Here is a 220,677-nt window from a genome sequence, read left to right as displayed (position 1 = left end):
TGAGTCAGCCAATTTGGGGAAAACTAGGCACTGTCCCAGGACAGGGTTTCTCAGCCTGGGGGTCACACATAACAACTGGGTAAAGAAGGGTCCCTCATGTGTTCCCAAGGGGCCTGGAGAGAAGCACAAACTTCACGGACTCCATGCCTCCTCCCTCAGCGGATGAAACTTCACGACGGCCCCTACAAGTCATTATACAACACCAGTGAGGACACACACGTTTTTAATAATCTAACGGTCCAGGTCACCAATATATCATGATGACAGGGCAATGGACTGTGTAATGCTGCCAAGTGAGATGTGAACTCATCTCATTCCAGGGGGAAAATTCAATGTTGCAAAACCCAAACACCTTTCCAAAAGGTGTGGACTTTAAACGTCTTAATGAAGTAACAAGGTTTAATGATGAAAAGGGAGCTCCCCTTATTTGAATCGTCTTGGACTTTGCAACCCAGCCTCATATCCTCACCCAGAATCAACTGTTCAACCACCCAGACTCTGCAATCCCAGCAGTTTGAAGTGGTTCTTTTTCTTCTTCTTGTGGTCTGGTAAGATTGTTAAAAACCCTAGGAAGGTAAAAATAGTACTTGGTAAAAATCACTGAAATCCTAGGAAGGTGTCAAAATTGGCACCCCAGGAAGGTGTGGAACTTAGGATAAAAAAGCGAAATCCACTGTATTAGCACTTTTATAACAGGCTTTGCTGTAAGGGTATTAAACAGTTCAGAATCATGACTTTTTCTGAGTTTTATATATTTAATACCTTTAGAGTATATAACTTCTTAAGAGGAGCTGCTCTTTATGAATTTAATTAAATGTTTGGTTGGAGGTGTTTGCTTAACTTTGCAATCAAGCTAAATATTTGTGAAAATCCAATTTGCTAAATGCATGATTTTTTTTAATGGGACAGGGTCTCACTCTGTCACCCTGGCTGGAGTGCTATCATGTGACCATGGGTCACTGCAGACTCAGCCTTCCGGGCTCAAGTGATCCTGCCACCTCAATCTCCTGAGTAGCTGGGACCACAGCCTTGTGCCACCACATCTGGCTAACTGTTTTTTGGTTTTTAAAGAGATGATGTCTTGGCTGGGCATGGTGCCTCATGCCTGTAATCCCAGCACTTTGGGAGGCCGAGGCGGGTGGATCACTTGAGGCCAGGAGTTTGAGACCGGCTTGGCCAATGTGATGAAACCCTGTCTCTATTAAAAACACAAAAATTAGCTGGGCATGGTGGTGCATGCTTGTAGTCCCAGCTACTCAGGAGGCTGAAGCACGAGAATTGCTTAAACCTGGAAGGTGGAGGTTGCAGCGAGCTGAGATTGTGCCAATAAACTCCAGCCTGGGCAACAGAGCGAGACTCTGTCTCGAAAAAATAAATAAATAAAATAAAAAATAAAAAAGAGATGAGGTCTTTTTATATTGCCCAGGCTGGTCTCAAACTCCTGGGCTCAAGGGATCCTTCTGCCTTAGCCTCCCAAGTACTATACTGGGATTGCAAATGTGAACCACCACACCTGGTCATGATTGTTTTTCTTCCCCCTGAGATGGAGTCTCGCTCTGTCGCCCAGGCTGGAGCACGATCTCGGCTCACTGCAACCTCCGCCTCTCAGGTTCAAATGATTCTTCTGCCTCAGCCTTCCAAGTAGCTGGGACTACAGGCATGCACCACCACACCTGGCTAATTTTTGTATTTTTAGTAGAGACAGGGTTCCACTATATTGGCCAGGCTGGTCTCAATCTCCTGACCTCGTGATCCACCCGCCTCAGCCTCCCAAAGTGCTGGGATTACAGGTGTGAGCCACCACACCTGGCCAATTTTGTTTTTTAATATACTTTATTTTGTAGTATATTACATATACATATAGTATATAATATACGTAGTATATTACAGTATATGTTAGGTTCACAGCAAAATTGAGCAGAAAGTACAGAGAATTCCCATGTATGCCCTGCCCTCACACACGACCTTCTCCACTGTCAACTTCCCAAATCACAGTGGTACTTATACTGACACAGGATCATCACCCAGAGTCCACAGTTTACATTACCATTCACTCTTGGTGCTGTACATTCGATGGGTTTGGGAAAATGTATAATCACATGTATCCACTATTATAGTATCATACAGAATATTTTCACTGCCCTAAAAATCCTCTGTGCTCCGTCTATTCATCCTCCCCTCGCCCCTAGTCCCTGGCAACCACTGTTCTTTTCTTTTTTTTTTTTTTTTGAGACAGAGTCTTGCTCTGTTGTCTAGACTGGAGTGCAGTGGTGCGATCTTGGCTCACTGCAAGCTCCACCTCCTGGGTCCACACCATTCTCCTGCCTCAGCCTCCCAAGTAGCTGGGACTACAGGTGCCCACCACCACGCCAGGCTATTTTTTTTGTATTTTTAGTAGAGACGGGGTCTCACCGTGTCAGCCAGGATGGTCTCGAACTCCTGACCTCGTGATCCGCCCGCCTCGGCCTCCCAAAGTGCTGGGATTACAGGCGTAAGCCACCGTGCCCGGTCACCACTGTTCTTTTTACTCTCTCCATAATTTTGCCTTTTCCAGAATGTCCTATCATTGGAACGATTCAGTATATGGGCTTTGCAGATTGGCTTCTTTTACTTAGCGATACGCATTTCAGTCTTCTCCATGCCTTTTCATGGCTTGACAGCTCATTTGTTTTTATTATTATTATTATTATTTTTTTTTTTTGAGACAGAGTCTCGGTCTGTCGCCCAGGCTGGAGCGCAGTGGTGCAATCTCGGCTCACTGCAAGCTCCGCCTCCCGGGTTCACGCCATTCTCCTGCCTCAGCCTCCCGAGTAGCTGGGACTACAGGCGCCCGCCACCGTGCCCGGCTAATTTTTTCTATTTTTAGTAGAGACGGGGTTTCACCATGGTCTCGATCTACTGACCTTGTGATCCACCCGCCTCGGCCTCCCAAAGTGCTGGGATTACAGGCGTGAGCCACCGCGCCCGGCCAGCTCATTTGTTTTTATCACTAAATAATATTTCATTGTCTGCGTATACCACAGTTTAGCCATTCATTTACTGAAGGACATCTTGACTGATTCCAAGTTTTGGCAATTATGAATAAAGCTGCTGTAAACATCTGTGTGCAGTTTTTTTTTTTTTAAATGGACATTAATTTGCAATTCATTTGGGTACATACCAAGAGGCACGATTGCTGGGTCATACGGAAAGAGGATGTTTAGTTTTATAGGAACTGCCAAAGTGTCTCCCAATGTGGCCGTACCATTCTGCATTCCCACCAGCAATGAATGAGAGTTCCTGTTGCTCCTCATCCTTGCCAGCATTTGGCGTTTTGGATTTTGGCCATTCTAATAGGTGTGAAGTGGGACCTTGTTTGAAATACATGTACTAGCTATGTAGTGTGTGACTATTTAGAGCAATGTTCATAGTTTAAGGAGTGATGATTGTTAAAAATGCTTAAGATTAATAATGGGCATTAAGCCAGGTATAAACAGTAGTTGGTTTTCCTCTCCATGCCCAGGAATTCTACAGATTTGCAGCGCCTTGAATATGACAGGAACAGTGCAGGACTGTGTGCGGGTGGAGGTGGCTAGGGACCACATTCTCTCCATGGTAGACTAGCAGTATTTTGAGGGGAGGGTCAAGGGAAGATGGGTCAATCAAGATTGGAGAGGGTGGACACAGGACTCGGGGCGGGGGTGGCTAGGGAGGGCCGCATTGCTCTCCATGATGGTCTAGAAGTATTTTGAGGGGAGTGTCAAGGAGAAAAGGGTCAATCAAGGTTGGAGAGCATGGGGGAAAGAGCAATATGGCAGAAGATCAAAGCCCAGGATTGTGTCAATGGCCAAGGAAAAATTTAATAGGGTGGTTTAGTATTTTGTTTGATGTGATTAGCATTGCTGTGATGTGAACCTTCTTTTGTTTTAATAAGTTGGCTACACTATAAACGCCTTACGTGAGTGGTTTTATGAAACTCCAGGAAAAATGTCCATGCCTGCATCCATGAGGGACAGAAAGAAGGAACAGCCATGGGCAGGGGGAGGTGAGTGAGACTGAGACACTTGGGGCAACAGCCTGAAGTGACTTCATTAATGTGGTTCCCCTCCCTCCAAGGACTGCTTAGGGATGGTGTGCCAAGGAAGTGGGTGAAAAGGTAACAGGTGACATATGATGCAGGCGTGTTCGAGCCAGCCCTTATCAGCTTGCAAGTTGATTGTTAAATTTGCAGGAATTTTTGTGAGCTGGACATCAAACCATTGGTAGAGTGAAGCCAACCACGATGGGAGGTATTCTAATATTTACACCAGAGACACTGGTACAAACATTACAAATCACCACTCACTGCCCCCACCCCTGCCCACAGCTTGTTAAACATTGACCAGCGCACCACCACGTATGAGGCCATTTTTTTTCTTTTTTGTCCTCCCTTTTTAGAGACAGGGTCTTGCTCTGTCACCCAGGCTGGAGTACAGTGGCTCAATCATAGCTCACTGTAGCCTCAAACTCCTTGTCTCAAGCATTCCTCCCACCTCAGCCTCCTGAGTAGCTAGGACTACAGGTGTGTGCCACCACACCTCACTAATTTAAAACATTTTTTTTTGTAGAGATGGGGTCTTGCTATGCTGCCCAGGCTGGTCTTGAACTCCTGGCCTCAAGCAATCCTCCAACCTCGGCCTCCCAAAGTGCTGGGACTACAGGCATGAGCCACTGCGCCCAACCATGAGTCCATTTCTGATCTTGCTGCCGTCCTCTTTCCAGGCTCATTTTGTGTTACTTCCTGTTTTCACTCTGATGCCAAAGCAGTCACAGTTTCTACCTCCTGGTCTTCTGCAAATGCACTGCACTTACCCTGGCTCCTTTCCAGTTTTCAACTCAAATATCACCTCCTGGGGCTGCTGCCAGCACAGACAGTGCTTGAACACCTTAGGAAAAGGTGTCTGACCCCATGGGGCCCCTCCTTGCGCTCCCCTCCCATCCTCTCCCCTACAGTTTGAGGCCCTTGAGTTGGGCCTGCACATTCACTCACTTCTGAATGAGGAGAGCCTGGTGTGGGCCGCACCCTCTCAGCTTCTGCAGAACTAACCTCTCCTGGTGGTGTCGTGCCTCAGGGACAGCCATGGTGGGACCAAGTGGCGGCTGATGCCATCTTTGAAGTTAGAGGGAACAGTCTGCAGAGCTTCCCTGGATGAGGCGAGGTGAGGGGCAGCAGGGGGTGCATGCGGATGACAGGGAATGAAAGAGAAGACCCCTCGTGCTGAGGCCTGAAGCCCCGCTCTGGTGTGGCAGGATTCCTGGCCTGAGCCTGCCTCTGCTAGGGAGGGAGGAACAAATATCCCAGCGTGAACTGGTCCCCAGGGCTCTGGGATGGCTCCAAGGTGTCCCTGCATCAGGTCACGCTGTCTCTGGACCACCCTCTGTCTGCTGTTGCTCCCGGTCAGAGCCATTTTCTGACTTGTCAGCAGGACTGGAAATGGCGACTTGAATGAAAAATGCAAGCTGCAGGGAGAATTTTTAGGGCTGCAGAGAGAACTGCTCTCGCGGCTTTTACAAGGCTCTCTTTTCCCAAAGACGGCGCCATTCCAGAGCATTTAAAACTTGTCCCTGCCCTCAGCTCCGCCAATTCCTGTTAGAAGGGAGGGGAGGGAAGATGAAGAGAAAAACAGGGGAAGACGCCTGCTGAGTCAGCCCTGGGAACCGAAAGACGAGCCGGCCCCTGCACGCCCTGCCTCCCCTCGGTTCACCAAGGACAGGCAGCAGTCAGGAGGGGCTGCCAGAGACTGTGCCCTCTCACCCGCTGCCTTACTCGGAGCAGCGCCCGTCACAAACCCTATTGACTTTAGAATGCTGTGTGTTGTTTAAAAATTCGTTTGACACAAGCCAGTCTTCCTCAGGGTGGTCGTTGTCGCCACCCCCAGCAGGAGAGTGCTTTGGGAACCAAGAGAGTAAGCGCCCACGCCAGCCTGGTGCAGCAGAGAGGAGTAAGCAGCAGAGAGGAGTCCTGCCCAGGCGCCTGGCCTGCCCTGGGCCTGGTTGGGATGCGTGCTTCAGTTACCTTACCTCTCTGGTTTCAGATTCCCCTCTGAGTGGCCAAGATTTCTTTTCCTGGAAAGCCGAGCACCTGTTTTTCCCGAGCCTCTGGTGCCCGAGCCATCACCACTGCTTTCCTGGGAACCACTCCAGGGTGGTTGACTTGGTACCTTGCAGAAACCCTTTTGCTCAAAAAACATCTACCTCTGAGCCAGGCGTGCCTGCCAGGAGAGACCTGGGAATATGAAATTCCTTAGCAGGTTTGCTCTGAGGCTGAAAGCAACTAAATGGCTGACTGCGATCATGTGGAGCTTCTTGTCCTTCTGACCTGAGAAACTCAAGCATCACGTATTTTCTTGTGTTTTCTTTCTCCCTTTTCTGCTTATGACTAAAATAGGTGCTAAAATAGGCCACCGTCCTGCTGCCTCCATCGAAACACACTATGGCTCTAAGACGAAAAGATGCAACTCTTTTTATGACTCGTGGACCTGGGGTCATCCCTCAGTGCTTATTGTGCTCTTGACATAAATGATGACCCTGCAAACAGCTACTGGTGCTTCCTGTAGGCCAGCATTGTGTTAAGCAATGTACAGGCACCATCTTATTTAATCGTTTCAACTACCTGGTGAGGAAGGGAAGTATTATTTTTACCATCATTTTCTAGGTGAGAAAAGCAAGCCTCAGAAAGTTACGAAGTTGATCACACAGCTCATATGCAGTGGTGTTGGAATGTAGACTCAAATATTTCTACAATACTGCCTTCCTGTGACTTGTAAATTCAGTCCAGTTGTGAAGTGCAAAGTCTTGCTTGGACTGGTGATATGGTTTGGCTCTCTGTCCTTACCCAAATCTCACCTTGAACTGTAGTAATCCCCACGTGTCATGGGGGGACCCGGTGGGAGGTGACTGAATCATGGAAGCGGGTTTTTCCTGTGCTGTTCTCATCATAGTGAATAAGTCTCACGAGATATGATGGTTTTACAAAGGGGAGTTCCCTACACATGCGCTCTTGCCTGCTGCCATATGAGACTATAAGACCTGTCTTGCCCCTTTGGCTTCCACCGTGATTGTGAGGCCTCCCGAGCCATGTAAAACTGAGTTGATTAAACCCCTTTCCTTTATAAATTACCCAGTTTTGGGTATGTCTTTGTTAGCAGCATGAGAACAGATTAATATAACTGGTCTTTGGACAACAGACAAACTATAACACCAGCCCTCTTTTTTCTTTTTTTTTTTTTTTTTTGAGATGGAGTCTTATTTGTTGCTCAGGCTGGAGTACAGTGGCGCAATCTCGGCTCACTGCAACCTGCACCTCCCAGGTTCAAGCAATTCTCCTGCCTCGGCTTCCCGAGTAGCTGGGATTACAGGCGCCCACCACCACGCCCAGTTAATTTTTGTATTTTTAGTAGAGACGGGGTTTCACCCTGTTGACCAGGCTAGTCTCAAACTCCTGGCCTCAAGTGATCCACTTGCCTCGGCCTCCCAAAGTGCTGGGATTACAGGTGTGAGCTACCACGCTTGGCCTAATCCTCTTTTAAGAAAGTAGAAAATCTCATCCCTAGACAATCTCTGTCAATACATTATTAAAAGGTAAAATCAGTGTAAGTTTACAGTTGCTGACAGACATTGAACTTCTTTGGCCTGGGTTTTTCTTTCCAAGCTGTGTTTTCCCCCTTCCATGTTGTACCCAGGCAGTATGATGATGCACCATCTGAAGTCGATGTTATCGTAGTCAACACAGATAGACTCTTAGCAATTTCATGTGATTCAACTTAATCACAGATATTGCAACTTGAGAAGGAAGCCTTTACTATCTTTACCACTCCATCTCCCCAATCCCTCAAGCAGTAACTCTTCCTGCCCCAATTTTACCCTCACTTCAAGTTCTAGCTAAAATAATGCCACCTCCTCCGAGAAGCCGTTCCTGAATTCTCAACTGGAAACAGTCTTTCCTGAACTTCCATAGCTCCTGATTTGTACCTCTCCTCACTATCTTCTGGACATCTTGGTTGGTTGTGTATATGTGTGCATGCTTTTGCCTGGTCAAGGAGCCATGTCTAATTTTTGTTTTTTCTTTTTTGAGATGGAATTTCACTCTTGTTGCCCAGGTTGGAGTGCAAAGGTGCAATCTCAGCTCAAAGCAACCTCCATCTCCTGGGCTCAAGCTATTCTCCTGCCTCAGCCTCTGGAGTAGCTGGGATTACAGGCGCCCACCACCACACCTGGCTAATTTTTTGTACTTTAAGTAGAGATGGGGTTTCACCATGTTGGCCAGGCCAGTCTCAAACTCCTGACCTCAGGTGATCTGCCTGCCTTGGCCTCCCAAAGTGCTGGGATTATAGGTGTGTGCCACCATGCCTGGCCAGCCATGTCTAATTTGTCCCTATCCGATCAGCTTTTAGCATAATATCTGGCACATGGTAGCTGCTGGTTAAGAGTTTACTGAGCTCAGCTGTGTGACTTTCTGCTCTTGTGGTGGCAGTGTCTATCCCGGGGCTTCACACTGTAGCTGTAGGATAATCTGAACAGAAAATGGGGAATGGGGGGTAGTCCTCCCAATCTCTCCCACCCCCACCCCCGTACCCTCCTGGGAAATGGGTGGCAAAGGTGCACCTCTGGCCCTGCTTGGGTGGAGAGTAGCCAGGGAGCCCTCTCTGAGTGAGATTGAATGAAAGACTCAGGTGAGGATGACTTTAAATGTGCCAGGGACAGGGCGCTTTTAATGTCATTCTACCCCAGAGAAACATCTCCCGAATCTGGCTGATTGACAGAGCCACAGCCACAATTTCAGTCCCTGCCTCATGTACCGTCTCAGGAAGTGGTCTGCTGGCAGGTGAGTTGGAAGGTGGGGGCTCTGCATTTTCCCCACTGACTACATTCTGGAAAGGATCCCCTGGCAGCCCTTCCCTCCCAGGCTTGATTAAAATGGAAGGGATTAGTGAATTTGTGTTTCCTCCAGAGAGGCGAAATCCACACAAACTGAGTCGGCTTCGTCTCTAGAAAATGTTCATGGTAGAAGACTGCATGCTCTTGAGTAGCTCATCTCAAGAGCTGTGGTTTCCTCTTTGTATCTCCTGGCTTAAAAGCATGACAGGAAAAGGGGGAAGCCAGGATTTGAAGTAGCTGACAATATCCATCTCTTTGTGGGCAACTCCCCAGTACAGACTCCAGATCCAGTGCAGTGGAGCCATCACATGGGACACATGGGGCATGGGGGAGAACACAGGCAGAGATGGAGGGTTGCCGGGTCTTCCAGGCACCAGCTGTGTGACCTGGGCAGCAGGACCCCTCCAGGTCACGCTGCACCTCACTTTCACCACCTCTCTTGTCTGCCAGCCTCAAGTGAGAATGCAGATGGTGCAGGCAATACTGCTGAAAACAATTTCAGGGGCACAAAACCCAACCGCAAACACACATAAGAAAGTACTTAGAAAAATCATAACGAGCTGCACGAATGTAAAGAATCAATATTGTCGACTCAGTCTTTAACTCGCTTACTGAATGGTTAGGAGATGCTAGGCAGTATGGGCAGTGCCTGGACACAGATGGAAGCTCCTGGCCCTCGAGGAAGTCAGACGGCAGTGGGGAGACAGACAAAGACAAGAGGAATCACCAAGGCTAAGCAAAGACCCAGGCGTGAAAGCATGCGGGAGCACGCAAGAGACTGTGTGTTGAGGAGCAGGTAAAGCGGCAGGGGTGACCCAGGGGTGACCCGGGGGTGACCCGGGGGAAACAGCATGGGGAAGGCAAGGGCTTCCAAGCACGGGAGCAGCACAGGCAAAGGCCCTGGGTCAGGGAGACAATGATGCCTGCGGGGGCCTCCAGCTGTCACTCATGGTGGGTGGGAGGGCGCAGGGCAAGGGCTGCAAGGCCAGAGCCTGTGAAGGTGGGCAGGGTCAGATCATGGAGGGCCTTGGAAGCCATGCAAGTTGCTCCAGTGTGCTCTGGAAACGAGGAGGCCGCTGCAGGTTTTTATTTGTATTTATGTATTTTGGAGGCAGTCTTTCTGTGCTGCCCAGGCTGGAGTGAAGTGGCGCGATCTCACTGCAACCTCTGCCTCCTGGGTTCAAGCAATTCTCATGCCTCAGCCTCCTGAATAGCTGGGATTAGGCGTGCACCACCATGCCCGGCTAATTTATTTTCGTATTTTTAGTAGAAACGGGGTTTCACCATGTTGCCGTGGCTGGTCTCAAACTCCTGATCTCAGGCAATTGGCCCACCTTAGCCTCCTAACGTGCGGGGTTAGAGGCATGAGCCACTGCGCCCAGACCCCTGCAGGTTTTTAACAGGCACGTGGCAGGAGCGCACGTGGGGTTCACGGAAGATCCCTGTGACTGCAGTGTGCCCACATGGAGGCGGAGAGCCTGCTGAGGAGCCAGCCTAGCCCCATCGGTAGGAATCAAGGTAGTGGAAAGCCAAACTGAGATGCAGTGGGCGTGGCACCTGTGTGAACAGCAGTCAGGAAATTTAAGTGTGAAGGAAGCTGCATGTGGAGACTTGGTAAGTAATTGGATGAATGGGTTTAGGGAAGGTAGGAGGCTGGGATGCCTGTGGGACATGGGCTGGTGAGAACCTGGTGCTATTTTCAGAACTGGGAATGCAGGGGGAGAGTCAGGTTAGGGAGGGAGATGAAGAGTTCTGTTTTGAGTATCCTGAACTAACTTCCTTTTAAGTGGAAAATAGCATTTCCCCTGCTTTATACTATTAATTTGTTTCATTGCAATGTCCTTTGCTGCAAAAAAGGACATTGCAATGAAACAAATTAATAGTATAAATTCAGGACATCCAGAAAAATGTATCAGTGAATAAAACTTTTTCAGAACACCCAGAAAAATACATAAGTGAATAAAAATTCTTAATTCTGTTACTTGGAGATAGTCAATTAACATATTGGTGACTGTTCTTCCAAATCTTTTTTCTCTGCACATGTAATTTTAAAAAACATAATTAGGGGCCGGGTGTGGTGGCTCACACCTGTAATCCCAGCACTTTGGGAGGCTGAGGCAGGTGGATCACCTGAGGTCAGGAGTTCAACACCAGCCTGGGCAAAATGGTGAAATGCTGTCTCTACTAAAAATACAACAATTAGCTGGGCGTGGTGGTGTGCGCCTGTAATCTCAGCTACTAGGGAGGCTGAGGCAGGAGAATTGCTGGAACCCGGGAGGTAGAGGTTTCAGTGAGCTGAGATTGTGCCATTTCACTCCAGCCTGGGTGACAAGAGTGAAACTGCATCTCAAAAAACAAACAAAAAACAAAACACATAATTAGGATAGAGTATAATATCTTAAAAAACTTTTGGTGCTCAGGTGTACCCTAGATTAATACAATCAGAGTCGCTGGGGGTTGGGGACCAGGCCTCAGTGTTTTTAAAGCTGTCCAGATGATTGTCTGTGCAGTCAGGGTCGAGCACCAGCCCCTTAGAGATGAGGCAGTACAAGGAAGGAGAGCACAGACAGCCTGTGTCGATTCCATGCTGCTTCTGCCTTCCTCCATGCTTTCCTTCAGAAAGGAACCAAAATCTATGCAGTAACAAGAGTCATTGACCCTAGGCATTGTAGACTTCTATGCAATAGAATCAGACCCAGTCATGATTCAAAGACTTGAGGAAAAGGCAGGACTTTTGGATAATCTTCTCAAGCCCAATGGAGGCTTTGCCTTGGGTGATGGATGGTGAGGAGCCACGTCAGTGGTTGAGTCATTGCATTAACACGTCCAGGCTCAGGCTTTCTAGCTGGCCATTGGAACTGAGGATGTCATTAGTCTCTTAGCAAGGTTAACTTTGGGTAATATGAAGAAAAGGGATTATAAACTCTTGGAATCAGCATTCAGCTTCTTAGAGAAAGAAAAAGAAGGCGAAGAGGAAAAAGAGTGCCTCTGATTCGCATTAGAGCTTCGAGTCCAAGAATTGTAAACATGTGTAGGCTGCCAAATCTCACTCTAAATATATTCCAATGATCTCATGTTTTCATATGCAGTGGAATAAAAAGAGGCATTTTTATTCATCTCGGATGACAGCATCTTGAGCTTTTATGGGAGTGTTGTAGGAGTATTAATTTAACCAAGAGCTGCAATCAATATTTCAACCATTCAGAGTCCCCGCAACAGGCACATTAGACACTGAATGACAATCATCTTGTCATTGCAAGTTGGACCCTCAAAAGTGTTCCCAAATATCAACGGCAAATCCCCCACCCCAGGGGGAGAATCCCCCCTCAAAGATCCTCCGAGGAGAGCCAAGACAGGCACTGGAGAGAGCAGCGCACATATTTCGAGGTGATTAACATTTCGGTTTTGGCCTCCTCATCTGCAAGGGCTTCGTCTGTTACTCGTTTTCTCTTTGGCCAAAGAGACCACATCCAGTGTCCCGAAGGAGAAGTCTGGAAATTTTTCGGAAAGCCCTTTTAGGAGAAGCCCAGTGAGAGGACAAGTAAAGCTCCATTCCTTTTATGGCCAAGATCTCACAGTGTGAGACACAAAAAAGAGCAAGAGCAAGAGAGTGGAGAGCACGTTCTCTCTGATCCTCTGCTCCTGGGACTGTGGAGCTCACACAGTCTCCCACCTTGAGCTGAACAGAGTTGACACAAACACCAGGGACCCTTTCAGTGGCCCCTGGGGTGACGGGAGGGTCCAGCACCCCACTTTCCCTCACCCCCGGGGTTAGCCTTCACTCCGCTCTGGCATCTTCGTCCCAGCCCTGCGAGCACATAAATCAAGCAGCAGGGTAGCTCGGAAACATGACGAATACCTTGGCTGGCTCCTGCTTGAAAAGACAAGGGGGAGAGAAGAGGGATTCTAAAGTAACCCAGCCTTGGCTGGAAACGCGGCCAGAATTTAGTGTTCCTGGAGCTGGCCCCAGCTGCTCAGACAGGAGCTGCCAGGGGAGCCTTCCCTGGGGGCAGCCCCAGCCCTCCACGCTCTGGAGGAGGAAAAAGCTTTGGTGTCTGTCAAGAACATTATTCAAAAATTCTTGGACACTTCTAAGCCCTTGCTGTGAGCATGGAGACGGGGGGCTGAGGGAAGCTTTGCCTAGGCTGGGATGGCCCTTGGGTTTAGCCCCAGGTTTGCGTGCTGCTGTATTCATGGATACTGCCCCAGAGGTGGGTGTGATGCCTGTGTGTGCATGTGCATGTATGTAGGGGACCGGTGAGGTCAGAGAGCCCACTTAAGGACATGGCTTTAAGTACACTGCCAGCTTTCAGTCTGGGGGCCTGCGAGTGTTGCGGCTGTTGGCGTCTCCCTTTCTCTATTTCCTAGTTCCATAGCTCCCAGTGGCTCTGGTCTCTCCATTCATTCTTTTCAGTGGGGCAGGGCCCTGTTGGAATGACTCTTGAAGAGTCTGCTCTGCCCACCCTGCCCAGGGCCTCCCAGCAGCAAAAGCCAAGGGTTCTAGGAATTGCCCTCCTGCCTCCTCTGTCTGCCGGGCCCACTGCAGGGGCTCCTGAGTGTCCTGGCTCTCCCGTGAGGTGCCACAGGGGCAGGACCGCACAAGGGACTAGTTCAGCCTTCAAGGAGCTTCAGTGTAGAGATTCTCTTTGTTTTGTTCTTGAGGGTCATGAAGAGATCATTCCAACTGCCACCGACAAGAGATTCTGGGAGGCACCTGAACAGCGGAGGCCACGGAGAGGCTGCTTCCGCACAGAACTTTGTAGGGATGAGGCCTCAGGTGCGACAGGCTCTGAGCACAGGAGCACTACAGGCTCAGAAGGGCTGCCTCCCTAAAAAACATTAATCGCATTAAAATATTCACTGCCCTCTCCAAAATCTCAACTCTTAAAAGCATTTTTTATGTTTCTTTTCTTTTTTTCATTTATTTATTTATTATTATTATTATTTTATTTTATTTTTTATTTTTTTTTTTGAGATGGAGTCTCGCTCTGTAGCCCAGGCTGGAGTGCAGTGGCCGGATCTCAGCTCACTGCAAGCTCTGCCTCCCGGGTTCACGCCATTCTCTGGCCTCAGCCTCCCGAGTAGCTGGGACTACAGGCGCCCGCCACCGCGCCCGGCTAGTTTTTTGTATTTCTTAGTAGAGACGGGGTTTCACCGTGTTAGCCAGGATGGTCTCGATCTCCTGACCTCGTGATCCGCCCGTCTCGGCCTCCCAAAGTGCTGGGATTACAGGCTTGAGCCACCACGCCCGGCCATTATTATTTTTTTTTTTTAAGGGAAGAAGCACCATGGGGACTCTCACTGCGAAGAAGACAGAACATTATCACCACTCCTCCCCTCTGTTTCCCCAAAGCCCCCTCCTGACCCCAGCGTCAATCTTCCACGCTGGCTGGTAATTAGCTTTCCTCAGGGCAGGGGCGGATCACCAACTCAGGCCTCCATCCAGGGGTTTCCTGTCACCAAAGTTGCACTAATGCAAATCCATTTTTCATTAGGAGAAAATAAAACTCACAAGTGACATCAACTGAAAAATGTTCTTTGAGAGCAAGTTATTTCCATTTAAAGCTAAGCACATGACAGCTGGTGACTTTTAATGGAAAGTAAAATTTGCTGGGCTGAATTACTATCAAACCACTTGAGAATTTGTTTTTAATTTTCCTTTTTGGAGAAAGGCAGTGTTCTGGAGTCCAGCAGAGCAGATGAGGAATGGAAAGGTCTGGTCTCGTCTCTAATTGCGGCCTCAAAAGACCCCGGACAATCCTCAGTAAAGTCATGTCCCAAGATTTAGTTACATTAATTTTCTTTACTCTGTACTTGAAACTCATTTAATAAGCTGGTTAGAAAACAAACTTTCTGTACCACCTTTCATTTGGGCCCCCAAAACCAAAAGTTGTATGTATACCGAAAACTATCCACATTTTCCCCACTTAATTGAAAATATCTGGTACAGCAGAACCTGGTGGGCATTTGCTATGGATTGAATGTGCCCCTGCCATTCACATACTGAAGCCCTCACTCGCAGTGTGATGATATTTATTAGGCGGCGGGGCCTCTGGTAGATTTAAATGAGAGCATGAACGTGGGGTCTCCATTTCTGGATTAGTATCCTTATAAGAAGAGGACGAGACCAGAGCTCACTCTCCCCACCACGTGAGGACACAGTGAGAAGGTGGCTGTCTGCAAGCCAAGAAAAGAGCCCTCACCCAAACAGAATCTGCTGGTATCTTGATGTTGGATTTTCCAGCCTCCAGGACTGTGAGAAATAAATGTGTGTTGTTTAAACCACCCAGTCTATGGTATTTTGTTATAGTAGCTGGGGCTGACTACAACAGAAGTGGGCTAGAAGGAACTCTGTTATCATGAGCTCCAGGGATGAGCTGTCTATACACTTGTGCTGCACCAGACATGAAAGAGGAATGGTGTGAGACTTGCTGTTCTGTGCAACCTGTTTCAGAGCAATATAAATTCAGTTCTCCTGTCTTCCAGAATCTTCTAGCACTTCTGGAATCTATAACATATGTCCGTATGGATAATAGCACCTCTGGAATTTGGGGACAAGGTCAAAGGGTGTCAGGATTTGAAGGGGAAGCCATAAGAATCTTCACAATATAAATTGAGATTAAACACGTGCAGATGCAACCCATCCTTGGGGTGGTTTTGCAAACGCATTGCTGAGGATTTCATGGTTTGCTACATCAAGATTAGATACCCAAAGTTTGTTGGAAGATTAAATTACAAAAAGTAATGACAAGGTAAGATGTAATAAGTCATGCGATTTGATGAGAATTAAAGGCATGAAAGAGTCTGTAAAGAGCCTAGAAGAAGAGAGGTGAAGAGTAAGAGTCCAGCTGGTGTTTCCCCAGGGGGGTCAGGAAAAGGTAAAAACATTCCAGACTCTGCCACAATCTGAGCCACATACCCTTGAAGACTTCTTTTACCCTGATTCCCGTTTAACAAGCAATTTTCTAAATGCAAGTTCAGTTTTCCTGGTACACAGCAGAAAGGGGTCCCCTGCATAGTAATTAGAAAGGAGTGTCTCTGGTTGTACATTACTTCAACTGGCATGCCAGTTTTCCCATCAGTCTACTATGGGAGTTTGGTTGGCAAGAGTCCATTCCTTGAGGCCTGGTCAACATTGTGTGGGCTGATTACAACATGGGGTTTCTGAAACTTCAAAGTTAAGGGCTAGATCTGGACCCAGGCCTCTACCAAGCCACAGATGCCCTTTGAGGCTCCGCCTGATCAGGTAGCCAGTCATGGAACATCATCATGTGGCAACTCCACACCCATAGCTATCACGGCTGCCACTTGCAAACACGTTACTTTGTATGTATTTTGTTTTTCTTAAACAACTCCTTCCTCCCATTTCTCCTCCCTCAAATTGTGGGATTTTCTGCTGCAGGGCCTTGTCTCTCCTCTTTCATACATTAATGTGTAAGAACTTGACCACAGGGCCACTCAATATATTGAATGACTTTGTTGGCAAAGATACTTGAAAAGATGATAGGTGCAAATATAATTTATTTATTTTCTTTGGAATCCAGCTGTAAAATACATAGTTAAAATAGAAGCTAAAATGTTGTTGTTTGATCTCAGTTTCTATCTAAATTGAATTGACTCTCCATTCCATCGTACTTGCTTAGAGACAGACGAGAAACTCCTGTCACCATGCCTTTCCGTACTCTGTCCTATGGCTTTGCTTCCATTTAATCTGTCCTCTACTTGCCATTAAGATGTTATTTGGGACTGATCAGAGCTTGCACCTGTTTTAGTTTATTCCCAATTATATAGTTATAGGTAATCACTATAGCCAGTTCTCCATTATGGAACTACAAACCTCTCAATCATCCTATAACAAAAATTTGCTGGACTGGAAAGTCATGGTAACAGGCCAGGCACGATGGCACACACCTGTAGTCCCTGCACTCGAGTGGCTGAGGTGAGAGGATTACTTGAGCCTCGGAGTTCATGTCTGCAGTAAGCTACAATCGTGCCTGTGAATAGCCATGGCACTCCAGCCGGTGCAACAGAGCAAGGCTTCGTCTCATAAAAAACACATTGAAAAAGGAAACTCACAGTAACAGAGCAGCAGGCTTACCATGTGGTCTCAGCAGCCCTGGGAGAAGGAGTGTATGCAGGAAATAAGGAGCTTCAGCCAGGGGCACGAGAGGCAGAATGTTGGCTGCAGTGATGGCTAGATGTGTGAGTGTGGGTAAGGCCCTTCAACCGAGACTGTTTCCTTATTTACAACAATGCAGGTATCCATCCCTATCTCATGGGACTGGTGAGGGTGACGTAACACTACATGTGTCAAATCCACAGCACGCTGTCTGGCATGGATAGAGCTAGTTAAATGTTAGTTCCTCCTCTCTTTCGATGTTCAGGACATACAGGGATGGGATGAGGGAGCTCTTGTGTGAAGGCCCTTCCAGTATTCCCAGGACTTGACCTCTATGGAAGGGATCCAAAAGCATCCTAAATTCCTATCCAGGGGCTCTGCTATAGCTTGGCTCCAAGATATCATAGTATAAACACAAAGGGGAAGAAAAGTCTGTCTGTACCATTTATAGAATAAGAAACTATGAAGTCATGCTTCACCGTCAGATGGAAACAACTTCTGGCTCTTTTTTAAGGAAGTTGCGTATGTCCAACTTACCTGGCAAGGATCCCCAGAGAGACAGCACACTTCAAACTTGCTTGATTTCACCTTCAGCTATCTGCTGGCGTCTAATGTTTCACAGAGAAAGAGGAGAATAGCCACTCTCAATAGCGGGTCCCAGCTGACCAAGGGTGCAGAATATTCATACTGGCGGTTCCCATCTGCTGAGCGGTTACAAGCGCCAGGCCCTGTGCTTTGCATCTTCCATGCATGATCTTATTCAACCTCACAATAAACTTAGGAAGGAGGAGCTTTCTCATGCTGTTTTTGCAGACAAGGAAATACACTTGGGAGGGTAAGTGTGGTGGACAGGAAGAGTCGAGTGATGTGGGCAGCTGAACATGGAGGGAGAGGGGGCCAGAGTCCCACTCTTCTCCAAGAAGGGTGCTGTGTCATCAGTGAGGGCCAACGCATCCACTGGCAGACCAGTTAATCAGCATTACTAGTCCTACTGCCTAGCAGAGGGCAGGGCTCCTGGGCAAGGAGACAGAGGAGCCTTCATCCTTCAAAATGCCTCTCACTCGTTTCCTACCTGTGATCCCACTTTGGGAGAGACGCTTGCTCTCTCTCTCCTGAAACATAGCTGCTTCCTGCCTGGTCTCCCAGCTTCCATTCTCTAACTCCTCCTTCTGGCACTTAAAGTCCTGAGCAATTTGGCTCCAACCTACTTTTCCAACTTTATGTGTTCCCCCACTTCTCAATGTGAGCTCTTCCCAGCCTCAACTGTATACTTCCAGTTCTTGCTTGCAATTCTTCTCCTCTGGTCCTAAATCCTACCCACCCACGAACTCTCCTCTTCCACTTGGCCTTCCCCGGCCTCTCAGGGCCACAGTGTTGCTCCTGAATATGAAGAACTTTCCTAGTGTAGCATGTGCGTCCAGCACATTTACGCAATTCAGGATTGCTCGTGTTAACCACTCTGTTTTGTGTTTGTAGTGAAGCTGTAAAACTCCAGGGACCAGATGCAGCACAATGGAAGGCCTACTGGGAGGCTCTGTCCCGGGAACAGACGTTGGAAAAGAAAAAAAAAAAAAAGGTTATATTTACATGTTGACAGCACACGGATTTCTTCAGCTGAAAACTGTCATTAGCAAGGAAAATTAAAGTAGGAAGCTGCTGGGTTGTTCTTTCTTTGAGTTTCATAATAAATCACAAAGTCATTTGTGGAGCTTTTGTGCGGCTGGTTCTGGGCACCAAAATTGCAAGTTACAGCTCTGAAAGCCAGTGTCCACCAGGGCGGGGAATCAGACCAGAGTTTGAATCCTGGCTCCACCTCCTTACTGGATGACTGCAGGCAAATTCTTCAGCCTCTCCAAGTTCTCTGGTTGTAATTCATGAAGAAGTATCTCTACTGTATAGCGTTGTTATAAAGAATAAATTAGACACAATGTATAAAATAAGCTTAGAATCAAGACATTAGAACCAATGACTATATGATGAATTGAACTGACTGACTTTCACAAAATGTGTTGGGAGCTTAGAATGGTATTGGTAGGAATGTAGTGAGGACCTGAGGTGGGGTGAACAGGAGAACAGCTGCCTGGTTGCCTTTGCTTAGGATGAGTTTGGGCTCTGGGTGCAGGGATTAGGTGATGGGGAGGTAGTTGCCACTGGACAGGGAAATGTGTTACTTCTTCCCAGCAGCCTCAGGGGACACTCTCCTCACTGACTGTGAGATCCCCTTGGTCAGGGACTGCCTCCCCTTCCCCCGAACCTAGCACAGACCAGAAGTTCAGCACATACTGGTTTTCACTGAACATTCCCAATTACTTACTTTCCAAGAATAAAAGAAGCAGCTCTTTCAAGACTGACTTGCTAAGCAAAAAATGGATAATTAAGATGTTGCAAGGAAGTCGCTGGCAAAAGTCCAAGGAGCTGCTTTTCTTAAACCCTGCACGGAGGTGCAGGGGGTGACATATTTTGACAGCTATTACATAGCTCAGGGCAGATGGAAGAACAACAAGTACAAAAGAGAACTTGACTTTGGCTTTGGCCAAAGAGAACTTTTGGCTTTGTTTGGCAACTGTTTACTGGATACCATAGTAGCATGCCTTGCCCTAGTGTGGTGTGAAAGCTGCCCCTCAGCCAGTGGAGAACGAAAATACTTGAGTAAAAGCCTAATTATTTAAAAATACATCAAAACAAAAGCAAAGAGGGAAACAATCTGGCTTCAATGTTTATGAGATTCCAGAGTCTCTGAAGAAGCTGGTACTGCTAAGGAAGGGAAGACAGGGCCCCAAGGGGGCTGAGGGCGTGGCTGCGTCCCCAGGGCCGGCTGAGGGGGCCAAACTGACCCCAAGAGGCAGTGTGTCAGCCTCACAGCTGACTTGAGCACCAGCAGGGCCCTGGATCTGGTTTACCAAAGTAAAGGAAGGAAACGTTCCCTTTCCAGCAGAGCTGTGGGGTTCGGGACAGAGGCGGGTCAGGACCCTCCGAGATGGAAGGATACTGCGTTGCTTTGCCAGTGAACTCTGGTTTGGTTTGGGGGTATTTCATCTTTAAGGACTGTGAAGGTCCCATTTGTTCCCTGCTTTAATAAAAAATAACACAAGAAACAGGTGTTTCTCTCCCTTATTTTGAGACCACTAATCAATACCATCTGATCATAGTTTTAAAAATTAATAAATTGGGCTACACAAGCAGAAATGTATTTTTTAAGCTATATTATTACTTACCAGCACATGTAAAAGTCTTAAAGGTGGCTGATTTTTCCCCCTTTCTTCTTCTTCTTTTTCCCTCCTTCTCTCCTCCCTCCCTCTCCTCTCTCCCTTCTTTTTCTCCTTTCTCTCCTTTTTTCTTCTTCCCCATCTTTCTCCCATTTTTCTTTTTCCTCTTTCTTGAAAGCCCAGAAGTAAAGCTCTTCTAGGGTTAGTTCAGCAGCACAAGAAAATAATTATGGGCCTAGGTTCTTTCCATCTCTCCCTTCTGTTCTCTGAGGACCAGCTTTGCTCAAGGGCCAGCCTTATCTTGGTCATAAGATGGGATGCCCAGTTCTAGGCATCACATGACAACACCTGGGTTGGTAAAGAAACATCAGTCAGAAGACTATAGGGGCCGGGTGGGGTGCCTCATGCCTGTGATTCAGCACTTTGGGAGGCTGAGGCGGGTGGATCATCTGAGGTCAGGAGTTTGAGACCAGCCTGATCAACATGGTGAAACCTCGTCTCTACTAAAAATACAAAAATTAGCCAGGCATGGTGGTGCATGCCTGTAATCTCAGCTACCCAGGAGGCTGAGGCACAAGAATCACTTGAACCTGGGAGGTGGAGGATGCAGTGAGCAGAGATTCTGCCATTGCACTCCAGCCGGGGCAACAAGAGTGAAACACGGTCTCAAAAAAAAAAAAAAAAAAAAAAGGCTATAGTGAGTGGTGGGGACTATAGTGAACTGGAGGAAATGGCCCTATTTAATGCATTCAAATACAAAACAATTTTTTCTTTCTGTAGTTTCAAAATATTTTGTTATTGTTAGGGAGGGGGAAAGAGAATTATGGATGTTTTCAAATAATCCTTTTGCGAGTAACTACAAAAGGTTTTGCGAGTAACTACTGCTGCAAGCAGTCAAAACATTGTTAATGTTCCAATTTTGCAGAAGTCAGCATGGAAATTCAGGGGAGGTTAGGTGATCCGCCCCAGATGGAACTGTTAGAAGAAAGGGGTCCTGATCCAGACCCCAAGAGAGGGCTCTTGGATCTTGGGCAAGGAAGAATTCAGGGCCAGTCCATAGAGTAAAGTGAAAAGAAGTTTACTAAGAAAGTAGAGGAATAAAAGAATGGTTACACCACAGACAGAGCAGCCTCAACGGTTGCTGGTTGCCCAGTTTTATGGTTATTTCTTGGTGATATGCTAAACAAGGGGTGGATTATTCATTATTCATGCATCCCCTCTTTAGACCATGTACAGTAACTCCCTAACGCTGCCATGGTATTTGTAAACTGTCATGGCGCTGGTGAGACTGTAGCAGTGAGGATGACCAGAGGTCACTGTCATTGCCATCTTGCTTTTGGTGGGTTTTGGCCAGCTTTTTTACTACAACCTGTTTTATAAGCCAGGTCTTTACGGCCTACTATATCTTGTGCCAACCCCCTATCTCATCCTGCGACTTAGAATGCCTTAACCGTCTGGGAATGCAGCTGCCCAGTAGGTCTGTCTCATTTTACCCAGCCCCTGTTCAAGATGGAGTTGCTCCGGTTCAAACACCTCTGACGGAATGGGAGGAAAGGCATTGTCAGCCCCAGGCTCTCTCTGCTGCTTCATGGCTGCTCAGGAAACTCGTTGCTGCCCAGGTGTGAGCTCTACCTCCTTTGCAAGATCCTGAGCTTCCTAAGGGTTGGGTGGTGTCTTCTTTTTTGCCCTCTAATCCTCCAACTCATATAATCATGATATTGAAGGGGCCCCATTCACATTCACGCATAGCTCAGGATGGACCCTCTGATGCTTCCCTTTCTAATCCCATTTTTAATTTCTGCATTTTAATAAGGCCTCCAGGGATTCTGTTGCCCCCTAAAGTTTGAGAACCACTGTCCTAAAGGCTCTGTAATGCTTATAGACCAACAATCTAAATATTGGTTCTCAACCTGAGCTAGATACTCAAGTCACCTGGGGGAGCTTTCAAAAATTACGAATGCCTGGATCCTGGCCTGGCCTCCCACCCACAGATTCTGATAGAACTGGTCTGGTGTGCGGCCTGAGAACTGGGACTTTTAAAAACTCCCTAGGTGATTCTAAATTGCAGCCAAACTTAAGAACCACTGATCTAAATAAAATATGAAGGGAGACAATGCACTGTAAATGAAAGATTAAGTAGAAATCCAAAAGTGAGACACACACTGACAAAAAAAGAAAAAAAAAAAAGGCTAACATGAAAGATTAAACTCTAACAATAGAAGTATAAGGGAAGAGAGAGTATCTGGTTTAGGCACTACTGGAGGTATCTCCCTTCCATATTTAAAGGAGCCTGGAAAGCTCGTGACCTCCTTCAGGAACAGGTGTATGTACTGATGGTTTCTAAATTCTTGTCGGTTAGTGTTACTGGAAAAATCCTCTTCACTGCTTCAAAATGCACAGCTCAGTATGTTATGAAACACTCTCATCATTTGATATGTTCTCTTAACTGTCCTTTTCCCTTTCCTGTGAGTTGAGAGAGAGGGAGTGGGTAAAATAAGCTTGTGCTGTAACAGGGAACCGCTTGTCACTTTCAAACAATAGTAAGATGTGGCCCTGGGAGTCCCATGACTGCAGAAGCCCTCCTGCTACCAGTCAGCTCAAAGAACAAAGAGCACTTGGAGACTACTTTAACCAACATGAACACAGAATAAAAGGCTCTTTTTAGAGAACAAAAAACAGAGAGACAGAAATGAGTTCTCCTTTAAGAGGGGAATCAGTTTTAAGTAAAAGCAAGGAAGCATATAGAATCTGTTACTCAAGTGCAGTATTTTGATTTGGAATGAGACAGAATTTCATTAACTGTACCCCAGCAAGTTAGTCCAGAATCAGAGGTCTCAATTCAAATTGCACCAGGCCCTATCTGGATATTTTCTTAGGCTGTCTAACTCAAAGATCCAGGGAGATACAATCACCCTCAAAAGTGTAGTCATTTCTCTTTTAAAACGGAAATTCTAACCCTATGTTTTCGCGGTTAAAATTTGTTAAAACATGATTTAGGTTACGTAAAGTCATAAAACATGGCTACTAGAGGACTTACAGCTGGCAGGGGGTTCACTGATTGTACCTATTGTTAATTGCTTACAAATCTCCAGGTTTTTCTTCTAACTCAATTAAAAAATGTCCACTTTTCACATTAAAATCTCAGAGTAGTCTCTGGCAGTAAAAATGACGGCCTGCTTGTTGGTCTTTCTCCCACAACAGCTTAACACAGATGCCAATGGTTTCTGAAAAGCTTGGGTCTGACCATCAGGCAATAATAAAGCAAATTCAGCAGCTGTTACTTCCGGTTTAACTTGGGCTGTGGGCAAGTCAGGTGCAAATTTTAGTGTGTAGCAGGCCCTGGCCTCAGATTCTGATTTGGCTGGTGGGGTGGCATTCAGAAGTCTGCATTTTATACAAGGCCCTCCAGCGATCTAACCCATGTGGCTAAAATACTCCTCTTAATAATCAACAATAGGCTGGGCGCAGTGGCTCATGCGTGTAATCCTGGCACTTTGGAAAGCCAAGGCGGGAGGATCACTTGAGGCCAAGATCAGTCTGGGCAACATGGCAACTCCCTGTCTCTATAAAAACAAAACAAAACAAAATAAGGCCGGTGCAGTGACTCACGCCTGTACTTCAACACTTTGGGAGGTCGAGGCGGGTGGATCACTTGAGGCCAGGAGTTTGAGACCAGTTTGGCCAACATGGTGAAACCCTGTCTCTACTAAAAATCCCAGCTACTCAGGAGGCCGAGGCACGAGAATCGCTTGAACCCAGGAGATGAAGGTTTCACTGAGCCAAGATAGCGCCACTGCAGTGCAGCCTGGGCGACAGAACGAGACTCTGTCTCAAAACAAAAACCCAAACAACTGCACCCCCTCCCCGTCACCCCCCAAAAAACCCCAAACAATAAATGGGAATTTTTATTTATTTATTTTTTATTTTTTAGACTCACTCTGTCACCCAGGCTGGAGTGCAGTGGTGCCATCTTGACTCACTGCAACCTCTGCCTCCCGGGTTCAAGCGATTCTCCTGCTTCAGCCTCCCGAGTAGCTGGGATTACAGGTGCCTGCCACTACACTTGGTTAATTTTTGTATTTTTAGTAGAGATGGGGTTTCACCATGTTGGAAAGGCTGGTATCGAACTCCTGACCTCAGGTGATCTGCCCACAGCCTCCCAAAGTGCTGGGATTACAGGTGTGAGACACCGCACCCGACCACGGGAATTGTTCTATAGGTAGCTTTTCTTTATGTTTTTCTCTCCTTGCTAGTTTGTTCATAAGGAATATGCCTCATTTATTTCTATATTCGATATACAGGTGAAGATACTCCTTAGTTCACTGTGACTTAATTCATAGGTAACTGCAAAGACCTGACTCTTGTGACTAGTTTTATAACTGTTTTGTAACTGTTCCATGTAGAATTTCCCCCCATTCCTAATCTCACTCCCAGTGCCTGATTCCAAGAGCAGCTAGCACGTTACAGCGTAACAATGACACTAACTCTCCCCCCAGTGACCAAGTGTTTCCTATGCACTAGCCCTGCTCTAGCGCTTGAGATTTATCAGCTAACTTTAGCCTTACAACTCCATGACATGGGTTCTGACACTGCGCACATTTTACTGATGAGGAAATTGAGAGATGAAGTCACCTGCTCCAGGTCCTGCCACTAGTTAAGTGACAGAACCAGGCAGTTGAATTCTGGCATCAGAATCCTTATTCCTGTGCTCTATACACATACACGATTTCCCTAATACTGCCCAGATGTTCTTTGGCATGGCCTCACCAGTTTATACCCTCACCTGAGTGCATTGAGGATTCCAGTTTTCCCCAAACCATAACCGGTATTATCTGGCTATTTTTCACCAATTTGATAGAACATATATAACATGACAGCTCTCACCTTGCACTTCTCTACTAGTGAGGTTGAGTATTTTTTTCATGATTTAGACTTCCCTTTATAGTCTGTTCATATCCGTTTGCCCATTTTTCCTCATTTTATTTTGCAAAAATGTCCTGTATCTTCTTGACATTAATATTTTGCTCTTATAAACTCCAAAAGTTTTCTTCCAAATTTTCACCAGTCTGTTAACTTTGTGTTGTCAATTGAACAGAAACCCTGTTTTTGTATTTACGGAAGGGCTTTGAGGGATTTAAGTTCTTTCCCACCCAGGTTCACAGAGATTTCCTTTCACTGTCTTTGTAGCTCTACCTTTAACAATCCAATCAGGTCTTTAAATTTCTCCACATCCTCACCAAATACTAGTTTACTTATTTTTTGATAGTAGCCATCCCAATGGGTGGGATGTGGTATCTCACTGTACCCTTGATTTGCATTTCCCTAATTATTACTGATACTTAAGCATTTTTAAAAATGTATTTATTGGCAGTCTTCTTCAGAGAAATGTGTACTCAAGTTCTCTGCCCATTTCTGAATTATTTCTGTTGCTGAGTTTCAGTTCTCTATACATTCTGGGTATTAATCCCTTATCAGCTAGATGATTTGCATATGCCTTCTCCCGTTCTGTGGGTGGCTTTCTTACTGTTTATATTGTCCATGACACACATCTTAAATTTTCATTAAGTCCAATTTGTTGCCTGTGCCTTTAGTGTCATATCTATAAAGTCACTGCCAATTTCAATGATGTGAAGCTTTTGCCCTATGTCATCTTCAGTAAGACTTATAGACTCAGGTCTTACATTAAGGTCTTTGATTCATTTTGAGTTAATTTTTGTATACAGTGTTAGGTAAGCATCCAACTTCATTATTTTGCATGTGGATATACAGTTCCCCAGCGCCATTTGAAAAGACTCCTTTCCTTATGGGTGTCTTGGCACCCTGTCAAAAATCATTTGACCATATATGCGAGGGTTTATTTCTAGGCTCTCTACTCTATCCTGTAGGTTTATGTTTTTACGCTAGTACCACAGTACTTTGATTACTGTAGCTTTGTAGTAAGTTTTGAAATCAGAAAATAAGTCTTCCAGCTTTGTTCTTTTTAAAGATGTTTTGGTTATTAGGGGTTCCTTGAGATTCCATATGAATTTTAGAATGGGGTTTTCTATTTTTCTATTTCTGTAGAAAACACTATAATAGGGATTGCATTGAATCTATACATCGATTTGGGTAGTACTGACATCTTAACAATATTGTCTTTCAATCCAGGAGCAGGCGATATGTTTCCATTTATTTGCCTTTAATTTTTTTTGGCAATGTTTTACAGTTTTCATTGCACAAATATTTTACCTCTTTGGTTAAGTTAGTTCCTATTTTATTCTTTTTGATGCTTTTTAGTAAACGGAATTTTGTAATTTTCAGATAGCTCATTGTTAGCATATAGAAATGTGACTGACTTCTGTGTTGACTTTGTATCCTGCTACTTTGCTGGGTTCATTTATTTGTTCTAATAGTGTGTATGTGTAATCTTTAGGGTTTTCTACATATACAATCATATCATCTGTGAACAGAGATAATTTTATCTTTCCCTTTCCAATTACGGCTAGAACTTCCAGTACCATGTTCAATAGAAGTGGTGAAAGTGTACATTCTTGCTTTGTTCCTGATCTCAGAGGAAAAGCTTTCAGTCTTTCACCATTCAGTGTATTTGCTGTGGGTTTTCCATATATGGCTTTTATTATGTTGAGGTAGAATCTATTAGTTTGTTGTTATTATTTTTTTAATCATGAAAGGGTGTTAAATTTTGTCAAACACTTTTTCTGCATCCCCTGAGATTTTTTTCCTTCATTCTGTTAATATGGTGTATTACATTGATTTTCATGTTGAACCATCCTTGCATTTCAGGAATAAATCCCACTCAGTCATGTTACATAATCCTTGTAATATGTTGCTGAAAGTAAAACTATAGTGTTTTGTTAAGTATTTCTGCATAAATTGCTCATAATAGATATTGGTCTGTGGTTTTCTTGCAGTGTCTGTGTCTGACTTTGGTATCAGGATAATGCTAGCCTCATAGAATAAATTAGGAAGTGTTCCCTCAGCTTTAATTTTTTGCAAAAATTTTAGAAGGACTGGTACTAATTTGTCTTTAAATGTTTTATCATTCACCATGAAGCCATCAGGTTCATGGTCTTTCTTTTTTGGGAGGTTTCTGATTACTGATCTATAAGCTCCTTACTAGTTATAGGTCTCTTCAGATGTTCTTTGTGATTTTATCTTGGTACATTTTGAGTTTCTGGAAATTTGTCCATTTTCTAGGTTATTCAATTTGTTGGCATATATTTGTTCTAAGTACTCTCTTATAATCATTTTTACAGCTAATTCGACCAAATAAAAAATAATGTAACCACTGCATCACAAGTCTATGTGGAGTAAGGACTATTATTTTTATGCTTTTAGCTCTGACAGCACTAGAGTATATGTTAAGGGTCTTAGATTGGGCAAAGGTTTGAGGAAAGTGAAAAATCAACCTTCAGAGCCTGAGACTGAAAGAAACTAGGCTAGGATTACAGGAATTGAGTCAAAGACAGATGTTTTTATTAAATTTGGAAATGGGAATTTGATAGGTGAGACATGCATTTTTTACTCTATAGTTATTCTGTAATTGAACTTTTTATAATGTGGATATAACACTATTCTAAGAACAAAAAGTAAATAGCTTCTGGTTTAATTAAAGCTCAGATTAGTCAAATAAACAATGCAGCCTGACATATTGATAACCTATTTTGTCCTACTGCTATTGGGGTTATCTTTTCAGACTTGGAATAATCACACAGAGGTAGACAAACGTATCTGCAGGTCTGCACTATTTAGAATGTCCCCTAAAATCTATTTTAGGTTGAAACATGTAGCTTTTAACTCAACAAATACTTGAAGAATAACACATTATGGTCCAGGCCATGAATATATTCCCATTCTATTAATTTATCCCCTCTGGCCAGTAGGTTAAACTTCTGTAAGAAAGGTTAACTTCCAGGGAAAAGTTAACTGAACTCTTTCCTACAACCAAGCTCAATATATTCAACTTATGAGATACAATAAGTCACTCACATAGAGCAGGATTTCACAACCTTGGCATTATTGACATTTTGGAACAGATAATTCTTTGTTGGGGGGTAGCCTGTACACCGTAGGATGTTTAGCAGCATCCCTTACCTCTCTACCTACTAGATGCCAGAAGAACCCTCTCCCAGTTGTGACAACCAAAAATGTCTGTCGACACTGACAAGTATCTCCTAGGGGACAAAATCACTTCCAGTTGAGAATCAGTTACATAGAGTAAGAAAATTAATTACACGCAGATACTCTAAATTTTGCAATATCCCTGTGACCCACTATTTTATTTAGTTTTGACTGATAAGTGGTGGCTGAGAGCAAATGCCACTTATTTTCTGCCTAAGACTATAAACATACTTTACAAGAAAAAGGAGAAATTTAAGTGGATGGTTGGCCTAAAAATACAATAAAGATTATACTTGGGCTACACTAGAACATACTTGGGGTTCATTCTAGGGCTGTGTTATATTCTGAGGTTTTCTGAGGAGACTGGGTAATTAAGTTCTTTGGCATTCTACCACTGTTTCTAATCCAATATTGTACTGGAGTCCTAGCCAAAGAAGGGTAAAACAAGAAAAAAAGGTACAAAGATTGGAAAGGAAGACACAACTATTCTTATTTGCCGCTAATATAATTCCAACAGATCTCTGGACAAACCATTATAACTAGGTAAGGGAGTTCAACAAAGTTGCTAGATGTAAGGATCAACATAAAGACCAATGACATTCCTATACACAATAGTCAATGAGGAAATGTAACAAAAACGTCGTATTCACAATAGAAAGAAAAACTAACTTACTTAGACATGAACTAATAAAAAATGTTAAGAGACTACTCGGGAGAAAACTGTAAAGCACTACTGAAGGACATTAAAAACCCTAAATAAATGGAGAGACATGTTTACAGATGAAAGGAGTAAATTTTTCAAAACTGTTAATTCTCAAATTAACCTATAAATCCAAAGTAATTTCAATAAAAATAACAACAGTGTTTTCATGGAGCATAACAAACTGATCCCAGAATTTACAGCAAAGACAAAATCAAGAAGAGCTAAGGTAATTTTGAAGAACATACAATTAGCTCACCAGATACCAACTTATACAGCTACATAGTAATGAAGAAAATATGGTATTGGTTGGGACAAACAACTATTGAAATAGGAAAGGGGACCTAGGAAATTCTGCATACATGGGAAACTGATGTATGACAAAGGTGGTACTAGATGAGGTAACGACAGGTTGGCCCCATCAACGAAGTGTCATTCTCCTCTTTTGGTGCAAGCAAACGGACAGTGAGAATTTTCAAAGGGCACTATGGAAGTGAGAAAACTGCTGAAAACTGAATTACGGTTTGCCAAAATATTGGGCTTGTCTTGGATGGGGGTTCCTAAACCATGCAGTGGCTAAGCTAAAGTGGAATCCTCAAGCATAACTAATACCCAGCCAAAAGCCTACAGCAGACTCCACACAGGTGTTTCTGTACCTCTTCCAATTTAAAGCTCCATGGGTTGGAAGATGGATTGTTTTCAGAAATGGTAAAAAGAAAAAAAATGTTATGTATTAGCAAAGAGAGCCTCTTTGGGGACTACTGCTATCGTATCACATACTCAGAGTGGGAGATGTAGTTGGAAATGTTCTGCCCTTACTCTCTATTCCCCACAACCCCATTTGTCCACATGCGAGGTGGCACATTCTTGTCTTGGGCTAGAGAAGAGTAACTAAAGTTTTTTCAGAACTTTCCCTGTACCAACAATAGCCTTGCTGACTACCTTAGAAAGGGGAAAAAATCAACTTAAAGTTTATTTGCACCTTAAAAGTTAATGATAAAAATGCAAATACAGTAACAGAAACATCCTCACACAATCTATGATTTTAAGTAATTTATTTCAATAGAAATATTTCAGAAAACTGTACTTAAATTCATTTTAAGTTAGCTTATGCAGACACACTGAAGATCGCACACTCACATTTGCACATTAAAAAGAAACAAAAAGTGAGAGAGGAACCAAGCTGCACATCACTCAAGGAGGTCATAGTGCAATCCAGTGCTTCATCATTAGAGTACCTCAAGTTAATTGGGATAAAGAATAAAAATGGCTTGTGTTTTCAGATATATTATTATCACTGGGTACCTGTCCCTACAGATGTTTGATCTCCTTTAGATTATATTGTGAACCAGTTCCCCACCCCTTCCCCACACACATGTACTTCGGTAGGATGTAAAACAATGAATTTGTCAATAATCAAGGTACAGAAACTCTTGAGAGTCTGCTGACTTATTATCAGCTGTTTCACCATAACTATTAAGTTAGTAATGACTGGACTATATATATGTGAGTAGTTCTAGTAGGTCATATCTTCAGGGGAAACAATATTTGTTATCTGGTATCTAAAGCACGGCTAATATTTATGAAGTTTCTGCTTTTCTATTAAGACAAAAAAGAGCCCAATCCCGAAACACTGTAATTATGTATTCTTTTAATCCCACCATCACTTCTGTAGTACAAATGGCCAGGATCAAAATTCAAATTCTGCTAACAATCCTCAAGGACCAGTTAACTCTTTCACTTGGCTTGAATGACTACTTGCCTACTGTAGAACATACTAGCCCTTTAAAAAAATGTGAAAAGAACATCTTGACTCAGGTTAACATCCGGTAGCTCCAGGTCTCCCAATAATCTGAGAGAAGAAAAATATTTCCAAGCTTTGCTTTCACTGAGAAAACTAGCTTAATCTCTTAACTTTCTTTTAATTTATATAAGATATTTTTACTTTCTTGCATATTTTCAAGAAAATAATAACTGGCAGGTTAAGTGACTACTTGTTTGTTTTGAGTGTTACTTAAATGCAAAAATAAATGGAAATAAATCTCATTTCTGGCCAAAGGGATTTTTATTACAAGATTTCAGTACATTTAACAAAACTCAAGTATTTCTGGTTGTATCTTATTCTTTTAGGGCTTTTCCAAAAGGCCTTACAATTAAATGTATGCTCAAAACATCAACAACAAAATAAAACCGAACTTGGCTGAAGAGTGCTCTTCAAATTCGTTTTTAAGAGTGCTTATCTACAGGTTGACTGGGGTGGGTTTATTTTTAATCTTCTACTCTAAAAGGACAGAAGCAGGGTGGGAGCTTGTTTAAAAAGACTCAAAAACCAAGGAGGACTGAAACAATTACCTACAGAGGTTTCTGTAAAGACTTTGTTAGACTTGGGGTGAGAAAGATTAAGCTGGTGGAGAGAGGGATAGCACACACTCCTGAAATAAGAGGAGCAAGAGGGCACGTGATTATTGTCATACTTGATGCCCTAAAATTGCTCTTCAAATAATAAGGCACTGACCAAATTTTCTCCCCACTAAAACTTGAGACAAAGGTGTAATCAAATTGCTTTCAATAAGCAAAAGAGTTTTTATGCCTGGAACTCTTTCATTAGAACCCTCCAAATTGGGGGAAAAAAATGTCATTTTAGACACAAGCCATTTTTAGGGGAGCAAAATCAAAGGTACTTAAATCATTTTGAAAAGGTTCACATGGAAAGTAATTCATCATCAATGCAATAAAATAGCAATATTTGTATCTCAAAGCTTAGAAAAAACAGAATACTACTCTGGCTGCAAAATCATATACTTACTATGTTTGAAAGAAATAATACAAAAGAGAGAAAATAAAAGCAAACCCTAAAAGGTCACTAAAGAAGTCAGACCAACCTCATCACTTGCTTTGTATCATCTCATGCAACAGCAGTATTATTATTCCACCTGGACACAGTTAAACTCATCTTCATTTTCAAAAAGGGATCCAATTATTTCAAAAGCCTTTGAAGTAGAGGATTTACTTTATTAAAGATTATCTTCTGTTAGGCAACACTGGTACCCCTTGTTTGCAGAAGATGATTACGTGGTGGTTTAAAAACTGGTTGTAAAGGAATGTGCCTCAAAAAAACAGGAAGGAAATCAATACTAGATCTATTCATTTAAAAAGCCAATGGATTAAACCTGTTACTATTGATTTTCGATTAGTATGATGCCCTATAGTTTTGTTTTCAGTAGTAAAGGTATACAGCTTACAATTTAACTTCAAAAAGAAATAAAAGACTTATGCTCAAGTCATTTGGCCAAAATATCAACAGGTTGCTCTTTGAGGGCCCCAGTTTAAGCTCATAAGGAGTCTGTAAACATGTTTTCCATTCTTTTTTCCTCCTGTACCAATAGTGCTTCCTAGGCTCCTCATAAATCTTCTAGAAGAGGAATAAAGCCACTTACACAAACTTTGCAGTTATAAACACCCTGACTTTTGATATACATTAAGAACCAATACCAACACAGTCCACATAGAAGGTAGTGCAATAGTTACCTGGCATTTTCCACACAGAAAAAATATTTGAAATTGAAGCACATGCCCAGGGAGAAAAAAATACTGAAATTCAAATTGTTTGGATCCCTTTTTGTAATATTTACCCAAATAATATTTACATAGTGAAGAAAACAAAATAGGAAGATGTGTTTGATCAGTTTTTGTTCAATTCTTACTGTCTGGAGGTAAAAATCATATTCTGAAAAACAGCAGAGCCTGAACAGAGCGGGCATGAGGCCAAAAACAGTGCTCTGGAAGGTCATTCTGTAGTTATTTTCACAGGCTGTATAACATGCAAATCATTATGCTTATCATAAACAGGCTTAAATTTAAATTACAACTGAATTTCTAATGAGTTCTTCTTGGCTAACGGCGAAACAAATGACCTTAATGCTGATGAACATTTTGAGCTTTTGAGTCACTTATTTACAATTGAGGGTAGGCTTAATAAGAAGATTCATCTTCCCACGAATGAACTATCTAAATATTTAATATATTTTGGTAACATATTTTCTTTGAATTATTATCAGTTATTATTTGGTGAATTATAGATAAAAAATTCACCTACACTATTTTAACTCACTTTTCTGTTCTCAATTTACTTCAAATGCTAAAATAATCTTAAAAAGCAATGCCTAATTTTTTGAATGAATAAATTTTAAAGACAGAAAAACAACAATGACTTCTTCACTGTTAAGAAATTTAGTCAGTCCGAGGCCACAAGTCTATCTACAAACTATTAACCAAATTTGAACACTATATTATTCAAAGCAAGCATCCATTAATTATTAGAGCTGAAAATATCAAACACATCTTCCAGCTTAGCTCTCTCCCTTTGGCAAAACTATGTGATGTCAGGCTCTGACTTCCAACTGCATATTTCCCCGGATATGGTTAACCTACAATATGTCTACGTTAGCTTATTTATGACAAACAAATGAAATAAAAAAAAATCCACAGGGTTCTCATTCACAATACTTTTTAAAAAAGCACATACACTGTTAAAAACACTATTTCTGAAGAGAAATAAACAAATTAAGAAATTTTAAAAAAATGCAAAACAAAAGTAAGATGTGCAAGGTCTACGTAGTAATACTGCTGGCTAAGCAGGTGGTGCCTTTCTATTACCCAACATGGGTTAAGCTTAGAGCATTAATTGAAAAATCATTCAGCACAGGAAACTTTTGCCCTCTCCAGCCTACGTCACTAACCCCCAGAAATAATGGTATTTCTGCTATACAAGAAGCATATTTGAACTCTTAACATCTTTTCCAAACGTAAAACTAAATTAAAAAACTTAACACTCAAAAAAAGCTCTTCTCTTTTCCTTTGGATGGATTTTAAGCTAATTATTGTATAAGCAATATTTTCGATTGAAGTTTCATGGACTCAAGGGCAAAATACTTATAATAAAAAAGTATAAAATTCTCTAAGAATATGAATGTGAGAAATTTTATGTGAAGCCCAAAGTAACAGATGTCTATTAGTAGATACCGGTCACAAAGCATTACCTTACTCTGGGCCACTGCTAAAATTTATTATGTCTCAAGAGTTTATAACATTCAACACATAGCCTTTGTTTGAGTGTCATTGTTCGTTAAAATTCTAAGGCATCTCACCTTCAAACTTTTTTTAAAAATAATTTGACATTTACTTTAGAAATTAAATGCATTATTGCATAGAAGAGTTCTCATAAAACTGCTTGGTCAACTACTGACAAAATGTGGCTTCAAGTCAGAGACCTACTACAGTAAATTTTCAGAAAAATGTTTTGGTATGTTTATGGTAAATCACACAAGAAGTATAAAGTTTAGATACTCAAAATTTCCAGAATCTGACATTTTCACCTTTATCCCTCTTAAAATTATTCTGTATGTCTTATGACAAAATACATACGTACATCTATATGTGTTACCTTTTAAACAAATATGATCCTGTATCTCATATTGAACAAGAGAAAATGAATAATAAAAAAATAACTGGCATTATGCACATTAAACACTGTAAAGAAAATATCCTGACAAAATATCAGTGTGTCTTGATGATAAAAACCACCTGTGACTGGGAGAAGGGAAAATCCAATTAACTTGGGGAAAGATCTAATTATTGTAAAATCTCAGAAAATTTAGGTTGGGATTATAGTTCTTTACTTAAGCAGATCCGTGGTCCAACAATGAATTCATATAGAAAGCTAAACTTTAACCCTAGTTAGAAAAAACCATGTTTTCTGGAACCTACTTAAAAAAAAGTGTCTGGCAAATGAACACTCAGCCTTTGTACCTCCTGCAGGAAATAATGTTCCCCTTACAGTACTACATTTCAGAAGTTTAGTGTTTAAAAAATTCTCCCCTCATCCAAAACAAAACAAACACCCCCACCCAATCCCAAACAAACCCAACAACTCACATGACTAACACTTCTCATTCCTACACTCTCGCTGTGAGAAAGCCAGTGAGGCTGCAGACTACTAGAGGGAGAACAAACCTTGCAGGTGGGCTGCTGGTACAATCCCTGCTAAGTCTCTTCACCTCGGTTCAAAACCAGCTCCTGATGGAATCCGCAAGAATACGTTTTTCCTTTTTAAAGTATATCTAAAAAAGGCAATTCCCCCCTCTAAAATTATTACAAAGTTAAAAGAAATGCAAATTAGCTACGATCTATTCCAAGCACAGCACCGCCAGAAGATTCACACACACTATTTGGTGTTTCATGTTGGTTTTCCTTTCATTCTTTTAAGGCAGTGGTTTCCACAGGTCAGTTCTGAGATAAGAAGCATGGTTCATGGCAGTTTGTTCTGCAACTCCAATTTGTTCTCTGGGAATATCTCAATTCATTCCCTGAAATTAGTGCTTTTTTGGTTCAGAATTCCAAAGACTGAGACAGAGCCGCTGGGCTCTTCCTGGCACAGGATGGTTTATAGCTGGCGCTCTTTTATCAGGTCCCCATGCTCACATAGAAGCAATAGTTCACCTCTCTTTTTTTTTCTCAGGCTTCTACTCAAAAGTCATCAAGTTTGTAGGAACCTAAAAAATATAAGCATTAAAAACTGAGTTTAAAAGTTGTTTTTCAAAGGAGTATTTCTTATCTTTCCTTGTTATTTAGGCAAGCCTAAATCTTTCCACTTAAGTTTCTTTTAAAAGGAACTTGATATAAGGAGCTTCAATAGTTTATGAATAATTAACATGCTAGAACATTTTCAAGAGAAAATCACTGAAATGAGTTAATAGTCTTTCTAGTAAAACGACATCTATACAGGAGAAGGGGCAGAGACAGTATCTTTCTTGTCTAACACAGGGGGCTCAGTATACGTTTACTGAATGAATAAATGAATAGAGCAAGACTATGACTCTGGTAGGGTGAGATTCCAGATACACTTGTCATTATTTATTTTCTCATTACATATTACAAAAATTCCTAGGTGCACATTTTTAAAATCAGCAAAAACAATTTTATAACAAACATTACTAAGAATTTATTTGTAAAATCATGATGAAAGTAAGTACAGAAGAACAAAATTCCTTATTAGAGTTTCACTAGTTAAAACAAATCCTCAAAACCAGTTTTCCAAAGTTGTACTGGTAGAGGTATTCATATGTCAGTGGTCTTTTCTGTCCTTAAGACAGTTGAACAGCTCTCACACTTTAGCAACCTCTCTCTGAAACCTATTATACGCAAAAACATGAATATCTTACAAGTGGCAGCTTCTGAATAAAAAATTATGTTGGACAATATAATCATAACTGAATTATAAATCAAATACAACACAAATGCTCAAGTGCTTAAAGTACACATTTTCAGGCCTGATTATAAAAAACTCAAATTTGGCCGGGCATGGTGGCTCACGCCTGTAATCCCAGCACTTTGGGAGGCTGAGGCAGACGGATCACTTGAGGTCAGGAGTTCAAGACCAGCCTGGCCAACATGGTGAAACCCCATCTCTATTGAAAATACAAAAATTAGCTGGGCGTGTGGCGAGTGCCTGTAATCCCACCTACTCAGGAGGCTGAGGCAGGAGAACGGCTTGAACCTGGGAGGCAGACGTTGCAGTGAACCAAGATCACATCATTGTACTCTAGGCTGTGCAACAAGAGTGAAACTCTGTCTCAAAAAAAAACAGAAAACAAAAAACAAAAAACTCATATTTAAGTAAAGTAAAAGTTTCATTTCTTTTTAAGTTGCCTGAATGTGGTTTAAGGTATTTTGCATTTGAGTCAGAGTTTTCTACTAAAACTTTCACAGGTTCTACTTATAAATTTGCCACTGTTCTAATTCTTTTAAGTATAGAAACAAACATTTATACACATCTGGTTGACTTGTTCCACAGAAATACTCACTAATACAGTAAAAGAAATTGAACCTTTAAGCTGGTATATGTATATATTATCTATATTCATCTTGGAATCTGAGATTTAAAAAAAGAGAGAGTCTTAATACCCTAAATTACATTTAAAGAAAATGTATAGAAATGAAGTGAATTCTGAAAGGCTTAGTCTAGACAAAGCCAGATCTGTTTCTTTCAATCTGCCCCAGACACTAACTTGACAAGGCAAAAAAATAATTTTTGCTCTATGGCATTTCATATTCTTTATGGAGGGTGCTAAAAATGGTACCAAATACTGCTATTAGTGTTTCATATATATTTGAAACAATAAAAATTATGAGAGAACAAAGCCCATTCCAACAATATTTAAAAAAAACGGCCTTGGGATCGGGACAAGATGGCCAACTAGACATAGCCGGGAAGAGTTTCTCCCACCAAGAGAGATCTGAGTATCTAGTAGACCAGCATCCTCCAAGCCTATCTTCTGAGAGGATGCACTGAGAGTGGGTGGAGAGATGATGCAGAACCAGGGTTGAAAAGCAAAGAAGCTAGGAACCCTGCACAGGGTTATGGAGTGCTGGGACTCATTCCTGAATAGCTCCTAAGGAAGGGGTGAGTAAAGTAACTGTGGAATGGCCCACTCTCACCACAAACCGCTGGGATCCTAGTGGCAGGAGATCCCATGATCCTCCTGGATATTTGAGTTGCCAGAGAGAACTGCCTGGAGAGCTGGCAGAGACAGAGCTTAGGTCTACATGGAGCACAGGGGGTATGGTGTGGGGAAAGCTGCAAAGGAACATGGCCATAGGTGCCCACCCACCAAGGCCCTTCATACTCCTCCAGGTAGCTCTGACCTTTGTTAACTATCATATTTGGAGACAGCAGAGCTGTCTTTCCCATGAGACTAGGGTGAGTCTGAGCTGCATGTCCCGTTGTCTGCTGGCCCCTTCCAAGGTCCCTGTTCGGCCACTCCCATGAGAGCAGGCACACAGTGTAGCTTCCACTATTCTGTTGGAATGCTTTTGCAGGTGACTGTCACCACAGTGCTTTTACCAGTGGCCCCCACTAACCTACCAGAACACTTTCACTAGTGACCCCTGAGGAAGTGCTTTTGCCAGTAACCCCTGATGGAGAGGTTTTGCCAGTAGCCTGGGAGCACCTTGGTCCACCCAGTGCACCTGGTGGTTGACCTCAAGAGGCCAGAGGAAAAAGCCAGCGGCCTGGTCCCAGCCCCTTGGGAGTTACAGCACACAGCCCAGGAGTGCCAAGCTGAACCTTGGCTCTCTGAAGGCATCCAGAAAAGAAGTCAGTTGACTATACCCAACTTAGACCACAGTCGAACCCTGAAGGGAAATAAAGAACATAAGAACAAATACCACCACCCAAAAGTCAGCAACTTCAAAGGATAAAGGAACATCAGCCCTCACAGATGAGGAAGAACCAATGCAAGAACTCTAGCAACTCTAAAAACCACAGTGTCTTCTTACCTTCAGACAACTACAATAGCTTCCCAGCAATGGTTCTTAACCAGACTGAAATGACTGAAATGACAGACATAGGATTTAGAATCTGAATAGCAAGGAAACTCAGTGAGATACAGGAGCAAGTGAAACCCAATTTAAGGAAAACAGTAAAACAATCCAAGAGTTGAAAGACAACACAGCCATTTTAAGAAAGAACCAAACTGAACTGCTGGAATTAAAAAATTCACTCTAGGAATTTCTTTTTCTTTTCTTTCCTTCTTTTTTTTTTTTTGAGATGAAGTCTTGCTCTGTTGCCCAGGTTGGAGTGCACTGGCATGATATCGGCTCATTGCAACCTCTGCCTCCCAGGTTCAAGTGATTCTCCTGTCTCAGCCTCCCTGGTGGCTGGGACTACAGTAGTGGCTGGGACTACAGGTGTGCACCAACGTGCCCGGTTAATTTTTTTATTTTTAGTAGAGACGGGGTTTCACCATATTGGCCAGGCTGGTCCCGAACTCCTGACCTCAAGTGATCTGCCTGCCTCAGCCTCCCAAAGTGCTAGGATTACAGGCGAGAGCCACAGCGCCCAGCCTAGGAATTTCATAATACAATTGGAAGCATTAACAACAGAATAGACCAAACCAAGGAAAGAATCTCAGAACTCGAAGAGTACTCCTTCAAATTAACAGAGACCACAATAAAGAAAAAAAATTTTAAAAATAAGCAAAATCTTTGATAAATAGGGGATTATGTAAAGAGACTAAACCTATGACTCACTGGTGTTACTGCAAGAAAAGGAGAGAGAGTAAGCAACCTGGAAAACGTATTTGAGGAAACAGTCCACAAAAATTATCCCAATCTTGCTACAGAAGTTGATGTGCAAACTCAAGAAATTCATAGACTCCCCACAAGATACTATACAAGATGACCATCCCTAAAACACTTAATCATCAGATTCTCCAAGGTCAATGCAAAAGAAAAAAATCTTAAATGGAGCTTGAGAAAAGGGGCAGTAAAGGGAACCGCATCAGGTTAACAGTGGACCTTTCAGTAGAAACCTTACAAGCCAGAAGAGGCTGGGGACCTATTTTTAAGCATCCTTAAAGAAAAGAAATTCCAACCAAAAATTTCATATCCCACCAAACTAAGCTTCATATGTGAAGGAGATAGAAAATCCTTTTCAGACAAGCAAAGACTAAGGAATTCACTATCATCAGACTTGCCTTACAAGAGGTCCTTTAAGGAGTGCTACTTGTGGAAATGAAAGAAAAATAACTGCCACCACAAAAACACACTTAAGCATATAGTCCACTGACACTATAAAGCAACTATACAATGAAGTCTACATAACAAGCAGCTAACAACATGATGACAGGATTAAATCCTCACACATCAATAGTAACCTTGAATGTAAATGGGCTAAAAAGGCAAAGTGGCAAGCTGGACAAAGAAGCAAGACCCAACTGTCTGTTTTCTTCAAGAGAACCATCTCACATGTAACAACATACAGAGGCTCAAAGTAAAGGTATGGAGAAAGACTTATCAAGCAATGGAAAACAAAAAAGAACAAGGGTTGCTAGTCCTATATTAGATAAAACAGATTATAAACTAACAATGGTCAAAAAGGACAAAGAAGGGCATTACATAATGACGAAGGGTTCAATTCATCTAGAAGACTAAACTATGCTAAAGATATATGTACCCAACATTGGAGCATCTAGAGTTAGAAAACAAGTTCTTAGAGACCTACTTAGATAACTACACAATGGAAGACTTCAACACCCCACTGAGAGTGTCAGGCAGATCACCGAGGCAGAAAACTAACAAAAATGTTCTGGACTTAAGCTCAATATTTAACAAACTAGATCCAATAGACATTTACAGAATACTTCATTCAACAACACAAGAATATACATTCTTCTCATTGGCACAAGACACATTCTCTAAGATTAACCACATGCTTAGCCATAAAACAAGTGCCAACATAGTCAAAAAAATCGAAATCATACCAACCATACCCTCACACTACAGTACAATAAAACTACAAATCAATACCAAGAAGGTTTCTTAAAACCATAGAATTATATGGTACTTAACTTTCTTCCAAATGACTTTTGGGTAAAGAATGAAATTATGAGAGAAATCAAAAAACGATTTAAAACTAAGGAAAACAGAGACACAACATACCAGACTTAATACCTATGTCAAGAAGTTAGAAAGAGCTCAAATTAACAACCTAACATCACACCTGGAGGAACCAGAAAAACAAAAGGAAACCAACCCCACAGCTAGCAGAAAAAAAGAACCAAAATCAGAGCAGAAGTGAATGAAATTGAGATGCAAAAATGCATACGAAAGAGCAATGAAACCAAAAGTTGGTTCTTTAAAAGAAAAAACAAGATCGATAGACTGGTAGCAAGATTAACAAAGAAAGTAAGAGAAAAGATCCAAATAATCACAATCAGAAATTACAAAGGCGACATACAATTGACTCCACAGAAATACAAAAAATCCTCAGACTAACACTTATATGCACACAAACTAGAAAACCTAAAAGAAATGGATAAATTCCTGGAAACACACAACCTCCGAAGATTGAATGAGGAAGAAACTGAATCCCTAAAAAGACCAATAATGAGTTCCAAAACTGAATCAGTAATAAACAACCTACCAACCCAAAAAAGCCTTGGACTAGACGGATTTCACAGTTGAATTCTACTAGATGTACAAAAAAGAGGTAGTACCAATCCTACTGAAAACATTCTGAAAAATCGAGAAAGAAAAGACTCCTCCCTAACTCATTCCATGAAGCCAACATCATTCTGATACCAAAAACTAGCAGAGACACAATGAAAAAAATAGAACTGCAGGTCAATATACTTGAAGAACACAGACACAAAAATCCTCAACAAAATATTAGCAAGCTGAATCCAGCAGCATATCAGAAAGTTAATTCACCACAATCAAGTAGACTTTACTCCTGAGATGCAAGGTTGGTTCCCAGATGCAAATCAATAAATGTGATTCACCACATAAACAGAATTAAAAATAGAAAACCATATGATCATCTCAAAAGATGCAAAAAAGGCTTCTGATAAAATTCAACACCCTTTCATGTTAAAAGCCCTCAACAAATTAGGCACTGAAAGAACTTATCTCAAAATAGTAAAAGTCATCTATGGCAAACCCACAGCAACATCATTCTGAACGGGCAAAAGCTGGAAGAATTCCCTTATAGAACTGGAACAAGGATGCCCACTTTCACCACTCCTATTCAACATAGTACTTACTGGAGGTCCCAGCCAGAGCAATCAGACAAGAGAAATAAAAGGCGTTCAAATAGAAAGACGAAGTCAAACCATCTCTCTTCAGACTATATGATGTTATATCTAGAAAACCCCAGTCTCTGCCCCCAAAGCTCCTAGATCTGATAAACAACTTCAGCAAACTCTCAGTATACAAAATCAATGTACAAAAATCAAGAGCATTTCTATACACCAGTAACATTCAAACTGAGAGCCAAATCAAGAACACAATTCCATTTACAATAGCCACAAAAAGAAAAAAGTACCTAGGGATACAGCTAATCAAGGAGGTGAAAGATCTCTACTATGAGAATTACAAAACATTGCTCAAAGTAATCAGAGATGACACAAACAAAGGGAAAAGTATTCCATGCTCATGGATTGGAAGAATCAATACTGTTAAATGTCCATATTGTCCAAAGCAATCTACAGATTCAATGCTATTCCTATCAAACTACCAACGACATTCTTCAAAGAATTAGAAAAAAACATTCTAAAATTCATATGGAACAACGACAACAACAAAAACAAACAAACAAAACAAAACAAAACAAAAAAAGGCCCAAATAGCCAAAGCAATTCTAAGTAAAAAGAACAAAGCTGGAGGCATTATACTACCTGATTTCAAACTATACTACAAGGCTACAGTAACCAAAAAATAGCATGGTACTGGTACAAAAACAGATACCAATGGAACAGGATAGAACCAATGGAACAGGATAGAGAGACCAGAAATAATGCCTCACACCTACTACCATCTGATCTTTGACAAAGCTGACAAAAACAAGCAATGGTGAAAAGACTCCCTATTCAACATACTGCTGGGATAACTGGATAGCCATATACAGAAGATTAAAACTGGATCCCTTCTTTATACTGTACATAAAAATCAACTCAAAATGGATTAAAGACTTAAATGCAAAACCTAAAACTATAAAAACCCTGAAAGATAACCTAGGACACACCATTCTGGACACAGGCCCTGGCAAAGATTTCATGATGAAGACTCCAAAAGCAGTTGCAACAAAAACAAACCCTGACAAACAGGACCTAATTAGCGAGCTTCTGCACAGCAAAAGAAACTATCAGCAGAATAAACCAACATTCCTAGAGAAGGGGAGAAAATATTTTCAAACTATGTATCTGAAAAAGGTCTAATATCTAGAATCTATAAGGAACTTAAACAAATTTACAGGCAAAAGACAACTCCATTAAAAAGTGGGCAAAGGACATGAACAGACACTTCTCAAGAGAAGAAATACACATGGCCAACAAGCATTTGAAAAATGCCCAATATCACTAATTGCCAGAGAAATGCAAATTAAAACTGCAATGAGATACCATCTCACACCACTCAGAATAGCTAAGTCAAAAAATAACAGATGTTGGCAAGGTTGCAGAGAAAAGGGAATGCTTATACACTTGGTAGGAATGTAAGTTCAGCCACCGTGGAAAGCAGTTTGGACATTTCTCAAAGATCTTAAAACAACTACCATTCAACCCAGCAATTCCATTACTGAGCATATACTCAAAGGAAAATAAATTGTTCTACCAAAAAGACACATGTATGTTCATCCCAGCAGTATACACTATATAGTAAAGACATGGAATCAACTTAGGTGCCCATCAACAGTGGATTGGATAAAGAAAATGTGGTACATATATGCTATGGAGTACTACACAGTGATTTTTAAAAAACAGTGAAATCATGTCCTTGGCAGCAACATGAATGCAGTTGGAGGCCACTAAGTGAAATAATGCAGGAACAGAAAACCAAATACTGCATGTTCTCACTTATAAGTGGGAGCTAAACACCGAATACACCTAGACACAAAGATGGGAACAATCGACGCTGAGCATTACCAGAGCGGGGAGGGTGGGAGAGGGGTGACGGTTGAAAAACCAGTGGGTACCCTGCTCGCTACCTGGGTGATGGGATCATTTATACACCAAACCTCAGTGACACGCAGTATACCTATGTAACAAACTTGCACAAGTACCCTCTGAACCCAAAAGTCAAAAAACAAACAAAAAGAATGGATTTAAAGGATGAAGAAAGTTTGAATCCACCATTTTTTATTTGTGTGACCCATGTAGGTCATTTTGTATGGCGGAGCCTTAGTTTAAATGATCAAGAAAGGGTAATAACTTACATCTTGATATGACACGGTGAAAAATACTTCTGTAAGCTTTCTAAGCTGATATAGTGCATCATATTCAATATTACTTACTGATAAAGCTAACTATGTACTTCTGTATTACCAATATGCTAAGTCAATGATTTTCAAATATATTTAACAAACAACCGGTTCCACAAGTCTACATAAATTTCCGTAAATGCGGCTATGTTTTTTATGTCTGCTCTACCAATCTGTGGTTCAACTTTAACTGTGCAACAAGGTTTGGGGAAAACAACACAATGGATTCCTGCTCTTCTGCAGCTGAAAACCTTTCAATTAGACCATTTTTGTTTCAGTAAAATAAAAGCAAATAAAATCCAAATAGTTTTTGGTTTCACTACCACCACAGAAACCCACATCAATTTGTCAACAGATCAAATAAAGATGAATTTGAATAATTTTTATTAATTTAATATGCCATCTAATTTTTATCCTTTAGAGAACTATACTCTTGACCACTATACTGCCTACCTTTCTCTGCTCTGAACACACCTTAAGCTTGTTCCAGTTTTAGGCTCCCTGTACTTGCTCTTCCCTTAAACAGTACTCTGCTCTCCTCTTCTTATAGCTCATTCCTTCTTGTGGTTCATGTCAGTACCATCTCCTCAGGGAGATTTTTATGTTATCAAAAGTTGTCTGTACTCCCATTGCTCTGCATCACATACTTCTATTTTGTTTTCTTTATATAGTTCTGACTGTTTGATATTTTGTTACTTGTTTGATGATTATTATCTAGCTCCTCACTAAAATGTAGACCTTCATGTCTTATTAACTGTAGTCAACAAGAATAAAATCACCACCATTCTCCTAGTTAACTCAGAACTAGTTTGTTTATTTCTCTTGGAACTCTTTTACATATATTCCCAAATTATGGACTATTCTGAGAATTAAGGAGAAATGCTTACCTGTTGTTTGTTACTTTGGCAGGCTGCACTCAAATGCTTAAACCATAGCATTGCATTCATTCTATTGCCAGCTTGAAACTTGTATGAATTTCCTAAAATTATCCAAAACAAGGGGGAAATAATAAAAATGTAAGGACAATGACACATAATACTTATGCCAGATATTAATGAACAAATTAAACATGACTAGAGTTTTCAGTTTTAGAATTCTATTCACTTAACACCTCCATTTTATTCTATTTCCTATTTTTATTGTATTTCCAATACAATAAAGAATTCTTGATGCAACACATTTACATGCTATCATATATTCAGAAAGTCACTTTTGCTGCTTATGAATTAGAAGAAATAATTTTGTCTCCTTAAATGTTCTTAAGAATAAAATACACCTAAATAAAATAACTGTGTGGCATCTCAAATCTGTGTGGATAAGACTGCAGAATATTGGTTCTGAATACTTACTACTTAGATTTATCTAAATAATAGATTTTTTTTTTTTTTTTTTTTTTTTTTTTTGTGATGGAGTCTCGCTCTGTCACCCAGGCTGAGTACAGTGGCGTGATCTCAGCTCACTGCAACCTCTGCCTCCCAGTTTTAAGAGATTCTTGTGCCTCAGCCTCCCAAGAAGCTGGGATTACAGGTGTGCACCACAATGCCTAGCGAAGTTTTCTGTATTTTTAGTAGAGACGGAGTTTCACCATGTTGGCCAGGCTGGTCTTGAATTCTTGACTTCAAGTGATCTGCCTGCCTTGGCCTCCCAAAGTGCTGGGATTTACAGGCATGAGTCCCCACACCCACATCCGGCCTAAATATTAGTAGATGTTAAGTTTTAACATGCCAAAATGCTTCAACATGTTTAACACTTAAACACTCGCTATTTAGTATAATTAAGGATTAGTCATATAACATTGATAGACTATGCTTTTAGTCTTTAGTTACAAGACATTTGTCAAGGTTATTACAGATTTCCAGTTCTGCTGAGGGCCCTTGGGGAAAGTCTACGAGGCAACTTTTTCTCTTTTAAGAAATTAGAAATTCATTTGAGCTGTCCGTATTTAGTAGTTCCTATATTGACTTTAATTCAAGACTGACATATAATGAGGATATTTTAAATGGTTACATGTATTAAGGTGAGGAAGCAATAAGTTGAGAAAAGAAAGGATCCATGTACTACAGGCTGCTTTAAATTAAGCTTTATTTCCTTTTTTCACTGACCTAAGTTCTTTTTATTTCACAATTTTTGCTGAATTCTATTCTTTCCTTAATAACTGTATTCAATGGCTCAAGAACCTAACTATATTTAAGCATTATTCAGCTTTTCCTTGAGACTCTAACACTCAAATAACTTTTTCACTTTCCGAAGTAATTGTTTCTTCACCAAATGTTTAATTAGTCAAGTAACATTGTTACACTTGCTGAACTCAGACACAGACATTAGGTCAATGTGAAAAGAAGGCATATCTACAATTAATCTGGTCACAGCTACAATTTACATACTCACTCCTCCCCTGCAAAAAACCATTAGTACAGATAGACCTCATAAAATTTTGGCTACCTGAAGTAGTTCTATTAGGCAAGCTAAGAAAAACGGAAGAAAACAAAGAATCTGTTAACTAAATCCAATGAAAATGCTCTCATCTTAAAATTTAATTTCATTAATTATGCCTTTGACATGGGAAGAAGGCTGGGGTTTTGAATTCAAAATTTTGAGTAGGCTTTTATACACCAACAGCAACCAAACAGAGAATCAAATCAAGAACTCAAAGCTTTTTATAATAGCTACAAAATAAAACAAAAAAACCACTTAGGAATATACCTAACAAAGGAGTCGAAAGATCTCTACAAGGAAACTACAAAACACTGCTGAGAAAAATCACTGATGACACAAACAAATGGAAACACATCCCATGCTCATGGATGGATAGAATCAATATTGTGAAAATGACCATACTGCCAAAAGCAATCTACAAATTCAATGCAATAGCCATCAAAATACCCCTATCATTCTTCACAGAATTAGAAAAAACAATTCTAAAATTCATATACAACCAAAAAAGAGCCCACCACAGTTGAAGCAAGACGAAGCAAAAAGAACAAATCTGGAGGCATCACATTACCTGATTTCAAACTATACTATAAGTCCATAGTCACCAAAACAGCATGGTACTGGTATGAAACTAGGCACATAGACCAATGGAATAACATAGAGAACTCAGAAGTAAACCCAAATACTTACAGCCAACTAATCTTCAACAAAGCAAACAAAAACATAAAGTGGGGAAAGGACACCCTTTTTAACTAATGGTGCTGGGATAACTGGCTAGCCGCATGTAGGAGAATGAAACTGGATCCTTATCTCTCACCTTATACAAAAATCAACTCAAGATGAATTAAGGACTTAAATCTAAGACCTGAAACTATAAAAATTCTAGACAACAACATTGGAGAAACCCTTCTAGACACTGGCTTAGGCAAGGATTTCATGACCAAGAACCTAAAAACAAATGCAATAGAAACAAAGATAAATAGTTGGGACCTACTTAAACTAAAGAGCTTTTGCATAGAAAAAGGAACAGTCAGCAGAGTAAACAGACAACCCACAGAGTGGGAGAAAATCTTCACAATCTATACATCTGACAAAGGACTAATATCCAGAATCTACAATGAACTCAAACAAATCAGTAAGAAAAAAACCAGTCCCACCGAGAAGTGGACTAAGGACATGAATAGACAATTCTCAAAAGAAGATATACAAATGGCCAACAAACAAATGAAAAAATGCTCAACATCACTAATGATCAGGGAAATGCAAATCAAAACTACAATGCAATACTACTTTACTCCTGCAAGAATGGCCATAATCAAAAAAATCAAAAAACAGTAGATGTTGGCACGGATGCGGTAAACATGCAACACTTCTACACTGCTGGTGGGAATGTAAACTAGTACAGCCACTATGGAATACAGTGTGGAGATTCCTCAAGGAACTAAAAGGAGAACTACCATTTGATCTAGCAATCTCACTACTGAGTATCCACTCAGAGGAAAAGAAGTCATTATATGAAAAAGATACGTGCATGCGCATGTTTATAGCAGCACAATTCACAATTGAAAAATCGTGGAACCAACCCAAATGTCCATCAATTGACGAGTGGATAAAGAAACTGTGGTATATGTATGTCACAGAATACTACGCAGCCATAAGCAGGAATGAATTAATAGCATTTCCAGTGACCTGGATGAGATTGAAGACTATTATTCTAAGTGAAGTAATTGAGGAATGGAAAACCAAACATCATATGTTCTCACTGATATGTGGGAGCTAAGTTATGATGATGCAAAAGCATAAGAATGATACAATGGACTTTTGGGACTTGGGGGGGAAAGTGGGAAGGGGGACAAATGATAAAAGACTACAAACAGAGTGCAGTGTATGCTGCTCGGGTGATGGGTGCACCAAAATCTCACAAATCACCACTAAAAAACTTATTCATGTAACCAAATACCACCTGTACCCCAACAACTTATGGGAAAAAAATGTTGAGTAGGGTGTATTTATTCTGTAAATCAATCTACTTAATCTAAAAACAAGACATTTTGGTATTATTATTTTTTCCTGCCTCCAATATATTTGCTTACTTGTTTACTTAAAACACTGAAACATCACAAAAGTGGGATATCTGTTGATACAAAATAGCATCTGAACAGAGGTCAAAATACAGTTGTGAAGTCAATAAAAGGTAACATAATATAGTATTCCAGTTGTGAGCTACTGAAAGTATCTTCTTTCTGGTACTGGTCAACTGCTAGCAGTTATGATGTAAGAAAAGCAACCACTTGAGGATATTTTCTGATGAGCTTTGTGGTATCCACTACAGTCACAGGTAGAGTAAGGATGTGCGATGTGATTCTACATGGCCCATCCTCCAATTTCTCATATCTACTTTATAAACTCCAATGGTCAATAGCCAGTTATTTTATTCATAAGTGTCTCTCTACATACTGTATGTAAAATATTATAATTAACTTGGAAAGTAATCTGAGCCAAATATATTCAGAAAGTCACTGTTTTGTTGCTTATGGATTAAAATAAGTAATTTTGTTTTTAAATATTCTTTAGAATAAAATACATCTAAATAAATACAGTAATTGTGTGGCATCTCTAGATCTGTGTGGATAAGACTGCACAATATTGGTTCTGAATAATTAAAAGTGATAGAATAAATATTTAAAGGAAAACTGCCACTTTCAGAACTTAAGAATAATAATCCATTTCAAGGTATTGATGAAGGAAGGAGTATGGACTATATGGCAAGTCTCTAAAAATTTGAAGTAACAGTGGGGTTATATATTCTCAAATTCCCTCCCTCCTTTCCTAGTTAGGTCTCTAGGGATTAGCTGGGCTTTCTAATTTTCAAGCATATGCCCATGTAGCAAAGAAAATAAGCTCCAAAAATACTATTAAAATACATAATGGGACAAAAGTATTTCCCAATAGATAAAACTACACAAACACTTTCCCTCTTGAGTATTCCAGTGAAACTAGGTTTTGGCTCATCAAGTTCTTCATGTATGCATAAAACATTCTATATAGACATATATACATACACACATACATACATACATATACACACACACATATATACATGCAGTATCATAAGCCCCAGTTATTCTAACAATTCACCTTTCTCAGAGTCAGTCAGCAGGAAGAGATCAGGATGTTCAGGGTCATCAGCCATCATCACCATCCATCCTACCACAGATACGTTCTTATTGGATGTTGATTTGAACTGAGAGAAAAAAAGATAATTAGTGGAAACAGAAAATTTATGGCTTATTCTAAGCAAAACTTCGGTGTTAGGGAGTGTATTTTCAGTTTCTCCTAATGAAAGATGAGATTTGTGACTTCATGCTGGGTCTTGGTCAGCCTGGGTCCTTTCACTGCTAAATTTCATCCTAGGCATGCCTTCTTCAGATAGTCTCCTACTTTCCAGACCTTCCCAGCTTCAACTCTTCATCAAAACCTAACTGCTCTATTCTCCATTCCCAGAGAGCATAATATGTTTGTGAATATGATATATTAATCTGTTGTTTTTTTCTGAATTACTGTACTACTCCTTATAGGAAGGACATTTGCATTTTAGTAGCTATGTTATCTTAAATCTGATGATGTAACAAATCAGAGAGTTCTTTTTTTTTTGAGACAGTTTCACTCGTTGCCCAGGCTGTGGTGCAGTGGTGTGATCTCAGCTCACTGCAACCAGGTAATTCTTAATGACAATACTCTTACTTGCATTTTTCAAAAAAGAGGGGTATTCTTAGCATGTCTATTACTTTTGTAGTTAACTATTCTTTTGTTATTATTATTTTAGCTACAACTTCCTTTTTTTTTAAATCCTGAGAAAGGGCAGTTATAAAAGAAGAACAGGTTGGCTTAAGCTAGTGCTTAAGAACATGTATGTGAAGCCATTCAGGTACTGTTTAAAAATGAAGCAGTGCATTGTATAAGGAAGTGTACATGGTAAAACACTAAAAAATAAGGTGACAATTAACAAGAAATTCAGGACAGTGATAGGCTGTCGATATGGTTGACAGGAAAGAAGTGGATGCCTCTGGGAAGGCTGTGATAGTTCTACTAACGTTCTGTTTCTCACACCGGGTGGAGAGTATACAAGTGTTCATTTTATTATGCTTTAAAATGTACATGTACACTACCTATCTTTTGTATGTATGATATGCTTCATGATTAAAGGAAATGGGAAAAAGAATGAACATGGCACATTTATAACAACATGAAATTGAAATATGAAAGCTAAAGAAATCAGTAAGTTTTAGTACTGGGAAGAATGAAATTGGCCCTACCACAGGACTGTTGATTTGACAGCTCATAATGTACTTCAACATGAATAGTATGGTCTTCTAATATTCTTTTCCTAAGCCTAAAAACCTCTACCTCAATTCCTTTTTTCAAAAAATAAAAAGTAACTCAAGCAACATAAACTGCTTCAGAAACAGGGATGAAACTAGAGTGCAAATGCCCCTTGACCACCCGCTGAATCCCATCACATTCCCCAGACATAATCATCACTTGAGGTGACAACCTCCAGACCTTATTCTATGCATTTATTTTATCAGAGGCTTGTGTCATTGTTGCTGCTGGTTTTTACCTATTAATGGGGGATATATTTACTCTCTGACTTGTGTTTTTCACCTATCAGTAACCATTTCCTTATTGATGAGTATTTTGGATATTTCCAGATTTCTGTTGTCATAAATATTATAGAAATGTTCTTCTACAGATAATCTTTGTGCACTTGTTCAAACATTTCTGTAGGACAGATTCTCAGATGAGGAATTTCTGGTTATTATCAAGCTAAATACTGACTAGGACTGGCCACCATAAAAACAATACCAATTCAGATTTCTACCAGCCATGGATGACAGTCTGTTTCCCCATATCATGACCAATGCTATATCATCAATCCTTTAAATTTTTGTCTAATGGCAAGAAAGTGTCTCCCTTAATTTGCATTTTTAAATAGTTAGTGAGGTTGATCACCCTACCCACACAAACTCCGTTCTTCATAGGCAAAAAAAATATATACTTTATAGAATACTAAAATAGGGCATACGGACTTCCATATGTCCCACTTCTGGGTTTATATACATACATGAACAGGTATATTTTAATCTATGATTTTTTTTCTCCTCCAGCTTTTTATTTTGAAAAAATTCAAACTGTATAGAAGTTGAGAATGCCACGATTAGCCATATATCCTTAATCTACATTTTTGTATTTGTTTGATCTCTCTGAACATTCAAATGCAAATTGCAGCTATCATAACATTGAACCCTAAATATTTCAATGCGTCTTTTAATAACAAGAATATATTCCTATACAATCACAACATAATTATCATTTCTAAGAAACTGGACAACCATATAAAGTCCATATTACATTTTCTTACATTGTTCCAATAATAACCTGTATAGCTTTTCAAATTTTTTCCCCAATATAACTCCAGGATTCAACTAAAACATACACTGCATTTAGTTGTCAAGTCTCCTTTAATCTAGAACAGTCCTCCTGTCCCCCTGCCCTTACTCCACCTGCCAAGTTTTGGTCTTTTTAAGAATCTAGGCCAGCTGTCTCTTAGAATGTCCCACAATTTGGATTTGATTATTTCCTCATAAGATTCAGGTTAAATTATTTTGGCAAAAATACAATATAGGTGGTGCTATGTTTAAATAGTGATTTTAATCCTTTGTCTGTTGCTTACATATAGCAGATATTTTCCTCCAATCTATTTGTATTTTAACTTTATTTGAAAATAATTAAAATTTTTTTCTTCCATTTAGTTCTGTGCCATATCTTTTCTATCTCAAAATTAATACTATAGATCTAGACCTGTCTCTATACACTCTATCCTGTTCTTCAAATTTATTCTTTAATTATATTTTAATTTAATTAGAAAAGATGAGAAATGTAGTCAATTTCCTTGGTACTCAATAAGATTTTCTCCCAACACACTATGCTTTAATTTCCAAACATTTTGCATACATTACCGATCAGAAACCTCATATAATTAAAAACCCAAACTATAACATAATAGTAACTTTTTATGCATAAGCAACAATGCAAAGCATAAAACAATATTTAACATATCCATTAGATGACAAATTCAGTTATAACTTCTTTAATTTGGACTTTTTCTAATTGAAACTAAGAAAAAACAAAAACCCAAAAAACCACTTTATTTTGAATAATGACTTTTCTATAATAGTCAGCTAAGTGAAATCTAGCCAGCAAGACCTCAGTGTGGCTATGTGAAAAGTTACTTTCTACATCTGAAGATAAAGGATTTAACTGAACTGAATGAATCCAACTTTTTTCTCCCTTTGAGAACCGCAGTACTAACTCTACAAATTGTTTCAGCAAAACTAATCTGTGTAAATGTTGTAGGGTATATAGGCATTATTGTCAATTTGACCAGAATACAAAAAATATTCACAGTAGAAATCTCCATGATCATTCACTCAAGTCCTTTATCTCAATGCAAGAGCTATCTAAACAATTATATAATAATAGTGAGCAAAAAACTAGTACTTAAGAATACATATGATCCCACTGAGGTACAGTTAAAAAATGAAACCATGAATTAATTAGGGAAACATATATGCTAACACTCTGAAGAAAAGCAAGACAATGAGTCATGATGGTCAGGAGAGTGGCAGGTGGTGGGTATGGGTGATAAAGAAAGGCAATGCTATCTTATGGTACTTCCCACATTCATTTAAACCAAAAATGTTCTTTTCTATACCTCCGGTTTGATTAAAGGGCTAAAACTGTGAGAATAAAGAAGAGTTTCTCTGAATTACTCTGAATTACTCTTAACCAAATTACAGTATCATTTGGTTAAGTTTTAAGTAGAAAAAGGACATAAATTTTTCTTCACTGGCTTACCTTTCCTCAGTAGGATAAACCACTTAATTTTTCTCCCCAAAAATATGTGACTTAGAAGTAAAATTCCTCTCAAATTTTATTAATGCAACATAGAAAATCATTCTTCCTTTCAAAGATTCTATGTAAAAACAAACAGCATGCAAAAGAGATTTATAGGAAAATTCTACAGGGTGAAAAAAAGGCTTCTTTTAAGTAATCTGAAGCACAAGAAAGTGACTGAAGTAACTGTTGTAACTGATCATTCCTCTTCATTGTTGGGAAGAATCACTAAACCAGAGACTGAGGTGGAAAGAACTTTAGATGTTGGCCCCACATTTCCACATTTTGCTGGTTAGGAAAGGAAATTCCAAGGCAATAGTTTTGAACAATATTGAACAGGAAACCCAGATCTGAGAAAGCTTTGGTGACAAGATAGATAAGCTTAATGTGCAGTTTTGACATCTGCAATGGAAAAATGGTATTCAAAAAAGAAATAAATGTGAAAACTTTTGGACGAGAAGATAGGAAAAAACAAGAGCAAACCCCAAAAACCTTTGTATCCCATTAGGACTGCTTTCTTTAGAACCATGAACAGTCTGTGAAACCATGCTAAAAATGTAGAGAACAAATACTTACATGTTTTCGTTCTGTAGCCTTTAGAGATTTGGCAGCGTAGTAAAAAAGCTGTGTCCCACACAAAGCTGCCCAATATTTTGTCCAAGATGCTACCTGGATAGGACAAACACATGAATATACCATTAAAATGCTCCTGGTTTCTTAGATTCTTTACATTCTAAGTGCCAATGATCAAGTCCACTTCACTTCAACCAAAGGACTAACCTCAGAGTTGAGCTGTATCACTTCTGAAATCTTAATATCAAATACTCCTGTCACTTCCATCTAACTACCTACCTGTTTGCAGATCCACATACTCAGTCTTTCTTCCAGCTACAATAAAATAGTTAACCCCGATTCTATCTAAAGACAAACTCAACTCTCTTTTTATGCCCTAGATTCCAACTATCTCCAAGAAGTTTGCTTTTGCAATTAACTCCACTGCTTCTCAATCTCTCTCCCTCTACCATCCTTATACAAATGAACCTTAAAATCCCTTTAAAATCCCTCCTTTGACCTATCTCCTTACACCCCAGACACCAACCAATTTCTCTGCTCCTTTTCACAGTGTAACTTCTTGCAAGGGAGTCTCTAAATCTTGCCTCTACTTCTGTTTTGCCCATTTTCTACTCAACTCACTTCATTTGGCTTTTGGGTCATCAAGGTCACTGATGATTGTTAATTTTAGCAAAGCCTCCGTCCTCATCATAGCCAGCCTCTTAGCAGCATCTGACCCAGCTGGCCACTCTTTCGTTTCTGAAGTATTGTAACTGCTAGGCTTCTGGGATAACAGTTCCTTAATTTTCCTTTATACTCTTCTTTGTGGGAGACCTTCAACGCTACAGAGCCCCATCTCCAACCCTGTTTTCTTCTCTAGCTATACTTTCTTCTTAATCTATCATCCAGATCCATATTTCAAATACTATCTATCTGTATGCTAATGACTCCCAAATCTCTCTCCCTGTCACCTCTCTGCTAACCTCATGATCCACACTGTTTCAAGAGCCACAATGACATCTCCACTTGAATGTTTAATAAGCATATCAAACTGAACTTGGCCAAGACCGACCTGCCCCCTATTTCAATAAATGTCCCCAACATCCACCCACCTCAGTCCCCAAACCTAGAAGTTATCTTTGTTTTCATGCTTTCTCTTATACATCACATTTAATTTATCATCAAACAACTCCAGCTTTTGCCTCCTACCTGATCTCCTCCACCTTCCCCAATTTCAATGGGGAAACTGAAATGCGTAAACTATACAAGCCTTCTTGTCTCCTGAACTCTAGATAGTCACACAGCTAACTTACCTACCTCATTCAGATCTCAGCTCAAATGTTTTGCCACGGTGGCATCCCTCCTTGTTCCATCATTCTGTATCCTATGACCTTATTTTAAAGCCTTATTCTCTATTTCTCCTCACTGGAATGTAATCCAGGAGGAAGACACTTTGCCTCACCTTGTTCACTGCTCTATTTCTAGCATTCAGCACACAAAAGGTATGGTAATGCTTCAACTGACATGCAATTCTGTGTTCATTAGCCTGTCTAAGAGATTCCTGATTTGTATGTGCCTTTGGCTTACTGTGATATAAGCAGCAAAGTAAGATTACTTATATGAAGCCCCCATTTCTTCAAAAGCTTTAAGTGTGAATATATATCAAAGGTTTTATATTTCAAATTTGAGAAAGGGAAAAAAATTGTTCCTTAGTAGTCAAACTACTATGCTGGTGTTCAGGAAGAATAAACTTCTTTGGTACATATTAAGAGCTCAGTTCCACCAGTCTTCCTTTTTTTCCCCCCAATATACTTATGGTTTGGAAAGCATTTTATATTTGTGTTCTATTTTACGTAGAAAACAAAACTGTATTACAGGCATTTAAATAAAATGATAAAGCATAATCAAATTCCAGTTTTTAGGGTTGTTACTTTTTATTTTCTACTTTACCTAAACTTAATACTAAAATACTTCTTCATGATATACTTTCAGGGTTTTCTAAGAAATAATTTTGTATAAGAACTATAACGGGGGTAAAAAAAAGTACAGGATTTAAGCACCCTTAACACATGATTTAACAGAAATCTATATGGCACATATAATAACACTTTATGTTAAGAAAACATGGTAAAGCAAATGTGTACAATAGTTTCCCTCTTATCTGTGGTTTCAGTTACCCACAGGCAACGATAGTGTAAAAAAATTTTTGGAAAATATGAGAAGTAAACAACTCACAGATTTTAAAATCATGTGTTGTTCTGAGTAATACAGTTCTAATCTGTCCTTCTGTGGACACAATCATCCCTTTCTTTGTCCAGCATCTCCACACTATATGTGTTACCCTTGTGGCCCACTCCCTACTGCTTCCTTAAGTGAAAAGAAAAGTTCTTGGCTTAAGGAAAGAAAAATTAGACGCTAAGGTTGCTGAGATCCATGGTAAGAACAAATTTTCTATGTGTGAAATTACGTAAAGAAGGAAAAAGAAATTCATGCTAGTTTTGCTATTGCATCTCAAACTGCAAAAGTTATGGCTACTGTGTGGGGTTAAGTGCTTAGTTAAGACAGAAAAGGTATTATATTTGCAGATGGAAGATATGAACAGAAACATGTTCCAAATGATGGTAATGTGGTTTGGTACTATCTGAGGTTTCAGTAATCCCCTGAGGGTCTTGAAATGGATGACCCAAGGATAAGCGGGGAGGACCTTATTTAATATTATTTCAAGTCTACTATAATCAGGCTTTATTTTAATTGTTCTAGCACTTTACAGAGTCTTATATACATTTGTATATTTTTAGAGGTGTATTAAAATATCATATGATGAAATCTTACTGTAGGCTTTTTGCCTTCTTTTAACAAAGTTTTTCTCCTGAGAACACCTTGAATAGTAACAGCTCCTGGATATAAATGTACTGCCAAATCTTCTGATTCTGCAGAACTATAATGATGAAGAAAAGAACACATAAGAGCTTTTGTCTATAATAGTCATTAATTAGGTACTTAAAAAAATGTAATTATTCTTAATTTTAATTTTAAAACTTTGTTACTTTATTCAGAGCTGAGGCGACACTGACAATTTTAAAGGTTTATTAATCTTGAAATTTATAAGCTGTCACAAAAAGTTGATTAGAAAGTTATTAAAGTCAGCAGATGGTTAAAAAACACACTTTATTACATATTTGAACAAGTATAATTTAGAAAGAATGCAGTAATTCACTTAGTAAATATTAAATTAAAAATTTAAGATTTATTTTCTTCTTAACATGCCACACTGCAACACTCTTGTAACCTTATTTTCCCCATAGAAACTTTAAGTCCTGGTAGGAAAAATGAGGATTCTATTTGTTAAAAGCATTTAAGTATAATAAAACTGAAAATAAAAAGAGAAGCTCAAAAAGAAAAAAAGAAAACTCATGCTTAATTTAATTCTAAAATAGCAGAAAGTAATAAAGTCAATAATAATATATTTTAAAAACTAGCTTTCTGCAATACATTTTAATAACATTTAAATGGTGTCAATGGTAATTTGCTCTCCACGAAAGGAAAAAACTCAAACCCCAAGATTTCCTTTTCATGTATCTTTAAAAAAAAAAATCACAAAATAACCAACACTTTAATATCTTTCCCTAATTGATTTAAGGTCCAATGTTTAATACAATAATTAATGATTTCTACATGAGCCAATTAAACATACATGCTGATAAAAATGTCACTGGTGACTTGACATAAGCTGCAGAATTCCTATAAGAGCAATGAAAACTAAAGTTTGCCAGTTTATTCCTTTGGGATTATTTAGGTGTCTTCAAAGTGACTTAAGAACCTATAAACCAGTAGAAATTTCATGCTAGAGCTATTTATATTCAGGGAGGTATATGCAGGGAGATTAGACACCATCAAACTGACGTAAAGTTTGCTTCTGAAGTTTAGTATTTTGTTGTATTATGAATTGATTACCCATCACCACTAAACCCCACGTTCCCAATCAATACACCACCCTTATCTGCCTCCACAGCTAATAACAGTCCAAAAGAGACCTGGTTTAACTAGATGAACAACTGAACAAATATGAATTTAAATATACAAATGATTATTTTATGAAACAGACTTGTCTACATTCAGGACCTGTAGTTTATCTGAAAAACTTTTTAAAAAGACAAATCAAATGTAAATTTATTAGCAAAGTAAATGCTTTGATTACAACTTATGAACAAATAAGCAGATTTTTATATTGTTCATTCAAAAACTATCAGCATTAGAAAGACCTGTGCAGTTTAAAGGCTACCAACTTGGAAGCATTTTAAAATATGTAACATTAAGATGCAAGTTTTGGCAATTAGCTCTGTGGATCAGAAAGAATAGTTGAAATTTATCTTCACATTAGATCTCGGAAAGAAAGTTTTTCTGGGTAATTTGTTTAGTTTTTAAATCAATTAGTTGAGAAAGAAGAGAAATAATGTCAGACCACACCCATGTAAGCCAATCACCAACACCATAAGGGAGTTCTGTGACCCCTGAATGCAGGGGAATTGTACCTGCTGGCCTTCATGTGACTTCGATAGCCATTTCGTGCCACTCTTGTCACCGGGCCGAGAGAATGGTATAATCTGTTCCTGTTGGATTCCATTATAAATTGTATGTATTACATATACTTTTATTCACACAGCCATTATCAATACCTAGAACAGTATAATAGTTTCTTCTTGTAATATAGCTTTCTAAATCTTACAAAAGGATAGTATGTGTGATTGTTCCTCTTTCTTTTTTAAAGCATGTAGCATAGATTTAAAAATTTTTTTTCTTCTGCTGTTGACTCTAGAAATACTTAGAGGTATTTAGTACACATCATATATTTATATATATATTCACTTTCACAAATCTGCTAAAAGAATTAAAGAGCTATTTATAGCCAAATAATAAAAAAAAACCTGAAAAATACTTCAAATTTGCTTACATTTCTATACCACTTCTTGGATTCCAGTTTAAATATGATGCCCGGATTTATATAAGTAATTCATTTTTATTATATGTCCCTATGAAGACACCTAAAAACAATGTGGCTTGTAAACTTAAAACTCATGAGGAAAACTTTATTTTCCTCTTTATCCTTTATAGTAAATAAAACTAATAAAAGAAATGAACTGAGTAATATAGGCATTATTTCTACATTAACTGACAAAGCCAATAAATGATAAAAATGATGAGTTAATAATTATCCAAAATGGTACATAATAGTTAAAAACAAAAAAAATAAAAACAGACACATAAAAATACTGATACTTCTTTGCCTAGGAAAACCTGAAAGTAGCACTGTTGATAAATGATATTTTGAAGAAAAAGCATTATTTTAGCAACTTGTATTTGATGTCTATCTAGAAAATAAGAACAGAAAATGGTATGTTAACATTCAGAGTACATTTTTCAACTTCACTATCCATGAGTAGTACTTTAAATCTTAGTTCTTTATTCACTTTCTATTATTTCATGTCTGAATCTTGCTGGGCAGCATTCATTTCACTGTTCTCAAAACGTTCCAAGAGCCCACTAATTTAAACTTGGAATAAGAAAAGTAGATTTTTTAGCCACAAATGTCTGCAAAGCAAAACATCTGTTATAAAGGAAAAAAATTGTTTTGAGATGTGAAGGTAACATCATTAAATACTGTCTTCATAAGTAACCTGTTGGGATGAGAACAGATTATTTAACACACCACCATTCTGGTTACTCATAAGTCAAGCAATCTAAAAAACAATTTGGTTAATCAATATTTTTTAAATATAAAGATTACAATATACTCTATAATCAACTTCTGATGGTATTACATTCTTTCTAGAGGGAAAGACAATTTGAACAAATTCAGACAACATATCAAAGGCAATTCTTGTGTTTTTCACATTTCAGGCAAACCCAAATGAATAGATCAAAAGTAAAGGTTGGAAGGAAAATAATACAAAAATAAATAAAAATAATTTGTTTTTACTTATTATTATCTCACAAAACAAAGAGAACAAAAGTTGGGAACGCTGATAATTAAAGTAGAAAGGATTCAAAGTACTTTGCAATGTAGAACTTATAAACAAAATCTTAACCACATAATAGTGAGAAATCTTTATGAAGTCACATAAAAAGGAAGGATTTATTTTTCCAATTAAACAGCATGAAATTTATGATTTCAAATAAAATTTGATTTAAACTTGTTTTCTAAAATTGTGACTGATAAGGAGTTAGGCAAATAAACATTTTCAACTTCAGTATTAATATGACATTTAACATTCAATCTAAATGACCCTCTTTTTGAGTAATGAATACAGGTATTTTTAGAAACTTACTTAGTTCATATACAAAAGGGGAGCAATTATTTTGGTCAAGAGCCAAATATCTTATGAGTCTGAAATGGCAGAACTGAAATGGTCAGTGAAAACATAAGAATCCTAATGGACATTTAATAAATAATTATTTGCCTTGTTCAGTCACATTCTTCAGATCTTATATGTACTTAGACCTCAATATAGCATGATATAGCAGACGATAGCTTTAACAGCTTAAAGCAACAAAGGAAGGAGAAGGGAGCACAACTTACAGTATTTCAGTATGAAAGTGTACTCTGAAAATTTTGAGTTTATGACAGTTTAAATTCAAACCTCAACTTGCTTTACTTGTATAATTTAAAATTTATTAAATCATTTTGTCTTTGACAAAGTAGCAGAGAATAAAGTTGACTCTTCCACTAAATGCCTTAAAATTACTTAAATGAACCAGAACTTAAGGAAATAATCTTTTGAATACCTAAGCAGGTTACTTGTCGATGACTGGTTATTATTTTTAAGCTATAATTTTAAATGTATTAAAATTCAAATACATGTGTCATCCCACCAAATAAACATTTAGAGATAAGACTATCATTCATTCTCATTACTTACATATCGAAACTTAAATATCAATTTCTAATTTCTTTTACCAGTAGAAAACTTAATCGCTTACAGATATGTAGTAAATATTATCTCTTAATTTTGTATTATCACATTATTTAACCCAGACAAAATAAACTCAAAGTAGTTCAAATGGACAATTTATCTTACCTTTCAAAAGCAGGCCATGAGGTCTCTTCACTTAGTTCAGAACCATCACTGCTACCTAAAATGAAAAGTTATTCTATTTTTTAAACATCAGAATTATCTCTCTTAGTTTGCATTTCACAATTTAAAAATAAATTAACGAACCTATGCTCATAAAATGACAATCACATTGTGGGTGAACATATCCACATATTAATTCTTTATTCTAATATTACTGCTGTATTTTGCAATATATTGGAATACAGTTGACACGACAACCTAAAATAACAAAATAGCATAAAACATTTTTGCTTGCCTACTTGTAGCTGAAATTCATTATGTCAATAAACAATTTTTCCTACCATTAGTGAAAAAAAAATAACACAAAGTTTCTTATTAGATTTGTCATAATTTAGGACCAATATAATTACAAAATCCTTGGAGATTCATGGCACACTTCTTTCTCTTGTATCAAAGTCCATTACTACCCTAAGTATAAAAAGCCTAATGAAATCCAATTCTTTGTCTCTAGAGACAAAGTTAAAGAGGATGGAATCTCTAAATTTAAAAAACCAAAAACTGGCGCTATAAAAATGTAACAATTTTCTCTTTGGCCAAAAGATCAGTTAAAATAAAATGGTCTTCAAACAGAATGTTTAAAATTAGCTAGAGGGGAAAAAAAAAAACAACAAAAAAACTATGGGGAATGAATTCAGAGTCCAAAACAGCTTAGTTGACTTAAATGTTACTTTAAAGATAATTCTGGCTCTCAATAAAATTAGGATGACTAATAGGTCAAGTTAAATTGTCTATCAGACAGGGTTCTAAGAAGAGAGACTATTTTACAAGCAGGATTCTGAAAGACTCAAATTCTAATGCTGTAAGGTAAGCATCAGATACCTGTAATGGATGCTGTAAGGTATCCATTAGACTCATCTCTCTTAGAGACGATGGATTAATACCCTTCTACGGGTTTGCAATGGCACTAGTTATGTACCATCCTTGGATAAACTGAGATAACAATCACTGAAATAATCTTCTGTATTGTATGGTTCAGAAGAAGAACCAGAGGTAACCTGTGCTGGTGGTGGGGTTTTGTACATTATCTACAATATCTTTTGATTTGTGGCACTATGTGGTAAAGACTGAAAATTTAAGCATAATTAGTATAACTTATTTGTAGAAAATGTAAGCATGAAGCTCAGAGTTAATCTGCTTCCCTTAGTTAGCTACGTGAGACTACTCAAGATTATCTAGGATAGATATCACATTAGAAAATGTTTGAAGCCATTGTTCTAAGCACTGGTTAATTTTCCCACAGTATTTTCAAAGCCTTCACTGAAGATTAATATTGCATGTAAAAGTTAAAGCTAAGAAAAAAAAAAACTATTGTGTGTGTATGTTAATACCTATCATCTTATGGTAATAGACTTACTCTTTTTATCATATTGTTAAAGCTTTAAAACAAAAATCCTCGAAAGTAAATGCCTATGTGTAATGTTCTTAATTTACAAACTAGGATGCAACGATCTTTTACCGTTTACCTACTTAGCCTTAGAATAATTAAAAAATAAACACAAATGCAAAAATCTGCTCTAAAAGAGAAAAGTCTCCACACTGAAATGCTAACTGTAACTCAATAAAATAACTAAACAACAATCTTGTGGTAACCAAAAGGACATCTATGAAAAGTAAAAGCTATAAACTATAGAATAATTCTCACTATAACACTTATGATGAGCAAGAATAAAATATTACATACTTGAGAGTTGTAATTTTAAAAATTACTTTGTGCTTTAAGTGGCATGCCAAATTCTTATGTGTAGAAAATTTTTGACTGAAAAAAAGTTCTTTCCTTTGCAAAATTATTCTTCAGACTGAAATTAATATTTGCATATAGGCACTCAGAACATTAATAAGAGGTATTTCAGGTGACAAACTTGTCTTTTAAAAAAATTTTATCATTTATTCACTTGCATTTTTATATAAAAAGGGGACTATCAGAATAAACAACTGCTGAATGGTAATGGAGAGCTCTGAAATAATGATTCCTGTGCCTCAGGATCCTAAGTAGCTGGGATTACAGGCATGCACTATTACATCCCAATGATTTTTGTATTTTTAGTAGAGATGGGGTTTTGCCATATTGGCCAGGCTCATTTTAAACTCCTGACCTCAAGAGATCTGCCCATCTGGGACTCCCAAAGTGCTGGGATTACAGGCGTGAGCCACCCTGCCCCGGCCTGTATGAATAATTTCTAATTGTAAAGAGAAATAATGTTCATCTAGAAGACTCAAAAATTAAAAGTTTAGGAAGTAAAAACAAATCCCTCTCTTAATCTCACATCCCTTTCTAATATGGTCCCAATTTTCTGCTCTTCTTCACATTAGCTATTTCTGTTTCCTCACCTCTCATTTTCAAATCTACTCCAATCCAGGCCTTGCCCTGACACTTCCATGAAGCAACTCTTACCAAGGTCACCAATGACTTTTATTTTGCCAAATCACCTCCGTCAATTCCCTGTTCTCATCTTAGCTCTCTTTTTTTGCATTTGATATTCACACATTCAGTACTTTCCTCCTCCTTGAGATACTTCATCTACTGGGCTTTTGTTTTTTTCCCCCTACTTCATTGATCTCTCTTTTTTAGTTTCCTTTGATGACCCATCCTTCATTTAAAAAATAATCAGACTTCTAAATGTGAGAATGTTTTCTTATTTATGTACACTCTCTCTTTAGGTACCCTCAACCAATCATGGCTTATAAATATGCTACCTCACATATATCTTCAGACCTGACCTTAATCCTCTGAGCTCCAGATTCATATATTCAGCAACCTACCTGACATCTCCATAGGGACTAAACATGTCCAAAACAGAACTGATTCCCCAAATTCAGTCCCCCTTCACAAACACTTCACTGCCCACAGATTACTCTGTCTTCTCTACCTTGGTAATAGCATCATCATCTAACTATTATGCTTGTTTAACCCAAATAGCCTGAAGTCATCCTTAACTCCACACTCTTCCTCCTCCCCATATTCAAATCACATGCAGTTAACTAATTCAACCAGTCCATATGTTCTTTTTCCACCTTCTTCAAATGCTTCCCCTTTTGGAGTTAAAAACAGCAAGCACTTTTAAAACCATTACAAATTATTAACTTCATCCTGTATTTAACTGCTACTTTGTTTTCTAACCAAATTTTCTCTATGTGTGGTGGGGTTTTTTTCCAGTCAAGTTTTGTTAACATTTTTATTTAATGTTAAATTACAACCCTGTCAGAGAAGTATTTCTCACCTATTGATATTCCACTAGAAAGAGTAGAACTTTCAGCTTGGCCTCGAGATGGTGCATGGGGCTCCATGACGCTATCATCTAACAGATGTCTTGGCCCTGCATTTGGAAATGTTGCACTCTTAAATTCTGCGGTGTTCATTTTATGAATGAAACTGGAAACAAAGAGAAAAAAAAGTCGTATCTTTTATTATTGTTACTAATTTAAAAACTGCTCTTTATATAAAGATTTAGGACATAAAATATTTACCTGCTAACTGTCATACTCAGATCTTACCATAAAAGCCTCAAATGAACAGTTCAGGGAAAATGTTTTAGGAAACCTGGCCATATCTATCTATATAATTAGAGCATATTTTAAAATAATTTCATTTTGAGCCTCATGTCTATTAAAAAAATTGTTTCCACATTCACTTTTGGAGAACGGTTATTAAATTTCCACAGAAATCATGGCAAAAGTGAACATGTGTCCCCATTTTGAAAAAACAATATACTGCAAAACTAATGAAGCTAAACAAAAGGTCAGTTTTCTTTATATTTAGGAATAAAGAAAATAATTTTTACAGCTGTCACTTTTGACATTTTGGTTAAGACAGTGACTGTCTTGATATAAAGGTTATAATTTTTTTAAAAAGATATATTGCTATCCTGATTTTATTTATGATGGCCCTCTGTAATGTTCATGTATAGTCCCCAAATATAAATGCATTGTTGACAAAATCCCATTTCCAAATTCAGGTAAAGTAAGAAATAAACGCTTTAAGGCAAATAAGACATTTTACTGAATCAGAAAACGGCTATTAAGAAAAAAGAAAACTATTCAAGGGTACCATTTTCTACTGAACTAATAAATAGACAATAAATTCAATTATAAACAATTTAAAAATTTGAAAGATAAAATTAAAAATGCTGACTTATAACCCAAGCTATGGCACTTCCTATGTCCATGTGGAATCAGATTCCGAGGGGATGGTGGTGTCTGTGGGAGCAAGGCTCCTTCAGCTGCCACACTTTTTCGTCCACTCTGTGGAGATGCTCCTACTTCAGGACCTAAGGGTTAAATTTAAACAGATTTTCAAATGATTACTTTATTTTTCAATCCCCGATATAAAATACTAAATGTGGTTCAAATTTTGAGATAGTATTGATGTTAGTTCTATTTCATTGACTTGAAGATGAGAAATATATTCTAAGTCCTAAAACACAAAATCCCAAACCATACAAAATCCATTAACTTTTATCTTAGTTATACTAAGTAGAGGTAGTGTAAATATTTTCTCCATTTACATAGGAAGAAGCAGAATTAGAATAGACTAGCTTTCACATCACAGACAAAATCTGGACTAAACACCCAGGTCTTCTGAGTCCTAGGTTCACTGCTCTTTTAATTTTATACATTACTTCTTTACTCCTAGTTTCAACTTCCTCTTAGATAAAGAATGTGTCGGGTAGGTCAAACACTCAAATTAGAAATTAAATCTATACCGACACTGTTCAGGCTTATGGGAATAAATAATAGAATATTATGAAAGAACAAAACAGCACTTTAAGAATAAAAAGAAAAGCAAATTTAAGAAATTTAAACTGCAGTGTTTTTTCTGCTTGGAATATTCTTCCCCATAGATATTGTCATGGTTTGTTTCTTCACTTCTTCACATCTTATTAATTAGCTGTCAAATATTTTTAGAATATACATGAAACTTAGCGCGAAGGCCTATATTGGGAATTTAAAAAAGGTACCTATCAGGGATTTCTTAAATAATGACAATTTTATGTTTTTTAAAAAATTACTTGTGGTATATGCATAATATCCCCGTTATAATGTAACAGGTAAAGTAAGGAACTATGATTTTTATATTAAAGTGAACATTTGAAAAAATTATGTCACTAAAATTGACTTCTATAATTATTCAAATTAGCAGACTTTCCCATTAGACCACAGAAATTTCTAGTGTAATCAACCTTCATTGCCCAGGACAGTGCATTCTTAATTAAAAATGAATATTCATAACTACTTATCTATTATTTTCCATCTCTTGTATCTATCTATTTTCCTTGATTAGGTAGCATATTTGTTTGTACGCTACTGACAAACTATAGCAACCTTTTTCTTTTTTTTTGAGATGGAGTCTCGCTCTGTCGCCCAGGCTGGAGAGCAGTGGCATGATCTCGGCTCATTGCAAGCTCTGCCTCCTGGGTTCACACCATTCTCCTGCCTCAGTCTCCTAAGCAGCTGCTACTACAGGCGTCTGCCACCACGCCCGGCTAATTTTTTTTGTATTTTTTTGTGTGTGTTTTTTTAGTAGAGGCAGGGTTTCACCGTGTTAGCCAGGATGGTCTCGATCTCCTGACCTCATGATCCGCCTGCCTTGGCCTCCCAAAGAGCTGGGATTATTACAGGTGTGAGCCATGGAGCCCGGCCAGCAACTTTTAAATTTAAAAAGAAAAAAAAAAAAAAACCCAGAAAGGACTTTAATATCAAAATAAATTTTACATGCAGTATAAGAAGTACGAAATTTTTATTTACTTTGGAGTATATTCTTCCTTATTAGGTTATCTGATTTAGATTTGGTAACAAGAGAAAACTATGTACTGACCTACTAAATCTTCTCTGGAAGCAGCAGAACGTGGGGTGCTCGTCCCTGGTTCTATCTTTAATGAAAGCCTGAATTTTAAAAAGACAAAATACATACAATGATTAACATTTGACAAAATAAGATTAAAGTTGTGTATTTTCTCACAAAAAAACTAAAAACATTTTTATGAAATAATCTGACCTATATATTTTTCTTCAAGAGCAATCTTCTTCTTTTTAAGAGACAGGGAATCTCACTTAAGCCTCAAACTCGTGGGCTCAAGTGATCCTTCCACCTTGGCCTCCCCAAGTGCTGGGATTACAGGCATGAGCCACCAAGCCTGGCCAAGGGCAATTTTTAATTAAGATGTTAAGTCTCTTATCTCTTTCATACAAAGCTGATCTTATGGTTATTCTAGGAAATATCAGGAAGGGAAAATATATTAAAAAGTTGTATTTAAAAACACAAAAATCTCCCCCAATTACCCCAAAGTTGCCAAACCATGGAACACATTTAAAGATACTTGATGAATGACTAAATGATGATTCAACTTAGAGCTTACACTGATACCTGACACTTGATTCAGAAACTTTCATATGTATTATTAAATATATTATGCAAATTATTTCTAAAAACACCTTATTTAAAACTAACCATCTAACAAACCAGCTGACAAAACTCTTCAAAAGAAAGATCTACACAAATAAAAAGGTTGTTTGCAAAATTTCTAATAAGTCCCTGTCCTAAGTCAGAGTTTATTATTTGGTACTTAAGTTCCATTTAGGATAATATGTCCAGTTCTGAGTTTCACAGTGAAAGAGATCATGATTTCTATCAGTGGAAGCTATTTCAGAAAATAGGACACTAAAGTAGTTGTAGAAAATGCTTTGATATGATACATGAAGCCTAATATTGCTGAGTCTGTCTGAAATTTAATAAAAACTGTTTAGTATTCTACTAAAATTTTAAAATTGCACAATACAAATGGCATTTATAATGATAAACAAATCTACTGTAAGTTCTTATTAATTATATTCCAGTTATTTGATAATATAAAATGCATATGTTGAATAGATAAATGATTAACCAGACTCTTTTCTCTTTTTATGAAAATGTTTAATTATTTAGGCTACAAACTATACTGCATTCATTCACTGGACAAGTATTTACTGAACACCTGTATTGGGCACTGTGCTCAGAACTGGAATATAACAGAGATTACGGCAGACGCGGTATGCCCATCCTTCTGAAGCTTACAGTCTAGTGGATGAAAGAAAAGTAGTAAATGAAATAACTACCATTTCCCAACAACACCAACATAGAAAGGGAAAGAAAGGGAGCTTATTGGGCGAATCACACTGCTATTGGTAGCAGCTAGAAACTGACAGCAATATAAAAAGTAGAAGCATCTTTAAAAAGCACTGAAGGCTAGTCTGAGTGCCAGCTGCTTACAACATCGTCAAAGCACCACATAATAAGAGAGATGCTGATTCATTAAGGAAAGATATGTTCAGTATTAAAATAAAAACCAGAAAAATTTTCATCCTGATCAAAAGACATGTAATTTGTAATATCTATACTGGCTGCCTACGTAGATCAAGTTGCCCAAAATAGACCTTTTGTAAGTGACATGCCATTTCTATTTACAAATTTTTCATCATAAAAGGCATTTTTTTCTAACAAAATGTTTTCTTTTAATTTTTTCTAATAATTTTAATGACATCTTAAAATGCTCTATTCTTCATACACACTAAATTATTAGGCTTATGCAACAAACACACTGCATTTTTAGAAAAATCATCTGTCAGCCGGATGTGGTGGCTCACGCCTATAATCCTAGCACTTTGGGAGGCTGAAGCGGGTAGATCATCTGAGGTCAGGAGTTCAAGATCAGCCTGGCCAACATAGTGAAACCCCATCTCTACTAAAAATACACAAATTAGCCAGGCATGATGGTGGGCACCTGTAATCCCAGCTACTCGGGAGGCTGAGGCAGAAGAATCACTTGAACCCGGTGGGGTGGAGGTTGCAGTGAGCTGAGATTGCACCACTGCCCTGCCCTCCAAACTGGGAAACAGAGTGAAATTCCGTCTCCAAAAAAAAAAAAAAAAGGAAAAGGAAAAGAAAAACAATGTCTTCTCTAAGTCCCGTATGATGTTCCAATAACATCAAATGACTCATCGTTCCTCATGCAAAGACACTGTTTCTCATCCCATTCCTTTGATCATTCCATTCCCCAGCATGCTTTTCCTCACCCTTCACGTGGGACTAACTCCTACTCACCTGTTAAGATTCAGCCTCAGATGACGCTGTCTCCTGAAGCTGTTTGTATTTCCCTTCTTTTTAGTTTTCCTATGAAAATCTGGGTTAGGTCCCCCACTTACCTATGTTTCCACAGCATCCTTGGCATATTTTTATTATAGTACTGTTTGAAATGTCTTATAATCATCTGTTTTGCGGATGTATCTTACATGAGACTGAGCTTCTTGAGGGCAAGAACAGTATCTTATTTTTATAATCCCAGCAACTAGCACAGTAACTGGCCTATAACAAAACCTTAGTAAATATCTGTCAATGTAATGGAAGGGCTGCTCTGGTTCTAGCTCCTCATGAAAACAAAAATCAGTATAATAGTATCAGTTTTCCTACAAAAATGAAGGCACTATATGATATGTCAGTTTATAGAATGTCAGAACTACTTCGTGGCTTCACTGGCTAAGTCTACCCTTTTAGCAAAGTAAAAACTAGCCTTAATACTGTATTATAATTTTACAGTAGTCACAAAAAATTTGCCATCCTCTATAAAAATTGCGCAAAATTTTCTTAGATTTTACTTCAATTTAATAAACTTTAAATTCTTTTAAATTCAGTAAGTTTCTTGAGCCAGATAAATATCTAATAGCTACTTACTCACATTTTGAATTTTAAGATATCTGTTCTACACCTCACTGGACAAAACTTAAGTATTTACTAGGCATGAGTTCTATGTCAGTAATTAGAGAGAAGGGAAAAATAGTGGTAAGTATAAGACACAGACCATCGAACTTGAAAAACTTACAACCCAGGGCAACAGATTTGTGAACAACTCCAGCCTTAAAAAGCTTTTTCATTGGCCGGGCGCGGTGGCTCAAGCCTGTAATCCCAGCACTTTGGGAGGCCGAGACGGGCGGATCACGAGGTCAGGAGATCGAGACCATCCTGGCTAACACGGTGAAACCCCATCTCTATTAAGAAATACAAAAAACTAGCTGGGCGAGGTGGCGGGCGCCTGTAGTCCCAGCTACTCGGGAGGCTGAGGCAGGAGAATGGCGTAAACCCGGGAGGCGGAGCTTGCAGTGAGCTGAGATCCGGCCACTGCACTCCAGCCTGGGTGAGGCGGAGCTTGCAGTGAGCTGAGATCCGGCCACTGCACTCCAGCCTGGGTGAGGCGGAGCTTGCAGTGAGCTGAGATCCGGCCACTGCACTCCAGCCTGGGTGACAGAGCGAGACTCCGTCTCAAAAAAAAAAAAAAAAAAAGCTTTTTCATTGACTTTACACATTTTCAAGTAAGTAACCACGTAGAAACTTTTTGTAGAATAAAAATTGGTACAGAAATATAAAGTGTTGACATTATGGTGTGAGAGAAAAGATGGTAATAAATGCATTTTCAAACATTAGTAAAATTTTAGATGCATTTAGAAAAATTATTCCTAGATGTTTTCCAGAATTTCTACAGCCATTTACTGGGACTAATTCTGTTCTACAAAAATTTTTTAAAATTGTCAAAATCTGGAACAAGGAAGTTAATAATCATTACCAAAGGAAGACAAAAAAAATTTCTATGTAATGCATTAACATTGAAAAATAATCTAGTCTTTTACTTTGATAAATTTTTGAAACATGACCTTTTATTGGAAAAAATATTTGTGAAAGTGCAAAATTCAATTTGAAAGCTTGGAAACAACTGGGATAATAAAGCTAAGTAAACTTTTTAAACAAAGTAACAAATGAAGCTAAAAGAAAAGTGACAAACTTCAAGAGAAATAAGCTCTTTATCCTCCCACCTTAAAAAAAAAAAAAATCCCAGCAGTTATGATGTAAAGTATATCAATAAAAGACGAAAAGGTTAATAATTTAAAAATTTCCTCTCCCATCTTTGGGAAGTACTGTGGATATAAGGAGATAAAAATGAGATAAAAATGGATATCAGCTATTTTAAAAGTGATTTCAAACAATCTTTTTTTTTTTTTTGAGTTGGAGTTTTGCTCTTTTTGCCCAGGCTGGAGTGCAATGGTGCACTCTCGGCTCACTGCAACCTCTGCCTCCTGGGTTCTAGTGATTCTCCTGCCTCAGCCTCCCAAGTAGCTGGGATTACAGGCATGCACCACCATGCCTGGCTAATTTTGTATTTTTAGTACAGACAGTGTTTCACTATATTGGCCAGGCTGGTCTCGAACTCCCGACCTCAAGTGATCCACCTGCCTCAGCCTCCCAAAGTGCTGGGATTACAGGTGTGAGTCATTGTGCCCCACTGTGCCCGGCCTCAAAAATCTTTAACAAAGAACTTGCTATAATATAGAAAAAAGGATAAGTGTGGTGCTACATTGGAGAAATGTCTCTTCTCCAGAGAGAAGATGGACCAATAGTCTCCCAATCCGCAAAAACAATTAAAAACAAACAATGATGTGTCAATAATTAGCAATAATTTCTATTTTAAAAAGTTTCACTAATTTTTCTGTCTATTAAAAGATAAATTCTGTAAGGATTCAATGATTGAATATGGGGGAAAAGAAGAAATTTAAATTAGAACTATCAAACGTTAGCTCTCTACAAACAGAGATAAAAATATTAAAAAGAACAGATGAGGTATCTGTATATTGGCTCAATCATAACAAGTGACTAAAAAGTAATACATGTTAGTATCTTTACTGCTATAAACCTACCACTGGATTAGGCCTTTGTATGGTACCATGTAGGATTTAGATGTTTAAATACATAGGGATAGAAAGGTGGAGGACAGGACAAAGTTATACAAACCACTTTTGAAGATCCAACCTACTTGTAATTATCGTCTTCCACAAATTTTTGTAGTTCTTCTATATATTGAACGGAGTTCAGATATTTTTGGACATGAGGCAACATGGGAATATCTAGGCAAAAGGTGATAAATAATTATCTGATAAAGCAAATCTTAACCAGAACTTTAAAAATTAAGCTGAAAATAACTTAAAGGTAAATTAAGGCCGCATGGCAGCAAAATTTAAATTAACTCTAGAAGGACATTACTGAGATAAACTTTAATTGAAACTGAAGGTAATTTAGAAAATTACAGTTGCATACTGTTTGTCTAGATTTTTTTTTAGTAGTTCCAATTATAAAGTCCCATATATTTGAGAAATTTCATAGAAAAAGATCAGGAACTATTCTAAACTAAACAGAAGAGGTGAAGGCAGTTATTTTTCTTTTAAAGAAACCTGGTTCCCATTTATAAATATGGTTTATCTCCTCCCCTTATAAGTCTCAAGCAAGATTAATTTAACAACGCAACTTGATGCTATGTTTAAAATATTGAGAAAAGGACAAAATAAGGAATTATTTGATTTAACTTTCAGTAAGATTCTATCTCCACACAGATAGTTTTAGGAAGTTTTTGAGGTTTTCTAAAAAGTACAGATGCATGAAGTAAAAGTTAGCTTTAAGATAAATTCACTTGAAGTAATCATATAATGTAAAACTCAGTTTTTTAACCCATAAAAATTACGTATTAACAGCCTAACTTTATTCCCTATCAAACTGGAAGTATCTAAACATAAAAAAAAAAAAAAAAGTCCTTTCTCATCATTTGGGCTTATGTGGCTGTTTCTATATTTGTCATTCCATAAAATACACATTGGGCGAAAATTGGTTATTTACTCGATAATCTGACTCAAGAAAGTTGGTCAACTGTCACGAAGATCAAGGGTCTCAGCTAAACTTCCCTAATTGAAAGCTGTAAGAACGATTTACATAACAGATCAGGGAGATCAAATGAGATAATAGAAAATGACTTTGTCAACTATAAAGGGCCAAATAGCTGTGAGGTAGTAATATTAAATAGTGTCCTTGTGCTGTGAGAAAGTTGCTGTAAAATAGCAGAAAAGCAAAACATAAAAATAAAAATTTTAAATATTAAATACTTAAATTCTTAAAAGCAAGATCTTAAACAGGATGCTACGTACTAAATGGCAAAATAAAACAAGCATTATTTTCCTTTATGTTAGAATGGAAATAAGAAATTGATGTCCCCTGCTGTGTGAAAAGTATCATCAATGTGTGTAAATAAATCACTGGAATTACAGCAATGTTAATGGCTAGGCATTATCCCCCAGAAACTTACCATATTCACAAGACTGTTGTAAATCAGAAATTATTCGAAGGATATTATTCATTAAATTTGATCTCTGCTCATTTTCTAGAATGCTGCCAGTTGATGGGTATGCTGAATCAATGTATGTTAAATCTGACAAATAGATACCTGAAACAAAATGAGATAAATGTTTTCTTAGTTGTAGCTTGGGAGACTATGACAAAGAAAAGAGGAGAAAAGGTTGTTTATAGATATATTCCACGTATGCCACATTTAAAATATATTGCTATTAATACACTGAAGCCTCGGTAACATATGGTTACTGGGGTCTAGCTTTCCATACAGTTGGGGTCAGACATACACCAATTTTTTGTAATAATATGCTATTTTGTAAATGTCTTCTTGTGATTTCATTTTCTTTTCTTTTTTTTTTTTTTTTTGAGATGGAGTCTCGCTCTGTAGGCCAGGCTGGAGTGCAGTGGCCGGATCTCAGCTCACTGCAAGCTCCGCCTCCCGGGTTTACGCCATTCTCCTGCCTCAGCCTCCCGAGTAGCTGGAACTACAGGCGCCCGCCACCTCACCAGGCTAGTTTTCTGTATTTTTTTTTAGTAGAGATGGGGTTTCACCGTGTTAGCCAGGATGGTCTCGATCTGCTGACCTCGTGATCCGCCCGTCTCGGCCTCCCAAAGTGCTGGGATTACAGGCTTGAGCCACCGCGCCTGGCCTGATTTCATTTTCAAGTATAGTTTGAGGCTAGAGTTAGAAACCCCAGCACATATGGGAATTAATGGAAAGGAGCTGAGTTCTTCAATTGGCTCTGCCTCTGACTAGTTTCATAATGGAGAGTTATTTTAAACTCAGAACCTCAGATTTAAAACCTATACAAGCATCCATTTTCCAAGGTGTGTTACAACTTGAAGATATTAATTTAGCCAGCAGCCCAGCCACTGCCTGACATAGGGAAATTATTTAATATTTGTTTTATACTCTCTTGCCTTGGGTTGATAACTATCATTTGAGTCTTAACTACTTTGAAAATTATCTCAATATGGTAGAAATGTTTTACATTTTAAAGATCAACAAATGAATTTCTGAAAGGGTTCATGTGACTACAAATTGAAGTTAACTATTTCTTACCCTCCATGCTCTTTGCACCAACAAAAATAACACATCCTCTAAAATTTGGTTGTACTAGTCCTTAACATGAAAGGTCACTTATTTAGGATTATTTCTGGAGAGTTCACAATGCACATGTGAAATGTATTAGACAACTATAGCTGGAGATTAAAGAAAAACATACTTTCCTACTTTTACCCTATTACTTCATGTTCACGAACTCTCAGGGTAAATGCAACCAAAATGACATACCCACTGCCTTCTAAATAAACCCTGTTTTTACTCAGCTTTTTCTTATACCTTAAATGTTTTCTAGACTTATCTCTGCCTATCCAAATCTTATATTTTGCTTATCTAATTCGGTGTCAAGATTCTCTAGTTTTCTCACAGATTCCAAGAAAGGAATTCAGACACTGTCTAGTCTAATCCTCTCCTTTTAGAGATGAAGAACCTGAAATATATAGATGGTAAAGGGACGTGTCTAATGCCATACAACCTGTTAGTGACAGAGCTGGATCTCAGATGTTTCACTTATAGCCCAATTAAAAAAAAATTACTTATATTCTGTTTAAAAATCATACATTATCTGTGCATACTATTCACGTAATGACCTTTGTGACTTCAAAATCTCATTATTTAAGTTTTTTTTTTTTAACATTTATATCTTATCTATTCAAGACTGCAAACTCATTTAAGGCAGTTGCTCTATCTTGCACTCCAAGAGAAAGAAAATCTTGTGCAATGTTTTGACGATAGGTGTTTAACATAAAAGGTTGGCATGGCAATCTTTTTACTCATCCTAGTATCATTCATTTTCCACTCAGTAAATATTTACAGTATTCTTTAAGTCACCTATCGTTCTTTATTTCTTTAGATAACCTTAACTTTATTTCCCTATGACTCCAAATGAATCTGAGGTTCCAAATGAAGCTGAGGTTCTTCCCACTTTGTCCAATCTCAGAGGAAGAAGAATCCCTGTCTTCTTCCCAAATCTCAATTATAATTTTGAATGCAATCATTGCTGCCTCCTTCCAGACAACCACTGTTGCCTCTACTATCATTCACCCCTACTGGCTCCTTTCCCAGAGTCAATATACACATTTTTTTAAATCATTTTTTTTTTAAATCATTTTTTCCCCCACAAGACAGAGTCTTGCTCTGTCAAAGGCTGGAATGCAGTGGCGCGATCTTGGCTCACTGCAACCTCTGCCTTCTGGGTTCAAGTGATTCTCGTGCCTCAGCTACCCGAGTAGCTGGGATTACAGGCATGCACAACCATGCCTGGTTAGTGTTTGCATTTTTAGTAGAGACGGGTTTCACCATGTTGGCCAGGCTGGTCTCGAACTCCTGGTCTCAAGTGATCCACACGCCTCAGCCTCCCAAAGTGCTAGGATTACAGGCACGAGTCACTGCACCTGGCCCAATATACATGTTTAAATCTCCCCTACTTATAAAACAAAATCTAAGCAACTCTTCCTTCAAATCTGATCCCACTCCTCAAGATAACATCCTTGTTCTCCCTTCAACACACACCTTAGAAGAGAAACATAGAATAGTACACTTATTTTATTCTTTACTTTATTTTTAATGTAATATTTGATACACATAAAAGTTTTTATGTGTCAGGAAAATTGTGAAAAACTTTGAGATTGGGGGAAAAAAAAAAAGATTCCTGGGTATCTTGTCTCCAGTACATCCGTTTGGTTCTTCTGAGTTATTTCACAACTCTGCACAGCTGTTGAAAACTGGTAATAAAAATTATTGTTCATAAACATGCCAAAGAAATATGTCCAGTGGGATCTAATGAATGTTGACTTATGTTGACCAATTTTGCAACTATTTGTAAATTTACTTCAGCATTCCTGATTGCATATGAGTGTTACTTTGAATTCACCCTTGACATATTTTTGATTCCCTTATAAATTTAATAATTTAAATGAAAATTCTGACACATATTCATTTCATATTTGTGTGAGAATCGTGATTTCACAAAAATTATTGCTGGGAACGGTGGCTCACGCCTGTAATCTCAGCACTTCAGGAGGCTAGGTGGGCGGACTGCTTGAGCCCAAGAATTTAAGACCAGTCTGGGCAACACGGTGAGATCCCGCTCCTAAGAAAAAATTATCAACATATGTGACACCTGTTGTTATCAAACAATATAATAAACACTTGTGAAAGACCAGTCAACTTATGACTACAACATCCCTAAGGAGAACTAAAAGATTCCTCGAAGAAATGGCATGGAGATGTTGGCATAGGTACATCAATAACAGCAATAAAAGATATATAAAAGTAGCACAGAAAAGCTTAAAGAGGAGTTTCATAAAAATTCTGTGCAAAAAAAAGTCATTCCTTGCTGATGGGATCAGAGAAAGCTTCAAGGAAGAAGTGGGATTTGAGCGGGGTACTAATGTGCCAGTTCTTGCCATTCTTCCATCCTATCATTAAACTCAGATGACAACTCACCTGTACTAGACTGTGCTGTCCAATATAACCACTTGCCACATGTAATTACTGTTTCGTGTGTGTATTCTGAATTGAGATGTATTTGAATATAAAACAGACAAGATTTTGAAGAGTTAATATGAAAAATTAATGTAAAATATCTATTAACTTTATTGGTTACATGTTAATATTTTCATATGTTGGGGTAAATACTACTTTAAAAAAGAACTACGACTTCATCAATACTGTTGTATCTATCTGTATGTTCCTTCTCTACTGCATCTCCTTGCTTCCTGTCCAGAAGTAATCACTACCCTGAACCTCATTTTTTCCCCAGACATCTGTCTGTATTCCTTCTTTTGCCTATTTTTGAGCTTTAAAAATCATATTTTAATGTATATGTGGATTAAATAATAGTATTTGTAATGTCAGAAAAGTGCCTAGTACGGGAGCCTAAGGCAGAAGAATGGTGTGAACCTGGGAGGCGGAGCTTATAGTGAGCCGAGATCGTGCCACTGCACTCCAGCCTGGGTGACAGGGCGAGATTCCGTCTCAAAAAAAAAAAGAAAAGTGTCTAGTACATACTAAGTCACTTATAAGCATTTATTAAATAAAATTTAAAAATATGCATTTATTTATACTTATAAGCATTTATTAAATAAAATTTAAAAATATGGTCTTCTGTGGTTGCTTTGTCTATTTTGTTTCTAAGACTTATCCAAGCTGTTAAATGCCGCTGTAATTCCTTATAATGAGAACAAGCTAATGTGTGACTATTTTACAATTAACTCATTCATTTTATTTGATAGACTTTTGAATTACTCCCATCCCACCTCCAACCATGTTACTACAGACATTCTTATACACATTTCCCAGCACACATGTACAAAATTTCTTCAGGATATATAGATACGCCTAGGAGCAAAACTGCCAAATGCTAAAGTATATTAATATTCAACTTTACAAGATGGTGTCACATTATTTTTCAAACCTATATCAATTCACACTCCCACTGATGGTATATAAGATTCTGCTGATCCACATTTGTGCTAACAATTGGTATTATCAATCTCAATTTTGTCAATCTTCTGTATAAAATGGTATCTCTCTGTGTCTTAATTTTTATTTCCTTGATTAGTAATCCGTTTAAACATTTATATTTCTATGTAATAAATGTTTCTGTCCATTTTTTCTTTTGGGTTGTCTTTTTCTTATGGATTTCTAATTTCTTGATGTTTTGTGGACACTAATTTGTCAGTTAAATTTTATCCAGTCACCCTTCAACACACTAAATAATCTGAAATCTGTATCTATCACCTATTTTGGCAATGGCATTAACAACTTTCTCATTCTAAGTCTTAAAACAGCTCTCTTGGTCTCCCCTCCTTATGTAATCTCTCTGCAGTATTGTAACCATTCTCTTCTAGTTCCCAGGTTTTCCCCACCTTGAACTTTCCTATCTTTCCTCTAAGCCCTCACCATTCTTCTTTTTCCTCATGTTTCTTGAAAGCTGGTTTCCTGGAAATTGGTATCATGGTCTGTCATTAATCTTCCTTTACATTCTACATGTACTTTCTCTAGTATCTTAGTTCCATAGCTTTAGCTACTACCTAATTGCTGATGACTTTTGAATCTCTCTATATAACTGAGATCCTGACTTTCATTTCCAATTTAACATATCTAGCTATAATTTGTCCCTAAATACCTGTCATTCCAATTTCCTACCCTGGTTAGTGATATTACTAAGTGCTGAAGTTAGAAAGCTCCAAACTGCTGAAATTTAAAAGCTCAGGAAGAATTTACTATCTCTTATTTTTCCCAGATTTAAACCATTAGTGACTACAACATAATTACCGAATGCTCAAGAAATGATACATAATATAAATCAGAGGCCAGAAGCTGGCAGCACATCTGTCCCAATGTTTTTTAAAATCAGGAAGTATTACAGGAAAAATCTAAATGGCTCTTTTTTCCTGAATAATGGGAAGATCTGGCAACACTGTCTCATAATCCTTCATGGCCACAGGTACAGCTGAGAAGGTGCAGGCAGATCCCTTTAAATTAACCAAAAGGATGCCAACTTGCCATAAACTTCATTTCCCTCCAGTATCTTATTACTGATTTACTTCACTGATTTCTATTACCTGCTCCATTCTTCTTGTGAGCATTTGCCTTTCTAGGCCCTTGTGTTTGCAACCTCTGGTATACCTATTCATAGCACAGGAATTCAAAGAAATGACTCTGTGAAAGAGGTAGAAAATAAGCTCAGACTTTAAATAAACGATGTGGATCAACAGTGTGGCCTAACAGAAAGAGAAAAACAGCACAAGCTATAGCAATAAGGAAGGGACGTACAGAAAGCCCAAAAGTTTTATCTAAAAGCAGCTTACAGCAACTAGGTAATCAATGACAGACAGTGTGGCATAATGCTTTGGCATTAGATTCAAATTCCAGTTCCACTACTTAGTACTTAAGTGCTAAGTTAAGTTACTTAAGCCTAAATTTGTGTTTCTTCAGCTACTGAGTTACTTAACATTTCTTCAATTAATGAAATACAATAGTATAGTTGTACTCAACACTTACTAATTTCTTCCAACACCCTATTTTCATAGCAGAAGAACCTTGCCAGAGGCAGGTAAAGTGATTTGTCTAAGTTCACATAGCTAGTGGAGAGTCAGAGCTTCCTTGTTTTTTACTTAGTTCAGGGTTATGTTTGTTTTTAAACCACACCACATCAATTAATAAGAATGACCTTATACAGAGAAGAGAGGTCATTTTGTAGAATAGGAGGATATGACATTATGTAACATCAGAATTTTAATATTTGAAAGTATTAAGTATCTGAAAGAATTTCACTCACGTTTGGTAATTATATATAAAAGCTATTTCATCTTAAGATACATTACACAGTAAGACATAACATACTATAACAACATCAAGTTTCTTGTAAGTTTAAAACCTTCATTAGCAACTTAATAAGTAAAATGTTTACAAATTCTTCTAGGCTATAAAGAGTATTACATTACTTAGGTGGCTGCCTCCTGACAAAGTCTAGCTTTTGTTCTTTGTTAACAAAAACCAAACTCATCAGCCTGCAACTATTTCTAAGTGAAGTTGAGCACTATTTTTTTTCGGTATTCAACTTAAAAGATCTCTGGCCAGCAGACTAAAATGTTTGTTTTATAATTGCCCGCTGAACTATGATAGTTTGTTTCCAGATGGTGCCCTTCCTTCAACCTGCACACAATCTCTCCTTGTTTGAAACTATTCAACCTCCTGCTGATCCCACCCCCCTATTTAAGGCTACAAAGAGGAAATCCTAAGGAGGAGATTCCCGCCCCCAGTCTCCAGCAATTTTTGGTGATGTAATATGTGGGCTGAACTTGAGTCTACTGAGAAAGAGGGAATCACTATTCAGGGGTACTGTATATACAATCTGGGTCAGCTGCAGCTGGTTACTGCATTTCTCCATGTGGCAGACAGAGCAAAGCCACAACGCTTTCTCTGCTGGATTAAAGACGGCCCACAGACCCGAACTTCTACTATACTACTTAAAATTACACAGGTGGCTCGTCAAATTCAATTGATTAGTATTGTAAAAGGAAAAAGAAGTTCCTTCTTACAGCTTGGATTCAACGGTTCAAAACAAAAATGCAGCTGCCATTAAAGTCACAGATGAACAAACTTCTACACTGATTTTTAAAATCAAGAATAAGGGCAGCAAGTTTCTGGATTCACTGTATCAACAGATACAAAAAGGTATTTAATATTTCTTTCATTTATAAATATTATGTATAGTAAATGCATAACTATTTTATATTTGTAGTAGAAATTTCAGAATCTTTTACTAAACAAAGACCTTTAGAATATACTAGTTTATCTTATCTGAAAAAGGTTTTATCTTGCAACTTGACATAAAAACATTAAGTACTGTGCGATGGTTAATGCATTATTTGAGGTTCAATTTAATGATATTTAGTGTATATGATTACAGACTGATACATGCATCCCATGCTGGGTTTCTGAAAACAAGTGCTTTAGTGACAGTAGAAAGACATTTTAACAAGTAACAGATTAAATGTATAAGGTTTATAGCACAATGATTAAAAACAAAGGAATACAAACTAAATAGTCATGAACGCAATTAGTTTCTCTTCTTGCAGCTACAGTGTGTGTGCTGAAGACATACATGAACTGTTGGATTTCTCAGAGTGTAGTCATAAAACAAAGCTAAGATATAAAAATAGTTGAAAGTCTTTGCAACAAAATCTCAATTACAGTATAACCAAATATTAAGCAGAAATTCTTGTACAGATTTAAGAGTAATCTATGGCATTTCTTGTTCCAACTCAAAATTTTAAATAGCTTTCCAGGCTTACATGTAACAGTAATTTAATTTGGATGACAGAAATTAACTTGCTACAAATGGAATTACGTGGAAAAGCGAAGTTATTGATATACACATAAAAGCATTATGTAAGTAGTCAGTATTAACAATAGAAAATAAGAACCCAGAAGATGTAATTAATTAAATACATGACTAAAAGGCTAGAAATATGTAATATTTTGAGATAGAAATAATTTTGTTAAGCACACATAAGAGGTTTCCTTCAATATTCTATCTGGGAGCTTTTTTTACATGCATTATAAAAACTATTAAAGATAAAATTACTCGTTACCAATAGTATGCCTTAAACCAAAGACACTTACGTTTGTTAGATTTGGGGCTCCTTTGGCCTTGTAAAAATTAAAGATATTAATGGTTAAGAATCTTGAACAAGCAAATAATGGTAAAGCTAAAATTTTTTCCAACTTTGCTTTCGTGTCCTTTCCTTAAAGATTTAAAACTGTAAATACTGGCAGGATTTCTGTTAAACACACATTTTACAAGAAATTCTAACAAAATTCCCAAGCAATAGTGGATCTGAAATACTGTCATCTCTCTTTTTTATTGTTACATGCTATGGAAAGTGCAGGACTTTATTAAGCCTCAGTTCTTACTGACACTGTCTTAAGGCAAGCATTTAATCTGAACCCCAAATCACACAGATAACTATTTATCCTTTTCTTAAATATATCCAGGCGATTAGATTGTTTTCAAGTCTCTTCCCAGAACATATTTCACAATCTAGAAATTCTTTATCTAACATATCCTGAATGCTTCATAAATTTAACTTCGTTGCCTCATGTTGTTTTCAGTGCATGACACAGCCAGTTAAATGCCTCTATGAGTTTACCATCTGAAAGGAGGCAAATCTTGACTTTCGTTTCTTCTCTCTACTAGCTGGCAATATAGCAACTATGAAGAGAAATGCTACTAATAAAATTAACCCAATGCATAGAAGATCTTTTTTTCTCTTTTAAAAATAACTAAGTAAAGACTTAGATTTAAACATAAGTATTCTATAACTAATTTATAACATTCTCTTGGGGCCTAGGAAAATTTTAACATATACAGCAAGTTTTATGAGGTAACACAGATTTATGGATCTTTCGCTTCAAAACAGAATATATGTGAGAAAATATTAAATAAGAGAATGTTTTTAGAAAACATAACAGTAAATGTATTTTTAAAACCAGTTCTTTACTCCTGACGTAGCTAGTCTACTACTTAAGAAATGTGGCTCCTTGCCCTGCTTTAAGTGACAGTGAAGCCAATATTTTTGTATTATTAAAAAAATTGTATTTATTTAAAAAATAAACTTTTAGTTGCCTCCTTTAAATGCTAATTTAGATCACTTTTTCTTGTGGTAAACAGTGATTTATCTTATGATTTAATCTTATAGGAACCACAATGAGCCAAGGCAGAATACACACAAGGAAGCTGCTTTTATTTTAATTTAGATTAGCATTTTGGTGTTTTTTGTTCTTCAATGACAATACTGATGCTAAGTCCTAACAGCAGTCTTGGATGATGCACTTTTAGCTGTTCTATAAAAATCTGTGTCTGGTATTAATACGAGCTGTTCAATCAGAATATTACTAATAAAATTCTATTTGTTTTAGAGTTTTATATTACTTCCTGCATTCTCCCTGCTTTGGTAGTTTATTTCATAGCAAATATTATTTAAGTAAAATAATTTTCTGATCTAAGAGTTTCCATTCTAGTATTAAAACGAACGGACTTTAGCAGTAGGTAAGTTAAATTAAATATATAGGAAAAATGATATACATGTGCCCAGGAGTATGATGGCTTTTGTTTTCTTGTCCCTAGTTTTTAAAATAACCCATATCTAAATTCCACGAATCTGGAGATATAATAAATATTTTATCGGTTTTTGGTATAGGTAACATATATAGTAAAAGTCTATTTTTAAAAATAAAATAGATGACTGTTTCTGTCTAAATTTTCTATATACGTCAGAAAGCAAGTTATGAAAACATAAAAAGCTAAAAAAAACCCCACGTGTGCTTTGGCTATCAGTCAGCAAAAGAAGGCCTCGATAGAAATACAGATTGTTACAGCCTCCCTATCTTTTGTTTTCATTCCCTCTCTTGTTGGTAAAATAATAATAATTCTCCATACTCCATCCATATTTGCCTTATTTTCATTATCTACCCGTTTTGAAGACACTATTCAACTGAAAAATACCAAAAACAAAAGAACATGGTTTTAGAAAGTGAAAGTAGCAGTAGTCTTCATGACGATAGCAGAAGAGTCTATATTTCATTGACATGACCTTTGTTTTCGGGAGGGGTCCATAATCATAGGTTAGATATATAACTACCAGCTGACAAAGTACATATGGAGGGAAAGACACTGCAGCAGAAAAGTCTGAGATGTAAAAAATGATTTGGCAGAACTTGGACACAAATTCTACCAAAAATTATCCATAAACACTTTTGTATAATTAAGTAACCAGTCAATGAAAATGGATATAAACCAGGAAAAGGCTGTGAAAAACAAGAAACATAAACTTAAGACTCCTCTGTGGTTATGATATGACTAGGGTAAAAATCACAGGTTTAGAAAAGTTAGGAGTAGAAAGTTTGAATCCAATTTGAGTGATTTAGCTTCTCAAGGATTTTACTCCTTTATAAAATGATACAGCATTACTTCAGTGTTGTAAATGCAAATAGTTAACATGTGTTAAGCTACATAAATATAAGGGTTTGAAAACATGAACTCTGAAGTCCTCAGCCGGGATTCAAATTCTCGCTCCATCACTACGAACCTGTGTGACTCTTGATAATAAGGTGCTTAACTTTTGGATGCCAAGTTTTCCATCTGAAAGTGGGGATCATAATAATCTACTTCATAGGGTTGTGGCGATAAGTAAAACATGAAAATGGCTTAAAACAGTGCCTAACACTGAACAAGCACTCAATAAACATTAATTACTGTTATTGTTGTGTTGTTATTAATAACAGGCATAAACGACTTAGGAGTTGGTTTCTTAAATCAAGAAACAGGTACTTATGTGGAAATTTGGACAGAAAAGCTCTGTCTTAGGGTATCCACTGCCATCCTTCAAAAATGGCAGATAGGTATCAAATTCGCAAGAGTGAAAAGGTGGCCTGTAATAGACCAGCTCGTTAGTAGATCTGATGGAGTGAACATACCTTACCCATTCTACTGCTGCTACTTTTGTGGGAGGTAACTAAATAGAAAGGAAAAAGTATTGGCTCTTGAAACTGTTACCTCAGAAGAATTTGTACTATAAAGAAGTATTTCTCATCTGCTACAGCAAAAACGAAACATTCCAAGCACATATTTTAGTATATGTGCTGCTGCTATAAATACTGACTATGGGCCAGAGAACCCGATCTAGACCTAGTTCTAATCCTTGTGTGGCCTTAGCCTTCAACATGCAGAGTACAAAGAGGTTCTTGAATGACAGGGTCTCTAAGGCGTTTCCAACTCTGACATTTATATTCAATTACAGATATGTTTCTTTCCTTGGTAATGCATGTAGAAAATTACTAACATTGTACTAAAATACAGTTCAGTAGAACTTCTGTTAGAAGAACAAATCTGCTGAATCATCTATAAGCTTAGAGTACATATAATTATGGTTCAGGAAATATAATTACCCACAATGACTGTGAGCATTCTATCATTCTAAAACCTGTCACTAATCCCAAAAGGAGATGCTATAAAAATAAAAAGCATATGATGCTAAAACTATCTGGGTTTAGATTTGTCTAAAATCTTTAACTTTATTGAACATTTTAATGAAGAAGACATAATTTATTACAGAGGACCAATTTAATTGGAATTGCATGGTATGAATCTAAAACATTGGCTAGTAAAGTCACCTGGTAATTGTAATACTGGTTAGACAAGAATGTTTTAATTAATGCCTTACAAACACTGTGTACCATTTTCATAGTCTTAAGGTAGTGAGCTTTTTAAAGGTAAGAAAGCTATCTTATCAGGGTCTCAAAAGCCTCAACAGCACTAGCAATGTACCTTTGCACAGAGTGGACACTGACCAAAATCTGCTCAATAAACTGGGGAACAAAAAGCATTACAATAAGGTGATAACTGAAAGAGCTATTCTCTGAAACCTAATTTTTAAACAAATGCCAAAGTACTACAACTTAAAATTAAGAAATTAATAAAGTTAATTCTAGCCTAATTTATTAACACCAATATTCAGTTTTCCCTCAGATAGTTTTTAATATTACTGACTTTAATGTAGATTAACATGAATTCTTTTTGCTTTTTCCCCTTCACTGATTTGTTTTTCAAAAGACATCATTTTACAACCTCATTTCAAAATGAAGGCTTTTACCTGGACCCTAGGTGTGCTATTCTTCCTACTAGTGGACGTTGGACATTGCAGAGGTGGACAATTCAAAATTAAAAAAATAAACCAGAGAAGATACCCTCGCGCCACAGATGGTAAAGAGGAAGCAAAGAAATGTGCATACACATTCCTGGTACCTGAACAAAGAATAACAGGGCCAATCTGTGTCAACACCAAAGGGCAAGATGCAAGTACCATTAAAGACATGATCACCAGGATGGACCTTGAAAACCTGAAGGATGTGCTCTCCAGGCAGAAGCGGGAGATAGATGTTCTGCAACTGGTGGTGGATGTAGATGGAAACATTGTGAATGAGGTAAAGCTGCTGAGAAAGGAAAGCCGTAACATGAACTCTCGTGTTACTCAACTCTACATGCAACTATTACATGAGATTATCCGTAAGAGGGATAATTCACTTGAACTTTCCCAATTGGAAAACAAAATCCTCAATGTCACCACAGAAATGTTGAAGATGGCAACAAGGTACAGGGAACTAGAGGTGAAATATGCTTCCTTGACAGATCTTGTCAATAACCAATCTGTGATGATCACTTTGTTGGAAGAACAGTGCTTGAGGATATTTTCCCGACAAGACACCCATGTGTCTCCCCCACTTGTCCAGGTGGTGCCACAACATATTCCTAACAGCCATCAGTATACTCCTGGTCTGCTGGGAGGTAACGAGATTCAGAGGGATCCAGGTTATCCCAGAGATTTAATGCCACCACCTGATCTGGCAACTTCTCCCACCAAAAGCCCTTTCAAGATACCACCGGTAACTTTCATCAATGAAGGTGAGTAACCTCTTACTGTAAAACGTGGGAGTATGAGGTTAATATTTTTATGCTTTATCAAACAATGCTCATAATAAATGCTTATTCTTCATTTTGTGATGTTATTATACATGTACATTAACATTTCTATTTTTTTTATTAATATAATCAAGAATTGAACTTAAATACATCTCCTCTTCCAGCTCTGAATTTCTAGAAGGTTATAAAAACTTAGTGTACTCTGTGAAAAAAAACAGTCTTCCATCCAAATTCTTATAATTGAGGGGCTACTATTCTTGAATAAATCCATGTTCCCCTCCGAACCACTCCTGTGCGCCATAACCATCCTATCAGCTTCTAGCTGGGTCGTCGCTGCTACCCAACAATTCTTTTATTTACCTCCTGCTGCTTGTACCATCATCTTCTTCAAAAGAAATACGTAAAATTTTGCTTTCACTCTCTTCAAGCTGTAATCACACCTCATTATCTTCACTCTCAGCAGATGACTCATCTACTACCATACTGAGTAAGTCTAATCAGGTCCTGAGTTTTGTTCTTTCTTATCTTGAAAGCATCTGTACAAAAGCCATACCTCTTGCCCTCAGCCTCAAGAAGAAAAGGTATCGCTCCTATTTCCAAGGCTAAACAATTAGTACTGCGTATACTAAGAAACATAAATGTTCATTACTATAAAAAAAACTATTGCATTGATCATGCATGATTCCAAACTCCACTTTTAAATTTCATTTCTTTCTCTCTTCATGCATTCAACATCAGTCACTGATCTAGCTGTCCAGAAAGCAAAGATGAATAATTCATCTTTGTTTCAGTTTACTAAACCCACTGCTAACTTTCTGATATTTATTTTACACTTGTATCCATTTTCTTATAACTCATTCCCCAGAATCCTTTACAAGCTGATTTGCTTCCTAAGAGTGGAAGGGAAAACCCAAATGCCCCAAAGCAATGAGTAAATAAATTGCAGCTCATTCACTCATTGAAAAGGCAGGTCATAAAACACATACTATGAAATAATTTTAAACAGTAACAATAAAAAACAAAGAATAAAACTAGAAAGAAATATATCACGAAGTGGTTTCATCTCTGTCAGTGAATACCACTTGGCTGTTCACAGCCCTGCTTTCCTGGCCTTCTCCATTTTAATATTCTTCCTTCCTTCCTATTTCTTTAGGTCCTTCACTGGCATCTTCTTCCTTCTATGCCTTAAAGTCTTTCTTCAAGATACTCTACTTTAGAATATTTGGCTTCAAGTATCACCACTGCTCAGATGATTCCTGAATGGAGCTCTCCCTCCTGATTTAACCAAAGCTAGATGTTAGCATTTGGATATTTCACCATTACCTCAAATGCTACTCTTTATTGAAACACCTTCTTTCAGCTTATCTGTCAATTTAGCAGATCTCAAGGCTTAACTCAAATAATACCTTTGATGTTATGACTTCCCAGATTCAAACAAACATACCTAGGTGGCTCTTTCCCCAAATCACTGACTATTTCTTAAACATGTTTTCTATATGATATTACATTGAAGTTAGTTATTGATACATCTGTCTACTTGTTGGTCTGAATGCTTCTGGAAGATAGTTAACTGTCTTTTCACCACTTGATCTCAACATCTCTGTTTTGGTTAATGTTGTCACCCCTTTCCAAATGAGGTTGGCTCATCTTTGACACTTCCCCAGCTGCCCCATACATAGGCCACTGAATTCTACCCAGGTCTCCTTTTTGGTCTCCTGTGTGCATGTCCCTCATTTCTATTCAGAGCCGGAACTCTCGTTTACATTCAAATGATCCACAGCAGCAGCCAGAAGGCAGAGACTCCATAGGCTACCAGCTGTGTGATCTTCAGGGAAAGAAAATTATCTGTGCCTCAATTTCCTTACCTGTGAAATGGGAATAACAGTATTTACCTCGTAAGATTTAACAATTGAAGAGTGCTTAGAACAGTGCCTGGCACTCAAATGTTAGTTCTTACTATGAACTGTATAATAGCTTGCCAACTGGTGTAACTCTGTTTTCTCTCTCCATCAAAATGTATTTACATTGCCAGCAGATCCATCTTCTTAAACTACTTACATATCTGCTTTCTGCAAACAGAAAAAGTCCAATTTGCTTAGTCTGGCTAAGTATAATGTCCTCCTAAAGACTCAAGCCTACTTTCCTAGTGGACCTTCCACTAGTTTCCTTCACAAAAACCATCTGTTCCAATAAAATAAATCCACTCATTTTCCCCTAAATATTTTCCAAGCTTTCTGCCTACTCAAAGAATAAGGCTCAAGCCAAACCAACCATCCATCCATCCAACCAACCAAATAAATAAAATGCAACTCCTCCTTGAGGCCCTTGTTGACTCCCACAGGTTTGAAGTGATTGTTCCTCTCCATGAATACCTCTACTCTCTGTAACACATGTAAGACATTATGTATAGTCCCTCTTGAATTATCAGTTATCTTTACATACACTCAGCATACATCTAACTAAGATGCTTTTCAACTATATTATAAGCTCCTTCCTGGTAGATGGTTACTGTGTCTTATCTCATACTTATCTGCAGTTGCTAAATATGTGTTAGCTGATTTGGTAACATTTTTATAGAGCTTCTTAAAATTGTCATTCCAAAGACCCTCATGAAAGTAATATGTTATATCATACTGGATTTGTTCATTTTATACTGTTCTAAGTTACAGTAGCAATAGGCCAGAGTATCATTAAATTAGGTAAATAATGATCATTATTAATATCCTCGCTGGGCATGGTGGCTCATACCTGTAATCTCAATACTTTGGGAGGCTGAAGCAGATGGGATCACTTGAGGTCAGGAGTTTGAGACCATCCTGGCCAACATGGTGAAACCCTGTCTCTACTAAAAATACAAAAATTAGTTTGGCGTGGTGGCGTGTGCCTGTAATCTCAGCTACTCAGGAGGCTGAGGCAGGAGAATCACTTGAACCTGGGGGGCGGAGGTTGTAGTGAGCTGAGATCGTACCACTGCACTCCAGCCTGGGTGACAGAGTGAGACTCAAACAACAACAACAACAACAACAAACAAACAAACCTCAACCCTTTTGATTTCCAAAGGAAAATGCGGTGTATTAAGTGATCCACTGGGTACAGAAATGAAAAACAGAAAATTGCTTTTGATATCCTTTAAAAAATTTTGTTTTATGTAAGCTTTTATATAATTTATCAGTAGTTTGTATACGTAAGTTATAAACAAACATAATTGAGCTGTGTGAATTTTTTTTAACTGATGAGGTATACGATTACGTAAGTATGAAGACAACTGCCAAGGAGTATTCTACGTGATCCCTGAAGCCTAAGTGGATGGCATAACCAATTCTAGCAGAAATCATTATTCACATTTTTAAACACTGACAAACTTTTCTAAGAAAATGTTTATACAAAATGAAACATACCAATTCTATGTTTTATTATACACTGAGCATTAGTACAAAAAAAACCCACTAATGCTACAGAATTAAACCTCATGTTACGGATTTAGTATGTCAAAAGTCCTCTTAAACACATTTTGTTTTAATGAAAAAATGGTGAACTTATTCCCAATAAACCTTTCTTTAATGCAAAAATTAAGGGCATGTAACTTTTTTCTGTTATTCATTATTTGTTTTATGTAAACATTAACTTTTTACTTATTTTACTCTATAAATGTTGATCTCTTAAATTCAAAGGCATAATTTGCTACACCATAAGAATTACTACACAAATTAGTACATTAATGAACATATAAGGGAAAGAGCATGGAATTAAGAACCACTGGTTCCACCATTACCTTTGTTATGTAACCTTGGGTAAGTCACTGCCAGTTTGTGTTTTCTCATGTGTCCAATGAGAGTGCTGGACTGGATTATTCTAATATCCTTTTCAAATTCTAATATTGTGTGATTCTTACTAAATTAAATTACTACAAGCAACAACAAATAGGCTAGCTATTTTCTTTACATAATGTGCTCAATTATTCACTTATGTTATTTTTACGTCTCTCTGGAAAAAGATGTCTCAGGCTGTTAAGGTGCTTGCACAAAAAGGGTAAAGATGGATGGCTACTGGTGTACTTATGTATGCTCTGGCACCAAGAAATTCCTATTACTGTACTTTACATGTAGGTACGTGGTCATTCTAAAGTCTCTACGTGCATAAGGTGAAAATAAACAACAATGTATATTTTAAGAGGTGTTTAGCCAGTTACAAAAGATAAACACTGTATGATTCTACTTATATGAAGTACTTAGAGTGGTCAAATTCATAGACAGAAAGTAGAATTGTGGTTGCCAGAGGTTATGGGGAGGGTGAATGGGGAGTTGTTTAATGGTTAATAGTTACAGTTTTGCAAGATGAAGAGTTCTGGAGAAGGATGGTGGTGATGGCTGTACAATATAAATGTTCTTAATGCCAATAAACTGTACATTTAAAAATGGTGAAGATGGTAAATTATTATGCATATCACATTTTATAAAAGGTGTTATGACCATCTTTTATTTTCTTTAAAAATGGTTATAAGAAAAATTTACCTCAAAAAAACCCATGAATTTATAAAACATAGTATTTAGATAAAAAAACATTTTTCAAACACATTACCTTCTTCTCTACCTTAAAAACAAAATGTTTGAGCATGTAATAATCAGCCTGACAAGCTGCAATCAATGAAATTCTTGACTGTTAATGTTATTTGGTGCCTGCATTTTGGGTTAGTCTTTTATAAAATAAAACATTACTCTTTTACAAATAGCATATTTATAAAAATAAGTTTATTCTTTGTAGGAGAGCTGAGTGGAGAAAGTTCCTTCACCATGCGTAAAAGCATAGATCTGAATATCAGTAAACTTGGATTCTGGCAAAGCTTTCTGGGGTTCAGTAGCCTCTTTTGTAAATAAATTGTTGTGATGATTAAACGAGGGGGTGCAGGTAGAAGTGTTTTGTGTATGATCTGGCATGGTTTGACCACCGTTAATTATTACATATGTTATACACTTCCCTTTATGTGTCTTTCCTTGTCATATTAGGTTTATGAGGACATAAATGGTAAGCTTAAAAAATTAAAACTTTGTAGTGGCGGGCGCCTGTAATCCCGGCTACTTGGGAGGCTGAGGCAGGAGAATCGCTTGAACTTGGGAGGCGGAGGTTGCAGTGAGCCGAGATCACGACACTGCACTCCAACCTGGCGACAGAGTGAGACTCCGTCTCAAAAACAAACAAACAAACAAACAAAAAAAGTTAAACTTGGAAAGTAGTCATTAGAAACTAAAAATATGCTTTTTAGTGGTAGGGTTATTTTAAATCACCAAATATTTACATTTTTCAAATTATTTATAATGCTTCTTAACATACCTTTTAGGTATAATTGGTTTCAGTGGAATACTTATACTAACATTTAATACAAAACAAACAAAACAAAAAAACTAGTTAAGCCAAGGTGCTGTTGGAAAATGACTGTATTAGCCAGTTATGAGAAAATAATTGATAAATTCTTTAATAATTAAAAAAATAAAAGTTTGGTTTGCTAAATACAGTTTAAACATACAGATTAATAAATTAGGTAATTCATATTATTACAGAAAGACCCTACTGTCACTTTAGAAAGTATTTGTCTCAAACGTCCCACTCCAGAAATGTTGAATATATTTATCTGAAAGTTAATGCACAACCCAACTGAAAAGTTTACCTCTCAAAAGATCCTACTTGGTAACCAATAATTTGAAAGCTCTGAATTGGTTTACTGTTTCTCTTGTCACAAAAAGGATTCTCTTTGTAATTTTATAATTAAAAAGTTCTTTTTACAGAAAAAGAACACATATGTTACAGATGGCTCCCAGTAAAGCTGCTATTCAAAGTATGAAATCCTTTTTTCTTTTTTAACTCGCTGTTCTATTCAAGATATGGGTTCTTAATAAATACGTCTTGGGAAATAATGTGGCATGACTGGTCAACATTTTTCTTTCTATAAATCAGAGGTATTAATATGGTTTCATTAGCCCTATGTAAACTTTAATCCTCACATACACTGAGGAACAGAGAGACTGGTTCTTCAAATTCAATGTACAGAATTCCAGTTGCCTGCTTTGAGAAGACTCTTGCAAAAAAAAGTTAATACTATGCTTAGTTTAAAAGAAAGGTAATTCCACTTTATACCTTTTGAATCACCATGAACAAATTCCTGATTCACATATCGATCAATTTATTTCTGAAAATATGCAAACCTTTAAACTAAATCTGGCTTCTCAAGAATAAAGGTTAAAATTTTCTATTTGTCATTTAACAATTTCTATCAAGCAATGTTTTTTATGGTACAGAAAAAGCAGTGAAAACATTTAAGATAGGGACAATAGATAAGTCTAATTTTAGGGCAGAAAGTAAATAGGATTTGTAAGTAATAATGAGAAAATATTTCTGCTAGGATCAACAACATACACTGGACTAGGACAGGTTAATGGTATGTTTATAAATACAAATAAATATTGAATTCTGATATTTAATATCTTTACTGAGGAGAAAAAAGTAGCTTTATGCACTGCTAAATTTTATTCATATGTTCTGGAAAAGAACTTCAACTACATTTTCCTAAGTCTAGCAGATATCCAACTGTAAACACAAAGCCCACTGCAAAAAATGGGTTGAAAATTAAAGCTGAAGGTGATCTTAAATTTGCATAATTGAAGTCTTATCAAATCAAAGCTGGATTCAGAAAACTCAGAACTCTCCATTTGGCTTTAAACAGCTGAATGTCTATTAAATAGCAGAAAATGAGTATAGCTCTATGGAACAAATGATACTTGACAAATATTCTGTCAACATTCAGAACACTGATGTTTCTAAATATTCTGCAGCAAAGCAAATAATCTAATAAAAGTCCAACCTTTGAATATATACTTAAATGTAAACTGTCAAAACTATACTCAAATGAATGCATAGTAAACATTTATGAAAATGATATTCATAGAATAAGCAATACAAAGATAACATTTACAGAATATGCAAATTTATAAAATGAGATAAATATTTATATGTTGTAACAAAACTACTTTCATGTGTGCATTAACTATAATACTAACAGGTTTTAAAGAGCGATGCTCCTTAGAGATCTCAGCTAGTTCTTAGACTTTGCTACCACATGCCCTACATAACTCCATCAAAGTACTTGTCATATTATAGTGGAATTCTCTCTTTCTTGCGACTTCTCCCACCCTGCACTTGACTCTAAGGTTGTTTCTTTATCCCTTGAGCCTAAAACAGTCCTTAGCCTATAGTAGATGCAGAAAGGACATTTCTTGAAAGAATAATGCAGAATTAAGGGAATTCTGGGAACCACGCCTACTAGGAATCACGTAGTTTTGTAACTACATATCTGAATTTCTAAGGGGGCTCAAACTGTGAATACACACTGAAAGATAAAGTCCTTGTCTATGAATACTGTAAGTAAACAAATATACTACCTGCATTACATGAAATAATCTAAGAATGAACCTGGGAGTCATAATTCACTTTTCCTTCCATCTCACTCCCACATAAGAAATTAAAATTCTGTAAATTTCATCTTTTCTGAAATACAAGCTCTTTACCCTTCTTCCTACTTGACTACAATGCATGTTTCCTATAATGTGAAGTAGCCCATATGTGACCAGTGAAAAGGAGAATAGTGGTAGCAAAACAGAGAGGCTATATTGGTTTACATGGGATTTTTTCCAAACATATTAATGTTTTGTGCCACAGGTAACTGCAGCTGAATATAAATTATGTTAATAGCTAAAATTAGCTACTATTTTTAATGCATGTATTTGCAGAACACGAGGTTTTTCAGTAATATTTATCTGCAGTAGAAATGACTGTACATTCATCTTTGGTGAACTATATTAAATTTATTAAATAAGCAGATATTAAATAAGCTACTTAAATTATTAAATAAGCTACAATTATGTGTTAAGATGAGGAATAAAAGAGAAATGAAAGAACAGACAATTACCGATGATGACTACTTTGTTAGGTATAGTGTTAAGGGCTCTGAATACTTTCACTAAGTTGAGTCTATCCCAGGAACACAAGGTTGGTTTAACATTCAAAATACAATCAATGTAAAGGCTGGGTGGAGTGGCTCATGCCTGTAATCCCAACACTTTGGGAGGCTGAAGTCAGAGGATCACTTGAGACCAGGAGTTCAAGACCAGCCTGGGAAATATACCAAGACCCCATTTCTCCAGAAAAAAAAAAACAAAATTAGCCAGGCATGGTGGCACGTGCCTGTAGTCCTAGCTACTTGGGAGGCTGAGGTGGGAGGATCACTTGAGCCCAGGAGTTTGAGGCTGTGGTGAGCTATGATTATACCACTGCACTCCAGCCTGGGCAACAGACTCCAAAAAAACAAAACCCAAAACCACATATATATATATGTGTGTGTGTGTGTGTGTGTGTGTGTGTGTGTGTGTGTGTATATATATATCTGGCAAAGTATAAATAACACATTTCTCAAAATTTCAATAATCCTCTTATCCTTATAGTACAGAAATTCTTATAAGAACTTTACTTAACTCTCACATATTTCTAGTAAAATATAAAATTTGACAATAAGAATTTTTATACATTCTTTGTTCTAATATACATATTTTATATATTTTCTTCTAATATATACACTTTTTTGTTCTAATATAGATTAGATATAATATACATAATATATATGTATATTCAATGTAATTCGTGTACTAACAAAAAGAAAAACCCTATCATCATCTCAGTAGGCAGATAAAAAGCCTTTGATTCCTGTGATGTATCTAGTTAGAAAAGAAATTAAAAAAGAAAAAAAGATTTTAAAAGCCTTTGAAAAAATCCAAAATCCATTCATGATAAAAACTCAGCAAACTTGACTGAAAGGACAGTAATTTTAAAGTAGTGGTTATAGCTATTTTCAATATCTTAAAGGAAAATCCGTTTATAATGAATGCAAGATAGGGCATCTCAAAAGAGCAATAAAAACTATGAAAAAAAGAATCAAACTGAAACTCTAGAACTAAAAAATACAATACTTAAATATAACCCAAGAAAGACACCATAAATAAGGCTTTCCAGTTTCTCTAATTTTTACTAGTCTATTTATGGACATTGCATTATAATTTTTAAAAATTTAAGACAGAAAAATATCAATGAACTATAATAAACATGTGGACTAGAGAAACTGATGTCCTCTTGATTTTTGTGTGTAGTTTTCAGTTTCCTTGTATTTAAAATGAGTAATTTAATTAACAAAAAATTATGGACAGTTTCCTAAGGGTTTAAACACTGATGACATGAAGTCAAAAAAAAAAAAAAAAAAAAAAAAAAAAGAAAAAAGTCTCTGTCCTCAAGGAATAATCTACAAGGAAGAGCTCGTAGTCTCTAAGAGCCCCTTCTATTGTTGTAGTTGTGGAACTACCCAATGAGATTAATTCTATCCCAATAAGACCCAAAAGGAATACTGAACATATCTGGCAAAGTACAGATAACACATTTCTCAAAATTTCAACAATCTTATTAACCTTATAGTACAGAAATTCTTGTAAGGACTTTACTTGACTGAACTCTCACATATTTCTAGTAAAATATAAAATTTGACAATCAGAATTTTTATACATTTTTTGTTCTAAGAGATCTGTAGGGTAATTCTTTTTTCTAAATCCGTTAATATATTTTGCATGTTTATAAAAAAGGTTTGAAACACTGGAGAAGGATGAAACTAAAGAATATTCACTAGATCCAAAAATGTGGAAATCGCAAGTTCAAGAGTCAGAAACCCTAAAAGCAATTTCACAAAATTTGTAAAATTTGAAGAAATTATAAGTGGATTAAAAATGGAAAATACCTAAAACTATGAAATAACATGAGGGCAAATGCATGCAACACAGCAGTTCAGAGCAGAGACTCTGGGATTAGATAGGGATTTATGTCTAGGGTTTACCATTTTCTATGACCCATGACCTTAATTAATTGTTCTATCTCTAGAACATCTATAAAGTATCACCAGATAACTGTAGGTTAAATGAGAAAACTAGTATTAGTCATATAGATTGATACAACTCTTTAGATAGGCATTTATGCTAACATTCCTGAAATGTGTTCTCATGGGCTGTTAGTAAGTGTTGTTGGGGGAAATTTAAGATTCTATGAGTTTGGGCATCTGGTTTATTTCAGGGCTTCTCAGTCTTTAATATGTAAATGCACATTGAGAATTTCCAAAAGGGAAACATAATATTTTGCATTTCTAAAACTTATTTGACTGACCCCATTTGCAATGAGTATCTCAAGGTACTAGTATGTTCCACTGAAATCAAATTTCCAAAACTGTGACTTGGGTACTATGTAGGACTATGAATAAGTTGATATCCTCTAATCCAATAGATCGATCCCTCAGCATTTTTATAATATTAAAAAGTGAATTCAATAAGAATGAAGACACTTTGTGCAGTGTTTTTATAATAGCAAAAATCGTAAGACCTCAATGTCCAATGATAGAGAGATAAAAATATATCAATGTCAAGGACTATTATGCAGCCAGAATGGAGACTATAGCTGCATGAAAATGTTAAGACAATCCAATTTTCTACGTGTATTAGGATTATAACAATATAAAATATATATATATATGGACAAAGAAAAGAACAGATGAAAACAAAACAAATTAATGTTCCAGATAGAACTGGAGTCACCCTTTTATTTAGTTTATATTTTATAATATTCTATATATGATAGACAGTGGTTAACTGTAAACAAAGACACAAAGGTAAGAATCTTGATTAAAAACTTTTAATACATCTCTTCTCATATTAAGTTTGCTGATAATAAATGATATTTAAATTATAGGACCATTCAAAGACTGTCAGCAAGCAAAAGAAGCTGGGCATTCGGTCAGTGGGATTTATATGATTAAACCTGAAAACAGCAATGGACCAATGCAGTTATGGTGTGAAAACAGTTTGGATCCTGGGGGTTGGACTGTTATTCAGAAAAGAACAGATGGCTCTGTCAACTTCTTCAGAAATTGGGAAAATTATAAGGTAAATCAGTGATGCAGTCCTAAGGGAGGTAAAACAAACCCATTCTTGCAATAATGCAAGAAACAAGATGCTATGCAATAAATAAGATACACAGTTAAAAATAACTATCCATATGTTTTTTCATTATCTACATCTGTCAAAAAAAATGATTCTCATCTCTAGTTTTAAAGTGAAAATTAAATTGTAAAAAGAAAACAGAAGATATACTTTAAAATGATCCCTTTCAGTTTGGATGACTTATACTTACTACTTTACAAAAATTACTATTAGGAAAGAAATGTTGGGCTCTTTAAATGAACATGAGAGAGACCAGGAACCCTTTTTAAGGATCTGGGTAGTACACTAGCTAATATTTTTAGTAGCTATGGATAAATTTTATTCTCATTTGCCTTTGTCTTAATTTGTAGGATTTGAAGCTAGGTCTGCAAATGATTACTGACACATTAGAAGCAAAAAAAAAAACAAAAAAACAAAAAAAACAGAATGACAATGTGTAGCTTATAAACCTCAAGTGACCAACTAAAATGGAAGCTCACATTATCACTTAAATGGCCAATATCTTTATGCTATTGAATGTTTAACACTTATCTATAAAAATGTTTACTATATACTTATTTATGCACTCATGTTTCTTCACTTATTAACAGAAAGGGTTTGGAAACATTGACGGAGAATATTGGCTTGGACTGGAAAATATCTATATGCTTAGCAATCAAGATAATTACAAGTTACTGATTGAATTAGAAGACTGGAGTGATAAAAAAGTCTATGCAGAATACAGCAGCTTTCGTCTGGAACCCGAAAGTGAATTCTATAGACTGCGCCTGGGAACTTACCAGGGAAATGCAGGGGATTCTATGATGTGGCATAATGGTAAACAATTCACCACACTGGACAGAGATAAAGATATGTATGCAGGTAAGTATGAAAAACTTTCATTCTTGGTAGAATAATCATCTTCTATACATTAAATAGAATCTACTAATATATATGCTACTAAAGTCTTTTCAAAAAGGTCAGTTTTGGTCACTGTAACAGGAAGTATAACCTACTGAAAGAAATAGCTTTTAAGATCTCTTCTATAAGGCAATCCCAAAGTGTGATCTATGTGAAAAACAAAGTTCTAGGAAAAAAACACAAAGCAAAACAGAAACACATTCATCTGGAAATAAAGTGCAAGTGTCTACAATTCATAACAACTTAACACCTACCATGTGCCAGGCACTGTTGTAGGTGCTAGGGGTATAACAGTGAATAAAGTTCCTGCCCTTTGGAGCTTACTCACTGGAGGAGAGACAAAACAATTTGTTAGGTGGCAATAAGTACTCTCAAAAATAAAACTGAGTAAGAAAATAGAAAGTGGTGGGCAGCAAGGCCTGGGATGGGGGCTATTTTATATGGGTTCGCCAGGAAAAGCTACTGTGAGAAAGTAACATTTGAATAAAGACTCGCAAGGAGTGAAGGATGCAAGCCATCTGGATACATGGTGTAAGAGCATTTCTTTGAGGGGGAAAACCAAGATGACTGTAACATGTGGCACAGGAATAACAAAAAAGCTTGATTCAGAGGGGAAATTAGTATTTTCATTAGAAAGAAACAACTAGACCATCCACATAATTTCAAATTTAGTTTTCATATGCTTTTGACTTTTTAACCCAGCTTTCTGGTCCTGATAAACAGATTCTCCCCCAACAATTCTCCCCTATCCCTGCCCCAAACTGGTTTTTCTCTCCAGCTGTATTTTGGCAAACAGCACACAGGTCTTTATTTTAACCAATTTCACACTGGTAAACAAGAAAAGAAGAGAGATATGACCATAACTTATGTCTTATTTACAGAAACTCATTTGACTGCTGGTTTTATTTTACTTTGTATTATTTTTTGCTATTTTATTTTGAAAATTCAGTTTTCCTCAGACTTTTACCTTCTTCTGTATCTTTCCTTCCCAATTTCTTCCTCTGTAACTCTTTCACATATAAACACTGCTTGCATCTACTCTGCTACCTAGAAAATTAAATCCCCCTTTTTTAAAAAAGGCACATTTTAAGCAAGCAAAGAGCAAGATTTAAAAAAAGGCAATTCAAGTAATCTTTCAAGTAGTTGATGCAACAGCAATAAAAAAAGTGAAGACATTTAAAACTGCTAAGATAAAGGTAACTGGAATTAGTAAGGGAAGTTCAAATTAAAGGCAGAATAAGTTTTTGATGATTGCAGAGTACCACACCTAGAAGAAACTTTTACGTTTATATCTATATTTTTTCCTCAAAGGAAACTGCGCCCACTTTCATAAAGGAGGCTGGTGGTACAATGCCTGTGCACATTCTAACCTAAATGGAGTATGGTACAGAGGAGGCCATTACAGAAGCAAGCACCAAGATGGAATTTTCTGGGCCGAATACAGAGGCGGGTCATACTCCTTAAGAGCAGTTCAGATGATGATCAAGCCTATTGACTGAAGAGAGACACTCGCCAATTTAAATGACACAGAACTTTGTACTTTTCAGTTCTTAAAAATGTAAATGTTACATGTATATTACCTGGCACAATTTATTTCTACACATAAAGTTTTTAAAATGAATTTTACCTTAACTATAAAAGGGGAACCTATAAATGTAGTTTCATCTGTTGTCAATTACTGCAGAAAATTATGTGTATCCACGTCCTAGTTATTTTAAAAATTATGTTGACTAAATACAGTTTGTTTCCTAAAATGTAAATATTTGCAAATCTTAGCTATATTTTAAAACATAACTAAATAACATGTTCAAGATCCTTAACAATTTATTTAAAATCTAAGATTGCTCTAACTTCTAGTGAAAAAAATATTTTTAAAATTTCAGCCAAATAATGCATTTTATTTATAAAAATATAGACAGAAAATTAGAGAGAAACCTCTAGTTTTGCCAATAGAAAATACTTCTTCCATTGAATAAAAGCTATTTCAAACTGAATTTGTGCCTTTCACATGGAATGATTAAATCTGAATTCTTAACAACATATCCTATGCTGATTTTCCCAAAACAACATGACCCATAGTATTAAATACATATCATTTTTAAAAATAAAAACCCCCCACAAATAATGCATGCATTATTTAAATGGTCAATTTATAAAGACAAATCTATGAATGAATTTCTCAGTTTTCTCATATTTCTTCATATGATATGCTGAACACCAAAATCTCCAGAAACGCATTTTATGTAGTTTTAAAATCAGCAAAATATTAGTATTACAATATTAGTATTACAAAAATGCAGAATATTTAGTGTGCTACAGATCTGAATTATAATTCTAATTTATTACTACTTTTTTTCTAATTTACTGATCTTACTATTATAAAGAAAACAAACCCCATCCTATCTGCAATTCAAATCAGAAAGTTTGGACAGCTTTCCAAGTATTAGTGCATACTTTGAACAGGTGGGACTAAAATTCAAGGAATTGGCTGTTTTCCCAATACTGAGAATTCAACAGCTCCAGAGCAGAAGCCACAGGGGCATAGCTAGTCCAAACTGCTAATTTCATTTTACAGTGTGTGTAAAGCTTAGTCTCACAGTGTCTCTGCAATCAACAACTTTACTAGTGACTTTCTGGAACAATTTCCTTCCAGAAACATATTTACTGCTTAGAGGTGACTTTCCCTTAATTTATTTGTGAAGTTAAAATTTTAAAGATAGCTCATGAAACTTTTGCTTAAGCAAAAGAAAATCTTGAATTGAAATGTGTGAGGCAAACTATGCATGGGAATGGTTTAATGTGAAGATAATCATTTGGATAACTCAAGTCCATCAACATGACCAATGTTTTTCATCTGCCACATTTCAAAATAAAACTTTTGGTGAAACAAATTAAACAAAATATCCAAACCTCATAGTGGCATTATTCTTTGTTTTACCTGTGGTCCTCTTAAACTGGTTTTTCAGTCCCTCTCCTCTTCCTCCAGAACCGAAGAATCTGTAATAAGATTCCTGGAAGGAACTGGGCATCTAACTGCTATACCAAATCTTAAGTGAATAAAACTTTACCAAGGCATCTCAGTTATTGAAAGCACTATATCATTTCATTTAAACACCCAAAACTTTATCAAAGACAAGTCTTACAGAATTTTCACAGAAGAACATTATTAAAACTAGAATGTGAAAGTCAACACACAACCTTGGAAAACTAGGCTGAATGCTAAACTGCCTTAGCCAATGGGCCCATTCTGCTCTCCTTCAGAGAGCTGATTTATTTTACTCTGAAGTTCCTAGACAGCATAATAACTTGGGCAACTAAGTTTCTTGAGAGAAGAAAATAAGAAGTGGTATTATATGATAGTTAGTTCAGGTTCTGAAGTCAGAACTGCTTGGGTCCCTGGCCCAGCTCTACTACTTGCTAGTTGTGTTACCTTGAGCAATTTATAAACTCCTGGCTCAGCTTTCCTGGCTATAAAATGGAGTATAATATCTAGCTCATGTGGTTTTTGTGACGATCAAATAAATGAGTTGATACAGGTAAAACATTAAGAATAATGCTTGACACATGTAAGTACTCAGTAGATTTAAACTATCATATTATTACTACTCATCTACGTACTTTCTGCAATACAAATCATAGCACCTTGCATAGAGTATGTGATTAACAAATGTGTTTTAAAAACAATATCCGGGCTGGGCGCAGTGGCTTACGCCTGTAATCCCAAGACTTTGGGAGGCCGAGGCAGGTGGATCACTTGAGTTCAGGAGTTCGAGACCAGCCTGGCCAACATGGTAAAACCCCATCTCTACTGAAAACACAAAAATTAGCCAGGTGTGGCACGTGCCTGTAATCCCAGCTACTCGGGAGGCTGAGGCAGGAGAATTGCTTGCAGTGGGCTGAGATTACGCCTCTGCACTCAAGCCTGGGGGATACAGTGAGACTCCTTCTCAAAAAAACAAGACAAAACAAAACAATATCCAAGTTTTTGGATATGAAATTACATTGATACATTATCTTCACTTGCAAATCTAACAGAGCCATGCCAGCTGTTACATCAGGCAAGTAAGCGGCTGGACTACAAATAAAAAGAAACTCTTCTTAGAGACATAGTATGAACTTCAGCCTAAAGACAGTCTTGCGAAAGACCAGGTTAGCTCATTTGTGTGATAGGCAGGGTCCAAGAGCTACCTACTTTGCAGGTCATCTAGGAATAAAGATGGGTTTGCCTTATCTTTGGCAAGATTGAACAACCTTCCCTTAGAGCTGGTTTATAGAAGGATTCTTTTTTAAATTTTTCTGTCTTTTTTTTTTTTTTAAGACAGGGTCCCACTATGTCACCCAGGTTGGAGTGCAGTGGCACGATCTTAGCTCACTGTAACCTCGAACTCCTGGGCTCAAGCAATCCTCCCACCTTAGCCTCCTGAGTAGCTGGGACTACAGGAGCATGCCACCATGCCCAGCTAATTTTTGTATTTTCTTTGTAGAGATGGGGTCTCACTATGTTGCCCAGGCTGGTCTCAAACTCCTGGCCTCAAGTGATTCTCCCACCTTGGCCTCCCTAAGCACTGGGATTACAGGTGTGAGCCACTGTGTCTAGTCAAGAAAGGTTTTTTATATTGTTACTGTTAATAAGTTAATGAATTTTATCCTACAATAGGTTTAGACTCTATTCTGGACTAAATGGGAGGCCATGATTGCCTAGAACACTTGACCTCTCTGAAGCAGATTTTAAAAATTTGAGATTTTGGAAAATGCCAAAATTAGATAGCAACTTGAAATTTGGTAGACACCTACAAATACACTATCTCTGGGCTTCATGCCTGGTAGTATAAAGATCAATTTTCATTCTGTTGTTTATTTAACTCTGAGTCATGATAGGAGAGTGCTATTCTCTTAGCATTGTATTTTTTAGGGCTCCTGCTGGTAATATAAGAAGAATAAACCTTCTGCAATCATAAAAACATTTCAAATAACTTAAATCTGTCCTAAAATAATATGGTTTACATGTATTTAACTTAATCTTTGTAGTAAGTTAAAGATTATACCCTAACAAGTTTTTAGTCTTTTTATTCTAGTGTCTGTGAAAGATAACCAAGTAAGAAAAGAATGATTCCACTTACAATGCTATGACCTTGCCCTGAAAAAAAGGCCATCTTATCTTAAACTAGCTCACTTTTCAGTTTTTTTTTTCTTCTTGACACAGAGTTTTGCTCTTGTTGCACAGGCTGAAGTGCAATGGCACGATCTTGGCTCACTGCAACCTCCACCTCCCGGGTTCAAGCTATTCTCCTGCCTCAGCCTCCCCAGTAGCTGGGATTACAGGTGTTTGCCACCACACCCAGCTAATTTTTGTATTTTCAGTAGAGATGGCATTTCACCATGTTGGCCAGGCTAGTCTCGAACTCCTGACCTCAGGTGATCCGCCTGCCTTGGCCTTCCAAAGTGCTGGGATTAGAGGCATGAGTCACCATGCCCAGCCACTTTTTAGTTTTATCAGTGGAGTTAACTGGTATCAAATTATAATTCTATACATAATTATAGGAAAGACTGATGAACTCAAAATTTTAACCTAAACACAGATACCCCAAATTTTAATGTAATCCATCATGCTTTCTTTGAGCTGTGAATGAAATGCATATCTTTATAGCAAGTCAATTTAATCTCCTTTGTCTCAGTTTTTTCACCCGTAAAATACAAATAATATCATTTACTTTATAAAACTGCTGTTACGTATTAGATAATCTATATAAAGTACAGTGTCAGCTATATAGGCCTAAGTGTTGAATAAATGTTACTGCAATTATTATTTTCCTGCCAAAGCTTGCTTAAAAAAGTTACAAAACTGTGAAATATTCAGAGTTGGAAACACCACTGGCAAAACTGTTGTTAGGGGAATCTGATTCCATTTACAATTAGCATGCAGATCTGTATAGCTGCTATTCTTATTTTTTTAGAAAGACAAGGCACTTAAAGAAAACACTATGAACATGGGGATGAAATTAACACAACCCCACCCCCAGCTCTTTTATTTCAGAAGTCTTTGGTCTAAAGTAAACTTCAGAAAACATATCAACAAAGAACTTAGAAGAATTTTAAATATATAAAAGAGTGAGGGTAAAAAAAAATATATAAATGAGGTAATGGAAAATGGGGATGTAATTCTGGCTACAGAAAAGGGGCTAGCTGCCATGTGGTCAGAGCTTATTCTCAAATCCAAAAGAAATTCAGTGAAGATGCTTTACTGCTGTTTCAGCATACAATATATAACAACATATAATTAAAAGAATAGGGTAATCTATAATGTATGTTACTGACAAATCAAATTAAAGAAAGAAAAATGGAATAAAACTTAAAAAATTAAAAGCCAATGACATTTTTTGATCATTAGGCATTTTTGAGATCAGTGTCAAAGCCTCACATATTGAAGAAAAATTATATCAAAGGAGAGGAAAAAATCTCCTTTTAATTCCTACAGATGAGCAAAAAGACTTGGACTTTGTTGAAATTATCTGAATAGAAATATGAATAAAAAACTCTTATTTTTGAAAATATTTTTACATGAGTTAGAAATTTCTAAAACTAAATAACTATATTCTACTGAATATTTAACAATTCAATCTATGCAAAAACGACTGAAAACCAAATCGGTAAGATTCTTATCATGTTAGATACGCTTTAAAAATGTCATTAACTATGATGAGGACACTACTAAGAACGTAAGGCACAAGGCAATGATATGCATCTCTACCAGGATATAGAAAAGAGGAGAGATCATTCATGAGGTAATGATATCCTGGACCTTTGTTATTACAGAGGTATTAAGTTCTATAAAGGCAGGGACAAAGCCCATTGTAATCTCCTGCTATATATTTAGCAACAAGCACAGTGCTAAGTAAATACTAGGTGCCAGCTGAGGCACCAAAAACAAAACAAAATAACAACAACAAAAAAAATCAGGGGTGGGTAAGGAGTTGAGTTGATCCATGCAAATACGCCACACAAATATATTTATTGTTTAAACAGAAATTAAATCAAAATTACTGAAACAATGGGAAGAGCCAGAAAGGGATAATTAGTTGAACCAAGAAACATTTATTATATGACTACTTTTGTTCTAGATGCTATAAGGATAAACCCTTAAACCAAGACAAATAGGGGCTTACATTCTGTTGAGGAGGAGACAGATTAATGAAAATATCATAAATAGGGTGCTTTGCAGAGAGCAGTAGGCTAGGAACACTATATTACAGAGGGTTATAAGAACAGCATTTCTCTTCTAACAAAAAAGTCCTATTATGAAAACCTGACATATTAAATTAAAAATTAAATGGGGAAGGGGAAGGAGAAATCTCTCTCCAATAGGAAAACCGAGTCATATCTAGATCCATCAAAAGAGTATATTCTACAGAGGGCTAGAGATTTTACAAAAACTTTTCTGTTACATTCTGCTTCTACTTAATAGGAAACAGTATAGAGTACTGCAACAATTTACTGATTTCCATGGTTCAAAAAATACGGTTTTTTTTTTTTTTTTTTTTTGAGATGGAGTCTTGCTCTGTCACCCAAGCTGGAGTGCCACGGTGCGATCTCGGCTCAATGCAGCCTCCACCTCCTGGGTTCAAGTAATTCTCCTGCTTCAGCCTCCTGAGTAGCTGGGAGTACAGGCATGTGCCACCACACCCAGCTAATTTTTTGCATTTTTTAGTAGAGACATGGTTTTGCCATGTTGGCCAGGCTGGTCTTGAACTCCTGACCTCAGGTGATCCACCCGCCTCAGCCTCCCAAAGTGCTGGGATTACAGGCATAAACCACCGCAACTAGCCAAAATATGCTTTCTTGGTCGAGCTACTACATCTTTGTAGTACATAAAGTAGAAATGTGGCTTAGAAAAGGCACATTAAAGAATATTTATCATGTTTCATACAACTAAATTATTTTTTTCACAATCTTCTAGTTTTCTCTCATCAGCAAAATAAAACTCCCCATGCCAAATTCTTCAACAAGCCCCTTAAGACTGTTCTCCAACGACAAGAACAAATAAGGGTTGTTAATGACTTTCAGATTTAAAAGCAATAATTCTCCTATAAAGCAATTTTTTCCTTGAGATTTGCCAACTATTCCTCTCTAGACAAATTATATCCTTATTCTAAGAATTTTTCACGATATTGTCCAAGCTGACTAATTTTTCCCTTGAATGCAAACCAACAGAAGAGACAATTTTTTAAGGGATGATGTGTTGAGAGCCAAGAAAACATTTCTACTTCTTATAATTTAATCCACATTGAACTACAGATAAATTTGGTGGTATCAAAATAAGAGTTCTGTCAGCATATAGGCCTCTACCCCCTTTTATAAGCTTCACAAAAATTGGTAGCTTTTGGTTCTCATTTTTAGGGGAGAAAAAACTATTAGTTTGGACCATATCCCTCATGTTAAGAAATCATTAGCTGTTACCTTTTTTCTATGCACTTTCATTCTTTCATTGATATATTCTTTCCATAAGAACCTCTGCAGACATAATGAATAAAGCATAGCATTATGCAAACTCTGTATACTTGAAGAGGAATAGTTAAATGAAGCTACCAATATGCATAATGAGTATTATCTTTTAATTGTCTTTAGGGCAACTTCTAACCTATCAAATGCACAGCATTTATAAATGCTGAAGTTTTTGTCAACTGTACTAAGCCTAGCTTCACACAAATAGAAAAGGATTCTGAAATCAAGACAAATTAAATTTAAAAATCACAAGCAAATTAATTTTAAATTAGAAAACAATATAAAAAAGTAAATATTAACAAGATATAAACTACTGTTAAATCTTCATTCTTCAGTATACTTCAGTACTGAAGATAAGCAATAAAAAAACCCGTATGTAGATGATGTAAATCAAGCAGTAAAAAAGTTGTAAAACAGATTTGTGTCACATTTTCTTAGGAAAACTATGTATATTTTAATAGATTAAATACATTTAATCTCAAGGTTTGCTATAAGGCAAAGCGGTCATTACATTAAAAGGATGATTTTCATACCGGAAACGAACTGAATCATAAAAACTCATCTGATGTTTCATTTTCCATTCCCATGTCTACCAAATATTTATGCCAAGGAGTCCCCAATAATCTCACAATCAAGATGCTTCTGCACATACCCAGATAGGGATGAACTATATGAAGAATACCAATATCTAAAATTATGCAAATTCTATAGTGTATGTTCTCTTTTAATGTCTTAATTTCCTTCCGTTTTTTTTCCCTTTTGATTTCTAATTCTTGGATAACCCTCAGACACATGCATTTTACTAGTGAATATGAGAAGCAGAGGAGGAGGAAGGAGAAATGCATTAAAACACCAGGCTGTAGTGTGGTACCGCAGTGTTAATAATACTACACTCACTTGTCACTGGTAGAGTAAGCTATAGGAAATAAGATGGGGATCAAGTTTGGGGGAAGGAGGAGAGATGATGAATTCCCTTCTGCACATGTTGAATGGAAGATACCTGTAGATTTTTCTCACTTAGTATCTAAAAATGTTAGAAGGCCCCAGGGATTAAGTAGATAGCTAAGATACAAAGATAGATATAAAATATACAATGATATACAAAGTTAGACAGATTTAGTCTAGATTTGGAAGATCAGGGAATATATATAAAACACCTGATGAGATCACTCCGATTGTATAGAGTAAGAAAAGAAGTGGACTGGCTGAGCCCAGTGGCTCACACCTGTAATTCCAGCACTTTGGGAGGCTGAAGTGGGAAGACTGCTTGAGGCCAGGAGTTTGAGATCAGCCTGGGCAACATGGCGAGACCCCATGTCGACAAAAAATTTTTTTAAATTAGCCGTGCTTGGTGGTACACACCTGTAGTCTCAGCGACTCCCACCTCAGAGGTGGGAGGTGGGAGGATTGCTTGAGCCCAGGAGTTTGAAGCTGCAGTGAGCTGACTGTGCCACTGCACTCCAGCCTGGATGACAGAGTCTCCGAAAAACAAAAACAAAAACAAAAAGAAAGAAAAGTGGACTGACACCTCTCAAGAATACATTTAAGAGATGAAGCTAGAGTAAGAGCAGCCAATAAAACAAAAGCCAGAAACGCAGAAGGGAAGCCAAGAAAGACTGGTGCTACTTGGGGAGAATTTCAAGGAGAAATAACCGACACCAAGTCTCACACAATTAAGATGGGGCTTGAGAAACACCTATTAAATGTTTCAACCAGGAAGTCACTGGTGACAGGAAAATTTCTAGAGAGTAAAGATGGAGAAAAAGGAGACAAGAAGAATAGGATACTTTTAAATTAGCTTAATTATAAAGTGAAGCAGAACTACATGGCAAGAGTGAAACATAAGATCCTGCATCATGAGAACATATAAAATGAAAGGGAACTGAAAAAAGAAGGAGTCATTGGAGATGACAGGAAAAATGGAAGATACAGGAAAAACAATGCTTGTAATATTTTCTCCAGATTAACATCTGTACCTCAACATTTTCCTCATTTGCTTTAACCCACAGGTATGATTACTTTTTGTTTCAGGTACCAGGGCTGAGAAAGAAGAGGTATATTCTCCAATAGAAAACCTTTCCTGATTCCACTGAACTCCAACTTGGCTAGTGCTTTCTTCCCCAACTTTCTGTGTGTGTGTGCATGAGAGTGCCTGAGTGTACCTAAGCACATATACAGATGCACACAGCTTCAATCCTGTACTGATGTCTCCACTGTGGAAAAATGTCAAGAAGGTCCAAGAGTACAAGAAGTTCCCCAACTAGAAATGACAGCATAAGGATTCCTATTACTTTATTTTCTCATTTTGAAAGGAAAATAATCTTAATTCTTTTCCAGAAGATATGAATTATGAAATTTAGTTCGAGAAAAACATATTTCAATGAGAAAAGGAAAGCAATCATAAAATTGGTAAATTTTAAAATGAGAGTTCAGCAGGTATAATTGGAGCTCTCTAGGTTAAGACTTCAGAATGCAGACCTGTCAGTAACTAGGTCTTAGGACTATGAGCCAGGTCTTCCATCTTTCTGGATCTTGGTTTTCTCGATATTAAAATAAGTTAATTAGAAGACATCACTACAGCTGGGTGTGATCACTCATGCCTATAATCCTGGCACTTTGGGAGGCTGAGGTGGGCGGATCACTTGAGGTCAGGGATTCAAGACTAGCCTGGCCAACACAGCAAAACCCCCTCTCTACTAAAAATACAAAAATTAGCTGGGTGTGGTGGTGCACGCCTGTAATCCCAGTTACATGGGAGGCTGAGGCAGCAGAATCACTTGAACCCAGGAGGTGGAGGTGGCAGTAAGCTGAGACCATGCCACTGCAATCCAGCCTGGACAACAAGAGTGAGACTGGGTCGCAAAAAAAAAAAAAAAAAAGAAAGAAGATACCACAATGCTCTCATCCAGCCTTAAGAAGAACATGATTCTAGTCCTATGCATGCTATTTCTTTTTTTTGTTTGTTTTCTGAGACAGAGTCTCGCTCTGTCGCCCAGGCTGGAGTGCAGTGGCACGATCTCGGCTCACCACAAGCTCCGCCTCCTGGGTTCACGCCATTCTCCTGCTTCAGCCTCCCAAGTAGCTGGGACTACAGGTGCCTGCCACCACGTCTGGCTAATTTTTTTTGTATTTTTAGTAGAGATGGGGTTTCACCATGGTCTTGATCTCCTGACCTGGTGATCCACCTGCCTCAGCCTCCCAAAGTGCTGGGATCACAGGCGTGAGCCACCGCGACCAGCCTATGCATGCTATTTCTAGGTAGAGAACAAGGCTTAAAGAAGAAAATTCAATGACTTGAAAAATTAGGACTGTAGAGTCACTGTGGAATTGAGGATTGCCAATTCTCAGTCTAAATATTCTTCACACTATAAAAAGTATACATTCTTCTGAATTGTGAAGGCATTATTTTTGAAAATATTCCCTATTCCTTCTCTCCTTGAATTATATTTGCAAGCATGGGCACAGCCAAGGCTATGGTAAAACACAGAGCACCACACTAGGTGTGGTGGCTCATGCCTATAATCCCAGCACTTTGGGAGGCTGAGACGGGCGAATCACTTGAGGCCAGGAGTTCAAGACCAGCCTGGCCAACATGGCAAAACCCCATCTCTATTAGAAATACAAAAATTAGCTGGGTGTGGTGGTGCACGCCTGTAATTCCAGTTACTTGGGAGGCTGAAGCAGGAGAATCACTTGAACGTGGAAGGCAGAGGCTGCAGTGAACAGAGATCGCACCTCTGTGCTCCAGCCTGGGAAACAGAGCGAGACTGTCTCAAAAAACAAACAAAACAAAACAAAGAATGACAGCAACAACACAAAAATGTAAAGCGCATACAGAATGTCTTTCTCCTAATAGCCAGCTTAGAGCCTCTCTGATAAGAGTCATGCTTACTATGGTCCTAAGTTATTTACCAAAGAAACAGGATAAAATATTCTGGGATGCAGTGGCCATTAACTCTACTGTGCTTAGGGGTATTCTGCCTTCAACACAAGGTACACAATAGGTCCCCATTCTCTGCAATCCTCGGGTGTCCCACAATATTCTAAAGAGTTAAACTCTTCTCTGGGAAAGTAAGGTTGACGTTCTATAGTAGCTAAATGGGCATGTATCAACTGCCTTTGTCTCTTCTTTGTCTTCTAGTCACTGAGACTGTAAAGACTTCAAGGTGACACTGTAATCACTCTCAGAAATAGCTATCTTGAAATTCAGTGTAATTTCATAAAACACAAAATCTGGGGAAGGACCAGAAAACACCAAATCTTCATCATTTGATTACTCTCTACATAGGATCAAATCATTTCATTTTAATATATACTAGGTATGTATCATATATTTTCCTTATGCCTGATTTACGTATCTATTTAAAAGAACAATTTATTTGGGTCTTCTTTTCATTCAAACACCTAACAAAGCATTATTCCTATTTCATTAAAAATAATCTTACAATGTTATTGGTTAAATACTTCTTGAACTTATAAGCTGTCAGATATATAATAAAGAGATAAATTCTTAATTAGATGAGATGCGAAATACAGAACTGTCTCAGCACGAAGCTAAATTGCGACAGCGAATCAACTCATTTCATTCTGGTAAACAATACCAATATGCATTGAGCCTACTTCAGAATTCACACTAAAATATCTCCTCACTATATATAAGGACTTTGATCAATTTCCTTAATGTATTAAACATCATTACAAACTATTATATTCTTTAAAAGCATTACTAAAACAGTTAAAAAATATTGTTTTACTATATGGTCCTACTCTAAGAAAACATAATAGACTATGAAAAACCTTTAGGGCAAAAGACTAATATGAAAATACATTCCAGGTAACAGGGTAACAACTATCTTTAGTCAAATTTTTTCAGCTTACCAAAGGATACAAACATTTAAAAAATACCTTGAATTTCACATAAATGACTGATTAAGGAAGAGGAACAACTAGAAACAAAAAACACACAGTGACATAACTCACCTAAATAGGGAATGCAAGGTGTCATCTTTAAGCTACTTATATAGTCTCTGAGTCTTTTGTAGTTATCTTCTTTACTCATTACATATTCTAATTTTTCAAAGGTAGTTTTGTCTTTTCGACTTAATAACTAAAAAACAAACAGAAAAACCTAAGTTATTTACAAATCTCATTTTGTTGTAGCAAAGACCTGAACTGAAGTTGCATTTACTGTGAATATGGATTTTAATTTCAAAGTTATATCTTCTTTAATTATATCTTTGTAGTATATAAATAAAACAAAATCAGATTCGTCTATTAATCCAAATTCATTATTCGTATGTTCACAAAATTAAGTAAAAAATTATAACATTTTCATGTTTACTATTTTAAAGTAATCAATTTTTATTAATCACCTTCCTAATTTTGGAAAATTATGCATTCATATTTAGCTCAAATGTCCAAGTATTTTAATGAACTGTCCCTTGCCACCTCAAAGATAAAGATCATTCTTGCATAATCATTAAGAAATAAACACCAAATTTTGTGATTAACCCTTTTTCTTGATAAATCTAGTCATGGCTAGTCCTAATAACTTTAAAATCCTGTAATTCCTTACATTTTTTGATTTCTGACATTTTCTTCTCTTTGATCAGTGCTATATAACATACAGCATAACTAAAAGATACTGTTATAAGACACTTGAGAGGTAGATTTGTAGTAAGTGCCCTATGAGATCAATGTAAATAATCAAGGGGAGTTAAAAAAAAAAAGCAGTCAGTCACTCACAATGGTGTTCACTAAAAGGTTCAGGAAATAGTTTTTCAAATCATTCCAAAGACTGAAAAAATTATTTTTTTTATTTAAACATATGAAGTTTCCATTTCATTACTAAATAAGATTTCACTTTATTTCATATTAAAATATTGGTGTTGTTTTACAGCCTGCAAAACATTTCCACCTATATAAGTCTCATCTACTTTTCCTATGAGATTAACAAAAAAGTATGAGTATTAATTTAGAAATGAGGAGACTGAGATCACAAGGTTAGAAAGTAGTGGAATACAATACTCTCTCTTACTCACTCACTCACAAAGATGTATGTCCTTGTTTTTCAGGGTCTTATAGTCTGGTTTTGGAGATAAGAGTATTCTGACACCTAATCCACTACTCTTTCTAGTATTATAAGTAGTACAGTTGGGATCTATTGTTCAGAGGCTCAAAGATGCAGATTATCTTCAGATAATCTGTATTAGAAAAATGTTTCAACAGTATTGCTCCCTCTTCAAAATACAATGTCAAGGGGTCCTTTGCTTTAATGTTTTAGATGGATATTCCACGGTCTAAAACAGTGGTTTTACAATTTTCTCTTACTTCACTTTTAACATACTTGATTAGCAGCCTCAAGATTAGGTGCAAATGTTTGCTTGTTGCCTGTAAATCTAACTATCTCTTTCCCACTTAAGGAAGTATTTGGATATGTAAAATATAGCTATGTGACACAGGGATAATGATAAACCTGCCTTTTTTTTTTTTCCCAAGTCAATCATTCAACAACTTTGGCACAATATCAGGAGAAACAAATTACTTGGAACTCGTAACTAATCTTGCCACAGCTGAAACACAGAACTGTTGTAACAAACTATATGGTCTAACACATAAAAAATAACATGATTTTGTAATTTTCATAATAAATCAATAATCAGATAAATAGAATTCAATCCAAGCTGTAGTAGGAGAGACTTGTTTCCAGAAGACTAGAGGAAGAATATGTATGTAAAGAACTCATTAGATGTTAATATAGGTATTTCCTGAGTGATAGCTCAGAAACTCTATTAACTGAGAAGTCTTGATTTTCTTTCTTCTTTTCAAATTTTCTTTTGATATTTATAATGTTATCTTTATAAAGTCACTTTCTATATCTTCCCCTCCAAAAAATGCTGAGGGCAGGGGGGGACAAAACACTTCACAGTATTCTAACTCCACATGTCCTTGGCACCAAGAGCATGACAAATGCGGGCAAGGCTCTTCACACTTTCATTGGTATTAACGAAATAGGAGACACACAGAATTCTAGATGTTCCTGACCAGATATCTGACACCACCTTACCACCACAATCTGTTTTGGGGGAAAACCTAGATGAATGCCTGCTCATGTCAGTCACCCCAGGAAACACAAACTCCCAGATTATTCCTCATCACCTTGATTTGTATCTTCACACAATATGTATGAATGTGTGTATCTGCATAAATGAATACTTCATCTTAGACCTGGGGTGCAGATTAATTATAATCTTTTGTTTGTGACACTCAATTATCATTAGAGCCTGGTATGGCTTTGTTAAACGGATTTAAACTTTATAACAAATACACATGACTCACCTTCCATCCAATTGCCTTGACTGCCTTTAAGAGGTAACCAGTAACCACTACTCTGAATGTTCTGTTTATCATTCCCCTCAAATTTTATTTCATTTTTGGCAAATTTTATTCCCTTTTAACTTTTATTTCATTTTTAGTCTTTGGCAATTACTTTGTTCATTAACATTGTGATATTAAAGCTTCATCCATGAAGTTGTGGGAAGCCATAGTTCATTCATTTTCACTGCTTCTATGTGTATCCTCCTCCTCTCCAAAATACTTTTATGATGTTAATTTTTCTACTTTTTTTTCTTTTTTCTTTGTTAGAGTTCTTTATATATTCTGGATACAAATTCTTGTGTTGGACACATTCTAGTTGGACAACTGTTGTATGTATCTCCCCCCCACCGCATCCTCTTTACAATTTTAAGATATCTTTTGATGAACAGAAATTCTTACTTTAACATGACAAAATTTATTATCTTTTCTTTCATTGTTGGAGCTTTCTGTATCTTATCTAAAAAATCCTTACTTATCCCAAGCCAGAAATCTATTCAGCCAAACCAGAGAGATATTCACATATATTTTTCCTTCTAAAAAACTGAAGTTTTTCATTTCACGTTTAAGCCCTTGAGTCATAAGGATTTTTGTAAATGGTGTAAGGGGCCTGATTTCATTTTTTTTCCCCAAACTGGTGACCAATTTTGCAGCTCCAATTATTAAACAGTCCCTCATTTCTTCAACTTACAATGCCATCTCTGTCATACACATATCAGAATTCTGTAAAAACAAGGAGGTATTTCTGGGTTCTTCATTCTGTTTCATTGGTAGATACGTCTAAAACTGCAAGAATCATACACTGTCCAAAGAATATAGTATATCCTGACATCTGTTAGGGCAAATGCTTATGTCTCCAACTCCCATTGTCTTCTTCAGCTATTCCTGAACCTTTGAATTTCCATATACACTTTACAATCAATCTTCCACCAGCAGTACTGAGGTATAATTGACAAATTTAAATTGCATACACTTGAGGTGTACATGTTTTAATACATATATATATAAAATGAAATTATTATCAAGCTATCATGCTAATTCACATATCCATCATCTCACAAAGTTAGTTAGTTCTTATGTATTTGTATGGTAAGAACATTTAAGATTCACTCTTTCATGTCTCACTCTCTTGAGACATGGTGGCTCAAGCTTGTAATCCTAGCACTACAGGAGGCCAAGGCAGGCAGATCACTTGAGGTCAGGAGTTTGAGACCAGCCTGGCCAACAAGGCAAAACACTGCCTCTACTAAAAATATAAAAATTAGCTGGGCAAGATGGTGGGCGCCTGTAATCCCAGCTACTCAGGAGGCTGAGGCAGGAGAATCGCTTGAGCCGGGAGGTGGAGAATGCAGTGAGCCAAGATTGCGCCACCTCACTACAGCCTGGGTGATAGAGCGAGACTCCATCTCAAAAAAATAAAAATTAAAAAAAAAAAATAAGTAAATAATAAAATAAAAAAAGATCCACTCTCTTAGAAAAATTCAAGCATACAATATAGTCTTATTAACTACAGTCAACTACAGTCCTCATGCTGTACATTAGATCTCCAGAACTTATTCTCTCTCCATTAGTGGGTTCCTAACCTATTTGGCACCAGCGACTAGTTTTGTGGAAGACAATCTTTCCATGAACATGAATGGGGAAAGGTTTTGGGATGAAACTGTTCCACCTCAGATCATCAGGCATTAGATTCTCAGTAGAAGCACACAACCTAGATCCTTCACATGCGCAGTTCACAAATAGGGTTCACGCACCTATGAGAATCTAATGCTGCCGATGATCTGACAGGAGACAGACCTCATGCAGTAATGCTCACTTGCCTGCTGCCCACCTTCTGCTGTGGCCTGGTTCCTAACAGACCACGGACCAGTACTGGTCAGCAGCCCGGGGTTTGGTTACCCCTGTTCTAGATAACCAAAGCTTTGTACCTACTGACCCAACATTTCCCTTGCACCTCAGCAACCATTCTTCTACTTTTTGCTTCTATGAGTTCAGTTAAGATTTCACAGATAAGTGAAACTGTACAGTAGCATTTGTCTTTCTGTATCTAGCTTATTTCACTGAGGATAATGATCTCCAAATTCATCCATGCTGCTGTAAATGTAAGGCTGAATAGTATTCCATTGTGTATATAAACCACATTTTCTTTATCCATTCATCTGCTAACGGACATTTAGGTTGGTTCCATATTTTGGCTATTGTGAATAATACTGCAATGAACATAGGAGTGCAGATATCTCTTTGACATATCAATTTCAATTTCTCTGGATACATACTCAGAAATGGGATTGCTGGATCATGTAATTGTTCTATTATTATTTTTGGGGGAATCTCCATACTATTTTCCATGACTGTACCAATTTACATTCCCACCAACACTGTACAAGAGTTCCCTTTTCTCCACATCTTTACCAATACTTGTAAGTTATCTTTTGGCTTTTTGATAATAGCTATTCTAACAGGTGTGAGATCATGTATTATGTGGTTTTGATTTGCATTGCCCTGATGATTAGTGATGTTGAGCACCTTTTCATATACCTGTGGGACATGTGTATGTCTTCTTTTGAGAAATGTCTATTCAGATCCTTTGCCCATTTTTAAATTGGGGTTTTTTTTGTTATCACATTGTCTGAGCTCCTTATACAGTCATGTGCTGCATAAAGACTTGTCAGTCAAGAACAAACTGCATACACAACAGTGGTCCCATAAGATTATAATACTGTACTTTTTACTGTGCCTTTTCCATGTTTAAATATACAAATACCACCGTGTTATAACTACCTACTCAGCACAGTAACACGGTGTACAGGCTTGTAGTCTAGAAGCAATAGGCTGTACCATATAGCCTAGGTGTATTGTAGGCTATGCCATCTGGGTTTGTGTGATTACACTCTATGATGTTTGAACAACAAAAAGGGCATCAAACAACACATTTCTCAGAAAGTATCCTCAGCGTTAAGCCATATATGACTGTATTTTGTATATTAATCCCTTATCAGATGTATTGTTTGCAAATATCTTCTCCCATTCCATAAACTGTCTTCTTTGCTGTACAAAAGCTTTTTAGTTTGATGCAATCCCATTTGTATATTTTTGCTTTCATTAACTGTACTTTTGGGGTCATAGCCAAAAAATTGTTGTCCAGATCCAATGTCAAGAAGCTTTTCCCCTGTGTTTTCTTCCAGTAGTTTTACAGTTTTAGGCCTCATGTTTAAGTACTAAATATGTTTTGAGTTCATTTTTGCAGATGGTATGAGGTAAGGGTCCAGTTTCATTCTTTTGCATGTGGACATCCAGTTTTTCTGACACAATTTATTGAAGAAACTATCATTTCCCCATTGTGTGTTCTTGTTATCTTTGTTGAAGATCAATTGACTGCAAATGTGTGTATTATTTTTGGGCTCTTTATTTTGCTCCATTGGTCTACAAGTCTATTTTTTGCTAACCATAATATTGTGATTACTATAGCTTTACAGTGTATTTTTAAAATCAGAGAGTATGATGTCTCTAGTTTTGCTGTTGCTCAAGATTGCTTTGGCTATTCTGAGATTTTTGTGATTACACATGAATTTTAGAACTGTTTTTTCTATTTCTGTGATAAATGTCATGGAAATTTTGATAGTGACTGTACTGAATCTGTAGATTTATTTGGGCTGTATGGACATTTTAACAATATGAATTCTTCCAATGCACAAACACAGGATACCCTTCCATTTATTTGTGTCTTATTCAATTTCTTTCATTAATGTTTTATAGTTTTCTGTGTATAGATTTTTCACCTCCTTGGTTAAACTTAATTTTTCAGATAGTTCGTTATTAATGTAAAGGAATGCAACTGATTTTTGTATGTTGATTTTATATCTTGGAATGTTACTAAATTCACTTATTTAGTAACATTCAGTTTATTTTACAGTTCCAAAAACTGGTTAGAACTCCAATAGTTCTATCCACGAACACGGGCTATTGCTCCCTCTATTTAGTTCTTTTTTAATGACTTCCTGTAAAGTTTTATAACTTTCTGCATATAGGTCTTACATATTTTATTCCACTTATTGTTTGATATTTTGTTTCTTTTGTTGATATTGTAAATGATGTCCTTTTAAATAATATTTGTTGTTTCAAATATAACCGATTTTGTATTGTTCACATATTCAACCACTTTAAGTAAACTATTTTTAAAAAACTGTGGTAAAATATATACATAACATACAATTAACCATTTTCAGGTGGCCATTTCAAGGATATCACCAACATCCATATTCAAAACTTTTTCATCTTCTCAAAATGAAACTCCATATTCATTAAATAATAACTCCCAAATCCCATTTCTCCCCATCCCTGGCAACCACCAATCTAGATTCTGTCTGTATGAATTTGATTACTCTAGGTACCTCATCTAAGTAGAATTACAGGAATTATACAGTATTTGTTCTTTTGTATCTGGCTTATTTCACTTAGCATAATGTCTGAAGGTTTTTTTTTTTTTTTTTTTTTTTTTTTTGAGACGGAGTCTCGCTCTGTCGCCCAGGCTGGAGTGCAGTGGCCAGATCTCAGCTCACTGCAAGCTCCGCCTCCCGGGTTCCCGCCATTCTCCTGCCTCAGCCTCCCGAGTAGCTGGGACCACAGGCGCCGCCACCTCGCCCGGCTAATTTTTTGTGTTTTTAGTAGAGACGGGGTTTCGCTGTGTTAGCCAGGATGGTATCGATCTCCTGACCTTGTGATCCGTCCGTCTCGGCCTCCCAAAGTGCTGGGATTACAGGCTTGAGCCACCGCGCCCGGCCCATGTCTGAAGGTTTATTCATGGTGCAGCATGTATCAGAATTTCATTGCTTTTTAAGAGAGATGAATATTCCATTGTATGTATATACTACATTTTGTCTATTCATTCATCCACTGATAGACGTTTGGGTTGCTTCTACCTTTTGACTACTGTGAATAAGGATGTTACGAACATTAAAACATATACAATAACAATTGTATGTTGAATACAACAGTGAAATTGAGCATCCTTTTCCTTGATGTTAAAGAAAATGCTCCTAATATTTTCCCTATATAGAATGTTGTTGTCTTTTTGGTACATTCTCTTTACCGGTTAAAACAAAACAAAATCATCCCAAACCTTTCCAACTGTATCCTCTTGAATTCATCGTCCATCCTCTGCAAAATCCCCATCCTTAACATTTTCTGTAAGCATTCCCTTCCTTTTCTTATAAACCTTGTAACATATGCCTGGAGGTAGGTTAGGTGTAATCTTTGCTCCTTACTCTTCACAATTTCTTCCAGCTCATTATCTCACCCTGCTCCCTAAAATCCTCCAGCTTCTCTTAAGGTGAAGGCACTAGGGTCAGTGCTGTCCAATAGAATTTTGTGCGATGGTGAAAATCTATGCCTGTGCGGTCCAACATGATAGCCACTAGCCACATGTGACTACTGAGCACTTGCAATGTGGCCAGTATGATCAAGGAAATAAATTTTTAATTTTATTTAATTTTAGTGATTTAAGTTTAATAGCCACATGTAGCTAATGGCTATCATATTAAACAAGAGAACCCTAGATTACAACACTTAATGTTACTGTCATTTATAGATCTATAAGTCATCTTTCCCCTGTATCTTAAAGATTTTGGTAGTTGGAGAAAAAAAAATCCATGAACCGAAATTATTCTTATCATAAATCTTGGTGATTGCCATTTCATGGAGATAATACTCCCAATATTCTGGTTTCTTAGTTTCTGGACTTCTGCTCCAACGATCTTATCTTCTACCACCCTTAGCTTTCACTCCCTTTCTCATTCTGAATCCAGTGATTATTTGACTCCACTGTGGCTTTCAAACCAGTGACCAGCCTACCTTTTCACTGTTCGTTATCTCCCTCCTTTTACTTGGTTTAGTTTCTTTGTCTGTCAATAAAACTACTCATATTTTCTGTCTTTCACCTCTTGTGCTACCCTTAACCCCTCTGGTATAAAAGCCTCAAAAAATCCCAACTCTGGTTAAACACAACTCTTGGCACTATTGAAAGCTTATGCTGAATATCTGAACCTGGCTGGAGAATACATAACTCTGCTGACTGGTTTTACTTTAAAGATACATAAGATCGGCCGGGCGCGGTGGCTCAAGCCTGTAATCCTAGCACTTTGGGAGGCCGAGACGGGCGGATCACGAGGTCAGGAGATCGAGACCATCCTGGCTAACACGGTGAAACCCCGTCTCTACTAAAAATACAAGAAAATTAGCCGGGCGAGGTGGCAGGCGCCTGTAGTCCCAGCTACTCGGGAGGCTGAGGCAGGAGAATGGCGTGAACCCGGGGGGGCGGAGCTTGCAGTGAGCCGAGATCACGCCACTGCACTCCAGCCTGGGGCACAGAGCAAGACTCCGTCTCAAAAAAAAAAAAAAAAAAAAAAAAAAAAAAAAGATACATAAGATCTATCAAACCTATTAGGTTTTCTTAGTTAATGGACTCTCACACTCTACAGATGACTTTTATATCCTCTCCTCTTTCTTCAAACCTCCAACACCTCTCCCATAACACTCTCAACTAAAGACCTTGCTTTTTTATGTCTGAGGAAACAAAACAATCAGTAGAACTTCTAAGAATCCCATCACAAAATCTACCAACTTACTTGCATCTGTAACTAAATGTGTTCCCTTCCCTGCTGTTAAAATGGATAAATTCTTTTTATTTTTGAGACAGAGCTCTGTCACCCAGGCTGGAGTGCAGTCACGTGATCTCGGCTCACTGCAAACTCCACCTCCCAGGTTCATGCCATTCTCCCGCCTCAGCCTCCCGAGTAGCTGGGACTTCAGGGGCCCGCCACCACGCAGGGCTAATTTTTTTGTATTTTTGGTAGAGACGGGGTTTCACCATGTTAGGCAGGATGGTCTCCATCTCCTGACCTCGTGATCTTCCCGACTCGGCCTCCCAAAGTGCTGGGATTACAGGGGTGACCCACCGCACCCGGCCTAAAATGGATAACCTCTTACTGATACACTAGAGTACTATATCTAATTCTCTTTCATCTAATCAAGTGTATCACTGGTGTAATCCCTCATTCTCTTGTCATTTTTTTCATTCTACTAGATTATTGCCACCAACATAAAACATATTGCCATTGATGCCATTTCCAAAAACAAAACAAAATACCACAAATCTTTGGTCTCACATTCCCTTCCAGATACCATATTTCTCTACAAACCACACTGCAGCCCTCTACAGTAAAATTCCTCAAGAGCATTCTCTATACTTGCTGTCCCACTTCTTCACCACCATTCTCTCAACTCCAGTCAGTTTTTCACCCCACTTCTCTACTGAAATCACTCTTCCTGAGGTCACCAATCCTTTCCAATTATCAGGTCATCAAAAACTTTGTGCCTTATTTGAATTATTAGTAGCATTTGACAAAGGTGATCAATCTTTACTGAAACATTTTCTTTACTTGACTGAAAAATGTGTCCTACCCGTAATTTCCTTTGTTGATTCCTCCTCATTTTTCCAATCTCTACTTGGGAATCCTGGAGGCTCCCAGGGCTTTTCATCTATGCGCCCTCTTTAGATGATTACCATCTAGCTTCAAATAGTTTACACTGATCATTATAACAATCTCTCTCTAGCCCCAACCACTCCCTTAAACTTGTACATCTAACTCTGACCTTACAGTTCACATGGATGTTTACTAGCCAACTCAAACACAGTATGTGTAAAATAGAACTCCAGCCCACAATGGTCCTTCTCTATACCTCTCCGAATATGAGTAAACAGCACCTCCATTATCTGATTCATGCTACCTCTTTGAAATAATCTCCTACCACCGGGTACCTTCCTAGCTTATTCTACTGTCAACACTGACCACTCTGCCATTTGAATGTATCTGGGCCTTTTTACTTGTTATTACCTCTACTTGGAACTCTCTTCTCCCAGATATCCAAATAAATGGTTTCCTCAATTCCTCCAGGTCTCTACTGAACTGTCATTTATCAAAGATTCTCTTACCATGTTACATAACAGTACTGTCCTGCCTTCCTTTCTATTTTTCTTCAGAGCATTTATCGCTATTTAAGTCATTTATTTATTTGCAATTTACTTTTCCCCAGCAGAATGTTAGCTGTATGAGAATCGAACATTGTCTAGATCATTCACTACTGTATGTCAAGCAATTACAGAGTGCATAGCACAATATGAAATATTTTAAAATAAAAACCATCAAAAGTTTTATTCAGATAAATAATGAAGCTGTTACCAAATAACAAGTATTATTTTCCATGCAAATACATAAGGGAAGCAATGAAAATATCTTCAAGGAAAATAAAAATTAACTTCAGAAAAATGTACCTCATTACCAAACCAAATCATAAATAGAAGTATAGGACTGGGTGTAATGGTTCATGCCTGTAATCCCAGCACTCTGGCTAAGGCGGGAGGACGGCTTGAGGTCAGGTGTTTGAAAACAGCCTGGACAACACAGTGAGACCCCATCACTATAAAAACTTTTTAAAAAATTAGTCTGGCACGGTGGCATGTGCCTGTAGTCCAGTTACTTGGGAGGCTGAGGCTGGAGGATCCTCCGAGCCCAGGAGTTAGAGGCTGCAGTAAGCTATGATCATGCTACACTCCAGCCTGGGTACAAAAAATAAAAATAGAATTTTTTTTCCACAGAGTATAATTCTTTTCCCTAAAACTTTAAAGATATAATTCATAACTGTATATTTATAATCATTTCCATTCCTCCACGAAATTCAAATTTTAAGAAAAGACAATAAGGCCATAATTACTAAAAAGAATTTTTAAAGAAAACTCTTCACACTCAGGTGTTTCTATAAAAAAGAAAAAAGAAATATAAAAAGGATCACAAGCTTTTCCATACTAATGTTTTTCCAATATAGAAATCTACACTGGTTTTCATGAGAAACATCTGTCTCTTCAGATACTATAAAAAGCAAAAGCAGCCCTTTGTTAATTAAAAACAGTTATATTTTAGTAATAAAAAAATATTTTAAAAAGTCAATCATGATTTTAGCACAGGACCTTAAAAACACATTGATCCTTTGTACAAAATGTAATAGATTCTAAACAAAATCATCGCTCTTTAACATTTAAGAATAGTACTGAATATAAATAAATTTAATTGAATATAAAATTTTATTTATATAAAATCTAAATGAAAAATACCTGAAAAGATTGAGTACAGTATCATGTTACTCAAATATGAAAATACACAAATTTGCAGAGGTCAAAATTCATACTCTGATCTTGTGTAAGTAATAGAACCAAATATGATTAACATAACAGTATCAGCATGTGCAGCAAGAGCAAATAATTCCATGTTAATCATCAAGTTTTCCATTATTCCTAAGGAAAAAACTTAAGATTAATAATGGAAATTGAAATCAGTAAATTTTTTTTGAAACCTATGATTTAGATATTCCTCAAACTTTCCAAAAGCATAATCTTTATGATTAAATGCAATTTTTTTTGTATTTATACCTTCCCATCAGCTGAATATTAAACACTATGTTGTCAAAGATACTGAAAGTGTTCCAACAAAAATGATTCTCTAAGGAGCAAAAACCAAGCACCAAACTGCACCCCAAAATTACCTTACACCCAGTGCACTGCTTAAGGAAAAAAAATGTAGGTATCAAAGAATAGAGTACAAAGCAATTTAAAAATCCTTATCGATTATCATTATATTAACCTTAATAAGAATTACAAAGGAAATGAATACATCTTTCCTTTCCACAGGAAATCTAACCTTTCATTAACTAAAGAATATTACTCACCGCCCATGTTTTAGTCAACCTGAAAATTGGGGCACTCTGTAAGCCAGAAACCACTGCCATAAGTGCATGAAGGTTATTCAGCTCATACAGTTTCTGAAGATTAAAAAAAAAATGGGGGAGAGGGATGAAAAAGAAACAACATGAATACAAGAAAAATTTAGACTAACAAGTACAATCTTGGCAACTGGTAGTGTTAAGCATATACTACCTTCATTACTAAGATCTGTCTTTAGAGTACCCACTATGTTTACACTAAGTTGCTTTGGTGCACAACAGAACTTACATGTTCTACTGTGGCACTGTCCCCAAGCTCTGGGAATAAATCTACCTCTAGCTGAGTAATATATTAAGAAAACCAAGGTTATGTCTCATTATCAAGTTTACATGGTATGATCACGAAAGCTGGTTTCTAGTAAACAGTCTCCCTTATACTGAACTATTACTAAGCCTCTGCTTTATGTTTCAAGTTTCAAGAAAGGGTCAACATCCAGGATTCTGATTTGGTTTCCCATCCAGTACTCCCATTATTCCACGGCAAGGGTGAAACCTGCCTTTCACAGTACAGTCCTCCTCAATTTTCTGCTTCCTCCTACCCAAATTCCCAGATCCTTTTTCCCTCATTCATGCTGAGACACTGATTTTACAGTCTGCATGCAGAAAACTCCTACCTAACACTAGTTCCCAGTACTTTCCCATGAGATCTGCACATTTATTGCTGATTTCCCAGATTTTTAAATACTACCTGACGCTTACATCCCGCAAGTCCTGTCTAAAAATTAGTCATTTTACAACTGTCCTAATCCTACTACCAGGTAAGTCCCAGGTCTAGAAAATGCTGCGGATAGAGCATTTAATTGAAAGCCCGAAGAAAACAAATAAAAACAAAATAAATTAATAACACAAAACATAATATAAATCTTCACACAAGGTTATACAATCTAACTGGGAAACCATTCAACGGATGTATTTTAATCATTTATTATACTAGGCACCATATTACACAGCATATACAAAAATGAAAAAGACCTATCAAGAAGCTTCAGTCTAGTGAGACAGACATGAAAACAAATACAAATCCAATTTGCATATTTCTAGAACAAAAGTATATACAGCGTTCTATAAATAAAAGTATATGTAGGGTTCTACAGAATAATCAGCCTCTAACTTTGAGAGATTCTGATTTCCAGAAATGACACTTGAGAGTGAGGGGCTATGAGAAAGAGGGACTACAATATACAAAAAGCACAAAGCCATGAAGGTGTCTGGAAGCTGAGTATCAGAAGTATCAGAGTATCAGAAGAAGAGAACAGAAAGGGCCATTTTTACATGTGAAGCCTCTTTAGAGGCTAGACTTACTTTCATGAGCAGTAAGAACTCCAGTGGAGGATCTGGAGAATTTTAAAATTTGAGAATGATATAACTGAATGCCAGGCATCAGTTCACAACCCTTTATCTGCAATTCTGAGATCTCAAACCTGAAAAGTCAAAGTTTTGTTTATTTGGTAAGTGTGGTCTCAAGTTCACTAGGCGGGAAAATCTAACCTGATGTGAGGCTAATGACAGACTTTACTGATCTCACTTAAGGTGAATAATTACATGTTTTGCTCCAAAAATATTAAATGTGTTTGATTTCAAGGTATTACATAAGCAGGAGGTGGAGGTGATTGCAATGAAAATGCCACAGATGGTATATGAACTACATACACCACCTTTCTAAAATCTGGAAAAAAAAGTGTATTCCTAAATATATCTGGCCCCAAATGCTTTGGGTAAGATATTATGGATGTGTACTACATTTTTGAAAGATCAGGGAGCAGAAGGTGGCATATACAGAAAGGGAATCAGTTCAGAGACTACAGTGAGAGATGATGAGAAGGATCTGACACGTCAGTGTCAGCGGAGTTGAAGAGGGGGAATGGATTCAAAATTTAGTAAAGGCTACATACCAGAAGTCTGACAAATTAGACACCTTGACCTACTCTTCCAATGAAAATAATTAGAACACTGGGTAAGATATGAAATACATCTTATGAAAATTCATTGTAAAGCTAGCAATAAAATTAAGAATACTTAGGACCCTAAAACTAAGAGAAGGAGAATCCAGAGATGTAAGCTGAACACCAAAGCTGGCAATCCCTTGGAGGACATACGAAAATCTGGTTAGCTTTCCAAGCTTCAGGGGACACATTGCCCAGGGCCTGCCTAACCTGTGGTGGGGGTTCCAATAAGAGACTCTCATTGCCTAAAGCAGAGACACTGAAGGACTCATAGCCTGAGGGTAAGGGCAGGAGAGAAATAATCCTCACCCACCATCAAGAGACTGCCAGGCAACAATGCCTGTTGTGAACCTTAGTGCTAAGTGAAGAGGGGAGGGGTATTATGGAAGTTTATAGCCCAAATAACTACTTCATAGTAAGAATAAACAGAGGCCGGGCATGGTGACTCACACTTGTAATCCCAGCACTTCCGGAGGCTGAGGAAGGTGGACTGCTTGAGCCCAGGAGTTCAAGACCAGCCTGGGCAACATGGCAAAACCTTGTCTCTACAAAAAAAAAAAAAAAAAAAAAAAAAAAAAACCACGGATATTAACCAGGCACGTGGTGGCATGTGCCTGTAGTCCCAGCTACTCAGGAGGCTGAGATGGGAGGACTGCTTAAGCCCAGGAGTCAGAGGTTGCGATGAACCGTGATTGTGCCACTGTACTCCAGCCTGGGCGACCCAGGAAGACCCTGTCTCAAAAAAAAAAACAAAACAAACAAACAAAAAAAACGATAAAAACCTCATGCTGAATAGTAGCTTCTGCTACTAGTAGCAGATGTAGAACATGAGAAACCATTGCTAAAGCCATAACGGCAAGAAAACAAAATAGATAAACTTAGAAAGAAAACCATTTTATTAAAAACACTGGAGAGTTGTGGACACAAAGAACACAAATAACTAAATTCCAAAGTAAAAAAACAACAACAGCCTTTAAACAGTTTTTTTCCCCCTGAGGGCATATGCTGAATCTCTACAAGGCTAGGCAAAGATGAAGCCTCCGATAGGCAGATTTTGCTAAAGTAAGAAGAAACCAGTGCTTTTACAACCTTGTGGGCTGGTATAACGGACTAGAATCCGCAGGAGTTTCAAACCTAGAGTTGGCTCTGTGTCCACTGATTCACTCCTAACGGAACTTTCTTTACTGTGTGTCAGTGCTGGAGGCTGACAGCTGGGTTAGAAAGCAGAGAGGGATCTCTGGGACTTAGATCCCAGGGTCCTACTAGAGCAAGAGGCATATACCACACAAAGTACAGATTTCGCCCTGAGTCATTTGTGACCAGAGATGACTTGAAACTATCTAAAGCTAAAACTCAACCCTATCCACTTCAATTCCTAATGGGATCAGAAAAATCAGTTTCTCTCTTTTTTTTCTTTTTTGAGACATGGTCTCGCTCTGTTGCCCAGGCTGGAGTGCAGTGGCATGATCTCGGCTCACTGCAACCTCCGCCTACCAGGTTCAAGTGATTCTCCTGCCTCAGCCTCCCGAGTAGCTGGGACTACAGGTGAGCTCTACCATGCATGGCTAATTTTTGTATTTTTAGTAGAGACAAGGTTTCACTATGTTGACCAGCTGGTCTCGAACTCTTGACCTCAGGTGATCTGCCTGACTTGGCCTCCCAGGGTGATAGGATTACAAGCGTGAGCCACCATGCCCAGCCAGAAAAATCAGCTTCTCATTCTCATTCCCCCACAGAGGACTGGGCTTAACCACCCTGGGAGAAGAAAGTATTTACTCCAGTCTCTACCATTCTTTTAGATATAATGTTTAAAGGTAGAAAAGTCAGAAAGGAAGAAGTCAAATCTGCCTTTATTTTCAGATAACATGATTGCATATGTAGTACCAAACAATTAGAAAATGAGACGGAAAAACATTTACAATAATATCAGAACACTGGCTGTCTACTAGAAATAATGATATGCAATATGCAAGAGTGCTTCACTGAAAATAAAGTACTGCCGAGAAAAATTTAAAAAAACTTAAACAGAGGTATATCATGTTTGTGGATTGAAAGTCTTAATATTGTTATCAGTTCTTCCCAAAGTGATCTATAAGTTCAATAAAACCTCAATCAAAAATGCAAGCAGGCCATGTTGCAGAAATTGATAAGCTACTTCTAAAATTTCTACAGATATAAAATGGAGATAGCATAGACAAGACAATCTTGAAGAAGAAAAAAAAAGTTAGAACATTATCAGATTTCAAGGCTTACTACAAAGCTATAGTAATTAAGACAAAGAGATATTGGAATAAGAACAGACAAATAAATCAACGGAACAGAAATGTACCTACACATATTTGATCAAGTAATTTCCAACCAAAATGTCAAAGCAGTTAAACAGACAAAAGAATGGAATTAGCACAATTAGATATATATATATATATTTTTAATTGAGATGGAGTCTCTGTTGCCCAGGCTGGAGTGCAGTGGTGTGATCTTGGCTCACCACAACCTCTGCCTCCCGGGTTCAAGTGATTCTCCTGCCTCAGTGTGGGTGACAGGAGCAAAACTCCATCTCCAAAAAAAACCATTTCAAACTATAATACTTCTAGGAGTGATCAAAGGAAAATGTCTTTATGACCCTGGATTAGGAAAGGATTTATTAAACAAGACACAAAAAACACTAACCACAAAGACAAAAATAACAAATTGGACTTTGTCAAAACTGAACAGTTCTGCTCACTAACCAAAAGACAGCATTAAGAAAATAAAAAGGCAAGTCATAGACTGGGAAAAAATACATATTTCTGAAAAGGGTTTGTATTCAGAATACATTAAAAAAATCCCTACAACTTGATAAGACAAACAATCCTATTAAAAATATGGGCAAAAGATTTGGAAAGGATAGTATCACAAAACAAAATATCCGAATGCTCCACATACATATGAAAAGATACTCAATCATGACTATAATCAGAAAAATACAAATTAAAACCACAATAAGATACTACTACACACCCAAAAGAAAGGCCAAATTTAAAAAAAAAATTAAACACCAAGTACTGGCAAGATGTGTGGAGACTCTTATTGCTGACTGAAATTTAAAGTGGTAAAACCAACAGGGTTATGTTGGAAAATAACAATATTTGGCAGTTTCTAATAAAGTTAAAACATATTCCTAATCTATAACCCAGCAAGTCCACCATTCCTAGGTATAATACAAGAAAACTCAATGCATATTCCACAAAAATGTTCATAACAGCTTTATTCATAAAAGCCAAAGTAAAAACAAATGTTCATTAATAAGAAAATGATATACTGTGGAATATCCATACACTGGAAATCTACTTAGCAATAAAAGAATTATAGATAACATGCAACGTGGATGAATCTCAACAACGTGGTAAGCAAGAGTAGCCAACCACAAGCAACAGCTTTCTGTAGGATCCCACTTATATAAACTCCCAGAACAGCGTTCATCTATACTGTGGCAGTGGGGTGTGTTGGCGGGGCAGTACGGAGAAAATGTTGTTTGGGCAAGTGCTTGAAGGAACTTTGTTGTAACATGAAAGGGCCTTATGAGAAATGGGCCCTTACCAGACACTGAATCTGCTGACACCTTGACATTGGACTTAATCCTCACAGTTCTCTAGAATGTTTGTTGTTTATAAATGTTTTTTACAAGCCACCTAGTTTATGGTATTTGTGTTATAGCAGCCAGAACAGACCAAGACAGAAATTAAGGATCAGTAAATCTGACTACTAAAATTAAGAACATGTAAATCAGAAAATATGAAAAAATTGATAAGACAAGCCACAAATAGGAAGATACATGCAAAGCTTATGAGAACTGGCATCTAGTTATATAAAGAACTCCTATAAAAATCAATAAAAGACTGCCAGGTACGGTGGCTCACGCCTGTAATCCCAGCACTTTGGGAGGCCGAGGTGGGCGGATCACCTGAGGTCAGGAGTTCAAGACCAGCCCGGCCAATATGGCAAAACCCCGTCCTACTAAAAAAATATATATATACAAAAATTAACTGGGCATGGTGGTGTGAGCCTGTAATCCCAGCTACTTGGGAGGCTGAGGCTGGAGAATCACATGAACCCAGGAGGTGGAGGTGCAGTGAACCAAGATTGCACCACTGCACTATAGCCTAGGTGACAGAGTGAGACTCCATCTCAAAAAAACAAAAACAAAAAACCACACACACACACACACACACACACACACACACACACACACACACAAATAAAAGACCAATACCAAAATAGAAAACTGCTGAAAGATCTTAAACAGACCTTTCAAGAGAGAAAACCTAAATGGCCAACATAAAAAAAGATGTTTACTCCTACTGGATTCAATGAAAGGCAATTAAAACTAAAACGAGATACATTTCACAACCACCAGAATTGGCAACAATGAAAAATTTTGACAATATCAGATGGTGACATGGATGTAGAGCAACAGGCATCTTCATACATTGCTAGTGAGCATATATAAATGTAACCAGTTTGGAGGTTATCTATAACAAAGCTAAAGAGATGAGGGGCCGGGTACAGTAGCTCGCACTTGTAATCCCAGCACTTTGGGAGCCCAACATGGGAGGATCACTTGAGCACAGGAGTTCAAGACCAGCCTGGGCAACATAATGAGACCTTGTCTCTACAAAACAACAACAACAACAAAACAGAAATTAGCCAGGGGTGGTGGCATATGCCTGTAATCCCAACTACTTGGGAGGCTGAGGTGGGAAGACTGCCTGGGCCCAGGAGGTCAAGGATGCAGTGAGTTGGGATTACACCACTGGCCTTCAGCCCAGGAGACAGAACAAGATCCTGTCTAAACAAAAGAGAGAGAGCCTCAGTAATTTCACTGCTAGTACAAACTCTGTATTTTAGGGCATCAATCGTCACATAAGCACCAAGAGACTCATACAAGAATGCTTATGGCAGCAGGGTTTATAATAGCAAAAATCTGGAAATAACCCAAAGTACACTGAATAATCTGTGATATGTACAAATAGGATACTCTATAACAGAGCTACTCCCAAAACCATTAAGTAACGCTGCTGAGTTATGAAAGTACAAAAGTAAATATAGAATAATTCAATTTAAACAAAATCCAAAAGCATGTATTTGCAACAATATATAATTCAGAAACATACATACTGTAAAAGAAAAACGAAATTCAAGGCAATGGTTCCCACTGTAGTAGAAGGGAAGGAGGTGGCATATGAAGAGGCATATGAAAATTTCCAGTGGTCAGTGGGTGCATGGGTATCCACATTATCATTCTTTTGATACTTTAAATATTCTTATATTCTTTTGTATGTATGTGATGGTAAGTTTGATGTGTCAACTTGGCTAGACTATTAGTATCAGTTATTTAACCAAACCCTAATCTAGGTGTTGCCATGAAGATATTTTGTAGATGCGGTTAATATCTACAATCAGTAGATTGTACAATAGACCTGTACAATCAGGAGGCAGAGTTTGCAGTGAGCCGAGATCCTGCCACTGCACTCCAGCCTGGGCCACAGAGTGCAACTCCATCTCCAAAAAAAAAAAAAAAAAAAGTATTTATCTAACATATCATCACAAAGAATTTTAAAAAAATATTTTGACACTTTTGCAAAATATCAAAATTGTAGAAGGCTAGCTCTGCCACCTAGTGCCATAGAATGTTAGAACACAATTGCTCCCATGTTCTTAAGGAAAATAGGAAACAGTTATGACTCATAATAATTGTAAACATGGTACCCTCATTTTATTCTGCCTTCTTTCATTCACAGGTGAGGAAAGTTATGTATTTATTACAAGAGTAACGAATGAACGTGGCTACAATTACCATACTTAGAGAACTTTAAAGGAAACCAAAAATATCCTAAAATATACTTCTTTGACATATTTTGAGATGGCTATTCAGAGGGCCTACAGACAGAAATAGCCCTGAAAAGTTGCCTTTTGTAGAGAAGATTCGCATTTGTAGAATCTACATTGGTGAAATGAACAGCTAGGCTTTCTCTGAGCATCCTCTCCCTTGTCCAGATCTAGGAAAGATTAACTCAACCATAGGCTACCCCAACTACTCTTTCTGAGGGTAGCTCTGAGATTATCTGAGATATTTCCTTGAGGTATCTGTCTTTGCTTAATATGTTTTTCTCCCTTTGCTCTCCCATAACCTGTAACGCCACCTCTCCCAGAGCTCAGGGAAACTTGGTCTCAGGACTTTGTTCTCTGGGCTCATCCATTTTCCCTGAAAATCACTTACTCTTATGTACCTCCTCCCCAAAAACTCTCCTCTCCCCAGTGAAGAAGATATTTAAGCATCAACCATTTGGCCCTGCTTTGAGTTTATACTTTGTATGACTCCTATGCACACGTAATAAATCTGCTATGCTTTTCTCTCATTAACCTGTCTTTTGTTATAAGGCTGCCAGCCTTGACCCTTTAAGAAGAGCTCACTCCCCCTTTCTGCCCCTACAACTAAATTCAGAGTTGTTACAAGTTTTAATAAAATCTTGGTATCCTTTGTAGAATATCCTGTATCACCCTTCTAATTTCCAACTACCTTTGAAATCCATGCTCTATTTCTTTTGCTGTATTTATTATCTATGTCACACAATAACTGTTCAGTTAACAATGTGGCAACATCACATATACCATTCTCTTAAAAATAAAGTCTTATTCTTCACATGGTTCACTTTGGAAGTGAAGTAGTATTCTCCTACTTAATCCTTATGGCTTTCCTCATCACCTGCAGAATAGTCCAGTATTTTATAAATATCATACTTTACCATAATCCAATCTTTTTCTACTTATTCAGTAAAACAGATCACATAATTCAGTTACTCAGAGAGTAGGAGGAAGAATATAAAAGAAAGGGTAGGAAAACAGGAAGAATAAAGAAAAAGGCAGAGAAAGTAGGCAACCAATTTTAAAAATTGACTTATATAAATGAACCTTATTTTTCCAGTATCAGTAAACAGTGAATAAAGCATCATGAATATTTATTCACTTACAAACATTTATGAATGGTTGAACTCAAAAATAAAAACACAAGTTTTTCTTACCTTAGCAGTTTTAATATAGTGGCTCAAAACTTCTGCTCTAATTTTTAATGTTTGAGCATGAAGAATCTCTCTAACAACCCAAAAGCTTACCTGTAAATAAAAATTTTAGATAACTATCACTATGATTTTTAATTTGTAAGGTTTTTTTTGCTGTATTCTAAAAATTTTTGGCAGAATTAGGTAGGCTCTAAAATTAAACATTGTAAAAGATGCTACTTATAGCAGGTTCTTCTGTGGCTGTGTAATTCTACATGACCGTTTATTTAGATTGAGTAGAATCATAAGTGAAGATTCCCAAGTAGGGTTTTCTTGGTGTAAATAAAACAAAATATCAAAAGAAAAAAATATATATCTAAGTTAACATTCTAACATTAAAACTGCATTTCAAAAATTTTGTAATGCTTTCAAATAAAACCATCTTGATTTAAAAAATAATTAAAACTAATTTATTAGAAGGCAGATTAGATATAATATTAAAATACTCTACTCTGAACAGTTTGCTTATTATATGATACAATATGTCCACGTAATACACTTTAATTCATGTACTATGAAAACAAAGTCAAAGCACTGTAAGTTGGTTCACTTATACAAATCTAAATACAGAATATAGTTCGAAATTATTGTGCAAAAAATAATGCCACCGCCTCATATTTCTTCACATTTTTAATGAGAAATATTTCAGATTTTACTTGCAATTTTCATCTGTAAACAAATGTCATTATGTATTTTACATATATTTTACAAATATATATGTAAATATAAAGTATACATATTTTACAAAGTCACCTTAATACTTGTTACTGTACTTAGGCTACTAATAGTAATAATCCTCCCCAATTCTAACAAGGTTTACTCTGGAAAAAAAAAAAAAAAAGTTATGCTATGGGAATCTTAATAACCTTAGCAAATATCAACTATTCAAATCTATTCAAATCTCAAATCTATTCAAATATCAAATATATTCAAATATCAACTATTCAAATTTAGATTTGAATATCAACTATTCAAATTCAAATCTAAAGCGCATGTTCACCAACTTTAATTTAACTTTAATTAAGTTCACCAACTTAATTAAATTTAACATCAGGCAAATTTTAAGACAAATATTATGGTGATTTGTTTTGTTCTGGAGACAGAGTCTTGTTCTGTTGCCCAGGCTGGAGTGTAGTGGGGTGATCTCGGCTAACTGCAACCTTTGCCTCCCAGGCTCAAGTGATTCTCCTGCTTTAGCCTCCTAAGTAGCTGAGACCACAGGTGTGAGCCACCATGCCCAGCCAATTTCTGTATTTTTTTTACTTGAGACAGGGTTTTGCCATGTTGCCCAAGCTGGTCTCAAACTCCTAAGCTCAAGTGATCCACCAGCCTCTGCCTCCCAAAGTGCTGGGATTACAGGCATGAGCCACTACACCTGGCCAACATGATTTGTTGTTTTTTTGTTTTGTTTTGTTTTTTAAGACGAGGTCTCAGTATGTTGTCCAAGCTGGTCTTGAACTCTTGGGCTCAAGTTCTCCTGTCTCAGCCCCCCAGCAGCTGGAACTACAGGCACTTGCCACTGCACCTGGCTTAGACAATTTGTCTATGGTGCTTTTAAGCATACATTCTTTGTCACTCTCTCATCCAAAGTTAGGACGTGTATCACTTCTTACTGAATCTGGGCAAGCTTGTGACTGCTTTGATGAAGAAAGTATTAGTGAAAGTGACACTGACTTCCAGGACGAGGTCATAAAAGACCATGCAGCTTCCTGCCTTGATTGCTGGAACATTCTCTTGGAGAGCCCTAAGCTACTATGTAATAAATCCAGCCACCCTGAGACCCCTATACTGGAAGTCTAAGTGTACATGCTCCCCAAATGACAGTCTGTTAAAGCCAACCACATTTAAGAACGCTGACCCAGAGTAACTAACACCAAGACACGGTTTCATAAAATTACTGGACTCATAAGAAAAAATATTTTTGCTATAAGCCCCTAAAATTGCTGGGTTACATATCACAAACTTCTTTTTTTAAAAATGTATTTCTGAACGGGAAGAAAAATAAAGGATTTCTTTTAGAGATCAAAAAATAAGGAAATAAAAGCAAAGCAGTGGTTATAAGAGTGGGTACTGTAGCTGCCCGTGGAGGATTTCCTATCTCAGTGACATAGGGGCTTGGGACTTAATGCTCCTTCAAAGACATAATACAAGGCCTCACACCTCTCCACTCCTCCGTTTCTATCTAATGCTACTCAAAGGTCTATAATCTCAGTGAAAAGGTAGACTAAAACAATTCACTTATTTTTCAATTCCCTTGAAAAAGGGAGACAACATACAAGTGCATCTATAATAATGTAGGCTCTGGGTGGTCAAGGAGAAAAAAAGAAAAACTCTTTCATAAGAATTTGTAGACTGGGCATGGTGGCTTATGCTTACAATCACAGTGCCTTGAGAGGCTGAGGCAGGAGGATCGCTTGAGGCCAGGAGTTCGAGACCAGCTTGGGCAACATAGTGAGACCTCATCTCCACAAAATAATCTTTTTAAATTAGTCTGGCATGGTGGTGCATGCCTGTAGTCCTAGCTCCCTGAGAGGCTGAGTCAGGAGGACTGGTTGAGCCCAAGAATTTGAGGTTGCAGTGAGCTATGACTGCACCACTGTACTCCAGTTTGGGTGACAGATAGAAGCCCTGTCTCTAAAAAAAGAAAAAATTAATTTAACTTTAAAAGAAGAATTTGTTAACTATAGGCTGCCTTTAACTGGATTTGGTATCTAAATTTTTACTACAGAGAAGTACAAAGATGCCCCAAGCACAACAATAAACATAAAAAAACAGTCTCAGGTCTGCGACAGCCCTGGTTATGAGCAAAAGCAAACAAAGAGCCTCTTAGAATATGTATTCCCTCAATTGAGGCAGCAGCAAAATTCTCATGGATAAAGCTTAAACAGACACGAGCTTTCAAGCCAAAGATACAAAATTCATTATATATCTTTGAAAAAACCACTTTAAGAATGAGCAGAAATATAGCAGTATCCCAAGAAGTTCCAATAATAACACAGAAACTACATTGAAAATTTATAAATTTTAAAAATAAAATAAAAATAAGAAAAGAGCATGGCTGGTGTAAAAGCATACAGATTTGAAACAGATAAAACACACCTAAAGACAATCAGTGAACTGAAATGTAGATCTAAGGAAATCACTCAGAATGGAGGACAAAAACAAAGAAAATATGTAAGGTAAGAGACAAGGAGGAAAGAACGTCAAGTTCCAATAAATTTTCAACAGGAATTACAGAGAAAAAAAAACCAGAGATCATGCACAGAGACAATACTTGAGAGATACTGGCTGAAAATATTCCAGAACTGATGTAAAAAGTTAAATTATTTCTTAAGGAAAAAGTATATCTTGAGGAACTAAATTTCAGATACAGCATCAAAATTTATAAACTCACATGATTGAATCTTCTTGTGAAGGCAACTGCATTTGGTGCAGAACTGTACTTTTCTTTTTTATTCCATCCACAACTTGAAAGCTCCTGGAAAATTAAGGTGAAAATTAAATATTAGTAATAGTCCAGTTTTCTTGCCAGATTAAGGCTTTCAAAACATTAAAGACAGTTTGTGTTCTTTTCTAGAATCACTTTATTTAATGGGAACATACATAATATTATATCCATTCAGTTAAATCACAGAAGCAAATTTGATTAGCAGGACGTAAGAGAGCACAATGACTGAAAACATAGGCAAATTTACATTCCACAGGCAGAATACTGGCGGATTCTTCTCTGAAAAGATTTGAATCCCAAGAGGAAAAGATTCACAGATGAAGATGAGCATCCCACAACATACAGTGAAAACTACTAGTTGTCAAGCTCTATTCAGTCGCCCAGAGCTCCCAATCAGTTTTCTAGTATCTCACTCTTTGAGCTAACAGTCAATCACTCCAAACATTTGAAGAAACCTTTAATAAAACGGATCATGATCCCCCAAAGTGCCTGTTGACAGAATACGAAGGGCCCACAAACTTGTATAAAAAAATTAAAATTCATTTTACACTAACCTCTAACTGAAATAAGACAGTTCTTTTAGTTATAAATGTAGGCTACAGATTACAGTGGTATTGGCAATGCATGTGATGTAGTTACCAATCAAAATCACTGCTATTTTCGTATCACATTACAGTTGATGCAGATATCTTAAAAATACAATTTACACTCATCACTACTTCAAAGTTATGGTAGTTGTTTTATTTGAGACAGGGTCTTCCTCTGTTGCCCAGACTGGAGTATATTGGTAGGATTACAGTTCGCTACAGCTTCGATCTCTCTGGCTCAAGCAATTCTTCCACCTCAGCCTTCCAAGTAGCTGGGGCTAAATGTGTGTACCACCATACTCGATTAATTTTGTTTTTATTTTTGTAGAGACAGGGTCTCACTACGTTGGCCAGACTGGTTTGGAAGTCCTATGCTGAAGCAATTCTCCTGCCTCAGCCTCTCAAAGTACTGATTACAGGCATGAATCATCACACCCAGATATGGTAGTATTTAAGACTGGCCTCTAGATTTTACTACATTAACAAAGAAGCACATGCATTGCTGTATAACAGCTTTAAAAAATATTTTGATGAGTATATTTTAATAGAACTGATTTCCTTTTAAAGAAGGGCTAGCGTTTCATAGGCTTCAGTCTGCCGGATGGGCCCAAGGTCCGAAACAGGTTAACAAACCTCTATAATACAACAATAGCCACGGAGAGAGAGAAACCACAAGAAAAAAGAAAAAGAACTCTGAGGAAATAGAGTTAGGGCAGAAAACAGAAGTCGAGTTAGGGCAGGGAACAAAGAAAACTGAGAAAAGAAGCCAAAACCATATAATTATTATTTTTTAATATATGAAAAAAGACATTGTACCCATTAAGCAAAAACAGGAGGATATATAAAAAGAAATATACAGAGAACAAAATAGAGCTTTTAGAAATAAAAAATACAGGATAAATTTGAAAGTCAGTAGAAGAGTTGTGAAATAAAGGTGACTAAATCTTTTAAACAAAAAGTTAATGATAGCAGTAAAATGTTTTTATGCTAATTTGAAGACTGTAAGAGTCAACATCTAAATAACAGGAATTTTAAGAGGAAACAGAGAAAACTGAGCAGAGATTCAAACACAAAACAACAAAAATAGCACATATAGGAAAAAAGGTATCAGAAGGCATCAGATGTCTTAATAGCAGCACTGGAAGTTAAAAGACAACTGAAGCAACGCCTTCAATTTTGAAGAATTCAATTTTCTAGAATTCTATATCCAACACGAATATCAATTAAGTTTGACAGTAGACTACAGAAATTTTTAGACATGAACATCTCAGAGAATGTGCCTTCTATGTACCTACTCTCAGAGAACTAGTAGAGTATGTGTTCTATCATAACAAACTAGCAAAGAAAAAGGAAGATATGAGACCCAGGAAACTGAAGAGCCAATATAGAAAAAAAAAAATATTGGGAATCCTCTGATTAACAGCAATGGGAGATCCTGGGGCAAAGCTACAAGCAGACCTTTAAGAAGAAGAGTGAAGAAAGGAGCAAGAAGATAGAAATTCCACCAGACATCTGTCTCTGAAAGTGAAAAAAAAAAAAAAATTCCTTATGTGTTTGGAAATATTAAGAAGAGACATTCAGTACATTCACTTGTGGCAAAAATTTAGTGATGGATACGAAGAAAACTAAAGTACATTTTAGCTCAAAGAAAACTTGAGTAAATCATCACAGTTTAATTGTAAAGAATATAGTTAGTTAAAACTATGATATAACTGTATGCGCAAAAGAAGGAGAAGTGAATTATATAAATGGGGAGGAGAGAATATAAGACAGTGAAATCATCTTCTATAGTAAAGAGTCAATGTATCATACTTAAAATAGAAAAATCAAGGAAAAGTAAAGATTTAGATATATTATGTGAAAAACAGACATAAATTCCTCAGAGGAGAAACAGCTAAGAGATCTGGATGGGAGTGGGGCTCCAGGATCGAGGTTGGAAAGATGAGAATAACTGAGTTAGGGTTTTGCTATATTTTGTTCTCTTATGCAAATATTTGACTTCTTAAACATGGTACATGCCTAACTTCAATAAAATCTTAACATAGAAACCAAAAACAAACAAAAGAAAAAACAAAAAACAAATAGATTGAGTCAGGGGAAGATTGAGGAAACAGTTAAGATGATACTATGGTCCTTCAAGAAAAAGGTAATGTTCCTCAACCAGGGCACTGTCAGTGGATATGGAAAAAAATGATAGCGATTCAAGACATTCTGGAGGCAGACAGGACTTCGTCAAGAATTGGACTCATGTGATGTAAGCTAAAAACGAAGTCTGCAGAAGTACTAAGATTTCAGGTTTCTTCCTTGAGCAACTGAGATAGGGAATACTGAGAGGAGAGATGACAATTATTTCTACATAGTAGATAAGGAGCGACTGCTCTGGAGATAAAAACTGCCTTTTTAAATCTTAAAATTAGATCGTATCTTTCAAGCTTGAAATTTCTGAAAGAAATAATGAAATGATAAAAAGAATTCTATAGTAAAAATAAAAATTTCTGGATATTCAATTAGCCTAGCTATATGATCATTTTATGTTATCTCCCTGTAAAAGAAGAAAACAATTGGTAGTCAAAATTATATTCACACAAAAAGGATATGATGACAATGATACTGAAAACATCAAACTGCTAGAAACATTTTTGTTCTTTCCAAAATCGCAGCTTACACACACAACTACATAAAGATGTCATATTTTAGGATAAATGTCCTAAGATGAAATCCCTAAATAACTGAATCTGTTTTTAGCCAATTACTATAGTTACGAAATTTATATTAATGCTATAATCAAAGTGTCTATCAAATTAAACTTATCAAACCACTTGAAGTAGCCGTTTGACAAAGAAGTCAAACTCAATTATAGACCTTTACACAAAAGGCTAATTTCATTTTCCTATTGTAAGTAATGCTATAATTACAATTAATATCCTTGCACCTTTTCTGACATTTCTGATCATGTCTCAAAAATATAGTCCTAAAAGAAATCACGAGGTCAAAGCGTATGAACCTTTTCAAGGCTTTGCTACCTGTCAAACTGCCCTCCTGAAACACTGAATCATTTACACTCCCACGGAAATGAATGTAAGTTTCACAACAGTCTTATCAAAATGAGGTATTTAGTTGACCCTTGAACAACATGGGTTTGAGCTGTGTGGGTCCACTCACACATAGATTTTTTTCAAAAAATATTTTGGAAATTTTGTCTTGAAAACTTGCAACAATTTGAAAAAAACTTGCAGACAAACCGCATGGCTTGGAAATATCGAAAAATTAAGAAAAAGCTAGGGATGGCATGAATGTATAAAATACTAGTCTATTGTATCATTTACTGCCATAAAATACACACAGATGTATTATAAAAAGTTAACATTTATCAAAATTTATGCACACCAACAGACCTTACATGCTGCCATATGCAGTCCAGAGAAATGTAACATACACAAAGGTGCAATATTAAACCATAACTGCATAAAACTAACTGTAGTACATACTGTTCTACTATAATAATTTTGTAACCACCTCATGTTGCTCTTATAGTGAGTTCAAGTGTTGAGAGTATTCCCTTAAAACACCCTGTGATGACACTACTCATATCCACATGAGCAGTTCCTATTGCCAGTACATTTTGTTATCACAGTAAAATGTGATCTCTCACAGTCTTCATGTTATTTTTCATCATGTTTAGTGCAATATCCTAAACCTTGAATAACACCACGGGACCCATAAGAAGTACCACTAGAGATGCTGGAAGTGTTCCTAAGAAGCAAAGGAAAGTCATGACATTACGAGAACAAGTTGAATTGCTTGATATGTACATAAACTGAGGTCCTGCTGCCATTTCAGTCAATACATCTTATAAACAGACTATGTAAACTTATGATATACAATACAGTACTGTAAATGTATTTTTCCTAATAACATTTTCTTTTTTCTAGCTTACTTTAAGATTATATAATACATATAACATACAAAATATGTGTTAATCGACTGTTTATGTTATCAATAAGGCTTCCAGTCAATGGTAGGCTAGGAGTGGCTGAGTTTTATGTGCAAATTTTCGACTTCTGGGAGGTTGGTGTTTCTAACTCCAGAGACATTGAAGGGTAAAGTGTAGTTCTGATTATTGTTGTATTAGATAGGCTAGTGATGTAACATTGTTTCATGAATCAGTTTCAGAACTGATTCATTCTGTATCAGAAATGTTTTCTGATACAGAAACTACCATCTATTATGAGGTTCAAAAACACCTTGTCTTGTTTCTAATTATAAGCTTCTTTAGAATGGAAGGCTTCAAATGGAATTTTAACCCAGCTGCTTCCAAAGAATTTGACTACACACCTCTCCCTCCCTCCCTCCCTTCTACCCATCAAGTCATCTTTTGTTAATTCCTCTGGTGTGGTGTTTATCAGCTCTTGAATTTTTCCAAGATCCGTATCTTGAAACTTGTAGCTCCCTACCTTCTTTGCTATATCCACAATCTCTTTCATGATTTCCTTTCAGTCACCTTCCAACAGTTTTCTTCAAATGACAAAGCATTTATTCCATTAAATTAATGATGCAGAAATGTTCTAAGAATTGGATGGGCTTTCCAAAACCTCTTGGCATTTATTTGAAGAGTCAGAAAAGTATTACAAAATTTTTTAATGTAAAAATGAAGCCACAATCCACCATACTTTTGTCTGGCTTCCTTATTTATCATGATAAATTATAATGATGAAATAGGATCAAATGGGTTGATATGTATAAAGCCTTTAGATTGGCACATAATAATCTCTGTATTAGTGTTAACTATTATTATTATTATTATTGCTACTATTAAGACATCTGTTTTCAGGATTGGAAGGACTTTTAAAACATAGTAGATTAAATTACATAGCAAAGTATACGTACTGGCTACCTTAAAAAAATAAACAACAAAAAAGACCCACATATACACATAAAGAAGATTGGGAAGGCTGGGCACAGTGGCCCACGCCTGTAATCCTAACACTTTGGGAGGCTGAGGTGGGTGGATCACTTGAGGTCAGGAGTTCAAGACCAGCCTGACCAACATGGTAAATCCCATCTCTACTAAAAATACAAAAATTAGCTGGGCTCAGTGGCACATGCCTGTAACTCAGCTACTTGGGAGGCTAAGGCAGGAGAATCACTTGAACCCAGGAGGTGGAGGTTAAAGATTGGGAAGATGTTTATATACGTTTTCTTTGGGGTTTATAGGTGATTCACAGCCCCCTCTCCACCCTTATTTTCTCTCTACTTCACATCAAACAACTTTAGTCTCAAATTGGGGAAATTAAGTCAACCATATATAATAAGAGTAGTAAATACAGTTGACCCTCAAACAACTCAGGGGTTAGGGGCACTGACCCTCCAAGCAGTTGAAAACCCATATCTAACTTTTAAAATTATGCACATATAACATTTGACTCCCCCAAAACCACTAATAGCCTACTGTTGACCAGTCTTACTGAAAACATCAACAGGTGATTAACACGTATTTTGCATGTGATATGTATAACACACTATATTTTTACAATAAAGTAAGCTAGAGAAAATAAAATGTTATTAAGAAAATCATAAGGAAGAGAATTTACTATTAAGTGGAAGTGGATCATCATTAAGGTCTTTATTATTGCATCTTCATGGTATATAGGCTGAAGGGGTTGGTCTTGTTGTTTCAGTGGTGGCAGAGGTGAAAAGAAGGCCAGAAAGGCAGGGACGCTTGGCATAACTTTACAAAAACATATGTAATTTAGGTCTGACTTTTTTTGCTTTTTCTATTTCTCTAAAGATGTTCCCATATGGTACCGTACAATCTTTCTTCCGCAGTTTCCTTTAGTTTCAGTGCCCGTATCATAGAAGGGTCCATGTTGTTAAAGAAGTCAAACGCAGTCTTGAATCACTGGAACTCTTCTGCTGGACTGTCTAATGTCAGTTTGTTTTCTGGTGCTGCTTTTTCTACATCTTCCTCATCATCTGGCACTGGTTCGAAGTGTTCATCTCCATCAAGTCATCTTTTGTTAATTCCTCTGGTATGGTCTTTATTAGCTCTTGAATTTCTCCAAGATCCATATCTTGAAACTCTCAGCTCCCTACATTTTTTTGCCATATCTACAATCTCTTTCATGATTTCTTTGACTGGCTCTATCATAAAACCAGTGAATTCACATGTAACATCTAGACATAGTTTTCTCCAGCTATTTATTGTTTTGGGCTTCATGGCTTTTTCTTTAACAATGATGGCATCTTCAATAGTGCAATCCTTTTAGACTTTGATGATGTTCTATAACGGTTTTCTTCCATATCACTGACAATCCTTTTCATAAAGTATTGTGTGTAATGAGCCTTTGGTGTTGAACTCATGGGGCTCTGGGTGGTCAGGGGCCTTGTTCAGAATCAAAAGAACTTTAAAAGGCAGTCCCTTACTAGCAAGGTTCTTCCTGGCTTCAGAGACAAAGCATCAATGGAACCAATCCAGAAAAGGGGTTCTCATTTTCCAGGCTTTCTTATTGCACATCCAAAGACTGGCAGCTGGTGTTTACCTTTTCCCTTCAAGACTCAGGGTTTAGCAGCTTTATAGGTAAGGGCAGTCCTGATCATAAACCCAACTGCAATTGCACAAAACAGTAGAGTTAGCCTATCCCCATCTGCCTTAAATTGTGGTGCTTGCCTCTCTTTCTTGCTAATATATGTCCTTTGTGGCATTTTTTTTTTCCAGAGTAGGGCACTTTCATCTGTATTAAAAACTTGTTTGGACTGGGCGCAGTGGCTTGTAATCCCAGCACTTAAGGAGGCCGAGGCAGACGGATCATGAGGTCAGGAGTTCGAGACCAGCCTGACCAACATGGTGAAACCCCGTCTCTACTAAAAATACAAAAAATTAGCCAAGCATGGTGATGCATGCCTGTAATCCCAGTTACTTGGGAGTCTGAAGCAGGAAAATCACTTGAACCCGGGAGGTGGAGGTTACAGGGAGCAGAGATTGCACCACTGCACTCCAGCTTGAGCAACAGAGCAAGACTCCATCTCAGAACAACAACAACAACAAAAACTCGTTCAAGCAGATACTCATTCTCCTTAATGATTTTCTCAATGGTGTCTGGGAGCCTGTCTGCTGCTGCTTGGTAGGCAGAAGCTGCTTCTCCTGTTATGTTGACATTTTTTAAGCAAAACTTCTTTCTAAAATTATCAAACTATCCTTTGCTGGCATTAAATTCTCCAGCTTTAGATCCTTAATCTTCCTTTTAAGTTGTCATATAATGACTTTGCTTTTTCTTGAATCATATTCGAGTCTATGGGTATACTTTCTCATAGCAATCCTGGACCCATTTAAAAAGCTGCATTTTCAATACAAGATAAAAGACACAATATTTCACAAAAAGTGTGGGATTTCCATACCTGCTGGTGTATGAAAAGTGATGATTTCACAAATTTCCTTTTTTTTTTTTTAAAAAAAAACAATGGTCCTTACATTGGATTCATTTATCTTGAAATGGCAGACAACTGCAGCTGCAGACCTCAATCTACGGTACATACCAAGCAATTCAACTCATTCTTGTAATGTCGTAACTTGTCTCTGCTTCTTAGAAGCACTTCCAGCATCATTAATGGTACTTCTTATGGGTCTCATGGTGTTATCCAAGGTTTAGGATATTACACCAAATACAGTGAGAGATCACATTTTACTGTGATAACGCAATTTACTGGAGCGAGAAACTGCTCATGTGGAGATGATTAGCATCATCATTTTCAGCAGATACTCTCAACAGATACTCTCAACTTGAGCTCACTGTAACAGCAACACGAGGTGGTTACAAAACTACTATAACAGATCTGTATGGACTACAGTTAATTTTATGCAGTTATGATTTAATACTGCATCTTTATGTTTGTTAATATTTCTCTCGATCACATATGGCAGAACACAAGGTCTTTGTGTGCGTAAGTCTTGATAAATATTCACTTTTCTTAATTCATTTGGATATATTTTATGGTAGTAAAAGATAAAACAGACTAGTATCTACATGTATTTTACACAGTCATGCCATCCTCTTTTCTTAATTTTTTGATACTTCTAAGCTATGTAGTAAGTTTTTTACAAATTGTTGCAAATCTTCAAGACAAAATTTCCAAAATATTTATTGAAAAAAATCTGTGTATGAGTGGATTCTCACAGTTCAACAAGATGAAGAACAGATTTGTGGCTGCCAGGGTTAAGGGTGGTGAGGAGTAGGGGAGGAGTAATGGGATGGGTGTGACTATAAAGAGGTAGCACAGGGAGAGATCTTTGTGGTAATGCAATAGTTCTGTATCTTGACTGAGGTAGTGGTTAGACAAATCTATATATATGACAAAAATCACAGAATTATACAGACATGTATTATAAAAATATCAATTTCCTGGTTTTGATATTGTACTATAGTTATATAAGATGTAACTGCTGAGGAAAACTGAATGAAGAGTAAGTAAATGGGACTTTTCTGGACTATTTTTGTAACTTCATATGAGCCTCTAATTATCTCTGTAATATTTTGTTGCAACTTCTTGTAAATCTATTATCTCAAAATAAAAAGTTTAAAAACGGCAATAAAAAAAACTACATAATGAATTATGAAGCTAAAATTACACTGGGACTCCAAGAACTAACCCACTACTTTCTTCTTAAACTGTGACATACATTTATGGTTACCTGGCATTAAAGGAATTTTGCCCTGCCCCACCTCTACCTCTTAAGAGCTGCTAAATTTATCTGTGATTTTAAAAAAAAAATTGCTTTTCCCTTTGTCTTTATCTCTTTCCATTTCAGATTCTAAGATCTTCCTCCAAGTCACACTAGAATACAATCCAGGAAATAAATTACGCCACAGGTGCCATCTTGTATATTGACAGTTCAGCCTGGTCAAGAGTTAGTCTATACTAAACTATCTCCTATGAAAATCAAAAGGTTGAAGTAAACTCAGCAACTCAAAGGATGCTTTTTTCAAGGGTCTGACTTAGGAATAAAACTATTTTGTGTATACTATGTAAATAAGCCTCCATTTTAGCGAAGGCTAAATTAAATTTAGCAGTCCTGACTCCCCTTAAAATTTGTTCCAATGGATTTAACTTGCAATTTTAAAATCACGTAGTAAAGAGAAATTTTCCAATAGTAAATCATATATAAAGGCAATTTCTTAACAGTCATTAAAAGTGTATTTGAAAGAATATTCATTGATTAAACTATGAAACTACTAAGCCAAATTGTCACTTGCATTTATTTTGGAAGCACAGGGAGGGCAAACTCCCATGACTGATGACCACCTACCCTATGAAAGAATTACTGAATTCACAGGAGTCACAGCTTCCTTAAATCTTGTAGGTTTGTTCTGCAAAGAAATTATTGATCTAAATTTCATCTTGTAGGTTCCAATACTCTTAAAAGGAATGTTCTAAGGGTGATGTTGTAGGGATACCTACAGATAGAAGAGAGAAAAGGCCAATATAGACTAGCATGTAGATAGAGATTGAGGGAAGAAAAGAAAAAGCGATGAAATCTGTAAATGACTGGAGGTAGGGAGGGCAATGGGGCTGAGAGATCCTAACAAAGGGAGGATAATTATTGCTGAGACATCTCTGTGCTCAAAAGAGGACAGCTTTAGAGGAATACGGTATATCCATTAGCATTCTGCCTAATATGGTTGGTTATCTACAAAGAAGTCTCAGTCACACATGAAGTGCTCACTACTATTCCTATACCTTAACCCACAAAATAAACTTTAAAACTAACTCCTAGGTATTAAGATATAAAAAAAAAAAAACTCTTCTATTTTCTAATGTACTCACATCCTCTTTTCTCTTCCTTCCTCTCAATATGTTAAAGCTGCCCACATAATGAGATCACAGATACAGGCAGGAGCTTTCTTTTACTATCAGTGATGTCATATACACCTACACTACCAAACACTTTTCTTCTCTACCTTCCTTAATCCTAATCTAAGCCTAACCTTACTATATATTAAAGAAGTTCATACTGATGAATAGCAGTAATACAAACTGACAAAACAGCTGCAACTTGCTTTTAACAGAGCAATTAGTTTATTCTGGTCTATATCGCAGAACAATTTCAAGTCTACAAGTCTTCTTTGCTTTCTTGAAATCTCTCACTTTATTTATGAATTGTTTATATTTTAATTTTAAAGCAAATGATTAATTTTCATTGAAACAAGGATAGAATTATGATATTTCTGATGCTGCAACTTTGGATGTTTCCAAGATTATATTACCTTGACATACACTAAAAGGTTTGCACTAGAAGCTTTTTATATATACTGTCAGAAATATCTCAAATGTTAAATTTTTCAAAATATTTTAATAAGATACCGGCCAGGTGTGGGGGCTACACCTGTAATCCAGCACTTTGGGAGGCTGAGGTGGGTGGATCACCTTAGGTCAGGTGTTCGAGACAAGCCTGGCCAACATGGTGAAACCCTGTCTCTACTAAAAATACAAAAATTAGCCAGGTGTGGTGGTGCACGCCTGTAATCCCAGCTACTCAAGAGGCTGAGGCATGAGAATCACTTGAACCCGGGAGGCAGAGGTTGCAGTGAGCCAAGATCGCACCACTGCACTCCAGTCTGGGCGACAGAGTAAGACTGTCTCAAAAAACAAACAAACAAAAAAACCCACCAAGAAATATGTTAATTAATAAGATTCAGAATTATCTATTATGTTCTTTCCCTCATTTAACCAACATTCTTCCTTGATCCCTAGTGATCCCAGTTATATAGAGGGACTTATTATTCTTTGTATTTAATGTCTGTTTGTTGATATAATCTAAATGACTGACTTAATGTATTAATCTGTGAGAATAAATAAAGTATAAAACTTTTTTTTGTTGTTTTGTTTTGTTTTTCAGACAGTCTCACTCCATCACCCAGGCTGGACTGCAATGGCACAACCTCGGCTCACTGCAACCTCCACCTTCCTGGTTCAAGCGATTCTTGTGTGTCAGTCACCTGAGTAGCTGGAATTACAGGCATGTACCACCATGCCTGGCTAAGTTTTGTATTTTTAGTAGAGATGGGGTTTTTCCATGTTGGCCAAGCTGGTCTTGAACTCCTAGCCTCAAGTGATCCACCTGTTTCTGCCTTCCAATGTGCTGAGATTACAGGCGTGAGCCACCACGCCCAGCCTAAAACTTTCTTCTTTGAATGCTCTGTATGTCAGACTTTCAGGTACAGCCTGTCACCTTATGAATACTTGATTACTTGCCTCATAAAAGAGGCAAACATTACCTAATTAATAACTACAGCACAAATTTCAAGCACAGTTGATCCCCTACTTAATACTTACCAAAAGCACCAGAGAATTGCTACTGGAAAGAAAACCAGACTGCAAACCACCTTTTTGTCATAACTCACCCTGTGCTTAGTAAAGAGAGTTCATTCTGAAGAGAAACCCTATTAGTGTAAACCCTATTAGTGTAATCAATGTAGCAATGCCTTCTGAAGAAATACAAGCTTTATAGAACATCAGAGAATTTATAACAGACAAAAATATAAAACAAAAATCCTATAAATGTAGTAACATGGAAAAACCTTCAGAATACAGTCAATGCTTCTGCAACATGAAAGAACTCACACTGGAGAGAAGCCCTATAAATAAATGTGTAAGAGCCTTCTAAAAGAAAACAAACCTTCATGATCTAAGCCAGATGTGGTAGCTCACACCTGCAATCCCAGCACTTTGGGAGGCCAAGGCAGATTACTTTAGGTGAGGAGTTTGAGACCAATCTGACCAAAATGGTGAAACCCTGTCTCTACCAAAAAATACAAAAATTAGCTGGGGTGTGGTGGCATGTGCCTGTAGTCCCAGCTTTTCCGGAGGCTGAAGCATGACAATCACCTGAACCCAGGAGGCAGAGGTTGCAGTGAACCCAGATCACATCACTGCTCCCCAGCCTGGGTGACAGTGTGAGATCATGTCTCAAAAAAAGAAAAGGGAAAAGGAAAGGGAAAGGGAAAGAGAAGGGAAAAGAAAACAAACCTTCATGATCAAAAGAGAAATCATATTGAGGAGAACTATGTATATAAGAAACGTGGAAAAACTTTAGTAAGTGCTGAGCTTTGACTGAATACCAGAAATCATACTAGAAATTAACGAAACTACAGAATCCTTTGGCAAAACTTCTGCCCTACTCAGCACTGGAAAATTCATACTAGGGAAGAAACCTGAAAACACAGTCTAAATTATGGGAAGAACAAACCTTTCTGTAGAAAGGATGCTATTTTATAAAAGTCACATTGGGTGGATAACAGACTTTTGCAAAAATGACTCCAAAATGATAAACAATGGAAGATCATATGCCTACAGGCTATATAGTATGAAGTTTCGAAATGGTCATTTATCAATCTCTAATAGTAAACAGGTGAGAAGGTATTATTCTAAGGCACTAGAGATACCAGTGAATGGAATAGTCAAAGATTCCTGCCCACATGGAATTTATATTCTTGAAAGGGGATGACAAACCCCAATGTGTACGTGCTTGACTTGTGACAGCCCCCCAATCTTTATCACCTATTAAGACTCCTGGGCTGGGCATGGTGGCTGACGCCTGTAATACCAGCACTTTGGGAGGATCACTTGAGCTCAGGAGTTCAAGACCAGTCTGGGCAATATTGTGAGACCTTATCTCTTTAAAAAAAACAAAAAAAACAAAAAAACAAAAAAAACAAAAACACTTCTGTAGTTTTTATCGACATTCTTATTTATTAAAGCCTTATAACTATTAACTGCAGCTGAACTCTGAAACTACCCACTTCCAGGAATTTCTCAGAGATCTATAAAGTATTTTAAAGATCAACCAGTCTAAATATCCTTTATTTAGATTTTTTAAAAATTTCAAGGCCAAAGACAAGAAATAGATTGTATTAGCAGCATAATTTATAAATGGCAAAGCTGAAACAAAAATACAAGTCTTCTGGCTCCTTGCTCTTATGGTTTGGCTACTAAAAAACTATCTTCTGTAATTTAAAGGGCTGTTAAATAAAGTTTAAAATAAGTGAAATTAAGTAATTAAGGATTTATTGAGCACCCATTCAGAGAGCTGTGTGTTGGACACTGATTTTAAAAAGGGGGAGGGGCAGCAGCAAAATATATGGCAATTTGTCTTCAGAACTGCTTTAAACTAAAAAAGAAAAGAAGGAAAGTGAGAGAGCAACTGTGTGAAAGTAAGAGTTGCAAGGGTATATTAATAGTGGTTGAATGTAGATGATGGAACTTTTCCCCTTCTTTATAATCACTATAATTACAGTTTACAATCACAACCGTGTTACTGTATTTTCTCCCCACCACTAAAAGACTACATATCGAGAGGAAGGAGGAACAGTAAAAACCAAGGTTTTGTGTGAAAGAGATCAGTATCCATAGAAGTATCCAAATTTGATCATGCTCCTTGGGCCAATGGGCAAATGGAATGTCTTAGGATTTCTGTAGCACCAGCATGGAAACACCAGGGCACAGTATTGAGGCCAGAGTGGAGAGGGAGCTGTCATCATATATATAACTGACTGAGCTGAGACCAATCTCAGTCCTGACAACCACAGACAGACACTAAAGAATACTCCTATTTCTAGAGCCAGTGAGCTGCAGCCTTGTAATATCATTTTATTCTTTCAATAAACAACCTTCAGAGTTGACAGGAGAAAAGAAGGGGAGAAAATTTAGGAGATAAAGTTAATGGGAGATACTGGAGAACAGGAGAAGAAGGATAGAGAAAGAAGTGGAAAGGCTGAATTTTAGGTTTCTCACTTGTATTAAAAATGGATGGTTCAGAGCACTCAGACAGAGAACCTTAAAAAACATAACAAAATGTGAGTGAACATTTTTTTCTATGTAATTAGATTCCTACTAAGTAGTTTTTAAAATGACTGGTAAAGTTTTATGGTGAATTCTTTTCCTTGGTAAACATATTTTGCCTTTCGTCTCTATCATTACACAAAAAACTAAAAAATAAAGTACCAAAACCTGTTTTCTTGTTCTTCAATCTGAGGTAATTTCAAGTGTGTTACAGAATTGGAGAAAAACCAGGTTTAGCATTATGTTTGCTTCAGATCTGCTTTTAAAGATGTGATTTTACTTATCTAGTATTTTACCAATGACTAAGGACAATCTTTATACAAAGAAAAGTAATTTTTAACACTTCAGAAATAAGACAGTTTCTACAGTGAAATAAAAGACTTGGAATTTTTCTTTTATTCCCCTGAGCAATTCTGAATATATAGTACAACAGACATTGTAGGTGAGCAGCTTTATTTCTGAGCAAACAACTGTATTTCTTATAGTTGCCCTATAGTTTCTTCTTCCAAGAATGAGTATAGGTAGAACACGTTTAGCTAAATTCTGCTTGACACGCAAGAGTTGAAAATGCAGAATTCCATAAACTAGTAAGAATTACCAGGTCCTGCTTAGGAAATTAAATCAGGAGTGGGAGATATATATTATACGTAACTCAGAAATTGCCTATATTATAGAAAGCTGAGACTTGCGAGGTTCAATCACCAATCTGCAACTAAAATCACTATACCACATAGTTGGATTCAGTATCTATATTCTTCAAAATTGAAATTTAGTTCATATTTTAATAAAAATAAACCATCACCTAAAATAATGTTCCATGTGGAAACCCATAAAAATGAGCATTGATTTAAATAGTTTTCAGCCTGGTGTGCTGGCTCACACTGGTAATCCTAGCACTTTGGGAAGCCGAGGCGGGGGATCGCTTGAGCCCAGGCATTCAAGACCAGCCTGGGCAATGTAGTAAGACCTTGTCTCTACCCCTCCCACCAAAAAATAAGAAAAAAGAAAAAGAAAAAATTAGGTAGGTATGGTGGTGCATGCCTGTAGTCTTAGTTACTTGGCAGGCTGAGGTGGGAAAACCACTTGAGCCCAGGAGATCAAGGATGCAGTGGGCCGTAATCATGCCACTGCAATCCCACCTGGGCAACACAGTGAGACTCTGTCTCAAAAAACAAAAACAAAAACAAAATACACTGAAGATCTTGTAAACGGTTTTATAAAGTGTATGTATAGTTTTAATAAAAATTTATATACAATGATATATGAAGTAGAGACTTCAATATTGATATAATGAACAGAAACATAAAATTAATTTACTAGTTATAGACTCAGTTATAATCTTTGCATAATATCTGAGGTTTAATTTTGATTTAACAATAAGAATTCCTTTATCCCCCAGTGAAGGTAATATTCTAATGTATACTATATAAAGAGACAGACATCATTTTCATCATTTTATATTAATAAAGATTAATACACTAAACTGGCTGACATCATGGGTTAAACAATCTATTTTTAACTTATCAGTAGCAAGAATTTTGACATAATAAATGGTATCTGTACAATCATTTTGGAAAACAAATTAGCAGTAGTTGATAAATTTAAAGATGCTCTATAATCCAGTGATTAATGCACTAAAGTGTATATATCAACATAGATGCTAATCAACAATGTTGACCATCAAAAGCATGCTAAAAAGACCAAAACAATACAACACCATCTACATAAAATATTTAAAACTGCAATAGCATGTGTTAAGGGATACCTATACTTAAAGAAAAAATATAACTAAATAGACAGGAATGATATAGACCAATACTGGATGGTGGTTACCTTGGTGGGAGAATGCAGAAGGCCTTTATTAGTACTGGTTAGGTACAAGGAATTTACCTTATTATTTACTATGCTTTGTTATATGTCTTTAATATATCATACTAAATTTCAAAAACATTTTTCTGCCAGATAACAAAGGCTTTTTTCTACTGGTCAGATTTAATACACTCCTAGTGTTCACATGAGACTAATACATTAAGAATATTTTGGCTGGGCACAGTGGCTCACACCTGTAATCCCAGCACTTTGGGAGGCCAAGGCAGGAGATCACTTGAGCCTTGGAGTTTGAGACCAGCCTGGGCAGCATAACGAGACCTTGTCTCTAAAAAAATTAAATAAAAAATTAGCCAGGCATGGTGGCACGTGTGTATGGTCCCAGCTACTTGGGAGGCTGAGGTGGGAGGATCGTTTGGGCCTGGGAGGTCCTGGATGCAGTGAGGCGTCATTGCGCCACTGCACTACAACCTGGGGAACAGAGCCAGACTCTGTCTCCAAAATAAAAAAACTAAAAGTATTTTGGTGCTACATCATTTCTTCCGATAGTTACTGCTGTCAATTTTTAAAAACACTCTCTCATTGGGCAGACGTTTACTAAATACTATGTTCATCCTCTCATTCTAAATATTGAGCTTCCACTACGTGCCAGTCAGATAAAACAGTAAGCAAAAATTGTCAGTCTCTGCCCTCACGTAGCTCAAGATCTAGTGGAGAGGCAAGCAAATCAAGTATCTGTATTCACTCTCTTGATAATCTCACCCACACTTTTAAATACCACCTCTACGCTGACATGTCCATATTTCTAGACTGGATTGGAAATATATACCAGTATATATTCCCTAACTCAACATTCTCCTTGGCTGTCTAACAGGCATGTTAAAGTAAGTATGTCCAAAGCCAAATTCCTGCTCTTGCCTCAAAATCTGTTCCTCTAGCCTTTCTCCACAAGGGTGCATTGTACATTATATTTTATATGAATAGCAGCCCCAGGAGTTGTATAGGACAACAATAATAATTTTTTATCCCAGAGAATATCAACTACATGCATCTGGCTTCAGGCCAAAAACCTTGGTGTCATCCTAGACTCGTTTCACATACAATGTCTGGCAACTTCTCATTTATCTCTTCCATTCCCACCCTGATCTAAGCCACCTTCATCTCTCACGTGGTCTCCCTGATTCAGTCCTTGGTACCACCTCTTCTTCCCCTATGCTCACTTTGCCACATACCCTAGTCAGCAGTCCGAAAGAGCTACTTAAGGCGGGGCGCAGTGGCTCACACCTGTAATCCTAGCATTTGGGGAGGCCAACGTGGGTGGATCACTTGAGGCCAGAAGTTTGAGACCAGCCTGGCCAACATGGTGAAACCCTGTCTCTACTAAAAATACAAAAATTAGCTGGGCATGGTGGCACGCACCTGGAGTCCTAGCTACTAGGGAGGCTGAGGTAGGATAATCACTTGAACCCGGGAGGCGGAGGGTGCAGTAAGCTGCACACCACTGCACTCCAGCCTGGGTGACAGAGCAAGATTGTCAAAAAAAAAAAAAAAAAAAAAAAAAAAAGGAAAGAAAAAAAAAGAGTGACTTAAAACCTAACGCAGAAAATGTCACTATCTGCTCACAATGCTCTAATGGCTTCCCATCTTTTTCACAATGGTGTTCAGGGCCCTACAACATCTAGCCCTCACCCTACCTCTCATCTTGTGGTACATTCCCTCCCTTGCTTACTCACTGTAGCTCACTGGCCTTTGCCCTGGCTTTCCCTTTGCCTGGAATACTATTTCCCCAAACACCCATATGGCTTGCTCTCTCACTCACCTCCTTTAGGTCTTAACGCAGATGTCATCTTCTCAGTAAGGTCTTCCTGATCATCCTATCTAAAGTTGCAACTCCCACTACCCTCACACTTCCTATTCTCTTCTCTCTCTGTTTTTCATGACACTGTATAGCTAACCTCACTCAAATATCAGATCCATGAGGGCAGGAATTTTAGTGTTTGCTTACTACTATACCTTCTAAACTAAACTAGATTTTTACAATAGAATATAACAGGCATACAATAGGCATCCAGTAAATATTTGTTAAATCACAACACAAATGTAAAATTGCAATTGACAAGTCCAGTGAAAAAGTAGAGTGCTAGGTGACCCTGTAGAAAGACAAAAAGCTTACCCGAGAAAGTCAAACTAGAGCTGAGAACTGACAGATGAGTAGGAGTTAATTAGGATGTGCACAGGTTCAGCAGTGAGAGGGGCTAAAGGAAGGCTGGTATACCTTAGACCAGAAAGAGATAGGAAAGATGCAAGATGGAGTTGCAGAAGGTAGAAAAAGGTAAAACTGTGAAGAGATCTGTAAACCATATTAAGATGGTTCTTATCCTCAGAGCAACAGGAAGCCAAAGAAGTGTTTTAAGCAGAGCGATCATATGTACAGATTCAACAGATGCTGAAAAGATTACCACGGCTACTGGATAAAAAAGCATTTCGAGGGGTCAAAGTAAATGCAGGTAGATCAAGTAACAGGTCACTGCAATAACTCACTTGAGAGAAGATGGTATTTCACTTTGGGGTGTTGGGAGTAGAGACAGACTGGATAGATAAGATACTTAGGAGGCTAAAAAAAAAATCAATGGGATAAAATAAAAGGAGTGAAGGTCAAGGGAATTTTAAGGTTTATTTCTAAGTTTCACAAAGTACTATCAGATGCCACAAGGGAATACAAAGTTCCCATAGATGTGAAGTCTATGTCTTCAAGTAGTATTATCTGGATCTTCAATGCTCCTAGCCACCAATGGCTACTCCAAATAAAGACGTACTAATTGTTGTATATGTTGGATTTGAAAGCTTAGTGGAGAAAAAAGAATGTAAGATATCTCAGTAATTTTTTACACTGATTACAAGTTGAAACGATAATATTTTCTATGTAGGTTACATAAAATCATTAAAATCAATTTCACCTTTCTTTTTACCTTATAATGTGGCTACCAGAAGACACAGTTATACAAATGGCTTATACTATATTTCTACTAGACAGCACTGATCTCATCAGCAATACAACTGTTGCAGTTCATTCAAAAGGAAAAAAATACACCTAAGGAGAAGACACGTGAATTTTAGGTCAAAATACAATTTGTATAAAGAATTTCAATTTTTTTATTGTTTTTCAGGGAGGTGAAGAAATAAATATTTCTGGGTTTTTTTTTTTGCCATTTAAATACAAAAGTCATTTTCTATTTGTGCTTTATTTATAGAATATATTGTTCTTCTATTGCTAATCCAATGGTTCTATTTAGAAAGCCCTCTGTGGTATGGGGGAAAAGTTAGGAAAACACAGAATTGTGGAAATGATGGGAACTAAGAGATCATTGAGGCCTACCCCTTCATTTATAGGCACCAAACTTGAGATACCAAGACAGTAAGTAACTTACTTGAAAATCACAGGACTAATACGATTTAAATCATGTAGGACATAAATGGAAACTTATAGTCATTACAGTGTTCAGGGCCACTACAGACTTGTAAATATCACAATGAATACACTATATTTTGTTACCAAAAGAACTAAAAATGTATCTATTTTATAGTAGTGAATTTCAGGATTATCAATGACTTTGTTTGGAATACAAAATCACATTGAAATACTAGATAAGAGGTTAAAAAAAAATCAGATTTGAGAGTCTGAAACCCAGTTCCACCACTTAGTTGTGTACCAAAGACAATGATCACTGTTTCCTCATCAGTAAAACAGAGATACCATCATACTCAGGATGTGAAAATGATAGGAACACTATACACACACCCCCACCCAATGCTTATAGTGGACAGATGTATAATGCCAGTCCCTTTGTTTTCATTAGAAACAAATGATGTATTTCTTGATCCTTTCTCTTCTCTCCAAAATGTCAATGTAGTCATATTATTAAGTCACAAAATAAAGATGTAAGGGAAAAGATTACTATAGTGGTGAAACCCAGTTTCAAATTTCCATCTTCCCATTAAAAAGCTTCAAAGTAATAGGTAAATCATTCAGCTTCCCTAAGTCTATTTCCTTTAGTAAGTAATGGAGCCAAATCAATCAAAATGATTCAAATACAGCTGACCTGTAAACAACACATGGGTCTACTTATACACGTATTTTCTTCCACCTCTACCACCCCTGAGATAGCAGAACAAATCTCTCTTCCTCCTCAGCCTACTAGATGTGAGGATAATGAGGACAAAGCCTTTTATGATGATCCGCTTCCACTTAATGAATAGTAAATACATTCTCTCTTCCTTATGATTTTCTTAGTAACATTTTCTCTCTAGTTTATTGTAAGAACCGAGTAATTAATACATATAACATAGAAAATATGCATTAGTTGATTGTTTATGTTACCAGTAAGGCTTTTGGTCAACAGCAGGCTATTTGAAATTAAGTTTGTGGGGAATCAAGTTATAGAAAGAGTTTTCACTGAGCAAGGGTCAGTGCTCCCAACCTCCACTTTGTTCAAGGGTCAAGTATAGGCCCATCTATGACTCAATAATGTACTGCTATGAATGCTACATGGGTTTCTGAGGCCCAAATAGTATGTAGATAAGTTACAACACAAGCTTTAAACATTTTAAAATAAATATGAAGTATAATTTGACATTTCTAATACACATTAATTTGAGATTGATCGTTTTCTATATTTAAAAGGAACATTCTCAAAACTACTTACATCTGGTTGAATAGCTTTAAATACTGGAACATCCATTAATGTTATCTGACCCTGAAATATAAAGTGAAAATGATAATTTCTTCTTTGGAATCCAATACCATAACACGTAACCTAAATTAAAATTATATTCTATACTAAAATATTACCGAATACTCAATTTTATAAGGGCTTATGGAAAATAAAATTTAGCCCCTGTACCATTAAATAGAATTATTTCTAATTATCTCATGGCTATCTGTATTTTCTTGGAAGATAAATTGTGTAAAGTTAAAAAATAAAAATAATTTTAAAAATTTGGACAGTCACATTAAATTATAATCAAAAAATAAAAACCAGGTAAGTTCATGTAGCAGTGTTCTTGTTATGATGATTAAATTACAGCTCCTCAAACAGTGGTATAAAATCAGGTATTACTAAAAAGGTTTTCTTCCTAACTTAAAAAAAATATAATGAAACTACACTAAAGCCAACATTATATCTAAGAGCTTTATATGCTATGGACCTATCCCACTTATGGCTACAGATATAAAACAAAATTCAACACTGTCAAGGAATAATATGCTATGACCAAGCACAGTTTATCTCTGTAATGCAGGAACGGTTTAACATTAGGAAATCAATATATTCTGTTAACAAATTAAAGGAGAATGAGAAAACAAATTTATATTAAGAAACAAATGTTTTTCTAGATACCTTTCATCCAACAACACCTTCACATTTCATTTTTCAATTTTTTAATTAAAAAAAACCGTAAAAATGTTTCTTAGATATGTCAATAAAATATAGTTGGCTTAGAGAAATGGTATAGAGGGATGAAAGCAATTACCATAATGGTAAATACATATTGCTACTTAGCAAATTGAAGTGTAACTTATAAAGCTGTCCTTAAAAAAAATGTACAGCTTTTCTTACTTTTCCCACTTCATCCCTCTGTTTGTTCCACAGCTGTACCATCTTTCCCAATAATTCCCATACCCAGCTTTTTAAAAGCCATCTCTTTTGCTGGACCTACAAATTCTAACTCAATAGCACCAACATGTAGATTATGTGCAAAACTGGAGAAGGCAGAGGTAGGAGGCTTACCGCATATTCTTCTGGTGTAACCTTAAGAACATCAAATACCACAGCATCAAAGCTTTTCTTCAACTCAGAACCTTTGTCACTTAAGGATTCAGAGCTGCTACTTTTCTGTTAAAGTGAAAGAAAATGCAGCCTTTTTAATCCTGTCTCACATTCAAGTGACAGAAACTAGACTGGCCTTAAAAACTGAGAAAACAAAACAGAAGGTTAACAAATGCTGCAGAAAAGCTGAGCAGAATATGCTGCTTAGTTGTTAGAGTACCAGATAAAGGGTCGGACAACTTGAAATCTAAAACTGTGACTTTCAATTTTTAGGTTCTTGAATGAGTTATTTTCTTGTGTGTCAGTTTCCTCATCCTGACAACCTATCATTTCCTATAGAAATAAATGATTTTTAACTAGTTCAATGATTCTCAAATAAGGTAAAGGGAAGTCAGGGGAGAAGGCTATACACCTATTTAAAATTTTTAAAACTAATTTTTAGTAAGAAAAAGACAAATTAGCTTTATAACATAAGTCATCAGAAAATATTCAGAATGCTGTTAATTACAGAGTTACACATAATCCATTCTTAGTTATGTGATCTGTCTGTGATAGTACAATTAATACTATTCTACCTATTATATTACAAATTTAAGTTTTCCCTGCTTAAAAATTACTGTTTCAAGTTTGAATATGCTGTGGCTATAGGCAGAATGAACGGTGGATTTTGGCCCTGAAAATCTTATTACTGTTAAAAATTTTCCACTTCGCCTGTGCCATGACATAATAATATATTCTGTATCAGTTGGCTAAATTCAGAGGAACATCAATATGAGAATATTTAGATCAGGCTCTTTTAAATGGTAGTAGGATATGAGGCTACAGATAACAGCAAAAAAATTAACCAAAGTTTCAATTAGCACAGTACACAGATCAACCTACTAGCTATTATATATTAGTTTTAAGCACTTGTCATTATGCCTCATTTTTGCTTTTCCTCTCTTTTAGTAGCAGCTAAATACTAAATATCGAGCCATGATCATTACAAAGAAAGGGATCTGTCATTAACTTTGAAAAATTCTCAACTATTATTACTTCAAATATTTCTTCTGCTTCTTTCTCCTGTCCTTCTGGTGTTCGCATTATGCATATGCTACACCTTTCGTCACTGTCCCACAGTCCTGGGCTATTCTGTTCCTTTTTTTTTTTTTCATTCTATTTTCTCTTTGCATTTCAGTTTGGGAAGTTTTACTGACATGTCTTCCAGCTCACTGATTCTTTCCTTGGCTGTCTACTGGTCACCAGTCTACTGGTACTGGTTAGTTCACCAAAGGCATTCTTCATTTTTGTCACAGTGCTTTTGAATTCTAGTATTTCTTTTCGATTCTTAATAGTTTCAATATCCCTGTCTATATTATCCATTTGTTCTCGCATGTTATACGCTTTTTTTCATTAGAGCCTTTGGCATATTAATGACAGTTATTTTAACTCCCAGTCTGATAACTGCGAAATCTCTGCCATATGAGAGTGGTTCTGTTGCTTGATTTATCTCTTCAAATTGTGTTTTTTCCCTTGCCTTTTAGCATGGCTTGTAATTTTTTGTTGAAAGCTAGAAATGGTACATTGGGTAATAGGAACTCAGGTTGAATAGGCCTTTACTACTGTTAAGGGTTTATTTTTTATCATGCTAGGCATTATACTGTGCTTATAATTTGGTATTGTTATAGGTGTCTGAGTCTTCAATTTCCTCTAGTATCCTTATTTTTTTATCCTCTGTTGTCTTTGGGTTTCCCTAGAAATCCCTTCTTAGTTTCAGCCTTGCAGCCTTCAGCTGAAATCTTAGTATTATACAGAAGCCCTGCTGATGTGGTGGGGGTAGGCAGAGTATGTGTGTGTATTTGAGGGGTTGCTGGGGAGAGAGTGTCCTATAGTCCTATTATTCGGTTTTAGTCTTTCACTGAGTGTGTCCCCAGACTGTGAACTTCACAAATGATTCTCTGTCCCCCTGGCTCTGCTTAGGTGAGACAGGAAGTCTGGAAGGGCTTGAAGTTGAGGCTTTTTCCTCTCCCAAGTGAGTTAGGCTCTGGTGAAGTAGTTCCCCTTGAGGGCAGGTGGAGAACAGAATGCTCTGGGCATATTTCAATATGTTTACTTTCTATCTGGGTGTATTTCAAAATGGCTATTTCTTTCCTCCCCCTGCTAGAAGCAGAAGGGAATTTTTTTCTGTCTTTACTGTGAGAAGCTTGTGGGCATCTTAGAGGTAGTAAAAATCAGAAAAGTAGAGGGTGAGAAGAAGCCAAGACTGGACCCCCAAGGAGTTTTTAACTCTCAAGCTAGTCCACACACAGTATCCAGCAGTTCATCAATTAGGGTTTACGTGGCTCCACTGACTTCTGCTCCTGTAAGCTGTGATTCTCTATTTGCCTATCTCTCCAGGTTTCAGGGCATCACTATTAAATGTGCTCTGTGATAGCAATTCTCTGATAGAGCTAAGAGGAGTTATTGATTTTCAGTTTGTTTAGCTTTTTTCCCATTGTGAGGACAGGAGTGAATTCTAAGCTCTTTATAAATCCAAGCAGAAACCTGAATTCCAGTGAATGAATCCAAGCAGAAACCTCAATAAAGCAGAAACCTCATAAATAAAATGGAGTTTCACTTCTTGTGTTTAATCTCTGTAACTATGACTAGTTTATAGTATGTCAACAATATTATTTTATGTCCCAAAACTAATACAAAATTTTATTCATAATGTTAAGTATTCAAATAGACATCAGTTAAGCAGTATACACTAATCCAATAGCTGTCCAAATAACTAGATGCATTCTGTCAGGTGAACACATGAATCATAAACATAAATCAGTAATTTTGTCCAAGTTTTTAACTCAGCCAAGTTAGTAAATCATCATGACAATTTTATTGCTTATCAAAAAGAATGAACACTTCTCTTTTTTCCTTCTTAATGCCATTAGAGGCTTAAAAAATTACTAGTGTGCATTTTGACGTGCTTCCCTAATACCAGTAATAAATTGGTAATGATAAGACACAATGCAATAATGTTCACCAGGAGAACAGCAGTAATTCATTCAAGGCATGACTCAAAAACTACTGATACTTCTAAATGTCTGAAAACAAGTTCACTGTAATTCTCCTACTAACAGAAACTTCAAACACAGGTTAAATATAAAAGGTAATGAGAAAGGATAAGTCAGCCAACCAAGATAAAGTATTTTATCCATTCTGTAAACTTATCACTTCTATAAGAAATTTGTACTTTGATGTTACTAGATCTGTATTTTAAGAGAAGGTGGAAAAATACAAAATTTTAATTTTATTTTCTTGCCACAATAAATGGACAATTTAAAGGGTGGTAAGTAATTTAAGTAATTCATTCTTACTTTACATCTGCTAATTATACTACTCTGAAGCCTGGTGTAATTAATTCACTTTTAGTAAAGTCAACAGAATTGTTTGTACAAGTGAATGACCTATTTTATTTAACAAATATTTGTATTCTGCTTCCTATGATACTAGAACAGGTATTTCTGAATAGTTAAAAATATACACATATATACACATATGTAACATATTCAAGAAATATGGTTACAAATATATGAAGAAAACAAACATATATTACAAACATATATATAAATATAATCCTATTGTTGTAAATATAAAAAAGCTATGTATAAATTTATGGAAAAAATTATAGAAAGAGATTTTTCTAAGTGACAGTTTTAAAAATAGGAAAGCTTCCATCTGTTTAAGGGATTAGGAAAAGCTTTATTAAAAGCATAGCATTTGAAATAAGTTTGAAAGACAAAATGTTTTATGTGTGCAGTGATGGGGAGGGGACACACCAGAATGGGAAGAAAAATTCCAGCTAGAAAAATTGGTATAGGCAAAGTTATGACAGAAGAAGGAAAATGTAATGGTTTATACAGACACCAGCAAATGTAGTATTCTCTCATTAGACTATAAAGTTTCAAGTAGAGGACGAGTAGGGATTAAATCCAAAAATTTGGGGCCATTTTGAAGAAAGTCTTGAATAAAAGGCCGAGTGACCATTTGAATTTAATTAGTAGGCAATGAGGAACCACAGACAGTTTTGGGAAAAGATAAAGTTTAAGAGTTGTATTTTAAGAATACTAATCTTAAATTTCAGTCAAAGGACCAGAAACAACAGAAAATCTAAGTGCAATACCAAATATAAGGCCATGGCACTAATCTAGACAAGAAATAATAAATGACCAAGCTAAGATGGTAGTACAGTAACAGAAATAAGGAGAAAAGTACTGGATCCCAGAGATAAAGCACAGTGGACAGGCTCTAAGATAGCTGCTGAAGATCTCTATCTCTTGGTATTCTCACCCCTGTGTGATCCTCTCCCCTTGAGTGTGGGCAGAACCTGTGACTTGTTTCTAATCAGCAGAATATGGAAAATGAGATGAGATGTCACTTCCATGAATACATTATATAAGATTGTAACTTCCGTCTTGCTAGTGGACTCTCTCTGCTATGATGAGACAATGGTTGTGGTGGGCAAAACAAAGTTAATTAACAACACATTGGCTGGGCGCGGTGGCTCATGTCTGTAATCCCAGGACTCTGGGAGGCCAAGGCAGGTGGACCACCTGATGTCAAAAGTTTAAGACCAGCCTGACCAACATGATAAAAACCCCATCTCAACTAAAAATACAAAACTTAGCCAGGTGTGGTGGCAAGCGCCTGTAATCCCAGCTACTGGGGAGGCTGAGGCAGGAGAATTGCTTGAACTCGGGAGGCAGAGGTTGCAAAAGGCCAAGATCGTACCACTGCACTCCAGCCTGGGCGACGAAAGCAAAACTCTGTCTCAAACCCCCACACAAAAAAACCACACATCTAAAGATTTAAACTTAGATGGCTATGGAAATGTGATGCTATTAATGTAAGTTAGATAAAAGGCTTGGACTATTTTCTTTACAGTTGTGGAGCAGAACAGTAATAAGAAACTTGATATTGTGGACATTACAAATGTCTGGTCTATCAAAAATGCTTAATAAAATTCATGAGGGAAGCCAGGACTAGAGATAAAAATAAATAATCTACATAAGAAAAACAATGGAAACCACAGACTTAGAATATTTTCAGTGATATCAAGGCCTAAGTAACTGGCTGGGGCAAAATGGAGCCCATTTTGGAATGGAGTTGAGGCTATTAAGGAACTTTGAGGTCAAGGTGTTAAAGGGTCATTAACATTATTCTCTTCCAATATACTAAGAGAAAAATAAAGAAGAAATATAGAAGCCAGATGCTAAAGTTACTAAGGAAAGCAGGCAAGTTCTCTAGATCTATACACAAAGAAAAAAAAGAAAAAAGTTGGGGCAAAAATACAATCGTAATATATTCACTAGAGGTGTGAGCATCTAGTTCAGTCTTCACATCTTCATCTTAAATGCTAAACTTTAACCCAAGAACCAAATGTTTCTTCTAAAAATAAAGAGTTTTATGAGTTACCATTATTTGCCATTATTTTTCAAGTATCTTAAGTAGATAAGGATTAAGTATATCTATGATGCACAGCAAACATATGAATCACTAAAGTAAAAGTTAAAATATGTGTACTTCTGCACATGTACTTCTGCACTAAATGCACTTCTGATTTAAGTATGTGAACAAACATAATGCTTGAAAACTTAGAAAGCCAGGTAAGAAAGTTTATACCTAAGCTTCTTAAGTATCTTACCTCAGAAGCAGTAGCTGCAATATTGACATTGCTTGCCTGCCCGTTCATTAGGTCCATGCTTTCCTCATCAGTCCCTGACCTTATGTTAACAGCAACAGAGGACTGATTGCCTCATGTCCAAGGCCACAAATACATTATTCCTGTAAAAAATAAAAAAGTTAAGCAAATGTCCTCCCTCGAAGTTTAAGAAAACAACTCTATGCCTACCACCATGACAAGAAACAAAATATTTCAACTTCACTAAACTCTATTATTTTAGCTCAGCCACTAAATCCAGATTGAGGACAATCTTGTATGCTCTTTTCAAACAACTAGAAACACCAAATAAACAGTATTCAATAGATGTTACTGTTATGTTCTTCATAAGCAAATCAAAAGCATAACTTTTCGCTAAGTGGTTATTGTGAGGGAAAAAAATCAAATGTACAACTTTTTTAAAGTAAATAAAATGTGTAAAAAAAAAAAACGCATGGCAAAGTAACACATACCACAACACAATAAATTTTTAGTGATCCAAATGACACCCGTAAATCAACAATACTGAATACGCTTAGGGAAGATACATCATACCCACATAATAAAGAAACACAGAACTTCTGAGGACACAGGATGGCAAATAAGGAGCCAAGAGCAAGTTTCAAGCCATCAAAATTCTAGTCAAATACTCTTTCCACAACACAGATTTTCTACTTTACTGGAAGTCAGAGTACTTACTTCAAGTTCTAATATCTTTCCATAAATAACTTGCCATATAAACTGAGTAGGTAACTTTACCTCCCTAGGTTAGAATTTCTTCCTCTCTGTAAAATGACAGCGGTAAATGAACTTTAAGATCCCTTTTCAACTTTAAAGATCTATGATGTATTTCATAAGAGAAATGTTAAGTGTCTATAAATTAGGTACTCTATGTTATATTCACTTTAAAAGCTGAGTTTTAAATGTCAATAATAATTACTTCAATGCTAAGTTTCCTTTCTCTGGAGAAGCAATATAGGATATAGTGATTTAAAAGTACAAATTTTGGAACCACATTACCTCTGTGTAAACCCAGGAAATTTTAACTTTTCTGTACTCAGTTTTCTCATCTATAAAATAGGGATAATAAGTACCTACACTTCATAGAGTTGTGGTGAAGAGAAATGAGATAATATACACAAAACACCTAAAACAGTGTGGGTACTAGTAAATATGCTATTAATATGATGCAATGAAGATGCAGATGCTACTACCTACTTAATCCCCATAAGGCTTAAATTCAACAGAGTCTCTTAAATAAAAAAGAAAAGACAACACCTTAGAAATATATCTTTGGGAAGCAATTGTTGCTGAGTATCACTAAAAATCCTAATTGCAAACACAATGAATGAGAATGGCTAAGATCTGTTTCCTAGATGTAGTAAAACATGCTCTTGGTTTTGAAATGCTTAAAAATTATTACTAATGATAGCAGCCTTCAGTCACATCTTGAATTTATCTTAATTTATTCAGATACAGCCTAGGCACCTGCTAAGAGCAGAACATTGCGCTAGAATTTTTAAAATAGAAATATATTCAAAATCATGAAGTTTTAAAACCATTTAACAGCACCCACTTAGAAAATCAATGTGAAAATGAATAAACTATAAAACAATTTCCTCCTACCTAAACTATCTCATTCTATAAGCTTCATTATCCTTATATTATTAAGAATCAACTTATATTTATACTGCTATACAACAAAACCAGCTTGATAATCCAGCTTCTCTGAACAGTCTCTCAGTTTGCAAGATATTTTTCAAATTATTTCATTTCACTCCAGTTTCTAGGCAAGATTAAGTATAACATGAATTTATAAATCAGGGGTGCCCCCTAGTGCTAAGAAAAAGACTTTAATAGTTAAAGGAGTTATATCTTTAACTTACTTTACATATCAAAATATACAATTTATTACTATTACTTAAAAAAAGGTAATACAGACCAGGAACAATATTAAAATATTTGTAAACTATAAGCATGAAGAATCACGTTTTCTCTTTTTTTTTTTTTTTTGAGACAGAATTTTGCTTGTTGCCCAGGCTGGCATGCAATGGCATGATCTCAGCTCACTGCAACATCCGCCTCCCAGGTTCAAGCAATTCTCCTGCCTCAGCCTCCTGAATAGCTGGGATTATAGGCACAAGCCACCACACCCAGCTAATTTTGGATATTTTTAATAGAGACAGGGTTTCACCATGTTGGCCAGGCTGGTCTCAAACTCCTGACCTCAGGTGATCTGCCAGCCTTGGCCTCCCAAAGTGCTGGGATTACAGACCTGAGCCACTGCACCTGGCCTTCTCTGCTTTTAAAATAAAATGTCACTCATATATTTCATGAAAATTAAGGTTATAATGAAATCCATTACATATTTTAAAATACAGCAAAGCATACCTTAAAGAATATAAACTCTTCATAACTACTTACAAATGTACATGTCAATAGTATTTAATAATGTTGAAGAGTAACAGAGAGGCTTATATGATATTACAAAAATACTACAAGTTCTAAAAGAGATACAGGTTTATTATTTTAGTATGTGCCTCAAAGACTTTTCTATACTTTGCACCCAGAAAAGCTCACATTAAATATACCAAATATATGCTTTAATATTTTATTTACTTTTGCTAGCGTTATAAATGACAAGATCTTTCAACATGACTACCAACATCACAACAGCCATTTTTTAAAGAGATGGTGTCTTGCTCTGTCGTGCAGGCTGGAGCACGTAGCACAATCTTAGCTCACTGCAGCCTCCAATTCCTGGGGTCAAGCAATTCTCCCACCACCTCAGCTTTCTGAGTAGCTGGGACTTCAGGTGTGCAACACCATGCCCGGCTAATTTTTTACATTTTTTAAGAGACAGGGTATCACTATTACATCGCCATCTATAAAATAGCAGACATTATTTCTCAAAGTGTAAAGAAAAGTTTAAAAATAGGCTGGTGCAGTGGCTCACGCCTGTAATCCCAGCACTTTGGGAAGCCAAGACAGGTGGATCACCTGAGGTCAGGAGTTCGAGACCAGCCTGGCCAACATGGTGAAACTCCATCTCTATTAAAAATACAAAAAATTAGCCAGGTGTGGTGGACCGCGCCTGTAATCCCAGCTTCTTGGGAGGCTGAGGTAGGAGAATCGCTTGAACCCGGGAGGTGGAGGTTGCAGTGAGCCGAGATTGCATCACTGCACTCCAGCCTGGGAGACAGAGCGAGACTCTGTCTCAAAAAAGAGTTTAAAAATAACAAAGTTACTTCATTCATTTGAGTTAAAATTGTTTTGCCTTCAGTCAAGAAAAAGAGATCCTACATCTAAGTCTTCCAGATATAATTTTGTCAAATTTGAACTAAACTATGAAAGTACCGGCAGATTCATTTGTAAACTGTCCCACATCTACATAGAGAGGTTATATTTCCATATACCTAAACAGCTTGAAACTAAACAACTTGTGGGGGAAGACAGACTTTCAAATGATTAAATATTAAAGGGAGAAAAATCTATAAAATAATGCATTTAAAGGTTACGCTTTATCTCCTGTATAGAAAGTTCACTCAAGATAATTTGCTAAGTAATCCTAATAGACAAGAGCTGAGATCTCCTAAGATACCTGACCCAAAATATGAATATAGGTTAACTAGAAATTCAGGTAATAGAAAAGAAGTTCCAAATAAAAAGATAAACTGTGCTCCAAATATTTTGTGTTTTTGTTTTTGGTGGGTATGAAGGTATTTTGGCCAGATGCTCTACTCAAAAGACTACCCCATAAAAGTTCACTTAACTCGTAATAGTCTGTATTTGCAATAAGACAAACAAAAAAACTAACATCCAGATACAATATTAGCAGTTAAAGCATGAGAACAACCCAAGTGAATCAGAAATAGGTTTAAATATTTGACAAAAGTGTGCTACTGTGGACCTAGAAATGGTCAGAGAAAGGAACATAGCACATTAGTACGGAACAGCAGAACAGAAAAACAACATGGTAGTGCTGATGGCATAAGACAGACATCGAGATTTCATGGTTGGAGGCTCTTGGGTGGAAGAGATTCCCTAAGCCCTAGGGGATAGCCATTAAGGATCTCTTGTACCTGAATGTGAGGCTAAACTGAACATCACAGAGTAATCTATAGGCAAAAGACTGCTACACAATGGAAAACTATGCAGCCATTAAAATACTCTAATACTTACTGACACATGAAAAATATTTATAATATACTGCTATATAAATGAAGCAATTTACCAAACAGTATGTAAGGTATAATCCTTTTTGGTAATCATTATTATAACATAAGAGAGATGCACCAACATACACTACAATGTGGTTATCGCTAGGTTCATAAGACAATTTTTCCCTAACTTTAGCTTACCTGTATATTTTTTAATTTCCTACAAAGACATTAATTAGAAAAAAGTAAAAGAACAAAAACAGTTTTTTCCTCACAGACTGCTTATTAGTTACAAGAAAAAAAAAATAAGTAACTATACTGTGTGAAGAACTGGACAATCCCTTAACTGAGTAGATCAAAATTATTATCACCAATGGGGAAAAGAGAGACATCATATGCCTCCGGATGTGATGATACTCTGGGAAGGACACAACATAACTGACAAGAAGTTAAGCTGGGAACCCATAACTGAAATCTAATCTCAAGGACATGGACAAATCTCATCTGAGGAACATTTGATAAATATATTCTACAAAAAACGCGACTGTTATGAGAAAGGCCGAGGAACTATTACAATTTAAAGGAAATGCAAGAGATACGGCAACTAAAGGTCCTGTATTGGATGGTAGTAAATGCTTTAAGAGATATTATTGGTAATTCACAAAATTGAAATATAGACTGTATATTACTGTATCAATTTCCTACATGTGACAATTTCCTGTAGTTATTAATACATAAAAGGAGGCTGGGCGCAGTGGCTCATGCCTGTAATCCCAGCACTTTGGGAGGCCGAGGCAGTTGGATCACCTGAGATCAGGAGTTCGAGACCAGCCTGGCCAACATGGTGAAACCTTGTCTCTACGAAAAATACAAAATTTAGCTGGGCATGGTGGCAGGCGCCTGTAATCCCAGCTACTCCAGAGGCTGAGGCAGGAGAATAGCTTGAACCTGGGAGCAGGAAGTTGCAGTGAACCAAGATCGTGCCACTGCACTCCACCCTGGGCAACAAGAGCAAAACTACGTCTCAAAAAAAAAAAAAAAAAAAATTACATAAAAGAACACCTTTGTTTTTAAGAAACACAGAAATACTAAGTAAGAGGTAAAAGGGTGGCCAGGCCTGGTGGCTCACACCTGTAATCCCAGCACTTTGGGAGGCTGCAGTGGGTGGATCACCTGAGGTTAGGAGTTCGAGACCTGCCTGGCCAACATGGTGAAACCCTGTCTCTACTAAAAATACAAAAATTAGCCAGGCCTGGTGGCGGGTGCCTATTGGACCAGCTACTCGGGAGCCTGAGGACGCAGTGAGCCAAGATCACTGCACTCCAGCCTGGGCGACAGAGCGCGACTCTATCTCAAAAAAAAAAGAAAAAGGAAAAGAAAAGAAAAGAAAAAAAAAGGTATGAAGTATGCAAACTAATCTTAAATATTTCAGGAAAACAGTATGTATATGTGTGACAGAGAAAATAAAGTGAATATAAAGATAATGTGGCATCGTTTTTCCCCCAACATGGTTGATTAGAGGCTTTTAGCATGCATCAGCCACTTGGAAATATCAGAATAGTGCATAAAGATCAACTGCGGGCTTTGCATGGTGGCTCAAGTCTGTAATTCCAGCACTTGGGGAGGCCGAGATGGGTGGATTGCTTCGCTTGAGTTTAGGAGTTCAAGACCAGCCCGGGTGACACGGTAAAATCCCATCCCTAAAAATACAAACAAAAAATCAGCCCGGCATGGTGATGCACACCTGTAGTCCTACCTACTTATGACACTGAAGCAGAAGACTCACCTGAGCCTGTGAGGCCGAGGTTGCAGTGAGCTGTGATCATGTCACAGCACTCCAGCCTAGGCAAGAAAGTAAGACCTTCTCTCAAAAAAAAAAAAAAAAAAAAAAAAAAAAAAAAAAAAAAAAAAAAAGGCAATCGACCCTGTAAGCTTTAATTCAGGAAGGAAAACAGAAACCCAGTGGAATCATAAACGACACCCAGATCCCGGGAAGGAGAACAGAGGCTGATAAAAGTAAGTGAGGCCCCAGTATTCAAGAAAGGCAGAGAGCCTCCCTTTGTGACACCTTTTCCCTGGGGATCTGAGCAACCCAAGCCAAGGAACAGAACATTGCTGCTCCTAATCCCTGAAGCTAACTGGGGTGTTGGAACTGTGCTTTCCTCCAATGCAGGCCCTGGATGGCGGGGAGAGCTGCTACAGCTGCACTTTCTCCTGGACAATGAGACTTGCGGCCAGGGCCAGCTTGATGACCTGAAACCAGTCTCTGTGTATTACTGCTGGGTGCCCCAGCATGCTCTCCTAAGATCATGGTGCAGCAGGGCCCTCTCCACTCCACCCCAGGCATAAATCTAGGCATTCAGAACACCCAGTTGCCTGGACCAGCAGCCTGGGCCACCCTACCCTTCATGGACATTGATCATGGTGCAGCAGGGCCCTCTCTGCTCCATAACCAGGCAGATCTCCAGGTATTCAGAGCATCCCTTTACATGGATCAGCAGGCTGAACCACCCTACCCTTTCTGTGCATAGATTATGGTGCAGTAGGGCCCTCTCTGCTTCACACTTAGGCAGATCTCCAAACATATGGAGCACGTGCTTGCATGGACTAGCAGCCGGAATCACCCCATCCTTCCTGCACATGGTGGGTCCTCTCCACTTCATGTCCAGGCAGATCTCCAGGCATTCAAAGCACCCACTTGCCTGCTTTGGCAGCCTGACCTGCCCCACCCTTTCTGGGTATATATCGTGGTGCAGCAGGGCCTCTCTGCTCTATGCCCAGGAAGATCTCCAGGCATTCAAAGCATCTGTTTGCTAGGATTGGTAGCCTGAACAGCCCCACCATTCCTGTGCAGAGATCCAGGTGCAGGGGGTCCCCATCTCTGCTTCATAACCAGGCAGATCTCCAGGCATTTGGAGCACCTGCTCATCTGGAACAGCAGAGTGAGCCACCCTACCATTCCTGTGCAGAGATCCTGGTGCATGGGGGGCTATCTCTGCTCCACGCCCAGGCCCCAGGCATATCTCCAAGCATGTGGAGAATCCACTCTCCTGGATTATGAGTGTCGGCCGCCCCTATCTATGTGCAGAGAACTTGGGATCAAGGAGGTTTCTCAGCTCCATACTTGGACACACTTCTGGACGTTTGGTGGCCACCCACTGGATTCTCCTTTGGCCTTGGTTCTTGTGCCTGCCACTGGGGGAACTGTAGGTGAACCTGCTTGGTCCAGCCCTGCCCACCTTCCACCTCTCCTCACACCTCCCCAGGGCTGAGGAGGGAGCACAGACCACTGTTTACTCCACAAATCAGCCCACTGCCTGAGGCAACAGATAACATCTCCCAGTAAACAAAGATCAAGTGTACACCGAGCCACTTTGGCCACAGATAGCGCTTACCCGTAAGCGCCCTCTACTGGCTGATAGGCAGAACTGCATATCCCAATTAAAAATCTGCCAATAGAAGTGCTTATGGTTATAGAAGCAAAGTCAAGACCCTATCCAGCATTCTTTATAGTCACACCCCCTAGGGAGTGGGGAAAGAGAAGGAAGAAAAAATCAATAATATCACAGAGAAAGAAAAAAAAATTCTGCCTGCACAAAAATAATTACAAAAATTAGAAGTGCCAATGTCTCCAGATGAGAAAGAACCAGTACAAGAATTCTGCACCATGAAAAATCTGAATACAGTGACACCACCAAAGGATCACAAAAGCTCCCCAGCAATGGTCCCTAACCAAAATGGAAACTCAGAAATGACAGATAAAGAATTCAAAGCATGGACTGCAAGGAAGCTCAATAAGATCCAAGACAAGGTCAAGTATCAACACAAAGAAACTTCTAAGGCAATCTAGGAAATAAAGGAAGAGATAAACATCTTAAAAAGAAATCAGGCCAGATACAGTAGCTCACATCTATAATCCCAGCACTTTAGGAGACTGAGGTGGGGGAATCGCTATGAGCCCAGGAGTTCAAAACAGCTTCTGGCCCATAGTTGTGCTCTGAGGGAACTCAGCTGGATGGCACAGCCTCCCGTTATCCCAGAAAGCTCCTAGGCAGCAGGACAGGCATCCCCACCCACCTCTGCTACTGGTAGCCAGGCAAGTTGCACCTGCTACAGCTTCCAGCCCAGTGGTCCTACTTCAGCCTGAATCTGTTGAGGAGCACAGCCTCCTGCCTTCCTGGAAACACCCAGATGACAGAGTGGTCAACTCCACCCACTCCTGGCCTGGCCTTTTGCAGTCAGACAGGCCATACCTGCAACAGGTAGCGGGACTACCCAGGAGTCTCGCTTCTGCCTGAATTCTATAGGCAGGGACAACACTGTGATTCCTGGGGAGTACATGAAGAGCAGAATAGGGCTTACCCGGCAAGGATACAGCCTTTGCATGAGGCAGCCCCATGGACCAGAACATCCAATAAAAGAAATGCAGGCATAGAGGCAGTAAACAGAGGGGGCTCCTCCACAAGAGGAGACTAGACTCAAAGTCAGTCGACTGAACCCACCTTACACCATAATCAAACCCCCAAGGGCATCCAAGAAGATAAAAGACAAAAAAAAAAAAAAGCCAAAGGACAGCAACTTCAGAGACTGAAGAAATATCAGCCCGCATGGATAAGAAATAATTAGTACAAAAAACTCCAGAAACTCAAAAGGCCAGACTGTCCTGTCTTCTTAACCCCAACTACATTAGTTCCCCAGCAATTATTCATAACCTGGCTGAAATGACAGAAATAGAACTCAGAATATGTACAGGATGAAGATAACTGACATTCAGGAAATAGTCAAAGCCCAATCGAAAAATTCTAAGAAATACAATAAAACAATACAGGAGATAAAAGATGAAATGGTCATTTTAAGAAAGAACCAAACTGAGCTGATGGAAATGAAAAACTCACTTCAAGAATTTCAGAATACAATCACAAGTCTTAACAGCAAAATCAACCAAGATGAGAAAAGAATTTCAGAGCTCAAAGACCTGCTTTCCAAAATAACTCAGAAAAAAACAAAACAAAAAAAACAATAAATATGTGATTATGTAAAGACAGCAACTCTACGACTCACTGGCATCCCTGAAAGGGAGAAAAAACAGGCAACTTGGAAAACATTTCAAGATATTGTCTGTGAAAATTTCCTCAACCTCACTAAAGAGATCAACATTCAAATTCAGGAAATGCAGAGAATCCCTGAAAAATACTACACAAGAAGACCAACCCCAAGACACACAGTCATCAGATTCTCCAAGGTCAAAATGAAAGAAACCATGTTAAAGGCAGCCAGAGAGAGCAGGTAGGTCACCTACCAAGGGAACCCCATCAGGCTAATGGCTGTACTTTGAGTGGAAAACCTACAAGCCATAAGAGATTATGGGCCTATGTATTGGTTAGTTCTCACACTGCTATAAAGACACACTAACTGGGTGTGGTGGCTTACACCTGTAATCCCAGCACTTTGGGAGGCTGAGGTGGGCAGATCACTTGAGGTCAGCAGTTCGAGACCAGCCTGGCCAACACGGTGAAACCCTGTCTCTACTAAAAGTGCAAGAAAAAAAAAATTAGCCAGGCGTGGTAGTGGACACCTGTAATTCCAGCTACTCAGGAGGCTGAGGTAGGAAAATCGCTTGAGCCCAGGAGGTGGTTGTGCAATGAGCTGAGATTGTGCCACTGAACTCCAGCCTGGGCGACAGAGCAAGACTCCGTCTCAAAAAAAAAAAAAAAAAAAAAAAGACATACCTGAGACTGGGTAATTTATAAAGAAAAGATGTTTAATCAGCTCTGATTCTACAGGCTGCACAGGCTTCTGCTTCTGGGGAGGCCTCAGGACACTTACAATCATAGCAGAAGGCAAATGGGAAGCAAGCATATCTTCACATGGCCAGCAGGAGAGAGAAAGCACAAAGTAGGGATCTGGTTGTTTTACACTGTCAAACAACCAGATCTCATGAGAACTCTATCATGAGACAGCACTAGGGGGATGGTCCTAAAGCATCAGAAACCACCCCCAAGATCCAATCACCTCCCACCAGGCCCCACCACCAACACTGGGGGTTACAATTCAACATGAGATTTGGGTGGGGACACAGAGCCAAACCATATCAGCCTATATTCAGCATTCTTAAAGAAAAAAATTTCTAACCAAGAACTTCATATGTAGCCAAACTAAACTTCATAAGCGAAGAAGAAATAATATCCTTTTCAGAAAAGCAAATGCTAAGGGATTTCGTTACCACCAGATCTGTCTTACAAAAAGTCCTGAAGGCAGTGCTAAACATGGAAAGGAAAGACAGTTACTGGCCACTATAAAAATACACTTAAGTACACAGGCTAGTAACACTATAAAGGCACCACACAAGTCTGCATAACCACCAGCTGGCAACATGACAAAAGGAAATAATCCACACATCTCAATACTTACCTTGAATGTAAATGAACTAAATGCTCCAATTAAAAGGCACAGAGTAGCAAACTGGATAAAGAAGCAAGACCTAACTGTATGCTGTCTTCAAGAGACCCATCTCAAATGCAATGGCGCCCACAAGCTCCAAGTAAAAGGATGGAGAAAAATGTACCAAGCAAACAGAAAACAGAAAAAAGCAGAGGTTGCTATTCTAATTTCAGACAAAACAGACTTTAAACAAAGATTAAAAAAAAAAAGATTAAAAAAAGGGCATTACATAATGGTAAAGGGCTCAGTTCAACAAGACCTAATTATACTAAATACATACACACCCAAAACCGGAGCAGCCAGATCCATAAAGCAAGTTCTTAGAGACCTATGAAGAGACACAGACAAACACACAATAATAGTGGGAGATTTCAACACCTCACTGACAATAGGCAGATCATTCAGGACCTGAACTCAACACTTGATCAAATAGACCTACCAGACATTTACAGAACATTACACATAAAGACAAGAGAATATATATTCTTCTCATCTGAACAAGGCACATACTTTAAAATCAACCCACAATCGGACATAACACAATCCTCATTACATTAAAAAAAAAAAAACAAACCCCAAATCATACAAAGCATACTCTCATACCACAGTGTAATTAAAACAGAAATCAATACTAAAGAAATTCAGTCGAAACTGTATAATTACATGAAAATTAAGCAATCTGTTCTTGAATGACTTTGGGGTAAATAATGAAATTAAGGCAGAAATCAAGAAATTCTTTCAAACTAATGAGAACAAAGTACGAAGGTACAAAAATCAGTAGCATTCCTCTACACCAACATCCAAACTGAGAGCCAAAGCAAAAATGTAATCCTATTCACAATAGCCACAAAAAGAATTTAAAAACTAGGAATACAGCTAACTAGAGAGGTTTACTATCTTTACAATGAAGATTATAAAACACTGCTCAAAGAAACAGAGAGGACACAAACAAATGTAAAAGCATTCCATGTTCATGGCTAGGAAGACTCAATATTGTTGGCCAATGGCCACACTGCCCAAAGCAATCTAAAGATTCAATGGTATTACTATCAAACTACCAATGACATTCTTCACAGGATTAGAAAAAACTATTTTAAAATTCATGCGGAACCTCAAAAGAGCCCAAATAGTGAAGGCAAACCTAAGCAAAAAGAACAAAGCAGGAAGCACCACATTACTCAACTTCAAATTATACCACAAGACTACAGTAACCAAAACAGCACAATACTTTTACAAAAACAGGCACACAAACCAATGGAACAGAACAGAGAGCACAGAAATAAGGCCATACATTTACAATCTGATCTTTGACAAAGCTGACAAAAACAAGCAATGGGGAAAAGACTCCCTATTCAATAAATGGTGATGGGGTAAGTAGATAACCATAAGCAGAAGACTGCAACTGTACCCCTTCCTTACACCATATACAAATACAAAAATCAACTCGAGATGGAGTAAAGACTTAAAGGTAAAACTTAAAACCATAAAAACCCTGGAATGATAACCTAGGAAATATCATTCTGGACATAGGCCCTGGCAAAGATACCACAACAAAGACTCCAAAAGCAATTGCAACAAAAACTGACAAATGAGACCCAATTAAACTAAAGAGCTTCTGCACAGCAAAAGAAACTATCAGAGTAATTAGATACCCTAGAAAATGGAAGACAATATTTTCAAACTACACAACTGAAAAATATCTAATATCTAGAATCTATAAGGAACTTATACAAATTTACAAGCAAAATACAACCCCATTAAAAAGTGGGCAAAGGACATGAACAGATACTTCTCAGAAGACCTAAACATGGGTAATAAGTATATGAAAAAATGCCCAACATCACTAATCATTAGAGAAAAGCAAATCAAAACCATAATGAGATAGCATCTCACACCAGTCAGAATGGCTATCATTAAAAAGTCAAGAAATAACAGATGCCAGCAAGGCTGTAGAGAACTGGGAATGTTTATACACTGCTGGTGGGAATGTAAATTATTCAGCCACTGTGGAAAGCAACTTAGCAATTTCTCAGAGATCCCAAAGCAGAACTGCCATTCAACCCACAATTCCACTATTTGGTATATACCCAAAAGAACATAAATTGTTCCAACACAAAGACATATGCACATGTATGTTCACTGCAGCACTACTTGCAATTGCAAAGACATGGAATCAACCTAAATGCCTACTAACAGTAGAATGAATAAAGAAAATATGGCACATATACATCATGGAATACTACACAGTCATAGAAAAGAGTGACATCATGTCCTTTGCAAAAACATGGATGGAGCTGGAGGCCATTATCCTAAGCGAACACAGGAACAGAAAACAAAATATTGCATATTCTCACTTATAAATGGGAGTTAAACACTGAGTACAGTGGGTACAAAGAGGGGAACGACGACACCAGGGCCTACTTGAGGGTGGAGGGTGGAAGAAGAGTATTGAGAAACTACCTACTGGGTACTATGCTTATTACCTGGGCAACAAAACAAATATTTACACCAAACCCCTCAAAACACAATTGACCTACATAACAAACCTGCATACATACCCCTGAACCCAAAATAAAATAAAATTTAAAAATCAATCAGAGCTTCTGGAATTAAAGAACTTAAGAAATTTAAAAACAGGAGGCCAAGGCGGGTGGATCATTTGAGGTCAGGAGTTTGAGACCTGCCTGGCCAACATGGTGAGACCCCATCTTTACTAAAAATACAAAAATTAGTCAGGCATGATGGCATGTGCCTGTAATCCCAGCTACTTGGGAGGCTGAGGCAGGAGAATCACTTGAACCTGGGAGGCAGAGGTTGCAGTAAGCCACGATTGCACCATTACACTCCAGAATGGGCAAAAGAGCAAGACTCTGCCTAGAAAACAAACAAACAAAGCACAATTGAAAGCTTATCAATAAACTGAACCAAAGAGAAGAACGAATTTCAGAGCTTAGAGACCAGAGTCCCAAACAAACCCGGTCACGCAAAAATAAAGCAAAAAGAATTTTTTAAAACAAATAAAGGTGGGCCGGGTGTGGTGGCTCATGTTTGTAATCCCAGCACCTTGGAAGGCCGAGGTAGGCAGATCACTTGAGGCCAGGAGATCGAGACCAGCCTGGCAAACATGGCTGAAATACTGTCTCTACTAAAAACACAAAAATTAGCCAGGCATGGTGGCACATACCTGTAATGTCAGCTACCTGGGAGGCTGAGCCACAAGAATCGCTTGAACCTGGGAGGCAAAGGTTGCGGTTAGCCCAGATTGTGCCACTGCACTACAGCCTAGGTGACAGAGCAAGACTTTCAAAAAAAAAAAAAAAAAAAAAACCAATAAAGTCTTTGAGAAATATGGGATTATGTAAACTGACCAAACCTACTGGCACTCCTGAAAGAGACAGAGAAGAAAACCACCTGGAAAATATATTTGAGAAAAATAATTTAAGAAAATTTCCCTAATCTTGCTAAAGAGATAAATATCCAGGTACAAGAAATCCAGAGCACCTGTGAGACACTATCCAAAAAGAACATCACCAAGGCATATCATCACCAGACTGTCGAAGGTCAATGCTAAGGAAATAATCTTAGAGACAAATAGGGAAAAAGGTCAGATCATGTACAAAAGGAACCCCATCAGTCTAACAGCAGAGTTCTCAAGATACAGAGTGGCACACTGGATAAGAAAAACAAGACCCGGCCAGGCGCGGTGGCTCACGTCTGTAATCCCAGCACTTTAGGAGGCCAAGGCAGGCAGATTACGAGGTCAGGAGATCGAGATCATCCTGGCTAACACAGTGAAACCCCGTCTCTACTAAAGAATACAAAAAATTAGCCAGGCGTAGTGGCGAGTGCCTATAGTCCCAGCTACTCGGGAGGCTGAGGCAGGAGAATGGCATGAACCCGGGAGGCGGAGGTTGCAGTGAGCCAAGATTGCGCCACTGCACTCCAGCCTGGGCAACAGAGCGAGACTCCGTCTAAAAAAAAAAAAAAAACAAACAAACCTTCAACCTGCAAATTTTCATAGAAACCAACAAAGCTGCACACCCAATAAACAGCACAACTCTAATGCAGGTACTGTTAAAACTGAAGTGTTTTATGGTTTTTTCCTCCTGTTTAAAGCATTTGGTACATAAGTATCTCTAACTCCACTCCATAATAAAACGGAGACGCCTGGTCCCCAACATTTTTGTTTGATAGTATTATGATGAACGTTATGCTACAACATAAATTTTAAAAGAAAAAGTACAATTGTTACCACCAACAGATGGCGTTAGTGATCACTTGTTTAGCGTCAATCTGGACTTGAGACAAAATAAGCTGAAGAACAGCTTTCTGGACCTAAGCTCATATATCCATAAATATTTTTGCCTCGTGCTAATAATACAGATGAATATTATTTAGGAGATGAAAGATATCTTAGAGATCTCAACTTAGGGTGCATTTCAAACCCCAGGTCTTTTAATGCTTGCCTCGTCTCAGGGCCCAAGTCCCAACCCTGAATACCATAGAGAATTATGGCTGTAGGAATTCATTGTAAAGTGATGAGAAACTGTTGTATCTTTCAAATGTGTAAGAATGAAAGAATATGAAGGCAGAAAAAAAAAGGACAAATTTGCTAACCCACTGCTTTGTTCCAATCCTGATTTTACAAAAGACAACACCAATCCAATGCCAAGGTCATGTGATCTTGCCAAGGCCACATAACCAATTAATGGCACAGGTAGATCTTAAATTCAAGTCTTCCGTTTGCTAATCCTTGGCACTTTCCGTCAGCCCTTCTTGAATGTTTAAATGCTATGGAAATGTGTGAGTGGCCGGGTGTAAAATAACTGGTTTCTCTCCTTCTTCATTTCTGATAAAAGTTTTTTAGTTGAGTAAGATGACAAAGGAAACAGTATGTACAAAGGAACAGTGAAATCCCTTCTCATATTCAGTGGACTGCCAGTAGTTCAAGTACAGTACAGAGGGCAAATGCAAACGGAGGTGGGAAGCATCAGGAAGTGAGTCTGAAGAAATAAAGGGCAATGTTTGTGACAATAATAGGAAAGCCTGGACTGTACACAATGAAAAGGTAGAGTCCATATTAATGGACTATTAAATTATATCTTACAAATTCCATTCAGATGGATATACACAGAAACAGAAAGAGAGACAGAAAAAGAGAGAGACCATACTGAATTCAGAAGTCTCAACAAATGGATACCTAAGCAATGACTTCAACTACAATAGACCCTTGGTATAAGTTTATGAAGTATTTTTTCCAAGACAACTTGAAAGATTTCCAAATTGGAGAATACTACTATGGCATATAAAACATTAAAGTATAATTATTTTTTAACTCCTACAGACCTTTAATAATTCTAAGAAGATTTAAATAATTTATACTTATTCACATTACTATGTAAACTGTAAAGGTGACTCATATGAATCATGAATTAAAGCCATCACGAAATGTTACATTTTATTCTTTAATTTACTCTAAATTCTTCCTTCTACAGCTATTGCTTTTTGCTTCTCTTTGATCACCAGCAGTAGGAGTTGGCTCCAGCTGTAGAAAGATAGTGCTGGCAACAAAAGTTACTATGGCCAGGCCACATGGCTCACACCTGTAATCTCAGCACTTTGGGAGAGGGAAGTGGGAGCGCCACTTGAGCCCAGGAGTTCAAGACCAGCCTAGGCAACAAAGCGAGACCTCCATCTCTACAAAAAAAAAGAAAAAATTAAAAATTAGCTGGGCATGGTGGTTCATGCCTATAGTCCTATAGTCCCAGTTACTTGGAAGGCTGGGGTGAGAGAACTGCTTCAGCTTGGGAGGTCAAGGCTGCAGTGGGCCAAGACTGCACCACTGCACGCCAGCCTGGGCAACAGAGTGAGACCCTGTCTCAAAAACAAAAAAACAAAAATTACTACACAAATAGTACAGATTAGCAAATCACATTGAGATTTACCCACTCGGTAGTAGACTAGGACCAATCTGGGCTCAGCAAATTACAAACTATCATATGCCATGCATCCTCCCTGTCATTCATGGAATACTGAGAACCCACAATTATAAGTGTTAATTTGTGAAAGCCAGGAATCTATTCTATCAGCAACTGACTACGAAAAAAAAAGTTTTTTGCTCTAATAGTAAAGATCCCTCTGGTCTTTTAAAAGTAACAATACCTATAACAACATAAATATTTGCATAGTGACTTGTAGCTTACCCACAAAGTTTAATTTCACCAGAAGGATTTCAAGAAATGTTCTAGTAAATTTATGACCTAGTTTTTCAGCACAACATTTTTATTAAGAACTGAGAGTACCAGGTCTCTGAACATACACTTACTCCTTCCTGCATAAGTTCCAGAAGCCACCCAATGACCAGAAGAAGGGAATTTCCTGTATAAGTATTGAGGTGTTACAGAGATTCAAACACTGCTCGTCATTTATTCTAACACCCCTCCAAGATAAATATTATTTATCAATAATGTAATCAATTTAAGAAACTGATAATCAGTTTAGAAAAGGAGGCGTAGAGAGGTTCAGAAGGTTATGGAATAGTGTTCTCTCTCAAGAAGAGCAAATAAAGCTTTCCAATAAACCTTCCTTCCATCTTCCTCCCCAATCCGAAAAAAGGTGTCCCTATTTGTTTCATTTGCTAGAATTTCTTCATATTTACTTCTGTCTGCCAAGGAAGAGATGTCAGGAATATCTTCACAGAGAATCTGATATCTGAGATGAGTCTTAACAAGTAGAAAATGGGCATATGGAAGGGAAATTTATGGTAAGGGCAATCCTGGCACAAGGAAATGCTATTTGCAAAGCCACAAGAATGGAAGAAATTGCCACAACGGAGGAATGTTGGTTCTTTGTAGAAAAAAGCACAATGGGTTGGGGAGGTGGAGTGCATGGGGTGTGTGTGTGTGTGTGTGTGTGTGTGTGTGAACATGGAAGATAAACTACAAAGATAGACTCTAGCCAGCTCATGAACCACTTACGACAGCATGGAAAGAAATGCACTTTAATGTAAATCAAGATTTCCTAACTAAGAGACATGCATAATACTTTAGGGCCATACATTGCCCAATTCCCCCGAAGTATGAAAACTGTGTACATGAACACACACAAAGATAAACTCATTTTCCTGGGTCCATAGCTATTAGTGATTTTCAAAGGGACTCAGGAATAAAAAGCAGTTAAGAACCACTGCTCTGGGCGACTGGGAGTCCCTGCATAATTATAGACAGAGAAGTGTACCACAATACTTTTATTTTAGAAAGGTAACTTAGGTAACATTTGTGGACACTGATGAATTTGAGAACCTTAAATGCAGAAGGAGCAATAAGGAGGTTTATTATCCTACTGCAGCCAAGAAATTATAAATACGAACATTAAAAAACCTAATTCCAGAGACTTTTCAAAGTAAAAGTGCCTGAATTCATCAACCAGCTGCATGCAGACTGTGAGAGAGAAAAAAGCTAAGGTTGCCTTATTCTACTTCTTAAAGTTCACGTCATTCACTTATTACATACCATCATCAGTAAAAGCCATTACACACAGCACAGTAGCTGCAAGTGAAAGGGTGCCACTCTCTTTTATTTGCAATAAGCCACCACTGGAAAATTAAGCAGAAAATGTCAAATATCCCAAAGAGGAAACACTGGTGGCCTAGAACAGCGTTTGGCAAACTGGCCCACAAGCTAAATCCAGCCCCATTTTTGTAAATAAAATTTTAACAGAACACAGCCACTCATCCATTTATGTGTTGTCTATGGCTGCTTTCAAACTACAAAGGCAGAACTGAATAGCTGCAACAGAGACTTGCATGGCCTGCAAAGCATAGATTATTTACTCTTTGGGCCTTTAGAGGTTTGCCAACCTCTCACCTAGAACAAAAATGGATAGATTCTACTTCAGAAAGTACTGTTTTGTTTGTTTATTTATTTATTTATTTATTTTTGAGACGGAGTCTCACTCTGTCACCAAGGCTGGTGTACAGTGGCGTGATATTGGCTCACTGCAACCTCAACCTCCCAGGCTCAAGAGATCCTCCTGCCTCAGCCCTCCACGTAGCTGGGACTACAGGTGTGTGCCACCATGCTCAGCTAATTTGTGTGTGTGTGTGTGTGTGTGTGTGTGTGTGTTGTTGTTGTTGTTTTTGTAGGGATGGGGTTTTGCCACACTGCCCACCCTGGTCTTGAACTCCCGAGCTCAGGCAATCCGCTTGCCTCAGCCTTCCAAAGTGCTGGAATTGCAGGCGTGAGCCACTGCACCCAGCCAGAAAGCATTGCTTTAGTGCAATAGATGTAAGTAATATGCAAAGTAAGGTACTCTCTACCTCTGTGCATGGATCAAATCCAGTCATATAGCCATCAGTCTTCTGGAGCAGCTGTAGATAACTGCAAGAGCAGCAAGCTACTTCTAAGATCCTCATCAAAATGAACTTACAAAATCCCAAGTATTACTCCGTTTAGAAAAATACCACTCCTCAAACACAACATATTAGGGGCCAACGTTTCAAACCAATCCAAATCATTGTCCTTCCCCCTATTCTTCCATTCATATCTACCTTCTCTCTCCTCAAGGTTCTCTTTTAAAATGGAAAAAGAAGAAAATACTAAAGATCCAAGGGTTATCGGTAAAACTGCTAAAGTTAGATCTAAGAACCAGGATCTTGGCCTATTTATGGAACACTGGAAGAAAAGCTGGCTAGGTAGGCATTCAAAATTAATAAATCTTAAATCTAAATTTCAGATTTTGAATAGCCACCAATTATTTTTTAAAAAACTAATTTTTAGTCTATCAATTAAAATTAAGCTCTACTGGTGGCCTCTATCAGACTAGGTTGGGGAATGAGGTGTACAAGTGGTAATATTTCAACATCTTTTTTCAAAGGATATGAAAACAAGTACTGCAACACATCCAAATAGAACTCCAGGTGGCTACGCAAAAATAATTATTTCATGAATCAAAGAGTCTCATGAACACATCATCCACACATCCCCAAAGGCCTAATACACAATTTTCTTAAAAGGTTTTTGTTTAGCAACTTGTTTTGGCAGTAACATATTCAACACATGAACATGTAATAACACATGATTAAATAATAAACAACTAAAATTGACTTTAGATACTCCAAATCAGGGTTTCTCAACCTTGGCACTGCTAACATCTGGAACTAGATAATTCTTTGTTGAGGAGGACTTTGCTGTGCATTGCAGGCTGTGTGGAAGTATCTCTGGCCTCTACCCAGTGGATTCCAGTAACAGTTGTGAAATCAAATGTCTCCAAGACAACAGTCTCCAGCTGAAAACCACTACTCCAAAGGAATTTTATTTCTTAATGATTTCTAAAAACAAAATTTCTTTCAACTTTTTCTGCTTTGTATATATTAAAGTATATGAAAAATGAAGTAATGATGCATGTGATAGTTAATACTGTCAACTTGATTGGATTGAAGGATTCAAAGTATTGATTCTGGGTGTGTCTGTGAGCGTGTTGCCAAAAGAGATTAACATTTGAGACAGTGGGCTGGGAAAAGCAGACCCACCCTTAATCCAGGTGGGCACAATCTAGTCGGCTGCCAGTGTGGCTGGAACATAAGCAGGCAGAAAAATGTGAAGAAGAGACTGGCCTAGCCTCCTAGCCTACACCTTTCTCCCATGCTGGAGGCTTCCCACCCTCAAACATCAGACTCCAAGTTCTTCAGTTTTGGAACTCAAACTGGCTCTCCTTGCTCCTCAGCCTGCAGACAGCCTATTGTGGGACCTGGTGATCCTGTGAGTTAATACTTAATAAACTCCTCTTAATATATATATATCTATTCCATTAGTTCAGTCCCTCTAGAGAACCCTAATGCATGTTATATAAAGTTTGTAATCAATCTTTTATCATTTTCTATCTGTAGTAAATCTTTATTGCACATATATATATATATATATATATATATATATTTTTTTTTTTTTTAAGATAAAGTTTTTGCTCTGTTGCCCTGGCTGGAGTGCAATGGCGTGATCTCGGCTCACTGCAACCTCTGCTTCCTGGGATCAAGTGATTCTCCTGCCTCAGTCTCCCAAGTAGCTGGAATTACAGGCACCAGCTAATTTTTGTATTTTCAGTAAAGACAAGGATTCACCATGTTGGCCACACTGGTCTCAAACTCTGGACCTCCAGTGATCCACCCACCTTGGCCTCCCAAAGTGCTAGGATTATTAGGCTTGAGCCACTGCACTCAGCCTGCATGAATTTAAAAATTTTTAAAAACAGATTTGGTCCAAAAACAAAAGCTAAATTTTAGTCTATCAATTAAGTGATAGACTAAATGGGTTGTTGGTGGTGTGTACCTGTAAGCAAGAGGACAGCTTGAGCCCAGGAGTTCAACACTAGCCTAGGCAACATAGCAAGACTCCATCCCTATCAATGTAAAACAAACAAACAAACAAACAAACAAAAAACAACAAAAAACCTTTATTTATATATATAGGTTACATGTAATAAATTATATAGTTCAAACTATATATATAGTATACACCTATGAAAAATCAAGATAGGGAACATACTTAGTCACCACCAAAGTGCCTACCTTCTTTTTTTTTTTTTTTTTTTTTTTTGAGATGGAGTCTTGCTCTGTCACCCAGGCTGGAATGCAGTGGTGCCATCTCGGCTCACTACAACCTCCGCCTCCTGTTCAAGCGATTCTCCTGCCTCAGCCTCCTGAGTAGCTGGGATTACAGGTGTCTGCCACCACAACTGGCTGATTTTTGTATTTTTAGTAGAGATGGGGTTTCACTATGTTGACCAGGCTGGTCTTGAACTCCCGACCTCAGGTGATCCACCTGCCTCAGCCTCCCAAACTGCTGGGATTACAGGTGTGAGTCACCGTGCCCAGCCAGTGCCTGCCTTCTTTTGCTCTGCATAATTATTTTGAGATTCATCCCTGTTGTTGTGACTATCAATAAATAGTTCATTCATTTATATTGCTAAATAGTATAGTTACATCACAATTTGTTTATCCATTTTTTCCAGTTTGTGACTATCATAAATAAAGCTGCTGTGAACGTTAGTGCACGAGTCTTTTCAGTAAATACCTAGGAATGGAACTGCTGGTAGGTGTATGTTAAGGTTTTTTTGTTTGTTTGTTTGTTTTTTGAGATAGAGTCTTACTCTGTCGCCCAGGCTGGAGTGTAGTGGTGCAATCTTGGCTCACCACAACCTCCGCCTCCCGGGTTCAAGGGATTATCCTGCCTCAGCCTCCCGAGTAGCTGGGATTACAGGCATATGCCATGATGCCTGGCTAATTTTTATATTTTCAGCAGAGACAGGGTTTCACCATGTTGGCCAGGCTGGTCTCGAACTCCTGACCTCAGGTGATCCACCTGCCTCAGCCTCCCAAAGTGCTGGGATTACAGGCGTGAGACATGGTGCCCGGCCTGTATGTAACATTTTAAGAAACAACCAAACTGTCTCCTAAAGTAGTTGAACGGTTTTACAGTCCTAACAGCAAAGTATAGAGTTCTAGTCTTTCACATCTTTGCTAACACTTGGTATGGTCAGTCTTTCAGGTAGGCAGTGCTAGTTCACTGATTTTAGTTACCATTTCTTTAGTGACTATTAACATGATAATTAATATAATACAGGCTCTCCGTGGATCGTGCGGGGCCTGAGCCTCTCTGCTGGCGCAGGTTCTGCTCACACCAGCTCGCTCCTGCTGCCATGCCCACCACCATTGAGCGGGAGTTAAAGGAGTGGGATGCTCAGCATCGCTGGCAGCCGCTGTACTTGATGATCACAGTTGTGTTAAACTGCAAAATGCTGAGAATGATCATATTAATGCCAGCTTAGTTGACACAGAAGAAGCACAAAGAAGTTACATCTTAACACAGGGTCCACTTCCTAACACATGCTGCCATTTCTGGCTTATGGTTTGGCAGCAGAAGACCAAAGCAGTTGTCATGCTGAACCACATTGTGAAAAAAGAATCAGTTAAACATGCACAGTACTGGCCAACAGATGACCAAGAGATGCTGTAAAGAAACAGGATTCAATGTGAAGCTCTTGTCAGAAGATATGAAGTCGTATTATACAGTACATCTACTACAATTAGAAAATATCAACAGTGGTGAAACCAGAACAATATCTCACTTTCATTATACTACCTGGCCAGATTTTGGAGTCCCTAAATCACCAGCTTCATTTCTCAATTTCTTGTTTAAAGTGAGAAAATCTGGCTCATTGAACCCTGACCACGGGCCTGCAGTGATCCACTGTAGTGCAGGCATTGGGCACTCCGGCATCTTCTCTCTGGTAGACACTTGTCTTGTTTTGATGGAAAAAGGAGACGATATTTACATTAAACAAGTGTTATTGAACATGAGAAAATACCGAATGGGTCTTATCTCAGACCCCAGATCAACTGAGATTCTCATACATGGCTATAATATAAGGAGCAAATGTATAAAGGGAGATTCTAGTATACAGAAATGATGGAAAGAACTTTCTAAGGAAGACTTATCTCGTAGCTTTTGATCATTCACCAAACAAAATAATGACTGAAAAATACAATGGGAACAGAATAGGTCTAGAAGAATAAAAACTGACAGGTGACTGATGTACAGGCCTTTCTTCTAACATGCAAGATACAATGGAGGAGAACAATGAGAGCGCTCTACGGAAATGTATTCGAGAGGAAAGAAAGGCCACCACAGCTCAGAAGGTGCAGCAGATGAAACAGAGGCTAAATGAGAATGAACGAAAAAGAAAAAGGCCAAGATTGACAGACACCTAATATTTATGACTTGAGAATATTCTGCAGCTATAAATTTTGAACCACTGATGTGCAAAGCAATACCTGAAGCCCACTCTGGAAACTAAAGTGAGGCTTGCTAACCCTCTAGATTGCCTCACAGTTGTTTGTTTACAAAGTAAACTTTACATCCAGGGGATGAAGAGCACCCACCAGCATAAGACTTTGCAGAACCTTTAATGTGATGTGTTGTGAAGTGTTTATAATATGTGTATGAAACGCAGAAAGATATACAAGAAACAAATTAGGAAAGATTACTTTGTATTGTACTGCCATTCCTACTGTATTTTTATACTTTTTGGCAGCATTAAATACTATTGTTAAATAAAAAAATATATAAAGACTAAACATCTTTTCATATACTTAGCATATCTTCTGTGGTGAGGTATCTATCAAATATTTTGCAGATTTTAAAAAATTGGATTGTTGGTGTTTAGTTGAGAGTTCATTAGTATATATTCTATATACAAGGTCTTAATCACACATTTGATTTGCAAGTATTTTCTCCTATCCTGCAGCCTGTCTTTTCATTCTCTTAAGAATTCTTTTTTCAGCTGGGCATGGTGGCTCACACCTGTAATCCCAGCACTTTGGGAGTCTGAGGTGGGTGGATCACCTGAGGTCAGGAGTTTGAGACCAGCCTGGCCAACATAGTGAAACCCCATCTCTACTAAAAATACAAAAATTAGCCAGGTGTGGTGGGTGGCACATGCCTGTAGTCCCAGCTACTTGGGAAGCTGAGGCAGAATTGCTTGAACCCAGGAAGTGAAAGTTGCAGTGAACCAAGATCACACCACTGCAGTGCAGCCTGGGTGACAGAAAGAATCTCAAAAACAAAACAAAACAAAAAAAAAGAATTCTCCTTGGAAGAGCACATTTTCAATTTGATTAAAAAAAATCATTTTATCAATGTGCTATTTTATGGATCATGCTTTTGGTGTTATAACTAAAAATTTTGCCTGACTCAAAATAAAGATTTTGTCCTAATTTTGCCAAAAGTTTGTAATTTTAGGCTTTACCATTTAGGTCTTTGATTCATTTTGAGTTCATTTTCACAAACAGTGCAAGATACAGACTGAAGTTCATTTGTTTGCATTTGGATATCCAATTGTGCCAGCATTATTTGTTGAATAGACTATCCTTTCTCTGCTGAACTGCCTTTGCACCTTGTCAAAATTCAGTTGTCCATTTATGTACTGGCTTACTGCTGGATTCTGCTCTGTTCCATAGATCTATTTTGCCATTCTTATACAAATACAACATTGTTTTGACCACTATAGATTTATAATAAATTGTGATGTTAGATAGCATTAGACCTCCAACTTTGTTCTTCTTTTTTCAAAGCTGTTTTGGCTATTCTACGTCCTTTACGTTTCCACATGAATTTCAGAATCAGCTTGTCAATTTCTATCCCCCTGCCCCAAAAAAAGCCTGCTAGCATTTTCATTGGAATCGCATTGATCAATTTAGGGATAATTGTCATCTTAGCAACAATGAGTCTTCTCACCCATAAACAAAGAATATCTCCCCACTTATCTAAGTCTTCTTTACTTTCTTTCTACAATGCTGTGTAGTTTACAGTATTTTATATCTGATACTATTATCAATGGTACTGCTTTTTATCACATTTCAATTTCTAACTGCTCATTGCTAAATAAATACAATTGATATTTATAGACTGACTCTGTAATCCACAACTTTATTAAATTCACTTAGTCCCAAAAATTTTGCAGCAAGTTCCATCAGATTTTCTACAAACAATCATGTCGTCTACAAAGAAGATACTTTACTTCCTCCTTTCCAATCTGGATGCCTTTTCTTTTCTTTTTTTTTTGAGATGGAGTCTCACTTTCTCGCCCCGGCTGGAGTACAGTGGTGCGCCCTCCCAGTTTCAACTGATCCTCCTGCCTCAGCCTCCTGAATACCTGGGATTACAGGCACCCGCCACCATGCTGGGTTAATTTTTTTGTATTTTTAGTAGAGATGGGGTTTCACCATGTTGGCCAGGACGGTCTCGAACTCCTGAACTCAAGTGATCCACCCCTGCTCTCCAGCCTCTCTAAGTGTTGGCATTACAGGCGTGAGCCAGCACACCCAGTCTATTTATTTTTCTTGACTGTATTGGCTGCAATGCAACTCCAGCACACTGTGAAACAGAAGTGGTGAGAGTAGCCATCTGTTTTGTTGCTGGTCTTAGGGAAAAATCATTCAGTCTTTCACCATTAAATATGATGCCACCTACAGTTTTTTTAGAGACATCCTTCACTGGGCTGAAGAAGTTTCTTTCTAATCCTAGTTTTCTCAAAGTGACTACCCAGAATGAAGGTTAGATTATCAAATGCTTGCCTCCCCTGTCCCTAATTTTCTGAGATGATCATATAGTTTTTCTTTTTTACTTATTGTAGTGAATTACAATGATTGCGCTTTTTAAATGTTAAACCAACTTTGCATTTCTGAAATAAACCCCAGTTAATTATGATGTATTTTTAAATAAACTGTTACATTCAATTTGTTAAAATATGGTTAGAACTTTTTTATGTATGCTCATGTGAGGTATTTCTGTGTAATCTTCTTGTCTCATAATGTCTATCTAGTTTGAGTAAGAAAGTAATGCTACGCTCACAAAGTACGTGAGGAAGTATTTCTTCTTCTGCAATTTTCTGGAAGTGTTTATATAGAACTGGTCTTAATTCTTCCTTAAACGTTTAACAGAATTTACTTGTGAAGTCATCTGGGTCTGAAGTTATTTATTTATTTATTTTTTGGTGTGGAAATATTGTAATCACAAATTCAATTTCTTTAACAGATACAGGGTTATTTCAGGTTGTCTATTCTTGAGTGAAGCTTGGTAGTATGTGTCTTTCAAAAAATTTGTCCAATTCATCTCTGTTTTAAAATGTATAGGCATAAGGTTATTCACAGTATTCCTGTTTTCCTTTTATATCTGTAGACTCTGTAATGATGCCACTTCTGTCATTCCTGATTTCAATCAGTATAGCTAGAGCTTCATCAATTTTATCGATGTTGCCACAGAACAAATTTTTTAACTTAAATTGGTTCTGTGGCAACACCAATAAAATCAATTTTCATTGATTTTTGTCTAATTAGTAGAAAGTTTAAAAACAATAATTTCCACACTGATCTTTATCATTTCCTTTACTGTAATTGCTTTCATTTTACATCAAAATCATTTTCATTGATTCTTTCTAATGAGGAGAAAGTTAAACAATAATAATATCCACACTGATCTTTAGTATTCCCTTTCCTGTAATTAGTTTAATCTGCTTTTCCTCTAATGCCTTAAGGTAGAAAATGTAAGTGAATGATTTGAGATCTTCTTTTCTTATGCAGGCATTCAGGGCTATAAATTCTGTCTGAGTTCTACTTCAATAGTATCCCACAAATTCTTTTTTATTTACTTATTCTGTTAAGAGACAGGGTCTCACTCTGTTGCCCCAAGCTGCAGTGGCGTAATCATAGTTCACTGGCCTCAATTTCCTGGGCTCAAGTGATTCTCCTTTCCAGTAGCTAGGACTACAGGTATATGTCACCATGCCTGGCTAATTTTTAAATTTTTTTTTTTTTGTAAAGACAGGGTTTTGCTATGTTGCCCAACCTGGCCTTGAACTCCTGGCCATAAATGATCCTCCCACTTCAGACTCCCAAAGTGTTGGGATTACAGGCATGAGCCACCACAACCAGTACCACAAATTCTGATACGTTGTTTTCATCTTGATTCAGTTCAAAAGACTTTATAATCTCCCTTTTGATCTCTTCCTTGAACCATAAATTATTTTAAATTCTGTTGTTTAGTTTCCAAAGACTAGATTTTCCCCCATTTTGTTAACAGTTTCAAATTGAATTACACTGTGATCAGAGAACATCGTCTGAAGGATCTCAATCCTTTTAAATTATTGAGACTTTTTTGTGGCCCAAAATATAGACCATCATGAAAAATGTTCTGTAGATATTTGAGTAAACTGAGAATAATCTGTTATCGTCGGGTGGAGATTCTCTAAATGTTAATTGAGTTAAATTGGCTGACAGTATTGTTTAAGCCTACTATATATATCTATGATTTTCTGTCCGCTTATTATATCATTTATTGAAAGAAGAGTAAGTATCCAACTCAAATTGGGGATATGACAATTTCTCCTTTGAATACTATCAGTTTTTGTTTAAAGTATTTTGAAATTCTGATATTAAGGGCATAAATGTTTAGAACTATTACATCCTCTTGATTAACTGTCCTCTTTATCATTTTATAATGGCATCCTTTATCCCTGGAAATACTCTTTGCTTGGGTCTTGTCGGATATTAATACAGCCACATAATGCTCTTTTGACTATTACAAGCATGGTGTATCTTTTTCCATCTTTTACTTTTAGCTTATTTGTGTCTTAATATTTAAAGAAGGTTTCTTGCAGGCGGGAGATGGTTAACTCTTGTTTTCTTATCCAATGTCACCATTTCTGCTTCTTTTTTTTTTTTTTTTTTTTGACAGAATCTCACTCTGTTGCCAGGCTGGAGTGCAGTGGCACGATCTCGGCTCACTGCCACCTCCATCTCCCAGGTTCAAGCAATTCTCCTGCCTCGGCCTCCTGAGTAGCTGGGACTACAGGCATGCGTCACCATGTCTGGCTTATTTTTGTATTTTTAGTAGAGACAGGGTCTCACCATGTTGGCCAGGATGGTCTCAATCTCCTGATCTCATGATCTGCCCACCTCAGCCTCCCAAAGTGTTGGGATTACAGGCATGAGCCACTGCGCCCAGCCCATTTCTGCTTCTTAATGTGTTTAGGTCTTCTAGATTTTATAGGTTTAAGTCTATTATATTTTGCTATCTGCTTCATATTTGTCCCATTTTTTTCTCTTTTTATGCGTTCTTCTGAATAAATAAGTGTAGTTTCTAATTCCATTTTATCTCCTTTGTTGGCTTCTTAGCTACAACTCATTGTTTCACAGAATTGTGTTAGGATTTATAGTAAACCTTTAACTTTTCCTTCAGATGATATACCACTTCATGTACAGTACAGGAATGTTACCAAGTATCACATCTTGCCCACCTAAGTTTCTAGACTTGCGGTATACTACGTCTTTGTCAAAATGGGAGAGAAGCAAGTACTAGAAAAACATAAAAGAAATAGTAACAACAAACTGAGACCTCCTCCTTAACTTCTTTTAAAAAGGAAGAATTGAAAAGGAATTAGATATTTAAAAATTAAAACTCTGTAACTGAACCACCTGGGTTTGAATTCTATTTCTGTCCCTTACATATTGTATAACCTTGGGCAAGTTGGTTAGCCTCTCTGTGCCTTAGTTTCTACATCTTTACAATGAAGGTAACAGAAACATCCAATGAGTTAATACAGGTAAAATGCTTAGAACACCAAGCATCTATTAAATGCTGAATATATTATTATTCACACTGTATAAGACAGTATTTTCTAACTCCTTATACCTTATCTTGTTTACCCAGCCCCCACTCACACAAGATTACTCTGCTCTAAGTGAATCAGCAAGGAGATTAACTATAGTTAGACTTTTAGTTGCAAAAAAAATCAAATTACCTCAAATATCATTACATATATGATACTACTTATTGAACATTTGTTATACGCTTAGCATTGTTCTAAGCTTTCCGTGTGTCATTCTCACTTAATCCTCACATCAATCCAGTGAGAAAAGGCATTGTTATGATGCTCATTTTACAGATGAGAAAGATTTGAGACAGAGAGGTTAAGCAGTTTGTCCAAGGTTGCAGGGGCTGGTAAAACAGCCAGAATTCTAATGTCAAATGTCTAACACCAAAGCCTACAATCTTTCCTAGGGGTGGGGAGGAATGAATGTAGTCTCAAGAAGGGCAGGAGCCACAGAAGTACTAAAGGAAGAACAGCATCTACAGTGCCAGAAACTAGAATCTTCACTCTCGTGTTGTGTGCCTCTCTCTCAAACCACATGGTTTCTCTCAGAATTTTGCACTTCTCTCAGCACATATGCCCTACTCTTTTATAGTTACCAAATGGCTTCCTCATCTCCTTTATCATTTCTGTAATTCATAGCTTCTGTTTACATCTACTTTCCATTCCTTTAAACTTTAGTTTTACAGGACTCTACACCAACACATCTTTCCAGCTTCGGCTCCCATGGCTCGATAGAAAATTAACTCCATGTTTTCTATAACTGACTATAAATTTTCCCAACCAGACAATCCTGGGTTTTTAGGTGGCTGATGAATTAGCAGGCCTTAGGTCAAATGCCCACTGCTGGATCAATCCACTGCAATACAGTTTTATATGGTTAAAAAAAAATTGCTATTGAGGTCTGTTCTTCTGCAATGTACTGTAGAAAAAGCAGATTTCCTCCAAAGGAACTGTGGGCAAGCCAGAATTATAAATTACATACCTAGGATACTGGCTCAGATAAATCACTACTACTCTGGGACTCAAAAGTCTTGCCAGGATTTCTAATCTACTTAGTTATAGTAATTAAGTAGTTATAAATACAAATTTTGGTTGTTACTAAGGGAATCATATAATTCACAGCATCACACAAGACATGAAATACAGGTCCAGTGACTATTAAGTCAAAGGTTGCCATACTCCATCAAGAGTACCACAACCGAGGAGGAAAACCCACTATCGTCTATTATTTCAAATACTGTTCAGGGTCAGAAGTAGTATCAATGACCCTATTCATCCTTACAGCTGTATCTATTAGGCCGTATTGGAATCAAGCAGATGAGGGGGCTAGGTTTGTTAACTTGATTCCTACAGCCAGTTCAGCTGTCCAAACTGTTTAGATAAACAAGTGCAGCACAGATGGCTTCATTAGTACTGCTTGTTCCCTTAAGTCCAAACCTTCAAAGTGGTATCTTTAAAAACCTTTCGGCAATGAGTTCTATCTGTCACCTTTTGGCTCTCTTGAAGAAAGGAAATAGAGTGACATGCTAAGCTACTGAATAACAATATGTACTATCATTTCAATTCTAATTTCCCCTGCTTCATTTCTAAGGACTGAATATTTAGTCCTACCGCATCAAATGTACTGTATTTCCCGCCACATTCCAAACAAACCCTTCAATCCAAATCGTGCCAACAAAACCTAGTTCTTGCTGCCACATCTTGAGTCATGCTGTTTCAATAATCAGTACGTTCTTTCCACCTAAATGAAACACATTCCTTAAGGACCACTCCTCCTGTCCTCATTGAGCCTCTTCTTCTGTGAACTGCTAATGCTCTTCAATCTGACACAAAACAACATATTGTTTTATGTTATTTACTGTGGTTTCACATGTAAGACTGCCTCTCACCAAGAAGACATGAACAACAATACTTCCATGATAACACTCTCAAGTACTGTGCTTACAAGAAAACATTAAAAAATGCCAGGGACCAAAACAAGCAAGTCAGAAGTAGAGTTTCTTATCTGTAAGATATTCTCAAAATGTTTCTCTTTAAGTAGACTTATTCCTGTCCCTCTAGCTTTAAGAGATAGGATCTAAACTACACAAACATACAAAAATATATCAGCATATCAAAATTGCAAAAAAAAAAAAAAAAACCTTACTAATCACCCACCTACAAACCCCTAAATTATCTATGAATATTTCAGCACACACACAAAACTGTAGCTTAAGAAAAGCAACAGAAAACATACAGATTTGTCATGTAAGCTAATTCCAGAAGGCAAAAAAATGTTCTAGACAAATCCTGGAAATCTAAATCAGGACTGGAAGAGGTATACAAATAATTTACTCCAGTAACCCTAGAGATCTAGAATAACCACAGATGCAACAGAATCTGGGCTATAATTACATTTGATCTTCAAAATTCTGAAAGAAAGAGTAAAAGAAATCCTTACAATGATCCTATGAGAAGGCACTATTACACCCATTTACAAATAAAAAAGCTGAATGTTAAGTAACTTGCCCAGATTCATAGACTTTCATCAAAGAATTATAACCATTGCCTATCCTTAAAAAATGTATTTAATTTTAACTTAGTAAACTATATGACTGATCCCAAGAACATGTAGATACTCATTAGAAATTTAAGGAAACATAAAATTCAAATTTAGTTTTGACGTTCACAATCCTTACAATGCAAATTTAAGACATACATCTATTAGCTGACCTTCGTGGCTCACACTTGTAATCCTAGCACTCTGGGAGGCCAAGGCGGGTAGACTGCCTAAGCTCAGGAGTTCGAGACCAGCCTGGGTAACATGGTGAAACCCTGTATCTACTAAAATACAAAAAATTAGCCGGGCATGGCAGCATGCGCCTGTAATCCCAGCTACTTGGGAGGCTGAGACAGGAGAATCGCTTGAACCTGGGAGGTGGATGTTGCAGTGAGCCAAGATCGTGCCACTGCACTCCAGCGTGGGCGATGGAGTGAGACTCCATCTCAAAAATATATATATATTCATCTATTAGAAAATAAAACTGATAATTTTTGACTAGACCCAACCAAAATCCAAAGGCATATTGTTTTCCTCGCCAGCTCATTTGAGCATATCACTACTTGTTCTAAAATCATTAATGTGGCCAAGCGTGGTGGCTCACGCTGTAATCCCAGCATTCTGGGAGGCTGAGGCAGGAGGATCACTTGAGCCCAGGAGTTTAAAACCAGCCTAGGCAACATAGTAGAGATTATGTCTCTACAAAAGACAAAAAAAAATTAGCCAGGTTTGGTGGTGTGCACCCATAGTCACAGCTACTTGGGAGGCTGAGGCAGGAGGATCACTTGAGCCTGGGAGGTCAAGGCTGCAGTGAGCTGTGATCATGCTATTGGATTCCAGTCTGGGTGACAGAGTAAGACTCTGTCTCAAAAGAAAAAAAAAATCATTAATATCATTTAACTTTTTGACAACTGTTTAACCATCTGGGTAAAAAGACAAAAATTAGATCCTACATTAAAATAAGATGAATTAAAAATGAAAAATATTTAAGCCATAAAAATACTAGAAGTAAACACAGGTGAATTTTAAAATATATTTTGACAAAGGAAAGGCTTTCTAGGACTCACAATAGAAACAGAAACAAGAGATTGATCATCTGGTTAAAGGTGGCACTGGCCAGATGCAGTGGCTCACGCCTGTAATCCCAGCACTTTGGGAGGCTGAGATGGGTGGATCACGAGGTCAGGAGTTCAAGACCAGCCTGGCCAAGATGGTGAAACCCCGTCTCTACTAAAAATACAAAAAAATTAGCTAGGCGTGGTGACGGGCACCTGCAATCCCAGCTACTCGGGAGGCTGAGGCAGAGAATTGCTTGAACCTGGGAGGTGGAGGTTGCAGTGAGCCGAGATCATGCCACCACCATTCCTGCCTGGGCGACAGAGCAAGACTTTGTCTCAAAAAAAAAAAAGGCGCAAGACAGTGAACTACATGTATTTCATCAATTCTTAGATGTGCATTTTCTTACCTTTTAAAATCTCTGAAATTAGGATTAGGATGCCTCTTAAAATTGAATGCCATTTCTTATTTTTAGATGTACATAAATAGTGCATCTTGCAACTGAAGCCATTTTAGATTCAATGAAATACAGTAAGTTGGGTGACAAAAGATAAAACAGGGAAAAGTAAAACAAGAGACAAAGAGCCAATATTTTTAATACATAAAGACTTCTTACACATTAATGTGAACTAGTAGGGTGCTTCAACTGCATTGATTAATTTCTTAAGTTAGGGATTAACTGTATTATTATTCATATGCTTTTGGCTTTGTTTTTTAAAACAGGGTCTCCCTCTGTTGCCCAGGCTGAAGTGCAGTGGCTCGATCATGGCCACTGCAGCCTTGACCTCCTGGACTTTAATTCTCTAGCCTCGGCCTCCTGAGTAGCTGGGACTACAGACACACACCACCTTGCCTGGCTAATTTTTTTGTAGAGACAGGGTTTCACCACATTGCCCAGGCTGGTCTTAAACTTCTGGGCTCAAGCAATCCGCCTACCTTGGCCTCCCAAAGTGCTGAGATTACAGCTGTGAGCCACCGCGCCTGACTCTATACACTTTTTTGCATAACTATTTCATTAAAAGACTTTTAAAAGATTGAACAAAAAGAATGGGTAGGATGTGAAGAGAAAACTGGAGAAAGTAGTATAATATCACACATGTGAAAACAGTACTTTCATTGAAAATGTTTAAAATGCAAATCAAGTGCAGTGGCTCACATCTTTAATCCCAGCACTTTGGGAGGCCAAGGTGGCTGGATCACTTGAGGTCAGGAGTTCAAGAATAGCCTGGCCAATAAGGTGAAGCTCTGACTCTACTGAAAATACAAAAATTAGCTAGGCATGGTGGCGGACACCTGTAATCCCAGCTACCTGGGAGGCTGAGGCAGGAGAATTGCTTGAACCCAGGAGGCGGAGGCTGCAGTGAGCCGAGATCACCACAGCACTCCAGGCTGGGCCACAGAGTGAGACTGTCTCAAAAAAAAAAAAAAAAAAAAAAAAAAACACACACACAAATTAAAAGAATTAGAGAGCACTTATTACATAACACATCAACACATATAGATTTTTAAAAGCTAACTGCCAAGTGAGTAAGAGCATAGAGAAACAAACATGCACACCATAAGCGAGTATGCAAACATCTTTAACCTCCAAATAACTTTCTTTTTAGGAATTCATCAAAAGGAAACCTATAAAAAAAAGATATTACAGGAAGAGCTATAAAAAAAAGATGTTAAGGCCGGGCGCGGTGGCTCAAGCCTGTAATCCCAGCACTTTGGGAGGCCGAGACGGGCGGATCACGAGGTCAGAAGATCGAGACCATCCTGGCTAACCCGGTGAAACCCCGTCTCTACTAAAAAATACAAAAAACTAGCCGGGCAAGGTGGCGGGCGCCTGTAGTCCCAGCTACTCGGGAGGCTGAGGCAGGAGAATGGCGTAAACCCGGGAGGCGGAGCTTGCAGTGAGCTGAGATCGTGCCATTGCACTCCAGCCTGGGCAACAGAGCCAGACTCCGTCTCAAAAAAAAAAAAAAAAAAAAAAAAAAGATGTTAACTCTATCACTGTTAATACTATCTAAAAGAAACAACCTAAATGCTCATCAAGAGTTTAAATGATACAGATGATACATTCACACAATACAATGCCACCATTAAAAATGATAGTAGAGAGAAACTACCTTTGAATGCAACATAATTATCCCCAGAAGTATACAAATACTTTTGATGTAAGTACAATATTTTGCTTATTTTTATTTTTTATGGTTTCATTTGTTTTACTTTTGAGACACACAAACATAATGTACATATCTAAGGTATTCTGTGTGATGAATTTTACCATGTAGACACCCACGTAACCACCAATCAAATATGGTAAAACCCCGTCTCTACTAAAAAAAAAAAAAAAAAAAAGGGTGGGCGCGGTGGCTCAAGCCTGTAATCCCAGCACTTTGGGAGGCCGAGGCGGGTGGATCACGAGGTCAGGAGATCAAGGCCATCCTGGCTAACATGGTGAAACCCCGTCTCTACTAAAAATACAAAAAAAAAAAAAAAAAAAAAAAACTAGCCGGGCATGGTGGCGGGCGCCTGTAGTCCCAGCTACTCGGAGGCTGAGGCAGGAGAATGGCGTGAACCCGGGAGGCGGAGCTTGCAGTGAGCCGAGATCGCGCCACTGCACTCCAGCCTGGGCGACACAGCGAGACTCCGTCTCAAAAAAAAAAAAAAAAAAAAAGCTGGGCATGGTGGCGTACGCCTACAATCCCAACTACTCAGGACGCTAAGGCAGGAGAACTGCTTGACCCGGGAGGCGGAGGTTGCAGTGAGCTGAGATCACGCCACTGCACTCCAGCCCGGGCTACAGTCTCAAAAAAAAAAAAAAAAAAAGAAAAGAAAAGAAAAGAAAACAGACATTTCCAGCACTCTAGAAGATTCCTCTTTGTTGTTCCTCTTACCCTTCTAGCCCCAACTCCTAAACACCATGCTCATGCTTCTATCACCACACATGAGTTTGACCTTGCCCTAAACTTTATGTAAATGAAGACATGAAATAACTACTTCTATTAATTATTAATCTATTTTAATTCTATTAATTAATCTACTAACTATTAGGCATCCTAATTTCAGTATGACTTCATGAAGTACATACTCTTTTGTGTCTGGTTTCTTTTGCTCACCATTTTATCTGTGATATTCACCCATGTTTGCTGAGTACAGCCACGGTTCATTCTTTTCCACTACTGTACAGTGTTACACTATAAGGCTATACCACAAATTATTTATCCCATTTTTTTGTTGTTGCTGACAGACTGGGAGTGATGACGAAGTTGCTATGGACATGCCCTGTTTGCTATGGCTTTGGCGGTTTCATAACTTATTTTTATTTTATTGCCTCTTAATTTCATTTTAACTACTTCTATTAATAAAATAAAAAGGATCAAACAACCAGAAAAAATAAAGAAAAAAAGATCTGCTATCCCACCACACAGACAACTACTCTTAACATTTTTAACATTTATAGTTCACATAACTGAGATCTTGCTATACATGCTATTTTTTTTATAAATCAACTCCTTTAGTTATTTTCTCCCTTTTTTCTCTCCCTCTCCCTATTTTAGACCAACAAGAAAATGAACATTTATGGCCGGGTGCGGTGGCTCAAGCCTGTAATCCCAGCACTTTGGGAGGCCGAGACGGGCGAATCACGAGGTCAGGAGATCGAGACCATCCTGGCTAACATGGTGAAACCCCGTCTCTACTAAAAAATACAAAAAAAACTAGCCGGGCAAGGTGGTGGGCGCCTGTAGTCCCAGCTACTCTCGGGAGGCTGAGGCAGGAGAATGGCGTAAACCCGGGAGGCGGAGCTTGCAGTGAGCTGAGATCCGGCCACTGCACTCCAGCCTGGGCGACAGAGCAAGACTCTGTCTCAAAAAAAAAAAAAAAGAAAAAGAAAATGAACATTTACATTTAGTGTGCAACATTTTCCACCTTACAAAATCGTCTAAACACATACAGACATAAAGGTTTCGGAGTTATTTGCTTCATACAAATACTTGGTATATCCCTCTTCATCTTGCTCTTCTCAAATATTATGGCAACACCGTCACATCACTGATTATTTTTCCTACCTTTAACAGCTTTGCTGAGATATAATTCACATACCATATAATTCACCCATTGAAAATGTACAAGTCAATGGTTTCTAGCATATTCACAGATGTACAACCATCAACACAGTCAATTTTAGAACATTTTCATCATCTCAGAAAGAAATCCATGCCCTTTAGCTACCACCCCCTTACCCCTGCTACTGGTCTAAGACAATAATCTGTTTTCTACCTCTATCTGCTGTTCTAGGAGAGGAACTACTGGGTCATAAGGCAACTCTATGTTAAATCATTTGAAGAAATGCCTCATGGTCTTCCAAAGAAGCTACATCCATTTACATTCCCACGAGTGTATGAGGATCCCAACTTCTTAATATCCTTGCCTACACTTATTATCTAACTTTTTCATTCAAGTCAGCCCAGTGGTGTAAAGTGGTATCTCACTGTGGTTTTGATTTCATTTTCCTGATAGCTAATAACGTCAAGCATCTTTTCATGTGCTTATTGGCCACTTGTTTATCTTTGAGAAATTTCTATTCAGCTCCTTTGCCTGATTTTAAACTGAGTTGTCTTTTTATTACTGAGTTATAAGAGTGTTTATACATTCTGACTATAAGTTTCTTGTTACATACATCTTGCAAATATTTTCTCCAATTCTGTGTATTGCCTTTTCACATTCTTGATGGCATCCTTTGGAGCACAAAAAATTTAATTTTCAAGTTCAATTTACCTCTTGTTTGCTTTGTTGCTCCTGCTTTTGGTGTCATATATAAGAATCCTTCACCTATTCCAAGGTCATAAGGATTTACCCCTATGTTTTCTTCTGATGCACATATATACTGATTTCTATTAGGTCTATGCCTAGACATGAAATTGGTGTATCACAGAGCACATACAGATACAGTTTTAGGCAAATGCTGCCAAAGAATTTTCCAAAGTGGCTGCACCAATTTTCAAACCCACTTGAAATGTATAAAGGTTCCAAATGCTCTACATTCTTGTCAACACTTTGTATTTCAGATTTTTTAATTAACACCATTCTGGTGGGTATGTAGTGGTATCATATTATAGTTTTAATGTAGTTTTCTGAAAATTATGTATCAGTACTTTTTAACCTTGGCCATCTGAACAATTCATTTTCTAAAAAGCCTGTTCCAGTCTTTCGCCCATTTGTTTTAAAGCTGGGTTGTCTGAATTCTTTTGTATTGATTTGCATACTTTTAAATATACTCTATATACAAGTCCTCTGACAGATATAAGTATTGCAAACACCTCTTCCAGTGTGCTACTTGCCTTTTTCTCCTCTTAATAGTATTCTTTAATGAATAGACGTTCTTATTTAACGAAATACAGTCTTTTCTGGTTAGTACTTTTTGCATCCTGGTTTAAAAAGCCTTTGCCTCCAAGAGGGTCATACAGATAATTTTCCATGTCTTGTTTTAGAAATTTTCATATTAAATCTATAGCTCCTTCAAGGAGCAAAGAATCTCTATTTACAGAACTATTTCTGAAAATGGGGGGAAAAAAGAAAGCTTCACAACTGATTTCATGAAGTCAGCGTAATTTTGAATTCAAAATACACCCATATAAACCTCACTGATAAATGTAGATCTTAAAGAACTCTAAGACACCAGCAAGTCAAATTCAGCAGTGTGGGTGAAAAAATGCACCACAGCTAAATATGGTTTAACTCAGGAATGCAAAGATGGTTCAACAGGAGATAATCTATTAATGTAATACATCCTATTAACAGATTAATGGAAAAGATGATCATCTCTACCTGCAAAGAAAAAGCACCTGAAGAATTCAACACTTTTCTGTTTTTTTTAAAAAAAAAAAAAAAAAAAAAAAAAACTCTTAGAAAACTAGTATGACAAAGCATATCTACCAAAAGTCTTAAGTTATTTATCAAAACTAATATTAAGGCATTATAATTAATGATGAAACGTTAAAGGTACTCCTATTAAAATCAGGAATGTGGCTGAACACAGTGGCTCACACCTGTAATCCCAGCACTTTGGGAGGCCAACGTGGGCGGATCATGAGGTCAGGAGATCAAGACCATCCTGGCTAACATGGTAAAACCGTCTCTACTTAAAAAACAAAAAATTAGCTGAGTGTGGTGGCACGGGCCGGTAGTTCCAGCTACTTGGGAGGCTGAGACAGGAGAATTGCCTAAACCCAGGAGGCAGAGGTTGCAGTGAGCTAAGATCACACCACTGCACTCCAGCCTAGGCAACAGAGTGAGACTTCATCTCAAAAAAAAAAAAAAAAATCAGGAACAAAAAATTCAGAATCATGTATCTCAAGGGAGCCCTTACTACTGCCTGGCAATCATACTCTACCTCTTCTATTCACTTTTTTACTTTTTGACAAATGGCTATGTCATGTATTATTCCTTCTCAAACCTCTAATACTTATTCCCATTCTTCCTTACTCTCAGATGATGAGCTTGGTCTCTATACACAAAGGTAAACTGAAACACTCATGAGAATGTTCTCAAGCTACCACCATGATGTGTCTATCCATATACTTGTCTTTTCTCCTATTTCTATAGTAACTCTTGCTACTCCTGGTAAAGCGAAGGCTAATCCTTTTGCTTGTACAAGATCAGGTGTCAGCAAACCACAGTCCACACTGCTTATGCCTGCTTTCATTTGACAACAGCAAAGCTGAGTAGCAGTAATGGATTGTATTGCCCAAAATGCCTAAAATACTATCTAACCTTCAAAGAAAAAGTCTGCTGACCTCTAAACGAGATCATATCTCCTCTCCATATAATCATGAACGCTGCTGGTTGCAAGTACTCACTAAATTCAGTGCAGAAGAAATAAAGTAAAATCCCTACAAGATACATAAAATATCAGGGACATATCAGACATACTGAAGACAAAAGATCTTAGGGCCAGATCACGTATGAAGCATGAAGATTTTGAATGGCATAAGACTTTTCAACAACCACTTCAAACTAGAAAATCAGGCCAGACATGGTGGCTCACACCTGTAATCCCAGTACTCTGAGAGGCCAAGGTAGGTGGATCACTTGAGTCAGGAGTTTGAGACTCGTCTGGCCAACATGGTGAAATGCCCTCTCTACTAAAAATACAAAAATTAGCCTGGTGTGGTGGCGTATGCTTGTAATCCCAGCTACCTGGGAGGCTGAGGCAGGAGGATCACTTGAACCCAGGAGGCAGAGGGTGCACTGAGCCAAGATCACATCACTGCACTCCAGCCTGGGGGACAGAGGAGACTCTGTCTCAAAAACACAAAAACCAAAACAACTAGAAAATTATAATCATCTGTTAAATTTGGAGAGAAAATGATTTTTACCTTGGAATTCTATACCTATCCCTGCCACATTATCAACCAGGTGTCAAGGCAGAAGGAAAATATTTTCAGCAATACACACATCTCAAAAATTTTACCTCTTCATATACTCTTTCTTGAAAGTTACCAAAGGATGCATTTCACTAAAACAAAGGAGTAAATCAAGAAAGTGGAGGACATGGATCCAGAGATCACAGGCTCCAACACAGAAAATGGCAAAAAGAATTCTCAGAATCAGCTGGTGCAGTGGCTCACGCCTGCAATCCCAGCACTCTGGGAGCCCGAGGTGGGTGAATTACTAGAGGTTGGGAGTTCGAGACCAGCCTGACCAACATGGAGAAACCTGTCTCTACTAAAAATACAAAACTAGCCAGGTGTGGTGGCGCATGCCTGTAACCCCAGCTACTTGTGAGGCTGAGGCAGGAGAACTGCTTGAACCCGGGAAGGAGAGGTTGTGGTGAGCTGAGATCATGCCATTGCACTCCAGCCTGGGCAACAAGAGCAAAACTCTGTCTCCAAAAAAAAAAAAAAAAAAAAAAAAGAATTCTCAGAATCATGATGAAGGGAAGTCACAAGTATAGCTACACAGAATAAGTGGTGGGCAAAGTGCAGATTTGAGCAAGAAGATAAGAGAGCTCAAGAAGAATTTCATTCTTTTTTAAAAAACTGAGTGGTCAATTAATTACCTGATGTGTTTGATGATATTGGGACACTTTGTAGAAAAAAAATCAGAGACAAATAGGAAACTAAGAAATAAAAAGAAAAAAATCAACTCCAAGAAATATAATCATAGTACACTGTAAGGTTCCACTGTAAACATATTTACAAAGTCATAATAATGTAAACAAACACTGATTTAATCAAAAGCATGACTATATTGGGAAGACAGTGGGAAAGAAATTTCAAGGTGGCACAAGAATCCTAAAGCATAGACTCATCTACCACAGAAGAAAGCCAAGAGATAACATCTAAAATTGAAAAACAGGGCCAGGCATGGTGGCTCACACCTGTAATCCCTGCACTTAGGGAGGCCGGGGAGAGCAGGTCAAGAGTTGAGGTCAGGAGTTCGCAGCCTGGCCAACATGGTGAAACCCCATCTCTACTAAAAATACAAAAATTAGCCAGGCGTGGTGGCACATGCCTGTAATCTCAGCTACCTGGGAAGCTGAGGCAGGAGAATCAGTTGAACCCAAGAAGCGGAGGCTGCAGTATGCCAAGATCATGCCACTGCACTTCAGCCTGGGCGACAGAGCAATACTCCATCTCAAAAAATAAATAAATGAAATTGAAAAACAAACAGTAAAAGTATATCATTTTTAAGTTATGTAAATAAATATCAGAAGAAGCACCTATGGATGCTCTGAGAGCAGGACACAGGAGGGAAAGTCATAAAGAGATGAGACAGAGGACTGGAGTTTTAATTACAGGTTATCTGAGTACCTGGCTTGGGGCCAGAAAAATTCAGATTTCAAATCTTGTTGAATTTCAGATTTTGTCAGATTTTGGAAGACTTGCATTGCCAGTTGGGCATCCCAAATCCAAATATTTAAAACTCAAAATGCTCCAATGAACATTTTCTTTGAGAGTCATGCTGGCACTCAAAAAGTTTAACATTTTGGATTTCAGATTTTTAGATTCGGGATGCTCAACCTGTATAACCCTTGTAGTACAATTTTCTTTTTAACTGCACAGCTGTATAAGTCAAATATTAATTTTTTTAAAAAAGGGAACAAAACCAGGGGTCCTTTGTTATTCATAACAAATAATACCCCACAAATATCTGAGCATCACTATGTGTCAGATACTTTTCTAGGTGCTAGGAAGACAACAGTGGACAAAATAAGCCCTTGCTCTCATGAAGCTTACAATCAGAGAGGGAGGCAGATAATAAACTAATGTATGTTCTAATGTCAGATAAAGCAATGATGTAAAAATAAATAAATAAAGCAAGGCAAAGGCACAGAGTACGATGGGGGATGCTATTTAATACGGTTTTCAGAAAAGACTTCTTCCAAAACAACAAAAGGAAATCAAACTAAAGAAAATCTGTTCTGAAAAAAAAAAAGGTCATGTAAGTGAAACAACAGAAAACTATCAATTAAATTCAAGATGAGAGATTCAAGTCTTTTACACTCCAAAATAATGTATTATTCAAAAGCCAGCACCAAAAGTTTCTCTGTAATGAAATAAACTGCCAAGCCTCCTCAAGCTAAGTCATATGAACACTGCTATATCCACATATCTGTATGTCTATATAGATCCTTCCCATATCCCTAACTAGGTACTTAGTAAAGTAACTATGTAAATTTATATTCAAACTTTTTTCTTTCCATAGAATAGGTAAATGTAACACATTTTAAATTCCAGTGTTTTATTTCTATTATGTAGTTAAAAGTTTTCCTAAATCAAAAGCTCAAGACATTAAATCAAAAAAGATTCCACATTAATTCCACGGTACTAAAATTTATCACACCCAATCTTTATTCTCTCACTAAAAAGGAAACAACAGGAAATTTAAGACACATTTAAAGAAACAATTTATAGGGTAATGCAATACATTCATTTTCCTCTCCAAGGAACCTCAGGCTGGGGTAGTTTCAAGCTATTTGAATTATCTTTCATTGAAAATCAACTTAAAAAAAAGTAGTCAGATTAAAGTGACAATTTTATTCCAAATACAGGCATTACACAATATCTCATATTCAAAAAATGGATACATTTCAACATATCTTATTCTCAAACCGTGTATCATTAAAATTAAAAGTAAACCCAAACTATGTGTCTATTTTACATAGCAAAAAAAAAAAAAAAAAAAAAAGCATGCTTTGGGAGAAAATAAATGGGTTTAAAGTTTAACTCACAAAAGAAAACAAATTTGATTAAATAAATTTCAATTAATAGTTTAAGGTTTAAAAGTTATTTTAAAAATTTCTGGAAAACCAGATTGTCAAGGAATTGGTTCACTCATAGCCAGCCAGAAAGAAAACGGTGATATTTTAAAATTTTAGACCAAAAAAAAATTTAGATTCCCTTATAAATAAGTGCCAAGAGAGAATATTTTCAGCAAACATTTCATTTAACTACATAAACCAAAAGAATAAGGCTGTCTAACCACATGTAAACTATGCATCATCTGACTTCAGGTAGAATATTTATCTTTGGTATACTTGGTAACCAGAAACCCAAAGTATATAAACATAGGCATATTTTAAAAACATTTGTCAATGCTTTTGTTCTCCAGGCAATAATTCCCACTATCCTCAGAAAGAGAAAAACAATATCCTTAACCAAAAAGTTATCAGAGGAGTTTCTACTTCTTAAACTTTTAAACTAACATTTTTGCCCACTTATTATTAAACTCCATCAGGGCACAGACCTGTCTCTTCCCCTGTTGTGTCCCCAACCTCTAGGGGACTAACTGGCACCAAGTAGGTACCCAATAAATACGTGCAGAATGAACTGAGCCTCTGGAAAAAGCGTAAGTGTTTTAAGTTGCAATAGGACAATTTCACCTATATAGCCATCATTCACTACACTCAACTCTAATGACGTAATAAAAAGACTCGTACCAGGTATTTAAAAACACACACACAAATATATTACTCACATATGTATCTGACTCACAAAGCCAGTTTTTCAGTTATATTTTCTCTCAGGAAAATTTGTTGTATTCTTTCGAGTATTACATATAAATATTAGAAAAGCATGTTGTGTCCTGACAAATGCAAGTGTTATCTTCAAATTTATGTTGCAATCTGAAAAAAATCTAGGCAAACTAAACAGTATTTCCAGGGTCCTGCCCCAAAGTATTACTAAAAGTCAAATTCCTTAATTCAATGAAAAGTGAAATAAGGCACAGTGGCTCACGCCTGTAGTCCCAGCTCCTTGGGAGCCTGAGGCGGGAGGATCGCTTGAGCTCAGGAGTTTGAGACTAGCCTCAGCCAAATAAGGAGAATCTACCTTAAAAGAAAAAAAAAGAAAAAAAAAAAGTGGAATATAATGGAAAAAATGTACATCTTACCGTTTAAAAACTATGCCGAATTTTAAAAAGAAAAAATGAACTAGGCTTAAAATACACTGAAATTATTTATCCCAAATGGCATTAATGCCTTTACATCTTGATATTTAGATCTGCCTAAAAAGACCTTTGAAGCTATATGATAAACTTCATGCCTACAAAGCTTGAGTTAGAGGTTATCTTTGTTAAAATAATACTGTTTGGATGTTTAGTTTTGGAAGTTTCCTCATAATTCTAAAGTAAGATATTTAGCAGTAAGAGTAATACACTTATATGTACGATTCTATAGCACTTGTTCTATAGCACTTGTACAAGCATAATTATATTGAGTGGAACAGGCTTTATAATAAGCAAGCTATGATCTGCCTAACAGCAATACTCTGCAAACACGGACTGAAAAGTTTCCTAACATTCTGATGGTCATCTTCAAAGAAACCTGAACAGGAATCTATCTAATGGTCGATACAGAAAAATACCCAAGACAACTCACAAACACTGGTAAGAAAACAAGGCTCTCTATAGCAACTAAAGTGCTGGGGAAAAAAAATCCAGGGAGCATAAACGATAAAGCTCAATTAACTGCTGCCTGTAGGTTTCTACTTTATGGTCTTAAATACACACTAGGCATTAGGTATTTCTTTTAGAGCTTTTTTTTTTCTTTTTAACAGAAATTTAGTATTTCAATTGCCCCTCCTCCACAGCTAACATCAGTGCCCTTTCTTCCTCCTCCCTTACCCCTCCCAGCTCAAACAAATTAACATTTGTACTAGGTACCTCCTATCAGCTCGCAGCTTCTTCCCAAACACGCCCACGTACACTGAAACTGGCCTGCGTCTACAAAACACACAGCTACAGGAAAAGAGCTTGGGGGGGGGGAGCTGGGGAGGGGGGGGAATAATTCGCTCCGCACAGGTTTACGGCTATTTTCCAGAAATTAGCTCCTCGCTCATGGCTCGCGTTTCTTCCAAATCACCTCCAAAGCACGGTGTTTATGAGCCTACCTAATCCGATACTGCAATGGAATTCCGGATATTTGCAGACAGATCTCCCGGCTTTGCAAGTGTTTGATGAGATACGTTCCGAATCTCCTTTTTTCTACAGCCCGGTTCCTGGCTGTACAGCAAGCCGACCTGAGGCTGCGGCCCCTGGCCCACACCCGGGCCGCGCGACCGGCCGGAGGCCAGCGCAGGACGCAGCCCCTCCGGGGCCGGGGCTGGCGGAGCAGCTTGGGCTGCGGGCCGCTCTGCAACAGGTCACCCTGACCGCGAGTCCGCGGGTTCGCGGGCAGCCAACTCTGCGGCCAGGCTTCTGGGCGCAGCCGCCGGGGCCAGGGGAGGGGGTGTGGCCCGGCTTCTGCTGGTCCTGGCTCCGAGGTCCGGGATCTGGCTCACCTGAAGGGAGACTGACGCGCCGCTGGGCGTCAGAACAGCGCGGGTGGAGGCTGGGGGCTTCCGCCACCCAAGAGGGAGAGCGAGGCGGGTTCAAGGGGTCGCCGCGCCCCCGGCTTCAGGACGGCGCCCCCAAGCGGGGACCCCACGACCGCTCCGACTCTGAGAACCCGCGACCGAGGAAGGCGCGCCCCCCAGCGCCCCTCTACCTCAGCCCCAGCTCCGCAACCCGCTCCCTGCGCGCAGGGAGAGCAGCCCCGGGGCCCGCGGCCGGCAGAGCCACACTCCGCAGCGCCGCCGCCGCCGCCATTCCCCGCGCCGCCCGGGGGGCGCCGCGCACCCACCCTCCCTCCCTCCCCCGCATCGCCCCGCGGCCTGAGCCCACCGACCTGTGCAGCCGCGGCTGTCGCCTCAGAGGATGGAAAGACGACGCCGGCCTCACGCTTCGCCGCCACGGCCGCCGCCTAGAGTAACGCTCGCCGACCCGAACAGTCACCGTCTCTCATTCAGCGCCCGCAGCCGCCGCCGCCGCCGCTGCCGCCGCTCGGGGGAGGAGAGTGAGCTGGAACCACCCCGTCCGCGCCAGGGGTGGGGGAAGAGAGCGGACCTGGCGAGGGCGCGCGCCAAGCGGGCGGGGCGGAGCCGCGCGCGCGCGCGCGCACCAACGGAGCGCGCTCGCGGGGCCCCTGAGCGCTGCAGCCGTCAGGGTCTTAACCTCGCGCTTCCCGCCCGCAGCTTTTCGGCCCAGCGGAGCCCAACTGCCGCCGGGGATCGGTGTCCGCAGCGCGCGCAGCCAGCCGCAACCCCCACCGCCCGGCGCCTGCTGAAAGAAGCGGCTCCCACCGGCCAAAGAAGGGGGCGGGAAGGGGTGGGAGGATGGACAGGTGGGGCGTCCGCCACCGCCTGGCCACCCGCTCCCGGCACGCGGCCCTCTGTGAAATCCGCGGTGATGTCTGTGGCCTTCAGCGCCCGGCTCTTCACCTTTAAGGCCAAAGTCTGGAAGCACTTGGCCCAAAGATCAAATATTCAGCCCACGCCAGCGGTGTTTTTAGAAATCACTGCGGACAAATGAGGGGGCTCCAGATGTGGCGAGTCACCCCACTGCCGTAGATAGGGTCATAAATTATGGTGATCAGTATCCTCACACATTTAAGATTCGGGAGGTGTTAGAAGTAGGCCTTTGTAGATGTCACGCAGGGTCCTACCCTTGACTTAAGGGGCAAATGACAGAAATTGGGCGGAAAGGTGTTTCAGAGAGTGTACTAAATGGGTGGCCTACTTAAAACTAGCACCATTTGATGCAGTGACTGTTAACGGAAGGTTTTAAGTGAGCCGCCTTTGTATCTGCTGTCATTAGACCATTTGGAAATGGATAATTATTTGATGATCTGCAGTTCTTTCTCTAGGCAATGTGCAGTAGAATGTGGAAAGAATACTATGTACCAGCATTAAGTGTAAAACATTTCAGGACCAATAATTCACTATTCCCATTTGGTTTCTTTCCTCCCTTTAATAACCGCTAAACAGAACTGATTAATCTTGAACGTTGAAGAATGCTAATTATTTCCTCCTTTGATTGCTTTGTGTCATAGCCCTTTTACTCTAGTTGGGGAAGCAAGAATGCCCTTCAACCCCCTTCTCTCAAATAGGCTTACTTCTTTAAAGCACCCCAACGCAAAGTTGTCAAAAAGAGAAACAGCAAGGATAGGCAACAAAGTTCATAGTGTTTCATTTTTATTCCATTTTACTTTCAAAGAAAGTCTTGAATCATGACGAAATAACTAGAAGAAGTAGAGCAATCAAAAGAAGAAAAAAAGCGTTCCCCCGCCACCAATATTTCAAATGACAAGAGTCCAAAAAAGAAAAGAAAAAGGAAGATGATTGGTAAAAAGGAGGGAAATGCATTATGTATACAGAAAGTATTCCCGTAGATGTTAGTTGCTTCAAGTCCCAAATAAACAACAACAAACTGAATTAGCACTTCAGTTTGTTGGAGGACAAACCCCTTCCAGTTATTGAGTTGGGTAAAGGTCTAGTCTTTTAAAAGTGTTACTAAGAGATTAAGGAAAATGTTATTGGCTATATGCCAACAATAATACATACAACATACATACCATTATCACACATAATTAAGTGCTCTTGAGAAATAGGAAAACTGAGGAATGGAACTCTTATGTTGTTAAATGTCATACAATTACTTGAAACTTGAATTAGGGTTTCATAGACATAAATAAGCCAGGGTCCCTACATCTGCCAATAATTTTCACAGCTTATTGTAAAAGCAGTGAAGTTTTCACTTGGACTTTGAAAAGAAAAAACCATGTGACTCATGAGCAAGGCCATGGATATACTAAATTCTTATGCCTACTGAATTCGAGTTTGAATAATTAGCCCAAATCTGTTTCTCACGTTGATAACTTATAAAACAATACTTTTATTAACCTTAAGAGTTGTGTTAAGTTCAAATTTGTGAACTTGGTAAGATTAAGAATTTGTATATAGGCCGGGCATGATGGCTCACACTTGTAAGCCCAACACTTTGGGAGGCTGAGGCGGGTGGATCACCTGAGGTCAGGAGTTCGAGCCCAGCCTGACCAACATGGTGAAGCTGGTCTCTACTAAAAATACAAAAAAATTAGCCAGGCTTGGTGGTTGGCGCCTGTAATTCCAGCTATTCAGGAGGCTGAGGCAGGGGAATCATTTGAACCTGGGAGGCAGAGGTTGCAGTGAGCCAAGATTGCGCCACTACACTCCAGCCTGGGCAACAGACAGAGGTCCTACCTCAAAAGAATAAAAGAAGTTGTATATAAAAATATAGAAAAAGGCCGGGCACAGTGGCTCAAGCCTGTAATCCCAGCACTTTGGGAGGCCAAGACGGGCGGATCACGAGGTCAGGAGATCAAGACCATCCTGGCTAACACGGTGAAACCCTGTCTCTACTAAAAAATACAAAAAATCTAGCCAGGCAAGGTGGCAGGCGCCTGTAGTCCCAGCTACTCGGGAGGCTGAGGCAGGAGAATGGCGTAAATCCAGGAGGCGGAGCTTGCAGTGAGCTGAGATCCGGCCACTGCACTCCAGCCTGGGCGACAGAGCGAGACTCCCTCTCAAAAAATATATATGTATAGAAAAAAATATAGAAAAAAGTTTGTCCTCAATCTCTTTTATAAAATAAGTGTCCCTTCCCATTCATTGATAAATGAAAGCAGTGGCTTTTCACACCAAATTTTCTTTACCAGAGCACTTTTATCACAATTAAATTCTGTGCATTGCTTTATGGATTCCAATTGCTTTTGCCAAAATACAAGAAATATGCAAAGTCTTAGTATAACAAAAAGTACTAATGTATAAAATAGAAATGCCATTATGTAAAATAGAAATCAATAAGAATTGAATATGCTTAAAAGTCATTTCAGAGGAATCACCATTATGTAATAGTTTTATTACTATCCATCAAAATTATTTCCAAGGGGCAAGCCAAGGAACTAATTTAGATATAGAACAAACAGTTCAAAGAGACCACCACTGCAATAAACCAATCAACAACACAATTCATTACAGCTGTCAAAACAAAATCAAACTGGCATGGTAAGAAAGCTTATTTTTTCAGTAATACCTAATTCTATTACAACCAAAAGAATTTCAGTAATAACATATACCTTTGTTATTTCTCTAACCTTTAATCTCTTTTTTCAAATATATATAGTTGCTGGACATTTTGAAGAAATGTGTTGGTTGTGTTGACGATATCACAATTTAAAATATAGTCAAAGTTAGCATTCCCAAAATTCACCTTGTGGGAAAGGACGCGTAAGGGAACTTCCAAGGGCTAGACAGACATTTTCCAGAAAACTGACACTACAGTAGAAGGAGAGCCTGCCATAATTCCCAATCAAGAGAGATACGTCACAAGTCTCCAGATACCAACAACAAAGATAATCAACAGTCCGTTCAAATCTGAGCAGCATATTAATTTTACAGTTTACATTTACAGTGAAGTTGCATCTCACAGGGCAACTCTATGTGGGGTGTTGAGCAGCAGGGATTTATTTGCTTAATAATCGTTAATGTTTTCCTAGAATAATTCTTCAAAAGGCCGGAAAGTATATAAATGTTTGCATACACTTATGCTTTTCAATATTAACTTTAAAGATAGTTTTAGTAGGCCGGGAGCGGTGACTCACGCCTGTAATCCCAGCACTTTGGGAGGCCAAGGCGGGCAGATCACGAGGTCAGGAGATTGAGACCATCCTGGCTAACATAGTGAAACCCTGTCTCTACTAAAAATACAAAAAAAAAAAAAAAAAAATTAACTGGGCATGGTGGTGGGCGCCTGTAGTCCCAGCTACTCGGAGAATCGCTTGAACCTGGGAGGCAGAGCTTTGCAGTGAGCCAAGATCGTGCCACTGCACTCCAGCCTGGGCGACAGAGCAAGACTCCGTCTCAAAAAAAAAAAAGATAGTTTTAGTAATGACTTGTTTATCTGACAGTATTAGGAAAGGGGGCAGTAAGGGATTGGATATAATTAGATATTCTAAATAACAGATTTTCATCTTGAAGTACTAGAAACAATTTAAACCATTTTTATTTATTTTTCCTGAAATATCACCAACTCTGTCTTAAAGTAATAAAACACAGTACAGTTGTCTTGGTATCCACAGGAACTTCCAGGATACCCAAATCCATGGATGTTCAAGTCCCTGATATAAAATGGCAGAGTAGGCCAGGTGCAGTGGCTCATGCCTGTAATCCCAGCACTTTGAGAGGCCGAGGTGGGCAGATCACGAGGTCAAGAAATCGAGACCAGCCTGGCCAACATGGTGAAACTCTGCCTCTACTAAAAATACAAAAATTAGCTGGGCATGGTAGCGGGCACCTATAGTCCCAGCTACTGGGGAGGCTGAGGCAGGAGAATCGCTTGAACCCAGGAGGCAGACATTGCAGTGAGCCGAGATCGCACCACCGCACTCCAGCCTGGCAACAGAGCGAGACTCTGTCTCAAAAAAAATAAATACATAAAATGGCAGAGTTATTTGCATATAACCTATGCGTATCCTCCCGTATACTTCAAATCATCTCTAGATTACTCATAATCTCGAATACAATGTAAATGCTATGTAAATCATTGTTAAACCATATTTTTAAATTTATATTATTTTTTATTGTTGCATTGTTATTTTTAATTTTTTTCCCTAATATTTTCCATCTATGGATGTGGAACCCATTGACATGGAAGGCCAACTGTATAGCTGAACCTATTTCTGATAGCCTAGAGTTACCTCAGGAATAGGTAAAGATAAAAAACAAAGCTATAGTACCAAGATATCTTCAGGAGCCAACAAGTACTGTACTTGGTACTCTTCACCATACGCTAAGTAATCACAGCCTTCTATGTTCCTGCATTCTTCTGAGTCTAATGGATTTGGTGGCCCTCATAATTGATCTTTCTGCTGTGCCTTCTTGGTCTTGCCTCTGTTGCTACAGACTAGCTCTGCACACACATTTCACACACACACACCTCCCCTTGAATTGTCTTATGTTAGAGTGGGCTGGGAAACTAAATAACCAATGTTTAAAAATGCATATAAGGCCAGGCACGGTGGGTCATGCCCGTAATCCCAGCACTTTGGGAGGCCAAGGTGGGCGGATCACCTGAGGTCAGGAGTTTGAGACCAGCCTGGCCAACATGATGAAATCGTCTCTACTAAAAACACAAAAAATTAGCCAGGCAAGGTGGTGGGCGCCTGTAATCCCAGCTACTCAGGAGGCTGATGCAGGAGAATCAGTTGAACCCGAGAAGTGGAGGTTGCAGTCAGCCGAGATCTTGCCACTGCACTCTAGCCTGGGCAACAAAAGCAAAACTCCATCTCAAAATATATAAATAAATAAGCATATAAAATAAGAAAAGGCTAAAACAACTCTGATATTTTGGGAGCATTTACTTAGTGTAAAGACCTTTCACTTGCTTTGATATTTTCATCTGTATTTTGGATCATTACATTTACCAGATAACTTTTTTTCCAGATAAGTGAATTACTACTATATTCTACTTCCTTTATAACATTTTTAGGCATTATTCTTTACATTTAATGAATGAAAGGAAAGGATTTTGGATGAGTGTTCATCTCTGTAGTTTTCTTTTTATATATTCTGCATGTTAAAATAGGTTAGAAATTTTTTTAAAAACAGGAATTCATAAATGCATACCAATAATTAATTGATAAAACAAATGAAGCAAAAGGAAATACTCTTGCTTATGGTAGAGTGTTGAGAGATTGCTGAAGTTAGAAAATCATCATTTTGCAACCAGTTAGGGCAAAGATTGGGTAAGGCAAAAACCATCTTATATCTAAACATAGGAAGACATGTTGATGAGGAACAAGATATTTGCATGATCTTACAGTATTTTTCCATAGACTTCTTACTAGTTGCAAGGAAAGGAGTAATTATACACTGGATAAATTGGACAAAACCCTCACCAGGTGATCAAAATTAACATCACTGATGAGGGACAGATGGACATCATTTGCCTCCAGATGTGATTCCCCGAAGACACAGCATCTAATGAGGAAATGAGGAATCCAATGAGGAAATACCAGACAAATCCCAAGTGAGGAACGTTTTGTTTTGTTTTTTAAAAGGGGTAGGGTGCTGTATCCTTCAAAGATGTCACTGTCATAAAAGACAAAGGCTGTGAAAATATTCCAGCTGAAGAGCCATGACAGCTAAACGTAATATGAGATACTAGACTGGATTCTTTCCTGGAGGAGGAAGAAAATGCTATATAGGACACTATTCAGTTAATTAGAAAACTGATGGTAGACTGATTAGATAAAAATATTTCATCAATGTTAAAGTCACTGAAACTGGTAACTGTGCTGTGGTTATGTCTCTATTCTGAGATAATATATACTAAAGTATTTCAGAATAAAGGGCCAGGACGTAGGTATGGTTCTAAAAAAAAATACACACATATATAGTGACAGAGAAAACAGAAATGATAAAAAGGTAAAATGTTAATAATAGGCGACTCTGGGTAAACAGTAGATATTCTTTGCAGTCTTTCTATAATTTTGAAATTAGTTCAAAATAGAACGGTTTATTTAAGGTTACAGTTTTAAAGAAGCAGGAGGAGCAGAAGTAAGCAATCCATAGACTATAACATCAGAATAATTTTAAATGACCACCTTACTGCAAGATCCCATATGCTTTCTGAAGTTGTTGACTGCTTCCATGAAATTGCCTCATCTTTCAGGTTAAAATTAGAGAGACAAGATGTCTTATAATTGAGGAGGCATCTTATTCACCTTTTCATTTTATAAATAAGGGAACTGAGGCTTAGAGATTCAAGAGACTTGCTCAAAGCCCCTTAACCAGTTATGACAGAGGACAATCTTGATTCTACTTCTACCTCTACAACTGCTAAGCTGCTACGGCCAGTTTCTATCACTTTCTCTCTTTTCTCCTTCCTGACTTTGCGTTTCCTAATAGCTTTGTACTGTCTTCTTTCTATGATTATACAAGGAACCTATATGCGGCCTTACTCTTTGAACTATCACTGCTCCACTGGTAATTCTTACCCAGGCTTCTGTAGCACATCCCTCATTGCCCCTATGATGTCTACATTAGGACATTTCATCATCAGTTCAACCTCTACAGGTTCAAACTGAAAAAAACCATGGAAGAAAAAATTGTAACGGCTAAGAAAATCTATTCATCCTTACCAATAATCAAAGAAATGCACATTAAAACAAGATTTGTTTTGCCTAATAGCTTGCCCAATTAATAAGATTTGTAATATTTTGTTCTAGCAAGGATATGGGCTACAGACTCTTTCATACCCTGGTTAGTGTAAATAAGCATATCTCTTTCATGGACAATTTGCCAAAATCAATGAAAAACATAAATGTACATAGACTTTGACCCAGCAATTTCACACATAGGTATTTGTCTTACAAAAATACTGTGATACTGTTCAAAGAGACATATAAGACTGTTCATTAAGCATTGTAATAGCAAAAATTGGAATATTATATGTCCATCAACAAGTGAGTCAGTAAATACAAAATCACAGTATTTTTTTACAATGAAAAGATAGCTCTATATGAACCAATATTGGAAAAAAAGTTGAAGAGAAATATGCATACTATGATTTCATTTCCTTTTATGTACATAGAAATCAGCCTAGAAAGCTATACAACAGATTATTACAAGATAATAGAATTGGGGGATGGAGAAGAGGACTTTCATTTTCTACTTTATACATTTCTATTGTTTGTTGTTGTTGGAGGGTTTTGTTGCTACAAGCATGTATATCTTCTATAAAAACAACAAAGGTGTTGCTTTCTTTTTAAACTGAAAATATTTAATTCCTTAATCATCATCCCCTCCAACATCACTGTTTCCATTATTTCTTTTCTCTCTCAGGCTTTAAAATGACCTTTAACTCTTTTTCTCTCCTTCGTCATGTATCCATTTAATCTGGATTCTTGTAAAAAAATTTTACTGCAATTATTAGCACCAACCACATATGTAGAAAGGTAATTCTAATTGATCTCTTAGATTTAGCTACTCCTCACACCTTTCTTTTCACACACCTTTTCCTACACCACTATTTTCATTGTGTCACACGTCTTCCTCATCCCCCTCACTTCCCAATTCAAAAATCCCCAGCTGTTGCTTTTGATTTAGTAAGGTGATATCTAGGGACTAACGTAAGCCCAGTCTCCCCTACTAATTCACCTCATCACCACTCTGCACACTAGCCAAACCATTCTTTTATGTATTCAATAAGCGAACACTTACTCTCTGATCACCAAATACCCTCCTACTCCTATCATTTCACTCCAGTGCACCTTTTCCATACCCTTTCTGTCTGTCTGTTCTAAGACTTTCTTTAGGATCTGACTTAAGACCCACCTCTACTCCTTCCAAGAGGATGTGCTGATTGACACATCTATTTCACACTGACATCTCCTTTCTCCAAACTCCCGTTGAGGTTTTCACTGGCATCCTGTCTCACTTTGGCAATTTATTATGTAATGCCTTACAGTTTTGTCAAAGTGTGAACTTCTCATATCCCCCAACAGACTGTAAATTCCTGGAAAGCACGATCCCTGATTTTTTCCCTGGATTCATTTTTGCTGAGCATTTACAATAGACACACAACACATTAAATGCCTCACTTATGTCACCTTATTTAGTTCTCACAACAACCTTGAAAGGTAGATATTTTTGCCACATTTTGGTATTGGGACAAGGTTAAATGACTTGTCCAAGGTCATGCTGCTAGGAAATGGCAAAGTTAGTTATCAGATCCAAGCAGACCAATTCACAGTCTCCATGCTCTATTGCCTCCCTATAAAACTGCGTTTCCCATGTATTCATCAGTTAACAACACAATGTCACAGATGTCAATGAGGCTTGGAAGATACTCATTGAATATAATATGCTTTGTGCTAACAATCAGCAATCCAACATGTGCTACCCGGTACATATCTAATACAGGTTTAGTATTTTCTATAATTTAGTCCTGTTATAGACACTTATTCAAGAGCTCCGCAGAGTAAAACTAGTTTCAAAATCTTAATACTTTTAGAATAATGGGAAAGTTAAATTGGAAAAAAATGGCATTAGGTCCAATTCCTTATTTTGTCCACCCAAGTGAATTAAAAATATATGTTTCAGGAGATAATTTTCTACCATAATAGCACAGTAATAAAGTTAGTTATCACATTACAGATGGGAAAGGCTTACTGCATAACCACTGAGTCTACTTCCCTGGAGAGACGCAATTCTATCTGTGGTTTCACATTCCAGAAAGAAATATTCTTACTCCTTCTGGAAATTAGTAACATAAGCATTTTTAAGTACTTATGTTAGATCAACCAGTAAATTTTATATAATTTTTACTACATTTAATTGAGACTTCACTCAGCAAGAAAGACTTTCTTAATTATGATACAATCCAACATATACAGGTTTGATATTCATTGTTGAGTGCTGGCAATTGTATTTGTCACTAAAAGGCACTATAACAGAGTAGTTATTAATTAAGATTATTAGACTTGGGAAAGTATAACTGGTAATAAAATTAGTTACAAATTGACTTTCAAACTACAACTCTAGTTAGAAAACATGACTTCAAAAATAAAAACAGCATGATATGTTAGTCATTTTTCAAAAAATTGGTACGAATATACTGATATGTATTACACTATAAATGTTAACAGTATACACATTGAACCTAAAATAAAATCACTTTAAAACTAATGCGTTTTAGGACTGAGTTACATCTAAACATAAATACCCACAAAGACATACTTATATTTCAGTACTTTCTGTTCCTATCAATGTTATTAATTTTGAAATATACCCACAACAGAGGCAGTGCTTCTGGCAGATAAAAACCAAATTTACTGACCACCTTCTATACTTGGTAAATTGAATATACATGTTTATCCACGCTTCCTCCCAAAATTTCCCTAAAATTATAATAAAGAACAAAAAGAATGGAAGAGATGGAAACAAATGCTAAATTTTGGAAGACAGAGAAAAAGACAAATAGTAATTGAGTTAGTTAAGCAGAGAAAAATGAAATCCACTGCCTATAGAGGTGAAAGGCAAAAATAAGCCAGCTGATCTGCACAGCAGAACTTTGGAAATTTTGGGAATTGGAGACACCAGATACTAAGGAAAATGGGGATGAGAAGTCCCTCTAAAAACAATATTGGATAAAAGTCTGTAAAAAGAACAGTTGCAGCCTCCGTCCTACCTCAAGCTACCACACCATCTCCACCCCAAAGGGAGAATGCACTTTTGCTCTGTGGAGATTTAAACCGGAGAGATTGAGGAGATGTATCCGACTCTTAATTATGAGCAAGCAGTGAAGGACCACCAAACATTTTAGGAAAGTCTCTCACATGCTAGGCAAAGAGCATCTCCCAGTCCCAACCAACACCCACCCCCACACCAGCCCCGAACATACCTGCCCCCTCCGGAAAACAAAAGGCAGAAATAGAAATTTTTTTAAGTTTAATTAATATCTGTGGAAAGATACAACATTGCATTCATTAACATTGCATTCAAATAAGGCTACGATGCTATGAAAAACTTACAATCAAAGAACAGAAAAAGGCTCTTACAAATTATAAATATAATAGCTAACATAAAGATGTTAACAGGAAGTTGGAAAGTAAATTGAAGTTTCCCAGAGAGTAAAAGACTCTAGGTCAGGCATGGTGGCTCAAAGCCTGTAATCCCAGCACTTTGGGAGGCCTAGGTAGGAGGACTGCTTGAGCCCAGGAGTTCGAGACCAGCCTGGGCAACAAAGTGAGAGGCTGTTTCTACAAAAAAAAATACAAAGATTAGCCAGGTGTGGTCGCGTGTGCTTGTGGTCCCAACCACTTGGGAGACCGAAGC

The 220,677-nt window shown here is 37.7% G+C and overlaps 2 protein-coding genes and 1 pseudogene across 6 annotated transcripts; 2 read left to right on the top strand and 1 right to left on the bottom strand.

The window, feature by feature from the left end:
* Positions 1-30,081: 30,081 nt before the first annotated feature.
* Positions 30,082-209,786, bottom strand: LOC105484494 (Ral GEF with PH domain and SH3 binding motif 2). Of its 3 annotated transcripts, none has more exons than XM_011746173.3 (20): positions 209,649-209,786; positions 164,075-164,214; positions 158,374-158,478; positions 157,291-157,341; positions 136,287-136,370; positions 132,857-132,946; positions 123,799-123,891; positions 111,628-111,754; positions 73,078-73,215; positions 71,761-71,851; positions 66,744-66,811; positions 65,061-65,196; positions 64,150-64,301; positions 60,875-60,929; positions 58,331-58,408; positions 56,631-56,736; positions 53,823-53,915; positions 49,428-49,533; positions 44,744-44,835; positions 30,082-35,592 (listed from the first exon to the last, which is right to left on the bottom strand). In XM_011746173.3, the coding sequence occupies exons 2-20, from the start codon at positions 164,129-164,131 to the stop codon at positions 35,563-35,565; spliced, it is 1,752 nt and encodes a 583-aa protein (XP_011744475.1). In that variant the 5' UTR covers positions 164,132-164,214; positions 209,649-209,786; the 3' UTR covers positions 30,082-35,562. The 3 variants fall into 3 exon arrangements, with proteins under 3 accessions (XP_011744475.1, XP_011744477.1, XP_011744478.1); XM_011746175.2 differs by lacking the exon at positions 209,649-209,786 and adding an exon at positions 208,873-208,997; XM_011746176.2 differs by lacking the exon at positions 58,331-58,408.
* LOC105484492 (angiopoietin like 1) lies at positions 79,873-109,708 on the top strand. 3 transcript variants are annotated; one of them, XM_011746172.3, is made up of 5 exons: positions 79,873-80,370; positions 85,310-86,158; positions 96,998-97,191; positions 97,839-98,109; positions 108,679-109,708. In XM_011746172.3, the coding sequence occupies exons 2-5, from the start codon at positions 85,336-85,338 to the stop codon at positions 108,729-108,731; spliced, it is 1,341 nt and encodes a 446-aa protein (XP_011744474.2). In that variant the 5' UTR covers positions 79,873-80,370; positions 85,310-85,335; the 3' UTR covers positions 108,732-109,708. The 3 variants fall into 3 exon arrangements, with proteins under 3 accessions (XP_011744474.2, XP_011744473.2, XP_024649428.2); XM_011746171.3 differs by lacking the exon at positions 108,679-109,708 and adding an exon at positions 99,460-101,485 and having other exon boundaries at positions 79,876-80,370; XM_024793660.2 differs by lacking the exons at positions 79,873-80,370; positions 108,679-109,708 and adding an exon at positions 99,460-101,489 and having other exon boundaries at positions 85,282-86,158.
* Positions 186,382-187,526, top strand: LOC105484493 (tyrosine-protein phosphatase non-receptor type 2 pseudogene; annotated as a pseudogene).
* Positions 209,787-220,677: the final 10,891 nt, after the last annotated feature.

Source organism: Macaca nemestrina, chromosome 1 (genome assembly GCF_043159975.1).
Source record: "Macaca nemestrina isolate mMacNem1 chromosome 1, mMacNem.hap1, whole genome shotgun sequence".
Classification (NCBI taxonomy): domain Eukaryota; kingdom Metazoa; phylum Chordata; class Mammalia; order Primates; family Cercopithecidae; genus Macaca; species Macaca nemestrina.
This window is presented reverse-complemented; position numbering and strand designations above follow the sequence as displayed.

What these genes read in the sequence shown, in the direction of transcription:
- LOC105484492 (XM_024793660.2), top strand. Translation starts at nt 85,336, where the DNA reads ATGAAGGCTTTTACCTGGACCCTAGGTGTGCTATTCTTCCTACTAGTG. An exon ending in GGTAACTTTCATCAATGAAG is followed by an intron (nt 86,159 to 96,997) that starts GTGAGTAACCTC and finishes TTTAAATTATAG; the next exon opens with GACCATTCAAAGACTGTCAG. An exon ending in GAAATTGGGAAAATTATAAG is followed by an intron (nt 97,192 to 97,838) that starts GTAAATCAGTGA and finishes ACTTATTAACAG; the next exon opens with AAAGGGTTTGGAAACATTGA.
- LOC105484494 (XM_011746173.3), bottom strand. Translation starts at nt 164,131, where the DNA reads ATGGACCTAATGAACGGGCAGGCAAGCAATGTCAATATTGCAGCTACT. An exon ending in GTGGAAGACGATAATTACAA is followed by an intron (nt 66,812 to 71,760) that starts GTAGGTTGGATC and finishes TTTAAAATTCAG; the next exon opens with GCTTTCATTAAAGATAGAAC. An exon ending in AAGAAGGCAAAAAGCCTACA is followed by an intron (nt 53,916 to 56,630) that starts GTAAGATTTCAT and finishes TGTCCTATCCAG; the next exon opens with GTAGCATCTTGGACAAAATA.